Source organism: Equus przewalskii, chromosome 8, assembly GCF_037783145.1.
Source record: "Equus przewalskii isolate Varuska chromosome 8, EquPr2, whole genome shotgun sequence".
Lineage (NCBI taxonomy): Eukaryota > Metazoa > Chordata > Mammalia > Perissodactyla > Equidae > Equus > Equus przewalskii.
This window is the reverse complement of record NC_091838.1, coordinates 38,553,804-38,842,161: the sequence shown is the minus strand read 5'-3', so window position 1 is coordinate 38,842,161 and position 288,358 is coordinate 38,553,804. Positions and strand designations below refer to the sequence as shown.

General features: G+C 37.1%; 2 protein-coding genes across 21 annotated transcripts; both read right to left on the bottom strand.

The window, feature by feature from the left end:
- Positions 1-8,546: 8,546 nt before the first annotated feature.
- Positions 8,547-136,782, bottom strand: SLC26A7 (solute carrier family 26 member 7). Of its 14 annotated transcripts, XM_070631703.1 has the most exons (20): positions 136,535-136,719; positions 134,634-134,873; positions 133,261-133,565; positions 105,489-105,599; positions 99,536-99,708; positions 85,186-85,350; positions 61,267-61,419; positions 57,504-57,586; positions 55,196-55,343; positions 52,617-52,730; positions 44,499-44,576; positions 43,374-43,469; positions 36,620-36,726; positions 35,547-35,613; positions 31,903-32,040; positions 27,172-27,220; positions 16,627-16,727; positions 12,476-12,530; positions 12,286-12,389; positions 8,547-11,894 (listed from the first exon to the last, which is right to left on the bottom strand). In XM_070631703.1, the coding sequence occupies exons 3-20, from the start codon at positions 133,451-133,453 to the stop codon at positions 11,859-11,861; spliced, it is 1,971 nt and encodes a 656-aa protein (XP_070487804.1). In that variant the 5' UTR covers positions 133,454-133,565; positions 134,634-134,873; positions 136,535-136,719; the 3' UTR covers positions 8,547-11,858. The 14 variants fall into 14 exon arrangements, with proteins under 14 accessions (XP_070487804.1, XP_070487803.1, XP_008524592.2 ...); XM_070631702.1 differs by lacking the exon at positions 134,634-134,873 and having other exon boundaries at positions 136,535-136,782; XM_008526370.2 differs by lacking the exons at positions 134,634-134,873; positions 136,535-136,719 and adding an exon at positions 133,702-133,844.
- Positions 136,783-156,902: 20,120 nt separating this feature from the next.
- On the bottom strand, positions 156,903-284,847 carry LRRC69 (leucine rich repeat containing 69). Of its 7 annotated transcripts, none has more exons than XM_070631719.1 (9): positions 284,805-284,847; positions 271,341-271,526; positions 237,011-237,137; positions 233,346-233,418; positions 224,408-224,603; positions 222,581-222,652; positions 187,131-187,232; positions 182,055-182,234; positions 156,903-157,261 (listed from the first exon to the last, which is right to left on the bottom strand). In XM_070631719.1, the coding sequence occupies exons 2-9, from the start codon at positions 271,521-271,523 to the stop codon at positions 157,142-157,144; spliced, it is 1,053 nt and encodes a 350-aa protein (XP_070487820.1). In that variant the 5' UTR covers positions 271,524-271,526; positions 284,805-284,847; the 3' UTR covers positions 156,903-157,141. The 7 variants fall into 7 exon arrangements, with proteins under 7 accessions (XP_070487820.1, XP_070487818.1, XP_070487816.1 ...); XM_070631717.1 differs by lacking the exon at positions 284,805-284,847 and adding an exon at positions 271,956-272,419; XM_070631715.1 differs by lacking the exon at positions 284,805-284,847 and having other exon boundaries at positions 271,341-271,692.
- Positions 284,848-288,358: the final 3,511 nt, after the last annotated feature.

Below are 288,358 nucleotides of genomic sequence, written 5' to 3'. Positions count from 1 at the left end.
TGCCTCCTTGGACCAAAAGGAACAGAAACAGTTAAAAAAAAGAAAAAGCCTCTGGGCTTCAACTTTTTCTGGAGAAGAAGCAGGCTGAGACAGCTGCAAGCACCAGCTATTTCTGGTCAAAAAGAGAGGACATCTGGGGCCCACAGGGCGGCACAGCGATTAAGTTCCCACATTCCGCTTCGGTGGCCTGGGGTTCACAAGTTCCGATCCCAGGTGCAGACCTACGCACCACTTGGCAAGCCATGCTGTGGCAAGCATCCCACATATAACATAGAGGAAGATGGGCACGGATGTTAGCTCAGGGCTAATCTTCCTCAAAAAACAAAATTAAATTAAAAAAGTAAATAAAGAGAAGACATCTTGGAGAGCAGAACCAAAGACAAGAGAGTGGAGCCAAGATCCAAGAACAATGCATTCAGAATCACTCCCACTGCAGAATTGGACCCTAATCAAGAAACATGCCTTGCCCCCAGAGGAATGAAATCTGGTGACATGTGCCCAACTGTTTTTCAGAACTACTACAGAATCCTGACTGCTGTGTGCTCTCCATTCTTACTTTTTTTTAATTTAAATATTTTTTTAAAATTTTAGAGTAGTTTTATAGTATCTGCTGCAAAGATATGACAGAGATCTCCTCTATATTCCTCATCCATTTCCCCAAACTATTAACATCTTACAAAACCATAAAGCATTTGTCTCAGCTAAGGAACCAATGTGGGTTCATTACTATTAACTAAAGTCCACAGTTCATTCAAACTTCACTATTTTTTCCCTAATGTCCTCATGCCCTTTTTCAGGATACTCTGTAGACAGAATATCTTAGTATATTTAGTCATCATGTCTCCTTTGCTTCTTCTGGGGTCACAGTATCTCAGTCGTTCTTTGCATTTGAAGGCCTTAACAGTTGTAAGATGTATTGGCCAGGTATTTTGAAGACAAATTAGAGGTCTTTGACCCTCAACTTAGATTTTTTCTGATATTTTTCTTATTGTTAGACTGCTCCAGCCCTAGCAAGATTCTCTAATGGAGAATCAGCTATTTCTCCAGGAGCCCATGTTCCTTCTATTGGATACCATTAGAAACCAAGATCTGGGTGTTGTGTGCTCATTGCTCCATTCTTACTTTTTCTGAACACAAATATCTATTGTAGTTATTCTGCCCCTCTTTTACCATTGTATATTGACACGTGGCTGGAAGTTCACTTGTGTTTCTAGTTCACACCTCTCAGCATCAAAAGAAGCTGCACCTGAGGAGCTTCACCCACACTGAACTATATGCTGGTCATGAGATCCTGGACTTCAAGCCTGGTGTTGGAATTGGTGTGATCCTTTGGAGTCCTCAAATGGGGGTGAGCATGTTTTGCATGTTGAAAGAACGTGAATAATTTGTGTCATCAAGGTGGACTCTGGTATATTGTTTGATGGCTACAATATTATGCATATCCCTTTACAAAGTAGCTTTGCAGCTCCTCCCACCCAGAGGTGGAGTCTATTTCTCCACTCCCTTGAAACTGAGCTAGACTTGCGATAGAAGAAATGTGGTAGAAGTGACATTTTTGAGCCCTTGAGCCTAGACCTGAAGAAGTCTTGCAGCTGCCTTCATTGTCTTGGAATCCTGAGCCTACCAGCCTAGTGAAGAGGCCCAAGTGAAAGACCGTATGGGCAAGGAAGCCCAGCCACCCGTGCTGTCCCAGATGAGCCCAGCTAACTCACCAGCAGAATGCAGCAACATGAGTGACCCCAGGGGAGACCAGCAGAATCCAGTCAACTTACAGAATCGTGAGAAATAAGAAATCACTATGTTTTGGAGTAGTTTGTTAAGAAGAACTAGATAATCAATACAGTATAATTGATTGATAAAACAATCATCTTTCTACTGATCCGAAATCTACTACCATATAAGTTCCATTTACCCAAATCAGGGTTTTTGGTAGGTAATAAAATAAAGTAAATTGTAATGGTGAGTTAATATCTTGATTTTCTCTTTTCATACTGTAGTATTTTTACTGAAGACATATGGAATTAATGCATTACTAGAAAAGAGAGTTTTATCAGTATAAATTTTGAGAGCTATCACAAATTGGCAAGATATTTGGAGAAGTGAAGCTTCTGATTCCCCTTCAGATGGCATCTTAGAAATACCTACTTACTGCACCTGAAAGTAGAGATTAGTTCCCTAGGAGTCAAGGTTAGGAAACTGCAGTGTAATTATTATTAAAAACAGGCAAGTTTAAGTTGTTCAATAGAGATCACAACTTTTACACAAGGAAAGTTTTATTTACCTCTCCATATTTACCACAAGTCACTTACCTTGTTTACCCTGTCCTAAATACACTGGCCTTCTGGGTCCCTTGAAGATAGATGCCAACCTCTTTTCCTTAGTTGGTTTTTTAATGTCTTTATATAGTTTTAATTAATTGAGTGATCATTCCATTCATTCCTTCTACCAACACATATTAAACATAAGTTAGTGGGCCAGGAACAGAATAACTATTACTCCATAGCCAATGCCTTTGAAAACAGATAAATTAATAATTACAGTAAAATATTGTCATGTTAATGTTAGAAGAAAGAACAGGATGTTAACAGAACATAGGTGGTGATCTAATCTAAATTGAGCGGATTGTAACAGAGAATCTAACTCCACTTTTTGATATGTGACTACTGCTGACGGCTTTTAAGCTTCATATCTTGCTGTTTCCCTTCTGTCCCACATCTGGGCAAGCTGATAAGAAAGCTTGTGAGCTTCCTCCTTTGTTGTGGGAAGTTCAAATCACTTCAGGAACCTTTTCCCCAGCCACTCCCCCAACCACTGTGAAAATCTCAAGCTAGTCTCCTTCCCTCGATCTTTCAAATCATTTTGACCAGCTTAGGGGGCCTCCCCTGCTCTCGCCAGAAAGCTAATTATGTAAGTAATAAACCTTTTCAAACTCTTTGGGTGCCTATTGCGGTGTCATCAATGCTGAACAAATTTTGGGTAAGGGTATCCATCTCATCTTTAAAGAGTGACCACAGCACAGGTGATCATAAAGGGTAGCTTGGATGATATTTGAATGGCATCTTAAACTGTGAGTACTTAGTGTATAGGATTATAATTCTCTTTTTACCTATCTGTGTCCTGCCCAGAAGTATCTAAAATCCTTGAGGGCAAGAAATTACTCATTCTTGTATCCACATCAGCCAGCATGGTACCTGGAATATAACAGATGTTCAAACACTTCTTGAACACACGAATGGTTTTCAGAAGCCAAGAGAGTATGATTTTAAGAAAGAGAGAGTGGTTGAGAGTATGAAAAGCAAAGAGGATCAATAAGAACAGGATTGAAAAGTAGCCATTAAGTTTGGGAATTTGGAAGTGAATGATCATTTTTTCCAGAATCCTTTAAAAGAGTGATGGGGGCAAAGGCCAGAGATGAGCAAGTGGAAACAGTGAATGCTGACTACCATTTCAACAAATCGGAGTGGAAATTATTCAGGAGAGACTGAAGAGAAGCAGAAAGAAGAGGCAGAAAAGGAGGCATGGCCAGATGACGAATTTTTTTGAGGGAGGGAATAAGGTAACAAAGATTTTTTACAGACTATGCATTACATCAAGTCAAGTAAAAGAGATTGAAGACACTGTAGAGAGGAATTAAATTTATAGAGCAGTGCCTGGAAAAGCAAGACAGAAGTTTTGATTTTAAAAAATGAAACTAAGAAAGAAAGGGGGGGAGGAGGAAAAACTACACGTAGCAGAGTCAATCTTGGTTAGAAGAAAGGACAACTCAACCAATGATGCTCAAACATTAGAAGTACATATGGATTTGGATGTGTATATCTCTAGATGGCCAGGATCAGTAGGAAATTGAGGGGGAAAATGCATAATGGTTTCCTGAAGATGGAGGCAAGGTTATCTGTGGAAGACCCTTAGGAATGGGATTTAGAATAGGGATTAGGGATGTGGTGATGTTTTGGAATACTGGAAAATAGGAATGTCACAATTACAGAGCACAGAGAAATGAAAGCACTGACAGATAGCACTAAAGGCCCACCTCAGGCTATAGATTAGGAATTTTCAGGAACACCAATCTGCAGAAATATGATCATCTTCCAGCGACCTCATTTGGATACCAAACAATCCAGCAGCCTGTATATAACACAAGAGTTATGATCCAGGATCTCAACACCACACATATCAGATACCCCTCCATTTTTACTCAGACTGCAATTTTTTTTCCTAACAATTATTACGTCCTGTTTTACTTTACCCTCTGTCTCCGTTACATTGGCATAAATCTGAATGGTTTGCCCCAGGCAAGTGAGGCATGGGACGATGCCCAGTGAGGTCCCCCTCACAGCTCCTCTGGGACTTGGGTTACAGAAGATTGTTGCATAGCATTCACTTTAGAACAATTTCTGATTTCTTTCTTGGATTGTGAGATGGAGTCCAAATACACATTTTATTAATTTTTGGATCTTCTGAACATTTAATGCAATTAAATCCATTCCCCATAGAAAGAGAATCACTTAAAAAAGGGATAAGGAATATACTACAGTAAGCATGTTCCAGAAAAATGAAATCTGAAGACATACATTCACACATCTGGCAGTGATTCATCCTTGAATATTATTTTCTCTCTAGTTATGATGGTTTACATCGGCCTTAGTCCCCAAAGTGAAAATAGCTGAGTAATATTACTGGCACCATCTCTTTAGCTCAGCTCCATATGTGCAGATAAAAGGTTCAACTATAATTCACTCTGGTAGCATTACACAAGGAATTTCAATGAAGGCGTTGAAAGAAAATAATTGCCCATGGAGCCTTAGGCTGGAAGGCAAATCTATCTCTCTCTTTTATTATGTGTTTCTAATGGATATGTGTGAGGAGCAACCTGGAGGATGGGACCATTTTCTTCTATGACTGCATCAGTATCTGTCAGAAACAGTACAAATTTGTGAAACAAGGAAGAGACTGAAATTTTCCATTATGAAGGATATTAAATACAAGATTCTAGTCTTAGGAAATTCACCCAGGAATATATGAATAGGGGATAGTATATTTCAGGTAGTTTCTGACTCTGGGAAACTCATATTGATCAAAAGCTATAGTGAACTTCACATGGTCCTTTGCCATGTGACATAACTATACACCCAGTGCTGGTTGCTCAAGTATAGTGCTATAGATCCACTATATATCCACAATACATTGTGACTGAAACACAAGCCCAAACAGAGCAATTACGTAATAATCACATATGTCCCTAAGAATTAGAGTACAGGGCTTCTTTCAAATATCAGACTAAAGAAAGACTTTGTGACTGTGTACTTTAGGGTACAAAACTATAGTGGACTATTGTTTAAAAGTCCTTATTGCCAAGCCCACCCCAAAGAAATTCTGATTCACTAGGTCTTGCATGGGGTACTTGAATCTGCATAGTTAGCAAATTCCTATGGTGATTTTGGTGCAGATATTATAAAGATCAAATTTCAACTAAGATTTAGGAGGAATTTGGTACTATCATTTGGTTGATTTTAATTGATTAAACCTCTACTCTGTTAAGTGAGACCCTTACTACTTCAATATTTTCATTGGCAGTATGGAAAGGGGCAATCGGAAAAAAATGGTGTACACAAGACAAGAACTGTATGTCAATCTCGTTTTTGGCAGTCACACCGCGATTCTCAAATTTTAATTCCAGAGCCAAAGCAAAAGGCATGAGTCCAAGCCCAAGGAAAACTGCTGTGGGAAGAATTGTGTTTGGCTTCATGCACCTCAGTTCTACAATGCCTGTATCTTCGGGGTGGGGAGAGAGGAGGGTCCTGGTCATCCAAGAATGCCTGAGGACCAGTCTGCCTCCCAACATCACCCCTGGGCCCCCCTCATTACCCCAGACTGCCTCCAATACCACACTACCACTCCCACCCCGACCTTCAGCAGCACCCTGTGCTCCAAAGAACATTTCTAACCAGACTTGGTGATCAAAATTTCTTCTGTGCTTTGTTTTCTTGGGTCCTTTATGACAACGTTTTATAAGCTGATCAGATGAACTAGTTCTTCCTAAGGCTAACGCAATGCACGGCAATGGCTTACATATGTTTTTCTTTTCTTATATTTACTCCAGCCTAAATAAGTGGCTAATGAGGAGAACCTCAGACTCCTTGAAAGACTGGTGAAGTAGACTTTTGGACTCAGGGGACATCTAGAAACTCTTGAAATTATACCACCATAAGGTTAATCATGCCAACTAACTTCCTCATGTATTTACTACCCTCTGTAAACCTGCCCTTATCCTTAGTCTTTCTTTCTCCCCCAAATGCATCCAGTGCCCAGGCATTATATTCACTGCCCTCCCTCCCCTGAACTCTCTCAGGCTTCATTAGCCTAAGGAAAGGCACACTTATGTAAACAATAGGTCCCTTACTACAAATTTTAGAAAATAGGGAGCATGGAAACTTGGGAACCCTGTAAGGCATAAACTAAAGTGTAAGGAAGTGTAAAAACAAGGGTGTTAAATATGGGAGTTCATTTAGAACACACATTACAGTGTAAAGATGCTCTGCCTTTCCTTACTTTTCTAGCCGAACAAGGCCAGAAATTGCTTCAAAACCGAGAAGGAAAATAAAAATGGTAGCTTTAGAAGCAAAAGAAATAGAGAATTCTCATTTAATTTTTACCCATTTTATTATTGAAGCATTTTTTTAAATGTAAGAATTATTCTTGTTAATGTAGATTCTTAATGGACTTATTAATTAGCCAGTTTCTAAATGTGACCATAAAAACTAGAGGCTCCAAATAGGAAAAAATACTAAAAAGCTTCCTACACTTACTAGAGAGCTTGGTCTTTATGATTTAGGACAAAAAGGAGTTAAGTTTGACCAAAATGACCTTCCTGTTGCTGAATCAACAGTAAATGAGTGACGATTTCGACATAACGAATACTCTGAAAGAGATCATTTCAGAGCGTTTAGCTAATTTGTATATCCTAGTATTCTTCCCTCCTTAAAAAACAAAAACAAAAACATAACAAAAAACAAAGTGGAAAGTTCTCCCTGCAGTCAGCCCCAGGACTTGGTTCTGCACCTATCTCCCTGACAATTGATAGAATTAAGTATGTCTCCATTGTTGATTTCCTTAAGACAACATGATAGCTAAAATAAAACTAACCAATTCTATTTTCTTTAACCAGATGACTAATCATTAGGAACTATCATCAGAATATAATATGTCTAAGTTTCTGAATAGCCATTGGTATATTGCAAACACATGCCTGACCACTTCACTCTGTTTCATGGCCAGAATCTCATCTGGGTAGCCAGTTACGGCTAGTAATGTCTATGCTAACCCACTGTCTCTAGCATCAGAATGCTTTAACCAGGCAGTTCATGACGGCATCATGTTCTGGATGCCAAAAAAAAATCACATTATGCTAAACATAAATGAAATTCTAGTAAGCCTGTTTTTCAGACATGAAAAGCAAATTTTTTAAGTGCATAGAAAATTTATAACTTCCTGCTATGGACCAAATTTTGTCCCCCCAAAATTCTTATGTTGAAGCCATAACCCACAACGTGACTGTATTTGGGGATAGAGCATATAGGGAGGTAGTTAAGGTTAAATAAGGTCATAAGGGTGAGGTCTCAAGCTGATAGGATTAGTGTACTTATAGAAGAGACACCAGAGAGCATGCTCTCTCTATGAGGTGACAACACAGCAAGAAGTTAGCCATCTACAAGCCTGGAAGAGAGCCCTCACCAGAAACTGCGTCAGCTGGCACCTTGATCTTTGACTTCTCAGCCCACGCAACTTTGAGAAAGAAATGTCTATTGTGTAAGCCCCTAGTGTGTGGTATTTTGTTACAGTAGCATGAGCTGACTACGACATTCCCATCAGTCACTCTTCTGGCCACCCTGTCCAGGGACGTCATCTTCACTTTCTGCCATATTTCCTAACCTCTTTCCTTGATTTATTCTTTTATTTCTTTATTCTTATTCTTAGAACATATTATCATTTAATTCATAATAAATTTATTTGAAATATATCCCGTTTATTTTCTGTTTTCCCTTGTTAGAATGTCAGCTCCATGAGGGCAGAGATTGTTTTTCTGTTTGATTCACTGCTGTATTTCCAACACCTAAAAGAGCATCTTATCTTCTTGTCCTTGGAGGAGTAACCTTTAAAATGCTGAAGAATACTGCACTCAGCCTAGAAACTCAGGAAAAACAAACAACAGCATACAAATGAAGAACCCAAACAAATAAAAAATTAAAATTAATTTCATTAACACATTAACACATTAATTAAAATTAGAACAAAAAGGAGATAAACCTTGTGAAAAAAGATTGTGTAAATGTAGTCTTGCAGCAAAACGTGCCCTTATCAGCTTTCCATAAACTAAGGCAGAATACCTCACAATCCTAGGTCTAAATTTTGTAAGAACAAATTGCCAAGAATAATGGATACTTCCACGAATTTTAAACACATAATACTCTGTGGGCAGTCTAAGAAAGCAATATGTATTATTTGCTTTGCAGGAGAGTAAATAGTTTGAAACAATAGACACAAATCCATTTAAGCATAATAGTTATATTTCAATTTATTTCTATGTAAATTGGTTTTTACATGCTGAGTTAGTATAAAGAATTATTAAAAAGATAATTAAATGCATTGAAAAATATAAAAAAATAAGAACAGCATATTAGACTACATGATTTTTAACTAAAAATCTTTGGATTGTGAAAGCACCACTTAACTCCCTATTACAATCTGGAAACAAAGTCATTGCCAAAAAGCATATTCTCTATTAGGTCATCATCCCACAAAAAACAGAATGTGAATTTCTAAGGCATATGTATGTTCAACAACATACTTATATTTTGGTAATCACTAAATGTCAAACATTATCCATAAGGGATATTAACACATTAATATTTTCATTAAAAAAGAAAGATCTCTTTCCTCATTACATTACACATTTGTAGTATAGAGATCTGTCAAATAAATTACTGCAAAGTAGCTCAAGTTATACCTTATAACACTTGAATCACATAATCAGGGGCAAATAACCTTTAAAATGAAAGACAAATGGTAAAATTTAAGGGCATTTAATTTGCATAAATGTAATGTTAACAGTCTTTTCCTGGTTATATATTTTATGGTTAATTTATATATGTTACTCTATCAGGTCCTTAACTCTCTTATAGGTCAATTTTAATTTTTTCCAATTTTATTTTGCCATAAGTAATACGGAAGTAGTTTATCACATATAAAAAGAAAACGATCTCACAAAAATAATTCAGCATGACTAAAAACATTCTAGCATCAGGATCATATAGTTCTTGTGTTGTTAATGCCTACTTTGAAATAAACACTTATATTTTAGAATCTGGTGTGTCTAAAACTCATATTAAACTATTGGGCCCTCAGAACTCAATTCCCCTAGGGAGTTCCTCCAGGTCAACAGTCATTATGACCTTGATATGCAGGATAAGCTTTAAAATAAAAGGTTATATATGGTGCATGTTTTGGTCTTCCTTTACTTTGAAAATAATATTAACATTTGACACCAAAGTTATTGGCTTTTAAGTTTTATCCATTAAACTTTTACTATAAACACTGAAATGCACCAAATACATCTGCTCAGACAATACTGTGTCAGCTTTAACAATAAAATAGAACAAACCATCCATAGATTAACTACACTGATTTTAATGCTGTCCATGGTCCATAATCTCTAACAAATTAGAAAATGCCTGCAGTACATGAATTTAATTGTAGGTCAACATTGCATGGAAAAATATCAATTTATACACAGGAAAATAAATTTTCTTTTTTTAACTTTGCTGAACTCATGTTTAAGTGTCAATGACCAATGGGTTAGAGATGATGAATGTTACCACTATCCACCTTGGGAATAATTTAATTAGATAAAGCAGAGTGAAATTACTTTCTCTGAGGAAATTTTACTTTCAATGATTACCTCCACCTTTTCTGGGAACAGTATTTGATGGCAATGAAAGTTGGCCTCACCATTTCAATCTCAATTAGTGATGAATGGATTGAGGCTTCCTGTGGGACAAAGACTATTCTTTGTAGTTCATGTCAAATGAAATTGAAACGGCGGAATAAGTTACGAGAATTCGAAACATTTATTATTCTGCTTTCATTTTATTACATTGTCCTACCTAGGACTTAATGTTTAAATTAAGAGCCATATGAATGTTTACCATACATTTGCTAGGGACTGTTACATTGCTGGTAGGCATTAGAATTTAATCTTACAGATGTTCATGGAAACTCCTAAATTATCAGTCTTTTAATTTTTTTTCAACCTACTTCTCAAATTCACTTTAAAGTACTTGGCTTTTTGTTATACTGATAATTTCTACAACAGTTAAAACGTCTTAAAACTTAAGCATAATTATATATCTACACCTATCTTTGAAACTGAGATTTCTTCATAAGTAAATCAAATTGCTAGATAAAAATATGAAACTGTGTAATTGTACGTGATTGAAAAAATATGAACAAGCATGAAAACAATAGCTTATATAGGTCAGCCTGACCTGTGGTGTTTATTTGTCAATTACTGTGTTGGTTTGGTGGGTTTACAGATAATCACATATCCAAGTTCTCTTCTAACAAAAGAAAAAGAAAAACATACTATGGAGATCCAGCTATCTATCTAATACGGATAGAGATAAATGTAGTATTATATTGACTGTCTCTCTGAAATACAAAAGTCCCAAACTATTATATTTAATCCTATATTGAAATAGCACAAGGCTATTCTACTGGTGGTATTTTCTCATTTAAAAATCATACTTGTATGGGGCCAGCCCAGTGGCATAGTGGTTAAGATTGCATGCTCTGCTTCAGTGGCCTGGGGCTCACCAGTTCAGATCCCAGGTGTGTACCTACACATCACTCATCAAGCCATATTGTGGAGGTGTCCCACATACAAAATAGAGGAAGATAGGCATGGATGTAGCTCAGGGACAATCTTCCTCAAGGAAAAAGGGGAGGATCAACACCAGATGTTAGCTCAGGGCCGATTTTCCTCACCATAACAAACTAAAAATCTTATTTGTGAAAAAATAGAAAATGTGCAACATCTACATTCTCTGGCTCCAGCAAACCTTAAGCTGAAAACAGAGACTTTTACATGGAATGCGGAAATTAGGGCTATCAGGTCTTACGATCCTAAGCATTTCCAATATTCACAGCAAAACAGACTAATGTCAAGAACTTGGCTTCATTGGGATACCAGTTATCGTGAAAACATTCTTGAAGATTCTCATGCATGGAAAGGTGTGCAGAACAATGGTTTCTAGTTTGTCATTTGTTTTTGTTTGACTTCTGTGAATCTCATATCATATTGTATAAAGTAACACTACTTTATTGATGTTTAACGCCTTTCTTTGGTAGGAGAAAATCCCACATTTGCTAAGTTGTTTTTACGTATAATTACAGATGATCTTGGATTTTTACAAATGGCTTGCAAATGTTCCAAATCTCTTATGACAAAGGGTTTCTCAGTTTTATAAATTAACTTACAACAAAACAGAAATAAAACAACACAAAATACTATGGTAAAAGGAAATAAATTCATCTTTACCTTTCACTACACTAAAACTAAATGTGCACTGATTTTTATAAAATAACTATATAATAATCTGCTAAGTGAATCTGCTTACTAACAAAAATTAGAAAAAATTGTTGGCAAATCTTGACCAGCAGATATGTGGTTACGAAGTCGCATCATACTTGTGGTGGAGGTCATCTGTAGAATCTAAACAGCAAATAAGGGTGTGCAAAATGCTAGTGTGTGGCCTCTTCACGGCAGTTGCTTGAGATAAGAGCTGTGCTGCCACAAAAGCATCTCAGACTTCACTGTGGTCACTGAGTTTGCTCAAATTCTGAAATAGAAGAGAAAGAAATAAGCACATCCTACTGGCTCCACTCTTAAGCCAGTACCATAGTCAAAGAAGAGTAGTAACTGAAGGGCTAGCAGATCCTGGAAGAAGCATTTATTTTATAAGCAGGAGGTTTGCACTTAATAGGTGATCACGAAATCACCTAAGGAGCAATATTTTTGGAAAATCCAAATTATTAAACAGTGTTCATTAACTGGTCCAAAAAAGGAATGAAAACATTCCTTTACTTGTGGCAGAGGATTCGGGGGGGGGGGGGGGGACATTTTAACAGATTTTAGATGCCACTAGGGTAATAGGCAATGAGAAATGCAAAGCCCCAATTCTACATTCCAATTTTTCTTATAACTCCTGCATGCCCATTTGTTCAACTCACCTTATTTGAATGGATGTTACTTATTGCAGCAGATACGGATTCAAAAAAAATTGGTTTCTCTGAGTCTAGGTTTCCATGGTACTTCATTGCTTTTATCAAGGAAGCTACAATAAAGCACAAGTGATATAGGGACACATGGGGCAGCAGAAGGATCACGTTTAAGGTTAGCCAAAAGCACTCCCGTCCTTACCTGTGCAATGGGCCAAAGATACATCCACACTCTGGTTCTTACAGTCCATGTAAACCTGGAAGAATTAAAATAGCATACCCACAATTAATTGAGGATAGCTGGCAGGAAGGAATGAGGTAGGCTTCAGAATGAAGGAGAATTTCTAGTTAAAAAAAAAGCCAATGTTTATGATTGGTCAGACCACCAGAGGGAGGCATTGTTACACAATTGGGTACACTCTGGCAGGCTTCTCAAAGAGACTCAGCACACCAAGATGGATGCAGCAGGGGGTTTGCCTTCTGTGTAACTAAGTTTGGCTGCTTACATTTTCTACTTCATTTAATAAAAATAAAAACATCTCCTTTTCTTCCCTACAAGAATAATAGAAAATTGTTGTCAGACTTATGGTATTGGAAGTCAAAGACTTATTTCTCAAAATGATGAAAACTGCTGACCTACTGCTTACTTTAATATTTTACAACAATTTGTGCATCTTCATGTGCATCTTCTCTAAATCCCATCCATGGATGGTAAGTTGAGAAGCTCACTATAATCAAAGCAAAGTTTGATTGCCCAACTTCCATTTTTAAAGGCCCATCAAGATGAGAGGTGCTAACTAATTTGCTTGGCACACTTTAGGTTCGTGCCTCATTTAAGTCCTAGGAAAGCTCAAGGAAGAACAGCTTACTGAAGGGCTTGATCTTGAATTCACCCAGATCAAAATCAGCCCGTGAAACTCAGTGAAAGTAAATCTAAAAGTTTTAGTAACAGTAGGATGGATTTGGTTATATAATAGTGATGTATCTTACATGTATAATGTAGAAAGCAGCATTTATAACACATTCGAAGAGTGTGCATGATACATCCAAAGATTTCCCTTATATTCTTCCAGCAGCAAACAGTTCTCTCCATGTTAGAAGAATTGTGGAATAACAGGCCATGTATCACTCTGAGCATAAATAAACAAGCAACTCAACAAACAAATAATAACACATGGACTGAGACTATGCCATTGAACAAATGGCTCCTTTCCTTGTAATTTAGAATGATTAATTCAGGGTGACCCGTCGGTGTTTGACTTTTTCTTAAGCTCAGTGAAGCACAAACACATTGCTACAGGTAGTTTCTTGGTGCTGATAAACCTAATCTCCAGTTCACTGACCTCTCCAGTGTCCTAAGTAGAGGAATAAACAGAAGTCACTCCATTTCCTTCAAACTATAACTCTAGGAGAATGTTCCTTACACTAAAGTGACTAAGAAAATCATCCAGAGAGGGTCATGAGAAGCAGGAAGACACGCAAGGCTGCAGAGACTCTGTGGCTCTTCACTGTGGACCCTCTTTCAGGGTGGCTGGAACTAAGAAACAGTACCAGTTGCAATGACATTCTTTGCATTTTAAGAAATGACTTTTGCAAAGTGACAACACATAATAGAAGCTAACATTATTGAGTACTCACTAACTTCTGGACACTTTGTGCTTTATATGCAACATGTCATTTTAAGCTTCATAACAACTTGATGAAGTGGATATTTCTACTTCCAGTTTACAGAAAAAGCAAACAAATACTTAAGCCTAGATCATAGAACTAGTTTGATGGCTAATATTTGGACCCAGGGTTTACCTATCTTTAAAGCCTACATCCTTAACATACATCATAATTTACTGTAACTGTGATGAAATAAACCAAATAGCAATAAGGATGTTTAAAAGGAAAACTGACGCAAAATTGCTAGTTTTGTATATACAAATGGAAAATACCAAGCCAAGGGCAAATGTCATTTTCTGCCAACTTAAAAATAAAATGCATCTGTTGATTTACTTCATCATTGTATTGTGTAGTATTTTAAAACCATTAAGATGAATGAAAAAAAGCTCTTTCTCAACATGCCCAGTACCTGGATTATTTGGATTCCTCTGAATTTTCAACCTTAGATCCTAAACTCAGTAGGAAATTGTAACTGTTTTCTCCTCTTTGCTAACTCTGAGTCCTCATCTGCAATATCTAGAGACAGAGGCTAATAAATATTAGAGCATATTCATAAACAAATTTAAAATACTATTAAACAAAAAATATACATACTGCCTTTTCCCAGTAAAAGGACAATCCTAGTCTAGCGTTTCTCAAAATATGATCCTTGGACCACATGCTTCAGAATCTCCTACGGTTGCTTCAGAGGAAGATTCCTGGGCCAGAACCAGGACCTGGCAGTCTGCATTTTAAATGAGCACTCCAGATGATCCTTATGCCCCACGTTTAAGAGCACTCCTGCAGACCTTGGCAACACAGAGTAAACAGAAATGCCAAACATAAGCCCTCCAATGAACAGGAACTATCTGTTAACTGTCTAGATTTAGATGCAAAAAAAGAGTATTCAGGTTGAACCCTGTGCCAAATTGTGCAGATTTTATAGCGAACAACAAGAAAATAAAAGGGTCTTACATGGGGAAAAGGAGGACTTACCAAAAGCAGCCACTAGATTTAAGGCCTAGGATATTTAAGATTCATTTGTTTTGCACAATTTGTTTTCTGAATATCTCCTAATTCTGAAACAAAATCACCTCCTCATTTTTACAACATGAATAAATTGAGAGCCCGCCTGGTCAGATGATTTCCCAACACCTCACAGCTAGTGTCGCTGAGTCTCTTCTCTCAGGCAGTAGTCACACACTGAGCAGCATCCCCTCCACACATTCTACCCTTATCTCCATAGGAAAGTCATTCTAAGGCTGACCTTTGTACTCCCTTGACCTTGAAAGGTTGGACATTTCAAATTTAAAGTGTAAATGAATAGAGACACAGTTACGCAACACCACAAGAAAACAATCAAAATCCACAATGTGAGACCATTTAAGACTACTGGTCTTAACTTTTTAAAAGTCAAAGTCTGATTTTGACTTCTGGCCACGATGAGTAACTAATATAAAACTATCCCATCCTCCATAAATAAGTAGGAACTTACAAACAGATAAAAACATACAAACAACTGTTTTCAGACAATGGTAACAGGCAGCACAGGACTGAGTTCCCTGAGAGAAAGAGAACAAATGAGGTGAGCTCTCCAACCATCTCAGCTTTCTGCTGCAAAGCAGTTTCTGGGCGGTGGCATGATGAGGGAGGGCCCAAGCAAAGTGCAGCAGCTTCACTGAGCTGAGCAGACAGAACTTTACTTCAGGAAGGATTGGGTGGGTGAAATTGCGCAAGAGAGTAATAGAAAGGAGGGAAACATGCAGAGAAAGAGCTCCAGAAATTTTCCTAGGTTTTGATTAAGTCTTTGGCTGAAGACAAAGCCACATAGAGGGAGACTGTCTGAGGCCAGGGCAAGAGAATACCTGGGAGCAAACACCCAAAGGCAAGGTAACCTGAGAGCCACACCCAGCAGCTGCTGGAGGACTGGGGAGAATTAAAGAACAGGCATTGTCCAGGCCTCAAGACCCTCCCTCCATATTTAGGGTATTGAGGGAGAGAGCACACGGAAATAAGAAAGGGAGTACATTCCTTGTTGACTCAGTATTTACTCAAAAAAAAAGAAAAAATTTCCAGAAGTGTCTGAATTTTCCTCGAATAGGCAAAATTAGGGGTTCTTCCATCTATGGAAATGGAGGCTTGTGAGCTATATCAGTCTTAAAGAAATAAAACTCTGTTTTATTTCTTACACCCCAAGATCTAGACTCCAGGAAGATCATGGGGTGGAGAAATAAGCACTATCATTCCAGAGAATGGGGAAAAGCTCCTGCTCCTGGCACTATTTTAGACAGGGATGGTATCAAGTCAAACTGTACCCAGCCAGGATGTGAAAAAGAACCATCACCAAGGCCACTTGCTCATGCAGGAGACTCTTCTCCTTTCTAGAAGTCTGTAAGCTGACTGCCCATCATGTGCTATGCCTACCACATCTCGAGTCTATATTCTGTTCTCTCTCCAACCCTATGTCAATACCCACACTCCTGGCCTCCATACATCTACACACACACAGAAGCTTGATGAGGGCTCCTGAAAAGAAATCTACAGTGATGGGAGGCATAAAGTTCTGTGTCCTTTGGCGAGAATGAGTGAGACGGGTCTTGAAACAAGCAGGGTCAAGACCCTGGAGCTGAGAGAGTAGGTGGTGAAAAAACCCTGTTACTGAAGAGAAGGGAAAGAATCAATCCAGACACAAGCTGTGTTAAATACCTCAACAAGCATGGAGACTCCAGAATAGTCAAAAAAGGTCAACCCACTGCAATCCAGGATTAAAGAACACTTCTCATTCTGGCAGGGCTGTGAAGCTTCTTCTGTAGAAGGAACATAGATTTGAGTTAGGGAGAATTCTTAGAGATTTCTGCTGCTGATTTTGTTGAATGGTGGGAAGGTAACAGTGGCCTCGTGTTTAGCAAGACTAATTTCAGACACTTTTTAATTTTTATACTTTTCAGTTAATTGCTAATTATTTCTGAACTCTTTGATTTTTGATTATTCAAATGTTATTTCAGATAATTATTCATAATTCAAAGAGGAAGATGGGATATGTTAATTAACAGTATCATTTCACAGACAGATGAACTGAAGCAAGTTCAGATGATTTTGAAGGGATACCTGGCAAGTTAGTGCCAAACACAGACTAGAATCAAGGCATCTAGACATTCTGAATGGTATTCTTCCCATGATGCCAGTTTCCTTCATGGGTGTGCCCTGTTGTATGGTGCCTGAAGCTTATACAGTTTTGGAGTCACACTTTAAGGAAAAGATTCACTGCTGGAGCTTGTCCCTTGGCCTTGGAAGGGATCTATGTGAGGGGCCCTAAAAATCAAGCTTCATTTAATTCATGGTAAGTCTGCCTCTGAATGCATTTGATGGGAAAAATTTTTATTTTTTTTCTACTTAGGAGTTCATGACTTCTTTTTCACTGAAGTCCCCAGGGCTACACTTTCCTTGTGTGAAATGACACATTTCTAAACAGTGACAGGCCATATCCAATGTCACTCTAAGGAGTGATGTGGCCCTCAAAACAGACCATGTAGGCTAAGATTCCCCCACCATCACTAGGCAAAGTATATAAAATAAACCCCAATTCATTAATTATTATGAAATTCTCTGAAAAAATAAATTCTTCATTGGAATAGATTTGCCATTAAAATGCCCGTGGTTTTGCCATAGAATGACTACAGAAAAGTGGGAATATGGTTGTTTCTCAATTAGCATTGAAGGGAAGTCGGGGGAAATTATGTCATTTTTAAAAACTGCTGCTTAGAGATAAAACCAGGCAGAAAATAGAGAATATACACTGAACATTTATATATAGCAGTAACTGTTAGGAAAAGGAGAAAATGCTACAAAGTAATCTTCAGTGTATTTGAAAAGTGGTATTCAGGTATAGGATCTGTTTCCAAGTTTCACTTTTACATCTATATTCATATTTACTAATTGAATTAATAAATATAGAGCATGTATTTTGTTCAAGAAATTTTTGAAATGTAGTGAATGATACAAATGTAAGATCCTATTCCTTTCTTCTAGGAGCTTATCCTTGAGTGCCACGGATAGGATTGGTACATAAATAATGGATGCTAAAAATGAAAAAGGATGGGAATTTAAATACACAAAGGAGAAGTCTCTTTGGAGTGATCAGGGAAGATTTCATGCAAAAGTCTTGAAGGATATACATAATTCCAAAAAGTAGAAATGATATGGAGATGCAGGCATTCCAATCATAAGGATGGCTTTAATTGAACGCTAATGATAGTTTGAGATCTCAAACTTCTTCTGCTTCCATTCAAGCAACATTTATTGAGAGTCTACTGCATGCCAGGCACTCCAGTAGTGCCTTCTATTTCCCTGTTTCTCCCATAGGAAGGAGGGCTAAGCAGTAAGAACAGATTTAGACTATGTTTTCATTGGCCTAAAATGGTAAATTAGAACCTCATACAAAATGGAAAGTCACCACAATGTGGCTCATCCACTGACCACTCAGTAGTATTCATTATCATTCACTATTTGCCTAATTAAACATAGGACCTATCTTTATTACGCAAAGGCTGTTATATATACCCTTGGATATAATGTGCCCCTGCTCATTATCAGAGATGGGAGAGGATTAAGATCACAGGAAAAAGAAAAAATTCATATTCCAAGCAAAGATAAACAGTGGAATGTTGAAGCGGTATTTGTTCCATCTCCTAGTCTCATAAATCACACACACACACACACACACACACACACAGGTTGGCGCTACATTAATTAGTTTATAGATACTTTTGTTCCACTTTGTTTAGAGTTACAGTGACAGAATTACTAGATCAATATTAAAAGAGTTGCTAAGACGTTTGGCTCACTATTTAATCTGTGACATATATTTCCTTACATGTTTTTTATAATTCACAAGTACATTTTTATCCAATTTGGAAAGGTTTTATTGAATTTTCAGAGTATAAAAATCTCTAACAATTAAATATCAGATAAGCTTTCTCAGAAAAGTTCAATAATTCATATGATATAAAATATATGTATAATTGATTAGGCATTTTCTTACAAAATTAAATGTAAAAAGTTTTAGTAAGATTAATCATGCTTGCAGCGTACCATGGAGTTCAATATTTGAAGGGTTCCTATGCAGAATCTTGTGAACATATCTGTTTCAGAAAACAAAATTTATTTGATTCTTTAAAGGCAGTCGTGGGTCAGAGCCAGCTCTAGCAGTTCTTTTGACATCTTGGAATCAGTCATAGAAAAATTTACATAATGGAAGTTGGGAAATGCTACAAATCAGTGCTTCTCCACCACCCCACGCCTTATTCTCTACTCCAAGAGTTGTTTGTTAAACATTTCCTAGCATATCACTGCTTAAATGTGAGTACTCTTGTTAAATATAAAGAAAATAATCAATCGGTAATTTAAAAAAAATCTAATGCCTTTGATTAAATAAATGACTTTATACACTGACATCCTTAGCAATAGATCTTAAAATCACAGAGATGACACAATTAGATATCAAAATTAGTAAAGTCTTTTTTTCCATATCTTTTAAGAGAGCTGTTCTTACAAAATACAAGTCTTTTATAATATAATACATATTTCAAAATAAGCTACAATCTAAAATTCTTTGTCCAAAAATTTATGTAGAAAAATTTAATATTAATATTCAATCCCCCCAAAATTAAAAGTTAATGAAATTATGTATTTTTCTGAGATCTGTAAGCCTATTCTTTATATATTAGAAGACGTGATTGTCACTGGTAATATCTACAAGAGAGGCTTGGTAAAAAGAAACTGTAATCTGACAAATATCAGCAATGGTTTTATTTAGAAAATGTCAATGCACTGCTTTTCTTGAAAGAAGCTACATAAGTTATTATCTATAACTAAGCTACACAGCATGAGTTCTATCACCCCCATTCCTTAGCCAGACAGACATAGCTAATCAATCATGGGAATTTTTTCCACTGAGGCCAATGAAGACCTTAAAATTTTTATCAACTCAGTGCTTCAGGGAGCCACTACTAGTTCGTAAGAAACTTATTTGTCAATCTGAACTTAATATTACAGGGAAAAAACAATCTATGTATATGTTATTTAGAGACATTGATCGCTGGATCTAAATAACTGGAAACTGGTGGTAAAAAGGTACAGAAAATTCTTTAAACAATTTTCTTTTTCTTTTTTAACCTATCACATTTATTCCACTTGTAAATTATACTTTCCATTCTCTCTATTTTCTGGTAATTAGTTCATCATTTAAGTGGTGATAGATTGTTAATGTTTGGGTCTTATCAGAGGTCATACAAAAATTCCGCTTCCATCGTCTCTGAGTGTGCTTGCTTTGTTCTTCATTTTTATATCCAAGTCTCCTCTTTCTTGTTTCTTTAATCAAAATATGTGCTTATTTTCAGATCATCCAAAATAAAATAAAGCAAACAAAAGAATTGTGTCTTGTAGTTGTGGATAATAACTTAGTTAAGCTATTTTAATAGAAGCAATTCATGATGTCTTTTGTAAATAAAAAAGACATCCTTAAGTAAAGTTACCAATCCACTCAAATAAAAATTTAAATACAGTGGACATTTCTGAGATTTTCCCCCAAATAAGTGAAGTTTTCCTTTACCCAGTATCCTCTCAGTTCTGCCACTGTACTGATTTTATGGCTAAAACCTTGTGTTCTAAGCTTCCAAGTAAATTAACCAGTGCAATAAAAATCACATCGTGGCAAAAAAGAGTAAAGCGAACACACAGCTAATATCCTGCCTTAGGTAAAGTGAGGTAAGCTTGGAGCATGTGCAAAGGAGACACCTAATCTATACCCATGTGGGATGTGGTAAATGATGGGCTTTATCCACAAAAAACAGCATTTCAGAAAGAAATTAACCATCAGGTGTGGGTGGGCAATTAACTCCAGATTGTGGAAGCCAGCTCTTTCCTGTGGAATATTCATTAGCTCCTTTAATTAAAAAGTATTCATAGTTGCATAATTTAGGAGTGCTTTTCATATACTTCAAAAGATTCTTGACAGTCTGTGAGTCACTCATAATTTTTTGAAAGAAGGCATTTTCTGTTGATATCAATTAATTATTCAGAAGCAGGTTTATATCTCTAACTTCTCAAGAAAACAAGGAGATAAGAAATATTTAGGGCAAACCACAATACTATCTTTGGGAAACATGTGCACACACCATTGAATATCTCATTGATTGGTTGATTCATTCATTCATTCATTCACTCAAGCAGTCAGTCAATATAGATGTATTGGGTGCTTACTCTAAGCACTGTCCTAAGAACGGCAAGCAGAATGGTGAACAAGAGAGATGATGGTCTCTGCCCTCAACAGACTCACAACCAAGGTGGGAAACCTGTCAGCTGAACAAGTAATTTGAACTGTTATGAAGGCTGGAAAAATTATTCAGAAAGTGCTAAGGATGTACAGGAATGACCTGGTGTGGTTGACAGAATAATGGCCCCCAAAGACGTCCATATCTTAATTACCAGAACCTATGAATATATTGCCTAACATGGCAAAAGAGACTTTGTGATTTGATTGTATTGAGGACCTTGTGACAGCAAGGTAATCCTGCATTATCCAGAGGGGTCCAATGTAATCACAAAGGCCCTTACGAGAGGGAGGCAGGAGGGTCAGAGTCAGAAAAGGAGATGTGGTGATGGAAGAAGAGGTCAGAGAAAGATTTAAAAATGCCACACTGCTAGGTTGAAGATGAAGGAAGAGGCCATGAGCCAAGGAATGCAGGGGACCTCTAGAAATTCAAAAGGGCAAGGAAATAAATGGGTTCTCCTCTAGAGCCTCAGAAACATACAGCTCTGCCAAAACCTTGATTTTTCTCCTGTAAAATTCATTTCAGCCTCTGTCCTCTAAAACAGTAAGATAATAAATTTGTGTTGTTTTAAGCAAGTAAGTTTGTGGCAATTTGTTACAGCAGCAATAGGAAGTCAATATATCTGGATTGCTGGTTTGGGGTTTTGGTGGATGGCGGTGAGGAAAGGGAGCTTATTTTAGACTTCAGGATCTATAATGGCAAAAATTAAGCCTGCTTTCTTCACCCTTGAATGTGCAGCACCTAGCATTGTGCCCAGGACTTAGTAGATGTTCAGTAAGTACAAGAAATATTTTCTGGGCCAGCCCTGGTGGCCTAGCAGTTAAGTTCAGCATGCTCCACTTCGGCAGCCCCGGGTTCAGATCCAGGGTACAGACCTACACTGCTGTGTTAGCAGCCATGCTGTGCTGGTGGCTGATATACTAAAAAAAAAAAAAATTGAGGAAGATTGGCATGGATATTAGCTCAGGGCTAATATTCCTCCACAAAAACAAACAAACAAAAGGAATATTTGCTGAGTAAACAGAGACATGCATTAATTAATGCAAGAATGAAAGATAAATGGAACTTGTGAACTGAGGTCTAGAGGATGATTAGAAGATAAGCAGGTGAGAAGGTGGTAGAGGTGGACCTGGAGAATCACTGGCACTATGCCTCTTGGTAATGGCATAACGTGACTAAAGTGTTTTGGGACACATCCTACTAAACATGGTAATGGCAGATTTCTCCACATTTGAGCAATTTTTGTTTTCATTTAGAGAAATATGACTTCCATCTTATTACTTATATAGCTTATTTCAAATATTTTGATTAAACAATCATGTGCTCAACTAAAAATCTGTAGTTGGTTGTTTGTAGATTGTTGGCGAGGGAGTATTTTTTTATTCTCTTCTCTCTTTCCCATTCCCTTGCATAGCTAATGGCTCCCTTTGCTTTAGTTACTTCCAGATCTATTTGGTGCTCCCAAAAGTCCACTGGATGCCTCATGGACTACCTCTCAGTATCTTAAATTCACCATCCTTCAAAATAAACATATCTTCTCTTTTAGGTACACTACTGGGTCCCCTACTAACCCCATTTGAGAGTTTCAAAGCTTCAGAATCATTTGCCTTGCCCTCCCCCTGCCCCAAATACCCATACAGTGCCAGCTGTTTTCATTACATGCTGAAATCTCTTTTAAGCCCATCCTCTATCTCCATTTTCATAACCTTGTGACCAAAGCAGAGGAAGATGATGCCGTCACCTCATTTTCTTGGGTTAGCACCACTTCATCCTTCCAGCTTGTGTGCCTGCAGACTGCATTCAGATCAGTACTCCCAAATCCCAGCTTTAAGCACCCTTTTCTGTATGCATGCCTGCCCTCAACAGAGACTTGAGTTGTGCCTCTGTCCCTAACAAACTGCATGATCCAGAGCAAGTTAGTTGTCTCCTATGGGCCTCAACTTCTTCACCAGTAAAATGAAGAGTATCCTATTATCTACTTGAAAAGGAAAGTGTGGTATTTACCTATTACCCATTACAGAGTTATTAAGAAGAATGTCCTTTGAAAACTGTGAATTGCTATACAAATATTATTTATCATTATAATTTTCATTCATTGACCAAGTGTTCATTGGAGAATGAAGAATAATGCAATGGAAATTTAGCACTTTTTGCCTTAAAAATCTAGTTATAAGGAGAATAGACACAAATAAAGCTACTCGATAACTATATAAGGTAATATGTGATTGACTAAAGCATGTGGTAGCCTCTCTGTTTTACTATTACAATGATCTCCATTTTACAGCTGAAGACATTGAATTCCAGCCCGCACTTAACTATGTATTGCCCTGTGTGGGTCTGGTTGACTTCTTTTTCTACCTAAAGGGATTGCCAAGGAGTGTGTCCCTTCAACTTACTTTACTTCCCTATTAAACCTTGAAGAAAGTATAAGATGTGGATTGGCAGAGAAGGGATATGGCTCTATTCAGGAGAACCCAAATAAAGGCAAAGCCAAGGATAGTTAAATTAGACAAGGAGGCCATGAGTTGATCTGTCTGACTTGGACGGAGGGTTTGTGTAATGTGTTGTAAAAGAGAAAGCAGTTTGAGAAGATTGGGCATGGTCTGAGGTGCCCTGTTTAGGTGTGCGTACTTGATCCTCAGAAGGGAATCATTATAATTTTTTAAGCATAAGAGGAACGTTAAAGCAAATGTGATTTAAGATTAATCTGCATTATATCATAGAATAGAATAGAGCCATGATGGCAATTACATCGCAGCTTGCATGTCAACTCCAACCATTTGCTTCTGCAGCCCCATGTTGAGAAGATTCTCAAGCTACTCTGGCTCATGTAGAATACAGATGGCTACCAGGCTACTCTACTCTGGTACTTGAGGAAGTACCTTGATCTATTAGTTCTTTCTGATGTGAGCACAGGAAACTGGGTATTTTCTATCCATGGAATAAAACCAAGAATATCTTATAGAAAAAAAAAAAAAACAATATGAAAGTTTCAGTAATTCATTTTGAACATAGTTAAGGACAGAATCAGAGTCACAGAGTGAGAACGTCAAAGTGATAAAACCAAGAGTTAATATATTTTGGTAATTAAATTGAGAGATGAAATAAAGAACATGAGCAGTAAATGTAACCTTAGCATTTAAAGCACAAGGATGTGAGAGCAGGATGGTGTTCCTGAACAAGAAGGAGAGATGTGAGGACCCAGGATACTTTGGAGTGTTAGAAGAGGGAAAAGGAGTAGGATGCTGGAAGAAATATTCTGGTCAGGTAGTTCTGATTACTATTAAAAGGCCACTGGGTGCCAAAGGTTTCAAAAGGATACAGTGAAGGTGACAGCGCCCATCAGCTACCATTCTGTGCAAAGTGGGCCTGGTCTAATGATGCAGAGGTGAGAAGGTCCTTAAAAAGTTTCAAGATTAGCGCAAGAGAAAGACACTGAAGAAATTATCATTAAATACTATACCAGTATTAGATAAGCATTCTTTAAAAGCACAAGGCAGGAGAAAGTAAATTTGCCACAAGAAGTCAGAAAAGACTAAAGAAACTGAATCTGAGTTGCATCCATGTTGATGTGAGTCATGCAATTGATTAATATAGTTATATAATATTTACTTTATTCTATTCTATGTCATATATCTATTTAGAATATATATAATATAATATAATATAGTAGATATAATATGTATTTCATTCTCTTATATAAACATTCCATATGTTCTTTATCCATTGTACTGTTAATAGATATTTTAGTTGTTTCTAGGTTTGGGGGAATTATAAACAAAGCTACTATGAAGAATCTTGCATATTTTTCCAGGTACAAATATTAAGAGATTCCTTCTTTATTGTCTTTAGAAGTGCAAAAATTACTATTGCTCAGCTTTTCCTGGTTTTTAAGTTTACATAACTGGAATTAGAACTTTATAATATATTTTCTTTTGTCTTCCTTTTTTTTTACCCAATTATGTTTATCAGACTCATCCAATTTTCATGACTGTATAAGTATACCATGCAATAAACATATCAAATAAAAACTCAGATGTACAAATACACCAAAGTTTATTTACACCTGCTACTTTTTTTAGACATATGAGCTGTTTCCAGGTTTGGATAGTTACAAACAGTACTGTGTAAACATCCTGTTTATGTAACTTGCTACAAATAAGCTCTCATTTCTTTAGGATGTATAACTAGGAGTGGAATTGCTGGTCATAATGTATGTATATCTTCAGCTTTATATGATATGCCAAACTGTTTTCCAAGGTGATTCTAACAGTTTACAAGAGATTTCTTGTTGCCTTATATCCCCACCAACCCTTGGTATCATCAGACTTTTAAATGTTTGCTAACTATATATATGAAGAGCTATTTATTGTGGATTTAATTTAAATTTCCCCAATAATTACTAAGAATAATAATAGTGAAGTTAAGCATATTCTCATATGCTTATTGGCAAATTTGAAAATGTTCCCTTTTTCTTTTGATGAGGAAGATTGGCCCTGCACTAACATCTGCTTCCAATCTGCCTCCTTCTGCTTGAGGAAGATAGTTCCTGAGCTAATATTTGTGCCAATCTTCCTCTGTTTTGCATGTGAGATGCTGCCACAGCATGGCTGGACGAGCAGTGTGTAGGTCCATGTGAGGGATATGAACCCGCAAACCCTGTTGCACCAAAATGGAACACACACTTAACTGCTATGCCACTGGGCTGGCCCTGAAAATGTCTCTTTTCGTGAAATGCCTGTTCATGTCTTTTGTCCATTTTTCTATTGGATCATCTGCTTTCTGTCTTGCTCCTTGATTTGTTGGGGAATGCAATCCTTTCTCCATTTTTATGTCATATCTATCTTCTTCCTCTCTGGCCTCATCTTTTCATGCATTATTTGGTGTCTTTAGGTAAAGAAAAGCTGTTAATAATAGTCTAGTGAAGTTTAATGATCATTGTCTTTATGATTAATGCTTTACATTTCTTGTATATATTCTTCTCCATTCTCTTCTGTATGTTGTCTACCACTCTTAGGACTTTGATCCACCTGGTACTGATTTGGGGATATGGTGTGGAGTAGAGGTCTAATTTCATTCATTATGGATACATGATTGTCTCTTCATCATATATTAAAAGACTGTCCTTTCCTCACCGCCCTGCAGTGCTACTTTTGTCACAAATCAAACACCAACATATGTGCGATTTTTCCCCTCTCTGGGCTCTCTACTCTGTTCTATTGATCTGTTCATTTATCTCAGAACCAACACCACACTTCATTGATTATTACAGATTTATAAAACATTTTGATCACTAAGGAAACATGCTCTCGCCCTTGTTCATATATTTCAAGAGTCTTGCCTATTCTAGGCCGTTCAAGTTTCCATACAAAATTTAGAATTAACTTATCAATTTCCATTAAAATGTCCTACTGGAATTTTAATTGGGATTAAATTTATATCTATAAATAAATTCAAGAACTGACATCTTTTGATATTGAGTATTCTAATTAATGGACATTGTATTTCCCTTCATTTATTTATAAATATCATTTAAGTAAGTGTTTCAGGTATTTTTAATGTCTCATAATAAAGTTTTACACCTTCATCCTGTGTAGGGCTACACATCTTTACATAAATTTACTTCTAAAAGAGAGAGAACAGGAGGAAGAAGTAGGAGGAGGAGGAGGAAGAATAGAAGAAGGAGGTGAGGAGGAGAAGGGGAGAAGAGGAGAAAGAAGTAAGAGAGGAGGAGCAGGGAGAAGGACAGAGCAGGGAAGAGAGGAGGAGGACAGAGGAGGAGAAAGTGGGGGGAGAGTAGAGGGAGGAAGAAGAGGAAGAGGAGAGAAGAAGGAGGCAGAGGTGGAGAAGAAGGGGGAGATTTCATTCTCTGATGAATATTTAAGGCAGAACACTTAGATATTTTTTCAAGCTAACTCACCACTGCAGTTGCCATTGGATAGAGGACTGAGCAAGGTGTTTTGTTCACACTGAAATGAAAACAAATACAAGGAAGAATAACATTGAAGAAATTCACTTCTGTCTCTGAAAAAAGCACATCATTCTTTTCTGCATAAATAACAAAAACCTAGTCTCTAATAATGATTTTTCACTAGTCTTTTTTTCAGAACAATATGTATAACAAACTGAAATAATAAAATGATCTTTAGTTCTAAGAATATATTAGCTCAGTAGATAATTTATGATATCACGTTAGACTATCTTCTTTAGAACATTTTCTACAAGACTAAGTTTTTTTGATTTTCGGTCAGGAACTAAATATTTGCGTATGTTTTTCATGTAGCATATCCAACCAGACATTAATCTCAATAACACAGCATTCTCTGAGAGAAAGCCATTAACCATATATTTCATATACTCATCTGTAGGTCCATGAAAATGCTTGAGAAACATTCATGATTTATGAAAATGCTGGAGAACAAAAATGACTCTGTATCCTACAATTAAACTTCTTTGCAATTGACAGTAATTGATGCCTCTAACAAGATCATATGCAATCTACTTCTCAAATAACTTATTATTATTATTAATGATGATGATGATAGTAATCAATATTTTTGAGTTCTTACTATATGCCAAGGACTTTGCACTAACTATTTAATCCTCAGAACAATACTATTAAGTTATTAATCTCATTTTCCATGTAAGGGAGCAGACGATGGAAAGGTTACATAGCTTGACCAAAGTCACGAAGCTAGTAAGAACCTGGGCTAAAACCAAAGCATGTGACTCTCCATTCTGAACCTCATGCTCCCAACTGCTACATTATACTTTCTCCCGGGAAATCAGTTTTCATCTTACAGGCCGACTAGAGAACATCTCACTATTTTCTCTTCTACTACTCAATGGTCCAGCTTATATATTTTAAGTATGGCTCTGACAGCTATCAGCTGTATGATTTCCACTAGGTTATTTTACATTTCTAAGTCTCAACCTTTCTTTTTTGTAACATTCAGGTAATGCCTCTTATATCATGGGGCTGGTGATGACTAAGTTAGATAGCCTAATTAAAGAGGCTGGCCCGTGAAAGACATTCAATGAATGTGAGTTTCCTTTTCCTCCTTTTAAAAATACCTTGTCTGACATCTCTGTGAAAAAGAATTTCAAATAATTTATGTACATACTTCACCCTCAAGGAGGTGGGGCATAACTTCACACACCGGTTTTTTTTTTGTTTTTTTTTTAGGAAGATTAGCCCTGAGCTAACATCTGCTGCCAATCCTCCTCTTTTTGCTGAGGAAGACTGGCCCTGAGCTAACATCCGTGCCCATCTTCTTCTACTTTATATGTGGGACGTCTACCACAGCATGGCTTGCCAAGCAGTGCCATGTCCGCACCTGGGATCCGAACCAGTGAACCCCGGGCCACTGAAGTGGAACATGTGAACTTAACAGCTATGCCACCGGGCCAGCTCCTTCACATTCTTTTAGTGTGGGCTACATGTAGTGACTTGCTTCCCAAGACAACAATATGGAAAGGAGAGAAATAGAAGAATTTTACAGTGGAGAAACCTGACAAATACTACCTTATTCAGTATGAGGTGATCAAGGTTAACAACAACAGTGATAAATCATGTTGATTATATGTAATCTTGATATGACATGTTGAAAATAGCACTTCACCTCTATAGTTTTCCTCCAAAAAACACATATCCCCAGTCTTACCAAGAGATAAACACCACATAAACTCCAATAGAGGGGCGTTCTATAAAATATCTGACCAGTACTACTCAAAACTGTCAAGGTCATCAAAAAACGAAAGTCTTGGAAGCCGTCACAAAGAAGAGGAATCTAAGGAGATAGGACAATTAAATGTAATGTAATATAATGGATGGAATCCTGGAACAGAAAAAGGATATTTGGTAAAACTAAAGAAATCTGAATAAAGCATGGATTTTAGTTAATGATAACGTATCCATATTGGCTCATTGATAATAACAAATATGTCACACTAATTCAAGACATTAATAATAGCAGAAACTGTGTGTGCAAGGTATATAGGAACTCTCTATACTTTCTCAATTTTTTTGTAAATCTGAGACTGTTCAAAAAAATAAAGTCTATTTAAAAAAAATACATTGAGCAAAAGAAAATTTTAGATAGACAGCAAATTGAAACTTCTCTTGAAAAGTGAGGCCACAGAATGGTGATTAATATTATCATGTGAGTATCTGTAGCCTATACAATAATAAGCATGAATCAACCAAATACTAGCACCCTGAAATCCTCCTAAGCTTCCGCATTCAGGGAGATATTTAATGGTGAAATATAGGAAGTATATTGCCACAGTATAAAAAAAACAGGCAATCATTTTTAGTTTGTTTTTTGAATAGGATGTGAGTTTCCCTGTGCTAGGGTGTTTTAAATACCCTTTCCTCACCACCATCTATTGAAAGTGCAGAAGAGAAGACTGAGGCCCCAGCAGAGCACTCCAGTTTAAGACAGAACTGTAGACCACTGTGCGCAGCCAGATAATAGGAGGCAAAGCTGTAGTAGAAATTAATTGACGCAGACTCATTTCTCTGAAACTTAACTTGGAACAAGTGCACAGGCCTTAAAACAAGAAATAGATACCCAAGACAGACAGTGTATAAAAAGGATAACATGAGACGCCCAAAAGAGCCCCCATGCTACTCAAGACCATCCATTTAACCATTCTGAATAAAGGTTTATTCCCTGTTCCTCAGACAGGAAGGCTCCGAGATTACTATCTGAATCCTTCTGTGTCCTTCAAAACTCATAGTATGTAAATACACACAATATTTGCATCATCTTCATTATAGTGGAACTCAGTCTCAACAAATCCTTTCTCAGCATCATGGAGTTCTAAGTTAAAGACTCACTTTCGTTGTGATTACCTACCAATAATCTAGATTCAATGAACTCTATTTGTTTATTAGACTCAAATTTCTCAGTTCCCAGGTAAACAAAATCATATATGTGGAACCTCCTCACAGAATGAGGTTTACTTCTGACTTAATATGCTACAAGATAAGCACATGCCAATTTTCAACTTCTGAAAACAAATTGGAGCAATCTTAGTCTTACAGGAAAATGTTCTAAGGAAAATACTGTTGACCATCAATAAACAGTTATAAGAGTCTTCATGTCAGCTACTCTACTAGATATTATAAAGCCCAAAAAGTAGTCTATCATTTCAAGGAATAAATTTATATTTTGGTAAAATAAGACTACAAACTTCTTGTGGGTTGATTAGGTTATTTGGAACTCTGGACAAACTTTTCCACAATACCATTACGCATGGTGGTTGTGAGCTTACGTCAGCCACAAGAACCTTCCTGTCTCACAATACAATTGAACATTGCCACAAGGTGCAGCATGGCTTTGTGAAAGAAATAGGTCTAGTATACCAATTGAACAATTAGGAATGTATCTCTGCCTTTGGCTTGAGAGCAAGTTCTTCTCAACCCAAAATCACATTTGGTGGTTCCTAATAATCTGATGAAAGTGACATCCTAAAGACCACAGTGAGGGGAAAAGACTGGTCTGGAGATATATAGGCAGAGCCAGTTGAATGGACTTGTGACCCGCGTAATCACACAGGGCTCCACGCTTAGAAGGATTTCCCATTTGCTGTTGCCATCTTGAAATTCTTAGTAATGGTTGAAAAAGGGACCTCACATTTTCATTTTGCATTGTGTCAGCAAATGATATATCTTTTTCTTGTATTGAGGACCTCTGTGGTCCAGATCAGTATGAGGCCCAGAAGCAGAAGCATGAAGCTGCAAAGGTCAGGAATGCAGTACTAGACAGCTCCTGAGACACCAGAAATGAGAGGGTCAAGATCTCTTATATACCTGAGTGACTGGAAGATAATATATGTTCAAGGACACAAGAGAAAGAGATCTTTGTGATCTGGTATAGTCAAGGAAAGCTTCACGGAAAGGGTACTACTTGTACTCAGTCAAACTAATAATACTAGCTAAGATCTTACAGTTTGAGTAGGACAGGCACTATTCTAAGTGCTTTGTATATATTAACTCATTTTATCATCCCAACTACAGATGAGGAAACTGAATCACAAAAGGTTCAATAACTTTGTTAAGGTCCCACAGCTCGTAAGTGGCTAACCCAGGCAATTTAGTTCCAAAGTCCATGCTCTTTTAACGTTGTGGAGGGCTTAAGAATTCCAACAATCACAGATAGCTCATTTACATGAAATCATCATGATGCACATAAGTTGAGATAACTTATGGAGAGAAAGAATGCTAGCATTTTATAATAATGTCATTATAATGATGGCAACACTCTACTTCTCTGAAGTCACTTATCATAGTCTATCTCTTTTAAATTTGGATCTGACTCTTCTTTCTTTTGGTAAAAGGTCCTTTAAGCTAAATGATTTCTCTTATTTATTCTTCTCAAGGTTATAGTACCTAGTACACATGTCCTTTAGATATATGCTGAATGAAGAAATGAAGGAACAAATTATTGAATAAGAGTGATTACCTAAAAGCTAACTACAAGGATCAGATAAAAAGTAAAATACAATATAAGGTTTTGCTGAGGAGAGAGGTCTCCAAACACTTTTATAATGCATTATATTTACATGATACGCTTTTTAGTGTCATGATATAAGGTTGCCTGTTACCTGTAGCATGACACTGTAATCATGAAGCAGTTGATCGTACCTTGCTGATATCATCCAGTAGCAGGTTGCTGGCATTTTCCTTTTGGATTATGTTTATTAGATCAGTGTGAAACTTCTTCACATTCAGGAAAACAAGTGGGTTGTTTATTGAGACAATTTTCACCTGCTTCAGGGTTTCCTTTTAGAGGAGAAAAGGAATAGATTCAGAGTTCTGAATGAAATAAAAGAGGACAGCTCTATCCAATGAGTCTACATCTTACAAGTCCAAATGTTACTCAATCATGGAAGCAATCTCTTAGCTAACATTTTCATTATGAAAATGTATTTGGAGAGCTTAATATACGATTGCACTTCTTAGGGAAAATATATACTTCCTCTTTCCTAAGAAACACTGATAATCATGAGATGAGTCCGCAGCTTTTCAGAAAATGGCCCTTATTCCTACTGACTGGGTTTAGGGGAGGCAACAGCCTGGAATATCCAAGAGTATCAAGGAGACCTATCTTCCCACAAGTAGCTTTTCTACTCAGTCTAGAAATTAAAAGTTCATTTACATAACCATCAGCATTTTTAAAAAATAAAAATATGTCCTGAAGGGTCAACCATCAGTCATTTACGTCATAATGACATAGCTTTCTTTCAGTTGGAATGTAATCTTACTAGTGACTGCTAGTACTAATTGGGAGAAGGAAACCAAGAGGGAGTATCAGGAATGTAACTTCACTTGGGGTCTAGGTTACACTAGATTGCCAGGATGTAGGTAAGACATGCACAAATGGAGAATGAAAAGCTTCAGTACAAAAGGTATCTGCTTTGGCCATTTGCCCAGGTCTTCCTGGCAGCAATGCGACTAAAACCATCTTCTCCATCACCTTTGGGGCAGGGGTCTGAACTAGAAATCGAGAGGATGGTAAGTTCTATGAAATAGTATGTCCTCACCAACTGAATAAAGTAATATTCCTTCAGGCTTCAGTACTCACATAGAAGAAGAGATGCAGCACACAGGCAAAGAAAGAAAGAGAAAAGAAAACACCAGGTCCATGAATTTGGCCACTTCACCGAACCTCTCTAAGTTTCCTCATTTTAAAAATGAGGTAAGGGGCCGGCCTGGTGGCGCAGCAGTTGAGTGCACATGTTCCGCTTTGGTGGCCCAGGTTTTGCTGGTTCTGATCCTGGGTGCGGACATGGCACGACTTGGCAAGCCATGCTGTGGCAGGCGTTCCACATATAAAATAGAGGAAGATGGGCACAGATGTTAGCTCAGGGCCAGGCTTCCTCAGTGAAAAGAGGATTGGCAGCAGATGTTAGCTCAGGGCTAGTCTTCCTCAAAGAAAAAAATGAGGTAAATATTTAAATTAGATAGTCTCAAAAAGTTTCTATAGCTACAAAAAATTTATAGCTCATATCCTCTAGAAAGTGAGGATACTTGCTCCAAATTAACCAACTCAAGAAAACGAAAATCCTTAAGTTACCAAAGCAACTTTTAATCAAGAGTAAACCTCTTACAAAACGAAGTAGCACTATTCTTGAGCTTGTCATATTTAGTTTTCACAAAGCTAGGTATTTGTTAGAGAATAGAAGTCCAAATTGTGCCGGAAAAGAAATTCTCAACAGTGGTGAATTCACTGAGCGGGAAGAGATCTCCCAAACTGAGAATGTTTCATGTGAAGAAGCGGTGGAAGAGTACAGGCACGGAAGAGGAATGACAGATCACCACCACACTTTAAGTCGGCTAGAACATCCCCCTAACAGTTGATAGTCAAACCTTACTTTCTCTTAGTTTTTTTCCCTCTTATTTTTGACACAAAACATTACATAACTAGTGAGGTGCACTATTCTAATAAAATTAATATTTTCATGTGACACAGTTATTACTCAGGTGAATGACTACATGGGAACCAATCAAAGTTTAAAGACATGGAGAAAATTCAGCATTTTCATCTTCCTACAAATTCCCTCATTCACTTCCCCACATTTAGACTGAAAAAAAGATAAGGATTAGATAGAATTTATTAACCAGTGATCTTTAAGCTAAAGAAAAGTCAGACTCCAATTCTGTTTCAAAGTTAAGCATGTCAAGTTACTGTACATAGCTGTGGCGGGTAGGGTGGACACACAGAGGACTTCCAGGGCCTGAGAATCAGTCTGGGGCTTTGCAGAAGCACTAAATTCCTAAGAAAAATTTAAAGAAAGAAAAGAAAGACAGCTTTGGTGGAAAACTTGAGCCTGAAACACCCTCAAAGTCTCTGAAATCAAATCGCTCTCTAGGAAGCAAATATTTCCATGCTTATTAAAAACTCCAGGGGCCGCCCCGTGGCCGAGTGGTTAAGTTCGCTCGCTCTGCTTCAGCGGCCCAGGGTTTCGCCGGTTCTGATCCTGGGCACCACTTGTCAGGCCGTGCTGAGGCAGTGTCCCACACAGCACAACCAGACGCACTCACAACTAGAATATACAACTACGTACTAGGGGGCTTTGGGGAGGAGGAGAAGAAGAAGAAAAGACTGGCAACATTTGTTAGCTCAGAAGCCAATCTTTAAACAAAACAAAACAAAACACAAGCTGCTCCCCTTGGTGTCACAGAAGGACTCCTGGCGCTACTTCCAATTTCCAGTCTACTCAGAAATACCCTGACATTGATCCCTCTGCTGAGAGGCCAGTTCTCTCTATTCTGAGGGCAATCATGAGCTTCTGAAACCAGTAAATGTGAAAAATAAAGAAAAAATTTTAGCCAAACATTTACAAAGCAGGTACAAAGTGAAGCAATTTTTAAAAACTGGAAAAAAATTCAAGTCATCAGTTTTCTTCCCCCCTCACTTTAAACTTGTTTTGGTCGTCCCTTAGAATAAGAATCTAGAACTCACACACAGTTGGCCTGCCTAAGCATGGACAGGGTGAGAGAATTTACATAAGTTGTTTCCTTAAAAAGGTGTCCACTGTACAAGAAACCAATCCTATTGGCGTTCCATAACCACTGGACTAATTAATTACCCTCTGCTAATAACACAGCCCCATTGACTGTGTTAAAAAAAAAATACCATGATCTGACTTTGTTTTATTCCCTTTCCTATTTCCTTTATTCCCTATTTCCTATTCCCTATCTTCCTTCATCAATTAATTTGGAACAGCTATTAGTTTAGTTTGACTGTCTTATGCAACTTAATAATGGAAAAGAGGTTTCCAAATGCCTGAACTACTCTGGACCATGATTCCACTGGGAACTGCAGTACTACGAACCATGCTATTGTCTTATCTGAATGCTAATACAAGATTCTTGTTGCTGTTGTTCTATTGATGTGTTGCATGTTAATCACCATATGTATGGCGGCCACATATATACCATTGAAAGTTCACACTAATTAAAAATAGAATTATCTGGAACTGGCCCAGCGGTGTAGTGGGTAAGTTCATGCACTCTGCTTCAGTGGCCAGGGGTTCATGGATTCGGATCACGGGCATGGACCTACACACCACTCATTAAGCTGTGCTGTAGCAGCATCCCACAAACAAAATAGAGGAGGACTGGCACAGATGTTAGCGCATGGCCAAGCTTCATCACCAAAGAAAAAATATAGAATTATCATGTTTTCAAATGTCATAATTTATCTGCTTCTTATGATATCTTAAAATCATCTCACTCACAAAAATTGTTAATAATTGCACAAAGGAAAAGGAAACTAAACTTACGCCATCCACTTCTGTCTTCACTTTAAATTCCATTTCTTTTATGTTTTTTATACTCAGAGTCTTTGCTCTAGAATTAAGGCATAAAGAAAATAAAATGTTTTCTAATCATTACATTAACCATGAAGAAGTAAAAAGAATGTCATTTTATCTTAATAATTGCAATGTATCTAAAATGGTGTAGATCCTATATCTCATTTGTTCATAAAACATTGGTAAATCTGTATTTCTCTGGGATCTTCAGGAATAGTAACAACAGAGACATCTGAGTAGAGATTAAAAAATGTAATGTACCTCATCTTGGCTCCCAAATACCATATCTCCAAGCTACAAGAGGTGGATTGACACCTTGTGGATTGAAGAGTTACAAGAGAGAAGGCTAGAGAGCATATAGTATTTGAGAAAATCTTGTTTTAGGAGAAAGGAAGTAAAGAGGGAATCAATGGTAAGATAGGACCAGATAATGAAGGATCTACATAGATAGATTCTTTAAAAATAGAATCTGTAGATGTAAAACTCAAAACTTTTAATATATTATTTCACATAGAATTTCAAGGGAAGGATGAGAAACATTATCAGATGATGGACACTGGGAAAACAGAAGAGTAGGTTAGTAAAAAGACAAAAAGAGAGAATGTGTTCTTCAATAAATTATCTAGAAAAAATATATAGATGGATTAATATGTCTTCTGAAAAATTAAATTTACTGAAATCATTTAATTTTCCAAATGATTACACTGTCATATGATTTGTGTCTCATTGGATACTATATCCCTTCACTCAAAAAAAAAAAACCTCTGTGAGCAGCATATGGCTTTGGGGTTAATTTATTTACCTTAATAGATTTTATACATTCCATTTTATAGTGCCAATAAAATATTTCTCTTTATTAAGACCAATATTGTTATATATCATATATAGATAAAACCTCTCCTTTTATTTTTCCTCTAATTCTCTGTTGCCAAATAAAACACGAGCTTGTAGTATTATATGTTACACAGAAATAAAAGTAAGTGGCAACACCATATACTTTGCTGCTGTGTCAGAACAAACAAAACATTTAAATAAGATCTTACCTTGGGAAGCGAGCAATCATGATAGCTATGGTACAGACAACACCAAACAGCAGCCCCACATTGGCAGCAAAACATATTGTAAATACATAGGTACTGACCCATATGCCCTGAAAGAGAAACAGTGAACAGAAGATGTGAGTCCTTAGGTATTCTCGTCTTCCTCATGATTGCTAAATTCCTCACAATCTTATTATAAACATTCCTGTGACCAAATCTCTCAGCAAGAATACATTATTTAAGAAGTGGAAAACAGAGGCCCAGCACAGAAACACAGAAACAAATCCTGACCCACTACTCTCAGTGGCAGAGGTGGGGAAAACGTGTAGTCTTTTCTTTCTAGACGCTGCCAATCCTTAGTTCAATACCTAACAAACACTTTGTTTAAGATCTGTAAATAGTTGGTTGATGTGTATGGTTCAAAAGCATGATGTAATTTCCCACCGTTTTCTCGGTTAATATAACAACATTACAAGCAATTGTTTGCAGATTTTTGGTCATTTCCAACAACAACAACAACAACAACGTCGTTTTCTAAGATTGCTATAAAAAGAACTAACGTAGTTTATTACTACATAAGACTCTCAAAGGCTAATGTTAAAATGACTGACTCCACCAACATGAGCAAACCCACTTTTACACCAACCACTATAAAGATCATCATAATTTTATTTGCTAGGGGCCACTTCTTGTGAAATTGTGAAAGCTAAAAAATCAGGGCCAACTTAGTTTTTGGGAATATTTCTACAGACTGCAAGAAAATTCTATTATTCCTTCAGTTGGAATTCAACATTGTTGCAGTTTTGTCCACAACTTGAAACTACAATTTACAAGATATTGTATTATAATGGCATTTCTAAGTTTATTTCTGGCAAAGAAAATCTTTAAGAGCAAAATATTTTATGAAATCCAGAAGATTATATTTTTTAAACACAAAATCCTGCATTTGTCAAATAGTAGACCAACAAAATTTTCAAACTTTCTTTTCCCCCAAATTATCTGCATCACTTACCTATGCATACAATTCTAAATTGATTTCTTTCTGTCCCAAAATCTATATTATCACTTTAAAACATCTTCAACAACAAATTTCAATTCCATATGCAAATGAGAGCATTAGAAACTTCTCTAGGATCAGAAAACAGCACAGATCCTTGGTGGGGGGTATAGACTTTTTTTCTGACAAGCATGAAACAAATCTTTCTAAGGGCATTTTTTATTTGAAATGCTTCTCCTTTGTCTGTATTATTTATCTACACTGAGTTTGAGTGGTTCTTAATGAGGGGCTATTTTGAAAAGCTAAGCTCTTGGAGGTAAATGGAGGGAGTTTTTATCTGTAAAATTCCTTTTGACCTAGAAGAAACAAACATTCTGGAGTAAAATAAAAACATATTTTAAGTGTTCTCATGTTAGGATCCATCACCTACAAATGTAATGCTAAGTTAGCACTTTGTATCATGTTATCCTCAGCCTGTCGTCTAATGGGTTAGACACTAAGATGCTTCTCCTCTATTCAGGTGACTAGACAGTCATTTGAATCTTCTATTTGTACACAGTGTGTTTTTTCCTTGCTAATGTATTTTACTATACTTGATCCTCTATAAAATAAGGCTGCAAGCTTTTGATTATTACTTCAACAAGCCATGATTGCTGTTTCTCACTCATCTCGTAATACTGACTGAACCTGCCTGGGCATGGCAGAATAAGAACTCACCAAAGCTTTATAAGTCCAATGTCTTCTTGTCAACCTCCATGGTTCACCATAGCCTAGGGAACTGAGGATCCTGGTCCCCGCCATTTAAAAAACCACAGAGCCTGGAGGCCATGATTCTTCAGAGCAACCAAAAATTTTGCTACCATCTGGTCATGTTTTTAAAGCATATTTACTCTCCCACAATATCATCTATTGTAAGCTTGGTTTACAATTCTTAGTTATTTCCTGGGGCTACATTTATAGCTTCGAAAAAAATATCAAGTGAAAATTAATAACACAGATTAGTAAATAATTCCGTTGGTTAGAATAAATCCCAACACTCTTCTGTAACAATTCCTATTAAAGATACAAATGCTGATTGTCACAGTTGTAAGGAATTGGTTAGCTCTTGGGCCCCTATTTTTTCTCTTCATTATGTGTTCCTTTCCCTATTTGGTACTCACAGCCCTGAAACACAAGCTAGCCCCAAAGTTGACCTCAAGCAGGAAACACATAAACTCTTGCTCCTTATAGAAAATACATCAGTGTAAAGCACAGTTTAGCAGCTACTCGACCAGTTTGCCTCTCCCTGATCCATCTGTTTTGGTGATTGATCTTACATTATTAAATGTCTGTAGGTCTGAATTCTATCCCCAACTATTCAGTTACTCAAACTCATTTCTGAGGCCACAAGTCAGCCTCCATTTTGGATCACCATTTCCTCACTACCTCAAAGAAGGTTTTGACCTATAACTCAAGGTAGAATCATTATTATACATAAAAAATTTAAAGAAAGAAAAATTTCTGATTTTTCCTGCTTACATGATTTTTTAAACTTTCAACCTTTGAATTATTTTATATACACACACACCTTTGGTAACTTTACTTCCATGATATTTTTTAGGTATACTGTATCTATTGAGTAATCTGGACATATTCTGTCTATTGTGTAAGATAGCCTACATCCAAAAAAGTCTGCAACATTCTCACTCCAAATTCTGCGCCCAGATCATATCCCAATAACCCATGGCTTCTTACTGTTCAATTTCCTATCAACTAAGAGACACCTGTCCATTTCAACCATAGGAGACCACTGTCAAGCTAAAGCCAATGTCCCATTTAGTCATCATGCATCTGCTATATCCACATCACCTTTCTCAACCTTACCTTTTGCTCACACCATACTGTCTAGTTACTCCAAGTTTTCAACTCTCACCCCTACATAGGAGACTACGGATTCCAAGCTGCTATTAAACTATTTTTCAAACTGTCTATTAAATGTCTTCAAAGTCAATATATCCAAATGTAAACACATTAACTTCACCCCAAAATCTGCCCATCTTCCAATGTTCTCTTTCAATTATAACACTAATATTCTTCAAGACACTATAATCAAAAACTTTGGGATCATATTTTACTATTTTTCCTTTTTCATTCTACTTGTCCAATCATTTCCCAAGTCCTATCAATTATTAATTTAAAAAACTCAAGCCATACCCAATTCTCAATTCACTGGTAAAGCCCTAATTCACACTTTACTCTCGCTCCCCTAGACTCTTCTGACAGCCTCCTACTTAACTCTCTGCTGTTGTTATCAGCACTGAAAACTGTTTACACATATTGCTGCCAGAATTACCTCTCCAAGTATAGATTTGGATATCAGATTTATATGGCATATTAAAAGAATTTTTACTTTACTCCTATTAAAATCCACCAAAAACAACATAAAAACTGCATAGATAGGGAGGAAAATCCAGACCATAAAACAAGAACATTGTCACAACACTAAGCACAAAATATGGTGTAGACTTACCAAATACTGTGACATTTGAAAGACATCAAAGAGGACTCTGGAAGCCAACAAATTTATCCTCAAAGTTCAATCAATTATAGATGCCTCACTGCCTAATGGTTTTTAAAATACTACACAATAATCTTCTAATAAGTGCTTTAAGATCTAGGGGCAATGGTGGGCCACCAGAGAAGGGAATGTACCCATACAGTATCCATTTGATGCCATAGAAAGAAGGGCAGTAAGGTGAAATGCCATTTGTATCACTTAAAACCTAGCTTCCTAACCAAAGGAGACTGACAGAGGTGAAGCAAGGTGGAGCAAGGTAAAGAATGAGAAGAGACAGCAAGTGTCAGATCACCAGAGCCTATGATTTGTGAGACTTTGTTTCAACTAGGGACAAATCTTCAGAAGACATACCTAAATCAGAGAGACAATTTACCTCCTGCCCTCACTTCCTACCTCCTGAGCTGCTCACATTATTTTTCAGCAAATAGCTAGGTCCACTAAAAACGCATTCTAATCATAAAGGAATCAGCAAGGAACCTATTCATAGAAATGGGGAAAAGAAAGAAAGAAAATAATTAAATAGAGACAGAAGGTAGTTCAGACATGTCATAGGCAATAAAATCTCAGGAAAAAAACCTTAAAAAATAGATATGAAGAATCAAAGAAGAAAAAGTGTATTAACAAAAGAAAAATTGAAGAAGACAAATAGCAAACTGAAAAAATTTAGAAAAGGAATTACATGGAAATAAAAACATGACAGAGATAAAAGCCATAGTTAAAGCTAAAAAATGGGATAATCATAACTACAAATACAGAATCAAAAATATAGTGAATAGTCCAGAGAAACCACACATATACACACAAAACATACATGCACACACAAAAATAATCATGGGAAAATGCATAGATATGAAGAATGACAAAATAAAATTAACAAATACCTAATTCATTAAGAGAACAGAATGTATAGATTTTTTAAAAAATTCTAAGATATATTAGAAGAAAAATTTTGCATGTAATTCTTGATTCTGAGATCAAAAGGATATGTCACTCTCATAGAAATTTGATACTGGTGTTCAACCACAAGAAATATTCTGATAATATTACCAAACTTCATGGGCAAGAAAGAATCTCACTGAGCATCCATTTAGAAAAACAAACACATAAAATAACAAAAAAGTCATGTTGACCTGTGATTTTTCTGCCTTATCCCTCAATGCCTGAAGATAATGCCAAATCTAAAAATTCCTGAGATAAGGCATTTTAGATTCAGCCAAAAACTTCCTTCTAGTATAAAAAGAAAACAGAAATATATTTTCACCATGTAATGGCTCACAGAATATAAAATACATAAGCCCTTCTTGGAAAACTACTTACTGATAACATACAGATAACAAAGAGATGAATTGAAATAAATAACTCAGGAATGAGAATCTGTTTTGTTTTTTTTTTAAAAAAAAGACTAAAGGTAACCACTTGCATTTAAACAATGTTCCGTGTTCTGTAACTCAGTGAATGACATCATATTCCTCCTGTGATGTTCCTAACCGGAAACTTAGAAGTCATTCTAGACTGATGCGCTTTATGTGATGAACTGGTAGAGAGGGCTAAGACAACCTCTTTAATATTTTTCAACTCTGTTCCTTCCTCTTGAATCTCATGGTCTCAGTTGTGGTCCAGGCCTTCCTCATTTATTTGCATGAATTACTAAAGCAGTGGTCCAATTGCTGCATACTTCAGTTTGACCCGTCTTCCTCAAATTACTCAAGTAAACTTTCTAATAATCTAATAAGTAAATCTTATTCCTATTTCTCCTTTCAGTGATGCCTCACTGCCTTCAGGATGAAGTCTAACCTCTTTTCCAGGACATGAGCAGCCTTTCCCATAACTTTTCCAACTCCATTTGCTACTACACTGACCCTTGCACTATATATTCTACCCATCATTTTCTGGAAGAAGGTTTCCCTGGTAGCTCTCCCCTTCCAATACGGTAATGTGCTCCCTCTTATGTGATCAATGAGTTCACTAGAAATATGTTTATCATAGGGTTATCTAATAGTTTAAGTTTTCATCTTCTCATTTCTCTGTTTCCATGTGCTCCCTCATATATATCACCTTAAAAAAGTCATGATCCTCCATCAGCCTGACCAATTTTGCCCTCTTGGCCTGCCTACCAAATACTGTTTCTTCAAGTCTCAATTCACATTTTAGCTCTGTTGTGAGAATCTTTCTTTTTAACCCAAACCAAGTTAATTTAATGCTCCAGCCTTTATTTTTCCCCAGTACTAAGCTTGTACTTCTGTTTCCAGGTCATGTTCTATCATGCCTTGCATGATAAGTTAGTGTTCCCATGTCTGCCTCCTGCACAAATGCAAGTGTCTGGAGTGGACAAGTAGTTCTTTATTCAACTCTGCATTCCCCAATGGCATCCAGCATTAAACTTTGATAAGAGCTCAGAAATACTGAGCCTTAGGAGAAGTCCTATGAAAGTTGGCACGAGCATGAATAACTCCCCAAAATCTCTCAGAGTAAAGAATCTGAAGGAGGGGGAATACATAGATAACTGCATTTCAATATGGTGAATGCCATAATAGAGCTAAACAGAGGGTACTCATGAAATACTTCACCCCTATGGGGGCGAGAAAGAATTTTGGATGCTCTTGCATAGACATATTTTTCTAGAATAAGAATGTTAAATATTTCTGTTAGTAGAAGCGACATCTTATCACTGTTAGTATAATGTAATCTGTTCCTGGCAATATCCTATTATCATAATGCTCCTCTTAATATAACCCACTTAAAAGACAATTCACAAGAATTTTTGTATTTAGAATGAATATGGTCACTGTTAATATGTTCACCCTATATTAATGCAGCATACATTTCTTAGCAGTTAATGCTGGTTTTTCATACATGTTATAAATGGTTATATTTCTATTCGTGTGTATTTCCTTGATGAGCTTCACATCCAGAAGCAATTCTTAATGGAAATTGGGAATCCCCAATCCACTCAAATTAGCTAAATTTTCTTTAAAAGTTCTCAAACAATACATCAACCAAAATTTGACAAAATTCCATTTCTGTTTCTTATAAAGACATTTCACATTTTAATGCTTTTATTAAGAGTTTGAAAAAAATAAATGGTAGTTTGTAAAGTGTACAAGTCTCAAATGGCTAAAACTATTTTCTGCAAATGAAAGTATTAAAGTTACTAATATGTGTTTAAGCCAAAGAGAGAAATTTTAGGGCAAATTTCTACTTACCCAATCGATTTTATCCACATTCCAATATTTTTTTAAATCACGAAACTGTATTAGCATTCCCTTCAGTCCCACGACAATAATACTTGCAAGAACACACTACAAATAAGAAATAAATTGATGAAGAAGCAAGATAAAGATTTTAATTTAAATTTAATTTAATTTACTTTATTTAATTTTTACTTCTTTGTTTTTAAAGTACTTACTAGAGAAAAGCAATCACCTTTCAGAAGACTAAAGCAATATTCACTTTGTTTAGCACTAACCTATTATTGTCCTTTAAGAATATAATATCAATTCTAGAAAATCACAGGGTAAAATTTATGTCATTCTAAAAAAACAATAAAGAAAGAAAAAGAAAAGTAGTAAATTATCAGAATGAATGTTATAAGACTAAATGTCCTCTTCATAACAACTATTCACTGCCATTTGTTTGAAATTTGTGTGTTGCAAAAAATTAAATATTTATATCATATATTTCTTTATAATTGCCTTGAGTATCAATTATCTGCTTTCACCTAAAGCTATTAAAACTCTTTTGAAAAATGAACTTGATTACTGGAAGATCCTCCTGTGGAAATGATTTAATCTCACTATACGAATGAAAAATGAGAACAAGAAAGGACCAAGACAGTCTCTGGCTCTCTGGATCTTACTTGCATTGCTTTGTTGCCCCAGGTTTATGAAAGGCAAGGTAAACACTGGCACAAGTGCTCTGAGTCACTTTACATAAAAATGTACCCAGGGTGGCAAGATACATTTTGTTCCCTACTGTCTTGCCCAGCATGCATTTTCTAATAGTCCAAGTTCTGATAAAATTCTTCCAAAGTCTACTTCTTATAACAGAGATTGCCTAGTTCCACCCTCCAAATGGGAACATCATAAATCTAATTCTACAATGTCATTTTTATATGAGAGCTTAAGAATTAGAAAACAGCCATGGCACCTTCTCATTCCTCCCCCACAAAATGTGGTCTCTTTCCATCTCTCCTCCATTCAACCATTACTTATGTCACATGGTTTTCAGATTTAGGATCATTGAGGTTACTCTTTGAAGAAATTTTAATATACAATGATTCTCATTAAAAGTAAAGTTAAAGAGTAGACAATGAAAAAGCACTACTGTACCATGGGCAGCCAGTAAAGCAAAGGTCCTATTGCATAGATGACTAACAGGACAAAAATGCAAGATATTAGACAAGCCACCTGTAAAATATAAGACAGACAAAAAGAAAGCTTTGAACTTTCTTATTATTCCAAAGTTACAGGGAGGAAAAGACAATTCTTAGTTCATCTTGATTAGAAGAAAGAAAATGTTGGCAAATGATTGTTAAATTGCATAGACTGTCATTATCTATATTTTGCAGTTGAGGGAACCCAAATGTGACAGCTGACAAACTGCTGCAATCAAATTAAGTCAGTGATGAGAGAAAAGCAATTCCATACAAAGAAACAGGACACCATCAACTTTTATCACACATCACAGCAATGGCTGTGTTTGTTTAATAGTGAAAGTGATGTTTCAATTAAAAATCTGTTAGCCTGTTGTTCAGCTTGACTCCCATCCCCATTTCCTGGCAAGTTGTTTGGGTAATAACTGAATATGTCACTTAGGGTTTTCCTGCACTGATGATAAATTTCCACAGAAGCATTCACTCTCTTCTTTGGAGTTCTTTGTTAGGAAGGGCTCTAGTGTGAAGCAGTTACATGGCATTATGGGAGCAGTCCTTGTAGTGAGACAGACTTAATTTTACTAATCCTGAAAAGTCATTGGTATCATGTTCTAAACAACTCAACCTGCTGACAAAAGGCAATTCAAAACACCTAACTCCTAGCTATGCACCACTATGAGAACCGGATTTCACATAAGCAAGGGTTCATGACTTAAAAAGATTTGGTCAAACTGTCAGACTAACAAGAGAAAAGAGAGCTTTCACAGGACCACAAAATTGCCTAGAATATCATTATGGAGATATCAAAGGGAATCAGGACCTATTAGAATGAGTAAAATTAAAAAGAAATATATACACAAATAAATAAAACAAATAACATCAAGGACTGGCAAAGACTCAGAGCAACTAGAGTTCTCAGACGTTGCTGGTGGGAATACAGTACAGTACAGCCACTTTGAAAACAGTTGGCGTTTTCTTACAAAATTACTCGTGTACTTACTGTATGTCCCAGAACAACCCAAGAGAAAACAAAACATATGACTATGCAAATACCTGTATGTGAATATTTACAGAAGCTTTATTCATAAATACCTAAAACTTTAAATAACTGAAATGTCCACCAACTGGTGAATAGATAAATAAACTGTGGTGTAGCCATAAAATAGAATACTACTCAGCAATAAAAAAGAACAGACTATTGATACATGCAACAGCATGGATGAAACTCAAAACCATTAAACTAAGTGAAAGAAGCTAGACACAAGTTCCTTGCGTTTTCAGTGGAACTCATATCCAGCACTCCCCAGTATATAAACTGGAAAAAAATCTTTCTTTGGGAAATAATTCATTGGAGAACTAAAGATTGCCCCTAAAAGAAGTTATAGTACACCAAACTGTCACTATGCTGATCATTTAGGAGTAACTGGTGATCTTACATGATAAGAACTTTTAAACAACAAAATATGATGTCTGTCATTCCACTAGACCGGAGACAGCTAGGTGTCAGAGGGCAGATCACAGGATTCATTCAGATAGCCCAGTAAGTGACTCAGTATATCCATATTTATATGGAAAGATAAGGAGACCAACTGCTAAGTTTATTTCATGACAAAAGACAATGGCATGCACCCCTTCTCTGGGACTCTTCGCTCACACACTTACAATGTATCTGAAGATAAAACCCTTAGTCTTAGTTGTAGAAATGACTTTGGGACAACTAGAGTCTAAACTCCTTGGAAGGATCCGAGGCACAGAGAGGCAAAGTGACTTACCCAATGTCATAGAGCTAGGGAATTAGAAGGCATATGGATAATGAACTGAATTAGGATCCAAAATGCCAAATACATTTTAAGATTCCTAGATATCTTATAATACACTAAAGCTGTTATAGAAATTATAACTTAACTAAATCACTCTATTTTAAAACAGTAAACTACAACCACCTCTAGGATTTTCTCTAAATAATATTTAACTTATCTTTTATTTACATGATGCTTTGTATGTACATCAACAATAATGCACTCAGTGATCTACAATTTCAGTCTTATTGTCAAAATAAATCGAGTTAAATCTATCTTATTTACAAAGAATGACAAACAATGGGTGAAGAGACTACTTGTTGACCTTAGACGGTAAGTCACATAATGAAATAGACCATATAAGCATATGGCTTATGTCAGCTTCTTTAGTGCACTTGCCTCATCATTACTGATACCCTAGGTCAAAAGGCACGTGCATCTAATTGGACAGAAATCTTTATCAGGTCTGTCCAGTGCATCTACTCCTCAAGCATAGCAATCAATAATATAATAGTTTTTACCCTCAAAGCTCTCAAAATACTGACATTCTGTCTCCATAAATAAGAAACCCAGATGCTGAAGTTTGAATTTGTAAAAAATCCTTGAGATCATGAAGTTCAAGCCATCATACCACAGATGGCCAACTCAGGAACTGTACAAAGAGGTTAAACTAAGATCAGATATTTGCAATGCTATCATAGACTTCTCCAACTTCAGGTTTCTGTAATAAGTCAATTACACTATATTTTCAAGTATTATCCACTTTCTGACTATTCATAACTTTTCATATAAAGTGCTACTTTCTTATATATCTCTGATCTACCCAGAGAAAAATTTTAAAGGCAAGCTACAACTGGAACAAGAGAGATAAACTTATTCCCTTTCTTAAAAGTCAGAAAACAAATAAGGCTTAAGTGCCCCCTTCTTAGTGAGTTTCAGGTTAGCTTAGGTTGTAACTAGACCCTTAATTATCCACAGGGAAAACATTTTATAGGTATTACTTATTCTAAACTCTTTCTATTTCATACTAAATGTCCAAAGATAATTTTTGTTCTAAAATTAGAACTACTCATATTTCAGTTAGTTTTGCATACAGGATAATGAAATAATCTATATTTTCTTCTTGTTATATTCTCAAACAAATATTATATATGTTGTAGGTTGCTTATAAAGATGACTCTGCAAGCGTTAGTGTTACCTATACCTATATATATGACTGCAGGAAGAGTGAGATGCCAGTCATTTCCGTCCTGAGTAGTTGTGAAAGAATGCAAAGAAGGTCGAGAGCTCACTATATGTGCAGGTTTGTGGAATGTAATGGAATGATGAAAGAGATGACAAAAGGCAGAAAGAGAGAAGGAGACGGGATATTAGGTTCTAAGGCTAGAGTAAGGAGGCTTTAAAGAAGTTGGAAGCATGCATTTCTTATTCTTAGATATGCATGCTCTGCATGTCACATCTAAAGGGAATCACTGGAAAAAGGGTTTCTACATGTGGAGGATAGAAGTGTGTTTGGGCCTTTGACCACAGCACTTGGTATTAAATGATAAGTATCTTTTGCCAGCCAGTCCAGGTGGTCTCATGGTTAAGATTTGGTGCTCTCACTGCTGAGACCTGGGTTTATTTCCCAGTCAAGGAAACACACCACCCATCTATCAGTTGTCATACTATGGTTGCTGTGATGCTGAAAGATATGCCATCGATATTTCAAATACCAGCAGGGTCACCCATGGTGGAAAGAAGGACCTGGCCATCCACTTCAGAAAAAATAGGCCATGAAAACCCTATGAGTGGCAGCAGAGCATTGTCTGATATAGCACCAGAAGGTGAGAGGATAGCACAAAAAAAACTGGGCAGGGTTTAGCCCTCCTGTACATAGGGTTGCTAACCGACTCAATGGCACTAACAACAAAAATATTTTATTTCAATTCAAATATTTTAATTTGATTTTCTAAAGCATTAAAAGGCTTTACCAGCAACTCACTTATATGTAAGTGGTCCTAAATGAGCTGTTTAATATAGCCACATGTAGCTCTTGAGCACTTGAAATATAGTTGGTCCATATTAAGCTATGCTATAAATGTAAAACACACATCAGATTTCGAAGCCTTAGTAGAAAAAGAAAATAATGTAAACTATATTGTTAATAACTTTTAGATAGATTCCTTGTTGAAATATTTTGACTATATTGTGTAAATCAAAACATATTATTAAAATTAATTTCATCAGTTTCTTCTACTTTTAAAAGTATGACTACTAGAAAATTCAAATCACCTATGAGGCTCATATTATGTTTCTACTGAACAACACTTTTCTAAAATCTATGATCCTGCCAGAGATCAGAAATGGCCACCCCAAAATGTGTCTCTTTGGCTGCATTAATTTTAAGGACAAAAGACTCTGAAAGAAACTTTGACCTTCCCCCAAACTGCCTAAAGGAATTTAAGATAAAAGGCCTGTCCCCAGGACAAGCCACCACCATAGATAACTTTGGGTATGATAGAGTGGGAGGATCCTTGCTAAGCCCATTTTAATCAAAGTTCTCTCTCATCACATTGTCTATAGATGGTTCAGCAAACATTTGCTTTTCCATCTCCATGTAAGTTGCCTTTCTCCCCTTTGAAGTCCAAAACCACTACCCCTAACATCCTTCTTTGTCTTTAGCTGAAGATGCTATTGAAGGTGGTGGCTTCTGCCATTTTGGCAGGTTACTCAGTTTTCCTGGGTTTCTCCCAAGTATACACATTATTTAACTTTTTAAATTTTCTCCTGTTATTCTGTCTCACATCAATTTAATTCTTAAACCAGCCAGAAGGACCTGGAGGGTAGAGGAATAGTTCTTCCTCCCCTACAATCCCAAATCTCATTTCATGTGGGATTTTCCTGACTTCAAATGTACTATATTAACTCACAATGAAAACTCTGCCTGGCTTGACCTGTCCCTTCTAATGTCAGCAAAACTGACTAGTTTTATGATTATCGGATACTTTCATTTCTCACTCATTCATTCTGCACATAGTTATTGAACACCTATTATGTGCCAGGTCCTGGGCTAGACACTGAAAATACAGTGAACCAAAGCAGATACAGGCCCTGTTCTCTAGGAGCTTAAGTCAAGATTAGAAGGAAGACATCAATCATATAATCACACTGATGAACGTTTAATGTCCAACAAAGCTAAGGTCTCTGAAAAACAGAACACAGTTGACCCAGAAGTGACAGTGAGATTTGAAGGATAGGAGGAGTTAGGTTAGAGGGCAAGAAGAGGCAGCTACAGAGAGAAAGGGAACAGACTCGAGCCCACAAGGAAAGACCATGTGACCTAAGAGCTGAGAATCAGGTAGAGAACAGTCCAAGAATAGGCTATAGAGGCAAGCATTCAGAACTTTGTAGGTAGCATAAAGGTTTGAATTCTAAGACCTATACAAAGCTTTTTATGGGCTTTAGAAGGAAGTAACAAGATCATATTTGCATTTTAAAAAGATAACTTTCTAGGGAAATACTGATAACATTTCTGAATAAGAAAGAGTCAGCTGGTAAAATAATTAACAAATGTAAGTGGTTCCCACTGCTCCTTTGATTGGTCATCATTAGCCTAAAAGTTGAAGAGCTTTTACAGTAATCTTCTAGATTAATTTACTGGGTACAAATCTAGTCCCTAAGAGAGACAGAGCCATTTTAAGGGGTTGTTTTAGGAAGTCTTGTCACACAGAAAACTGGTATCACAAATGGTCTACCTAGAACAAAATTTTTAAGACTTAGCTTGCCCAGTGCCTTCTTCAAACCATGTCAGTTATACCCACATAAATTTAACAGTTGCAATGTTAACGGTCTAAAATGACTACCGTGGGAAAACATCCTTGATTTGGGAATGCACAGTAGATCAGATTCCTTCTCTGTGCAAGTCAATAGGAATTGTTGAACAGGTTAGCAACCATCTCAACAAGCAGAACAGCATGAAAATACTCTGCTGCCAACCTTTGTCTCCTGGAACTAGTGTTTTGTAGATTTCTTCCACTTTTTCTGAAGTCTGATGAATAGAATACCATGGAGAAAATAACTCTTAAATGAAAAGTCCTTAGAAAAGTTCTGTTGCTCTAATCATTCAAATCTGTGGCCTCCAGAATAGAGAGGAGAAGGGCACCTTTCTACCCCTACCCTATTAGTCAAACAAATTTATGCCCAACCCTAATTTAAAAATAACCACGCATTTTCTCAATGTGTTCTCTCTTTTGGACGTTTGCTGTTGAAAGTTACAAAGATTAATCAGATGTTTTTGTCATTACTAAAATAGAAATTAGAAAAGCAGTAAATGCCCAAGGAAACCCCAGATATGGAACACATTCAAGCCGGAAGACACCTCACAGATTCTATACCAACTATCTCTGTCCGTGTGATGGATAAAGATGCCAACTTGCTCAAGATCCCCAGCAAGTTGGAGGGGAAACTTGGGCTGGAAACTGCCTTGCTGCACCCCAATCAAACCAGGATATTTTAATATTAAATGTTAAGAAAAAGGTTCTAAAAATACTTTATTATAATAAAAACACTTAATAATAATAAAGCCAATGATATTGTTAACAGTAAAGGAATATTTATTTGGTGCTCAGGCATTGTGCTAAATAAGCATGTATTAATTCATGTAATTCTTATCACAATTACTTTAACAGCTGAGTCCACTTAGGCTAGAGAGGTCAAGTTACTTGTGCAAAGTCACCCAAGCACTAGTGGTGGAGCCCGAACACAAGCCCAGGCTCTGGAATCCATGCCCTTACTCACTCACCCTACTTATCTAGCCTGAACATGAAGAGATTTAATATACTCATCCTTGTGAGAAACTAGGAGGAAACTATCATAGAATCCTAGAATTTTATGGATAGAAGGGTCCTGAGAGTAAAGGATAACTGAGTACACTACGTATGAAACAATCAAATTTACATCACAAACATTTGGGAGTATAGTTTGCAAAAATGTTTATGCTGATACACATGATGAACCCATGCCGGAAATCACTAACTGCGTGAAAACCAATCAAATTGTCATGTAAAGCAAAGTTGAGTAAGGATTTCACAACTTGGCTGATGAGTTGGCAATTATTTGTCAAATTATTATATACTCAGAATTTCTTACTGCTTCTCCTCTGCTCTGTGGTATGTTAATCAGTAATTTTATTAATTAGTTTTATACTATATTTTAATGTCTATTTACCCACCTTTCTCTTGCCACTTGGCCCCCAAGGTCAAGAACAATATCCTTTTCAAATTTATTCTTCTGCAACCCCTCAAAAAGGACTTAATATAAGCTAGACTCCTAATAAATGTTTGAATTATCACATAAAAGTTTGCATTCAATTCCAATGTTAAACAAACATGAATTATTTTAATAAGGGTTAGCTATCAATGTTAATTTCTTAATTAACAAATACATGAATTTTCTTCTATAGAGCAGTGAGAAGAGTGCAAGATTTGGAGTAAATCTACCTGGGTTCAAATCCTAGCTCTGTCACTCACTAGCTCTGTGACCTGAGTAAGTTACTTCAACCATCTTTTCCTCAACTTTCTCATGTGGAAAATGAGGATAACAATTATACCTCCTTCATAGAGTTGCCTAAAAGGTTAAATGAGTTCATTTATTTAAAAAGTATGACACACATGACTGGCTCCTAACTCAAGATATGCTTCCACCAGCACCATGGCCATCATCATCATCACAGTGACATCTTCATTATCATCACTGTCATCTTACCAATACCCACCATAACACCAGTATACAGTAGGCTCTCAATAAATGTTGAATTGATTTGGGTTCCTAAAAATATATAACTGTTTCTTTAACCTAAAATGTGCACAGACATCTTATTACTCATTTACATACTTGTACATCTCTATAAACAGGAATTTCAGGGTCAAGGACTGATTTTGCATACAATTGATTTAATTTTATTTAAAGGAAGTGAACTAAAATGGAAAATTTTTAAATCGACTGATTAGATCAGCCAAAAAAAAAAATCAAAGGCATCACTAGAGAGAGCTTTGGTTCAAAAGTTGCCAACAATAAAGCTGCCATTAGTACAGAATTTTTTAGTCCACTCACCGAATCATTCGGCTTCTGAAAGGATCATTGACAAGAAAGAGAAGAGAGATATACTTCCTCAAAACTAGTAAAAAAAACTGAAGAAGCGAAAATATTTTCAGAACTTTAGAGAGAAGCTCGCCTGTCCCATTCTCCAAGGAGAGGAAAGGCCTGGCAGTTCTTTTGTCCCTGAACAATGATACCTGTGTCTTCGCTCTGGTGCTGTAGAGGACAGCAGTCCTTCCCATGGCAGCAGCACTTGGTATGCAGAAGAAAAATGAAGGAATCACATTGCTGAGGCCATGGGCCAAAAGCTCCTGCAAGATTGATAATAGGAGAACATATCATTTCTTAATCACAATTAATATTTAGAAACCACAGGTATAACTTGTCAAAGATTAGGCTTCTTTGTATTCAATCTCTATTCCCTCCACTGGTTGTTATTTAACCATTATAAAAAAAATAGCTAACATTTATTGAGTGCTTACGGTGAGTCAGAAACTGTTTTAAGACCTTTACTCATCTATTCTCACAGCAACCTTATAGGGAAGTAGAAGGTATTTATAGTCTCTGTTGCCAATTTCTCCTCTATCTTCTAAGTCACTACAATCACGGCATTTGTTCCCACCACTCCACAAATGATGTCCACAATGCTAACTCCAATCATTAATTTCTACCTTACCTGGCCTGAAAGTGACATTTGACACAGTTGCTCACTTCCTCCTCCCTAAAGGCTCCTTTACTTCACTTCTAGGACCTCACACTCTCCTGTTTTTCCTCCTACTCCCTGGCCATGGTGTCTCAATTTCCTTTGTGGTTCCATCTCATCTAAACAATCACAAATATTAGACCACTTCTTTTCTCTATCTGTCACCAACTAATTGCCCTGAGAAACTCAAGGGAGGTTTCCAAAGCATTTAACTATTTATACAAATTCCTTTCTTTCTTTTTTGTTGTGTTAAGAGATGCAACCACCAACCACCAACCACCCTGAACCAGAGCCCCAGTCCAAGAGCAGTGCCTGTGCAAATGTGGACGTATGTTTTCCAACTGAGCCTGCGTAAGCGAATACCCACTTCTCCCTTCTGAACATTCATTCCCCATCAGAAATAAAAGGCCCCTGCTGTCCCACTCTGGAGAGAACCACAACTTTGAAAATGATTCTGCATGCTCTCCATTTTGCTGCAAATAAACCCTACTTTGTGTGACAACTACTTCTGGTAGAGAGTCTGACTTTAACTCGCCAGGAATTGAATCCACTTTGGTTCATTAACATATCTACATCTTACCTACCCAAATACTCATTGACAACTCCCAAATTTGTCCAGCCTGGATCACCCGTCTGAACTTCAAACTCATATGGCCAATCTGCTACTATATGACCAGCATTTTCATTTGGACGGCTAGCAGATATCCCAAACTTAACTAAATTGGGCTATAGCTTTCTACCACCCACAATCTGGTCCTCCTGCATTTTCCCCATCTCAAGTTCTAATGCCTTGGGCCAAAAGCTTTGGCGATATTCTCGACTCTTTCCTCTTTTCCCAGATGGAACATCCAATCAAGAATCTGTTCACTTCTCAACTTCTTGCTACATCCTGGTCCAAGTCACCAAATATCACCTGGATTATTGCAAAAGATTCCTAATATTTTCCTTCTGCTGCTGCTGCCAGTAAACAACACAGACAAACATCCCTGCCCTCATCGAGCTGGTGTTCTAGTGAGGGAATTCTAACAATAAACAAGATAAATCTGAAAAGTAAAGAAGAGGAGGGAGTAGAAAAATCTGGATTTTAGGATTTTAGGTTACCAAGGAAGATCCCCCTGAGAAGGGAACATTTGAATAAAGGAAGCATGCAGATATCTGAGGGAACAGAGTTTATACAATTGGCAATAGCAAGTGCAAATGTCCTGAGCCAGAAGCATGACTGGTGGGTTCAAGGAAAAGCAAGGTGGTAAGTGTGGCTAGAACAGAGCATAAAAGGGATACAAGATGAGAGAGAAAAAGGGATAGTGGCAGGTCACATAGGACTTTGTAAGTCATGGTAAAGAGGCTTTTCATCTGAATATGATGGGAAGCCACTGGGAGATTTTGAGATGAGAAAAGACACGGTTTTTGTTGTGCACCGTTGTGTCCCTTGTTTCTAGACAGTGCCTGGTACATAATAGAGTTCAACACACATCTGTTGAGTGAATAAATCTGCTTTTTTACAGATGAGAAACCTGGGTCACAGAAATGCTTAAGGTCATGTAGTGTCAGAATGAGAGTTAGACACAGGTAATGTGGCATTCATAACCACCATCCTGCAGCTGTCCCTGCAGACTTGTATAGGCTACTGGGCTTGAAATAAGAACTGGAGGAGTAAATTCAGAAATATGATCAATATAATCTTCATCCTTTGGCAATCTAAGAATAGATCCCCACATCCTTTAGTTTTTTACTAAGAGTAAACAGTACTAGCATTATTTGTACTATGAAATCCATAATTTTTAAAGGTCAGTGCAATGATAAATATATTTGGATTCTCTCCAAAAAAGAAATAAAAAATAACATCAAGATGTCTTTCCCTCTCTCTAAAAAAAGTGTATTATAAATAAACCTATGATCACCAGATTTTAAAGTTTCTATGAATGATCTGGAGATTTTTCTTTTGTTTTGTTCTACCTATTCTTGCTACACACTTAGGAAAGTTATGCTTTCATAAGTTCAACATTTTCAGGATCAAAGAGTGTACAGTACAATGCTTTGATAGCTGTGGAGAGAGGCTGGGGCATACTCCACCTGGTTGTCATCAACTGAATATTTGAATTTTTTAGCAGATCCTTGAGCAAGAGCCAGTGAGGCCACATATCCTACAAGTGCCACTCCAAAAGCTTCAGTGATTACTGCAGAGAGGACATGCATTGGAGGAGCTCTAGGTGGAGGAATTCTGTATAAAGAAAGACCATATTGAAGTCATCAACTTTCATGTAATTTCTGTAAAGACTTGCAATGAATTCATCTGTGGTAATGGCTCTGAAGTTTACATTGAATAAGTGAAATACCCGTGAGAAAACCAAGCAGCCTTGCCCTTAGGAGCTCTTTGTTTTCAACATTATTTAGGAGAAAAGCAAAATCTCAAGGAACACCACAGGGACAGCTCCATGCGTCTAACTGTCATGCACATCCAGGAAATTGAGGTTATATCACAGAAACTACCTCAACAAAAATTTCCTGTATCAGACAAAAGAAGATCTGGAGCATTTTTTCATTTGGACCTTTCTAAAGATTTATTTGGCTGGCATCAGAGACTATATTTTCTGCCTTGAATACTACAGTGTTGTATGCAAACACCAGTTTACTGTGAGCTACAATTCTTGAGTTAATCCCTAAATTTGCCATTGAGTTCGCAACCTTAATTATGTTTTTAACTTGATTCTTTTGCAGCACTTAACTATGTATCACATACGTTAAGAAAGACATGTACAAAGGCCCCATCATCCTCTGCTGCAAGATGTAGGACCACAGTTAACTGTTTCTGTTTTAAAGAACGGTTTAAAATATTTTTTTCAATTAACACCTAGCCATTGTCTTACTGTCTTTTGAAAACCACTTGGGCCAAACTATTATGGTTCATTTACCCTTGATGATACTTTGGGAGACTTACCTCCCCTCCAAAAAATAAAAAAAAAAAATCCCTTTTGGGCAAAGTAGAAGGAAAAGGGAAGATAATTCATGCTGATTTAATACCTGGCATGTAAGAAGAAAGCTTGGCCCTTTCATATTAACTATTTCATTTAATTCTCCCAACAACCCCCCAGACCCAGTACCACTGTGTACACTGTGTGGAGGAGAAAACATTTTGAGAAAGGTTAGGTAATGTATCTAAAGTCACAGTGTGAATGGTAGAGTTGGGATTCAATCTCAGCTCCATCTAATTTCAATGCCATGCTCTTTCTACGCTTCCTTAAGAGGATGAGTCTGGAAAGATGACTGAAAATACAGGAGAATTAGAGGGGATGGAGAAGAGGCATGATTTTTTTGCCCACTTACTAAAGTTTAACCCCCAAACAAATTGATTTGTATCATAATAGGCCTTGAAATACATACTATACAAAAGTGCTACTATTTCAAAGTAAAAGAACTTTTGTTTCACGAAAATTGAGCTTGCCTAATTATTAGTAACAATAAACTGACCTAGAAAGAAACAATAAACTGACTTGAGAATGGAATAGTGGAGAACCCTTTAGAAAATCCAAGTTGAGTCAGATAATCACTGTTAGTCTCTGTCTCTAGGGGCTAAATACAAAAGATTTTTTTTTTAATTATCTTTTCTAATCTCTGAGAATTTTTCTGCTGTTCCTCTATTTTAATGTAGTTAGAAACCAAAATTTGTGACTGAAAATAAAAATACAGATGACTCAACAACTGTAACTTTCCCCCAAATTTATAAATATTGCCGTATATACAGCCCATTAAAAGGGAATAACCCACAAGACACCCCTCTCTTCCCTAAGATGCCTTCATTTTACTTGAGGCTATATTTGGAACAACCTTTTGCCCTTGTAGGGGAACCCATTCTCTTCTTGTTAAACGTCCTTTTAGTGTCCAGAGGAACGCTTTAAGCCAGCTAGGAATATGCCTTCTTCGCCACTTCCGCCCTTTCTCTCATCATCGTACACAACCCAGGCCTAAGGGTTTGCTATTTTAAATGATGCTTGTGTACTTTTACTATGTTTTAAATGAACTAAAAATAGTGATAAGAATATGTGAGGGGAATGGCAGACTAAATCCCAGAGCATGACTCTAATTTAGAAATTCAATGCCCTTCATTTTTTTTCAAATGATAGACAAATCTCTCACCTGAAGGAATGCTGTATAAAATAGTTATCAACTTCCGTAGTAATAATAAACACTCTAGGAAGTTTCTCTTTCTTTATATGTGTATTGCTTGTTTCTATCATTTCAAAATAGGAATTAATTAGAATTTTGTTGCATACAGGGCCTTTGAAAGAAATGAAATCCATACCCACCTACCGCTAGTCCCTTCCTCCATCAAAAACAAACAAGCAAACAGACAGAAAAGAAAAGGAAAAAAAGACTACATTACCCTTTTGGAATATGACCAACTACTTCTAATCCATATGTTTTTTCCATACTGGTACAATAACAAGCAAATGATGAGGCAATAATCTGTGTGAAAGGTTCCATTTGAAAGAAGAAAAAGAAAATTATTACTGGCCTCTCAAATACCCCAAGACTATTTTTAAAAGTAAACATTGTTCATGTGTCCCATGACTGTCAAGAGTAATAAAGAAATTGCACAGATTTTTAAAAATTAAGAAAATTTTAAAAATCAAAAAATCCCTTTGAGATATGAAACTACTTAATTTACAGTCTCAAAAATTAAATCACATCCTAGTAATATGGCTTTTCTAATATCCTACCCTGTGTCAACCCAATTATGTTTGATTTTGAAGGGGAGCAGAACATAGAATATAGGAGTGTGTATGTATGTGTGTGTGTGTGTGTGTGTGTGTGTATGTACAGATACCACAGTACAACCTAAAACTTGTCTCTTGTGACATGAAAGGATGCTTTATAACCACAGCACATTTTCTTTCCATGACAGCAACCTCTCAAGAGTTTGAGATATGGCATCAATATTCCTATAACAGGTTATTGATGATTTACAATCTCCTTGAATATTCTTGAAGTTTGAGCTTTTGCTGCTTCTTGGAGTAAAATATGCTAGTTAGTAACACGTTGGGCTCAATATTTTTCAAATACCTCCATGGAGTCTCAGGTGCCCTATACTTTGTTATATGATATATGATTCATGACAAGTAAGGTCACATGTTCTCTGTCTGGAGCCATAACCACATTTAAAATGTATTTTCAGAACCCATTTCAGCCTTCGTTTTGCCAGTCATGCCACCCCAATGTTTTCCATCCATTTTCACATTCTCCTTTCATTCTTCTGCTGATTTTAGTAGGTACCGGAAATTTCACATGGTTATGGTGTCTGTAAGGTATCTGTTTAGAACTGTTTATACACTACATCTTTCTTGTTAAAAGAGAGACACCAATTATCTACTTAAAGTACAAATTTAACATATACAAGACAAAAAAAGATATAATAACATCTCACTAGCAAAATAAAGCATACCTAATAATTAGTGCCCAATATCATTTTGTAGGGGTTTGAATCCTTTCATGTATTTCTGTTCTCTGCAATGATATTTAACTGAATTTGCAGCGATTTTTAAAATATAAAATGGCCTTATAAAGCAAAACATCCTTGAGGATTTTTTAAAAAGGCAGCACAACTGTACAGGTTATACTGTTGAGCTTTATAAATATTGTGATACAACAGCATTGTCTAAAGAAGATAATGGTAGTTAACAATTCAGGCTATTAGGTTGGAACCGAAAGTACTATCACATTCAAAAATTCCTAAACCAATTAATAAATGTTAACTGCTAATAATTTTCGTGAAATACTTAAATCAGGTCAGAAAATATTGTCAGTTGTGAAAGAAAATATACCATAGGCACAAGATACCGGATCCTTATTGAAAATGGAAGAATACATGATGTTCAATACACATAGCCAATATTAAAATTAAGTAATCTAAGTCACTGAATTAGTCTTTCAGATGTGTCTTACTTCCTCACTGTATTTCTTTAACATAATTAAACTTCTTTATCAGTCAATTCATTTGTCCCTCTTCAATATTATTTCAGTATTATATGTGTGTATAAGGCTGGCACTGCCCTTAGACCTGGGCAAGAGGGGATCTTCCCCAGCAAGGCCCAGTGCTTTAGAGGCTTCTAATCTGGCCCTCCTCAACTGTAGCCCTCTCCACAATATTGGAGCTTTGTAGGGGCAAGGGGATGAAACTGATACCCCTCTTTCTGGACCACACTCTGGATTCTTAGGAAGCTACAATTTCCTGCCCAAATGGCCTCAAGCTTCCAAGGCATCTTCCCCAGGTCCATCTTCCCAGTGTGGCCCAAGAGAAGGCCAAGGGGCAGTTGTGGTGGAAGAGGGCAGATGTGTTTGGAGCTTGGACACTGGGGCACAGCATCCACACACACATACATATGAATCCCTGGTGGGTGGGATAGAGTTGGAGTGGGAAGAGAAGGGGCTGGCCAAGAGGCTGGCTCTCCCCATGCTTCCACTTTCTGTAAGAACTCAAAGGAGTAGGAGAATTCTGCGTTCTAATCTGGATTTCAAGGTAATCACTAAGGTATTTTAGTCAAGGTAGCAAAATAGAAGCTATTTTATTTAACATTTGATCCATTACTTTTAGGTATTTGGGCCAGCATTAGTACTTTTGTCTTGAGTCTTTCAAATATTAGAGGGCAACGCTGCATAAGAATTACCTTTTCTTTTACTATAAGAATAATTCTTACTAATTTTGCAAGAAATAAGTAACTGTTTTATTACTAGTTCAAGGGACTTCTTCCCTAAGGTTATTTTCAATATTTGGTTTTATGCAACTTATGTAATAAAGCATCTCAAGATATAATAAGCATTTCTTAATGCCTATAGGACACTGGAATAAATGGTACATTTCACAATTGTTGCTGTGAAAACTAATAATCTTGGTATCCTCCACTTTTACAGCTTATTTCAAATACAGACACACACACATGCGTATATTATATATATCATATGCGTTATATGTATCTCCAAAAATTATCAAGAGTATATAATCATTCAAGGTCTAGCTATGCAATGGAGATTGGATTGGTGGTTACCACAGGGGAAGGGAGGAGGGCAAAAGGGATGATTAGGCTCACATGTGAGGGGATGGACTATAATTAGCTTTGGGGTGGTGAACATGATGTAATCTACACAGAATTCAAAATATATTATGATATACATCCAAAAGCTATATAATGTTATAATCCAATGTTACTGCAATTAAAAAATAAATAAATAAACACAATTTAAAACAAAAAAGGTCTAGCTATGGAGAGAGGCCATCCATCTTAGTTCTACAGAAATGAATCATATCCCTCAGAGACATTTTCCAACGTGTTAGCCTTATACACTTATATAAACCTACACTATTTCAATAGTATGAAGGGATATTTCAATAGGTGAAATTGTTTAGATACCACTTGTCATAGACACGAATAATCCAAAGACCATTAAAAAACTAAAGCCAATTAATGATAAGTAATTTAGTAGACTATGGTTGTGTTAACATTTAATTGCCAACTTAATGTCCTGTTTAGTTAAGAGTTCCCCTTAGAGGCCCTGAAAATTTCAAAACATATTTTTTTAGTGCTATATGCCTTAGGAGCAAAGTATAATTTATTGCTTTGACAGGTACAACAAAAAAAATATCTCAGAGAACCAGCCCTGGACAATGAAAACCATGAGTATCCTTTTAATAAAGCAAATTATGTCAGTAACAAAAGTGTCAACAAATCTATGAATAATGAATGGACATTTTTCAATTGATAATATTTCTATGCATATCATACAGATGCCATATCAGTAGGATGTGGTATCACTTTTTATTACCTTAGGATGCATCAAGCCAGAGATATTTTCAGTTTCACTGTTAGAAATGTCTCATTTAAAATCTTAGGCTATATGATTTATGTAAAAAAAATTACAAGTATATGAGAAATGCTGTGTAGATTGAAAACGTGTGCCTCCTTTTTTAAATTATTGACTCAAAATGTTTCCTGTTCTTACATTAATGTATAGGCATGCAAATTAGCCCTACTCTAATGAGAGACAGAAGTAGCTGTGGGTTACTATAGACAACATAGTGAGCCTCTGCAGGTTACCTCCAGAAACTGGAGAGCATCAGAGGGCAGAATGTTAAATGCTGATTTCATACTTACCAAAACTAAATCGACAGGAAGAACAACTTTAATTTTCCTTTTAAACTGTTCATTCAGCTCTTTAACCAGAACAAGCACCGTGATGCTCAACAAGGATAAGAGCAGTGCCTCCAGTCGGACAGACTTGATGTTCTCAAAGACATATGCATAGATCTACAGTGATGAGGAAAAACACAAATAAGTTCAGGGTCACCCATAATATAGCAACATTGAAATCTGGTCCCAAATGAACTCAGTGATGTTTTGCAAAAATATCTTAAGGGGTGGGGAAAGGAAAGTGGGGCATAGAAGGGTGGTCAGTGCTGACATAGAGCAAAGCTCTAATTCATTTGCGTGTTTAAAATTGCTTTCCCTTGATTCTTCAATCTAAGAAGATAAAAGGTTTGCTCCTTTCTACATAAGCCACTACTAGAGAAAATGACTCTTCCAGCTTGTTCCCAGACGCTTCAATGGGCAGAGATGCTAAAATTCATTAGTTACATGCAGATTCATCATTAAGAGCAGTGAGAGGACTGCAGGCTCCTTTGTATCCCACCATTCTTCCTCAAACCCCCAAATCAAACATAGACACATACAAGCCACACACAAAGGAGTTAAGGGCTGGTGTTTAACTCATATCAGATATTTGGCTTAATGTAAAATAATACTGTGTTCTCAGTCATTCAGTATTTTGTTTATTTGTTTATTGCCACATATTGCACTATGCTCAGTTCTAGGTCTACAGTGGTGAACAATTTGGGTAAGTCTCAGTATTCATGGAGCTTACAGTCTAGTGCAGGATTTGCTAATTAAAGTAATAAATTAGTGCAGTAAGATGCTATGGACATGGAAGGGGAAGCTAAAGTCTATGTGTCTTTGAGGTGTCAGTGGTCAGGGGAGCCCTCCCCAAATAAGATAAACAGGAATTAGCCAGGTTATCGATCATGGAGGAAGTGTGGGGAAGGAGTCTAGGGAAAATGTTCTGCCTAAAGAGCAAGTTTGTAAAACTTAAAGCACATAATGTGAGAAAAAAGAGTGTATGACTTCCTGAAAAACTACTCTTTAAAAGTAAGCAAGTCTATTTGAAATTATGCCTACATCAAAAAATGTGCTTGAAACTAGGAAGACAGTATAAAACATTTATATTAGACACTCAATCTTGGTAACTTTGGAAAATCTGACTTGGCAGAAGTAGGATAAATGCAAAGAAAAGAATAAAATGAAAGCCCTTTCTAAAACTGAAAGCCTATATCTATTCAACTAACTGCTGGTAACATTTTGCTCAACAACTTAGGATCTTGTTGATAATTACATGAGCATCTGATCTACTCACATCAAAAAAACAAGGTGAGATTTTAAAGAACCCCAAATTGAGTGGCAAAAGGGAAAAATAATAACTAGCTTAAATCCAATCCTGGTTCTCCATAAACGTTTGACAAAAAGAAACTCAACTATAATTTTATTGTCTGGAAAATTAACACAGTGATACTCAAATTCATATATACATATTACATGCACAAGAATAGCTAAGAAAATTTTAAAAGAGAAGAATATCAATGGGCTAATACAACCTATATACATATGTATATAGAATACCAATTAAAACAGCATGACACTAATATAAAAATATATAAGAAAAACTGGAAAGCAAACAAAACCCAGAAACATACAACAGTTGTGTTCTAGAAAAGATTATCCAATATACCGTGTTTGAAACAAAATTAAGCAAAATAAAATAAATTCTAGAGGGGTTAAATATAAAAAACTGAAGTCATAGAAATGTAGAAAGTCATAGAAATTATTTTAAAATGGGCAGAGACATAAATACACAACTAACGCCAGAAATGCAAAAGGTCAGTAAACATATGAACAAAGACTCAACCACCCTAGTAATCAAAGAAATGTAAATTCAAACAATAATAAAAAGGATTTTTCCTTTAATCATATTATTAGTGATTTTTGAATGATAATACTCGGTGTTGCTGAAATTTAGGGGAAGAAATGGGAATTCTTCTATACTGCCCATGTGAGTATAATTCGGTGCAATCTTTTGGTGATCTGATAAAACGTATCACAAACTTCCAAATGTTCTACCCTTTGCCTCAGTAGCTGTACTTTAGGAAAATTAAGCTATAAACATAAGCTCATGTGGCAAGACCTTGTTATGAGGATATTCACTGAAGCATTGTTTAAAATAGCAAATGAGAAGTTGAAAGCATTTAAGGAGTACAGCAGCAGGGGAAATGACAATTCACTAGGTCACATACACAACAAAATCGTCTACGTCCATTAAACACAATGTTAGACTGTACGTATATTCATTGACATGAAAAGGCGTTCCTGGTATGGTGCTAAGTGGGAAAAGCAGATTTCAAATATGTATGGTTTGATCACTGTTACGGGCTTGAACTGTGTCCCTCCCGAATCCACATGTTGAAGTCCTAACCCCCAGCACCTCAGAATGAGATAAGGTTTTAAAGAGGTAATTCAGGTAAAATGAGGTCACACGGGTGGTCCCTAATCCCCTGTCACTGGTGTACTTATAAAAAGACATTAGGACACAGATATGCATGCACACACAGGAAAGACACAGTGAGAAGGTTCCCATTTGCAAGCCAAGAAGAGGCGTCTCAGACGAAATCAAACCTACCGACAACTTGAGCTTGGACTTCTGGACTCCAAGACTGTGAGAAATAAATTTGTATTGTTCAAGGCACCCAATTGTTTGTATTTGTTATGGCAGCCCTAGCAAACTAATACAGGTACTTTTTTAATGAAATAAAATTTCATACTTTAAATATCTATGGATACGTTTGGAATGTTAATAGCTCTGTGTACAGAGATGTTTGTGCTTATCTATATTTTCCATATTCTCTCTTATAAAGGTACATTATTTATATAATTTTAAAGGTTTTAATTAGGCCTTCATGCTTCTCTTCAACATGTCTCAGCTCCCCCCTTCTCTTGGAACATTCTGAATCTGAATCTCATTTCTATTTGTCCACAGCAGATGTCTCGAGTATAGTTTCAGGGGATAAAAACTAGTTTTTTGTTTTAAAGATTGGCACCTGAGCTAACAACTGTTGCCAATCTTTTTTTTTTTTTCTGCCTTTACTCCCCAAATCCCCCCAGTTCATGGTTGTATATTTTAGTTGTGAGTCTTTCTAGTTGTGGCATGTGGGACACTACCTCAGCATGGCCTGACGAGAGGTACCATGTCCGCGCCCAGGATCCGAACCAGCAAAACCATGGGCTGCCTAAGCACAGTGCAGGAACTTAACCTCTCAGCCACTGGGCCAGCCCCAAAAACTAGTTTTTACTTAAGCACATGGACTATTCTTATAGTAGCCCAACGTCTTGGTGTTCTTTGCCCTCCATTCTTAGCATCTCAAATATAATTTGACTACAACTAAAAATATTAGGTCAAAAGAACTTATGTAGACTATGTTCCTTAGCATCTCTTAAAATTCCACTCAGTAGGTTTCCCAGTCAAAGGACTCAACCCATCTGCTCCAGAGATCAGGAAGGATCTGATCTCTTCCGGGAGATGAGACTATCCAAACCTGAATTTGATATTAAACATTATCATTAACACTGTAACTCTTGCAAACAAAGAAAATGTACTCAGTTAAAATGAAGCCTTGCTGGGTGCAAGAGATCAGGGTAATGTAGGTAATCCAGAATCCCCTTTGTCTACACAGTTAAAACAACAACAACAACAACAAAAACCCACTTGCATAATCAGATACACTAAGGAATAACTTAGGGATCAGATAGCGTTACTTGTTATCTTTTTCACAGTATTCTATTTTATTCCATAGTACTTGAAAAGAAAATTAGGTACTAAAATATCATAGTTATCTGAAATGCCGATAATATTTTTCCTCTCTGTCTCTCTATGTTGTGGATGATAATTGCTCACAGAATTCTCACAGCAAGTGAAGGAACAGGTTCCACTTCTTAGTTACTCCTTTCTCAAAGCACAGGACAAAAATCTAAAATGCTACTCACCGAATTAAATTTTATGGGGAATGGGGTTAGAAGGATGTCAAGAAAATTTTGTTCAAATACATAGCTTTCTCATGGTTTATCATGATGCAAGGATAAATTTGAGAATATCACTCAGATGATTTGTCAGGAAAAAACCAAACATCCAAATGTTTTAAAGCATTTAGAGAATTATTCCTTCTGTTTTCTGTTTTATCCATGGTATTATAAGTATGCCAGTATAAGAAGGGGGAAAATATGCAAAACTCCCAAGCCATACCAAACTTGCTGTACTGTGCATTTTGAGAACATGTGTTTGCAGTAATAAAAATGACCGTCCCAGAATGAATGGAATGAGAAAATCCCCCAGGTTTTTTATTGTCTGTCTGGATTAAACCACAACATGTAGAGTAAAGCACATCTCACAAAATGCTCCAAAAGAACACGGAGGTTGGCAGAGGTTTGTTACAACCAGCATGAAGAACACAATAGAAAAGTAGGCTGATGAGGAATGCCATGCTAATGACTGTTATGTGGACCCACATAGAGAAGTTACAGCTAAGGAGATGGATGGCATATGGGGACAGATAGAGATGGGGACAGGGATAAGGATGCACATGCACACACACGTAATTCCATAGGCTCATTTAATATAGATCTAGGCATCCTAAGCACACATTAAAATGTCTCATTTCTAGTATAAATCCAGTCTTCTGAGTATGCTATCACACACTAAGCTCTAGCAGATAAAAATTCCTATTGAAGATCATCACTCACTTCCCAGATCTCAGAGAAGCAAAGATAGTTTATGCTTGTATGGATAAATAAGTAAACTATTTCATCAGAACTGACCAATCTGCTTAATAAAACAGGAGTTTAGCTCATTTTGAGACTATAATACGAGTTCTTAAAATTGACCATTAATTATAATGACACAAAATGAAAAATATTGATATGTATAAATGAATCTATTTTGAGATATTTCAAAGAATGAAAATAGACTATCCTTAGTACATGTTGCTTCATATTATTTTATTTAGAGGGGAGAATCCTGGAGCACTTAATGAACATGTAAATACACACACACACAATTTATTTATATAATGTGTTTTTATCTGATTTGGCCATTCTTTATAATTTTTTTCCCTGATGGATTCCCAACTCCTAGAACAGCATCCCACAGACAGCAGGCACTCAATAGGTATTGTTGAATGAGGGAAGACTTTTGTCTAACACAGTAATAGTAACAATAAATCTGTGAACAGGAGTAGATTTTACCCTGAAAAAGTACAATGACAAGAAGAGGAAGGACCAAGACTCTTCTTGTCTCACTATCAATACTTGGGCTATATCATATTAAGGGGATTTGAAGTTATCATTTATTTATTCATTCAACATGCTTATTGAGGTTCTATTATTTGAAAGGCATTGATACTACTACAGTAATTTCAAGGAATCCGTCTTTGATATATCCTATCTGATGTAAATCAGATTTTCAAAAACTCTCCTTTTATAAGAATGAAGCAAAATCCAAACCTAAAAACACTTATATTCAGAATTTAGTTTAAAAAAAAACAAACGAGGTCATACTCTTTCAATCATTTCTGCTAGCCATCAAACCACAAGAGAAGAGAGCTAAAGAAGAAGAAAGGAAAAGAGAATAACTACTAAAACACCCAGAAAAAAAAGTAACAAAATGGCAATAAGTATTTACTTATAAAGAGCTGTTTTAAATGTTAATGGACTAAAGGATCCAATCAAAGGGCATAGGATGGCTGATTGGATAGAAAAACAAGACCCATATATATGCTGCATACAAGAGACACACTTCGGACCAAAAGACACACACAAACTGAAAGTGAAGGGATGGACAACAATACTCCATGCAAATGAGAATAAAAAGAAAGCTGGGGTAGCAATACTTATATCAGAGAAAATAGACTTTAAAACAAACACTGTAACAAGAGACAAAGAAGGGCACTACACAATGATAAACAGAACAATCCAACAAGAGGATATAACACTTGTAAATATCTACGCACCCAACATAGGAGCACCTCAATATATAAAGCAATTATTAACAGATATAAAAGGAGAAACAGACAGTAACACAATAATAGTAGGGGAATTTAACACTCCACTTACACCAATGGACAGAGCACCTGAATGGATGATCGAGAAGGAAACACTGGCCTTAAACAACCCATTAGACCAGAAGGACTTAGTAGATATACACAGAATATTCCATCCAAAACCCACAAAACACACATTCTTTTCAAATGCACTTGGAACACTCTCCAGGATTGATCACATATTAGGCCACAAAACAAGTTTCAATGAATTTGAGAAGACTGAAATAATACCAAGCATCATTTCTGACAACAAAGGTATGAAACTACAAATCAACTGCAGGAAGAAAACAGAAAAGCCACAAATACGTGGAGATTAAACAAAATGCTACTGAATAATGATTGGGTCAATGAAGAAATCAAAGGAGAAATCAAAAAATACCTAGAGACAAATGAAAATGAAAATACGACATGCCAAAATCTATGGGATACAGCAAAAGCAGTTCTAAGAGGGAAGTTTATAGCAATTTAGGCCTACCTCAACAAATAAGAAAAATCTCAAATAAACAATCTAACAGTGCATCTAAAGAAAATGGAAGAAGAAGAACAAAGCCCAAAATCAGTACAAGGAAGGATATAGTAAAAATCAGAGAAGAAATAAATGAAATATGGACCAAAAAAAAAAAAAAATAGAAGAAAATCAATGAAACCAAGCTCTGGTTCTTTGAAAAGATAAATAAAATTGACAAACCTTTAGCTAAACTCACCATGAGGAAAAGAGAGAGGCTGAAACAAGTAAAATCAGAAATGAAAGAGGAGAAATTACAATGGACACCTCAGAAATACAAAAGATTATAAGAGAATACTATGAAAAGCTATATGCCAACAAAGTGGATAATCTAGGAGAAATGGATAAACTCTTAGAATCATACAACCTTACAAAACTGAATCAAGAAGAAATAGAGAATTTGAATAGACAAACCACCAGTAAAAATATCAAATCAGTAATCAAAAACCTTCCAAAAAATAAAAGTCCTGGACCAAATGGCTTCCCTGGTGAATTCTACCAAACATTCAAAGAACTTAATACATAACCTTCTCAGACTCTTCCAAAAAATACAAGAGGAGAGGATGCTTCCTAACTCATTCTACAAAGCCAACACTACCCTGTTACCAAAACCAGACAGGGACAAAATAAAAAAGAAAATTACAGGCCAATATTACTGATGAACTCTGATGCAGAAATACCAATGCAAAATACTAACAAATTGAATATAAAATACATTAAAGATCATATACCATGAACAAGTAGGATTCATTCCAGGAATGCAAGGATGGTTCAACATCTGCAAATCAATCCAGGTGATACACTACATTAACAAAATGAAGAATAAAAATCACAGGATCATCTCAAGAGAAGCAGAGAAAGCATTTGACAAGATATAGCATCCATTTATGATAAAAATTCTGAATAAAATGGTTATAGAAGGAAAGTACCTTAACATAAGAAAGGCCATATATGACAAACCCACAGCTAATATCATTCTCAATGGAGAAAAACTGAAAGCTATCCCTCTAAGAACAGGAACCAGACAAGGATGCTCACTTTCACCAGTCTTATTTTAAACAGCATTGGAAGTCCTAAGCAGAGCAATAAGGCAAGAAAAAGAAATAAAAAGGATCCAAAGCGGAAAGGAAGATATGAAACTGTCACTATCTGCAGATGACATGATTTTATCTATAGAAAACCCTAAAGCATCCACCAAAAAACTTTGAGAAATAATAAATGAATAAGGTAAAGTTGCAGGACACAAAATCAACATACAAAACTCAGTTGCGTTTCTACACACTAGCAACCAAGGAACAGAAAGAGAAATTAAGAATACAATCCCATTTACAACTGCAACAAAAAGAATAAAATACCTAGGAATAAACTTAACCAAAGAGGTGAAAGATCTGTACACTGAAAACTATAAAACATTGTTGAAAGAAATTGAAGACACAAAGAAATGGAAAGATATTCTGTGCTCTTGGATTGGAAGAATCAATATAGTTAAAAGGTCCATACTTCCTAAAGCAATCTACAGATTCACTGCAATCCCTACCAAAGTTCCAATAACATTTTGCACAGAAATAGAACAAAGAATCCTAAAATTTCTACAGAACAACAAAAGACCCTGAATAGCCACAGGAAAAGAAAAAGAACAAAGTTGGAGGTATCACACTCCCTGCTTTCAAAACATACTACAAAGCTATAGTAACCAAAAGAGCATGGTACTGGCATAAAAACAGACACATGGATCAATGGAACAGAACTGAGAGCCCAGAAATAAACCCACTCATCTATGCACAGTTAATTTTTGACAAGAGAGCCAAGAGCATACAATGAAGAAAGGAAAGTCTCTTCAATAAATGGTGTTGGGAAAACTGGACAGCCACATACAAAAGAATGAAAGTAGACCATTACCTTACACCATGCACAAAAATCAACTCAAAATGGATTAAAGACTTGCATGTAAGACCTGAAACCATGAAACTTCTAGAAGAAAAAATAGGCAGCACACTCTTCGACATTAGTATTAGCAGCATATTTTCATGTACGATGCATGACCAGGCAGGGAGATAATAGAAAAGATAAACAAAAGGGACTACATAAAACTAAAAAGTTTCTGCATGGTAAAGGAAACCATCAACAAAACAAAAAGACAATCTAACAACTGGGAGAAGATATTTGCAAACCATATATCTGATAAAGGGTTAATATCCAAAACATACTAAGAACTCATACAGCTCAACAACAAAAAATCTAACAACTCAATTAAAAAATAGGTAAAAGATCTGAACAGACATTTCTCCAAAGAAGACATACAAATGGCCAACAGGCCCATGAAAAAATGTTCAACATCATTAACTATCAGGGAAATGCAAATCAAAACTACAGTGAGATATCTCCTCTCTCCTGTCAGAATGGCTTTAATTAACAAGACAGGAAATAGGTGTTGGAGAGGATGTGGAGAGAAGGCAACCCTCGTACACTGCTGGTAGGAGTACAAACTGGTGCAGCCACTATGAAAAACAGTGTGGACATTTCTCAAAAGATTAAGAATAGATCTACCATATGATCCAGCTATCCCACTGCTGGGTATTTATCCAAAGAACATGAAAACATGAATGCGTAAAGATACATGCACCCCTATGTTCATTGCACAATAGCCAAGACTTGGAAGCAACCTAGGTGCCCATCAAGGGACGAATGGATAAAGAAGATGTGGTATGTATACCCAATGGAATACTACTCAGCCTTTAGAAATGATGAAATCCGGCCATTTGTGACAACATGGATGGACCTTAAGGGTATTACGCTAAGCGAAATAAGTCAGAGGGAGAAAGTCAAATACCATGTGATCTTACTTATAAGTAGGAGATTAAAAACAACAACAAACAATCGCATAGAGATCCAGACTGGATTCCTGGTTACCAGAGAGGAAGGGCGGGGGGGGGAGCATAATTGGTGATTAAGCACACATTTGTGGTGATGGATTGTAATTAGTCTTTGGCTGGAGAACGTGACGTATTCTACACAGAAATTGAAATATAATGATGTACACCTGAACTTTATATAATGTTATAAAGCAATGCTACCACAATACAAAAAAAAAAAACTTTCTGGGGCATAGACATTTAGTAGTTTCTCACTGAATTACTGAAATTCTAAACAAGGCCCTGCATAGAAAAACCTGTGCATGGAGAAAAATCTAAATTATATCCTCTCTGTTAAACTTCAGGAGGCAAACAGAAAGACGTTAAATGTTTAGAAATATTAACAACTGTTAAAAACTAAATGGGCCTTCTGCTCAACACTCAACTAACCAGAAAATTCTGTCAACCAAAATATCCCTTTCACCAGCATTCTAGTTGCTCTAGGTTTTGCTATAATGAAATCCTCATGATTGAAAAAATGATTTTTTTTAAAGATTTTTTTTATTTTTCCTTTTTCTCCCCAAAGCCTCCCAGTGCATAGCTGTATATTTTTAGTTGTGGGTCCTTCTAGTTGTGGCATGGGGGGACGCTGCCTCAGTATGGCTTGATGAGCTGTGCCACGTCTGCACCCAGGATCCAAACCTGTGAAACCCCGGGCTGCCGAAGCAGAGTGCATGAACTTAACCACTCAGCCACGGGGCCGGCCCCTGATTTTAATATTTTAAGTATATAACATTATTGACAATTCTTCAGTAGCAATGATGAGCATATTTTTAAAGAACTATCAATAAAGGGACCACATAGAACATTCTAATATATACTTCTATGTCAAAGAGAACATGTAAACCCTCTATTATTATCATCTATCATTCCTGTGCTATCTTTGTATCAATAATCTGCCATAAATAGGTTTTTGATTCACTAGAGAAACAAGAGTATAGTGCAATCAGCAAACTTTAATAAATCTGTCAGCATGCTACTTTATAGTAGGTATAAAGTACTAACCTGTAATCTATGAGTTTTAACTCTGAATATATGACTTTGAGTCAGTCATCAACCACGTAACCAGGACTAGCTCCAGAAAAAATGGTAACATTTATACTTGCTTGCTACCATGTTCAGACTTTGGTCTCAAAACACATTTCACACAATCTGCACACAGACGTGTCTAAAATCCAATGACAAATGCCCTTATAAGAGACAGAAGAGGAGAAGACACTAAAACAGAAGGGAAATCCATGTAGAGACAGACGGAGAGTTTGGTGTGATGCAGTTGCAAACCAGGGGATGCCTAGAACCATCAGTAGCCCAAAGAGACAAGGAAGGATCTTCTAGAACTTCCAGTGGGAGCATGGCTTTGTTGACACTGTGCTTTTGGACTTCTAGCCTCCAAAAATGTGAGAATCAATTTCTATGTGTTAAGTCACCAGGTTTATAGTAATTTGGTACAGTAGTCACAGGACACTAACACAGCTACTAAGTCAAATCCTTCTCACATCTGCGACAACTCAAAGAGGGTATTACAGACACAATTGTGTTCCCCTAAAATTCATATGTTGAAGCCCTACTCCCCAGTACCTCATAATGTGACTGTTTGGGGAGATGGGGCCTTTAAAGAGGTAATTCAGTTAAAATGAGGCCATTAGAGTGGGCCGTAGTCCAACCCAACTGGTGTCCTTATGAGAAGAGGAGATTAGGACCAGGGATGTGCATGCACAGAGGGACCACCTTGAAGAGGCAGCAATAGGGCAGCCATCTGCAAGCCAAAGAGAGAGGCCTCAGAGGAAGCCAACCCTCCTGCTGCCTTGGTCTTTGACTTCTAGCCTCCAGAACTGTGAGAAAATGAATTTCTGTTGTTTAATCCACCCAGTCTATGGTAATTTGTTATAGCAGCCCTCTAATATAGAGGGCAAAAGGGTTTCAGAGTTTTTGCCTCTGGAATCATATATGTTTCCCAGTAAATTCCCCCCTCTTCAAGTTAACCAACATAGAAGTATTTTAAAACACAAAAATGAAACTAAATGGAGAGCTTTTAGTAACAGTTACTAAACGATTAGTATCTGTTTAAGTGTCTGTCATGGATAAATAGGCATGGTGGATAGCTGTGATAAGGATTTCAACAAAGGCCATATTTAGAAGAAGATACTTATGAGAGCCAGAAAGAACTTACATACCAACCAGTTGCACACACTCATTCTATAGAGGTACAAACCAAGGCTCCAACTAGTGACTTGCCCCAAGTGACTTGGCTTGTGAGTGACATTCAAGACGGTTACACAGGCTTTCTGAATCCTTAGACCAGCACTTTCACCATTTTATCAACGCCTCACTCATTATTCTCTTCCTTAAGTCCACCAAATGATTTTTCCAAACTTCCTGGTGCTTCCTTTCTCCTTGGGATATGGAGGGGAGATGTCACCCCTTTGAAGGGAAGACTACCATGGAGCCTGAAGTCTTTTATTTTGGTCTTTACTGGTAGGATTCAATGGCACCTGGCAGCTTCTCAGGCAAACAAGCTCTTCCCACCCCCAGCATTGTGACTTCAACATCAGCAGCAGAATCATGTTGGTACAAGGGAAGCAATCAGGCCTGCCAAATTGATTCTAAACACTTTAAGTACAGGGATAGTGACTGTTTTTTCTTAACATATATATATTTGGTGAAAGACTACTTGTATCTATGCAGTGTGTTCACCCTAATTCCTTCTCTCCAACCTGAATGAAGGAGAATTTTCATATTTTCTCTACCACAAGCAGATGAGGGGAGGGCAGATTGGGGTAGAAAGAATGGGAAACAGGGTTTAAACTTCATCACTTTGTAGAAAAGTGGGGGAATTAATATTTCCAGGCACTAGGCTAGCCATCTTATATGCAATGACTCATTTAATTTCCAACTTAATACAAGGTGAGCATTATCATTTCCCCTTCACTCTCTCACATTACCAGCCTTCAATAACTACCTGGTCTCCTTCATTAACACTATCTGAGGTTATCTTGTTCACCAATTTGTTTTTCTTCTCCCACCCTAATTCACATCCCTCCTCAGTATTTTGATAAAACTCAATGGGAAAACGGATGTTATTTCTCAACTGCATCCTCAATGCCTATGAGGTGGTCAATAAATATTTGCTGAGTAAATCTATTCTAGTGGTTCCTGAATCAAGGATACATACTAATCTCTTCCCATCCATGTGTAGCTTATAAAATCTTCCCAGATTATTCCGTTGAACATTGCTGGTTTCGAAGCCTCCAACTCTCCCGTTTTGGGAGACTAAAGTCTGCTGTCAGCCCTGGCTTTTGTTCTTTAAGGCAGCTTTCACATCCTTGGAGTCTTTAAACATGAGCTACAATTGCCCAGACATGCCCTCTCCCTGCCCCAGCTTGCTTTCAATTTAACTTTGAATCCCATTTCTAAGTAGATCTAGATTCCTGCTTAGGGACCCCTAAAGCCATCCCTGATCTTTCCAAAATTGATGCTAGAACAAGTTCTCTCTGTTCTTAAGAATTTGATGTCTCCTAGAAACTTTGCCTATGTATCATTACGTCATCAAACATTTTAGAATGGGTATTGTTAAGATCAAGCTCCCCAAATCCCTCTACTTCCTAAAGTATCATGAACAAATAGAAAAACAAGAGAACTACTGATCTCTCAACCCAAGGCTGTGTTTTCATGAGTACAAACAAAAAGCCCCCCAAAACACACACTATTCTATTATTTTTTACAGTACATATAAATTCCTGATCAATAACTCCTTCTCACACTGGGAATAAATTCAATCACTATTGCTTTAAGGAATAAATTAAGACTCAGACCAAAATGTGATCTAAGGGGAGTATGGTATGTTACATGGTTAGAGACAACATGGGTACATGAAACGCACTTGGACGAGACGCACAACCAAGTGTGCCAAAGCCCAGGTTGGCATCCAGCCATCCTTTGTTTAGAAAACTAAGTTGAATTACTTGAGCACCGGATTTTGTGGTGATGCATTTTTCAGTGAATTGTGGGGGATGGAAAGAGCTTACCCCAGCATGGTTGAGTGGCATATTTGCCCTCTGATTTAGAATTTTAAAGTAACCCCTGTTACAAATTCCCATATAGTTGTTATGTATCCAAATTAAACCTGCCCCATTTTCTATTCCCAGTATCACTGATTGAATCAAGCTGCAGATGAACATTCCTTTTCTCTTCCCTTCAGTTTATTCTGTCCATTTTTCAGGATGTATGGAACATCCCTGCAACTCACAATAGAAATGTCACAATAACTGCAGAGAAAATGTGGGCTTTCATAAACCACCAAAGTGTGTTCTCGATTCAGAAATCGCAGAGGGCCTATGTCTTCACAGTAGACTTGTTCTTCACATATAAACCTCATTTGTATGTTTTTAATTGTGACCTCATTCTCCATAAAAGAAAATGTTTCATTGGCTCTGATTTCCTTCTGACCTTTCTATCCCGTTTTATTAACATTCTGTTTCCTGCTTTGCAGCCTTCAGGGATGTCCAAACCAGAAAAGTGCTTTGCTTGAACTTCAGGGATGGAGGTGGGAATGAAATTGCTTTCCAGTTCTGAAACCCATCATTATCAAGGAAGGAAATAAAACCTTCCAAAAGGGGTAGTTGAATATATTGCCAAACTTGCCTTGTGCTCTTCGGTTTAATGTACAGCACTGCACATAATTACTTAGAACAGTACTAGTACAAAGCCATGCCAGTGAAACTAGCTCTGACAAATTTATCATAGGCTGTTATAGGCAGAGACACCGGCGCCATCTCAAAGAAACCTACGTGTGCTAATATGAATTAGGAATTCTTATAATTTTTATTATGCCTTTTGGGGAAAACATCTTTTCTAATAAAAAGATACATCATTATTTCTCAGTTTAAAAAAATAGTTTTTTTTTTTTAATTCTAGAGAAGAATTAAACTTTTCCCTCTTCTCTGTGTGGGAAACCAACTACCAGTCAAATACTTGAATCTTAAGAACAAAAGGGAATAAAATGATTTAACTGGTGAGCCAGGGTCCCAAGTCAGAAGTGACCTTTGTAATATTATTGCTTCTGCTTATTTTTAAATATATTGCAACCCTATGTATAATTTATTAAATGGGTTTGTAACTGCGGAGGGGGGCATGAGCTGAATAGACAAACTAAAAACATAACTTTTCTTCAATTCTGATGATCAACCCTCATTAATAGCAGATGTATATTTTTCGGGTTTTTTTGTTGAGGTTATGATAGCTTAGAACATTGTGAAATTTCAGTTGTACATTATTACTTGTCAGTCATATTATAGGTGTGCCCCTTCACCCTTTGTGCCCACCCCCCACCCTCCCTTTCCCTTGGTAACCACTAATCTGTTCTCTTTGTCCACGTGTTTAACTTTCACATATGAGTGGAGTCATACAGACATTGTCTTTCTCTATTTGGCTTATTTCACTTAACATAATACTCTCAAAGTCCATCCATGTTGTTTTGAATGGGACAATTTTATCCTTTACTATGGATGAATAGTATTCCATTGTCTATATATACCATATCTTCTTTATCCAATCATCAGTCGATGGGCACTTAGGTTGCTTCCACGTCTTGGCTACTGTGAATAATGCTGCAATCAACATAGGGGTGCATGGGTCTCTTTGAATTAACTATTTCAAGTTCTTTGGATAGATACCCGGTAGTGGGATGGCAGGGTCATATGGTATTTCTATTTTTAATTTTTCGAGAAATCTCCATACTATTTTACATAGTGGCTGCACCAGTTTGCATTCCCACCAGCAGTGTATGAGGGTTCCTTTTTTTCCACAACCTCTCCAACATTTGTTATTTTTTGTTTTGGCTATTTTAGCCATTCTAACAGATGTAAGGTGATATCTTAATGTAGTTTTGATTTGCATTTCCCTGATGATGAGTGATGATGAGCATCTTTTCCTAGGTCTATTGGCCATCTGTATATCTTTTTTGGAGAAATGTCTGTTCATATCCCTGGCACATTTTTTGATCAGGTTATTTGATTTTTTGTTGTTGAGTTGTGTATTCTTTATATATTATGGAGATTAACCCTTTGTCGAGTATACGATTTGCAAATATTTTTTCCCAGTTGGTGGGTTGTGTTTTTGTTTCAATCCTGTTTTCCCTTGCCTTGTAGAAGCTCTTCAGTCTGATGAAGTCCCATTTGTTTATTCTTTCTATTGTTTCTGTTGTCTGAGAAGACATGGTGTACAAAAGGATCCTTTTAAGACTGATGTCAAAGAGTGTACTGCCTATATTTTCTTCTAGAAATCTTATGGTTTCAGGTCTTACCTGTAAGTCTTTGATTCATTTCGAGCTTATTTTTGTGAATGTGTGAAAGAATGGTAGATTTTCATTCTTTTACATGTGGCTGTCCAGTTTACCCAACACCATTTGTTGAAGAGACTTCCTTTTCTCCACTGTATGCTCTCAGCTCCTTTGTCAAAGATTAGCTGTCCATAGATGTGTGGTTTTATTTCTGGGCTTTCAATTCTGTTCCATTGATCTGTATGCCTGTTATTGTACCAGTACCAAGCTGTTTTGATCACTATGGCCTTGTAGTGTATTGTGAAGTCAGGGATTGTGATGCCTCCAGCTTTGTTCTTTTTGCTCAGGATTGCTTCAGCAATTCAGGGTCTTTTGTTGCCCCATATGAATTTTAGGATTCTTTGTTCTATTTCTGTGAAGAATGTCATTGGAATTCTGATTGGGATTGTGTTGAATCCATCAATTGCTTTAGGTAGTATGGGCATTCTAACTATGTTTATTCTTCCAATCCATTTGCATGGAATGTCTTTCCATCTCTTTATGTCATCATCAATTTCTTTCAGGAAAGTCTTGTAGTTTTCATTGTATAGGTCTTTCACTTCCTTTGTTAAACATATCCCACGATATTTTATGCTTTTTGTTGTGATTGTCAATGGGATTGTGTTCCTGAGTCCTCTTTCTATTATTTCATTATTAGAGTATAGAAATGCTTCTGATTTATATAAGTTGATTTTGTACCCTGCAACTTTGCTGTAATTGTTGATTACTTTTAGTAGCTTTCTGATGGATTTTCTATATATAAGATCATGTTGTCTGCAAACAGTGAGAGTTTCACTTCTTCATCGCCTGTTTGGATTCCTTTTATTTCTTTTTCCTGCCTAATTGCTCTGGCCAAAACCTCCAGTATTATGTTGAATAAGGGTGGTGAGAGTAGGCACCCTTGTCTTGTTCCTGTTCTCAGAAGGATGGCTTTCAGTTTCTCCCCATTGACTATGATGTTGGCTGTGGGTTTGTCATATATGGCCTTTATTATGTTGAGGTACTTTCCTTCTATACCCATTTTGTTGAGTTTTTATCGTAAATGGATGTTGGATCTTGTCAAATATTTTCTCTACGTCTATTGACATGATCACATGGTTTTTGTTTCTCATTTTGTAATGTGGTATATCACGTTGATTGACTTGCAGATGTTGAACCGTCCCTGGTATTAATCCCACCTGATCATGGTGTATGATCTTTTTAATATTGCTGTATTCCGTTTGCCAATATTTTGTTGAGGATTTTTGCATCTATGTTCATCAGTGATATTGGCCTGTAGTTTTCCTTTTTTGTGTTGTCCTTGTCTGGTTTTGGGATCGGGGTGATATTGGCTTCACAGAATGCATCAGGAAGTGCTCCATCTTCCTCAATTTTCTGGAGTAGTTTGAGAAGGATAGGTATTAAGCCTTCTTTGAATGTTTGTAGAATTCTCCAGAGAAGCTGTCTGGTCCTGGACTTTTATTTTGGGGGAGGCTTTTGATTACTGTTTCAATCTCTTTACTTGTGACTCATCTATTCAGATTCTCTATTTCTTCCTGATTCAGTTTTGGGAGGCTGTATGTTTCTAAGAATTTATCCATTTCTTCTAGGTTATCCAATTTGTTGGCATATAGTTTTTCATAGTATTCTCTTATAATCTTTTGTATTTCTGTGTTATCCACTGTGATTCCTCCTCTTTCATTTCTAATTTTATTTATTTGAATCTTCTCTCTTCTTTTCTTAGTGAGCTTGGCTAAGGGTTTGTCAATTTTGTTTATTTTCTCAAAGAGCCAGCTCTTTGTTTCATTGATCATTTCTACTGTCTTTTTGTTTCAATTTCATTTATTTCCACTCTAATTTTTATTATTTCCCTCCTTCTATTGACCTTGGGCTTTGTTTGTTCTTCTTTTTCTAATTCTGTTAAGTGTAGCTTGAGATTGCTTACCTGAGATTTTTCTTGTTTATTGAGGGGAGCCTGTATTGCAATGAATTTCCCTCTTAGGACCACTTTTGCTGCATCCCAAATGAGTTGGTATGGCATGTTTTCATTTTCATTTGTCTCCAGATAATATGCGATTTCTCCTTTAATTTCTTCAATCATCCACTGGTCATTCAGTAGCATGTTGTTTAATCTCTACATCTTTGTCTCTTTCCCAGTTTTATTCTTGTAATTGATTTCTAGTTTCATAGCATTATGGTCAGAAAAGATGCTTGATATTATTTCAATCCTCTTGAATTTGTTGAGGCTTGCTTTATTTCCCAACATATGGTCTATCTTTGAGAATGTTCCATGTGCACTTGAGAAGAATGTGTAACCTGCTGTTTTTGGATGGAATGTTCTATATACACCTATTAAGTCCATCTGGCCTCATTTTTCATTTAATTCTACAATTTCCTTGTTGATTTTCTGTCTGGATGATCTATCCATTGGTGTTAGTGGGGTGTTGAGGTCCCCTACTATTAGCATATTGTTGTTGATATCTCCTTTTAGTTTTGTTAGTAGTTTCTTTACATAATTTGGTGCTCCTGTGTTGGGTGCACACATATTTATAAGTGTTATGTCTTCTTGGTGGAGTGTCCCTTTTATCATTATAAACTGGTCCTCTTTGTCTCTCTTTACCTGTTTTGCCTTGAAGTCTACTTTGTCTGATATAGTATGGTGACACCTGCTTTCTTATGTTCACTATTAGCTTGGAGTATCATCTTCCCAGACGCATTTATTTTTTAAAGTTTTATAAATTTTGAATTCATCTTTATTTATAAGTTGCAAAAAAGAGATATAACTGTTTTATTACTTAGATTTATCATTCTGATTAAGAGTCATTTACAGAATAAAAGCATTAGTATCTAGTACTTACACAGCACTTTTAAAAAATTTCTAATTTGTTATATCCAACTATTCATTACTAGCACAAAGATAATGGCTTCCATTTAATGAACATACACTATGTTCCAGGCATTTCTTTCCAGGAATGAACCCCAAGAAGTAGAATTATCATCAATTTATGGAAAGGCAACTGGAAGTCAAAGATCCTTGGTCAATTGGTCATGGCTGGAGGTATGATCTGAATCTAGGCTTCTCAGATTCTAAAGTTCTTTCCCCTGTAACCTCTTTCTAAGGAAAAGAAAAGACAGATCAATTAGTGTCTACCTGATTGTATGGGCCTTAAGAAAATCACCAGAGCTAAAAGTTAACTCAGAAAACACTAATTTTTACTCATTATATAACTGAAGAAGAATGTGCAATACTTTCATTTCATTAAGAAATGGCCATAATTTTAGGGGCCAGGCCCATGGCATAGTGGTTAAGTTTGGTGTGCTCCACTTCAGCAGCCTGTGTTCACAGGTTCAGATCCTGGGCACAGACCTACACCATGCATCAACCATGCTGTGGCAGTGATTCATATATGAAGTGGGAAGATTGGCATAGATGTTAGCTCAGGGCTGATCTTCCTCAGGAAAAAAAAAACGGCCACAATTTTAAAAGAGAGTTTTATTAGAAGTATGTGAATTTAGAGAAAAAACTTGAAGAATGAAGGGAAAAGAAAAATACTATATGTGAAGGGATTTAGGAAGGCTAAATAAAAAGCTGAATTAGGCCTAATTCTATCCATTTTCCTTAGGAATATAGTGGGTCACAAGAGTGCTCCAGTGGCTGCCTTCGCGTATGCAGATCCCAGGAATTCTGGGAGAGACACTCAAAGGACCAGCGAAAGCTTTAGTTGGGTTTAACACTTCTTGAGAGCCCCCTTACATGAGGAAGCTGGTTTACAGTTTTCTGCTAGAAGAGAAAAAGTGGCCTAATCATCTGAGTTTAGCTGGCAATGGTGACATGTGCTCTGACTGCCAGACACAGAAGAAAGAAAAGTATTATGTCATATCTATTTCTGAAGACCTATTGGAAGCCTGTTCTATAATCTGACAAGGCAGAGCTGAGCACATACTGTACCTGTACCTGATTTAAATTGCTCCCTAAAAATATTTTGTTGAGGCAAGAACATCTGCTAGCCCAGAGCAACCAAAGTGATAGAGGTCTTAGCTATTCAAACTAGAGAATTAGATTCTCTCAGTAGTACAGAATCAGACATCCCTCAGGAAGAACATACTGTGGAAATCGTCTGAGTGACAGAAGGGAGAGCCCCCAATCTGCAGTGCCCTAAGAACAGGATAAAGGCAGAGGCTATGTTTTCTCTTAAAGTAGCTGGTAAGGATTGCTACTGTGAGAATTAATTAATGGACATTTTTGTTGGCCAAACCTGAATTCTTTCAAGAAAAATGAGTGTTCCAGCTGAGACAATTAGGAGTGGTGATGGCTCATTGTGCAAGAATCTCAAATATTGTAGATATTAATTCATGTCCCAAGGAATATCAGTGACATTATCTTTCATCAGCCTGAGTAGCTTTCAAAAAGTATATAACAGTGTGAAAACTCAGAAGCAGGAAGCACAGTCAAAGAGTGAATAATCCCCAAAATGTGTTAATTGACTCTCCTCTAGGTTCTTTGACCTGATGACCAAGGCCTCTGTTTTGTCCTCTGTTCTATATCTCTGTGCTGAGCTCAGCTCTGCTCCTTCATATCCCACCTAAATGATCCAGGGGCAAGTTCAGATTTACATTATCAACAGATTCTTCAGCCTAACTATACCAAAACTCACTTCCCAAATGTCCCAGGGTAACCTATGCATGATGCAAAATTTATTTTTTCTTTTTTATTTATTTACTTTTTTTTGAGGAAGATTAGCCCTGAGCTAACATCTGTGCCCATCTTCCTCTACTTTATATTGGGATGCCTGCCACAGGCTTGGCAAGTGGTGGGTGGGTCCACACCCGGGATCCGAGCAGGTGATCCCTGGGCCGCTGAAGTGGAATGTGCGAACTTAACTGCTGCACCACCAGGCTGGCGCCGCAAAATTTATTTCTTAATCTAATGCCCAGATCACCACAATTTTTGACATTGACTTAACAGCATTCATTCTGAAACCCTGACAAAGAACCAAAGCATCATTCTAATCTAGCAGCCTAACAGTGACACTGAAAAGCAAGAGCAACTTTTCTTTATTTTCCATCAACACAAAGCATAGCAGCTTCCACCACCTGAGTACAGTCTGCCCTTCATATCCGTGGGTTCCGTTGAACCAAACCACAGTTGGTTGAATCCGCAGATATGCAACCATGGATAAGGAGGGCCAAATAAAAGATTTAAACATACTGGGTTTTGGTATCCCTGGGGGTCCTGGCAGTAAGCCCCTGCAGATACCAAAGGACCACTGTAACATAAATTTAAAGTCACCGATCTAAAAATATTTCTAAATCTGATTTCTTTTCAGTGTGAAAATTTACAAAAGAAACCTCTCCGCAAAAGCCACACAGTGTTTGACCTACAAGGCAAAGATAAAGTAGCTTACGGTTTACCTCACAAGAAAATAAAATAGAAAAAAGAAATCATACACAAAACATTTTAATATAGCATTTTATGCACTTTGTCACTGGAGAAACCAGCTTAAAGACTACATGTCATTCCCATACCAGGCTACCCTGTTTCTTTTAACACACACAATGAAACGAGGGATAACCTTGTGTATGTGAATATGAGTGAAAAGGCCAATTTGTAACCTGCCCACATTCCCTTACACGGCACATGCACAAATAAGGAAGTTATTCAAGGCAGAATCTAGCACAGATTTGGTTCAGTTGTATAGACCTGGTGTCACCAAAAGTCTTACCTCAACCAGTCACCTGACAGCTTACAGCTACTTTTGTCTTGTTCGGATTTTGTTTGATCTGGAGTTTGGAGTTATGTTGTTTCCAGGCCAGCTCCAGCGCTTTTGTTTTAGTTTTAAGCTTTCTTGGAATGAATGAGTCACTGAGTAGGATTTTACTTAAGTAACAAAAATTCAGAATCAGCTTCCAGTTCCATGTTGCATACATTACTATCTTTATTAACTACTTTACCAATTAATCAGAGAAACACATATTTAAACAAATAAGTGATACTATTTTTCACATACCAAAATGGCAAATTTTAAAAACAGTAATAATCAGAGTTGACAATGATAAGGTGAAAATAAAATATTCACTGGTATAACTTTTCAGATTGAAATTTAGCAAAAATATTATACCCATTTGATCCAGTAATTCCATTACTAGGAAGGATACTGACTCAGCACAAGGCTGACATAAAGGAAGCCATACTGTAGAAAATAAATCATATTGTAACTTTCAATGGCGTCTGATTAACTAACCCAGCTGGATGTGCACCCTCCATGAAATAGACATGCTCTTTAGACTTTAAGGCCCCTCCTGGCTGCAATAAGTTGATAACTTTGTTCCTTCGAGTTCCTTAGGAATGTTATGACCACTGGGCAGAGTCTATGCCGACAGCCATCATCAATGACAACTGAAAGATATGGGTATAGGGTGTTGCTCCAGCATCTGATGCCTATCCAGTAAAATAAAAGATTATCAAGAACTGAAGATGAGATGTCTGCTCCACCCGGGGACCAGATGCCTCTGCACCTAGAGAACAGCCCCCCTCCCCCACAACTGGCCTGTAGTCTGTTCTGTAAGGTGGTTCTTTCAGACATTAGTCAGCCATCTTTCCCTTTGCTAACAAGCTGTAATAAAACCCTTTCTCTCCTACCACCTTGCTTCTTGACTATCAGCATGTCTTGTGGTGGGCAGATGACTCCCTTGGGCAGTAACAGGAATTTATTCTAATGAAATAATCAGTGACACAGACAATAACATACAAAGAAAGGGGGGCTGTGTATAATAGTGAAACACCACAAACCACCTCAATAACAGAGATTAGATAAATTCTGTACTTCCATATATTAAGCTACTTTTCAGTCATTAAGATCAAGAAAATTAAGGATAAGAATACTCTCATTATAAAGCATTGATATTATTTAATTTACAGTATTACAGTTTAGGAGACCAGAATATGCCACCCCAAAATATCCCTGTTTGGCATAAGGATTATTTTGAGTTTATTATTTTGAGGAACAGCAGACACAGGGAAACTCTGAAAACAGAGTATAAGTTACCCTTTTGTAGGGGAAATTTACATTTATAAAGGAAATCTCCATTTGTAAGGTGTCTCCCTCTCTAAAGCAGGAAGAAAAGGGTTACTCTAAATCACAACAGACGACGCTTCAAATCTGTATAACAAACCTTACCCTTGTTTTCTGTACTTTTCCTGGCCACCTTCCCATAACTTGCCTCCCCCACACCCTTCTTCCTTTGTTTTAGGTGAAGATGGTATTTAAGCCTAAGTTCTAGCCACCTCTTTTGAGTTGCTCATCCCTAAGTTTCTCTCATGTATGTATGAGATATACATATTAATAAACTTCTGTTTGTTTTTCTCCTGTTAATCTGTCTTTTGTTATAGGGGCCCCAGCTGAGAACCTGGAAGAGTAGAAGGAAAAGATCTTTTTCCTCCTCTACATGTAAAATTAAAATAAAGTTTGGTTGCTCTCAAGATCATTAACAAGACATTCATTTTCTTATAAAGCTCCAATAGAATGTGACTTCTTCAGCAGTCACAGGTTTTAGGTCAGCTTCAAAAAGACACCAACGACAATGGAGTGTTATTAGTATAATATGTTGAAACAGGCCCCATGTTCCTCTCTTAGGTTCAAGTTGCTTTTAATAACTGATCGTCTGCTATTGGGGCTCCACACACCAATTTTGACCAGGCCTCTGATTTGATCCAGACCATGGCTCACAATATAGAAAGAATGTGGTAGAGTTGAAAGAATGTGGTAGAGCATACTATTGTTAAATTGGGCTTAAAACCAAGTAGATGGCTTCCATTAGAATTTGGTAACATATCTGGCTCACAAAAACATTCGTGATTTTTTTCCAATTGTTCCCCCAGATTATATTATATCCAATTGTTTATTATAAAGAATTGCTTCCAAAATCAGTAGATATTACTGATTAAATTAGTTTCATACCCTAGAACACATTTAAAATATCCTAAAAGACTATATTTAAGCCCAAGTTACTTTGATATAAAAACAATCTCAGTATCGTAATTAACCAAATTCTACTTTGTGACACACATACACCGAAAATATATGAACAAAAACATATGGAAAAACTCACGTAAAAGAATGTGAGTGGTCCAGATATATATGGGATTTTCATTCCCAAGAGATACTTGACTTGTGAAGTCACAACATGGGTGGCAGCCCCAGTTGTCATTGCACTGATCACAGGCTCCGTGAGCAGGAATGTGGCACTGCCCAGTTGTAGCACAAACATGGCCACCTAAGAGGACAAAGGAAGATGAAATTTCCCAAGGTTCCTAGAGGGATTAATATCTGACATATTTTATTTTCATTTTGCACAGACATAGAGAACTAATGTGAAACAGGTTTCTTAAATATTATGTATTCAATATCTTGAGTTTTCTTGAGAACATTACTAGGTTCTAAGACTTTCCAAATGTTATTGGGTACCACTTCAATGCTTCAATGAAAGTCAATACACATTTTTTCCTGAATACTGACTTTTCTTTTTTCTCTCTTCCTAATCACACATGTTACAAAAAAGGGAAATAGCTTCAAATCAGTTAAAATATGGGGTTCTGCAGAGAAAATTTAAATTTTCATGATTATATTCATAATTTTTTTAAACATCAAAACAACATGATTCACTACTTTACACACAGTAGGCTTAAAACTTCAAAAGCACTGAGGAGAAAAAAACATTTCTTGAGTTTCTGCTAGGTTCTGAACAGTGGAAACATACTATTTTGACTAGATACTCTGTCAAGTGGCTCTAAAGGGCCAATATCAATAAGAAGATATCAGGACTTATTTGTATATGGAGAAGAACAAAAGAGAGATAAGTTAAAGGGATATGTCTTAAGAAACCCAGGTATCAGTAGAAAAATCAGTTTCCTTAAACATTTCCTTCCTTTTCCTAGCATCATGCTCCGTTGCCAAACCATCTCACGACCAGACAAAATCATCAACTCTGAGTAAAAGACGTGCATTGAGCTCTGCTGGGCAAAAGATGACAGGAAGAATCAACACTCTCCTCTCTCTCACTGTTAACACTACAATGGTTAGTGTTCTTCCTTTGCCAGAGACAGCACTTTTAGGAGATAGCCCACTCTTTGACTGAATATAACTGTGTAAACTCAGTCACAGAAACTGCAAAAAATAAAACTCACTGTTTTGAAAGTTACATTAAATCACATTCATGAGTATCCACACTGGAAAAGGGACACAAAGTGGGTCATGTTAATGTGTCAATTATGATATTTAGATCTGGTCTTAAAATTCTTGTTGGAAAATAAAATTAATTATTAAAGAAATCAGAGGGAAGAATGGCAATGAGATCTCCTTCTATCAAGAGGTCACAGGGATAAAAATGAGAAGTATAAAGTGCTATCTGGTACCACCAGAGCATAAATTGCAAAATATATAATTTCTATCATATTGCAATACTCCTGGCCAAAGCAATAATGCTCTGAACTTGTGGAGTTTCCTGGGCTCAAATCTGAAGACCAAAGTTCTGATTCCGACTCCACCATGTCCTAGCTTTGTGACTATTGAAAACCTACTGAAATTTTCCGAGCCTCATCATCATCTATAAATCATTAGAGTGATGTCTCTGCTATTTATCTTGTAGAAGTGTTGTAAAGTGAATGTGAAATAATATATGAAAGAGCCATGAAACCTGTAAAATGTGTGACATATGTGATGCACCAGAAATATTGTGAGGAGTCATACATATTTACCTAGGATGGAAAACCAGCCACCAGTTTTGAAAATATAGAATGGGCCACCCCACATTTTCCAACTCTGGAAAACTTCAAAGAATTTACCAGTGCAGAAAGAAACATATTTGAATAGTTTGTAAATTAGCAGCTCCCTTTTATTCAATATGTAATACAGAAAAAAATATGGATTGCCAATGTAGAAATCAGGCAATCTGTTTCCGTTAACACAGGAACCCAAAGCAGTAGCTTCTACTACTAACATTTTTTCAGAAGCTATGTGTCTGTTTTTTAAAATAGAATGCCCTGAGGGAAATACCCAATCAATCAATATTATAGGTACAAGTGGAACACACCGATCTTCTTGGCAACTCTTATTCACAGTTTCTTCATTTTCATCCTGAAAACACAATCAGTTAAGAAAAACATTGAACCAATTTTTCCCAAGCATCTCTCTACTAGTAAGTTCGTCTCAAATTATGACATTAACTTTTACAGACCATGAGGATGAAATTATCATATTATTGGGGTAAGATAAAGACTACAGAGTTGGATTTTCATTTCAACTAAATGCAGCATACAAGCAATCCAAATCTTTGAAATTGTGAAAACTGTTCACACATGTGGAATTTTACGCATACATGTAATGCTGGAAAGTTCTCATCTGTATGCCAAGCAATCTTATCTTCATTTGTTTTGAGAAGCAAAGTCTTATGGGAGGCCTTGGATAGACCATTTCCATTTTACCTCTGTTTTTCATTTGTTTCCTAAATCCTGGCACCTACTTAGAGAGGTTAATGATTCTCACGCCTAAGAAACAAAGGTCACCTAACCTGAAGTGATTCACCAACCACTCCAGCTAAATCACTATCTTATAGCAGCAGCTTCTTTGTCATTTCTGCAACCTGAATGTTATAAATGGAAAGGTCCAGAAAAACTACAAGATATAAAAAGAGTTCAGCCGTTTCAAATGTTGCAAATATGTGTACCTCCCTTACAACAGAAACCAAAAAAGATGGAGTATCCTCCTTTAAAACTTATCCAAAGATATTTGTGTAATATTCTACTCATACACATTTTTGTGCTTTCAAAAAATCTTCCCAGAAAAGGATAAATCCCTCAAATGGAGAATTCCTGACTCTGAAAGGTCAACAAGACTCTTAAGACATCATTTCTGATACAAATCACTGGGTATGTGAAGGATGACTGCAAACATGTGAGATTTAACAGATAGAACTGTGGTTACCAAAAGTACCTTGGACCTTCAAGTATGTGAAATGAAGGCCCTTCTAGAATATTTTGCTTGGAGGCCCAGTATTTAAATTTTATACCAACGTTAAAGACTTTTTTAAGCTAATGACTCAATAAACAGCCACATCAGCTCCTTTTACTAATAATATAGATGATAATAACTCTAATCTGCTTAGCCAATTCCCCAAATTTAGCCATGCACATTTAATGAGAAATTTCACACAATATATTTCAGCTCTTTGTAGTGATGCTGATGTTCTGGGCTAATGCTGAAAACCTTTGACACACTTTATCGAGGTTCATTAGCATAACAGGATTTCATAATGCTTCTATAAACACCATGTGTTCTATACAAAACGAATATATCTCAGATTTCAGGCCATTTCTTGAAAGTGGCCTTCAAATAGTGAAAAAAGAAAAGGGTGCACAGCAAAGAACTATACTCCTCAAGTGGATGGACTATAGCATGTGTTTCAGTTTCCATCAGTTTGTCTGCAATCTGGCTCTTACGTTGTACCAAATCATTTATTTATCTCTTCAATGAATATTTATTGAATACCTACTAGGTGCTAGGCACAGCATTGTTGCAGAATAAAGAGATAAAGATACAGTTCATAATGTAAAAGACCATACAAAGAGAGGTGAAGTGATGATGTTGGTGGGGGGTGGGGGGAAGAATGTTAACTAGGAGCATAAAGAACTGTAACGTAGGTGTTATTAGGAAGGTCAAGTCTAAGAAGCTGTTTGGGTGGGAGCTAAAAGCTTAAGAGCTCCTTGTTCTTTCTTGAGCAGGCATGCAAGTTTGGGGAAGAGAGCTAAACTATTCATGACTACAGGAGAACAGTTGGAGTGCTGCATAGGGATATGGCAGAAAAAGCCTCTGTCTGACCAGAGAACTTGAGAGAACAAAATGTCAAATGGATACCTATGCAGTTATGTGCTGTGGAATTCAAAATATAAAACCCTTCTCCATACTATTCAGTGGACAAAGGAATGAGCCATGCAAAGACATGGATGAATCTTAAATGAATACTGTAAGCGAATGAAGACAGTCTGACAAAGCTACACAGTAGTTTAACATAGATGGATACATATAGAAATATATATAAATATGTTTACATACATCAGTTAATATACACACATATATTTCCTTGCTCTGTCAGCTGAAATGGCCTAAAAGCAACAACACCCTAGTAGCAACCAGCACACCTAGCACACAGATGTTGATCTCTAATACTGTTCACAATAAAAAGAACCAGAGTTTCTTACAGAAATGGATGATTCTAGGACTGGGACAAGAAAAATATTCTACGAGCCTGGATCATCTTGTAGTGCCAGAAAGCAAGGAAGTGCCCCCAAAACAAACAAACAAACAAATACATAAGTAAATAAAAGGGGTATGTCAAGGAGGGACACAGGAGCCAGCCAAAAGAGCTCCCAATGCCCAGAGCTAGACTAATCTGAGGAACAGCACAAATACGCTAGTATTGGATTATGACCCAAAGGACAACATAAATATCCTTGAGTCCATACCAATATAAACGATTGATTAAATTTAAAAAATGGGAGAGCTCTGTGAAGAATTCCAATAATTTAAGTAGATACTCCCCACTCCTTACCTTAACTTCTCACTTAACATAACTCCCATCTCTTAAGTGTGGACCATGCACGTTGACTTCTTTCCAAAGAACACAGTGTGAAAAGGGGGAAAATAGACTAACTTAACATTGGAGATACCTGACAAACACTAGTTCAGCCAGGTGATCAAGGTTAACATCAAAAGTGATGTTATGTTGATAGTCTATACTCTTGATATGATGTGACAAAAATGTCACTCTATTTCTCTGATCTTTCTCCTAAAAACCCACAACCCCAGTCTAATCACAGAAAAACATCAAACAAATCCTAATTGAGGAATATTCTACAAAATACTGACCAGTAGTCCTCAAAACTGTCAAGATCATCAAAATCAAGAAAAGTCTCAGACAATTTCACAGTTAAGAGGAGCCTAAGGGGAGACAGGACAACTTAACGTAATGTGGTATACTGGACGGGATCCTGGGACAGAAAAAAGAACATTAGGTAAAAATTAAGGAAATCTGAATAGAACATATGGATTTTAGTTAGTAGCAATATATCAATCTGGTTCATTAATTGTAAATAACACATCATATTAATGCAAGATGCTAATAATAAGGGACAGTGTGGATGGGTGAGCTATGTGACAACTCTGTGTAACTTTATTGCAACTTTGCAACTTTACGGTAAATCTAAATTATTCTAAAACAAAAAGTTTGTTAAAAAAGGAAAGAAAAAAGAAAACCTCTTTCACCTCTCCCACAGAATACTCAGGTAAGCCTACATTTCTCCCCAGTGTGTGTGCTGTGCATGACGGATTCCTGAGTTTTGCATACATGGCACAGGGGAAAAGAGGGACTCTTAGAGGGGCTCCAGACAGCTGTGTTTCAGAGGTATGGCATGTGTGCAAACAACCACACCAAGACAAGTGTGCACACGTATAAAAGAGAGGAATAGAAAACATGCCACTAGATTTCAGAGGGAGAAAGGAATACTTCTCCATAGGGGTAAAATTGTGCCTTGACATTTAAGGAGGAATCCAAGAGAGAGATGTTATTAGAAAGCATTCCAGAAAGAGGGAAGAATATGAGTATAAAGCAGGACAGCACTTGACATGCTCAGAGGACACAGAGTTGCTAGTTTAGAAGGAGCGCAACTAGGCAAAAAGGAGCAATAGAAAATAAAGCAAGAGATTTTGAAGTCAGAATATGGGGCACTGCAAAAGTAGTGAAAAGGGAGCTTTGCGAGAGTGAGTGACATCACTCTTCCATACATTTATTAAACACCTAATTTTGCCAAGAAGTATTCTGCACATTAACTCAAAAATCAGAGCTGTGCTTTGGTAGAATTAATCTGATGATAGATTGTGGAACGAGTAGCCATTTAAAAGGTTAGTATAAGAGAAGTAGCTAAAGGAAAAATGACAAAAGCACATAAACAGGACACAGCAGGAACAGAGAACAGAAAAGAGCCAAGTGTTGGACTATCCAGGAGGCAAATCAATTATATGCTTAGGAAACAAACACAATTTATTTTTTATTTGATTTTTTTATTGTGGAATATATCAGAAATTCACTGGGCTTAAGAATGATTTTTATTTGGAATTACATGGTTTAAGGCGGCACTATAATCTTTTCAGTTCTCAGACTTTTCCAGAAAAAAATAGCTTCTAATGCAAGAAGCAGTGAAAATCAGAACCGCTAGGGATGGACGATTTGACTCTTCTGCCTTCCTTTCTGTGCCAGCCAAAGAAAACAACAAAGTCGTAAAATGGGGTGACTAGAGCATGATATCATTAAAAGACACAGAGGAGAGGGAGTTTAGGAGTGGTTGTATTTTTAGTTTTCATCAGGGTACAGCTGTGGGAAGAGGTGGGAGATTTCATTGACTAGGTCTCCACATTTCAGCTGGATGGATCTGACAAAATTTATGACCAAATTAGAAAATTATAATACAATTTCTTTACTCCTTTTTCATTAAAAACTATGTTACAACTTAAACAGATACAGACACATTCTCTGTCTTCTGGTGGGAAGTGGAGAGAGAAAATGGTAAATAAAAAGGTAAGAAAAAAAAAACCCTCAATTTAATTTTGCTTATTTAACAAAGTGATACCACTAACATTTAATAGACCTTTTGGAATTAAAACAGTCTGTGTTCTACAGTGTCACAGTCCAGAAAGTGAGGTAAATATGTGAAAAATATCTCCTGGCAGATTGAAAGGTCCTGTAAGGGAAGTCATGAGCAATGTTTGATGGAAGGATGTGGGAGGAATCACTTATAACCATGTTCAGAGATATCAGGGAAGGTTTCTCTGAGATGATTACATTTGAGCTGAGCGTTAAAGGACAAAGAGGAGTCATACAAGTGGCATGGGAAAGGGCCTTGAAGGTCTCGAGAATGGCAGGCACACAGTTGTGCAGCCAAGGTCTTCCCCCACCACACAAGTCATGCCTAGCTCAGACTGCTGCTACTATTAAGGAGGTAAAATTTGGAAAAGAACTAGCACAATGTCCGGCCCTAGAAGCTACCGGATTGAGTTTCCTTGCTTTCTTTCTCAGTAGCAGCTTAGAAAGCTATGCATCATCATAGTTAGAACATATACTGAAGTCCAACTCCTGCTCAGCCAATTCCTAATCATGAGATTTTTAAAAAGTCACTTTACCTTTCAGTATATATATAATAGGAAGAATAATATTACTTATTTCATAAAATGTTGATGGGAATTGAATGTGTGAATACATGCAGTAAGCTTAGAACAGAGCTTGGCAGATAGTAGGATAATAAATATTATTACTGTTTTTAATGAGAGGAATTTTCATTTTTATAATTTTAAGAATGTTATGGCGCTCATTTTATTGTTTATTACTTCTTAGCTTCACCAGGTACAAACACAGCTAGAAAGATTTAGATTAAACAGAGTAATGACTTCCTGACTGTAATGGTTGTGAAATAACAAAATATCATGAAAAGAGATTTAGATTGTCCTCCTCCTGCATTATAAAAGAAAGGAGTCGATGATTTTTCTGGAAGGAGTAAGGATGATGTGTTGAATAGCCAGGTCAAACTAGTTTATATCTTAAATCCTTTCTACATTCATGACCCTCTTATTTAATACGCTCAAAAAAATGTTTAGTACAAAACCAAAAGTAAATGGAGAATCTCCTATTTAGGTCTGCAGCTGGTTTTTATCATCCTTGAAGAAGTAAGACTGTGTGCTTCCAGAATGCACTAGTATAATAATACAAGGCTCTGTCATGAAACACTTCCACCTGTGTCACCCCACGCTTGTGCAACTGTCAAACAAAGGAGCCATATATCCCCATGTCCTCCAGGGCAGAAATCTCGACCTGTGGTTGCTTGAGAAAAGTAGACCTTGGGAAAACTTTCAGAGGTAAATGGGCAGGGGACAATACAGACCCCTCTAAGTTCTTGGAAAAAGGAATGGGCAAAGTGCCCACCATGGAGAATAATAAAAACTACAGGGAGAAGAGAACAATGGTTTTAAAAGTGCCTTAACTTTTATTGAGTGTTTGTTTCCCTAACAGAAATACTTATTAATACTGGCATTTTAAATGGTTCCACCTTGCCTTGGAATTAACACCTCATTTAGATAATGTAGAAATACTACAAGCAACACTCTCTGACCACCGTGTAATAATTCTGGAAATTATGAGAAAATTGAGAAGCAAAAAAGCCCATTCATTTGAAAATTAAAATCCTTTGCCTAAACAATTGCTGGGTGAAGGGGGAAATACAAACTGAAATCACAGAATTTCAAAAAATAGTGAAACTCTAACTGATAGTGAAACACTATCAGAATCTATAGAATACATTTCAAGCAATAAGCATAGGAAAATTCATAGCACTAAATGCTTTTATCAACAAAAATGAAAAGGTTATAATAAATGAATTGAATTACCAGCTCAAAACCTAGAAAAAGAACAAATAAACTACAAAAACAAACAAACAGAAAAAACACATAGCAAAAGGAAAGAAATAATAAAGATAAAAGCACAAATAGGAATAGAAAAAAAGTAGATCTACTATCTCAAAATCCTGTGCTGTTTTTTTTAAAAAAAGAAGAACTAACAAAATAGACAAACGACTAGCTAACATGATCAAGGAAAAAAGCGCAAATACAAAAATAGAGAATGTCAAAGGGGAAAAACGTTAAAACAAGAAATTGTTTAAAACTCATAAGAGATTACTTTAAAGACACGCATACAAATAAATTTGAAAAGCTAGATTAAAAGGATAATTTTCTAAGGAAATCCAGAATGCCAAATTTGACCATATTAGAGATAGAATGCTTAAGCTGACCAATTTTTGTAGAAAAAAATAGAAAATATTATCAAGAAATTACCCCAGAAAAGAGCCCCAGGAAACAGATGATTTCAACGGGAGATCCTTTAAAGGAGGATTCTACAAAACCTTCAAAGACTAGATGCTCCCAAAGTGCTAGACATTGCTGAAGAGCATTGGAAAAGAACATCAAGAAGAATGTAGAACATCGACAACTGGATCTGATAAAGACAGCATATAAAAGAAAACAACAACCCAATATGACTGAAGAAAATGATGCAAAAGTACCAAATAAAAAATTAATAAACAGAATCCAAACCACATTAAGAATAAAATATACCATGACCAAGTGGGATTTATTGGAGCAATTTAAGGTTGGTTCAATATTAGGAAATCCATTACTATAATACACCATATAATAGATTGAAAAGAAAAAAAAGACATGATTATTTGTATAGATGCTGGAAAAGCCCGTAGGAATGTTCAACACTTTTTCTAATTTTAATTAAAAACACAAAATATAAAACAATACATAATTTCTTAACGTGAAAAAATATATACTTTATTCTTAAGGCCAGCACCTTAATGGAGTCACTAATGGCATTTTGAATAAGCTCAAGAAAAGGCAAGAAAGCCCACTCTTTCCACTATTATTTAACATTATAATAGAGCTATCACCTAATGCAATTGGACAAGAGAAATTGCGGTATATTAATTTGTAAAGAAGTTAAAAAATATCTCTAGAGAATCAATGAACAATAAAATGAATTTAAATAATGAACTCAATAGGATATCAGGATATACACTTAACATACAAAAATAACTCAAAAAATAACCAACTAGACAACACAATGGTAAAGACACAAACAATAACCAACTAGACAACACAATGGTAAAGAAAGCCCCATTTATAATAGCAACAAAGTGATTAAATGCTTAGGAATAAACTTGACAAAAATGTGCAAAACCTATAAGAGGAAACACTTCTGAAAGACACAAAACTAGACTTGGACAAAAGGAAAGGCATACCTGTTCTTGGATAGGACAACTCAACATATAAAGATGTCAATTTAACACAATCCCAATAAAAATAAGAAGCATTTTTTTTGTGTGGAGCTAGACAAGTTGATGCTAAAGTTCATTAAAAAAACACAAACATGCAGGAATAGACACGAACACACTAAGAAATAAAAACTACAAAGGTGGACTGGTCGTGTCAAATATTAAACCATACTATAAGTCTCCATAATTAAAATAGTGCCACTGTCACAAGAATAGACGTACTCACCGGTAGAACAGAACAGAAAGTCCTGAGCTAGATCTACATAAATATGGAAATAATAAAGGTGGCATCTTAAATCACAGAAGCAAAGATGAGCTTTTTAATAAATGTTGCTGGCACAACTGGTTAGCCACTTGGAAAAAAGATAAAACTAGATGTGTATCTCACACCATACACAAGCATAAACTCCACATTGATTAGAAAACAAAAGGTAAAAAAATATATATATATAAATGTAAGTATGTAAATGTAAAATATGTATACACATGTATATAATAGAAAGTAATTTCATAAATTAAACAAGAAAAAGTACGGTGAATTCCTCTATAAACTCAGTGTAGGAAAAAGCTTTCTAATGGTGATTCAAATCCAGGGGCAATAAAGAAACAATTCATCAATTTGACTACAGAGAGATTTTTTTTAATTGCACGGTAAAATAAAGCCAAAGAAGAATGGCCAAATTAGAAGAAAACATTTGCAGCATATATCACAGATAAAGGGCTAATATCTAACATATATAAAGAACTCTTAAAATTTGAGGGGAAAAGAACCAAAAGTCTGATGGAAAAGTGGGAAAGATATATGAACAGACAATTCACAAAACTAATACAAAATGGCCTTAAACATATGAAATGACGTCAACCACACTCAATTTAAGAAATGCAAATTACCCTTGAATATGATTTCTCACCTACCTGATTGGCTAAGATTAAAAAGTCTGACAACACATTCTGTTGGCAAGGCAGAGGACATCTCATACACTTCTGTGGGAATGCAAAATTCAGTAACTCCTTTGGAAGGAAATTCGACAATATCTAAAAAAACTACATATGCACTGACCTTTTGATCCAGCAATCCCATTCTAGGAATTCACTTTGAACAGACACCACTAACAATATGAAAATATATATTCATATACATATCAGCATTGTTAACAATTAAAAAATATTGGAATCAACCTAAATGCCCAATATTGAAGATATGTCGAATAAACTATGGTATTTCCACACAATTGAGTACTATGCAGCAATAAAAAGGCATAAAGGATTTTTTTAATAAGCTGATTTGGAATGATTTCCAGGAATCATTAGGTCAAGAAAGAAAAATACAAAAGAATACTAACTTTCAAGTAAGAAAGAAGTGCAAATAAAAAAAATACAAGTATCTTCTCATTTTGAAAAAACAAACAGGAAGTATAAACCAGGAATAAATAAGACAGGTTACCTCCAGGAGGTAGGTGAGAATAGGGTGGAAAGGATGGGGAAATAGGACTAAGGGGTAGGGAGAGGAATAGTTCTCCGAGTGTGTCTTTTTTAATAGTCCTCTCTTGTTATAGTAATAATTAAAATCAACAAACGTCAGGCTCGATTTTTCAAAAATCACAAAATTATTACTTGGTCTTATGTCCGCTATTTCTAATAGTTAATTTTTTAACTGAACATGTTTTCTAAGAATATACCACATGCAGAGTGGTATGCTAAGTGTAACGAAGACTTTAAAATGGATTAAGATACTATAAATAACCTCGAGAAACTTGTGTTCTAAATAATGTCACGTAGAAAACAAATCAAAATATTATGGATGTGCAGAAAGTTGGAAGAAAGACAAAAAAGAGAAAAAAGACGATTTGCAAAATAAAACCAGAAATTTTATGTTATGAAGACAGTTTGCTAAAGTATGCATCTTAATTTAATTCTAATATATTTATTATTTTATGCCACATTTCCTTCTAAAAATAGCATAAAACAAGTTAAAATTTAAGAGATAGACATACTAGAATCATTAAAACAACGTTAAGTAATATGAATAAAGAAGTGGAGAAAAAGTTGTGTGGGAAAAAAATTAGACAAATATAAAAGCTACTTAGGAAAAAAACTGATTTGTGAATTACCAGAAGAGAGGCAAAAAACGAAAAGCACTAAGTCACAGAGTCCTTATTATCTAATAAAAAATTAGATCAGTTCATCAATTGAATGGGCTGTTGGAAACTGAAAACCCTTAAGAACCTGTTTCTATGACCTCTTGTAGCACAAGAAGCAATAAATGTCTGTATAGCGTAAGCCTCTGGTAGTGGAGTCATTGCTACTTGCAGCTGAGAGAATTTTCAATTGATACACACTCTCTGAACTAGACCGGATGTAATTCTTTCAAACACTTTAACAATATAATCTTATTAACTTAAATAATTCCATCAGTTAGATCTTCAGAGGGCAAAAAAAGAAAAAAGATCACAATCTGAAAATGAATAATGTACAAGCAAAACAACACAAAAAAATAAATCAATAAAACAAGGCAAACAAACAAACACCTTGTGTGTTTGCAGAAGCTGGAAACCTTGGCACTGCCCTCATGTTCAGTGGATTTCAAATCTGAAGGAGAAAAGGGAAAATGACTAAGAAGCTGGATCCAAAAGATCCAACAGACCCCGGGGCTCTGGCTGACAGTGGATAGATGAGTTTGCAGGTCAAATAAAGTCCAGCCATCTGTTTAAAAATTGGCTAAAACATAAGTCACATATCCACCAGGATCAGAGCTAAAGACCAAGGAAAGCAGATGTTTGATGAAGTTATAAGACAAAACATGCGATCACTGGATCAGATCTTAGGTGTAATAAAAGGCCATGAAAACAAATTATTTTTATTATCTTTAATAATATCCTGTTTTGTAATTCTAGAGAGTTTCATTCTGGGAAATGAGATATTTATTTTTATGTGTAAGAATCCTGGCTTTTACTTTTATATTTTATTATCATTTAAGTCTTTAATCCAAATTTGCTAGATAATAACAGAATACCTGGTGATTGTTTCAAACTTATGGAAAATAGTTAAAATGAAACAAAGCAGAGGTTGCTGGTTCTTATTGCTAATTATATATTCTCTTAGATTTTAAAAATACTAATATACACCTAAAATTACTCATTCTATGCTTTATAGAATAAGAGAAAGTCCAAACATAGGAAAAATCACAAATTCAAAGAGAAATATGAATGGAAAATAATGGTATCAGAAAGAGTACTGATATATCTTTGCTGTATTAACACAGCAATTTTAATTTTAAATGAACAGAAATTAAGGAAAACCTATACCAAATCTATGGCAACATATCCACATCTGAATCACAAGTTCATGTCACTGATTATTTCTGAGATGGACACAGATGGCAGGTCCATGAGAGGGCCCCACACAAGCCAAGTGAGGAGGAAAAGGCCACTAAGCCTGCCTGTGCAAGTCTCGGAATAGGTCGACATCATCCATGTTTAAAAACATATAGAGAAGGTTACAAGGTACCTACTCAACCAGTTGGTATTTTGTAAAAGCACAGACATGAGCAATAGAAAATACCTATTGGCCTTCTAGTCTGGTAATCTCCTAGGCAAAGATGCCACTCAGATGGTCTGTTTTCTAAGGAACTGTGAGGACTTGAGTTCTTATTTGTCTTACATCCTTAATTCTTCTGTCCTTTTTACGTGGCTAGACAGCAACGTAGCTCAAAGACTTTTAATGTTTCCTTCCTTCTAGGTCACATTTTCTTCCTACCATCCAATTCCAGGCAATCATTAACTAGTTTTCTCCCTTCTTGGCATTTACACCATCTTTGACCTTGTAAATAATGTTGCATTGTAAAATAGAGCCTGTACTAACCCAGAAAACAGCCACCCAGGAAGCTGACGTACACATAATTCAGTTTAAAATTTTGACAATTGATTATAAAAAGAAAATTCCATAGTCTGATATTTTGAAGAAACAGACAGACTAGAGCAGACCTAGCAAAAACACACATGCCTGATGCTGAGAGGGGCAAAGACTGGTACAGATCTGAGTCCCAGGACCGCACACCAGCAAGTCTATGGCACAAACTACATACTATCTGTTACTGATGTAGGCAGTAAAATCATAAAATCTGAAAATTGGGAAGATGCTAGAAATCTAGTCACTTCCCCTCCCATTTTGGAATTTCTCCTATAACATCTCCTACAGTGATGATCTGGTCACTGTGTGAACGCAAGGACTACCTCATTGCCTTGTAAGAAGCGCATTCCATTTTGTAAAACATTGGTTAGAAAGCTCTTTCTTGAAAAGTCAAAAATTGCTTTCCCGTAACTTCGATTTATTGATTCTAATTCATTTATTCAACCAGCATTTAGAGAGTAACTCCTCTATGCAGTAGACAGTATTTCCATAAAGATAAAACACATCTGCCCTTTATCCAATCTAGAAAGACAAACGCATGAACACAAATGAAAATTAAGTACCAATTGCTTTCCCTTTGCCACTGTCCTTTCTTCACTCCCAAATCTCAGTACCACTTACCTGAATCACACCTCCCAAGAAGGAAACGGCTGCAGCAACACCAATCCTTTGCATCTCAAAGTCAGACAAGCCCAGCACACTTGTGTTACTCTGTGTGGTGAGATTCTGGACGCTCAGAGGGACAAGCCGTTCCACTGCATTGGCTGATATTAAGGATGTCAAGGCAAAGGTGCCTAAAAGAAGGAGGTGGGATTGGGAATCTTCTATTAGTAACAGACTCAATAAAAATTGTTGGATTCCACTATTAAAGTTGAATCCACATTGCAAAACCAAACAGATCTATCAGAAAAACTCTCCTCTGCACCCCGACTCCTCCACCCTTCACTCCTCTCCATGGAATAAATAAAAACTTACCTGCATATACACAGTTATACAGTCCTACCATCTACCTACTATTCCCTCCCAGGCCATACATCTTCCCACCTCTTGGCAGACCTGCAGAGAGAATGTCCTTGGGGCAGGGATTAAGATCATGGTCTGGATTTGAATCTAGCTCCTCTATTTATCACTAACATGACTCAAAAGCACATTCCTCTGAGTCTAAATTGCTTCATCTGTAAAATGGGGGTAACAATACCTACATTTCAGGGCTGAAATGGGGGGGAGTATAAATGAGATGATGAATATGAAGACCTCAGTAGGGTACATGGCAAAATATGAGCTCTCTGTCGAATTGGAGGCTCTTTGACCAAAACGCTTGCTCCTCCAATCTACTTGTGCAAACACTTGTCTTTCCAGGTCTGACTCACATCCCATATCCAACAAGAATCCAACCCAGATTCTCCAGGCCAGTTTTAGCCTTTCTACTCCGTATGCTTTCATAACAGAGTAGAATTTTATTATAGTATAGCAATAATATGCTGTGACCTATCAAATGATTAAACTTACCATTTTTGTCCACTGTAATTAGATAAGGTTCAAAGGTATTTCCCAGGAAGTGAGCTGGCCTCACAGAAATAGTGAAACATTTTCAATTTTTTTTCCTCTCCCTGCCAAGAGTTCTGATGCCTCTCATCTTGGCACAGCATGTCTGAGAATGCAGCCACATGGGCAGGGAAATGCCAGTTCCCACAGAGAGGGCTCAGCAAATTTAGATTAAAGAAACAAACTGCAGTATTGCACAAACATTCTTCCTGACTCACTACTTAAAGACCTTACTTTGTTCCAGGTCATAAGTGAGACTTTGAAAAACAGCCTGTGGCAAGATGTAGAGATGACAACACAAAGCATGCAGCTACACAGGTTAAGAGAGCCAAACAAAAACATGTCTCAATGGAAACCAAATACAGACAATCTTCTGGTCTTACTGGATGAGAGAGGCAGTATGTGCTGTGCTTCAGACAGCATGGTTGCAGCCTCCAATAAACCCCACCTTCAATCCCAGCACTGACATCTCAATTTCTTTACCTACAGACAGAATTCCTCACCCAATGGGGTTGTTATGAGGCTTAAATGAAATAATGTAATGCAGCAAATATCACAGTATATGGCATATAGTTAGCACCTAAAAATGGTAATTCTTAATAAGATTAAGATCAGAATGCTCTGTTTTTGTCTGTTATGCTGTGTTCTTTGCTGTTCTATTGAGTTGGTAGAATATAGATACACAGAACAACTTGAATATAGTTCTCTTAAGGAGCTAAGTCATTCTCAATAAATTACCAATAAATATTAACCATCATGATCACTGTCCTCATCATAAAGTGCTAAATTAAGAACACAACAAGGAACAAATATATCTAATGATTAGAGGTAAGATTCTGGCATCCATGATAGGGAACACCAAAGAAGGAAGATTCACCATAGAATCTGCTCTTGATAAGACATACTTTTTCAGGATATGTTACAACAGAATTTCTCAAAGTCTCATACTCCTGAGAGTAAAGAAGTGTGTCTTTTGGTCTTTAAATCTCCTAAAGTGATTTGTACAAAAGCCGCTGAACAAATGACTACAGAATTGAAAACAAAGATATTCTGCAGTTCATTTTTGAGTTTAGGACTATCTTTTCTTGGATTTGGAAGGAGATAGGAGGGAACTGAATGGTAAGGAAAGACTATCTAAAAGATTTTGTTGGGGCAATAAAAGTGAGCCCCACCTGTGAATGAGTCACATCCCAAGAATGTCTCCAGAGAGAGACCTTGCCAGCAATGGATGTGGTGATATCCACAGTGCCAACGTGGATATGGGAGTACCACGTCTTTAGCAAGGATGATGCTTTGCTGTTTCTGAGACAGTTAAGAACAATCAAGGATGCCAGTGCTATGGGTGAGTATGTGAGGACATTGCGAATGACATTCTACCTTCTCTGTCTTATGGGTCTCTCCTTTGACTTTATCTCCTCCCTACTACTCTCTGCGCTCTCCCTCAGGTTCTCAACTTTTTACCCTGGTTAGGTTTTAAGCCTGCCAGTGGTAGTCTAGTATCTAGCAGCTTAACAGTAATGTGGATAGCAGGGCCTAATAGGAAGTGAATATGGGCCTCAGAGTTGGACAGACCCAAGTTCAAATTCCAGTTCAGCAAAATATTAGCTTGTAATCTTGGTCAAGTTACATAACCTCTCTCAGCCTCCTTATTTGTAAGATGATGATAAACTATCTAGTTAGAAAATTTTGGTAGAGATTACATGAGATTTCATATATAAACAACAGTGGTCATAAGTCCTATCGCATTGTAAGCCTTCAGTAAATAATTGTTTGCTTATTTTCTTTTCTCCTGAAGAGTTCTCTAAACAGTCTCTCTAACGTTTTCTCTAAATTGCTGAACAGACTTTGCTCTTTGAAAAATTTTCTCTAATTTAGAAAATGAGTATATACCACAAATTTTCACATATGAGCTATCTTCAACAATTCTTTTTCCAACGGATTTATTCTCAAGGTTCCGTCCTTTTCCTTTTTATTCCAAGACATGTTCTTTGCAAGTTACAAGCAGCAATCAATGATTTATTCCTTTTTAAAACATATATATTTTTTAACTTAAAATAACAAAATTCACATTGTTGAGCAAAACAGCACATTTGGTGCCTTTACACTCTGGCTTTTGATTTATTTGCTTTTGAAGATACCTCTAGCATAATTTATTATTGCATTTAGCAATTCAGTATTATATTCTGACTACCTAAGTTGGAGGCAAAATCCCAGATAAAGTGATTTTTCTTTATGAAAGCAGCATCAATCTGTTAATAAAGTGGGAGTAGGAATTCCCATACACATATACACACCAAAATAAAATACAATAAAATGATTTAAAAGAGAAATATGTTCTCTATATTAAATGTTTTCAGGAATTTTTTGGTGAGATACAATTGGTTCCTGTGTTTAAGATCATAGGGAAGTCAAAAATAATTAGTTTGCATATCTCACCTGATATCTATATTGTATTCATTTCTGCTTTGCTGAGTCTAAAGAATTCTAAGTATATTGGGATAAAAAAGAAATGTGAAGGTCCAGCTGACTCTGTCCTCTGGAGAAGTACATATGCAGAAATAAAATGCCTTTAGCGTTTATTGTGTGATAGAGTGACTATAGTTACATCTATAAATTAAATGTATTTTGAAATGCGTTATTTACCTAGTAGACTGCAAGGTTCCGATAGCTGTTAATAACATTTGTTAAATACAGAGCGTCATATAAATGGTAATTTCAAAACCATGCCACCAGTTAAATGTCTACAGTGATTCCTTAGGAAATAAAGTGGTTTATGTAAATGTTTATTCAGGTATGTATCAGGTTGTGTATTTTTGAATTCTTAAAGCAGTTACGATCTATTGGGCAAATTTTTTTACCTTTTTCCTTTATCCTTTGGTTAACAGAGGAAAGGCTTTGGGGTCAGCTCTAAAACAGTATGTTTCTTCCTGGTAATGACATATTTAAATGTTTTGAAAAATGAAAATAAATTGGTACTAAATTAGGGAGCAGGATAATTCAGAAATAATACACTTCAAAAACTTCTAATTCATTACTGTGATTTTTTCCTTTTGCATCAACACAAAAGGAAAGTTCATTCTTGAGTAACTGGTTGTAAAGAAGAAAAATTTGGGGACAGCTGGGTTGTAATCCATGAACCTGAGACTTTATTCTGTGCTCTCACAGAAACCTTTCTAAATTTCAGGGTGTTTTTTTAAATGTAAATATGCAGATAATAATGTCTATTTAAAATGGTTGTCTTAGGACAAAATAAAATAACATAAGTAATGCTCTTAACAAAGCATCTAACAAATAGTACATCTATAGTTCTCAAATTTAAGTACATATACATACATATACATATTATATATATATAAACATATTTTATATGTATACATATTTATACATAGATATAAAACCTGGAGAAAATGTTGATTGTGAAAATGCTGATTCTCATTCAGTAGATCTGGATTGAAAACCAAGATTTTGCATTTCTAACAAGCTCCCACATAACAATGATCCTGCTGGTTTGTGGACCATGCTTTAGGTAGCAGTGCTGTAAATGACTGACAACTGTTGAGTTATCCCCCACGACAAAGGTAATTGATATAAGAAGCCAAATTTACATAAATAAAACATTATTCACGGGTTAATTTCTGCATGAGAAATGTAAGTATCAAAGTGGTAGGTGGAATTATGGCCTTCCAAATAGGTCTGCGTCCTAATCCCTGGAACCATAAAAAGGCTCCATGGTCAGGTGGAATTAACAGTGCAGATGGAATGAAGGTTGCTAATCAGCTGGCCTTAAAATAAAGAGATTATCCTGGATTATCCAAAGGTGCCCAATGTAATCACACAGGTCCTTTAAATATGGAAGATGAAGGCAAAAGATCAGAATTAGAGAGAGATTTGAAGATGCCACACCGCTGGCTTTGAAGATGGATGAAGGCACCATGAGCCAAGGAACGTAGGAAAAGTCACAAAACAAACTGCCCCCTAGAGCCTCCAAAAAGAATGCAGCCCTACTGATGCCTCAATTTTAGCCCAGTAAGGCCCATTTCAGACTTTTAACCTCTAAAATGGCAGGATAATACATTTTTCTTGTTTTAAACCACTAAGCTCATGGTAATTTGTTACATCAGAAATAGAAAACTAATAAAGTCAATAACACAAACTGATGCCTGAAGAAATAGACACAAAATGATATTATTTACTGAGAGCTATCTTACATGCACAAAATAAGCAGAAATGGCTCTATGGATATTTCTGGTTAAAAGTATGTTTATTATTATTGCCTTAATATTTAAGGTGAAGGTATCATTTTTGTAATAACAGCTAACTTTCATTAAATCTTATTATGTGGCAAGTACTAAATTAGACACTCTACATCAATGATCTCATCTAATTCTCACTACAATCATATGAATTTGTTTTGGCATTTTACTATCAAGAAAGCAATAAACACAGCTTTAAAACTTTGCCTAAGATCATGCAGATAGCACACAACAAATGAGACATACACCTAGGTCTAACTCCAAAACCCATGTTTTTATCCAGCGTGCTCTATTCTCAGACTACTTGTGACAGTTCACATTTTATTTCGTAATGCAGTATTAGGCAAGGTAAGAGCTATACAGAATCCAATTTGGAAGAAACCTAAAAGGTCACTTAGTCCAAACATCAATTACATGGAAAGTATTTTTCAATATTTAAGTAACTAAATTTTATGTAGTCTTGTCTTTCCCTCAAAGTACTTCCTTTCTCTCATTTCATTGTAAATTCAGAATATTTGTGCTTATTTTATGGTCTTTTTACAATTTAAAAATGCAAAGAGTCTTTAGCAATAACCTTTGTTACATGGTTATATAGCAATAAACTACAGTATACATTGAGAAAAGCACAGAAAGTTAAATGTCTTGCTCTAATATTTGCTGAGGTTTTCAGTAGTAAAGTTAGAATTGCTTTGGAAATGTAATTAGTAACTAATGATAACTTCTGAGTCCCTTTCATTAGTAATATGAGAAGCACAAACATAGACAGAAATTATTACCTGTGGCAACATGATGTCCCATTCCAAACATGGCGTAAATGATGGCAGGAAACAGAGACCCATATAAACCAAAGACTGGGTGCACAGATGAGAGAATAGCAAAGGCCAACCCTGTGAAGGAGACGGGGGTAATTATGATCCTCTTATATCCCCAAGATACAGTCCATTACAAAGTAGAACAGATATTGGTTTACTTAACACAAGAGAAACAATAATCTGATTAGACTACTTGCTCAATGAGAGCCTAACATTATTGTCCTAAATAGGAGAAAATTCACTCCTTTGTTCATATTTATATTCAAACTCTCAAAACAATTATTTTTAGACTACTACTTTTCCCCTTGATTACAGAGATATCTACAAGAAAATGTTGTATCTTCCTGGTAAAAGTGATAACATCATAGCAAAAAAATCCCTCCACGCACACAGAGAAGCATTTTCACGTTATCATTTTATTCGCACAACAGCTTCTATCTGTGAGATACACAGGACTAGCAGCATTACCACTCACAAGCGAGAAGCCTGACATGAAAGTGACTAAGGTTGGGGCAAAAATGACACACATTCAAAGTTGCCTGGCCGGCTGGCTGGCTGGCCAATCTAAGAGTATGCATAATAGTTGCAGGGTCAACGTCTGAACCCATGCACTTCCCATAATTGGACACCAGCCTATATTCAGGTAGAGTTTTTTAGAGTGAAAAAAAATCGACTTTATTTATTCAAAGAGTAACTCATAATTGTTTGTTTTTATTTCTTATAGGCACTACTGCCTACATAGTTTGTATGTTATATGCATATAGAAAATTTTCCTAGACACGTCTAATTGACCACTCATGGTTTAAATGTGACCAAAATATGTATGAGTTTGAATTCATTAAAGTGATCTTGTTTGTGGCTGATCCTTGACACTAAACATAGGTTAAGCTAGATTCTGATAAATCTCCTCAAGTCCGTACAATTTAATGACAGGTGTTTGATTGGGCATAAAGGACCTTACATTTACAAAGAAACTCGAGGAAGGTGGTGCATTAGAATCTCAATTACCTAACTATGAGGCCAGTTCTTTATTTACACTAGAAAGCCTGGAAATCTGGTTTTAATATCAATACTTTTTACTCTTTTTAAATTGTTTAATTTTTTTAAAATAAGTAAATTCTAGTTGCACATCAAATATTTTTTCAAGCAGTACAAGACATTTTAGCTATAAATAAAATACACGAAAGGTCTACCAACGACCATTCCCTTCTTTATTTTTTAAAAATGCATCTGGGCTGCCTGTTCACTGGCAATATATTCATAAAAGTCTGGTGAAAAGAAATACAAAGTGATTGTAGGAGACTCAGTGGCAGAGGCTATTCTAGAATTTCATACAGGCAGGATGAGAGGCAGCACTCTGGTTTTCAGGAAGGGAGAGTTAAAGGACAGGTCCTGAAGCCAGGTTAGCATTGGAAGGCTAGATATTCTCTCACCCCCACCAAAAGAACCTCCTGGCATTTATAGTGTAAGCAACTCTGCAAAAAGTATTGTGTGCATTAAATCAGTCATATGGAAAGCTATAAAACAACTTTTTCTTAGCCATTTTCAGAAGGAGTTATTTGATAAAAATTACATACCAAGAGACAGAAATGCAGAGTGTTTCCAAGTAAGAAAAATTCTGGCCCATATTTCAGATCCCTAAATCAATGATGGGGGAAAGGGATACAGGCATGCCACATATTTAACAAAAGCACCTTGGATGAATCACAGGGACACGAAATTCTGATAAATGTGGTAAATACTGACAGGATCGAGTTGGCTGGATGTTGACATTTGGCTACATTTCTACTCTCACTGCAACAGCAAATGTAAATACAAAGCTAGAAACTGGACTTTCTCCTCTTGCCTTGTGAATAGCTACCCCCTGTTTATCTGTTTGCTTTACTGCAATACTCCTCATCTCTCTCTCTGTTTATCCCAAATAGAATCTATAAAAAAATTAGTTCAAAAACTGAATTTCTTTGAATCTCATATTCCTGTCAAATTAAAATGGGAGCAGTCAGGTAAAACATGCTTCACTCAAATCTTTAATAGATCTCTAGACTTATAAATGCAAAATATCACTTCAATAGATTCTACAAGAACCACCTCAAAGACCAGAAATCTTGTAGACACTTTTTTTTTTATCTAATACAAAACTGGCACTGAGCTTTCACTTAAGCAAGTGTCGTTCACCCTCAGCGAGAATCTGTTCTCTGCTACTATGGCAATGAACCATGGCCACAATAAAGGAAGAAGGGAGTAATTCACGTGTACAATGCTTTAAAACTTCAGGTACCCCTTCCATAAATAAGAACCACAAAACCCAAGACATCCTCCCACACAGACCTCCAAAAAGGTGAGGGACTGAATAAAGCTTTCTTTTTCTGATTCATTTCCTATTCTGGTTCATAATTCAAGCTACATACATATTTTCACACACACTCATACAAGCTAAAATATGTTAAATCCTCCAAAAATATTGAAAATATTGATGATTTAGAGTCACTAACAAATTAGCAGAATTATCTACACTCTTCTCCATGTTTAATAAAACAGGATATCCAATTCAATCAGAGCAGAATTACAACTCTCTAACTATTATTTTGGGGGAAAAATTGCTGCAAATACTAACAGATATTTGCATTACCTAATCTAACTTAGATAAGAGCAAAATTAGCACAACAAACAAAACTATCAAAGAATAAAACAAAATGGGTATTAGGGGAGAGGGTGCCAAAAGAGAATGGGGCAATGAATGAGAGAAGGAGATAGAGAGAAAGGGGGGATGGGAGGAGGGAGAAGGAGAGAGAGAGAGAGGGACAGGAGAGAGAGGAGGGGGAGAGAGAGAGGGACAGAGAAACAGAGAGACACAGAGATTGATTGGAGGAGAAAACCCAAAACTTGAGATCTTTAGATGGCTGATTATTCTTAAAGATCAAAAAACATGGGGCTGGCCCGGTGGTACGGCGGTTAAGTGCACATGTTCTGCTTCTTGGCGGCCTGGGGTTCGCTAGTTCAGATCCCGAGTGCAGACACGGTACCGCTTGGCAAAAGCCATGCTGTGGTAGGCATCCCACGTATAAAATAGAGGAAGATGGGCATGGATGTTAGCTCAGGGCCAGTCTTCCTCAACAAAAAGAGGAGGATTGGCAGTAGTTAGCTCAGGGCTAATCTTCCTCAAAAAGAAAAAAAAATCATGTATTGGTAATGCATGTCTGATATATCTACAAAAAAGGTCACTAGAAGACTTCAAAAGACACAATTTTTAAGAAAACTTGTTTTTTTGTCGTTGCTGTTGAAGCGTAATTGACTTACAATACCCTATTAGTTTCAGGTGTACATCATAGTGATTTGATATTTATATACATTATGAAAGGATCACCACGATAAAGCTAGTTACCATCTGTCACCATACAAAGTTATTACAATCTTATTGACTATATTCCCTATGTTGTATATTATATCCCCATGACTAATTTATAACTGGAAGTTTGTACTTCTTAATCCCCTTCACATATTTCGCTCATCCCCCAAACCCACCCCCTACTCTGGTAACTATCATTTTTTTCCTGTACCTGTGAGTCTGTTTCTGTTTTGGGTTTTTTTGTTCATTTGTTTTGTTTTTTAGATTCCGCATATAAGTGAAATCATACGATACTTGTCTTCCTCTGTCTGACTTAAGGAAAATATGTTTTGTAGGTGTAGTAATGGTTATTATAACAGAGGAGTAGAAGAGACTCCATATTCCCACCACAATATTATCAGTAGTTTCAGGGCTTGTGAACATGACCCAACTTTCAAGGGGTCCTGAGTGTGAAGCTGGACATTTACCACCAGCACACGTTGCCCTTCAATCCAGGCTGCAGTGAGAATGGCTTCCCTAGACACAGTGCCTGATCTCTGCCGAGGAGGACCACAAAAGCAGGTAAGTGGTAGCTCAGTCTTTGCTTCTGCTTCTACTACAATTTCTTGGCTGAAATCACTAGAAAGTGACTCAGTCACTGCTGGTGAGAAAGAGAACTGTTTATCACAGAGAAGATAATGTTTTGTATTTTAAGATACAGATTTTTATTTAAGTTTCAGCCCAGTTTTATCTGGATTTGTACAACAGCAATTATTCAGAAGACCAAAGAAACATGGAACTGCAAAAGATTGTGTATAGAAATTGAGTATTGTATCTACAGTTGGGAATTGTGATGGAATTATATATTCTATATGCATGGCGCTATATGAGCCATTCTGTTGGAGACTTTTATATTTTCTTGGCTTAGTGACCTCACCTCTTTACTGTGAGGTCAGCATTTCTTTAAGGATAAGCATCTCTCCCTAAACTAAGGATCAATTACTGACCTGCTTTGCTCACCCTGTGACCACTCCCCTTGCGACCACCAACCTGCTGACCAACTGCTGTGCCAGCTAAGCATCTCCTGACAATTATAAAAGGAACATTCCTATCATATGTGAAGTATGCTCTTTGTTCCAAGATGGTGTTTAACCACTCTGTACATCCCACTTCTTTGGTGCCCTTCTTTCCTTGAGTCCTGAGATCTGGCTCGTAATAAACTCAACCCAATTTTGATTTATAGGTTGATTATGGATCATTTGTGTCGACGTTTCTTGGCATAGTCACGGCAGGATTTCAGAGAAAGCCAGCAGAGATCACAAGGACTATACACTGAACTGGTGTTCAGTACCAATAGGAGTCCATTGAGCACCCCAATCACTGCATTCTTCAGGTGACCCTGGTAAGTTCTCCTGAAACCCAGATCTCCTTATTCTAAGTTGATGGTCCAGAGTTTATATGAGCTGTTTCAAGCCTTAAAACTAGGTGTCTTAAGGGGGTACCAGTACATTTCCTAGGTAAGAGGAACCTAGTGGGAATTCCTAAGAAAGAGAAACCTAGGGGGAATTCCTAGGCAAGGGGAGCCTAGGGGGAATTTCGGAGAGAATGGAGCAGGCTGACCTTTTAATTTGGCTTTGAACTGGAAAGAATTGTGTTTATAAAGTCTGAATAAACTGCCTGATAGAGAAATGAGAGTCTGAACTCATTGAGCTCCAAAGAGAAGCAACACCAGCTCCTTACACTGTCCCTAGAAATTGTTCAAACTTTATAATAAAACTAAACTAAAAGAAAAATGGAAAATCCAGCTTCCAAAAGCCAACCAATTCCCAAATAGGCAGCCTCCCCTCAGAACTCTGATTGGCTTCATGCTGAAACTTGCAAGTGCTTAACAAAATGCAGATAGTTGCAAACAGCTGGCAAGATAACCGGGGATAATTTAAAATCTTACCAAGATTGTTCCATGTCCTGAGGGCTTGTCTTATTAATTGTCAGGTTGGAGGTCCCAGAATACAGCCAAACAAAAATATGGTTGCACTCCATTTTGTGATCAGAGAAACTCAGACAGAAATGTGGGTTGCACTCCAATCATGGCTAAGGGTCCTACCAAACTGCCACCCACCTCAGGGGAATTACATTGGCCATTAGAAGGAATGTTCTGATTAGATGAGATCATTTAACAAGTGCGCTTAAAAGGAAAGACTTCAAAATTCCAAAATAACCTTACTGAAAGTTTTGTTGCAAAAAGCTAATAGAAAATTAAGTTATAAAACGTACCTAAAGTAAAATATATTAGGCCATGACTTTACAGACACTGCCATAACCTATTCCTAGAGTTAATGAGACTCTGAGAGATTTTCTAGGAAACTGCTACATTAAGGATTACTAGAACTGCTCAATACCACCAGGTAGTTACTGTTTGTCCTGGCTGAAACCTGGCAAGGTATTTGAAAGGATTTAGCAAGTTATGATCAGAAATTCGGCAGAACTGGAAGCTGATATTCAGAGCCTGATAGGAAGTTTCTTTCCAGGCCTTCTTCTCTAAGTTAAAATAAAACTAAGCACCCAGAGTGAAAAAGTAAATTAGGGTGATGTAGTTGGATAGGGAAAACAACTATCCTCAACTTACCCTTGTAAAACTGGAAGGCGGCTGTAGAGACAGTTCAGATTCCACCCAGTTCCTCTATCTCACAAAAGATTATTGCCTTGCCTCTATTGGACTGTTAAATAGCCCATCACGAACTCCTAACACTGAAGGAAAAAAAGGGAAAAAGGAAAGAAAAATGGCTGTAAGAGCACCCTAGCCAAAAATCTAACATCTTGAGTGTCTTCTCCTCAAATATTAGTAGAAAAGGCTTAAAACAAAATTTGGATGCATAACTAGGGAGCCTTATATTACTGTACCTGATTCACAGTAGTGATTTTAAAACAATAGCTGTGAAGTCTCTGTATACATATGTCTATGTATGTTATATGTGTATAATATCTAACCTCCAGATGGTCTAGTTTCTAAAGAGCTCTATTCAATTGACTTAAAGCAAGTGCTTATATAAATTATTTCTAAATGGAACGGAAACTAACCCAATGTCTTTCAAGTTAACATGATCAAATTAATCTTTGGTAAATGAAAGCTTATTTATTTTTGTTGGTTTGATTAAAATGAACATGTCCTCTGAATTATCACCATTGGATATGATGTAGACAGGCATCCTTTATTCTACGTTTATTGGTCAAATAAGTTGATGTTATCTCTATTACAAAACCCATTAACAAAAATAATAATTTAAAATGATGGCTAATTTTGCTTAATGTCTCATAGAGTCTTGTAGGCAATCTAAATAATTATTGGGAACAAGTAACTAAATAGAGTGAAAAAGATAAGAGTGTTGGGTTAAACAATAATTTACCTGTTATGCTGTATGTACTTAAAATAATTTCAAAACCTTTTGCTAACTTGAAACCTAAGAGTTTTGCTAATTGAATTAAATAATAAAATTTATTGAGTATCTTGGTCATTTCCATGTAAGATAAAACATTTTATGTTAATTACCAAAATATTGAAGTTTATCTATTTTGGCTTCTTATTACAGAGAAAAACAAGTTTGGGTCTATTAGTAACTATGTCTTATATTTTATTAAAATTGTACTATGAAGTAGCATGTTTCTACAAATTACAAAAAGTATTTAATAAAGTCACAAAGTGATAATGTAAAAGTTTATAATTGCTTACTTCTTAGTTTTCACTAAAAATTAAGGTTTCTAAGGGTTAAAATTCAAATTTATGTAATTAAAATTACTACAATTTAATAAGGAAGACATCTTTGTATTCAAGGAAAGTTAAGATATATGTTTTCAGTAAAAAAGATATAAAGAATGGAAATATTTTGTTTGTTTTGTTAAGAAAGATAAATTTGTCCTAGGAAGAAAAAAAAAAGGCAACATGGAGACAACTTCTGAATGTAAAACGAAAGTTATAGAAGGTTTGTTAAAGAAGGACCTTGAAGAAAGAATTTTGCACATGGTCAAGTTGGCTAAGATTAAAATGAATTTAATTAAATGAATGAATAAGTTTTAATTCAGAAGTAAACTGTTACAAAAATTAGGATTTGGTTTTCTCTTTCTTAAAAGGATAGTTTTCCTGGACTTTTAATCTTCTCTTGATAAAAAGACTATAAAAAGTTTTCTTGACTTTTGAATGAATCTCACTTTGGTTAAATGGATAACTATGCACTGTTTCACAGCGATTCTTGTTTCATGGTGACAAGAAATCCCTTGATCTTATTGGATCAAGTGTTTTAAAACCTTTTCATATTTTTGACAAGTTCCCCAAAATTCATATCCTAAATGAACTCTTTCTTTGGACTTGAAAAAAATTTCTCTGAAAATTTTCAGTGGGCTTCTCAAAGAAGTTGTCTCTTCCTATAAAGAGGGAAGTACTAATCAGGCTTGTTATGCTAAATTGCATGGGAGGCATTGTCAAATAAATGATGATATACCTTCTTAGGTTATATTGTGTAGGTAAATATGATTCACTGTCTTAACCCTGCTACTTTGCTTCCAGTACTACAAGAGGAAAAGACCATGACTGCATTCTATTATCTAATTCAGTTTACAGATGGGTCTTACTTAAATGATAAGCAAGGATATTATCAAACTGCATCTGCTGCCTAGCCTCAAGAACACTCTCTACTTCCTATTAACTCTAACTCAGTAAAAGATTTCCTTCTATAGGCTCAAGAAATCACCATGGAAGAATAGAAATAAAGGTGGCAACAAAAGGAGGAAGACGACATTTTTGGAAACTTTCTCCCACAGTGGCTCATAAAGCCTATACTTGTTGTACTACATGCCCAAAATATAATCTAGGGGAACTACGTCATGAATCAGGAGGCCACTTTCCCCTTTCCAAGGGACCATTTGAGATATGGCAATTGGACTTTGCTCAAATACCACCATGCCAAGGATAAAAATATCTTGTAATGACATGTGTGTTCTCACATTGGGTTGAGGCCTTTCCTTCAGAAGAGGAAAATTATTATTAGGTAAATTATTATTGAAAGGGATAATTCCTGTTTGAGGAATTCCCATTGTGTTTCACAGTGACTGAGGAACTCATCTCACCAGACAAATAATTAAATCTACTTGTGACATTTGGCCAATAATGCAACATTTTAACTAATGGCACAATCAGAACTCAATTGACAAAGCTTTCAGAAGCATTTACTCTCTCAGGGCCAAAAGCTCTTCTGCTAGTAGTCCTCAATCTTAGATCTACACTCTTTGGTAAGTATCAGCTGTCCCCTTTTGAGATAATAACTGGACAGCCTATGCTGTTAGATGAAGGAATGTATGCACCAACTTTGCTTAAAGGAGATCTCTTAATTATTGTCAAGGTCTCATTGAGACACTTAACAGAAATGAGAGATTGGTAGCTGATTCTTTTCACATTGAGCTCCCGGGAGATGAAGACCTTCAGAATCATGGACTTCAAACTTGAGGCTTTGTTTATTAGAAAAGACTCCAGATAAAAGACTCTTTTCAGCCCTTTTGGAAAGGACCATACCAGGTACTTTTAATTCATGCACTACAGAATCAATGTATTCATGGATTCACATTTCTCATTTTAAAAAAAAAGTCTTCTTCACCTGAGTGGGTTTCAGTTACTATTTCTGATACCTGATTTCAACTGACCAATGCAAATATCTCCAAACCAGGATGAGAAGAAGATGGCATCTGTTGTAGACAGCTGACCCACAACTCCAGACTCGGCCTGTATTCCCATCCTTATATCTCCTCATTTAAACTTCTGTAATACTTAAACTATATACCTATTTTATAATTGTTCCATTTAAGGTTTCAGAATGCTATCATACTTAAAGAAAGTGATGGATTTGGAACAGGCTCATCTCGAAGGCCAGGCATTTATTGGGAGGCTTCTAATGGAACTCAGTCATTATGTGGAACAAATCTCTGGCCTTGGCTACTGCTGGGATGGCTAAAACACTGCACTCTGAGCTTCCCTTGGCTGCAGGGAAGGATTCGCACTGGGCTAACACCTGTTGCCAATCTTCCTCTCTGTAAGGCCAGATGGGCTCATTCAGTATTCCACTGGTATGGCCACCTAACAGCTATATTTGTTTCTTCCTTGATAGAAGATGTCATTATCACATATAGAAGCCCTGAGTATATTTACTCAACAAAGCCTTAACAATAGTCAAGCAGGAATAGCTTAATTAAACACTAAAATGCCTTTAGAGAAAAAGGCTGTCCTTCAAAACAGAATGGCTTTAGATATTTTAACAGCATCCCAAGGTGGTACATGTGCAATCATTCAACCTGAATGCTGTGTTTTTATACCTGATGAATCTTCCATTGTGTCATCTCTGCTAAAGTACATAAAAAAAAGCAGGTGAATGTCTTAAGTGATCCTACACCTAGTCTTGATTTGTGCGGTTGACCCCCTTCAGGTATTGGTTCCCTTTTTCAATCCAGATTGTAATTATAATTGTAAACAATGTGAGCATGAGGAGTCATGTAAAAGCACATGTACAATGTTTGTACAATAATCTAAAATTAATTTAAAAATTATATAACCTATGAACTGCTTCTTCTGTTAATATATATCTCTATGCTTGTCCACTATATCTGACTATTTCCCCACAACCTAGGCAGATAAATGAGATAAAAGCCTAGCACTGAGGGACACGACGGACCCAGGGCAGGCAACAACCACTTTGGCACCCACGGACAATATTTTGATCTTCAAGTCTTTCTATCAAAAGATTATATATCAAAAGGGGAAATGATAAATGAATAACAATAAGATATATTGAAGTATATGATGAAGTTATTTGGTGTAAAACTAATTCGGCATGAATTTGTCTTTCCAAAAGGGCTTGATGTGGCCTGTTGAACATGCATTGTACATCTGCTTTAAATAATAACTACTTCTCAAAGACAAGAATTATGCCCTTAAAGAAATGGATGTAACTTCCCTCATATTGACATTTCTTTAAGGATAAGCATCCCTCCCTAAACTAAGGATTAATTATTGACTTGCTGTCCTCACCTTGTGACCACCAACCTGCTGATCACTCATCTGCTGTGCCAGCTAAGCATCTCCTGACAATTGTAAAAGGGAGATTCCTATCATATGTGAAGTATGCTCTTTGTTCCAAGATGGTATATAACCACTCTGTACACCCTACTTCTTTGGTGCCCTTCTTTTCTTGGAGAAGGAAGGACCTAGACTAGTCCTGAGATCTGGTTCCTAAGAAACTGACCCCAATTGTGATTTATAGATTGATTATGGATTATTTGCATCGACAGCAAAAATATCAAAAAGGCTGAACCCAGGTTCTGCTCCCAGCCTGCATCTAACCAGAGCTGCTGCTTGAATCATTCAGTGCCCTCGTGCAAATTAGAAAAAAGAGCTCCCTGCTAGATCTATCCATCTTATTTGTGACCAGTGACTGAGGAATTGTTATTCAGAGAAGCAATGATAGTTTCCCCATGCCTTCTGAAAAATGGGAAGATTTTAGCTTGGTCAATTTAAAAAAAAATTTATATTCATTTTTCAAAATCATCTGAAAGCACTTCTATTCAATTTTTTTGAGGTTGCAAACAGAAGCCAAACAATGGTTTTTAGTTCTAAACATTAGGCTCACAAATGAACTACTGTATTTGGCTATGGTAAAAGAGGAACTCTCAGATTTGAGATATTTTAAAGCCAAAGTTGAGATTCTTAACCTAATAAGTCATACCCCTTGATAAATCATAGCATTATCCAAATTACATCCCCCCAGTAAAGATACTTCATGTGAGTAAAAATTAGCCAATGACAAAAGCTTAATTATTTCTTATAGATGCCTGGGGGTTGGGAGTGGAGGTGGCAGAGTGATGTCTTGAATATTAAGCATCAGAGGTATTTCTGTATGCATTTCAGAATTTATTCTGAGCCTGGAATTGCTAAAGATATAAGCACTTAAAAGTTCTCATTCCAAGGAATAAGGGCTAAGTAACAATAATTCCGTAAGAGAAAGAGAAAGAGCTTGGAATTTTGGAAAAACACTAACAATAAGACCCAAAGAAAGGAAATAAAAGAATCAATCTTGTGCTGCATGCTTTAATCACTGACTTCAGGTTCTTCTGAGTGGCCTTTTCAGTGAGAATGAAAGGGCGGCTTATGAACAAAGGAAGCAGAAGATAAGGTGAACCTGACATTTCTAACACACATTTCAGGTATTGTTGGGCTCACCTGCTCTTGCAGCTCTGGGGAGGCTGTCTGACTTCACGCCCTGAAATCTGACAGTTCCTCTTTCTCTCACACCCTCAGGTTTCTCTGTTGACATCTGCTCTGGGATTCAGTTAATGACCAGACTCACTCATGCCAACTCAGAGGAGCACTCAAAGGTGAGCCTTTGACCAATCAGAGAGTGAACTAGTGAATACGCGTTCCCCCTTTCCTCCCCACTGAAAGATGGTCTGGAGGTGTAGTTGATACCTTCTTGGGAGCACGGACCCAGTGATAGAGCCATTTGCCCCCCTTAATTTATTATTGATAGGTTAGAGATTTTTATTTTAGCTTTATAACTAGTTAATAATATGTGAAATTCAAATTGTCAAATTGAAAAATATCTATTAAGATTCTTGATAGCTATAAGACTTCAAGGCATTTCAAATTTTCCTGTGCAGAAACTTAAATATTATCTGAGAATTGCAGACATGAATTAACCAGTTTCTTGACAATATCATTCTTACAGTACCATCTGATGCATTTTATTCAATCTCAGTCAATGTCAATCTTTTGTGGCAACTTCCTCTTAACCAGATCCTAAAATTATCTGCAATCACTCCAATGCCACCAGACATTAGAAATATGACTCAAGGGAAGTTGAGTCAGGAAGAGACAGTGTTCTTAATCAATTTCTGTTAAAATATCTTTGGAAATTTTACAAAAATATATGACCATGTGAAGACAACTGGCCTTGGAAGGGGCACATGCAAATGGAGATGCACTACTGAACAGGACAGATACTGAGTATGTAAATTCAAGCATGAGGTGTTTTATACATGAATTATCACAGGCAGTGGGAAAACAATTAGCCTCTACTTTAGAGAGGTGTTCAGGAGATAATGCCCTTGAGTTAGAGAGCCAGCTAATTTTAGGAAAGGAAAACAGGCAGAGAGACTGCCTTGTGAACATTTTGAAAGTGTAGATTCTATTCCCTGAGGAAGAGGGGTTCCTCAGGCGGCACTGATAAAGGCGGGCTGTGTGGCTCTCACTCGAAGTACAAGCAAGGGAGGAGGACATGCACCACCAGTGTTAGAGGAAGAGAAGGGGAAGGAAAGATGACTGAGAAGGGGCCTGACTTCATATGGTGACCAAGGGTGACAGGAAACAGAGGCATGTGTGCAGGTACAAACTCAATATACATGCCATATGCCATTTCCTTGTGTCCTCTTACTGTATTTACTTCAGACTCGGAGATCCCCTGATTAGGAAGAGAAAGAGACTGCAATAGTGGTCTCCAGTTTTCCCAGTCTTGAAGTAGGTCAATTTGAAGGACTTTCTCCTTGTCATTTCCATCTTTTAATATTTTTAATAAGTGAGATGATACTTAACTATATTCAAAATTGTAATTTTCAGAGGAAGAAAAAGAAGTAATCCCTTACCTTTAGTGACAGAATTATATAAGTAAACATCAAACCATGCACGTGAGATGATATCACTTTTCAGACTGTGATGTTTTAAATTATTTCAGAAGTGGATTACGTACAGTCATCATACTCTGTAGGGGCTAATTTACTACTTAAAGATAATCCAGCTGCTTCCAGAGAGGATTTGTTAACTCTCCAGCTTCAAGTGGCTAAGTCTGCAATAGCAAACACCAAGACCCACATGAAAATGAGGAAATACTGAGCAGAAGATAGGCACACATGGCTAATCTCCGAGTCTGAACAAAAGTGCGGAGCCTTGTCTGTGCAGAGCAGCACAGACAGCTGCAGTCCAGGCTGGCACTCCTTTCTCACACAATGCAGGCTTAGAGAAGGAGGTAGCTTGGTTACGTAAGATCACGATATGCTTCTCTCTGCAAAGTACCATCCCCCAGCAGTCCTCCATACCTCCATCCCCCATACCTCCGAACAGTTTACACACAATAAACTGATGAGAATTATCATGGACCCATGGGACACAAATAGTAATTAAGGTGTTCTTTTACCCAGTCAGGCAGTCATGGATATAAGTGCTGGCTGGTGTACAGAGACCCAAACAGAATGATGCAATGAGCCTATAATGCGAATTAGGCTATTTGGCATTTCTTCCCCTTCCCTTTTGGATTTGTCTGTTTTTATTTCTGTTTCAGTTTTTTAACTGGGTAGGCAAAGGATGAAAGGGAAGTGGGAGACACACAGAGTGTGTGCACATTCATGCACAGACTACCTGCAGATGTTAAATGATACCTGTCTAGCAACTGATATCAGTAATAGCTAGAAGTAAGCTTTGAAGTATCCACCCTAGCAAATTTGAGAGGGTTCCCTTGACATTCTGTAAGATGCCTAGAATTTTATTAACTTAGGTGTTTTGGAAGATCTCTTACAAAATTGATCTTATCCATCTTCTTATCTTTCTCTTACCTCCAAATAGCAGAGCTAAAACGTAGAGGTGGAAAAAACATCTTCCTAGAATTAAGCTCTACAAGGTGCCAGACATTTGAGATACATCAATTAATAACCCAGACAAAAATCCCCACCTTTGTAAAGTTTACGTTCTTACGGGAAATAGAAGATAACAATAGCATTAAAATAACAGCATTTATGGAACATTTCTTTTGCACTATATTCTGCCCTGAACACTTTATTTCCTAACATTTACTTTCCAGAGCAACTCTACATACTAGGTATTATTATCCCCACCGTCCATAGAGGAAGACTTAACCTTAGAGCAGTCAGAAAACTTGTCCAAGTGACGTATCCAGAATTCAAAACTGAGGTCTTTCTGATTGCTACTCTACAAGTACTTACAAAGCGCTTACTACGTACCTAAATCCACAGGAAATTCCATGAGAGATATAAAGAAACATGGGATATGAACTATAGGGTGCTTGCCTGAAACAAATGTTATTGAACATTAAACCATTATATGTGCAGTTCATAGAACGATCAGTGTAGTCAAAGTTCAGAGAAGACAGAGAAATTATGGAAGACATAGTCACAAAAAGTTTTATTGGAAGACTAGAATTACAGTAGGGGTTGAAGGATGCGTACAAGTTTTTTCCACAAGTTGCCCACATTCCTGAAGAATTGTGAAGCATTTTGTTCTGGTACATCTGATTTCATCATTAAGAATATTTTCTAGAACTCTCTTGTCGAATTTCAAATTTTTGGTTTCTAACTATTATTCCTTTTGTCCTGGGGACTCTATTTTTCATACATACGTTTTACTCCATCAACTACACCTCTCTTAAAGCTCTTATCCATTGGCTCCCAGAGCACCACAATGTTCATGGACCATGTCTTCTCATTTCCGTTTGCCAGGTCCTCAGCCACTGAAATGTCTATGTTCCCCAAGGTTCCCTCCATTCTGATTCCTCTTTTTATTCTATAAATTAACCATGAATTATCCCATCCAATCCCATATATGTATATAAATATATAGGGGTTATGGTCAAGGGATTGGATGTACAAGATATATATATATCTTACTGATATCTCTCCTAAACTCCAGACTCTAATGGACATCAACTAGAGATCTCACAGGCCTTCACATAACAAACCCAAAATGAAAATTGTTTGTTTTGGTCCCTTTCACCACACGCATTAAAAAACAAAACAGAGCCAGCCCCAATGGCCTAGCAGTTAAAGTTTGGTGCGCTCTACTTTGGCAGCCCAGGTTCAGTTCCTGGGCACTGAAAGGGCCAGGAATGGAATGATACATTTGCCCAGAGCAATGAAGAGTATAAGGGGAGAAACAGAGGGTCAAAGGCAAAGAAAGGTCTTGATTATTAGGAGGATGGAAGCATAAACAAGGTCTAGTGGTCAAGAAGATTGTAAAGAGGTCAGGAAGTGAGGTTAATAAGCAGTTCATTGTGGAGGCCAGTGGCAACCCAGGGGTATTGAAGTCCAGTTTGTTAGGAGGTGCTGACCACATAGGGCAAAGCATGACTGGGAGCTTCAAGGCTTCTCACAGGTCCTAACATTCTTTCCCTTGAACACTCTAGCTGAGTAAAGGTGAACAGAAATTGCTCCACGGCATATTTCAGCGTTTTTTTGAGGAGCAAGTTTCCATAACACTTCTTTAGATCACACTCTAAGCCTGGGAGCAGCAAAGGACAAGAACTGTCCTCATCACTTTACAGTAACTGCTGGTTAATGCCTTCTTCCCTTACTTCTCTTTGCCAGACAGGCGCATCTTCTCACTGCCTCCCATGGGCTCAGGCCCACCCACCAAAATTTGAGGCCTGCTCGTACACTGGGTAGAAAATTAGAAAAGACTTGCATCTATCCATGCTGCTGGCTCCCTAGACTGTAACTCAGACTCCTTTCACCCAGAATCTTGGGCCCAGGTTCTAATCCTGAGTTGCTCCTACACTTTGCCTGCTTCCCCACTTTATTCCCTAGTTTTACCTTTTGTGTCCTGGTCCTACTGGTTAACACCCAGATGCTAAACTTGACACTTGTCAGGCTGAGTTTGTATGTCTCAGCTAACCTCCCAGAACCTGAGCTCAATCCTACCTTCTCAAATGTCTTGATTCTATCCACCTCTCTTTAGTTATAGTGCCACAACTTCAGCTCAAGTGGGAAAGCAGAAGTTGTCAGGCTCCTTCTCTCCACCACCTTCCATCTCCCCTACCCAAGAAGAAGGCTGCTAGTTAGAGAGGTCAAAGTTGAACATGAAAGGGAAAACATTTCTTGATGGGAAAAGGCCTGTCCACATATGTGTGTTTTTCTCTCTTCTACTATTTCCTCATCCGTGCTACTAGATATGATAAAAAGACCAGGGCCTGCCTCAAGGTAAGCTCTGATACGTCTCTCTCTTTCTCTTTCCACAAGCACATCCAAACCTTAGCTTTACAAGAAAGAAAGAAGCAACTCTTCAGTCTCAGATCTAAATAGTTTTGCTCCAGTCCAGCTTTAGTAGAGCTAGACTTTAAACACTAACTCAGCTAGTAAACTGGAACATTGGCTGCCATTCCCTAAATGTTACCTGTGGCTATCATTCCCTCGAGATCCTCTCTGGAGGAAGAGTGATTAGCAGCACTTGATTTCTTAAAATGCCATTTCCTATAATACCATATGTCTGTAGCTAAGCAAGTCTTGCCAGCTTTTTAAGGCTGCCACTTTGTTCTCTATATGGATCTAATTTTTACCACCAAATATTCATTTCATGTTATGTTATATAGATCGGATTGTTCTATACTTCATGTTCCCAAATAAAAACACTGAATTCTTTGGCAGCTCCCTATGTTACACAACCTTCTCAAGGCAGAAAGTGGCTGAAACTAATACTCCACAAACTTCTATTGAGAAAATGTTCCCACCCTTATGTACCCAAACCAGAATGATATCTTCAAGGTTGAAATAACAAGATCATATTCTCATATATACTTTTCCACAAATTTCTGAGGAAGGAAAAAATAACAAACCCCTTGTGGGCTGAATTGTTGTCTTATAATAACTTCTCTCTTTCCAAGAATATAGCAAAAGACTGTATTCTTTCGAGTATTTTCTTAATAGAAATGAATAAAGACCCTAGGAGGACAGATTAGTATTCTTTTTTCTTTTCTTTTTTTTTAAGATTAGTATTCTTAAAAACAAAATAATTAGGTGGTAGCAGGCACTTCCAAGAATTACACATAAGAAATCAAACCCAAACTGTGTGGGTAATGATGAAAGTTATTTCCCTCTGGTAACTGGTTTGTGGTGGTCTTAGCATTGTTACTAGCAAACCACAGTATATTCAGCTGTCTGGTTCACAGCAAGAGTAGGATCAGAGTTAAGTGATATTACAAGTGGGTCTCCCGGGGTAAATTTACATATATTCAAGAACCACAACTGATGCAAATAAAATTCCTATAGACACACAGTCTCTTGGTTCACAGACAAGTGTTCTTAATCAAAGATCACTGGTTCTAATCACTAGTGGGGTAAGGCAATTCCACCACCCTTCTATCCTGCAGCTTGTTCTACAGGTGATAGCTCACGGGAGGAAAAAGAAAGAACTCCCATGATCAACAGACCTACAAGCTCAGATAGTAGAGACAGTAACAGATTGAAAGTTTCCATATAGAGAGAGGCCACCAAAAGGAGAGTGGGCACAGGAAAGCTCCATTCTGTCACCTCAATTATGACTTTTCACTGTCAAAAAACATTTGGGTACCTACTATGCACCAGATACTTTGATAGGAGCTGAAATGGTTTCCCAGAATTCAGGGCACCCATTGCTAAAACCAGGATGGTTGGTCACCCTAAACTGTAAATAGTCTCTGCCCTCAAGGAACTTATAGCTTACAAGAAAAATCAAATCTAAATCAAAAACAAAGGTGATAGACTTAGTCAAGTGGATGAGCGAGGGTGCTATGGGAAAACAAAGGTATCAACCACTTTTAGAAAGCCTGTAGTGCTCATTTTACTTCATTTTTTGTCATTAGTTGAGGAAGCTGAGGCCTATAACATTAAATGACTTGCCCTAAGTTGCCCAGAGATTCTGTTTAATTGGTCTAAAGTTTGGGCATGGGTATTTTTTTTAAGTGCCAAAAAAATATGCAGCCAAGATTGAGAACCACTGGGCAAAATCCAGCCCTAAAATATGCTAAGATATAATCAGGCGAAGGGGACAAGGGGAGAAGGAACATTCATTTAAGAGGGAGCAGTCTGTGCAAATGTCCTGAGGCAAAACAAACATGATCCATTAGAACACTAAGAGCAGTTCAGTGTAACCAGAACATAGGATGAAGATAAGAAGACATATGGCTGGAGAGATAAATGAGACCCAGATATTTAAGAGCCTTGAAAAATATTTTCAAAAGTCCAATCCGTGTAATGAGAGGAAAGTTGGTTATTTATAGCCACAACTGCCTTCTAGTGTTTACTTTTATATTAAATATCTTGTTCTTCTGAATACTTTGACAGGTTTGGACAATCAAAGTGTCCAGCTGAATTTGAGAACATGCTGCTTTGGTTCTGAAGAGAATGAACAACAGGATTGAGGTGGTACTGATGTAAAAAGATAGGCAGTGTTGGGGCATGTGACAAATGGAAAGTCCGTGCACACATAAAGGGTGCAGGCACCAGTCAACTCAACCTACTGTTTTCATTCACGAATATAAGCCCTCTGTTGTTAGATGATTAGATCTAAATGAAGAACAAAAAAACTTCTCAATTTTAAAATGAAATCTAATATTTAAATGTTGGCTCCCAACATTATACAAGACAATAAAAACACACCTGTGGTTTCAGTTTCAGAGAAGTATTTGGAGTTCCAGGGAGGCATGAGGGAAGGGATGAGAAGAAAGACAGTAAGGGAAGGTGAGAGAGACCAATAAGATGGTGTGAAGCAAGGATGCTATATAGTGAGATAGCAGATTAAAATGCCATTTACAATGGTGTAGCTGAAGGAATTTAAGACAAAGATCCCCACTATCTAACTTAATTTTTTTGTTGCTGTAGTTTGAAATAGATAACAGAGGGACAAAACTATAAATGAACAGACATTCTAACTGGCAAGAAATGAATGACGGTGACTAAATTAAGATAGGAGTATGGGCTCAGGAGTCAGAAAGACCCGAATTTAAACCCTGCCTCTGTTTCATAGAAACTGCATTACTTTGCACTGCAAGCAAACTAATCAGCTTTCCATCATCTGTAAAATATTGATAATAACGGTATCAAGCTCTTAGGTTATGATGACAATTAATTGATAAAATACACCATGAGTGTTTAGCATGGTTTATGGCAAATTTTAAGGATTTAGCAAATATTACAATATCTACTATTACCAAGGAAGCTGCCACATGGGCAATGGGCATCAGACATATTTGAGAGACTTTAGGAGGAAGAAATTTATAGAACTTGATTAATTGAATATGGCTGTTAAGGGGCAAAGGCAATAAAGATCACTGCCAGATTTCTGGCACAGACAACTGTGTAGATGAGGATGACTCTCAATGGAATGACGAATAGAGGATAAGGACTGATTTCAAGAGTGAGAATGATGTGTCCAGTTTTAAATACGTCCCTGGGAGGCATCAAGATGGTGTCCAATAGGCAGCCGGATACTTATATCTAGAACTAGGAAGAGAAAATTGGGATAAAAATATATTTTTACAATTCACCAGCAGCAGAGTGGCAATTGAAGCTATGTATAAGGATTAGCTCATGAAAAACGAAATGTATATAGAGAAAAGAAAAGATGATTGAGAATAAAGACTGGAGAAACAAGGCTATAGTGTTTTTGTTTTGTTTTGTTTTTTAAGATTGGCACCTGAGCTAACGTTTGTTGCCAATCTTCTTTTTTTTCTTCTTCTTCTCCCCAAAGCCCCCCACTACATAGTTGTATATTCTAGTTGTAGAACCTTCTGGTTCTGCTATTTGGGACACCGGCTCAGCATGGCCTGACGAGCGGTGCCACGTCTGCACCCGGGATCCGAACGGGCGAAACCCTGGGCCACTGAAGTGAAGCGCACGAACTTAACCACTAGGCCACAGGCCGGCCTCCAATGTTGTTTAATCATAGAAATGGTACTAAGATGAGATGGAGCTATGCTCCTGAGGCTCATGGCTGCGACAGGAGTATGGAGAGTCTTGCCTGGTGGGCAGACATCTCCAGTGTCAGAAAAGTTAAGAGACCTCAAGGCAGATCTTCTTCTCTGGAACTCAGAATGGGAGAGAGCAAATGTCTACAATGGTGCTCTGCGCTGAGGGTGATAAGGGCTAGAGATGGCATCTACTTTGATAGAGGAGAGCACAGCTGAAACAAAAGGGAACAAACCAAGTGAAGACAAGGAACCCTGGTTACAGATTCATGGTACTCTGTTTTTACCTTTTCTTGCCCCCTAGCCTTTAGCAAAGTCTCATCTAAACATTTTATCCTTGTGTCCCCTCTGCTGAATGGTAAAAGCTATCATTTGTTGATGCTCAGGCCAGTATGAAGGCACATCTCCCTCCCTGTCTAGTCCTAAGCTAGTCTAGCAGGGGGCAGCGAGAGGCTCTCAAGGGAAAGCAGGATCTCTGGTATAGGTACTTCTTCCTACTGGCAGAGTCTTTTTCTGCTCTCTGGGAAGTTTGATCAGGAAGGTGCCATGTCTTCACAGGAAGGGGCAGCCTGAGGGGTTAATGTGAAGGAAGGCTCAGGTGTTCTGTTGCCCAGAGTCAGCCCCAGTCCCACTCAAGTTATGTCTGTTATACTCAAGCAAGCCAGAGAACAGAAGGCAGTGAGTGGCGAGGGATGGAGCCTGGCAGATTTGGTCTGAATTCCTCTTAGCAGTACTAGAATTGGGGGTAAGTCATCTAATGTTCTGAGCCTCAAATTTTTCTTCTTATGAAAATATAAAGTATATTTTCTTATGAAAATATAAAATATAATAATAGCTACCTTGCTGAGTTTTGTAGAATTAAAAACAATTTGTATAACGTATTTAAGCTGTAGTAACATGCAAACGTGTATTTAAAGTGATTAGAAGTAACCCAACTTAAACCTACTTAAGCAAAGACAAAAATGTGTTTGCATGGCAAGTGAAGTCAGGGGCGTACTAGCTGTCATCAGGACTAGGTTTCTCTCTGCTATGCCCTTTGCTGGGATGGCTTCATTTTCAGGCTCTGGAGGCCATGAGAGTCTATAGAGGTGCATCATCCTTACTGTCAGTAGTCCCAGCACAAAGGAAGATGTCTCTTCCTAAAAGGTCCCACATACCCTGGGACCCAGACCAATTGGACCTCTCAGGTCATTTGTATTGCCACTATGATAAAGTAAGAAATGACTGACTTGTTGTGTAGTAAATCCACACCCTTGTGCCTAGGGGGCAGATCTCGTCCCTGAACCACTCACTGGCCAGGTGTATGGAATTGTGCTAATTATCAAGACTGGAGCCACAAGCCTTCACCTGGACCAACAGCTGTGTCTGGTTCCAGCTTTCAACACAGTTGCACAATAGAATCTGGGACAACTGAAAAAAGAAGAAGAAACACAATGCCTCAATGTCTGGGAAGTACTCCCAGGAAATCTGATTTAATTGCTTGAGATGGGACCCAGGTACCAGTGTTCTTTCAAGCCCCACAGTGGTTCCAGTGGGTCCCCAAGGTTGAGAATCCTGAGGGGGACTCAGTCCACTGATCAGCCTGGACTCCATCACTAGAGCCAAAATTATAACCTCATCTAAATTATGTATACTAAAAATGGAAGAAGCGTTGTTCCCCAAAACAAATCCAAGGCATAGTTACTAAAAGAAGCAGGGATGGATCCTAGCTGGTAAAAAACAGAAGTCTACTACTATATAAGCCACACACCTTATCTTCACATTCAGTGCCTATTTTGTTGCAAACCTTGCCAAGTTCTCAACACCCTAGAAAGGAAGGTCATGGTTCTTCCAGGTGAACAGGTCTAAATATTATAGAGAGCATTATTCTAAGTGTAGAAATATGTAAATGGCCCTTTAATATACAAATCATCATTATTTTATATTTAAGAAAAATCAAAAGGAAATCAGAAATGCTGAATAAAGCCTGGAGCTATAGTGGATCACTAGGTTAGAGGAAATGGAGAAGGGAAAAGCCAGCAGAGTGTTACTTGCTCCTGGGTATATTTTTATGTGGATCAGGGCAAGTATACTTTAGGCCTATTTAGCAATAGTTAGCTGCCATTGTTGCTGGAGAAGAGAAAAGTTACCAGCAGGAAGATATAGTGATTAAGAGAGTTAGGTTAGAGATACATAGCTAATGCTAGGGTTCTGCATCCTCAAGGCTGACTACGCAGAGAAAAATTCCCAGACAAGCCTTTAATCTTTGCCACTCAGTATGCTTCAGGAATTTCCACTTATTGTTCCACATGTCACTAAGCTGCCCTCAGGAGTGCAATGAAGCTCAGCTTCCACACATATGTTTTGGTGCCAGGAATGCCACACATTCTGCGTAATTATAAGGAACATACATCTTTTGTCTGTGGCCCGCTGTGGTCCAAACGCTGTGGTTTGAAAATCGGGCAACCCAATGGTAGCATAAAATTTTCATGGTTTGGGAACAAGAATTCTAGGTGATCCCTTGGAATGCAAGGCAAAACATTCTCATATTGCTGCTCAGTGTATTAGGTTCTTATATGGCAAGTCATGCATTTTAGGCCTCCACCCCGTCTCAATGCTTGAGTTTTCAGGTTGGAAACAGAGAAACTGTTTCGCCCAAGTGATCATCCCAGCTAGAATGTGAACTAAATACTCTAGGGACCAAAGTCTTATATTGTTTAGATTGCCAACCATGTTAGTGACACATTTCAAGTCAATGACATTCTCTAGAATATTTGCTCATCCACAAAAACATTCTGTAGTGTGGTCCTATGTGACATCAAAGAACATTGCGGCAGATGCTAACTGTAGTGATTCTTACCTGATGTTAGTAGTGAAAGCCTCCAAATTTTTTAAGTATTTTAAAAAATACAAATGTTTTTTAAGAAAAATTTGAACATGGTAAAATAACAATCTAAAATTTCTCTTTCTTTCTTTGAAATAAGCACATCTATGCTTTATTTATTTTGGGGAGGGGCAATCATTCCTTTAGTAGTCTGGTACTGCCTATTGAATCCTTCCCAGAACTCTTTTCTAAAATAAGGAACAGAAAATACATAGAATTATAGATAAATAAAGGTTCTATGGATCTAAGTTAAGAACATAATCTTATGCAATTTCTCTATAAAGGTTTTATTCAAGAGTAAGTTCAAGGCATTTCAACAAAACATACTAGAAGGTGTCAGCACAACCAGAAGGACCTAGAACTAGAATCTACAACTATGTACCGGGGGTCTTTGAGGAGAAGAAAAAGAAACGTGTCTTGGCAGGGGAGAAGGGGAGACAGAGTCAGACGAGGGCTAGGCAGGTAATGGGAATACTAGCAGGAAGAGTTGGCAGTGCACATGTGAGTGGTGGGGACTGTGCCAAAATGCAAAGTGAATGCCCTCTCTGAAGGAGGTAGCCTTTATTAAGGTCTAGCAGATTTTTGCCACGTGGGAATGTGGGCACCATATGGCCGTATAATCCCCCTTTTCAAGAGAAACCAGGCATATGATTTTTATATAAACTATACATACTTGTTAATGTCTGCTGGAGAAGAAATTAAGACTGGGACAAAGGAAACATTTCTTTTCTCAGATTTGCCTGGAGTGCTGCAAGTTTGTAACTTCAAGAAAGTATGAAGAATTGGAAGAAATTACTCATATTTTAATATATTTTTTGCTATCAGTATCTTTATTACATTTATTTTGAAATATTAAGAATTTGAAAACTTAAGAATTAAACTCAACTTCCTTCCTAGAGAGGCAGCATCCTACCATGGAACAATCGAGGTTTCAGGAGCTAAATTATTTTTAATTCTTCCAACAAACATTTATTGAAAAATCTACTTCTATGTGCCAGGTGGTATACAAGTTGGTAAGAATATAAAGATTAAGACACTGTCTTTGTTTCCAGAGATTACAGACCAGTCTGAAAAGAGTTGTACCAAAAGATTTTAATACAATCTGTGAAGGCCTATCATAGAGATGTGTAAACAGTACAAAGGGAGTGGGAGGGAAGAAAACATATGTCTTCCGAGGAGATTGGAAGGGATTCTCAGAGGAGAGCTCTCTTTGAGCAGATCTTTGTATCCAGGGGCCCAGATTACTAACGATCTAATAGATTATGCTGAAGAATTGGGCTTTTATCCTGGAAGAAATAGAGGGTCATTGAAGAATTCTGAAATGGTATGTTCAGATTTTTACGGTCATTCTGGCTACAGTATGGCATATGGCCTACAGGAGGAGACAAAGCAGAGAATGAAAACCACAAGATGATGATTTCAATAACATCCGTGAACTAGAGCAGCAGCAAGAGCTGGGGAGCATGAGGTTAAACTACTTGGTTGGAAAGATATTTAGGGAATAGAGACAACAGAAGTTGGTGGCTGATTGTATGTTAGCGTGCAGAGTACCAAAAGAGAGGGAAGAGTTGAGAATGACTCTTGAGATCCTCTGTGAGACGTAGTCTAGTAAAAAACAGACAGCACAATCCCTGAAGCCAGACTACGTGAGTTCAAATCCTAACTCCTCCACTCATTAGCTGTGTGACTTTAAGCAAGTTATTTATCCTCTCTTGGCCTCAGTTTTGTATATATCCCAAGTGTTCTTACAACAGTGTTTGTGTTTGTGCCTGAAAATTACTGTTATTATTATTATAATTCTGGTTAGGATGGTGGTGCCATTCAGTTTGTTTGTTTTAGAAGACTAAATATTGCAATTTGAAGTGCTTTTAAAAGATTCTAGGTTTGCATAATTGAATATGGGGATCTCCAGTTGAGAAGAAAGTTTAACTAGCACAGTGCTGGTGGTTAAAGCCTCTTATGCAGATTAAACAGCCTAAGGCATTTTTGGAGGTTTGAGTCTCCAGTACACTGATGTTTAATGAGTAAATAAAGTAGGAGGCAAAATATGTGGAGACTCATAAGAAGAGAAGGCCAGAGAGATAGTAAGAGAAAAACAAAAAAGCAGTGTCTAAAAATCAAGAGCAGAAAGGGTTTTAGAAAGAGTATAGTCAAAACGGAAAATGCTATAGAGTCAACTATGAAGATAACTGACAAGCACCTATATTTAACAATGGGGAATTCTTTAATAAAGTACTTTAAATTGGCTCCTTGGTATTTGACATACAGAAAACACTCAAATGTTAGTTTCCATTATCTTTCTTAATTTTAAATGCATTTTTAGAGAGAGAGGAATGAATAACAACTACTAGATTAAAGCATATAACTTTTCATATTTGTAGGTCAAAAAATGTTGAATTCCACAATTTCACTTAGTAACTGAAAAGCTGCTTCAAAGATTAGTAGAGTGAAAACAGGTATTTATTTCTATTGTTTGTGTTATGATGCAAAAGTAAAAATTATTCTTATTCTAATTTTCCTAAATAAATGGAGCCGATAATGATTGCCAACATTGTACTCACACAAATAGAGGGTAATGATACATAAATGCCTTCCTTACTCTATGTCTACTGTAGTTATTTTCCTTGTCACTTGGCTTTTGAGTCTAAAAACTGCAGGGATGAAACGTAAATGCAAAAGTAATTTGAAGGGAAGAATAGTTGTACCTTTCCAAAGAAATGTCTTCTATTACTAATAACATTGGTATTATGAAAAAGTCTAGTTATTTTGGCAATGTAGAGTATAAAGTATAAAATGTTAAAGTGTTGGCTTTGGAGTCAAGACCTGACTTTACCACTTATCAGGTATGAGGTCCAGGGAAAATTACTTACTTTTCTAAGCCTCCATTTTCTCAGATGGAAAATGGAGAAGAGACTGCTGTCTCTTGGGATTTTATTAGGATAAGGGAAGATAATGTATATAAGGGGTTTAGCACAGTGCCCTTATAACAAATGGTAGCTTATGGTATTTCACTTTTTATCTCTCCATAGTGGGTAAGCATGAGAAAGTCTGAAAGAATTGTTTTTAAAAGAATAGGTGCTTTTAGAAGGATTAGTCTTTTCATTCGCCAACAAAAACCTTTAAGTTCTTTCTGGCAGTGTAGCTTTGTCCAATCACTCATAGCCGTCCAGGAGAACCAGCCATCAGATCCATAACTTTCCAAGACACAAGGGCTGAGTAAGCTTTCTGCTTCTCATCAGGAGGGAACTGGCCAATGTGTTCCTTCATAATCAATGAAATACATGAATCATAAAACAAAATCCCTCAAAATCTAGACCCAAATAAAAGCCATATAATTAACTACCAAAGACTTACACATAAATGATATCACTAATGAGGAATCATAGGTATCTTTACTATATCCCCAAATTTCCTTATTAGCCTGATATTTCACAAAGATGAAAAAACAAATTATTTTTTAAAATATATTTCTCTTTCACTTTACATTAAATTAAAGAAAAATAAATTTGTAAAATAAACTGAAACTATCTGGTGAAAAAGCCCTTGTAAGTTCATCACCAGTTTCAAAGCACATGGTAGTGCCTCATTTTGTCTTTAAAATTGAATAAAAACAAGGCTCAAAATGCCCTAACCTGTTATTTACTTTGCATTTTTATAAAAGATTACTATGCTTTGCTACTGGCAAAATGGTTATTAAAAATGTAATACAAGACTATTCAGGGAAATGGAATCCCATAAAGCATGATAGTATTATGGATCTTAAAGAAAAGCCACTAGTGCAGATGTTCTTAACCATACTAAAAACGCAAATACACAATGTGTTTGTTCCAGCTAGAGAATAATTCAATTGAAAGAGTGCTTATAATTTAACAGTATGAATAATATTTCAAGCCCAGGAGGTAGTGAAACCGCAGGAAATATAAATCTACAGAGCCTAGGCCAAGGAAAGTGTTCCAAATTCTCAAGGCTGAGAAATCAGTTCCTTTGCTTGGTACAGGTAGGAAATTATTACCTGAATTAGTAAAAAAAAAAAAAAAAAAAAAAAAAATGCAACAAACAGAACATGCCTTTAAGGAAAACACATACAAGCTCATACGTGCATGCACACTGGTTAACTAAAAGCTTTTACCAACAGAAACACCTATCTAAATCCAGAATATCATTTAGAATCTGCTTTGGGAAAGTTAAAATCAGACTTCTCACCAGTTTAAATTTCTCATTGAAAAATGAATACAGTATGTAATGTGATACAGAATTAAATAGGCATGAACAGAAAAACATAAGCTCTAAGGACATACAGGATTCTCTTTGCAAATAATGATCTTGGCAAAAAGCCTCCTTTATGTACAGAAAACTCTGGTTTCTTGCTTACAGCAACTCTTAAAGATACAACAGGTAATTGTGTGCTGTTAATTAGGTTCACAAAGAATGTGTGCAAGCCCGGAGATATTTCATAACTTGATTCAGCAAAAGTAGGAAACGATATCAGTAAAATCAAGCTATAAAAACTCATTCTCTTATAATTACTGATCTTTCACTCTTACACAGTATGAATTTTAACACTGCAAATATGTAATGCCATTCAAAAACTGGCTCAATGCTAATAGCTATCAAAAGATTTTTAAAAGAGACAACTAGGAAAACTTTTATATGCAGATATTCAATATGTTTATTCCCCTAAAGTTAAATAAATATCTATTTTATTAGAACTGCAGATCTTAGGTGACAACACTCTTCCAAGAAAGCAAAGTGACATCTATTCTGCATAAAACAGGAAAATCAAACGCAGTACATTACCTTGTGTCACCTGTTGAACGGCCAACATTATCCCAGACACGGTGTCTGGAAGCAAGTTTTCTTTCAGATTGTAATGTGGTGCCCATTCCAAAATAGGTAGTCGTTTTCTACACCACTGTTTGAAGTCTTCCCAATGAGGGGTATGCATCTTGCTCCAGAGCACGTTTTTCTTTTTCCTCTTTGCCCCTGTCATCTTTCAGATTCCCTCTTGCAAAAGTAAACTTCTTTAGACAAGAAAAAATTCGTTGCACAACACCTCTTTTCAATGCGAGGCTCCAATTCGTCTGTGGTTTACAATGTCAAAGCTATCCAAAACATAAATCAATAAAAGAGAGAGAGAGAGGAAGAGAGATTAACAGAAGTGCTTAAATATATGCAGCCAGGCTGCATGTCTTATTATGGTGCAGTTAATTGTTCCAGGTAAAAGATACAGATTAAAACCTTAAATTCTTATCTGAATGAGATGGAGAAATGGTTCCTGTTAGTGTAATATTTTTCTAATCTTGGAAAAGTAATGGGTTCAGTACTAAGTTGGTCTAGAGCTCTCTCGCCAGTAATTCCCCTTATATTCACTGTAGTCTTATGTTTTTGGCTCCAATCCCAATGGCTAATGAGGTAGTTCTGGGCGTGTGTTGGAAATGGGCTGGGTTATGCTAATGAACCAGGGAGCATTCAGCTCGTCCAGTCTCTCCCTACAAGCTATGCAAAAACATAATACTGCCAAAGGGGTCTGTCATGCAAAACATATTCAAAGAATCTAGCCTTACTTCTTTGGGAAGAACGTATTTTCAGTGTATCAAACGACTGCCAGTTCTACAAAATTCAGAAACATAAGAGGGCATTGCTAAATATCTTTATCTTTTTTATTCCCTGGGAGATGAGATTTTCATTCATACAGAAACATTCAGACAGCCACTGCCCAGTCTGGGAACAGAATAGCCAGTTCTCATAAACTGAAATTTCATCTCACAGGTTAAGAAAATAAGCATCACAATGAACAAATATTTGTGGCAACAGCTCTTCCCCATCTCTGAAATTGTTCATTCAGCTTTCTCTATTTCTCCAAGACATATAATCTACATTCATGCTACTGTAACTGAAATTTCTTGAAGAATAACATGTGGTTCAAACTATTGTTTGAAGTGTCCCCAACTTTTTTGTGGTGCTGCCCTCTTTTCACTTTTGGGGGATTTCTCTTTTTCAGAAAGGATGTTACATTTTATAATGGAACAGAGAGGCTGTCAAAGTTTTATTTTATGATTGTTCCCTCCAGCCCCTAGAAGAAAAGGCCTGCATTTATGAGCTGTGCTATTGGAATTAACCCAAGAACCCAATATATTAACTAAAAATTGTGAAGCCAAGAAAAAGAATACCATGTGTATAGTTTGCTGCAGCCCTTTAATGCCTATTTGTCCAGAGAGTTGAAATCTGGTTTCTGGAAGCCTTTGGAATAACAAAGTGCTTGGATCCCTTGGCTCCTTCCAAGGTGCCTGCTGTACCTTTTCTCAGTGTTGTTAAATTACGGAGAAGAGTTACTCTCTCAGTCTTCCAAAGATGACATCACTGGCTTTTTATCTGTGCAAAACTACTTTTCTTTTAGAATCCAGTGAATCCTAGATATGAAGCAATATATGTACACTTTATTCATATGTACAGAATAGAATTTGCTTTATATTTTTGCAATTTTTTACATCATATTAAATTTAGAAACTCTCCACTAGTTTAGGTTTGGAGTCTCATTAGAGACTGAGTTGCAGCATTCTACCCCTATTCTTTTGGTGTGAGAGGTAGACTCACCGGATGGGTGAATCCACTTTTCATAGAGATGCTATGTTGCTTTTCCTTCACAAACAGCAATCTTTAACTTTGCTTTATATACTCCACTCAGTATACAAACAAAGAAATTCAGGAGCTATATATATACTGAGTAGTGTTACTTTTATAATCAAAATTAACACTAAGGATATTTCTTCAAAACAAATTTAGATCATAAATTCAAGTTTATGCTGATAAAATGAGAAAAATAATTGAAAGCTTGACGGAAATCACCAGTCAACATCTGTGACTTGTATAATATCAACCATTAAAAGAAACCTTTGTGTTAAATGTTAGTAACAAAAAATTCATTAGAATTGAAGATGAGTCTGTAAAGAAGTATCTAAACATATTAGTGCCAGCAATTGTTCTAAAACTTCCTAAGACCAGGAGGGATGAGAAATTAGTTTGATAAAATAGTTCTGTAATCTCTCAATGAAAAAAACCCCTAAAATTTAGAAGAAATCTTTCCTAAAGATCTTTTCTGTAAGTATTAATCTGGAATTTCAATTCCAGATTTTTTTTCCAATTGCATGTACTTACATGGTATTTAAAACATGCCAAAATCTCCCTCCAGAGTGTAGTATCACTCCTACTTATAATCAGCAATACCAAAAAACCTTTATGAAGAAATTTATCGACACTCAAGAGATTCTTAGAGTACATTGAACCATCCCATGAAATTCAAGAAGACTAAACATATTTATTCAAAAGTTTCAAAAGGGGGTCAAAAGGTAAAAAGTTTTAAAAAATAAAATCTCTAGCGAATCCAAAAAAGTATCAATGACTAAAATTAGCTTAAAGTTCAGTACTACGCATCATATATGAAACAACTCTTCCCAAACGTCCAGCCAACGCTTACATAAATAAAAAGATAAACTTATTTATTATCTTCCACTTCCCAATGTAGAATGACAAAAAAATTCCTCTTCCTAAAATATCATTTTGATCACATCCCTAACATGTTTTAACTTCCAGCAATCTCCAGTATCAAACTTGAACTCATTAGCACAGGCATGTGACCCTTCTCCACATCCCTACCCACTCTGACTAGCTTCCCATCAACTCTATTTAATTAAGCATGTATCTATTGAACAACTACTTTTTCTAGACTCTGTCTGAAGTGCTTTAGAAGGTGGGGGCATGGGGGGATGGGAATATTGTCTCTACTTCCTAGGAGTTATTTAATGAAGGAAATAGAAAAATGTATAAGCAACTTAGGGCAGAATGGGATAAATTAATAACGAAGTCACACAACAAGTGTTATAGGAGCTCAGAGAAGGGAGAATTGCATTCCCCTTGAGAAAAAAGGCTTCCCACCCTGCCTAGACCCTCTTTTCCAGCAGATAAGTCTACATACTATCTGCTGCACACTGCTTTGATTCTTCAGTATATCTCTGTCCTAATTTCCCTAGTTCCACGGTCTTTTTCCTCATCTAAACATTTACTCAATACTTACCTCTTTCATGAAACTTTCACTGGCTTCCCCACAGTTCTGTCCATGCTGTATACCCAACATCCAGGTAACCCTTAGGCTATTTATGGGTGTGCAGCTTGTAGTCATTTTCACGGTCTACTGGTTTTCTTCCTTGAAATCTATTTCATGTGATTTTATCCAGTGTTGCTCATGAGATTGTAAATTCCTTATGGGTAGGGATTATTCACAGAACTTGCTTTGCCTCTTTTCTTGGGACCTAATAGAAGGTTCTGCAGACATAGGATTCAACCAATAAGTAGTAAGTATAAATATTAATTTGAATGTCCCTACTCCTGAACTCACCCAAGAATCATTTAGTCTATCTCAGCCTATTTTCCAGGCTGCACTGTTAAAGAATCAGAACAGATGGAGAGAGAAAAAGAGCTAGAAACAGTAGTGGGAAAAATAAGGAGAAATTTTACCTTTACTTGCTCAAATTCTCCCCATTCTCTCACAATCTAAAGAAGTTCTATATTTTTCCACACAATTGCTTTTTCTTATATTATAGAATCTGGAGAACGGAAGGAGGAAAAATGAGATACTAAATGCAGGAGAAAGGTAGGAGACAAAACAGAGATAGAAAACCTCATGGGCTAGGGTTTGAAAGAAAATTTTAGAGGGTTAGCAAGTGAGAGCCTTTAGAGCAAATGAAGCATGAGGGGATTGAGCTAGGCTCTAATGAAGAAAGAATCTTTTGACAAATGGTGTACAGGTTATAAATTGGATCACATTTAATGGTTTTTGAGAGACACTAGTAAAGATTGAAATTCTTCTCACATTACTTTAGATTATGGTATTATGCTTCTTTGAATGTGATCTGTGTGGAGACTGGGACACCAAAAGCACTGATTTATATGAAGCTTACACTTGGAAATAAAGACTCATAAACCTCAGGGGACATCAACTTCAAACTAGTCTACCTCAGGAAGTTGATCTACAGCATTTCTAGCAAGAGGACACTGCAGAAGGTTCCCATCTGAGAGGAAAAGTAGACGCTGTGATTGTAAGTAGTCTTTGGGTAGTGAACATGATGTAATCTACACAGAATTCAAAATATATTACAATGTACACCTGAAAGCTACATAATATTATAATCCAATGTTATTGCAATAAAAAAATAAAAATAAATAATAAAAAATAAAGCAGAGGCTGTGAAATTAAGGCCATGTTCTGCTCACTAATTCTAGTAACTGGCATAGGGATACAACCACACAGAGAGAGCAGCTTTTATTGTCATCCACCCAGACAGGGTAGCTTTTCTTAATTTACCCAAAATTTCACATAGGCTGGCACAGCCCTGAATCCAAGCTTTGTTTTAATTCTTCTAATGACTGAAATTAACAGGCTTAGAAAAGTAGCCCATTCTGATTTTCAGACATTCTAATTGTTAGAACATTTTTTCCCAATTATCGAGCCAAGATCTTCTACTTAAAATGTCCAGTCTTTAGTCTTTATCCTAACCTCTGTGACACATAAGAATCCTTCAGCTTCACGACTGATTTATTTAGTGCTACCCAAAAAAAGCTCTAATTTTTTTATGGTGCTGTTCATTTCAGAAATACTATTACATTTAAACATGGATGCACATAAATAAGTCAATTACAGCCTTGAACAGTGCAGTTAATGTTTCACTCATGACAGGCCAAGCAGTACAGTAGACTGAGCAAAATACTGTGCTCTCAGTGCTGATTGCTAATGTGCCTTACTTTGCTTTCTTTGGATTAAATAGCACTTTCCAGTCTGTTTCGTTACCATGTTTTTTCTTTCTGCCATTATTTTATATTCTGTGACTTATTTTGACCCATATAGGGGCCAAAAGGAGATAGCTCTAGTGAAGTAAAAAAATGCCCAGGGAAAAGAATTTTAAATTCAAATACATGTTTTACAATGATTCAAGGCATTTTCAAAGACATAGGAAAGAGAGGAAGAGAGAGAGAGAGAGACAGAGAAAGAGAGAGAGAGAGGGAGGGAGGGATAAAGGGAGGGAAGGAGGGAGGTGTTACAGACTTCAATTATTTGCCATACATGTTTCTCATCTTTTTACTTTTAACCTATTTGTATCTTTATATTTAAAGGAGGTTTCTTGTTGGTGGCGTAGAGTTGGGTCTTGCTTCCCTAATCCAATGTGACAATCTCTGCCTTATTTGGAGTACTTCGACCATTTACATTTATGTGATTATTGATATAGTTGAGTTTAAATCTACCATCTTGCTATTTATTTTATATTTTTACCATGGTTCTTTGTTTATTTTTCTTATTTTATTACTACCTTTTGGAATATTTTTTATGATTCATTTTATCTCCTTTGTTGGTTTATTAGCTATAATTTATTTTAGCGATTGCTTTAGAGTTTATAATGCACATCTTTAACTTATCAAAGTCTACCTTCAAATGATATCATATCACTTCACATTTAGCATAGTTCCATTTTCTTTTGTACCATTGTTGTCACGCATTTTATGTCAACATGTGTGATAAACCCCAACATATATTATTACTTTTTGCTTTAAAATCGCCAATCTTTTAAAAACATTTAAATAATTTAAAAAGTCTTTTATAGTTACCCACATAGACACGAGGCCACTGGTCTCCATTTTTCCTTGGAAACTCCAGATTTTCATCTAGTATTATTCTCCGGCCTGAAGTACTTCCTTTAACACCTCTTCTAGTGCAGATTTGCTGGATGAATTCTTTCAGGGATTTTGTATCTGAAAAAGGTTTTATTTTGCCTTTGTTTTTGAAAGATATTTCTCTTGAGTGTAGAACTATAGGTTGACAGAGGTTTTTTGTTGTTGTCACTGTCATTGTTTACCTTTTGTTTATTTTAGTGCTTTTATAAAGACGTTGTTCCACTGTCATCTAGTTTGCATTGTTTCCAACAAAAAATTTTTTGTCATATTTATCGTTCTTTTGTATGTGTTGTGTCTTTCCTCTCTAACGGCTATTAAGATTTTCTCTTTACCACCAGTTTTAAGCAATTTCTTAAAATCGTTTCTTCCTTCTAACATATTTTGTTCTTTTTTCTTTTTGTGCTTGGTGTTAGTTGAATTTCTTAAATCTGTGAGTTTACAGCTTTCATAATATTTGGAAAATGTTTGGCAATTATCTATTCAAAGATTTTTTTCTGTCTTACATCCTTTGGAGATTCCAAATAAATATATATTAGGCTATTTGATATTGTCCACGGTTTGCAGATGGTTTGTTTGTATATATTTTTTTCAGGCTTTTAAAATGTTTCCTTTTGGGTAAATTATATTGTTATGTCTTCAAGTTCACTAATCTTTGATTTTGCAATGTCTAATCTACTGTGAATTCCATCCAGTGTATTTTTCATCTCAGAGATTAAAAGCAAGACCTGAAAGGGTTATGCTGATAGGTGGGACCAGAGCAGCATTTATTCCCACTCTTGAGGCAAAATCCAAATCGAAACCTGATGCTCTGTGGTTCATGAGCTCTTCACTCTGGCTGATGGAAACATGAACTATTTCTAACCCTATGTGAGTGAGTCTCTAGGATTGCTCCTTCTAATCATTTCCCCAGTGTCTGTAGATTCTATCCTTATTCAAATCAATAAATAAGAAAAACCAGAGACATCTACTAGACCCTGTCCTTCAGATTGAAATTTATTCTTTAGTAGGAATTATTTGAAAACAGTCAGCTAAGTAGAATTTTTTTCATTTTGTCCAAAAAGGTATCTTAAGAGTTCATATCAAACTTATTACTGAAATCAAATATACTATGTCCTTAGTGGTCATGTAACTTTTCAATCCAGTACTTTTATTAAAAGAGATAATGGAGTTTGTCTAATAACTTCATTAGACTCTCCCTCTGGGTACAGAGTCCTCAAGTAGAAGGGATAATCATAGTAGAGAAAAAATGAACTATTTGGAACTGCTCTGTCACTAAAAAGAAAAATGGCTAAAATACTCCATAAGCTTATATTGCTTCATAGAGATCAGTCCAAAAGAGTAAATTTCCCCAACAGTATCAAACAGAGTTTGATTTATGCAATTATTTTTGGTGGGAATTCAATACCAGCATGGATCTTGTAGTGTTAACCTTATTAAATATTAAGTCTTAAAGTTGAAGTAGTACCTAGAGGTGAGCCATAAGGAAGAAAATTGAATGCTATAAAAATTATTTTTTTAAAAGTTATTTTTATAGCATTCCCAAGAGACAGTCACTCAGCTTTTTATGCTTGAAATAAGGGACTATTCTAAGATGCAGACCTGGTAATTACCTTTAGGGTTCTCATTTACTTGCAACAAGAAGTGTTTTTATCAAAAGATAATTGTTACCTACATGAACTATGAGTAAACTTACAAACTGAAAAATAACCAAATTGCTCTCATATATCCATATGCATTAAAATAGCAAAAGTTAAAACCCAAGTTCCTATTCATTCCATTGCTGTTACTTTCCATGGTCAATCTTTATGGTTTTATATACTTTGTGTCAAGGATCAGTAGGGCAAAATGCAGAACACTTGCACTTTGATAAAAATTCAGAAGCCATTTATTTTCCCAATATTTTTCATTTTTCAGGTTATTAAATAGTCAAATTACTATAATAAAATAGAAAATTATGCATAGTGTGGAAAAGTATTTTAAAAAGAAAAATATGTTCTATAATCACACTGTTGATTAAAAGTTTGGTATGGTTTGTTCCAGCTCTTTTTTTTCCTATGAAATATTTTTCTTTACATAATTGAGACATTACTGTACACATAACTTCAATTTTACTGAGTGTAATATCATAAGCCTTGCCATACCCTGGAAAACTCTTAGAGAACACCATTTTTTAGTGACTGCACAATATTCCTTCATAAACATGTACCACAGTTTACATAACCTTTTCCTAGAAGTAAATACTTTGGTTCTTCCAGCTTTTATTTTATTTTGCTTTTTTAATTATAGATAACACTGAGATACACAACTTTGGGCATAAATCATAAATCAGATTTCTGATTATTTCCTTAGAAGTAGAATTATTAGGGTCTAACTGGCAAAGAATCATCACCAACGATGTCATTTTTATTGGTGGATATTTTCCCCATGTTCCAGTGAAACTTTTTGGGGCTGGCATCTTATACCAGCCCAGAAATATAATAAATTCATCTTTTGAATGATCTCATTAGGACATTCTTTGACCTGTCACATGTTGACTTCCACAAAACTTACTGATGTCTAGTTTTCTGGATCAATTGACTCTCCAATAAAAACTTAGAGCACTCATGCTTAGAATTTCCTGAGACCTTAAAGCCTGGAATATATTTTTCTTTTGAGCTAGTATTTACTTGCTGGTTTACATTCCACATCTGACAACAAAATTAAATATGGGCTACCACTAATGTCTTGTTACCAAAAAGCATATAATAATATTCAGAAATTCTCAGTGCTCAAGCTTATTTGTCCTTCGGAAATCAAATTTGGTGGCTAAGTATAACTCAGATAGTGGCATCAAATAGAAAAAGAAACAGTGAACAATTACAAATTTATTATTTATTAGAAAACATAGACAAATGCTCGAACTATTGTAGTTTATTGAAAATTCAAATTTTCAAAGGCCTTTTTAGGCCTTCCATAAAGCATTTCTTTCACTTCCAAAAGTAGTATACAGGGACTAGTACCAGGGTTCTCATTCTCCCAGTTAATTAGTAGCCTAACTGAAATTTACCCCAGAAGTTACAAGGTTTACACTGCACATAGATTGCAAAGATATTTTGCACCATATTCATTATATTATTGGCAGTAAAAAATAGATATACTAGAGCAGCTAAACCAAGCTCCAGGGAACATTACTTTTTATTCACCTCAAAAGGAGAACAATGATAAAGAAATCTTTGAAGTGTACTGTGGAGCCAGACAACCAACCAGCACATTGGCAAGCAAAGCTGAATTCCAATTTTTCAAGGTCTTTGAGGAGAGGATTTAGATAAGTAGAGTACCAAGACAATGCCTGGCATATGGGAGAAGTGCTGATAAATGTTAGTTGTTATCACCTATAAAGTTCTTTCTTTAGTTGCTAAGATGATTTGAATAATGTGTGTGAGTCTTTCAACAGTTTTGAATTGAGTTTTTAATATGCCCTAATGCATTAAAAGCATAAAGGAATACCACCACGTATGTCTTACTCTCATCATTATTCAACTAGAATGGAATGTTTTCTTCTTCTCCTTGGATGGACAATCTTATCCAGTTTATAATTTTTTGTAAACAGGTCTACTTAGCCTCCAAATTGAATAACAACCCAAATCTATTTTCTTGGGTTCTGCCTTGCTTGAACCCAAAATGTTGATTTGGACTACAGCATTATTTATCCTCAAAACATGGTCATATGTTTCATGGTCTCCTGTCTAGTTTGGAGATCTGCATGTCATCTCCATTCTCCCAGCTCAGATTCCTAACTTTGTCATGTCTTCAAGGTGGTCCTGAAATTCCTAAACTCTTGACTTTATTTTATCTTTTGGTATTTATCCTCTACATTCTGAATATGATTAACAAAAAGGTCATGCATATCCTGTGTCAATACAGATGAATTAGTTCTTCAGTTGAATTACTGAAATGTGGAGTCGATAAGAATTCTGAAGCAGTGCATCCACGCTCAGCAAGAAAGTTTGTATAGATCCGTTAGTCATATCTGCCTGAGCATTGGTGAGAGTGTAGACTTACCGTCATTGCTCTAGGAGTTTTTCATCTAAGGCAACTTTTTATGAGAGCTAGCAGAAACATGTCTCACATTTCCATCTATAAATCACTTTTAACAAATTTACTGTGGGTCTCAACCCAATCCGTAGATACATGGTTTTATTGTACTTAGAAACTTAAAACTAGAGCAAAGTAAGAAGTGATGAATATGCTTAGTAGCACATAGAATTTATGCCTATCAATTCTTCTAGCTGTCTATAGAGAAGAAATTATTTTTGATGGGCATTCTACTAACCTGTACTTAGAAGAAAATCTCCACCTGGTTAAATATATACTCCCAGAGTCTCCAATCCAATGAATGTTCTTATTATTGGAAGCCATTGTTTTAATGGGTTGCTTTAAAAATTATACAAGATGATCGGAATGTTTTCTGACACATCTCCATGGATTACCAATCCCCAAAGAAGTCTCAAGAACGAGGGAGTATTATACCATAGGGGACTTATAATAAGGATAGTAAAACCAAGGACAAAGATTTAAGAGTTCAGGTCTAAACTGACCTTCTGGAATTGATTTCTGGGATTAGAAATAAGCACGTTGTATATATGATCCAGTCCACATTCTAGTCAACATCTTGAGCGGATAATGCTCAAAATAGTGAATGTAATGAAAGTGTTTATATCACATTCATCAATAAAATTCTGAATCTGATGACGCACCTCAGGAAAAGAATAAGAAAAGTATTTTCATGTCCCACCTCCATTTTCATGGGTAAAGATGGAACATGACTCCTTTCCTGTTAAATTCTTTTGAAGAATTCTCTTCCTTTTGTTAATAAGGTAATCAGATTGAAAATCAAAAGTTTGCAAGAATGTAGTGGAGATAGAAGCCACATAATAAAGCAAAAAACAAAAATGGGCCAAAAAATGTCAAAGAGGAACGTTTTTATGTAACTGAGTATATCGTGATGCCATTATTAGAATGGAGATGGAGATGGAGACTGAGAATCTCAGAAGCTATCACAAGAAGATGATGATTCAACCATGAAAAATAATACAGAGAAACTGAAATAAGGGATTAGAGATAGAACACTGCCACATACAGAGGAAAGAAAGTAAGACAAGGGCTTATAAAAACATGGAATTTGGCAATTAGAAAGTTGTTGAATAACTTTTGGGAGAGAAGTTTTATTATAGTAATGAGTGCAGAAATCAGATTGCAGTTAATCTTTGAAGAGTGAATAGTGATAAGGAAATAGGAGCTATTCTTTCAAGAAGTAAAACCAAATAGGATGCAGAGGAAGCTTGAGGTTTTTTGAGTTAGAAATCTCTAGTCACTTTTATAGATGAGAAAAAAACATGGTAGAGAGGAAAAGAGTGGAAATGAGATGAGTATCCTGGTACCAGATGGACCAAGTCTGGAAAGAAGCAGGAAGCAAAAGGATAAAGGTACAGATCACAACATCATCCTCTAAAACGACAAATATAACTCCCAGGGACAGGAATGGAGGGGGAGGTATAGAGAGAAGGGAGAGAGTTAGAGATAGAGAGGAGGAGAATTGAGTGAGTTTTTGTTAAGCTGCCCCAAATTAACTGGAATAATAGGTAGGGTCACGTTGCCAGAGTTAGCAAATTAAAATACAGACCACGTAGTTAAATTTGAATTTCAGGTGAAGAAGGAATAAGTTTTATTTTTTTAATATAGATATGCCCCAAGCAATATTTGGAACATACTTATACAAAAATAAATACATTTGTTTACCAGAAATTCAGATTTTTGCATGGGACATTTAGCTGAAACACAGATTTAACCGGCAACCTGTGTTTTATCTAGCAATCTTAAGTTAAGGCTACCTGCTATGAATAAAAATAACAGTAGGTATAATCAAATAGACACAGAGGTTTTTCACAAACACGAGTTCCCACAAACATCTTTTAAAACTCATGGAAAGGAAATTGTATGTCTATGTTAAACCCACTCCCCTATTTTTCCCTAGGCCCTCTTATTTTGATACAGGTGACTGGATTTGAAATACGTTACAGAGTTCAGGTCATGTCCTACCACCGGCTTGTTGTATGACCAACTACCACATCTGTCAATAAAGGGGCCAGAGTAGCAATCACATGGGGTTTGAATTCCAGTTCTGCCACTTCTTAGCTTCATAATCTTTAGCAAGTTTGGTTGACAGAAGGATTAAATGATGTAATTTACCTAGAGGACAAAGGTCATCACAAAGTAACTAGTTTATAAATATTAGACACTGGTGTGGTGGCGAATGGCCCTAGGAGTAGCAGCAGCAGTAGTAGAAGTTTGTATTATTCTAAGCATGTATAGATTTTATAGAGTAGGCAGTATTGTCAGAACTATTTGTAATAATATTGACAATCAGTATTAGCTCAATCTCAGGCAGGGAAATCACATATTGATATTTAAACTATAAACAATATGTTTATAACAAATATAAACAAGTGTTTCCTATGTAACTTAACATGGTTAATGGTGTCTTGCACTAACTTCGTGAAGCAACAGTGTCACCTAGTGGTTGTCAAGTCAATAATGAACAATTAAGAACACCTAGATCAAGACTGCTAGGGCTTGTATCTCCACAGAACTCAACGAATTGATATCAGTGATGACTACCGATGGTAACTAATATTTTGTGTAACATATTACATCAAGTCCTCTGACTTCGTCTCATTAAATGATGTGTGCTCTACTCACAGGTGGGTATTGGCCATCTGCCGCTTTTACCTACTTTCACCTGACAGGCTAACGCACTTCGTTAAAGAAACAAATGCCTGCTGCCCAGGAGGTTTTAATTATGAAACAACTCAAATAGATTTTGGACTTCTCACAGCTTCTCCTAACTCTATTAGTCCTTGAAAACCTTGGCAGAAGCAGAGGGGGAGGTGGGAAGAGTCAGAAACATGAAGTTTAAAGCTTACTCAATTACCAGCTTCAATTTTTATCCCTTCTATTTAGGTTAGATGTTTCTCTTTTCTTTCCTACGCAGTCAAGAGGATCTATGCTCTACTTTGGGAAAAGAAAAGATGTTATTTTCCTGAAACTCAAATTGAGATATAAATATTCTATTACAATTTTTTTTCCGTATTAATTGGGGACTAGTGTCTACTCCAGATAAATTTCATAGCCTCTGTCCTGAGGGCCTCTCAAAGAGATAAGAGATTTATAGCTCATAGTGTTATACATGTAAGTAAATGTTTCCAAAAGTAATGAATAGTGCAGTTTTTGTTCACTGCCAGAAAGGTCAAGAGAAATTAAGAATCACCAGTAGCCTTTGGGGGAGATTTTACTCTGACCCTATTTAAACTATTTCTTGCATGAGAACATTATAGAAGTCTCAAACCAGAATCCCATGGCCTAGCGGTCAGCAGATGGTTAAATTAAGTAAACTTGGCATTGAAACTGGTAATATATCAACTCAGATATGACTTGAGAGCTATTAATCAATGACTGTTAGAAATATTTCCTGTTTGTGAGAAATACATATATTTTAAACATCCGTTAGGAATCAGTTCTTTTAGAGAACCAATCTTTTTTTAGATATATTTCTTAAATCCCCAGACAATGATTCTCAATTACCGAAATATTTCTGTGCCTCCCAGACTTTTCACAGTTGTTTCCTCCCCCAGACTCTCCTTCAGCCAAAATCTTTCATAAATATTTCATGGCTGACATTGTTTTACAATGTTCCTAAACTGGTGGGAATTCTGATTTTCTCTTTTTCTCCTGATAGAAATGAGTAAGAACATGCACATGGATAATTTACTAGAAAGCACATGCCAGAGTCCTTACAGTCAGTCCTAAACATGAGCAAGAACATATATCCTGTAATATTTCTTTCCACCTCCTCTAGTTGCTCCTTCTCCTCTTAATGCTTATTTTTAGGATTTAGGGTTAAGCCCTCAATGACCAGAGGTAGAAAGCCTAGACACAATTCTACCCTGCAGAAATCCCAGTTATAGCAACAGAGCCAGAGCACTTAATCCTCTAAGGACCTCCAACTCCTGCACATGTGGGAAACCAGCTCATTAACTCATGTCGTGTCTATTTGCAGGCATCAGTAACCGCCGTTGGAAGAAAAGCTAACTTTGAAGTAACAGGAGATATTGCACAGTCCCCTTGAACTCACTTATGTGAGTCAGTAGAGGAAAAGAATGACATGCTCCTCCTTGAGTGTACTGCTCATCTGAATACGTCTGAGAAAACCAAGTAGCAATACAAAAACTGTTTGGCTATAATATGTCCATTCATTGAATAGGAAGATTGCTTCCAACTATGATCATTTCCTGTCTGAAAAAAATATAGAGCTCATTCAGGTTTGGCTATCTTATTTAAGAACACCAAATATTTCAAAGTTTAGTTTCTCAGTTCCCTCACTAGAACTGAGAATGAGCCAGGTATTTTACGCAGATGAAAAGAAGGCAAAGATATGTGAAGCCAAGTCTCTCTGCAGCATTTTCATAAATAATAACAGAAGAGCTACCCAATTTTAACCCATGCAAGAACAATATGTGTGTGTGTTTATCACTACTTTAATAACAACTTAATGGTAAGCAACTACTCTACTTTGGAATCTACTTCTTGAGAGACTTAGAGGAGCTTCCTACTACAAAAACTAACTAATGAAGATTTGGGGGGCCATTCTGAAAAATAATGGGTTTAACACTTTGTGTAAGAGTTTTAAAAAGAAAAGTTTGTGATATAACCAACCAGACTTGATTAAAACCAATTAAGTTATAAAGCTAGTGATCTGCAAAATATATTCTTGACCAACATTCCACACCCAGAGGGATGGTGGTCACACTTTGAAGAACAAGAAAAAAACAGATACCAAAACTTTCAGACAATTGAGAAATATACTAGCTGAAAACACGTTAAACTAAGTTAAATATGAAAACGAATTCCAGATTCACAGCAAAAAGTATTGAATCCATTCTTCTTATTGCCCTAGTCTTCTACATCTACCATCTGATCTATTTGGAATGAGTAGATGTTTCTGAAAACGCAAACTTAGAATATCGTCCTTGAAAGTGTTGGAGAAAGAAGAGATAAAGGACAGAATGAAGGAGAGTGACAGGGCTGGAAGACAATAACTGTACAAATTTAAGTGTCCAGAGAGTAGCACTTGTGTAGTAACAAAGAAGTTAAAAAGATATGTTGTAGGAGTTCTGGTTCTCTGGAAGACTCTCTGTAAGCAAGGCATAGGCGTAGTTGAAATAAAACACATTGAACTAAACAGGGAGCTAAGAGTTTAGGCTTTTCTACTGACACACTGTATTATTTTGGACAAGTTACTTTACCTTTTCAAGGTTTCAGGAACATATCTGACTGAAAAGTGAAACAACATCAGGTTACGTGCCCCTTTCCCGCATTTTCTGAGGGGAAAGCCGCCTATTGTCTTTCCACACTCTCTTCAGTGACCAACTTCTTTGTTCCTTACCCTGATTTACATAATTACAAGAGTCACCCTGATGCACCTTAACTAGGCTGAAATAAACTGCCCTCTGCTTCAGGGTTGCTTTTTCATTAGGGTCACAAAAGGATAACAAAAAAGCACAATTTAAATACAATCAGGCAAGACCATGGAAGCATCATGCAAATCCATGGCATTCTCCACCAACTTGGAAATATTCCCAATATACTTCAGATCTCCCAACGAATATTGAGCAGCATTCTTGGCTGGAACTGTCAAACCTTAATTTGTCGGTAATTGCCAGCTTCAGAATGCATAGCCTTTCTTGGAATCACAGTACTAGAAGGAATCTCAAAAGATCACCTCATTCAATAACCTGTATTCTCTAAACGCTTTTTCCTTAGAAAAATCAACATTTTGTTTAGATTGAGGTGTCATAGAGATAATATAAGCCTGCAAGGTATAGGCAGTGTCTGATTCTTTTATACAGTACTTAGAGTCCTATGGGTGTTCTGTCAACAAACACAACACCACGAAATAGGCCAATTTCACATGCCTAGCAACATCTTCACTAGTTTCTTCCCTCCTTGTCACCTACTCAAGCTTTCTGGCACTCTAGTGTCCCCAGGCTAAGCCACTGTGATTTCCTTAGATGTCTCTGAAATTCAGCAGGACATGTTCAACCAGACAACTGATTATGGGACGTGTGCCCTGGAAAATCTATCAGTACTAAGCAAACGGGAATCCCCTTCACACTATATAAAGAGCACCGTACAGTGGGAAAGTTCTTTTCTAACAATAAATAATCCCTTTCATGAATGGAGAATTTTGGAATCAGCAGTCAGATACCTGGTGTCTGTCACATGAAAGATTCTCTCAGTTTCTCTAAACAACCCTCTAAAAACATAACACATCAAAGTTCTGGTTCATAATACAGATACTCTTACGAACAAAAATAAAATAACATATTGCGAACAAATTCACTTGGTTAGAGAAATAACCTCTGAAAACGCTTAGACTGAAAGAACATAATTCCGTGACTATTTCTATCAGGAAGGTAGCACTTTATTGCCCATGTACTTTTAAAATACATCCAGAAAAAAATTAACTTCAGATCAGTTTCTTTTTTTCTTAAGGAGTAATTCCATCCTAAAAGGAATTCTTAGCTTGAAAATCTTGAGTAATTTTTGTTACATTACACTCTGACAAAATTATACAGTGTAATAGATGAAGATTACATACACTGAATGTTCTAAAAAGCAACACAAAGCGGCCCCAGCACTCTGACTGGGAAGTTTTTATTAGATCAAAGGAAGGCCATAGTAGTAATGTCAGATGCTTCTCTGAGCTCCAATTCCTGCCTAGCAGCGGAAAAGAATCAAAGCAAGGAAGAAAGACAACACACACACACACACACACACACACACACACACACTGCCCTGCGTCATCCAGTACTTGCCTCTTGCCTTGAAATCAGGAACCTAAAGTCTACCTATGGCCCCATCTTTTCCTCACAGTTTCAGGATTTAAAATAATCCACCCTAAACTGCAAATTGGAACACAGTGATCCCAAGTGCCAGAGTCTTAATCCTTCATGAAAAAAGAAAGGAAAGAAAAAGAAAAGAAAGGCATTTCATAGCAGCCACAGCCAGAGCTTATTAAGGGTCCCCTTCAAACAGTGCTGCTTCTGACTTTTAAACAGGCTCCTCATGTGTACTTTTGGCCCTCTCCCACTAATAAAAGTCTTCTCCACATGTCCCTGTATCTTTGCTACCTGAAACTGTAATGTGGAAGGAACCAAGTAGTTTAATTATTAGAGTCCCATCCAGGGTGAGTCTGCAAGAGGGCTTAGATTTGTAGGAAAACAGCAATTGTTTCTTTGAAAACACAGTCCTCAGATGATACAAGGATATAATTCATTCCTGTTCAGAATACATGACTTTGATTATATTTTCCTTTCTGATGGCCTGGTGGACATTTCCACCAATGTCCAGTTAGCATGCTTATACCATATCTAAAATCAAACTCATTTTTTACCAAATCCAGTCCCTCTACCTGAATTCCTTACCTTGCTAGTTGGCACCAACATTGTTACAGATACCCCAGACAGACGCTCAGAGATATCTGTCTCTACCTTCTCCGTTGCTCTTTGACATTCATTCAGTGGGTTCTGTCTCTAAAATAAAGATCTTCTGAATCTCTCTCTCATTTTCAATTCCTACTGACATTAACTCAACTCCCACTGAGTGTACTCATGTGGACTATTACTATAAACTCCAGTCTGGTCTTTTTCCCTCTTGCTTGCTCGTTCCTCCTTAATTCACCCTTCACTCTGTTGCTATAACCTTCCATCATTCCCTGTTCTTTAGGATGCAGTACATATAAAACATAAGTTTCTAGAAATTCGAGGTCCTCCACAACATCGATTACAAACATTGATAGAAGAACACTTACGCTGGCACCAGGCTAAGTGCTTTCTATATGTTAATTAGGTTGATCCTCATAATCACTCCCTGAAAAAGGAACTACTATTATTCTATGCCACAGATAGAGAGGCTACAGGTAGAGGCCTGGAGAGATCAGCGAACTCGCCTGAAGTCACACCAGAGTAAGTGGAGGAGCAGGAGCAAAATGTGTGAAGCCACCAGCAGGAAGAAATAGTCTTTCAGCTGGAGGGAACTGTTTATAAAAGGCCCAAGATGGGAGGAGCACGGAAGTTTCAGGGGACTGAAAGGAAGATGGCTGGGGAGGGGAGCTTAAGAGAAGAGTGGTAAAGAAATGAGACCAGGGAAGAGGTAAGAAAAGCCAAATTACACAGTGCCTGTGAAGCGTGTTAAGGAGTTGGACTTTCTCTAGAACTTAACTGGCAGCCACTGAATGTTTCTAAGCCTGCCCTGGTTCATAGCAGCTTATTTATAATAGACAGAAACTGGAAAAAGTCCAAAGTGGAGAATGGATGAACAAACAGTATGACAGTCCTATTAAGGAATACTATTGAGCAATAAAAAGGAACCAATGCATGACATATATAAATATAGAGGAAGCTCAAAACCATTACGATGAATGAAAAAAAGCCTTATAGAAAAGAATACATATTGTACCATTGCTTTTATATGAAGTTCTAAAACAGGCAAAATCCATGGTGGAAAAAAATCAGAGCAATGATTGCCTCTGGGGGATGAGGGAGGAATTTACTAGAAGGTAGAGTTGCCAGATAAAATACAAGATTTCCAGTTAAATTCGAATTTCAAATAAAGAATTTCTTTTGGTATAAGTATATCCTAGGCAATATTTGAGACATTATACTAAAAATATATTCATTGTTTTGCTGAAATTTAAATTTAACTGGGTGTCTTGTATTTTTATTTGTGAAATCTGGACACCCTATGGGGAAGGGACATGAGAGAATTTCCTGGGACGGTGGTAACATCTTGATAAGGGCTTGTGAATGCACTTGCTGAAGTCATGTAAATTTTTGCATGTAAACACATGAATGCAAATTTTACCTCAGAAGGAAAAAAACAGAAATAAGTACTAAACTCTAGTTAGTGACATGCACGCTGAAATTTTAGAAGGGAAATGCACTGATGTCTGCAACTTCAAAATATATCAAAAATAAGACGGTAAGAGGATTCAAGCTCTCTAAGGCCTTGTCCATTCCTGAGTTTAGAGAATATCTTCCCTGTCAAGAAATATTTGTTGCATGAGCAATTATAAACATAAAATAGAAATCTTTCAGTGGATCATGGATATTTTACTCTCTTAAGTACTTTTTTCTTTCAAGCCAATATTACTTATTTGACTGAGACATTTTAAATGGTAAGTTGTAAAACATTTTAAATGCCCTTTTTTGGCTTCTACTTGGAAAGATAAAATAATAAATCATATGTAACCCCAATTTACACTGGGAAGAAATCAAAGGCTTGGGTTATAATTCAATTGACTGGAAGCTTTTTCTAATTTTATTAGGAGAGTGGTGGCTATTTAGGATCCTTATCCCTCTGCATCCAGCTTCCCCATCCTCCAATACACCCAGCTTTTCTCTCTCTCCAAATTTTTATCGACTTATTTGAGGGAATAAAAGGCAGAGACTTCCCTAAAATGGCCCTTGTGAAGACCCTGCCCTACACAGGGCCTGCCCCATGCTATCTGCCTATGAGCCATGATCCAAGCTTAATACTGACCGCCTCCCTCACCTTGAGTCTGCACTGATGCTGACTAGTCCCCTCTCCTCTCAAGGCCCAAACACTTGCCCTTGATTGTGCCAGATCTCTCAGTGGCCCTTGGATAGCATGACTTGCTGAGATTATAGATCCTTTGTTTTCTCCACCCCACCTGGTAAAGCAGCCTCGCTCTTTTAGCTTCTGTAGCCCATCACCCACCACCGACCCTCACGTTTACTTACAGGGCTGCCTTATTAGCCATCTTCCCTCACTCCAACCCTGTACCTAGAAATAGGAAAAGCGTCCTGGACTCCCTTCCACCTCAGGTGACTGCTCTAACCCCCAAGGCACCCACTCTAGCAGGATGAGGATTATTTAAAAGTCGCCTCATTAATCCTGGTATGCTATGGCTGGTCTAGGAGTCTCAAGGTGCCTTCCGAACTGCAGGTCAGAGTCTTCGTGAGATCTGGAGCCCTGGGGCCTACAGAAAGTTCCCAAAGTTCCGGCAGCGGGTTTGCCGACTAAGCTGCTCAGGGACTTTCTCCTGCCAAGAAGCAAAAAAATTCTTTAGCAGGTGCAAGTGACTTCTAGCCATTTATTTTCTCACAGCTGCAGTCCAGAGAATAAGCTATACAACAAGGATACAAAGAGATACATTATGAACAAATGCCAATGAGAGTTCCAAGTGTTATTCTGGAGTTTTTAGAAGCTTTTTCAGGTGAAAAAAATTAAATTTACCTTCATTTAAAACTTTCTCAGTAATTTCCATTAATACATATGTTAGTGTAAAGAAAATAATGTTTTTTAACATAAAGGTAAAATAGAAAACAAATATCCTTAAGGGCTTATTGCTTTAATTATAAAAAAAAAATACCATTACTTTAGGTAGCTCATTTGATTCAATCGATTCAACTAACACCATTCTGAAAAGTTGTTAGAAATATTGAGTAACTAAATGAAGAAAATCCATCTTGGATTGTGTAGACAAAGGAGACACACAAATATAAATATTCAGAGCTTATGCTTGAATTATTCATAGCAACTGGGGACATATAAACATTCATTAATAGAATTAGTGACTGGGAGGAAATTAGTAACTGGGGACAAATAAAATTCATTAATAATCTGAAAATAATATATATTCTTCTGTTTGAAACTATTTCCCCACAACACAGATGATAACAGTTTATAACAAGTAAAAGAGACACGAGTTTTTCTGTTTTACTCCCATGTCCTTCTGAGGCAAATGTGAGTGAACAACAAAAATTTCAGAAAGCACCCACAGAAAAGACAAAAACATGAAAAAACCTGAATCCAAATAATACAGAGTTCATGCTTCAGTTGCTTAAACTTCACCTGAATAAAGGTTGGTTGTAATTGTTAGAAAATAAAAATATTTTGCAGTGTTTCAGGTTCCAACAATAGTATTTCAGATTGGCAAGAAGAGACCACAAACTCACATGCACATACATACGCACATATATGTGGAGTAAGATTGATTAAATTTCTGATTTAATTAACCAATGATTCGGAACATGGGGTGGCCCCACAGAGCAGAAGCAGATGCATCCTTCTCTGGTCTTGTCCCCGTGGTGACACTTGATGCGTGACTATGCATTCAGCAACACTAAATCTCCTGACCTCAGAGTCATGATTTTTCTTTAGCACCCGTTCGATTATTAGCATCTTCCTGAATTTTGGCTAAACACTCAACTGATTCTTATTCATTATATCCATATTCATTATATCCATAGAGCTCATTCCCTTACTTGCTTCAGATCTCCAATCAAATTTTACCTTCTCAGACCCAGACTACCCTATATGAAAAGTATTCTCATCATTCTCTATCTCCAGAATCCTATTTTACTTCTCTTCAAAGTACATATCACCATATCATTTCTCTATTCTTTTCTTGCTTGCCTCCCTTGCCCGATTAGAATGTAAACTTTCTGAAAGCAGATGCCCTGTAAGTTTTGTTCACTGCTATATTCTTAGATCAGAGTACAGTGTCCCATAGATAGTAGCCCCTCAGTAAATATTTGTTTAATACATGAATAGACGGGGAAACAACAATTTGGAAGAAGAGAATCAGTTGTATTTTAGATATGTTGAAGTTGAGGAGCTTGGAAATGCGTTAAAAATGAAGAAAGACGAGGAGGAGGAGGAGGACACAGAGGAGGAGGGGGAGGGGGAGACGGAGGAGGAAGAGGAGGAGGAGATTCAGGAGCTAAACACCCAAGTGTGATAAATAAATGTAAATAAAACTGGTGGGAGTAGACAGTTCCTTCAGGTAAAAAAATTAAGTGCTAAGAGAGAAGAAAATGGGACTGAGTAGAGAATCTCATAGAATACTTGTTATTGAAAAAGGGTATAGAAGAGAATTAAATTAAAGGTATGGGGAATAGGCTATCAGAGAATAATAATAAGGCATATAATTCCAAGATGCAGAAGCTCGTCAATTGAGCCCAGACCTGCAGGGAAGACCAAGCAGATGAGGACCAGGTGGACTGGTACGAAGTCACTGGCGACCTCTGGAAGACCAGTTTTGGAATAGTGGGACAGGAACCAGGTCTTAGTACCTTGAGATATGAAGAGAATGGGGTGAAAAGGTGGAGACAGAGGGTCAAGATTCTCTTTTTATGTCACCTGAGCTTCAAGGGTACCTGAAATATTTGTTGAATAAATAAATGAATGAATGGATACAATTTTTCTCCCCAGAACCAAGATGGCACATAAATTGTGGCTGAGGTCATGGGATTAAAATGGTAAACAAGACACTCTTTTCAACAGCATAGTTTGTATAAAAACATTTCCCTAATCAAAATCAATTTTCTGAATGGTTTTCCATTAATAAACATGCACAGTTTATTCCTGTAACTCCTTTTTAATGAGCTCCTATGATTTTCATTTGCACTTTGTTTTTTATTTTTGTTTGAAATGCATTCCTGTTTAATGGAGCCTGCAGAAAGTTAACTTGAGGCCCCATCTCTCAGTGGGGCCTGACTCGTATTCTTTGGAATTGAGGACCTCTTGGCTGTGCTCCACTGAGTTAGCTTCCCAGGTATGCCAGAGACAACGCTGACGTAGAAAGGAGTGTGTCCTGAAGTGAATTAATAAAAGGTCTACTTAAGAAAGTAACATGATAATAGAATATATGGAAGATAAAAATCCACTCAGCTTTCCACCAGAAGGACAACCAAACAGTTACATCAGTAAATATATTTCTAGTGAGGTTTAAATATAAAATTATGATTAAATTTCTTGCTTTTCTGAACCCAGAGCAAATTTGTCTTAGTCTATCCCTGTGGTTCTCAAATGAGAGTGTGCTTTGAAACCACCTGGAAGAGTTGTTAAAACACAGATTGCTGGGCTGCGCTTCCCTAGTTTCTGTCTGGGGTGGGGCCAGATAATTTGCATTTCTAACAAGCTCTTCAGCAATGAGGATGCTGCTGGACAGAACCACACTTCCAAAAACCACTGGTCTGTGCAAACTATACTACGCATTTTCATAATTTCTTTCCCTACTTTTCTGCTGTCCTTCAGAGAAAATGAGCCAAATTCTCATTTCAACACTACTGTCCTGGCTTCTGTCAGTTTCTCTTGTGGAAAACAAAAAATTTAAAGCTTTAAAAGAAGGAACAAAGTGAGGTTAGGAGTAACCAACCCTGGGTTTCCAATCTGCTACTCATTTTTAAGTGGAATGAAGGTTTTATCTTAGTCAATAAGATGTTAGTGCCTCTTGGAAATAAGAGCACAATGGGGGCTGGCCCCAGGGCATAGTTCGCGTACACCAATCCCAGGTGTGGATCTACACACTGCTCATCAAGCACGGCATCCCACATACAAAATAGAGGAAGATTGGCACAGACGTTAGCTCAGGATCAATCTCACTTACCAAAAAAAAAAAAAAGGAAAGAAAGGAGAGCACAACTGAAATCACACAAATGTGACAGAACTGTCTAGCGCTAAAATGCTGTTCTCTTTCAACTGCAAAACATTCATAAAATAAGTCTTGTCCCCATCAAAGTCTCTTTAATACTAGAAAAAGAAGGTAGTGGTCATAAAATGACAGGAAAAAATAACACTCACTTGCCACACAGATCTTTATTTTCCAATTTTTATTTTGTTTTTAAGTCAAAGAAGAAACAGTACACCTAGAGTCAAAACAATCTAAAGATAGATTGCAGTGCTTGTATTGGGATCTTTACAACTAAATTATTTTTTTTCCTTTGCTTAATGTACTGACAAAAAGAAGAGACACAATATGGTATCATAAGTAGGGCATAATTTGACTGTGTGCAGAGCTGACAGGGCAAGTCATATGAGGCTCTAAATGAGCTTCTCACCTACTCTCCACTTGAGCAATTCCAAATACGTTAGGGCCACGTTGATTAAAACATTTGTAAGAACAAATTAATATTCGAAGAGGTACAAGCTGTAGATTTCTGCTTATCTTCCAGTTCTAAAAAGCAAAGATTAAAAATAAAGTTAAGACAGTGCTCAATAAATATTTTTAAATAAAATACATATTACTTTATGAGGGCTCAAATAAATAAAATCAGAAATGAAAGAGGAGAAATTACAACTGACACCTCAGAAATACTAAAGATTATAAGAGAATACTATGAAAAGCCATATGCCAACAAATTGGATAATCTAGAAGAAATGGATAAATTCTTAGAATTATACAACCTTCCAAAAATGAATCAAGAAGAAATAAAGAATTTGAATAGACCAATCACCAACAAGGAGATCAAAACAGTAATCAAAAGCCTCCCAAAAATGAAAATCCAGGACCAGATGGCTTCCTTGGTGAATTCTACCAAACATTCAAAGAAGACTTAATACTCGTCCTTCTCAAATTCTTGCAAAAAATTGAAGAGGCGGGGAAGCTTCCTAACTCATTCTAAGAAGCCAACATTATCCTGATACCAAAACCAGACAAGGACAACACAAAAAAGAAAGTTATAGATCAATATCACTGATGAACATCAATATCCTCAACAAAATACTAGCAAACTGAATACAACAATACATTAAAAAGATCATACTTCATGATCAAGAGGGTTTCATTCCAGGGATGCAGGGATGGTTCAACATCCACACATCAATCAACGTGACACACCACATTAACAAAATGAAGAATAAAAATCATAGGATCATCTCAATAGATGCAGAGAAAGCATTTGACAAGATACAGGATCCATTTATGAAAAAAACTGAATAAAACTGGTATAGAAGGGAAGTACCTCAACATAATAAAGGCCATATATGACAAACCCACAGCTAATATCACTCTCAATGGAGAAAAACTGAAAGCTATCCCTCTAAGAACAGGAACCAGACAAGGATGCCCACTTTCACCACTCTTATTTAACACAGTATTGGAAGTCCTAGCCAGAGCAATCAGCAAAAAAGGAATAAAAGGGATCCAAATTGGAAAGGAAGAAGTGAAACTGTCACTATTTGCAGATGACATGATTTTCTATATAGAAAACCCTAAAGAACCCACTAAAAAACTTTTAGAAATAAGAAACGAATACAGTCAAGTTGCAGGATACAAAATTAACATACAAAAATCAGTTGTATTTCTACACACTAACAGCGAAGTAGCAGAAAGAGAAATTAAGAATACAATCCCATTTAGAATTGAAATAAAAAGAATAAAATACCTAAGAATAAATTTAACCAAAGAGGTGAAAGATCTGTACACTGAAAACTATAAAACATTGTTGAAAGAAATTGAAGACACAAAGAAATGGAAAGATATTCTGTGCTGTTGGATTAGAAGAACTGACATGGTTAAAAGGCCCATACAGGGGCCGGCCCAGTGGCACAGCGGTTAAGTTCACACGTTCCACTTCTCGGCAGCCCGGGGTTCACCGGTTTGGATCCCGGGTGTGGACACGGCACCGCTTGGCATGCCATGCTGTGGCAGGCATCCCACATATAAAGTAGAGGAAGATGGGCATGGATGTTAGCTCAGGGCCAGGCTTCCTCAGCAAAAAAAGAGGAGGACCGGCAGTAGTTAGCTCAGGGCTAATCTTCCTCAAAAAAAGAAAGAAAAAGGAAAAAAAGGTCCACACATCCTAAAGCAATCTACAGATTCAATGCAATCCTTATTAAAGTTCCAACAACATTTTTCACAGAAATAGAACAAAGAATGTTAAAATTTCTAGGGAACAACGAAAGACTCTGAATAGCCAAAGGAATCCTTAGGAAAAGGAACAAAGCTGGAAGTATCACACCCCCTGATTTCAAAATATACTACAAAGCCATAGTAACCAAAACAGCATGGTACTGGCACAGAAACAGACACACAGATCAATGGAATGGAGTCGAGAGCCCAGATATAAAACCACACATCTATGGACGGCTAATTTTCGACAAGGGAACCAAGAATATACAATGGAGAAAGGAAAGTCTTTTCAATAAACAGTGTTGGGAAAACTGGACAGCCACATGCAAAAGAATGAAACTAGCCCACTACTTACATCATACACAAAAAGTAACTAAAAATGGATTAAAGGCTTGAGTGTAAGACCTGGAACCATTAAAATTCCAGAAGAAAACATAGACAGTATGCTCTTCAACAGTGGTTTTAGCAGCATATTTTCAAGTACCATGTCTGACCGGGCAAGGGAAACAATAGGAAAACATAAACAAATGGGACTACATAAAACTAAAAAGCTTTTGCAGAGCAAAGGAAACCAGCAACAAAATGAAAAGACAACCTAATAACTGGGAGAAGATATTTGAAAACCATATACCTGATAAGGGGTTAATATCCAAAATATGTAAAGAACTCATACATCTCAACAACAAAAATAACAACCCAATTAAAAAATGGGCAAAAGATGGGCCAGCCCTGCGGCTGAGTGGTTAAGTCTGCATGCTCTGCTTTGGCGGTCCAGGATTTCACCTGTTTGGATCCTGGGCGTAGACCTAGCACTGCTCATCAAGCCATTCTGAGGCAGCGCCCCACACAGCAGACCTAGAAGGACCTACAGCTAGAATATACAACTATGTACTGGGGGGCTTTGTGGAGAAGGAAAAAAAAGAAAGATTGGCAACTGACGTTAGCTCAGGGCCAATCTTAAAAAAAAAAAATGGGCAAGAGATCTGAACAGACATTTCTCCAAAGAAGATATACAGATGGCCAACAGGCACATGAAAAGATGCTCAACATCATTAACTATCACGGAAATGCAAATCAAAACTACAATGGGTTATCACCATCAGAATGGCTATAATTAACAAGACAGGAAACAATAAGTGTTGGAGAGGATGTGGATGGAAGGGAGCCCTCATAACACTGGTGGTGGGAGTACAAACTGGTGCAGCCACTATGGAAAACAGTATGCAGACTCTTCAAAAAATTAAAAATAGAAATACCATATGATCCAGCTATTCCACTGATGGGTATTCATCCAAAGAACATGAAAACACAAATGCATAAAGATACATGCACCCCTATGTTCATTGCCGCATGATTCACAATAGTGAAGAGTTGGAAGCAACCTAGGTGCCCATCAAGGGATGGATGGATAAAGATGTGGTATATATACATAATGGAATACTACTCAGCCATAAGAAATGATGACATCTAGCAGTTTGTGACTACATGAATGGAACTTGAGGGCACTATGTTAAGTGAAATAAGTCAGAGGGAGAAAGTCAAATACCATATGATGTCACTCATAAATAGAAGATAAAAACAACAACAAACGAACACACAGAGACAGAGATTGGATTGGTGGTTACCAGAGGGGAAGGTGGGAGGGAGGAGGGGCAAAGGGTTCGTTAGGCACATGTGTGTGGCGATGGATTGTAACTAGTCTTTGGGTGGTGAACAAGTCATCTACACAGAAATCGAAATACATAACGATGTACACCTGAAATTTATGTAATGTTATAAACCACTGTTACCACAATCAAAAATAAAAAATCAAACAACAAAAACAAACAAAAAATCCATGAATGAAAGCACTAATGAACTGTTTACCTTTACAAAAAAAAAATTAGCTTTCTCAGAGATTCCAGAACATTGACTTCTAAAGGACACATTACTCCATTTGTGCTTGATTTGATCTTTTCCCACACACAAATAAACAAACTTAACTAGCTAAAAAAGATAGATTCAACACTAAACAAAATTCAAATAATAAAGGATTATTATTTATGCTTTTATCCAAACATATTATATTGTCTAGCCAGAAAGTGTTTGAGATGAAGATAAAAAATGGTGCAGAACCTACACAAATCTGACTTCTGTCCTACAGAAGTTGATCAATCAGCAGACATTTATTGAAGTCTCCAGTGAACATCTTCATTTAACCTGTCCAGCATCCATTTCCGATGTAAATTTATCTTCCTAATACTCTTTATTCACTGTCTATGATGTTCATTAAGATCTTCTCTGGCTTGGTTTCAAGCAAATTTTCAATATATGACAAGTTTTTGTACTTCAAATATCTCTGATGTCACTTCTCAATGCGCAAAATAGGCAGTCAAAAACCTTGTTAGCTAACTTAGTGTACATGTCCTGACCACTAATGCCGGATATAATGGCAACCTCAAAAGCTTACCATTTGCATGCTTTGTAAACAACTTCCGAAGTCAACAAAACTCTCAGTGAGAGAATCCAAAACAGAGTCACACAACTAGTAGTTTAACTGGTTGATAATGCTGCTTAGTTTTATCATGAACCCATTGGGTCATTGCCATCAAAATCTACAGTGAGAGATTTCATTACTGTTCTGTTCACTCTTCCAGAAAAGAACTTTGTGGGACCATTTAAAGGTTCAACCATCTAAGCACAGTATTAAACCATCCTTGAGAGAATAATAGCCTTTCAACCCTAGTGATAAATCAGTGGGGAGCCAAATCATATGTTATATCACATTCATCCACCTCCAACAGTGATTATTAAGTGCTCAGAGGATACATGGCACTATTCTAATGACAAAATATTTTGGATGAAGGTGGAAAATGGTACAGAACCTCTACAAACCTGACTTCTTTCCTAAAAGGAAGTTTAGTTGATCAATCAGCAAACATTTAGCGAAACCTCCAATGGGCATCTTGTTTTTGCCTGCCCAGCATCCATTTCCCACTCTGCTGGCACAAAAGCCCACCTTTTCCTTTGGGGAACCACCCTTTCTCTGATTTCAGTGCATATATTATGGGAAGGAGAGGTCAACTGATCCCACATCCTGGCTCAAGACGTAGCCACATAACTCAGGCCCTGCACAAGACCCAAGAGAGTCTAATAAAGCCAATGAGCATCAGTCCCAGAGCTATCCCAGGATCTACTGCCAGAGGGAAGCTCTCCCTCTACTGCCAGAGGGCACAATTTAGGGAGCTCCTACCTGGAAGCAAAACCAAGACAAAGGAAAGCAGAGACAACACAGGGAAGGACAGATTTCTGATGACAAATTTGGGTACCTGATCCAACAAGACTAAATATTCAGCCAGACTCATCCCCGGGCATTCTTCACTACTTGAGTTAATGTATGAGTTAGGTTTCTTCAACTTGCAACCAAGAATTCTGACAAATTACAAGCAACCTAAAACCTGCATGACATTAGGCAAAGTGCCAAGGACACAAAGATATGCAACAAACAGTCCCTGCCTCTAAGAATCTTTTTAGCATCTAGTTGGAAAGATAAGACACAAACACAAAAAATAACTAGAAACATAAGGCTCAACCCAATGATAGTTTCGATATGAGTGCAGAGAAGGGAGACACCATCATAGGCTGCATAGTAAGCAAGATTTCACAATAAAAGAACATGGTGAGGTGGGTCTTGAAAGATGACTAGGATGTGGCTGCCTGGGGAGGACACGAAAGGACATTCAGAAAGGGTGAACTATGAGAGCAAAAATTCAAGAATGTGCATATTATGTTGGGGAAACATTACAGTATAAACAATAAATGGACCATAAAATGTTGAATCATGGACATCAGCAATACATACGTTAGTCCAGAGGTAAAAATAATTCATAAATGGTTTTCTAATGATAGACACATTATGTATAGTGTTTTAAATCTACTCTTTATGAGATCATATCGATTAATCAGATTATAATGTCTAAGTGTTGAAATTGTGCTTGGAGAACTAGTGACAAAAGTCAAAAGCTAAATGAGGTCTTTTCCATTTCCATATAGTAGACAACCTTCTCATCCAACCAGTTATATTCCTGCCCACAACATCTCATCTGGAACTAAAAGGCTATCAAAATAAACCATGTTACATACATTTCACTCAGCTCCTGTTTAAGAAACTAGGAGAAAGAGTAGAGCCATGAGCCAAGAGCAGGAGGTTACCAAAAAATACACACAAACCAAGAACAAGTGGAGCCATAGAGTTACTCAGTTTGCTTTGTCCAGTTTCCCCATGAGGTGAAAAGTTTACACTAGAAACTATCAAAGGTATTTTCTATTTCTACTGTGCTTTTAGCCATTTCCCTTGTGTCATTAAGAAACTATATGGGCAGAATTTGAGTTGGCTCTTGTTGCAGGCAAGAATGCAAAGTGTCTGTGTCCATCTTTTGCCTTCTTGGGGGTATTATTTTTTAATCGGAGTAAAACACTTGAACTTTTTAGGAACTTATTTTACTAAAAGCCATTATCAGTTTTGTATTGAATATGGAACCTTGCTTGTATTTATTCTCTAGCTTAATAATTACAATTATATATCAGATAATAATTATAATTATATATCAGAAATACTGATATAATATTTCTCAGAGCTATGAATTGTTTCCTGGAAATTTTACTGAGAAAAATGGACTCAACATAATTCCTCGGTAACATACTTTTCCATCTAGTGTCATTGGACTCAGCAATGTTTGCAGGAAAAAAGGAAGTCTCTAATACGTTACCCCTTGATTTCCATTTAAATTTCTATTTCCGCTTGTGGTATCAGTATGACATTTCTCCATCTGAATGAGCATGTTACAAAGGAATAGTGACACACCCTCTTACAGAGGACATCTCTCCACAAACCTCAATTAACAAAACCTCACAATTCTGTCAAAGATAATCACTGCTTTGGTCATTGTTTACAGATAGAAATTGAAACACTGAAAGATCCTTTTTGTCAAGCCAAAGTCAAAAGAGGAAAAGAAGTTGGTCTATCATTAGACATGCTTTTATTTTGAAAGTATACCTTTTAACAAAAAGCTTTAAAATGTGAAATGTTATACCAAATTCTAAGTTTTCAATCTTTACTATTGACAGTGAAATGCATTATTGCCTAAAGCAAATAAACATATGATTATATCCCCTCCCTATTTTAGGGAAAAGTAGTTTTGCACATCAAGTTTAAATATGCAAGTTTACTAAGTTATATATTTGTTGAATGGTAGAATTGAGAAATTTTTTAAAAAATAACTCAAAATATGCCTCAGTGACAATCACTGCCATATTTTAGACTTTGAGAAATCAAAAATTATCAAAATATATATTTATATTACACAGTATAAAGTAAAGCTTTGGATAAGGTTTCAATATTACATGAAGCACAAAGAATAGGAAAAAAGAGCAAAATGGTTTCCTGTTTTCTTGGGAAAAGGTGTTATGGTAGGCATGACCGCGGTCCCCCAAAGATGTCCATGTCCTAATCCCTGGAAGCTGTGAATGTGTATATCACCTTAAATGGCCAAAGGGACTTTGCAGATGTGACTAAGTTAAGGATCTTGAGATAGACTGGTTATCCTAGATTATCCACAGGGACCCAATTTCATCACAAGGATTGTTAAAAGTGGAAGAGGGAGGAAGAAGAGAGGTCCAAGTGATGCTATATGAGAAGGACTAGATGTGCGGATGCTGGCTTTGAGAATGGAGGAAGGACCACGAGCCAAGGAATGTGAGTGGCCTCCAAAAGCTGAGAAAATTAAGAAAATGACTTTTCCCGTAGAGCCTCCAAAAAGGAATACAGCCATGGTGACACCTTGATTTTAGCTCAGGGAGACCCATGTTGGACTTCTGACCTACTAAACTGTAATAAATTTTTGTTGTTAAGATATCAAGTTTATGGCAATTTGTGACAGCAGCAATAGAAAACTAATACTGGTATCATGTTCCAAATTAACAAGACCATGAAAAGCATGACTATGACAGCCCCTCTCCCTGTTATGGAATCAAGGCACTTTGGAGCTAGAAGGGACTTTGGGTCTAATCCATTAATTGTCCACATAAGGAAACTAGTCCAGATACAGTGAGAAGGAAGGTGACATTCCTTAGGCCTCATAGTTCAAGGCAGAGACAGGAATAGAATCTAAGTTCACTAAATTCTATATCAGTATTAGTCATAGTATGCTTCCCAGCTTCTTTCACCAATGTACGATTTTGATTATAGTTTAATAATAATTTGCAGAACTATTTGGAAGAATGAAAGTTGTTGGAAAGTGCACATTTTCAAATAATGCATAGAAAGATATTGCTTTGCTGTTCTTATCTGTCTCCAACTGATGGCTAAACATATTCACTTGAATTATCTTTGCATCACTTGAAACTCAATATGTCTAAAATGAAGCTTGGGGTCTTGTCTCCCAAATCAGCTCCCTCTGGAATTTTCTGATTTTCTCCTTCACCCACCTCTGAGGTTTCTGATATCCAATCACTCAATAAGTTCTATCTTCCTTCCTACCTCATAGTGCTTCCTTTCCTTATACCTATATCTTATACCTTATGTCCACAGTAGGCAACCACTCTAATTGGTGGTTTCTTTTTTTCAGTGTCTCTTTTCTTCAACCTCCACTAACCCAGCACAGTACTGTCAAATGATTCCTTCTAAAATATATCTTTCTTTATATCATTGACTTGTCCCCATATATTCAGTAGGACTCCATTTCTTAACAGGATCAAGTTTAAACTCCTTATTTTATCCTTTGACAAGTCCATAGAATTTGACCCCAACTTTTTTAATAATTTCTCCTCCTCCCACTCCAATCCACAAACAAGCTTAATTGATTCACTGCCCTATGAACATGATTCATTCTCCTCCATATCATTCTCTTCTCTTAAAATAACCTCTCTCTTTCCTTCTCCATGTACCTGAATTGTACCTATGTTGAGGCCCTGTACAAGTTCTAGCACCTTTCTGGGCACTTCCCAGGTCAGACAACCTATGGTGATCTCACCTTCTACTTTGAAGCTCTCAAGCAATTGGTCTCCACCACTCGTTTGACATTTAGTTTATATTGCTAATGTTTTTTACATCTTCAGATTTTAAACTCAGCTTGTGCATTTAAACCATTTGTAACAAAATAGGCTCCCTACTTATTTGCATTGTACTTGGCACCCAGAGTTTCCTGCTTAAAGTAGACTGTCAAATATTTATGGAGTGACAAAATAATTTTTTTTATTAAGGTTATGAAAGTTAACATTCTTGTGAAATTACAGTTGTACATCCTTATTAGTCATGTTGTAGGTATACCACTTCACCCCTAGTGCCCTCCCCCCACCCCCTTCTCCCCTGGCAACCACCGATCAGTTCTCTTTGTCCATATGTTAACTACCACCTATGAGTGGAGTCATACAGAGTTCGTCTTTCTCTGTCTGGCTTATTTCACTCAACATAATACCCTCAAGGTCTATCCATGTTGTTGTGAATGGGACAACTTTGTCCTTTTTATGGCTGAGTAGTATTCCATTGTACATATATACCACATCTTCTTTATCCAATCATCAGTTGCTGGGCACTTAGGTTGGTTCCATGACTTGGCTATTGTGAATAATGCTGCAATGAACATAGAGGTGCATGGAACTTTTGGAATTGCTGATTTCAGGTTCTTAGGATAGATATCCAGTAGTGGGATGGCTGGGTCATAAGGTATTTCTATTCTTAACTTTTTGAGGAATCTCCATACTGTTTTCCATAGTGGCTGCACCAGTTTGCATTCCCACCAACAGTATATGAGGGTTCCCTATTCTCCACAGCCTCTCAAATATTTTTCACTCTTGGTTTTGGATATTTTTGCCATTCTAACAGGTGTAAGGTGATATCTTAGTGTAGTTTTGATTTGCATTTCCCTGACGATTAGTGATGATGAGCATCTTTTCATGTGTCTATTGGCCATCCGTATATCTTCTTTGGAGAAATGTCTGTTCACGTCCCCTGCCCATTTTGTAATTGGGTTGTTTGATTTTTTATTGTTGAGTGGTGTGAGTTCTTCGTATATTATGGAGATTAACCCTTTGTTGGATAAATAACTTGTGAATATTTTTTCCCAATTAGTGTGCTGTTTTTTTTGTTTCAATCCTGTTTTCCCTTGCCTTGAAGAAGCTCTTTAGTCTGATGCAGTCCCATTTGTTTATTCTTTCTATTGTTCCCCTCATGTGAGGGGTTATGGTGTCCGAAAAGATTCTTTTGAAGCTGATGTCAAAGAGTGTACTGCTGATACTCTCTTCTAGAAGACTTATTGTTTCAGGCCTAATCTTTAGGTCTTTGATCCATTTTGAGTTTATTTTAGTAAATGGTGAAAAAGAATGGTTGATTTTCATTCTTTTACATGTGGCTGTCCAGTTTTCCCAGCACCATTTGTTGAAGAGACTTTCTTTCCTCCATTGCAGGCCCTCAGCTCCTTTGTCAAAGATTAGCTGTCCATAGATGTGTGGTTTTATTTCTGGGCTTTCAATTCTGTTCCATTGATCACGCAACTGTTTTTGTACCAGTACCATGCTGTTTTGATTACTGTAACTTTGTAGTATGTTTTGAAGTCAGGGATTGTGATACCTCCAGCTTTGTTCTTCTTTCTCAGGATTGCTTTAGCAATTCGGGGTCTTTTGTTGCCCCATATAAATTTTAGGATTCTTTGTTCAATTTATGTAAAGAATGACATTGGAATTCTGATTGGGATAGCATTGAATCTGTAGATTGCTTTAGGTAGTATGGACATTTTAACTATGTTTATTCTTCTAATCCATGTGCATGGAATGTCTTTCCATCTCTTTATGTCGTTGTCGATTTCTTTCACGAAGGTTTTGTAGTTTTCATTGTATAGATCTTTCACTTCCTTGGTTAAATTTATCCCAAGGTATTTTATTCTTTTTGTTGTGATCGTGAATGGGATTGAGTTCTTGAGATCTTTTTCTGTTAGTTCATTCTTAACATATAGAAATGCTACTGATTTATGTATGTTGATTTTATACCCTGCAACTTTGCTGTAGTTGTTGATTGTTTCTAATAGATTTCTATGGATTCTTTGGGGTTTTCTATATATAAGATCATGTCGTCTGCAAACAGCGAGAGTTTTACTTCTTTGTTGCCTATTTGGATTCCTTTTATTTCTTTTTCCTGCCAAATTGCTCTGGCCAAAACCTCCAGTACTATGTTGAATAAGAGTGGTGAAAGTGGGCACCCTTGTCTTGTCCCTGTTCTGAGAGGGATGGGTTTCAGTTTTTGTCCGTTGAGTATGATGTTGGCTGTGGGTTTGTCATATATGGCCTTTATTATGTTGAGGTACTTTCTTTCTATACCTATTTTATTGAGGGTTTTTATCATAAATGGCTGTTGGATCTTGTCGAATGCTTTCTCTGCATCTATTGAGATGATCATGTGGTTTTTGTTTCTCATTTTCTTAATATAGTGAATCACACTGATTGACTTGCGGATGTTGAACCATCCCTGTGTCCCTGGTATAAATCCCACTTGATCATGGTGTATAATCTTTTTGATATATTGCTGTATTTGGTTTGCCAAAATTTTGTTGAGGATTTTTGCATCTATGTTCATCAGTGATATTGGCCTGTAGTTTTTCTTCTTTGTGTTGTTCTTGTCAGGTTTGGGGATCAGGGTGATGTTGGCTTCATAGAATGTATTAGGGAGTGCTCCATCTTCCTCTATTTTCTGGAATAGTTTGAGAAGGATAGGTATTAAATCTTCTTTGAATGTTTGGCAGAATTCTCCAGAGAAGCCATCTGGTTCTGGACTCTTATTTTTGGGGAGGTTTTTGATTACTGTTTCTATTCCTTTACTTGTGATTGGTCTATTCAGATTCTCTATTTCTTCCTGATTCAGTTTGGGTAGATTGTATGAGTCTAGGAATTTATCCATTTCTTCTAGGTTATTCAATTTGTTGGCATAGTTTTTCATAGTATTCTCTTAAGATCCTTTGTATTTCTCCAGTATCTGTTGTGATTTCTCCTCTCTTGTTTCTAATTTTATTTATTTGAGACTTCTCTCTCTTTTTTTTAGTGAGTCTAGCTAAGGGTTTGTCGATTTTGTTAATTTTTTTGAAGAACCAACTCTTTGTTTCACTGATCCTTTCTACTGTCTTTTTTGATTCAATATCACTTATTTCTGCTCTAATTTTTATTAGTTTCCTCCTTCTACTGACTTTGGGCTTTGTTTGTTCTTCTTTTTCTAATTCCGTTAGGTGTTGTTTGAGGTTGTTTATGTAAGATTTTTCTTGCTTATTGAGGTGAGCCTGTATTGCAATGAATTTCCCTCTTAGGACTGCCTTTGCTGTGTCCCAAATCATTTGGTACGGTGTGTTTTCATTTTCATTTGTCTCCAGATAATATTTGATTTCTTCTTTAATTTCTTCAATAATCCATTGTTTGTTCAGTAGCATGTTGTTTAGTCTCCACATTTTTGGCCCTTTCCCAGCTTTATTCTTGTAGTTGATTTCTAGTTTCATAGCATTATGATCAGAAAAGATGCTTGATATTATGTCAACCCTCTTGAACTTACTGATGCTTGCTTTGTTTCCCAAGATATGGTCTATCCTTGAGAATTTTCCATGCGCACTTGAGAAGAATGTGTAACCTGCTGTTTTTGGATGAACTGTCCTATATATATCTATTAGGTCCATCTGATCTAATTTTTCATTTAATTCTATAATTTCCTTGTTGATTTTCTGTCTGGATGATCTGTCCATTGGTGTTAATGGGGTGTTGAGGTCCCCTACTATTATTGTATTACTGTTGATGTTCCTTTTAGTTTTGTTAATAGTTTCTTTACGAATTTTGGTGCTTCTGTGTTAGGTGTGTATATATTTATAAGTGTATGCCATCTTGGTGGAGCGTCCCTTTTATCATTATATACTGCCCCTCTTTGTCTTTCTTTATCTGTTTTGCTGAAGTCTACTTTGTCTGATATAAGTATGGCAACACCTGCTTTCTTTTGTGCATTATTAGCTTGGAGCATTGTCTTCCATCCCTTCACCTTGAGTCTGTGTTTGTCTTTGGGGCTGAGGTTTGTTTCCTGGAGGCAGCATATTGTTGGATCTTGTTCTTTGATCCATCCTGCCACTCTCTGCCTTTTGATTGGAGAGTTCAATCCATTCACATTTAGAGTGATTATTGAAATGTGGGGGCCTACTGTTGCCATTTTATCGCTTGTTTTCCCGTTCTTTTGCATTTTGTCCTGATGGAGAGCTGCTACTTTGTGTTATTGTCCTTCTGCTTATCTCCTTTGTTCTGGATTTTGTAACCCCCTTCCTTTTTTTGATTTTTCAGGAATGAGGTTCTTCCTGAGCATTTCTTGAAGAGGAGGTTTTGTGGCGATGAACTCCCTTAACTTTTGTTTATCTGGGTAAGTTTTTATTTCTCCATTGTATTTGAAGGATATTTTTGCTGGGTAGAGTATTCTTGGTTGCAGGTTTTTGTCCTTCAGAGTTTTGAATATTTCATTCCAATCTCTTCTAGCCTGTAAGGTCTCTCCTGAGAAATCTGCTGATAGCCTTATGGGGTTTCCTTTGTAAGTTATTTTCTTCTGCCTGGCTGCCCTTAGTATTTTCTCTTTGTTGTTGACTTTGTTGTTTCACTACTATACGCCTTGCGGTTGGTCTTCTTGCATTAATAAAGTTTGAAGATATATTGGCTTCTGTCACATGAAGTTCCATCTCTCTTCCCATGTTTGGAAAGTTCTCAGCTATTATTTCTTTGAGCAGGCCTTCTGCACCCTTCTCCTTCTCTTCTCCCTCTGGTATACCTATAATCCTTATGTTGCATCTCCTAATTGAGTTGGAGTGACAAAATAATTTTAAAAATCCAAGTTGAATGTTCAGAATGGCAACTCCTCCATACCAGCAGTGATAAGCACTGGCAATAAGCACTACTCTAAAGTTAACTGCTTCATTTAGGAAGGGTAGCCATACATTCAGATTTTCCCAGGAGAGCACTGGTTTTCTAGTGTTTTTCCAGCTATTAATAATGTCCACTTTCAGTAGACCATTATCTTACACCATGCACAAAAATAAACGCAAAATGGATTAAAGACTTGAATCTAAGACCCGAAACCATGAAACTCCTAGAAAAAAACATAGGCAGCATGCTCTTTGACATCGGTCTGAGCAGCATATTTTCAAGTACCATATCTGACTGGGCAAGGGAAACAAAAGCAAAAATGAACAAATGGGACTACATCAAGCTAAAAAGCTTCTGCGCAACAAAGCAAACCATCAACAAAATGAAAAGACAACCTAACAATTGGGAGAAGATATTTGCAAACCATATATCAGATAAGGGGTTAATATCCAAAATATACTAAGAACTCATACATCTGAGCAACAAAAAAACCAATGACCCAATTTAAAAATGGGCAAAAGATCTGAACAGAGATTTCTCCAAAGAAGATATACGGATGGCCAAAAGGCATATGCAAAGATACTCAACATCATTAGCTATCAGTGAAATGCAAATCAAACTGCAATGAGGTATCACCTCACTCAAGTCCAAATGGCTATAATTAACAAGACAGGAAACAAGTGTTGGAGAAGATGTGGAGAGAAGGGAACCCTCATACACTGCTGGTGGGAGTGTAAACTGGTGCAGCCACTATGGAAAGCAGTATGGAGTATCCTCAGAAAATTAAGAATAGATCTACCATATGATCCTACTCTTCCACTGCTGGATATTTATCCAAATAACTTGAAAAACACAAATGCATAAATATACATGCACCCCTATGTTCCTTGCAGCATTATTCATAATAGCCAAGACTTGGAAGCAATCTAGGTGCCCATCAAGGGGCGAATGGATAAAGAAGATGTGGTATATATACATAATGGAATACTACTCAGCCATAAGAAATTATGAAATCCGGCCATTTGCGACAAGATGGATGAACCTTGAGGTATCATGCTAAGTGCAATAAAAGTCAGAGGGAGAAAGTCAAATACCGTACGATCTCACTCATGAGTAGAAGATGAAAGCAATGACAAACAGAAACAGAGATTGGATTGGTGGTTACCATAGGGAAAGCGGGGAGGGGGGAGGGCAAGAGGGGTGATTAGGCTCACATGTGTGGTGATGGACTATAATTAGTTTTTGGGTGGTGAACATGATGTAATCTACACAGAATTTGAAATATATTATGATGTACATCTGAAAGCTATATAATGTCATAATCCAATGTTACTGCAATAAAAAAAAATCATTGCCAAGACCAAAATATAAATAAATAATATTCACTTTCAATCTCAAAAGCATCTTGGCTTAGATGATACATTATATAGTCATTCCACCCTTAGGACAGTTTGGACTGTGGTAAGGGCAGAAACCCTTCTAAGAAAGAAAACCCTGCTCATGCTCCAGCCACTCATCTAGCTAAGCAGCATTCTCTCCTCTACAGGGCTATCCTGCTCTCCAACACCACCTCTGCATAATCAATGTCCTTTGAAGTTTATGTGGGAGATTCAAACATTTTGGTGATACATAGATGCAGATAAATGTATGGAAGTTGAATACAATTTAAGATTCTTTAGAAGAAAAAAATCGTAGATACTGAATACAACTGCAACTCTGCCCAGCAGTCTAAGAACAAACAGGAGAGTTTTCTAAAGGGAAAAGAGAATTCAATGGGTTTTCACAGCTTAGAAGTAATCAAGACACATTGTGTGAGTTCATTTATACTATAACTGTTTTGCTATTTTCTGAATTAAGATAATAAGGCCCATTCATATCATCTCAATTTTTCTGAACAATAAATACATATTACTTTCACGACTGTTTAGAATTAAAAATGTGATGCCTTCTGATCCTCTTAGTGCCTAATGTACATTAAATTGACTAACCACTGCATAAATGTTTTAAAACCTACATTCATTTTCACAGTTGACTGGCTGAAATGATCAGTTTCATAAATGAACATCAGTGGTATCTAAACAGTAATAAATTTTTACTGAAAAGTAAGATTGCGCTCTATTATTAATGAGTACAATTATTAAAGTTAATCCTACATAATGTTTCATTACTGGCAGCTTGTCATGAAAAAGGAATTAAGGCTTCAAATTTTCATTTATTTTCATAAAGCAATCCATGTTTTCACTCGTTTGTAGTGAAACCTACTCAATCTAATCTCTTTTGCGGGTAGTTTTAATTACATTACAACATTCAATATGGGGTTGAGAGTTCATGTTCCAAACTGTTCCCTCCCTATACTCTTCAACTTTAAAGGAATCTGGGGAAATGTTAACTTCAACTAACATAACTATACCAAATGAAAACTATCAAATGCATATCTCGGGCACAAGAACACTCAAGTGTTTTGAAAGGATTTTACGAGACTATTTAGGTTCCTCTAAGTCACCAGTTCAAATGTGGCCCAAGTTGGTAGTAACTAAAAAGGACTAATTTTTGTTGCTGTTTCAAAGATTTATATCATTAGTAGTTAATACTTAAATATCAATTACATTGAAATTATTGATAATTCTGTAATTGCTAAGGACTAACTGAATTCGGATGGCGATGGCTATAACGTTTGGAAAAAGACAAAAGCATCTGGACAAATTACAGTAAAGCTTAGTATTTAAGATTGAGCAAAATTTTTCATCAGCTATTTTCCAATCCTCATCTTGCCATTTCATAAGGTAAACATGACATAATTCACATTCACCTGAATAGAAGCAATTACAATTGGATGTTTTATTGTTTCTAGTTGTTTTCTGTCAAGAATAAAGACACATTTGTCATCAACTATCTCCCTCCTTCAGCTATGTCTTCAGATGGCAAACTCCGTCAGAGACAGAAATTCTGTAAAGCACAACAGGGTAACCAGACGTTGGCATTATCAAATGGGTTCTCCTTTCATGCTAAGCTATTTATTCTCAATGTCAGCATACTCTATGTTTAGTTCCTGAAAAGATAATTAAAAAATTGAATTTTTTTTAATAGAAAGGGAGGCTTCTAGGCAAACTAGTCTTTGTATAATCTTTCATTACTTCAGTGGAAGAGTAGCATATAAAACTCTAAAGATATATAACATAAAAGTAACTGTTTACCAGTGTGGTTAATCTGATTATCACCTCTATGCATTTTCTGAACGTTTTCACTCTAGAAACAGGGAACTAAACTACCCCATTAAAATAGCATGTTTTGACTGCCAAACCTCTAGTAATGTATATTCCAATCTGAATTTAGTTTATCCAACTTTTAACAATTTTTAAATATCCTCACATTTGTGTAGCATAATTTATAAATTCATACTATATACTTATTCTAATTCCATTGTCACATACTTTTTTCACTGTCATATACTTACGAAATTTTACTTGTTTGGGCTATTTGGGGCTATTTTCTCTTAGTGCTTTGAAGAATTATACCAATTCTTTCTGGCGTCTGCTTTTAGTCCATTGTCATCTCTTTGTAAGTGATCTGTTTTCTTAAAATTTTTCCTTTAGCTCTTAGTAGCTTCTCTTTGGTAGTATGTAGTTTTACCAAAATGTGTCCAGATATGGATTTGTTATTATTTATTCTGCTTGGCACTCAATGTGTTTTTTCAACGTGAGGGATCATGTCTTTGTTAATATTTGAACATTTGCTGCCATTAGCAAGGATTCACACCTAGGTCTCTGGTTTATTTTTTTAACCATTATGTTTTTAACCCATGCTATATTCTTATACTACTCTATTGCTGTTTTTATAATGCACTTGGACATATTTAATTGACAAAAATGTATTCTTACTTCCCTCTTAACTTTCAACATGAAATTATGTAGCTATCAAATCTCTTTATTCTCCTAGTCTTTCTTCCACTCTATTTTTTTTCAGTGATGTTAACCTGCATGTGTGTATGTGTGTGTGTGCATGTGTCAAATCTTGTAAGAAAATTCTTCCATTTATCTGGCTGGAATACCAGTGGTTCTGTGTTCCACTCTGCAGGTCAAAAGAAGAAAAGCTTCATCTCTCTTCCACATTACAGTCTTTCAGATATATGAAGTCTGTTGTGAATACTTGTATCACCATCGTTCAAAATAAAAATGTGCGTGCTATAATGCAGAAAAAAGAGACCTGAAGGTGGTACCAGGAGGTATAAACTAAAGTTCTAATTCTGTTATTTCATAGCTTTGAGACTTATGAACAAGCTACCTAACCTACTTAGTTGCCTTACCTGTGAATGGAGACAATGAAAACAAAATTAATATGAGGATCAGGGACTCATGTTATTCAAATATCACCTCCTCAGGAAAGTTTACCGTAAGTCTTCTGCTATAACTGAGTGTTTGTGTTCCCCCAAAATTTACATTTTGAAATCCTGAAGATTAACACAATGGTGTTAGGAGGTGGGGCCTTTGGGAGATGATCAGGTCATGAGGGCAGAGCCCTCATGGTCGGGATTAGTCTCCTTATAAAAGAGACCCCCACAGAGCTCCCTAGCATCTTCCACCTGTAAGGATACAATAAGAAGTCTGTGATCCAAAAGAGGGCCTTCATGCGACCATGCTGGCATCTTGACCTTACATTTCCAGCCCCCAGAACTGGGAGAAATAAATTTCTGTTGTTTATAAGCCACCCAGTCTGTGGTATTTCATTACAACAGCCTGAACAGCTTAAGACACTTCCTAAGTAGTTGTTGGTTCTGTCTGTGACTCCATAGCATGGATATATAATGCCTTACTATAATGCTTATAACAGTGTATTTTAATAAATAGTCTGTAATCTCCTTGATGGCATGGATTGTGTCTCATTTATCTTTGGATCCTGATAGCCCAGCCTAGGACCTTGCATAAAGTAAGTACCCATTAAAGGCACTGAAGGAAAAAAATATGAAAAAAATCCTTCATAAGTGGAAAAGCACTACCACTATCCACTTTACACTTGTTTAAAAACTTTCACATCTTCTCTTTTTGGCTTACTCAGTCTCTTAAGGTGATGGAACAGATGAGCCTCATCATTTGTAACCAAATTCTAGCCCTACTAATTCCTTAAAGTAGGTAGTACATAATCAAAACATTAAACTCTTCATCAACTGGTGTACAACACAAACTAATTTTAAGTTTCATCCTCTGCTGGCTCCTTTCCCAGCCTACCATCATGCTCATATTAGACCATCCTCAAAAGTCTTTCCTTAAGCTTGTCTCACCCTCTGGCCAACATCCTATTACTCTCTTACCTCTTACCCTCTACATTTTGTAGAGATTAGTTAAGACTTGCTGGCTTCACTTCTGTGTTCCCATTCAAGCTTTGGATCAATGCAACCTGCTTCCAGCCCTCTCACTTAATGACGCAAAGGATACCATCTTCCTGCCACAACTTTCCAGCCAAGTTTTTTCTCATTAGCCCTGAATCTCTCAACTTGGCACCTTTAAATCAACTCATTCTTGAGCCCATATTGGAGTAGGAGAATAACCAAATTTTATCATTCCCATAGGGTGGAAGTGGTTGAAAGAAGACCAGCAGGCCTTGAACAAGAAGGCACAGGGTGCATGGATGGATAAGCAGAGATTGATGGGAAGTGGATGACACAGCAGACACCATCATGGAGATAATACCATATCTGAAATTTTGAAAGGTTGACCACATACCTCAGAGGATGCCCACACACAACAAAAGACATTGGCAGAACACATTGCTCCCACTTTCTAATATCTTGATGCTACTTAAGAGCTCCAAAAGCTGGATAACACAAGGTGGGGGGTGGGGGGGAAAGAACCCTGAATGATTGAGATTAAATCTGAAATGACCAAGAACATCCTGAAATTACCACATAAGCCTGGAATTAACTGGATTAAGTTTTCCAGTAGAATGGGAGCCCAAATAGAAGATAAATTCAGCAGAAGAAAAAGTAATAAAATTCTATTTCTTACATATCTGTGTATTATAGCTAGAAAATTTGTGCTCATTCTACCTGGTTTTGCCTCTCCCTCCCTGATTGCATTTTCTCATTCTCCTTTGCTGACTCTTGCTTTTGCCTACCCCTTTAATATGGTTGTCCTCAAAGGTTCTGTTCTTCTGGTCTTCTCACCTCACTGTTTAAGTCTCCTTGTGCAATCTTCATTCCCATGGCATCAAGTCTCACACTTACATAAACAATCCTTAAATCCACGTCACCAGCTACAATCTTTCTGTCAAAAAATAAATCTCATCTTGCTACTCCACTGCTTCAACAGCTCTAAGTAGCTGTTATGTGCTGAATTATGTCCCCTCCAAATTTATATATTGAAGTCTTAGCCCCAAAACATGACTGTATTTGGAGAATTGGTCTTGAAAGTGGTGATTAAGTTAAAATGACATCATTGGGTGGGCCCTAATTCAATATGACCGCTGTATTTACAAGAAGAGGAGATTTGGACACAGACATGCACAGAAAGAAGACGATGTGAAGACAGAGGGAGAATACAGCCATCTACTAGCTAAGGAGAGAGACCACAGAAGAAACCAAGTGCTCTGACACCTTGGTCTTGGACTTCTAGCCTCCAGAATTCTGAGAAAATAAATTTCTGTTGTTTAAGCAACCCAGTCTGTGGTACTTGATTAAGGTAGTCATAACAAACGAATACAGTAGCTCTCAAAATTAAGTTCAAAATTCACACACAAGAGCCATCCTGATCTCACACCTGCTTCTCTAACCTCATCTCCCATGTCTCATACTCAGTGACTTCCCTGTACTCACTGTGCAATTCCTTTGCACCATGTAACCTCTGCACATGCAGTTGCCTCACCTAAAACGCCTGTCCACTCTTTCTTTAGCTATTCTAATGCCTTCTTATTATTCAAAGCACGTTTACAAGCAATGCCTACTAGAATAATTTTAACATGTATTATGTATTCTCCAAGTACCAAGCACAATCACTGTGCTAGGCTGCAGGGACAGACCAGGGAACAGCCCCATTTAATTGAGATGCCTTGTTCTCGCAGCACCCTGTGCACTCCTCCATCATAGAACTTATAACAAGAATGCAATCATTCTTTCTTGATTTTTTTAAAAAAATATGTCTTTGTTGAGCATCTTCTATTCACTGCCCTTATCAAGCACCTGCTGTGCTAAACATTTTCTATGCATGACCTCACATATCACTCATCCCAGCCCTGTGAGATAGGGATTATTATTATGGCAATTTTACAGATGGAAGCTTAGCCTCAAAGAGAAAATTAAGATGACACAGGTGGTAAGTGGTAGGGCTGGTCAGCAAGCCTAGTTTATCAGATTCCAATCATCTTATTATACCACTTCTCCCGGGAAGGTGCGAGTTCCTAGAGGGCTGGAGCTGCTCTATATTCTCAGCCTGTGGTAAAGGACCTGACATGTAGTAGGAAAAAAAAATTAATGAGTTTGAGTGGATGAGTAAATGATGACAGAATAAGGCTCTTTAACATGAATGCTTTAAATTCAGTTGAAGCAAATGAGGAGTAACTGTGTTGAAAAGCTTAGGAATGATCATCCAGCATATCTGGTTAAGAGCAAGGAATCATATACGTGGGTTTCCTCTCCAGAACCTTTACTTAGCAGCTTCGTGAACTCAGCCAAATTACTTTGCCTTTATGGCTCTGAAGCGTTTTCAGGAACTGAGTACAAGAGACCAAATATTAAAACAAAGATGCTCCCATGCTTTTATCACTCAGGAAATTCCAAAAGTTTTGGGAGCTGTGAGCCAAGAACTCACAGCTGGATACAGACCAAATATATCTGAGAAATATATTTTGGTCATCTGAATGACCAAATATATATATTTCTTATAAATCTCCTATTACAGTTATATAAGTGATGAAGATTACAGATTTACTCCCATCCTCAGAACCAACAAAAATTTCTATTTTCATTTTTCCACTGATTATCTCTATTTTCACTTGGTGTTTAATGTCTAGTTGATTTTGACTTTTAAATGTCTCCTCAATCATCATTTCACCTTTGTGGACATTAGCCCTCATTAGCAGTGGCTCTGCCAGATTTTTCTCTATGATATATTTGATGTAATATATTAATAATGTAATAAAACAGAGGAGCTGGTATTCAAATCCAGATCTTGTGATTCATCAGTCATACTTAGAAATAAAATATGTACCAAGTGCTATGCTAAGCTCTATACAATAGGTGCCCATTCTCACCACTTCTATTCAACATAATACTGGAAATCCTAGCCAGAGCAATCAGGCTAGAAAATGATATAAAAGGTGTCCAAGCAGAAAAGAAAGAAGCAAAATGTCTTTGTTTATGTGAAATTGGTAAATAACCATTGATGATTAAGTAGCTAGTAACTAAAGTTTTGTTTCCTTTGTGCAATTACTGATTATAGTTTTTTTGTTGATTACCCATCCATTGTTAAGTGTGCTGTTTAGGCAATATGCTATCTGACCCCCACTAGGTTCCTATAGATAACATCTCCCTGGTGCCTGGGTCACCATGGTAATGGGTGTTTGAGCTGTTTTTCAGGAATTAGAACCCCTTGTCCACTTCAGGCTGGTTGAGGCCACCAACCCATCAACTGGGCCCATGCAGATATCTGATAAGTGACCTCTTCATGTCAAGAAGTTAAAAACTCCACTCTTAGATCATACTAATGCCACCATTTTATGAACATGTGTCCTATGAAGAGGCATGAAGTTTGACGACACTTGCACAGATCATCAATTACCTCACCTCTCCTCACCTTCAATCATCTATCTCCATACTTCAGACTACCCTGACCCCTACCCCATAAATATCCCTGAGCCCCCATTTTTGGGGAGGTGGATTTGAGACTCATTCTCCCATTTCCTCATTTGGTTGCCTTGTGATTAAAACCCTCTCTCTGCTGCAATCTCGTTGTCTCAGTGTTTGGCTTTCTGGGTGATGGACAAAAACCAACCTGGTTGGTAACATGCAGATGATATGATCTTATATATAGAAAACCTAAAGACGCCTCCAAAAAACTGCCAGAACTAATCAATAAATTAAGTAAAGCTGCAGGATACAAAATCAACATACAACAAATAGTTGCATTTCTATACACTAACAACAAAACATCTGAAAAAGAATTAAAGAAAATAATCCCATTGACCCTTGTTTCTAAAACAATAAAATTCTTAAGAATAAATCTAACCAAGGAGGTAAAAGATCTGCACACTGAAAACTACAAGACTTTGTTGAAAGAAATTGAAGAAGACATAAACAAGTGGAAAGATATCCCATGGATCAAAAGAGTTAATATTGTCAAAATGTCCACATTACCCAAATCCATCTTTACATTCAATGCAATTCATATCAAAGTTCCAATGGCATTTTTCACAGAAATAGAAAAAATAATTCTGGAATTTCGTATGGAGCCACAAAAGACCCCAAATAGCCAAAGCAATCCTGAGAAGTAAGAACAAAGATGGACACATCACACTTCCTGATTTCAAACTATACTATAAAGCTATAGTAATAAAAACAGTGTGGTACTGGCATAAATACAGACACATAGACCAATGGAACAAAATTGAGAGGCCAGAAATAAACCCAAGCATATACAGTTAACTAATATTTGACAAGGGAGCCAAGAATACTCAGTGGGAAAGCATGATCTGTTCAATAAATGGTATCGAAAACTGTTACTGAAAACAGTTGGGAAAACTGGATAATCGCATGCAGAAGAATGAAATTGGACCCCTATATTACACCAGTCACAAAAATGAACTCAAAATTAAAGACGTAAATTTAAGAACTGAAACCATAAAAAATACTGGAAGAAAAGCATAGGGGAAAAAGCTCCTTGACATTGGTCTTGGCAGTGATTCCCTGGATATGACAGCAAAAGCACAAGCAACAAAAGCAAAAAGAAATAAGTGGGACTATATGAAACTAAAAAGTTTCTTCACAGCAAAATAAACTTAACAAAATGAAAAGGCAAACTACAGAATGGGAGAAAATATTTGCAAATTATATACCTGATAAGGGGTTAATGTTCAAAATATATAAAGAACTCATACAACTCAATAGCAAAAAATCTAACAACCCAATTTAAAAATGGGCAGGGGAACTGAATACACACTTTTCTAAAAAAGACATACAAATGGACATCAGGTACATAAAAAGGTGCTCAGCATCACTAATCAACAGGGAAATGCAAATCAAAACCACAAAAAGATGACCTCACCCCTGTTAGAATGGCTATTATCAAAAAGACAAGAAATAACAAGTGATGGTAAGATTATAGAGAAAAGAGAACCCTCGTGTACTGCTGGTGGGAATGTTGGTACAGCCACTATGGAAAACAGTTAAGAAGTTTCCTCAAAAAACTAAAACTAGAACTACCATATGATCCAGCAATCACACTTCTGGGTATATAACAATAGGAATCTCAAAGACATATCTGAACTTTCATGTTCATTGCAGCATTATTCACAATAGGCAAGACATGGAAACAACCTAAATGTCCGTCAACAGATGAGTGGATAAAGAAGATGTGTGTGGGCGGGGGGAGTGTGTGTAAAATATTCCATGGTATATTATTCAGCCATGAGAAGGAAGGAAATCCTGCCATCCATGACAACTTGGATGGACCTTGAGGGCATCATGCTCAGTGAAATAAGTCAGACAAAGACAAATAGTGTATGATTTCACTTATACATGGAATCTAAAAAAGATAAACTCAGAGAAAAAGTGGTAGTTACCAGGGGCTGGGGGGTGAGGCAAACGGGTAGATATTGGTCAAAGGATACAAACTTCCACTTATAAGATTAAAAAGTTTGGGGTTCAATGTACAGTATGGTGACTATAACTAATAACACTGTATAATATGTTTGAGTGTTGCTAAGAGAGTAGATTTTAAGCGTTCTCACCACAAAAAAGAAATGATAACTATGTGACGGGATGGAGGTGGTAGCTAATACTATGGTGGTCATCATTCTACAGTTTATAAATGTATCAAAGGAACAAGTTGTACACCTTAAACTTACACAATGTTATGTGACAATTACATCTCAGTAAAGATGGAAAAAAACCATTTTGCTATCATAGAAGTCAATTCCTAGATACAAATCTAGTTAGTATTGGTTGACTCAGTTAAGGACAAAGAATAAGAGAAGGTCTTATGCTCATATTCACATGAAAAGCACCATTTACCTTTGATGGAGGAACAAATTCAACACATTCCAACCATACTGCTAAAAAGGACTTTCCACATATTGCACATTTTCTTCCCTGAGAGATTATGTTCCTGACCTGTGGGTACCATTCAAAGGCTTGCATCAGGAAAAGATTCTTTTCTGCTAGCTGATTCATTATGAATCTTGATGTTATTTCCTAGATTAAAAAAGGATATGGTTCTTCAGATTATTTTTAAAATAACTGTTCTACATTTCCTTGATCCTCATTTCACTAACTTATACTTTTGGTTTATTCCTCACAGCTTCTGTTAAATTAATTTTCCATAGTATATATAATGAATTATATTTTCAATGACTGGCATTGTAAATAAACTTAGTTTTCAACAGTATGAGAAAAAGTTATTTTGGGGGCCGGCCCGGTGGCGCAGCAGTAAAGTGTGCACCTTCCACTTCAGTGGCCCGGGGTTTGCCGGTTTGGATCCTGGGTGTGGACATGGCACTGCTTGACAAGCCATGCTGTGGCAGACGTCCCAGATATAAAAGTAGAGGAAGATGGGCACGGATGTGAGCTCAAGGCCAGTCCTCCTCGGAAAAAAAGAGGAGGATTGGCAGCAAGCAGTTAGCTCAGGGCTAATCTTCCTCAAAAAAAAAAAGGAAAGAAAGAAAATTATTTTCAGTGTAATGTCTCTATGACTCTTACATACAGGAATCCAAGTTATAACGAATTTACATTATTAGGTAAAGTTTAGGTTCAAATTTTGTGCCTCTCATTACGATAAGCAAGGATGTACAAATATTTAGACTACACTCGAAAACTGAGTCTGTCATATGTACTGATGTCTAAATCCTTACTGCTTACACTGTGGATTATGAACCATCAGAATCTATATCACCTGGAGGCTTTTGGGAAATTCAGACTCTCGGTTGCACTCCAGACTTACTGAATCAGAATCTGCAATGTAAACGCAAAGCTTCCCCAGGTAATCCATATGCATGTTAAAGTTTGAGAAGCACCAGTCTAAGTTAGCTACCGCAGTGAGTACCGGAACAGAGCCATAGTGGTAAAGAGTACCGATTCCTATGAAGCAAATCTCTGAATTCGATATATATTAAACCTATCCACATAGATATGTCCAGAAACCTTATTTGAGGTAATAATAATATTGTAATATTAAATAATAAAAGGGGTGGTGTGTATATACAAGCTGACTTTCACCATGACCATCAACAACATCTTCATCTTAAATTTTAAAAAATTATATAATACACAAAATTAGATCTTCACTGACCAAGTAAACAAAATAAACGTTTAATTTATTGCATTAAATTCCCCCCACTGTTTGTTCCAGCAGCATAGAAGTCTTGTATAAATGTTACACAAACAATGCATGAATTTTAATAATGTATAGGACTTTTTTTCTGCCCAAACTGAAAGATTTCCCAGTGGTGTTGAAATAGTCCACATCAGGCTCTGATAGGAATCTTTGGGAATACATACATACATGCATACATAATCTTTCATTATTCACCCCAATTAAAATCTTAAAAATAACAACAAAATCCTATAAATTGCTGTCTCCCTGTTCCTTATTACTCTATCCCTTCCACTTAATATGCACCTGGGAAAGGTGCCTTTATACAGCAAACAGCCCTGAGCATGGGTTCCTTAAATGTCCGATCCTTCAACGGCATACCCTCCTACTGACTAAGCTCATTCTCCTAGATGGTTACATAATGAGGTTATCCTTTCTAAGAGAATTATCCTTTCACGGTAATATTACCAGGACTCCTAAATTTTATGTCTATGATAACCTTTCTTTAACTATTGACACAGAGCATAGCTTGTGATTCTGAATGAGATATTGGGTCTAGAGGTAAGTTTTTAGCTATCACAATTCAGTGGTTGGGTCTCATTACCAAGTTGCAGAAAACGAATAGATGAGAATTCACTCTTCAAAATAGCAGATGGTAGGAAAATTTGCTGAAATACATGGAACCTATAAATAGATCACAACTCACAGCGCTCAATTTTTCCATTTGTGATTTCTGGAAACAAACATGTTTGTTGGACTCTGTATGTCCCTTGACAACTCTTACATTACCCATTATTTACATTCTTCCCTTACTTGCTGCCAATGGAAGAATAACATATACCATTGATATATAAAGTTAGCACTTGGAAATGTGAGTAGACATAAAGTAAGATACTTTTGGTCATGCCATCATTTAGGACACCTCTTAAAGATACATGCAATGCAATTTTTGAGAATTCACAACTTAATGATGGCCTAATTCCAGTATTATTTAAAAGTCAAGGAATGTTTTATGGGCAAAGAAATTGCTCCTTTTGAATAGTCTATATGCTACTTTGTTAGAATATTTGTTAGCTAACTATGTATAGGTCAGAGATTATTCCTGTATTTAATCCATCATAGACTAAAATTAGTTTCAGGTGTATTCTTTTTTTTCCCTTACATATGATAATTTAATTTGAATTATAAAATTGTCCATGTGCAAATTATATTCCTATAAATATTTAAAATTATAAAATGTAAAAAAAGTATGAATCCTTAGAAAGAATGATGAACTTTGGAATTGTTGTATAATCAATTGTTACTGTGTGCATGATAGGCACTAAACAAAGCATTAAGAGCAAAGGTTCTCTTTGTAAGTAAAGTCACAGTCAGCTAGATAAATAGGTGCAAATCCTGGCTCTATGACTTATTAGCTGCATGACCTTATTTGGACAAGTCCTTAACTTCTCTGATCTTGGGTACTTCGCCTGTAAAATAGGGACTTTTTTCTAACACTATCACATAGAGTTCAGAAAATTAAATTAGATAACACAGGTAAAACTCTTAGCCTGGTGTCTATTGATACAGTACACTCTGGCTCATATTTTGTTATAATCTAGTTATTAACATTAAATTTTAGTTCGTAAATCTCTGAGGTGAAGAAAAGTTTTTAAAAAGCTTTACCAAGGCACAACCTGAATCAAAGCCCTATAGTTCTCTGACAGCCCCCAAGTAGTTTAATCAGTAATGTTAACAAATGTCCAGTAGAAATGACTTTTACTTTAAGTACAAACACGAAATGTGTAATCAATTTAAACCACCTTCCCCAGAAAAATTCTTAGAGATACTTTCAAAAATACTCAAATGATTTATAGCAAAAATTGTCATTTCTATTAAGTATATAAATTTAAAAAAAAACCAAAAAACTCCCGTGCTACTGGGTCCTTACAGTTTTGAAAATGGGAAGGAAGAAACACTGCTCTGTCTTGGGCCCGGCCACAGGGCAACCTCCTTGCCTTCTAGAGCTCCTGTAAGACCACTACCACATCGGGTTAACTGCTCATCCAGCCCTCTCCACAAACTAGAGCCTGTTCCAACCAGGAATCACCACTTTTCCTTCTCTTTTACCCTCACCTTCTGGCAGCTCCTTTTTGAGGCAATATTGCATAACGGAATCTGGAGCCCAACCACTTAGGTTGGCACTATCATCCCAACGCTTACTAGCTCTGTGAACTTGGACAAGTTATTTAACCTCTCTGGGTCTCAATTTGTCTGTCTATAAAAAGGGTACAACAATGGTACTTAACTTTTTAGAATTATTGGAGGACTAAATTAGTTCATTCCTGTTAAGTGCTTAGAACAGTTCCTTGCCCCAAGTAAACTTAAAAAGTGTTAGGTATCATTATTACTATTCTAAAATGCTTGACTCAAGGAGAACAAATACGTTATAAGAGATTAAACAAATTAAATACTGCAGTTTTTAAATTCTTTTGCAATAAATTTCAAATAAGAATTTTTTTCACACACGAATAAAAGATAATACTGCTCCTGGAAATACAGATTGATTCTCTGGAAGGAAATTTGAAAAGTGCTAATCAAACTTTAAAAGATGCCCATTCTTTGGTCCAACAATTTCACTTATAGGGATAATATGGACATAAAAATTTGCTATGAGGACAGTCATGGTAGTGTTTTTTATAAAGGCCAAAAAGTCAGCAGCCAATGTAGAGAAGTAGTTAAAAATATTATGGTGTAATCATATAATTATTCACCAAAAAAGATGTCATAGACTGATTTTTTTTACTGATTGGACAGATCTTCACAATATTTTGAGTGAAAAAACAAGTCTCTAAATAGTGTGTAAAGTTTGAATTTATTCTTAATAAAAATAATTCTAGATGCTTAGAAAGTTCTAGAAGAACAAATATTGGAGAGAATTGTAGTTATATCTCTGCATAATAGACTTCTGAGTATTTTTATCAATTTCTATTGGCTTATTTTTTCTAATTTCTCTAAATGAGCTTGTATTACTTTTGTAATAAACTTTTTAAAAAAATCAGTGTGGTATTATAACTTTTCTTTTCTTCCTTGCTCACCTGAATTTTCTAAACATATATCACTTATGCGATAAGGAAAAAAGTTATTTTAAAGCAAACTAAACTACTGAACAAAGTCGGTTGTGTCCTGTAACCAGGAAACTTGAATCCTATGCAATTCCTGAAAGTCTTAAGACAACCCTATATGTTCAGCTACAGACCTAAATGGACCTGAGATATCCACATTCATGATGGAGACTCACACTCACACTTGGATCTGCAACCTTTAACTCATCTGTCACCAAAGGACACACAAAGTCCTCTAACATGCTTTCCTCTGCCTTCTTTTAATATCATCAACTTCTTTTACTAAAATGAACATGATTTCTGGATCATATTCATTCATCCACTAGGAATAGGGGCAAGTAAAAAGGGAGTGGAAGAGGCAAAGATCCTGCTAAGAACAAATGAAATACACCCTGAAAAAATACTTGGAAAGCTAAAGTGAAAACAAATTTCTCTCTTTTCTTTTCATCCAACAAAATGTTTCCATTTCTCTTAGTTTAGTCACTCTGGAAATCAGATAGGATTACATTGGATTCTGTAAGAAAGTCAAAGAGATTACGTTTAGGATCCACATTGCCAATGGACTAGGGTTACATTAATCATCTGCTGGCTTGGCAAGAATGCTTTAAAAGAAAACTTTAAAACTTAGATGATGTTTTTAGTTTGAAGGCCTGCGTGAATGATCCAAGCCATCACCTGTAGCCTCCAGACACCCTCCTGTTTTACAGCGTGGACTGGCTGCTTCATCAACAGTGGGTTTTCTTCACAGTAGAATTCCCTCAGCTTCAGATTCTGAAACTTTCAAAACAAAATAAAAACTTCACTGCATGACAAAATAACGAACTTCACTTCAAAGGCTACATTTTCAATAAAATCAGACTAAAATACTTTATTTAGAATTTATACTCCATGTTACTATTTTAACAGCAGGACGTACTCTAGTTGTTAGAAGCACAAGGGTCTTCATGCTGGCAAGAATGGCAATGACATTAGAGGTCAGTGGTGGCATCCTCCTTACGGACAGCTGAGAAAATTTATTTAAGATCACAGAACTGGTTAGTAATTAGAATGGGTTAATTAATCAAATGCTGGGAACATTTTGCAAGTAATATATTTGTTAGAAAACCAAGTATGATGAAAAATAACAGTCTAAAATACACCAAAATCCAGGTCTCAAAGATTGTCTGTCTTATGACCCTTTTATGTTCAGTGAGGAAGGTAAGAGAAACAAAAGAACATCAAAATGTTCTCATTATAACCTGTTGTACACAGTGAAAATACAAAAGAATAAACACATACAGTTCACAAGGATATTGAATTTTCTATGAAGAAAGCCTAAATTCAACCAGAGTATGCCATGTGAGTAGAAAAATAAGGAATTCTCTTATATTAATATTACGCCTTGCCTCCCAAGAACTCATGTGGCTTTCAAAGTTACACTCATTTAGGGAGTTTCTTCTCTGAGCCTTAGTTTCAGCTGTAAAATGGGGAAAATAAGACCTGTCTTCAGTGGTGTGCTGATAAAACAGTTCTCTGGAAAGCAAAAAAAAGCCCTGATTTGTGGGGTGTTTTGATTCCATGGGTAAACACTCCCACCATCACTGATTCCAGTCACTGAACACAGAATTGAGAAGAGATGTGGAAAACAGGCTCTTGTGAGCCAAGGTGAGCTGACAGCATTATACCACTGCATCTCACATTTATGGAAGAATTATAGATATTTCCCTAACTTCAGCCCAGGGTTTGAAACATAGCAAGTACTCAACAAATTTAAAATAATTTATTTAAAACATCTTTTCAGGGCATCAAGTCATTAGGTCTCAAAAGTCTCAGGAAACTTCTACAACATAGACAAGATTTTAAAGTAAAATACAGAGCTTAAGGCCATTTTGGAATCACCTTGTCTCCTGCTCTCACAACAGACATTCTGACTTTCTTAATTCAGTTTCCTACGTTATCCATCAAGAGGGAGCAATCTAGAGAAGTGAATCCAATGGTAGCCCCAAGACAGTGCTGGGTGTGCTGAAATGAAAAGGGCATTTCTTGTGCATCATGAAAACATCATTTTTTTATTTTCTGTTCTAAAGAATAACATTCCATAATTTACACCTAAACTCACAGTCCCTTTTTCAAAACTGATACAAACTTGAACATCTTGTTATATGAAAATATCATCAACACATACGAATCTCATTTCAAGTTTGACCATGGTTCAAAGAGCATACATTTCTCTTCAAGGGTCATGTTTCTCTTCCTTCAAATCCTGTCACTATTCTTCCATCAAATATGGTAATGAGTTATCTAGCTTGATAACTTACTACATAATATATAAAAAAGAAGTTATCTTAATGAAAATGAATGAATTAATGAAATTCTTTAGCATATGTTTTGTAGCAGGTAAGTTTCAATAACCTGAAGTCACACAGTCTCTCAATGTGCACTCTCAATATTCTCCAGAGCAACAATTTGTCATTCCCTCCCTCTATATCCATTACTGGGTTTCCTGTCAGCCTAACTTCTTGATAGAACAATATTCTTGGCCATTGTCATCATTCCAGTAGCATAATCAGCTATATTCTCTTCTACTAATAAAATGTTGTTACAGCTTTTCAGAGTCTCTTGGCACATGTCTACTCAAACAATCACTGCTATGAAACAATTTTGCCCCTCCCCCCCAGCAGGGGTCTACAGACATTTTTGGTTGTCACAACTGGGGGAAGGGGAAGTATTACTGGTATCTAATTAGTAAAGACCAGGAGTGCTGATAAACATCCTACAATGCACAAGACAGCCCCCACAACAAAGAAATTATCGGGCCCAAAATAGCATTGAAGTTGGAAAAACCCCGGTTTAGAGGCACAAGATCATAAATATTCACTGGCCCATCTTACCTGGAGAGGGGATTGACAGCTAGAGGTAAATGAGAGTTTTTATTTTTTTAAGATGAAGACTTGAGCATGTAGAAGGTAAGTGCCAACATAGTGAGATTAATGTAGAGGAGAAAGAAGGAATAATTGATAAAGTAATGATCAGGTGAAGAACACAATGACTCTTAAATACTAACCTCTTTGAGTCATCTTCTCCTCTATGGCCAGAAGAAAGGAGGTGTACACACAAGCATGGATAAGTTTGAAGGTGTGGGATTGGACGGTTGAAGGAGTCAGACATGATCCTTTCAATTTTGTCTTTGAAATAGAGAATAAGACCATCTGTCAATTAAGCTGTAAAGCAAGGTGTCAATGTGGAAGGAGGCATAAAGAATGTGGTGAAAGTTTGGAATATGCAATAGGTTTTGGAAGAGGAACCTGGCCAGGGACAGGCAAAAATATTATACAGACTTGCTGAGGGACCCACTGGAGTCCACACATTTGTGGTGGTCCCTGTCCATATATTGTTTGCTTCCCTTTAGCACCTACCAGCCCAGATATAAAATTAAGAATCTGCAGAATGTTTCCAAGTCTTGGCTATTGTGAATAATGCCGCAATGAACACATATGGAAGTGAAATATAATGATGTATACCTGAAATTTATACAATATTATAAATCGATGTTACCTCAATAAAAAAAAGAATCTGCAGAATGAATATGTCATAAAGCAAGGGAATGAACATGTTATATGTACTAAAACATAAATGATTTGGACTTGGTCCTTTATGGTCTAGACAAGATAGAAAAAGAAATAGTACAAAGTTTCGATAGACAGGAGTAAAAGGAAAAGTAGAAGGACACGAAGTCTCAGTGACCTAAAAGAAAAGATATGGCTATAAAGCAATAAGGGAGGCGGAACATAGGAGGAACCAGTGGTCAAATTGCCATCCTAGACTTTAGTGCTTCAAATTTAGAGCAAGTGAGGATGATCTTAAGATCTAGACATCACTGCGGAGGTGGTTTGCTGAAGTGAAGACTGAGAAAGGTCATTAAACTCAAGCATTCAAGGAACTTTGAGCCTAAGTTGTTTGTATTGACCATCTTTACAAACCAACTTCCTGAGTAACGCTCACAAATATTTGGCTGTCTATTGAACATCTCCACCTGGAAGTCCCATAATCATCATAAATCCTAACATTTGAAAACCAAACTCATGTTTCCCTCAAATTTTCCCCTTTCCTTTTCCTCATCACCCACATCAAATCTCCCACCATGTTCTATCAATTCTATCTTCTTAAAACTTTGGGACTCTATCCTTTCTTTCCATCCCCCTACCTCACTCACCTCCTCACCACCTCTGAACAATCTCCTCCTCCTCCTTGCCCCAGCCACTAACTCTCTCTGCCTTGATTGAAGCCCTCATCTTATGTGAATTATTGCAACAGTATTCTATTTGGCCTCAGTGCACTTTTGCTGTAGAATTGGGATTTTAAAAATGAGGATCTGGTCCTAATACAGGTTTCCTCAAAAGTTTACAAAGTTCCCCTTTGTCCACAGGATAAATTCAAAAGTCCTAGTATGCCATACTTGGTTCTCCTTGGCCTGCTTCTCTAACTACACATCCTGGTAAGCTCCACACTCACCCTTATAAACCAGCCATCCTGAGGGACCTAGGGGTCTCACAAGAGGCCTGGGTCTTATCTCACAGTTACTACTCAAGCTGTGCACTTCTACTCACCTACTCCTGGATCATTTCTTCAAGATGAAAATATCACCCCTCTAAGCTTCTCCAGCCTCTAGTAAATGTTTCTGTGTCTCCACCTTGACTTTAAATATAAATTAATCACAGCACCTATAAATACTATGAGGCAATCCTTGTTGAAAAGTCTATTTTCATCTATCAGGCTTTGATCTCTTTAAGACCTATATCTTAAGTGAACTATACAGTGCAAGCTCTAAATTCAGTACCCAGTACATAGCTGATGTACCTAATAAATAATTGATAAATAAATGAATGTCTTCTCAAAAACCCCAGGCACACACAGCTCTCCCTGGGCACTTCTCTAAACTTGGTCAATTGTTATAACTGTTCCTACAAAGCCCCATGCCCCAGGAACAATGATGCATAAGTTAAGCAAGTCCTTCAGTTGCTTCGGACTAGCCTAAAGTAATGAGGGAGATCAGACGAGGGTTGGTTTAGCAAGAACATTGTTGATGTAAACATAAAGAAAGGAGGTTGAGATTTCATAGGGACTCAAAAATAGAAACAATAAGTAGGCTACAGAAAATTAGCATGTACTCTTCAGATCATCTCAAACCTCACAGGGTTACCCTTTAGCAAGAATTGGAATTTCTAAATATGCTAAAGGACAACTTGTGAGGAGGGTAAGATTTTAAGTGTGGTGACTATAGCATCCAAAAAAATATATTAATTAACAATTCTAAAAAAGGACATGAATAAGATTTGTGACCAATGGGAAATTCAAGAAAATGTTTGATAAACTTGATATCTAATCATAATTGTGTGGAGTAATTAGGCTGATGATATCATTTGAACATAAGAAAGCCAAAAAATCTGCTCTAGGAACTTCTTTCTCACCCACTCTTCATGAGTGGGAAGGAAAACAGGCAGTAAGTGACCTAGAGTCAGAATCCTTCATTATCTGCTGGATACTTGTCCCAAGAGAAGATTCTTGGAGGGAATTGAAGGGAGGAGGTCAAGAGAAGCCTGGAGGGAAGGAGATAAGTGAACTCCCAGGCTCCAAACACAAACACACACACACACACACACACACACACACCTTTCTCATTATGGCCAGGGAGAAGCAGCTGAAGGCCCTCAAACCCAGGCCCCTCCCTGCCTTTAATATTCTGGGCCTTAAAGCTGATGGGACAGTGGCTCCCCCATCTTCTTCAAGTCGCTTGATTTAAATGTCACTGTAAGAAGAACAATTAATATCATAGGGCTTATTTGCATCTCCTCACAATCCCCATGTCACACCTGCTTTAGACCCCACTTCCAAATAAGCTAAAGGATGACTTGTGAGGATTAGATTTTAACTGTGGGGGCTATGGTATCCAAAAATATATTAATTAATCATTCTAAAAAAGGACATGAATAAGATTTGTGACCAATGGGAAATTCAAGAAAATGTATGATAAACTCGATATCTAATCAGAATTGTGGAGTGATCTTTGAATTACCTGAGAATGAGTAGCTGAAGAGGCCTCTGTTTCCACTCTGCCTTGTATGACCCACCTTCAATAGCATGATTTCCTTACAATGTAAGTCAGATCACATTACTACCTTGCTCAAAACCATGCAGCAGTTCTCATCTCACTCAAAATGAAATGCAAAGTCCTCACACTGGCTTCCTGAACTCTGTTATAGTTGGACCCTGTACTTCCTCTTTGACCTCATCTCCTAGCATTCACTCTCTCTCTCTTTTTCTATTTCTGTCTCCACTCTGGCAACATTGGCTATCTTTCCAAGCACTCCTCACCTGGGGGCCCTGGCACTTCCCTCTTCTTGGAACACTTTGGTCTCAGATTTGTCCATATCATTACAATTCAGAGTAAAATGGAATCATATGTTTAGCAGTTTGAGAGGGGAAACACTTATGACCCAAGGATTTGATAACAAGACAAGTTTTCACTAATATACAAAGGCAATGTAAAGACATTCTCACATGCATGAGCTATGTACCTTACCCACTGAAAATGACTCAAGACATATAGTAGCTGAAAGAGTAACAAAAACCAAGAATTTGGAGAATACCTTCATTTTTCCTGTCAAATGCAAAGAATAAAATTTAGAACACTTACTGCTCCAGTGTAAACGAGATTAGGGTAATCTGTAAAGAAATTTGCAATGTCATTAAAAAGCAAATTATTCTTACTCTTTGTTAATTCTACTTATAGAAATTCATCCAAAAATATTTGAAATGGGAACAAATATTTATGCACAAAATATGTTTCTGAGATTTAAAATTTTAAAAATCCCTTCCTATATTAAAAAATCATGTATGGTAAATTATATTACATACTTGAACCTCTGGCTCTCTGCCTTTCACTCCCTATGTCTAGCAAAACTGACCACTGGGACATTCCTGCCATCAGCTTTCCCTATCTCTGCACCCAAGCAAGTAAGTGCTGTTTGCAGAGTCACACCTCAGGGTTGACCAGAATCCCAATAAATTCATCAACACCAACTGCCATTATGCCCCTTAGTGGTTGCTGGAAATTCTACTCTGGTCAACATAATTCTGTTTTCTTTGCTGGCTCATCATTCTTTGCCCAACCACGAAATAGTTCTCCCCAGAGCCTAGCACATTCTCTTTTCACTTTATTTTCTTTTCCCTAGGCATTTTAGCCAGATCCACAACTTCAATGAAATCTCTAAGCCAATGACTCTGGTTCCACACCCTATAGCAAACTGCCTACTGAAAATCTTCACTTGGATGTCTTAAATACACATCAAACTCACTGTGTCTAAGATTGAACTCATGATCGGCTCTTCTATGGTTGGTCTTTTTCCAGTGGTTTCTATTTCAGTCCATAGAAAGCTTACTAGTCCATCAACACTGCCAAATGTACTTCTTAAATGTCTCTTGAATCTTTTCAGGTCTTTCCACTCCTACTGCCACCACCTTAGACCAAATTATATCATCATTTCCTACTTGGCTTCAGTAAAAATCTACCAGAAGTCTACCCGGCGTTTCCTCTGGCCTCCTTCCACTTCCTCCTTCCAGTGTGTCCTCCACGCCTCAGACAGGATGATTTTTTCAAAATACAAATCTGATTATGGCACCCTCTACCTAAAATCATTTGAAACTTGTGTTGTCCTTCAAATAAAGATCAAAATCCTTGACGTATCCTACATTCTTTGGCCATGGCCCCCTCCCACTTAATCTCTGAGCTGCAGCCACACTGAATACCTTCCAGTCCCCTGAACATCCATGCGCCCTTCCACGTGCTGTTCACTCTGTCTGGAATGTGTCTCTTCCCCTTCACCTAATTGATCCCTACTCATTCTTCAGATAGCTTATGTCACTTCCTCCAGGAAGCCTTCCCCAACCTTCTTTGTAACCAAACTATAAAAAGCACTTTTCTCAGGTAATAACAAAGAAATTAGTTTAGTCAGGCTCCTGGTTTCTCTCATAGACCAGTGGTCCTTTTTTTCAAGTGTACTGATTTCAGTTTGTAATTATCATTCATAATGCTAATTATTTAATTACTATGTTTCCCCACTACACTACAGCTCTGAGAAGGAAGAGACCCTGTCTGTTTCCTCACCATTATATCCCCAGTTCCTAGTGCAGGGCTTAATATATAACATAAAATGTGTGGGTTTAGGAAGATAGACTTGGGAGTCAAGTGAAGAAAGAAGCATCAACCCAGGATGAATATGGAAGCCCAGGGAAGAATTCCCACAAAGAAATGGAAGTGAGGGAACTCAATACACAAAGGTAGTAGAGGCCTCCAAAGAAGAATGAGATAGCAGAACGGCAGACAAGCAGGACACTGTCCTCTCTCAGAAGCAGGCAGACACTGTGGACTCATCCACCCACTCTTACCTCCAGGGCCACATTCTACCTCCCATCCCCAGACCTCCTTTCCCTGAACTCCACATACCTATAGCCTAGCAGGAGCAGTGCTTTGAATAAAGAGAGGTGAGATGGGGCCCTGAATGGCTGGCAACATCAGGGAGGAATGAGGAGCTGCCAGAATGCACTATTCCTGCTGGAATATTTCAATCATTTCCACACTCTCATTGAACAACACAAGCTCCTGTAAGAGCTTTTTATTCGCCCATAAAGTGAACTGCAAAGACAGCTGCTAGTGTTTCAGGGACTCTTGAGTGTCCCAAATCAAAAATAAACTGAAGGTTTAAAAATGAAATTAACTGATAATCATTGAGTGCCAATACCATTAGAGACAACAGATGCAAGAATTTATACCAGAGGAAATAGAGCTAATAGGACAAGACTCTAAAATAATTAGTATATTTAATATCTTCAAAGAAATATGTGAAACATTGCTTATATTAAGCAAGAATAAGAACCAATTTTAATACTTGGAAATGTCAAATCATATAAGCTTTCTGAAGCAAAATTTGGCAACATTTATCAAGTCAGGAAAAGTATGCATAAATTTTGATTCAGCAATTACACTTCGAGAAATCTTTCCTAAGGGAGTAATTAATGGTATGTACGAAGATTAGCTACAATGGCATTCACTGAAGCATTTTTATTGTGGCAAGAAGTTTGAAACATTCTACCCATCAAAAAATAGGGGACTGCTTAAATATATCCAATATCAATGTGATGGAGCCATTAGAAAGAGTGATGTAGGAAAATACTTTAAACCATGGGGAAATGTTTACAATAAAAATTGAAAAGACATGTTATAAAACAGTGATGTATGACTAGTACTAACATTAATATGTGTGAATATTCCATTTTTGAAAAAAATACCTATATGTGCATGTACACACATTCACAGATTTTTTTAAAAAATGGAAAAATAGGAAATAAATAAACTAACATGTTAATGGTGCCGGTTCCCTTCTCCCCTGCCCCTGCATGGTCAGATTATGGGTAATTTTGCTTTTCTTCTTTTTATGTATCTCTATTTTCCAAATGAGCCACAGTGAAAAGAAATTTTAAAATGTTTTTCCAAGAATGATGAAACTTACATCTCCCTAATTCTGATTACCAATCTGCAAACTTTCAAAAGACAAATTTGGGAATGGGGGCAACAGGAGACAGACTCCTCTTGTTCTGGGTTAAAAGACTGAAAATACAGCTTCCCAAAGTGGATAAAATTTTCCCAGGGCTAAAAATATTTCCAGGATTTCAAGAAAGCTATCTCAACATCTGTGCTGATTCTAAGATTTTCTAGAAGTTTGAAAATTCTCTCACATATCTGACCATGAGGTACAAAAGTAAGATTGTAAGAAATATTTTTTCAAGTTCTGTGCTAGGGCAGCTCATGCATTCCTAGAGTGAGGGTGGGAGCTAATATCATTCCCAAGCACATGAAAACTAGTTTACAGCGGAGGTGAAAAAAAATCGTAGACATTACAATGGTTTGCGGCTTTCAAAATTCAATTCTACCTGACAAAATAAACATATATACAGTATATCTCTGGTGCTAAAATTTAATGGGGTAGAGGAGAGATTATTAGGGGGAAAAAAGTCTAAAAAGCTCCTGGGGGAGAGAACAATTATGAAAAAGAGATTGAGAAACACTGGTTCAACCTAGGAACATAATACTCCAATTCTTTTTTCATATATCTCATCTCTTGGTTAGGTTGCTTAGAGTCTCAGCATTCACTATTTTATTTTAATTATGCACATGTACACACATACTTGTATACGTGTTCCTTTGCATTTAAAAACTACCAACTGACCCTTCAATAATTGGCTTCTATACTGAAATTTCTAGACTAAAAAGAACAATATTTTATAAAGTGCTAGATTTTTCTAAGCATTGTATTGCTTTCTGCTTTCACATATGTGTTTGAAGCTTTGAAGAAGTGTCTACTGATAGCTGTTAACATTAGCATCAAGATTTTAGACAAAGCTTTTTTTGACTCTGGAATCACTCACACTATTATGACTCCTGTAATAAAGGACAAATTAGGGGTTCAAAACAACTATTCTTTATTACTTATTGAGTCTTTTATAATAAGAAGAATATGCATTAACTATTACATATTAATTAAATATGGTATTATACAATACTATCTTCATGCTTGTAACTTTACAGTCTCAAAATGGCTGCTAATTCTCAATCAAGTCCAGGCAACAAAAAGAAGGAAAGACCAAGGGGCAAGAAGTAAGGGAGGTTAGAGGAAACCAAATAAGTCTGTCCAATTTTGTTGGGAAAATAAAAGTTTTCCTAGAAACCCCACCCAAAAGATTTCCACTTATTTTTCTCTGGTCAGAACTGTGAACACGGCCACTCCCCCTGGAAGTAGTTCAAGAGAAAAAGGTTGGAGATGGGGGTTTCAACCAGGTACTGAACAGCACCTGCTACATTTGTTCTTTAATATCATTCAAGTCTCTCTGATCACATGTAGCCCCACTTAGAGTATCAGAACCCCCCTTTACACTCTGATTTGTTTTTGTAATGTGGTAAACACTGAAGATAGAGCAGTGCACAAAATACAGAATCTCCCCTTCTGGGCTTACAGTGCCCTATGTGTTTTCTTCATAAGCTACTTAAAATTATGGGTTTTTGTTTTCTTGTTTACTATCTGTCTTCCCCTCTAGAATATAAGCTCCAAGAGGGGAAGGAGTTTGTTTTATTCACCTCTGTATCCAGAATGCCTAGGACAACAGTTCCTGGCATACAAAAGACATTCAAATTTATAGTGAATAAGTGAATTACTGAATAAGGAAATCAGACTTTGGGAATTTAAGGATCTCTACCCAAGATTAGACAGTTAGTAAGTAGCAAAGCTACTATTTTAAGAATCTCTGACACAAAAGAAAGACGAATTATCTCTTAAAGTTCTATACCAGATCCTCCCTACTTCAGTCAATGGCGCCAAGTTTACTGCCATTGATACGCTGACTGCTACAGGTTCAGGAGAACCAGGTATGGGCATTAATTTCCAACTTGGCTTTCAGTGAGATCATGTTGGTAACTTGAAACAGGCTATGGTGGGAGCATTTGGGAGTATCTACCTATGGAAATTGGCAGATGTTACCAATCAGGGCTTTTTCTCCCCAGAGAGCTGGTTGCTAAACATTTACAAGCAAACCACCAGATATTTCCCATCCCACTTCTTTGTCTCTATTAATGCTGAAAGCACTTACATAAACTTTCCAGACTTCTCTCCCTAGAAGCAGTCCTTATTTTGCTGCTCCTGTGGAACTCAGAGTTTTCAGCATGGTGCCCTCTTCTTGCTTTCTCTACTTTCCAAATCTCTAAATCTGTGAACAAGGATCGCAGCCCAACAGGGGTGGGGCAAAATAGTGACTAAAAAGTGTGACTATTCAGCAAACAAGCTGGGCAAGATCGCCAGGATGTAGGCAGGGAAAGAGAACAATAGAATTTATAACCACCTCTGTGTCTATGAAAATGGGCAGGAGCAGAACCTTCATTGAAAGAGAGCGCTTGATTGGCAGTCCTGGGCTTTCTCTGAGGAGGCATGAATCCCCTGGTTCTTTTTGCATGAGAATAGTTGGTGTTGGACTGACTCTACTTGTTATGCCCCAGGGGACATTCAGTGGAACTTGTACTCTGAAACAGTGAATATCTGAATAAAAATTATATGACAGCGGTGTAAACAACCTCATAAGGCGGCTGCTTCCACGCTAATATCAAACACAAGCTATATGTTTGCTTTATTTTATCTTGTTCTTGCTTTACAGAGTATATCTTTGATCCAGGAACATAAATTGTAATTCCTCTTCCTGCTATAAAGTTAAAAATATAGGGGCTGGCCCTGTGGCCGAGCGGTTAAGTTAGCGTGCTCCACTTCAGCAGCCCAGGGTTTCACCAGTTCAGATCCTGAGTGTGGACATGGCATGGCTCATTAGGCCATGATGAGGCAGCATCCCACATGCCACAACTAGGACTCACAACTAAAATATACAACTATGTACTGGGGGGATTTGGGGAGAAAAAGCAGAAAAAAAAAGATTGGCAACAGTTGTTAGCTCAGGTGCCAATCTTAATATATTATATATATATAATGCTAACATTAGATTTCCAATAATACTCATCAAGTATTTATAGGTTATATTTTTTCCACTTATTATTCCTCCAAATCCCTCCTCCCATTCATTCTCTCACATTCTGGGTCAGATTATCCAGAGCTCCAAGACATGCAAGGATAACCTAGGAAAAAAAGTGTGAGAGGAAGCAATAATCACAGCTTCTAGCACAACTTATCTAAAGCCTTGACATCATGGTGATAGTCCCACACCACTTGTAAGAGTGTGTATGGGGTGGGGGAACATGCTTGTGATTTGATGGTGATAGGCAAAGATAGGAATTAGGACTAACATGATATATAAAACACTAGCTATGTTTCTGATGATTTATATTTGCTAGCTCAGTCAATTATCACAGCAGCCAGTATCATTTGTATTATTACCCCATTTTTTAGATAAAGCAACTGAAGTTCAAGGCTTTAGAAAACTTGCCCATAGTCATACAACTAGGAAGTTGCAAAACTAGAATTCATACACAGCCCAGGAAAGTTAGTGTGTCTTCTATAGACTACACAATGCTGCCTCCAATGAAGATAGCACACTAACTGCTCTTTATTCTATTATGACCTAAATAAGAAGTCACTACCAAAATCTTGACTCACTCACTTTCCTTTGGAAAGCTAACTTGTAAATCCACCAAGAAAAACCTGTCTTCTTCTATAGCCAACTTAGAGATCTCTTCAAAGGGCTGTTATCTGCAGGCATCAAGAAATCAAACATAAGTGTCAGAGCCAGAATTCAAACCTAGGTTTGTCTGACTCCAGACTCTGTCCATCTGCTGTTTTCACCCATCATACTTTTTTCCATTAATGCAAAAAAAAGAAAGATCAAAATAAATCCAATATTACACATAAATGGAATACTTATTAACTATATGTGTTTTTAGAATTGTGCATGTGACTTGATGCAGCTATAATTCTTGAGAGAGAGATGTGCATGGAAAAACATCTCAGGTCCAGATAACCACCCAGACACCTGTGAGCATCTAGCCACTAAAAGGTTTTAATAGATTAGCACCAACTCCCTACTTGCAAGTCTAAGAAAGGGAGAGTAAGCAATATTTTTATGTTCTGAAACAAAGAACTACCATATCAAAAGTCTCATGGTCTCCTTAGAGTGACACACTCAGCCTTCCTCAATGTCACCTACTGTCTCCCCATCTGAGAGTCAGTCCCCTGACATCCACTGCACAGCTTAGTGTCTCAGACTTCTATTAACTCAGTGTCTTCTGTTTGGAGTTATTTCCTTGATTTACAGCTCTGCTGTCTCATTAGTATATCCTTCCAGAAGTCCACACCTATGATTTCTTTGAAGTTCCCCTTTAATCCAGGAATGCCAACAACAGACTCTCAGATACGGTGTCTGAAAATACTCTCTAAACTCAGTATCCTGTCTTCTTCTCCTTCTGTAGGGGGATTCCAGATGCTACCAATTGTTCCTCCTAATTACTAGGCAAAAAAAGTCGGTTTCAGCAAGAGCTTTCAGAGTCAACTGCTAATCTTAACTGCTCATCTCAAATGAACTTATGTTTTTAGTTCTCCTAAAGAACACATTTCCAGGAGTCTTGACTTCAACTTTCTGAAGTAAACTAGAGCCTATAGGAGTATAGAGGGCTGGGAAGCAGGGGGAAGAGGGTGCTGAGATCAGTCCTCTCTGGCTAGTTTAACTAAGCCATGCCTTCTACAATAATTAAAAGAACATACAATCTTGTCAAACAGTCTGGAACAAGATATGATAATCTGGCATAGTGTATTTCTAAAAGTACTACTAGTAATTAAGTTTTTTTTCGCTTCGAAATGATCTAGATTTGAATTCCTATTCTGCTATATAATGTTGGGTAAGGTACTTTAATCTCTTCCCAAAGCCTCAGTTTTCTCATCTGTAAAACGGAAATAGTAATGGTACCTAGCTCATCAAGCTATAATGAGGATTAAATAAGATGATGCTTCTAAAGCACTTAACACAAAACCAACTACATACTTTACAAAGAATATTAGTTATCATTGTTTGTTTTTATATAGTAAATTTTATATATCCTCCCTTGGCATGTTATCATTTACATCGAGCATCTGTCACCTAGGTAGATGAAACTCTCACTAACAATCCTGAGTATATCGAAGACTGAAGTACATCCCTCCTATGATGGCCTTTGCCCATCCCTGATGGTTCTTCTCCCAATCCTTAGGCTCCAGTGCACAGAATTTTCTTGCCAGAATTTCCTAAAGGAAAGCTGACTGGTTCTAACAAAAAAAGAGAACTATTTTCTGGGCCTAGTTTCCTGACACCTCTGAGTATTTGTCTTCTTGACACAGACGTTTTTTTGCCCTCATTATGTTCTAGAACCCTCCACCTGTACTATCACTAATCACTGCACATATCTCACCATTATACCTTCTTTGCACACTACAGTATGATTTTCTGCATATGGGAACCTAGAGGAAAAAGCAAGAGAAAGCTAAAGTTATAGAATAGCAGGTAGTTTTCTATAGATTTATTTGATCCTCACTTCACAAAGATCCTAGGAATAATGAGAAAATTGATCCTCCTCCCTCCTACCCTCACCACTGGTTACAAATAAAATGTTCTGAAATGCCCTGCAATTTTACATAGGGAGCTTTGGAAGTATTTGGGAACATCTTCTCAGTCAGGGCTTGGGTTTTTATTTTTGTTTTGGTTTGTATTTTAATATATTCTCAATTATCTTCCAAGAACTTTAGGTGGTTTATAACAGAAGACTTATAAATTGAGGCCAATAAAATTAGAGTTCCAAAATATAGAAGAAAATGATTCAAATACTGTAACCTCTTAACTTTGTTCTTAACTTCTTGAGATTCACAGCAAAAAGAATTTTAAAGGGTTTCTATAATTTTAACTATCTTTTAAAATTAAAAAGGAAATAGAACTACAATAGAAGTGTAATGCGGCATTAAACAGAGATTTACCTTGGAGTGATCTTGCAACACTGAGGAACACAGAGACTTCTGGAGGACAATGAAGCAGGAAAGCAATACACAACCAAGCAAATAAAGTGGAAGTCAGAGGAGACAGCAACAAGATGGAGCTAAGTTCTCACACCAAGAAGAAGATTCTTGAGACCCTCTCAATGCTTGTGACTCATGGGCATTAGATGAAGACAAGGAAAATCAACAATGGCTAAGACTAGGCCATCCAGTCATTTAATCACTCAACAAATATATATTGCATGCTTGCTATTCACCAAGCACTACTCTACACAATAAGAATATAGCAATAACTGAACGTGATTTAGTCTATACAGAAGTTAAAATATAATGATGTATATATGAAGCAGTCAGAACACACACATTGCTGATCAATCAAGTTCACTGTCTTATATGAGCACAGTTTGTGGCACCCCCAAAACAATTACAACAGTAACATCAAAGATCACTGATTACAGATCACCATAACAAATATAATAATAATGAAAAAGTTTGAAAGGCAGCACCGATGGCCAGGTGGTTAAGTTCAGCGCTCTCTGCTTCAGCCGCCCAGATTCAGTTCCTGGGCGCAAACCTACACCACTTGTCTGTCAATGGCCATGCTGTGGCAGCAGAGGCGTATTGGCATCAGATGTTAGCACAGGAAGAATCCTGCTCAGCAAAAACCAAGTTTGAAATATTGCAAGAATTACCAAAATGTGACAGAGACATGAAGTGAGGAAATGCTATTGGAAAAATGATGACAATAGGCTAGTTTTACACAAGGTTGCCACAAACCTTCAATTTGTAAAAAACACAATATCTGCAAAGCACAATAAAATGGAATATGCCTGTATAACCAAGCACTTAAGAAGACAAGATGGTACACTTGGTTGAATAGTGTCTCTCTGGAGAACTCTGATACAGATAAATGAAACTGCACAAACAACAGACAACAGAAATCAGCCCAAAAGTCCTCCTCAATATTGGATTTATCAGACTCAGACATTAAAACAACTATATTTGACATGTTCCAGGAAACAAAAGTCAAGCTTAAAAATTTCAGTAGAGGACTGACCAGGTGGCTCAGAGGTAAAGTTCGCACGTTCCGCTTCTCGGCGGCCCGGGGTTCGCCAGTTCAGATCCCAGGTGCAGACATGGCACCGCTTGGCAAGCCATGCTGTGGCAGGCATCCCGCATATAAAGTAGAGGAAGATGGACATGGACGTTAGCTCAGGGCCAGGCTTCCTCAGAAAAAGGAGGAGGACTAGCAGTAGTTAGCTCAGGGATAATCTTCCTCAAAGAAAAAAAATTTCAGTAGATCACCTAAAACTGGCAGCAGATCTATCAACAGCAACAATGGAAGCTAGAAGACAGTGGATTAAAATTTTGAAAGTAGTAACATATAACATTGTCAATTCAGAATTCTATACCCAGCAACAATTATTCTTCAAGAATAAACTAAAATAAAGATAGTTCAATTCAAACAAAAACTGGGACAATGAACCACAAGTTGACTGACTCTAAAGGAAAGACTAAAGAATGTTATTTGAGTTAGAAGCAAATACAGGGTCACCAAAGCATGACTGGAGATACAGGAAGAAATAAACAAAGAACAAAAATGTTAAACCTGCAGAAAAATCTAAACGAATAATATCTGTGTAAATAATAAGAAAATATTTTAAAATACAAAAATAATTATAATACACACAAAATATGTAAGAATGGAGGCAGTTAAATAGATTTAAAGTGTCCTAAAGTTCTTGAACTGTCTAAGAGGAAGATATAGGTACCAATTAATAATATACTTTCATAAAGCAAGTAGGACTTTTAAAAATTTTTAAAGCAGTCAATTAAAAGAAGAAAATTATATAAAACTTCCATAAAAAATTTAAAAATGAATCATAAAAATATCCAATAATTTCAAAAGAAGGGAAGAAAAGAGAGAAAAAGGAACACAGAACAAGTGGAACAAATTAAAAATATATTGGAAGATGTCGATTTAGCCTTAAATAAATCAGCAATTACAATAAATTTAGATGAACTAAATGCTACAATTTAAAGATAAAGATTATCACATTGGATTTTAAAAGTGAAGAGTCATATACTATTTATAAGAAATATATCTAAAGCCTAGGGATATAGAAAGGTTGAAAGCAAGGAATTTAAATAGATACATCCTGCAAACATGAATCAAAATAGAGCTGATAGAGCTACAGTAACATAAGAAAATTAAACTTTAAAGCAAAAAGCATTATTAGCCATAACTCAGAATCTATGGGCATGAGGCCAAGACATCAAAATTTTAACAAGCTCCACTGCTGATTCTTATGCACTCTAAAGTCTATTTGATAAGGATATATTTTATAAGAATTATGGCCTGGAAAATATAGAGGAATAAATAGTAAATCCCTAAAACCAGTTTCTCAGTCATGACACTGACATTTTAAACCAGAATACTTTGTTATGGGGGACTTCCCTGTGCATTATCGAATGTTTAGCAGGATCCCTGGCCCCTACCCACTAAACACTAGTAGTACCACCACAACGCCTCAGTTGTGACAACCAAAAATGTTTCCAGATATTGCCAAATATCCCTGAAGGGCAAAATCCTCCCTGGTTGAAAACCAGTACCTTAGACCAACGGTTTTTTTTTTTTTTTTTTTCGGCTTAGGAAGATTCGCCTGAGCTAACATCCGTTTGCCAATTCTCCTCCTTTTTTGCTGAGGAAGATTAGCCCTGAGTTAACATCTGTGCCGATATGGGACACCACCAAAGCATGGCTGCTGAGTGGAGTAGGTCCACACCCAGGATCCAAACCTTGGAACCCAGGCCCGAAGCAGAGTTGAGGAGCTTTAACCAGTCGGCCATGGGGCCGGGCCCTAGACCAACTTTTTTGATACTAATGCTCACAAGTTAGTTTTGATTTTTCAGGCAAAGCAAAGCAGTTATGTTTGTTAGGTAAAGTTAATATCCACCCAATCCATCCACCCACCCATCTGTCCACTCAGCAAGTGTTTACTGGGTGCCTGCTTTGCAATAGGCCCTGTTCTAGGGGTTGGGAATACATCAGTGAAAAGAGACAAAAACCCCTACCTTCATACAGCTTAGGCAGGGGGCAGAAGGGAGCAGAAAGAATTCATCATCTAAATGGAAATCAATGTTTAAACAGGCTCCATAAGAGCTGTATTATTGGATTTAAATCACAGGCTCTCTAAAATTTTTCTCATTTTTTACTAGGTTTACTCCTTGAAAAATACTGGCTCTCATTTTGAAATCATTTGAACTCCACTTTTATCACAAGGCAGAAGGTCAGCAGCTCTGACTCTCTGACTTCTTTGAGCAGCAAATAACCCTGTCCTCCTTTCCTCTCAACAGGTGAGGTAGTGTTACTTAAATTCTGGAACTTCCATTTTGAAGATAAGCAGTACCCCTTTTATCTCCTAATCACTTTCTTTAGCTACTTGGCTAGAAGAAAAAAATTTCCAAGGGTAACTAGTGATAGCTAAACATTGTTCACCAACTACCATACCATGTAGCACATGGCCCTTTGCAGCACTTACAGGCATCCAGGACCAGCCTGCCTTTAATTCTGACAGGAATACATATAGAAGTAGAAAAGCAGAACTCAGATTATTTAATTTAGCTAAACAGGGGAAAACAGTTGTACCGCCTAACTTAATTGAGCCCTCAATTTTTGAACCAGTCTTAACAAAACCCTCATTGCATCCAGGGTAATATTCTATGAATTTTCTCTATGCTTTTCATTTCAAAAAGTCTATCTCATGAAATTTTAGAATTAGAATGGCAAAAGAAGCAATCATATATAATTCAACACCCTCCTCCTTGCCTACTTCCCATATAAGAAACAGCAGAAAACATGATCTCATTCTCATAAAACTAGTGACAGGCAAAGCATTTAGCTAAGTTTTGGAACTCACTACTTCCAAAAAACCAACATAAAACCTCAGAGCCCACAAGGGGTTTTCATTAGGCAAGCATTGGTTCATGTCCCATTTTTTTAAAGGTCATTGAATGTTGTTTTAAATGTATATCTCCTAATAAACTGAGCCACTGAAGGCAACACTGACAATCAAAGAAAAATATACTATTTTCAAACCAATATCAAACTTTAGGAGAGGCTTTTAATGAGCTTCAAGGATAGGGTATAGTTTTCCTTAACATTCACCAGAGGCAGAAAATAAACTACAGATATGGGAACAAGAACAAAGTGGATCGCTAATGTTGCTATTTAAAAGAGGTAGAAAAGCAAAGGGGAGGAGCTAGCCGACTGGGATTTCTCTTGGCTGTTCGAGCAAAGTGGATGCATCAAACCACGTCACTAGATTGTAGAGATATTTGGAGATGTCCTTGACCACAGCTTTATGAACATTTCCCTGCATATCATTTTAAAACGTTTATGTTATTTTCTAATCCTGGCAAAAGAGTTTCAAAAGTTTTGATAGAAGTTTTGATACAAGGTATACATCACAACTTCATTTTCCCCGGAAGTTCCTTTCACACAATGGTGTTGCACTTTTGACCACTCAAGGACTTTGTGTGTGTGTGTGTGTGTGTGTGTAGAAGATCGGCCCTGAGCCAACATCTGTTGCCCATTATCCTCTTTTTGCTTGAAGAAGATTGTTGCTGAGCTAACGTCTGTGCCAATCTTCCTCTATTTTGTATGTAGGACATTGCCACGGCATGGTTTGATGAGCAGCACACAGGTCCATGCCCAGGATCTGAACCTGAGAACCCTGGGACACAGAAGTGAAGCATGAGACTTAACCACTAAGCCACCAGGCCAGCTCTCAAGGACATTTTTGATCAGGGATACGTTGAAATTTGAAATAACCAAGTGTTCTCCAAGTGTTCAGTCAATTTCACAGAAATATCTCTCTTAATCCAAACCTAAATGGCCTCCCTATGCATATATGCACACATTTATATGTAACTGCTTATATATGGAAATTATTCTGTTGAACACAGGTGAGCTCATTTGGAAATGATGAGAGTCATTCAAAAACAAATATGGCTTTCTTCACTTGACTTTGACTTACAAAAAAGTAAATCAACAAAAGACACTGGGAGCACTTGTGATATATTTAGGCCTTATGAATTAGACAGACAGGAGACTGAGCATGACACTAAGCCAGGGTCTGCTGCAGGCTAGATGTTAGGCAAGTCTCTGGAATCAAGAACATCATAGCAAGATATGCTTAGACGGGCATGGATCAAAATCAGTCAGCATTGGCTATAAGTAGAGAAACATTTTAAACTAAAAGTATTCAAGGAAGGAAAGGACATCAGGATAAGTAGTAAGCGACAAATTGAGCAAAGGGTCTAGGAGAAAGGGAGTTTAGTAATGAGGGGTCCTATTTTCAGAGGAATTCAGTGTGACAATCAGAAACCAAGTGAGCCCAGAGGCAGGGGGAAAGGATAAGACAGAAAAAAACAGAATCAAAGGTGAAGATCCCAGGAAAGAAGAATCCACTTCAGGGATATAGTCTGTTGGTTCTGTTTATCGCCTAACCAAGATAGGCCAGAGGAATTTAACTGAGCCTGCAGATGAAAATAACCTGCAAGAGCTACCAGAGCAAAGAGCACATGGAGAGGAGGAAGAATGGACTGCTGACAGAGACTGTACTCGCCTTTACACCTGTGTTTGCACATCAGTGGTTTCCCTGCTAGTTGCAAGTTAGAATCATTCAGGTGCTCTCGTGGCTCTGAAGGCCTGAAAAGATATCCCTTCATTTGGGATGCACTGAGTGGCAGATAGCTCAGACCAAACTTTGAAATGAAAAGAAAATCACATTTAATATCTATTATGCGCCAAGCACTAGTAAAGGATTTATATACACTATCTCATTTAATCATTCATTCATTCTATATTTGCTGAGCATCAACTGTTGTGTCAGACACTTGCTCAAAAATGCTATAAGTGTTATTAATATTCCCAACTTACACAGGAAAAAAAATGAGACAGGGTAATTGAGTTATGTGTTCAAGGTCACACAACCGGTAAGTTGCTAACCTAGACAGATGCAATTTTTGTTTGGGAACAGTGGCTTCAAATCTTCTCTTTGCCCTTCAAATGATTTGTGCTTCTGGGGAAGTTGCTTGCATTTTTTTTCTCTCCCATGTTTCTCATACTGCAAAAGGGGAAAAGTGCGTGTACTATTCTCAAATTTGATTTATGATTACTCTGAAGAATTCTTGAAGGAAAAAGGGAGCATTGATGAAGTGGAATACATGCTGTAACTATTATCCCTCCCAAAATAATCCAAGCATAATTTCTCTTATGACATCACCATTGCATGAGGCTTTTTCTCCTTGTATTCTTTTTTTTTTTTCCTTATAAAAACACTATGTGCCTACAAACCTTAGGGATATATAAATACTTAAGATTCTTAACTCTGACACAGAATCTGTTTTTGAGGTCCATAGATTCAAATGAAAGTTAATATCATGAATTTGAAACTGCAAAAGCAAGAGCAACTGTGGAAAATCTAGCATTGCTGTGATTTACATCTTTTTAAGCACACTTCTTCAATGTCTGTTCTCAGCAAAACACTTTCTCATAAGTTATCACATTTATGTGTCCTTGTAAATGTTTTAGCTAAACCTGAGTTTCAAATGCAACCACTTTTGTAAAGACAAAACACAGAAAGAATTAAAAGTTACATGGTGAAGATTTGGCCTTGCCAAACTTTCTCCAAAATAAAATCTACTATTTAAAGTCACAATCTTTTAAGTATTTAAAATCTAGCATTAAAATCTAGTATTTAAAGTCATTCCAATGTTTAGATTGACTGATGAACAAATGTTTAAGAGGTTATGTCAATGGCATATATTCGCCAAGTACATCTACAGTATGGCTGAAGAGGAGTGAGTAACATACAAAACTCAGCGTCCAACTTTATAAGCATTCCTTGTGTTCACATACCAAAGTCCTAGTTTCTATGTGAAGTATTTTCCAGAGTATGCAAGAATTTTATTGTTCAAGGAATGTTCCTTGAGTATCATTTTAGTCAAGGACACAGGGAATTTCTCAAAACCCAAACTCCTAGTTAGATGAAAGAAATGTCTTACTTATTTGTGTAGTATTACCAGGAGTGCCCCTGTCTTTTACTCCTGAGACAAAGAATAGATTCCTCAGTCTTTTTTTCTCTCAGAGGCAAAGTTCTAATATGGGAGGGGTCCTGGGCTTGCAGCCAAAAATCTTGAGTACAAGTCCAACTATGGTCCCTAGACTTGCACCATCAGCATCACCTGAGAACTTAACAGAAATGCAAATTATTGGGCTCCCCAATGTACTGAATCAGAAACTCTAGGAGTGGGGCCCAGTCATCTGCATTTTAACAAGCCATCAAGGGGATTCTGATACACACTCAAGTTTGAGGGCAACTAGTACAGGCAAATTACGTCTCTGGAGCCTCAATATCCTCAGCTCCATACAGGAATAATGATACCAAATCTGTCATCTTCAAAGGGCTATTCAATATCAAATATACGTGATAACATGCAAAATGGCTTTGCAAATCTGCAATGACTACATAATTGCAAAGTACTGCCTCAGAAAGATAACTTTTAATGAGATTTCTCAGTCTGAAAAGTAGTAGTAATAGTTTAGGTGGTTACATAGGTTGCTAATGAAGGATTCTGATCAACACTGTCACAGAAACATGAAGTTTTCTGTTAGGTCTGAAAATGTTTTATAAATGATATTTGGTTTTAACTTCACATCTAAGATAAATGTCATAATGTCCCCTGGTGATAATCATTAAAATTTTTCTCACTTTTTTCAGGTCATTTTTTTCTTCAAATGACCATAGTTTGAAAAGTAACTGGTCTCCTGAGGGAAAGAAGAGCCACAGAGAAAAGGTCTTTGCTTAAAAGATACAAAAAGAAACCTGTTTCAATGGGACTAAAAACTTCAGTAATTTACTATTTCCCTGTTGAAAAGGCTAAATCATAACTACTTCGGAGACTGAGTTTTCTAATCATTCCTTTAGAATCTAGAGAGAGGTTGGAGATCCTTTCCTCCCAAAAATTACTCCAAAGACCTTCTGCAGCAAACAACACTATGTATTGTTTCCATTGTCAAAGGTTATGAGGGCAACTGGTCACTTTTCCCCTTTATATTTTGAATTCAACAATGAAATTACCATATACCTGCCTCCCTTCTCTTTCCAAGCTAATTAATGCTAGTTTCTTGAATTTTTCTAGTTTTATTTTTTTCATTTTTTTAATTTTATTGCAGTAACATTGGATTATAACACTATATAGCTTTCAGATGTACATTGTAATATATTTCGAATTCTGTGTAGATTACACCATGTTCACCACCCAAAAACTAATTATAGTCCCTCAACTCATATGTGAGCCTAATCACCTCTTTTTCCCTCCCCTCTTTCCCCTTCTCCTATGGTAACCACCAATCCGATCTCTGTTGCTATGTGTTTGTTGTTGTTTTTATCTTCTACTTATGAGTGAGATCATACAGTATTTGACTTTCTCCCTCCGACTTAATTCACTTAGCATAATACCCTCAAGGTCCATCCATGTTGTCACAAATGGCTGGATTTCATCATTTCTTATGGCTGAGTCATATTCCATTGTGTATATATACCACATCTTCTTTATCCATTTGTCCCTTGATGGGCACCTGGGTTACTTCCAAGTCTTGGCTGTTGTGAACAATACAGCAATGAACATAAGGGTGTATGTATCTTTATGCTTTGTATTTTCAAGTTCTTTGGATAAATACACAGCAGTGGGATAGCTGGATCATATGTAGATCTATTCTTAATGTTCTGAGGATACTCCATACTGCTTTCCATAGTGGCTGCATCACTTTGCACTCCCACCAGCAGTGTACAAGGGTTCCCTTCTCTCCACATCCTCTCCAACACTTGTTGTTTCCTGTCTTGTTAATTATAGCCATTCTAACCAGAGTGAGGTGACACCTCATTGTACTTTTGATTTGTATTTCCCTGATAGCTAATGATGTTGAGCATCTTTTCATATGCCTCTTGGCCATCCTTATATCTTCTTTGGAGAAATCTCTGTTCAGATCTTTTGCCCATTTTTAAATTGGGTTGTTGGTTTTTTTGTTGTTGAGCTGTATGTGTTCTTTGTATATTTTGGATATTAACCCCTTACCTGATATACGGTTTGCAAATATCTTCTCCCAATTGTTAGGTTGTCTTTTTGTTTTGCTGATGGTTTGCTTTGCTGTGCAGAAGCTTTTTAGCTTGATGTAGTTGTCAGTGTCGTGATCCAATGTACACACCAGGATAGATGTGGAGAGGGCTGATGGCCATTCTGAGTTTATTATAACCAGCATGTCAATATATACATAGCTTACATCTGTTAAACATACACAGGTGTTCTGGACAATGCAATTAGCGAATGCCAAGAATTCTTAGTGATTTCTCAAGGAGCCCTCCCTTGGCCTCTGTTTTGGTATTATCATGTTATTGCTGTGCTCATATATTTTTATCTCGGAGCATGCAAGGCCTCCTAGGCAACGGCCCCTCCTGCTCCCGATATCATGTCTCCATCTGTGCCCCTGGGTGACCGTGCCTGGCTTGGGTTGCCTCCCACTGGAGATCTTACCCGTCTTTGGCTAACTGGCCTTCTCACCTCTAGGTCACAGTTTGTTGGCAAGCCTTTTCCAGTGATTATTAACCCTTCTTGCATCAGGGGCGGTTACAGTAGTCCCATTTGTTCATTTTTTCTTTTGTTTCCCTCGCCCAGTCAGACGTGGTACTTGAAAATATGCTGCTCAGACCAACGTCAAAGAGCATGCTGCCTATGTTTTCTTCTAGAAGTTTCATGGTTTCGTGTCTTACATTCAAGAATTTAATCCATTTTGAGTTGATTTTTGTGCATGGTGTAAGGGAATGGTCTACTTTCATTCTTTTGCATGTGGCTGTCCAGTTTTCCCAATACCATTTATTGAAGAGATTCTCCTTTCTCCATTGTATTCTCTTGGCTCCCTTGTGGAATATTAGCTGTGGATAAATGTGTGGGTTTATTTCTGGGCTCTCAATTCTATTCCATTGATCTGTGTGTCTTTTTTTGTGCCAGTACAATGCTGTTTTGGATACTACGGCTTTGTTGTATATTTTGAAATAAGGGAGTGTAATACCTCCAGCTTTGTTCATTTTTCTCAGGAATCCTTTGGCTATTAGGGGACTTTTGTTGTTCCATATAAATTTTAGGATTCTTTGTTCTGTTTCTGTGAAAAATGTTGCTGGAACTTTGATAGGGATTGCGTTGAATCTGTAGATTGCTTTAGGAAATATGGACATTTTAACTATGCTAATTCTTTGAATCCAAGAGCACAGACTATCTTTCCATTTCTTTGTGTCTTCTTTGATTTCTTTCAACAATGTTTTATAGTTTTCAGTGTATAGATCTTTCACCTCTTTGGTTAAGTTTGTTCCTAGGTATTTGCTTTTTGTTGCAATTGTAAATGGGATTGTATTCTTAATTTCTCTTTACACTACTTCATTGTTAGTGTTTAGAAACACAACCGATTTTTGTATGTTGATTTTGTATCCTGAGACTTGACTGTATCCATTTAGATTTTCTAAAAGTTTTTTAGTGGATTCTTCAGGGGTTTCTTGATATAAAATCATGTTGTCTGCAAAGAGTGACAATTTCACTTCTTCCTTTCAAATTTGGATCCCTTTTATTTCTTTTTCTTGCCTGATTGCTCCGGCTAAGACTTCCAATACCATGTTAAATAAGAGTGGTGACAGTGGGCATCCTTGTCTGGTTCCTGTTCTTAGAGGGATAGCTTTCAGTTTTTCTCCATTGAGAATGATATTTGCTGTGGGTTTGTCATATATGGCCTTTATTATGTTGAGGTATTTTCCGTCTATACCCGTTTCATTTAGAGTTTTTGTCATAAATGGATGCTGTATCTTGTTAAATGCTTTCTCTGCATCTATTGAGATGATCATGTGATTTTTATTCTTCATTTTGTCAATGTGGTGTATCATGTTGACAGATTTGTGGATGTTAAGCCATCCCGGCATCCCTGGAATGAAACCCTCTTGGTCATGAAGTATGATCTTTTTAATGTATTGTTGTAATGAATTTGCTAGTATTTTGTTGAGGATTTTTGCATTGATGTTCATCAGTGATATTGATCTGTAACTTTCTTTTTTGTGTTGTCCTTGTCTGGTTTTGGTATCAGGATAATGTTGGCTTTGTAGATGAGTTAGGAAGCTTCTGCTCCTCTTTAATTTTTTGGAAGAGTTTGAGAAGGATAGGCATTAAGTCTTCTTTGAACATTTGGTAAAATTCACCAGGGAAGCACTCTGGTCCTGGACTTTTATTTTTTGGGAGGTTTTTGATTGCCATTTCTATCTCCTTACTGGCGACTGGTCTATTCAAATTCTCTTCTTCTTGGTCCAGTTTTGGAAGGTTGTATGTTTCTAAGAATTTATCCATTTTTTCTAGATTATCCAATTTGTTGGCATATGGCTTTTCATAGTATTCTCTTATTATCTTTTATATTTCTGAAGTGTCCATTGTAATTTCTCCTCTTTCATTTCTGATTATATTTATTTAAACTTCTCTGCTTTTTTCTTGGTGAGTCTAGCTAAGGTTTTTGTCAATTTTGTTTGTCTTTTCAACAAACCAGCTCTTGGTTTCATTAATTTTTTCTATTGTTATTTTAGTCTCTATTTGGTTTATTTCTTCTCTGATTTTTATTATTTCCTTCCTTCTGCCAATTTTGGGATTTGTTTGTTCTTCTTTTTCCAGTACTCTTAGATGCACTGTTAGATTATTTGAGATTTTTCTTCTTTGTTGAGGTATGCCTGAATTGCTAAACACTTCCTGCTTAGAACCACTTTTGCTGTATCCCATAGATTTTGGCATGTCATATTTTCATTTTCATTTGTCTCCAGGAACTTTCTGATTTCTCCTTTCATTTCCTCATTGACGAAATCATTGTTCAGTAGCATTTTGTTTAATCTCCACATTTTTGTGGCTTTTCTGGTTTTCTTCCTGTAGCTGATTTCTAATTTCATACCTTCTTGGTCAGAAAAGATGCATGGTATTACTTCAATCTTCATAAATTTATTGAAACCTGTTTTGTGGCCTAATATGTGATCAATCTTGGAGAAGGTTCCATGTGCATTTGAAAAGAATGTGTATTCTCTGGGTTTTGGATGGAATGTTCTATATATATCCACTAAGTCCATCTGGTCAAATGTGTCATTTAAGGCCAGTGTTTCCTTATTGATCTTCTGTTTGGATGATCTATCCATTAGTGTAAGTGGAGTGTTAAAGTCCCCTACTATTATTGTGTTACTATTTCTCCTTGTATGTCTGTTAATAATTGCTTTATATATTTAGGTGATCCTATGTTGGGTGCACAGATATTTACAAGTGTTACATCTTCTTCTTGAATTGTTCCCTTTATCATTCTGTAGAGCCTATCTTTGTCTCGTTACAGCTTTTGATTTAAAGTCTATTTTGTCTGACGTAAGTATTGCTACCCTCACTTTCTTTCCTTTGCCATTTGCTTGGAATATCTTTTTCTATCCTTTTACATTCAGTTTGTGAGTGTCTTTAGGTCTGAAGTGTGTCTCTTGTATGCAGCATATATATGGGTCTAGTTTCTTGATCCAATTGGCCACCCCATGCCTTCTGATTGGAGCATTTAGTCCATTAACATTTACAGTAGCTATTGATAAATATGTATTTATTGCCATTTTGTTACTTTCTTTTTCCTGAAGTTTTTGTAGTTCTTCTCTGTTCCTTTCTTTTTCTCTTGCTTTCTTCCCTTGTGGTTTGATGGCTTTCTTTAGCAATATATTTGATTTCTTTTGCCTTACTTATTTGCTTACTTATTGTAGGTTTCTGATTTGTGATTACCATGGGGAACCTACATAATATTCTATGTATATAACAGTCTATATCGAATTGATAGACTCTTTAGCTTAACCTCTTTCTAAAAGCTCTTTTTCACTTCCCTCCTCCCACATTTTATGGCTTTGAAATCATATATAATCTCTTGTTTTATGTGTCTATCCATTACCCTCTTATCATTGAAATAGACAAATTTAGTACTTTTGTCTTTTAACCTGCATCTTATCTTCACAGGTGGTTGATCTACCTTTACTATATTTTTACCTTTACCAGTGATTTTATTGCCTGTTTGTTTTGGGGGGGATATTTTTTTTGATAATGTTTTTATCCTTATTTGTGGTCATCACTTTCCCACTTAAATAAGTCCCTTCAGCATTTCTTGTAGAACTGGTTTCTTGGTGATAAACTCCTTTCATTTTTTCTTGTCCTGGAAGCTCTTTCTCTCTCCTTCCATTCTGAATGACAACCTTGATGGATAGAGTATTCTGGGCTGGAGGTTTTTCTTTTTACCACTTTAAATACATCATGCCATTCTCTTCTCATCTGTAGGGTTTCAGCTGAGAAGTCTGCTGATAGCTTTATGGGCTTTCCTTTGTATGTTACTTGTTGCCTTTCTCTTGCCACTTTTAGGATTCTCTGTTTATCTTTAATTTGGGGCATTTTAATTATAATGTGCCTTGGTGTGGGCCTCTTTGGGCTTATGTTGTTTGGAGTTCTCTGTGCTTCCTATACTTTAATTCCTGTTTCCTTCTTTAGATTAGGAAAATTTTCATCTATTATTTCTTCAAATAAATTTTCTGCACCTTTGTCTCTCTCTTCTCCTTCTGGGACCCCTATAACATGAATGTTAGTGTGCTTGATATTGTCCCAGAGTTCCCTTAGACTGTTCTCATTCTATCTAATTCTTTTTTATTTTTTCTGTTCTGCTTGGGTGATTTCCTCTAGTCTTTCATCTAGCTTGCTGATCCATTCTTCTGTACCATCTACTCTGCTATTGAGTCCCTCTAGTGAATTTTTCATTTCTGGTATTGTAGTCTTCATTTCTGATTGGTTCATTTTTAGATTTTCCAGTTCTTTGTTGATGATCTCACTGTGTTCATCCAGTCTTCTCCTCATATCTGTGAGCATCCTTATGATATATTCTTTTAACTCTTTGTTGGGTAGGTCACTTATTTCTGTTTCATTTAGTCCTTTTTCTTGTGTTTGGTCCTGTTCCCAGGCTTGGAAAGTATTCCTTTGTCTCATTATGCCTCTTTCTCTGTGCTTATTTCTATGTATTAGGTGAGTCAGCTATGTCTCCTGACCTTGGAGAAGTGGCCTTATGTAAGAGTTGCCTTTTGAGGACCAGCAGTATGCTTCCCTCTTGTCACCAGCCCAAAGATCCAGAAGTGACCCCTTTGTAGGCTACTTGCGTCCCTCTGCTGTGGCACAGTTGCTCTTAATACAGGTGCCCAAGGAGTCTAGTCTTTCCTTCCCTGGCCAGCTGTTTGTAAATCCGCTTTGGGGAGCCTCAGCACCATTGGCTACAAGGTCTAACAGCACACTCCTGTTGCAGTTCTCCTGCTAATTGGGTAGGTACACAGTGTAGCTGTTTGCTAGGCTCAGGGGCTTACAGTTGCTATAGGCCTCAGGCCTACAAGGCTGTTGTCAGCTCTCTTAGGAGTGCAGCTGAGTGGGGCTGGCCCTAAGCATGGGAGCACTCAATTGTTTTAGGCTTTGGAAGGTGGGGCTGATCCTTTTTATGGTTATTTGTGAAGCAGAGGTCTTCTGCCGCTGATAAGCCTCACCCCCACAGGACCACATACACCATCAACACAGGCCTGGTCCATGCACTCTCCCCAACTCTCTGGAGCATACCCCAATGCCCCACTTCAGAGGCCCTCACCTCTCCACCAATACCTCCCCACTTCACCTGGTCCTTTCACAGGCCCTACCCCCCCCCCAGAGGCAGACACACTTGCCTGCCTGTAGAGGATCAAAGCACCCCATCAATGCAGGCCAACAAGTAGCCTGAGGATTTGCTGTTGGGTGGAGCAGGTCCCTAGGGCAGGCTGCCTGCCCTGGCTGAACTGGATTAAATCTGCACTCTAGAGGGTGTGGCAGCTCTGTGGGCTAACATGCCAGGGGAATAACCTCAATGGCATCTGCCAGGGTCTGTGTTAACATGCCTGGACCAGGTCAGAACAATAGCCCCCACCAATGTCTCAGTCTCCAGAGAGGTCCCTCCTCTCACTGAGATGCCCCCAGAGCCCACCAGGTGAGTCTCTTTTCACCAAAGGACTGTCAGGCTCCTCTCTGGTGATTTTGGGTTCCTAAGACAGGTGAGTTTGTGCATGGGCCCTTTAAGACCCCGGTCTTTTCAGCTTTCATCCAATAGCTTTTCTGAGGGTATTCCCCACTGCACTTAACAGCCAGCAAAGCCAGATAGTAAGACCTTCATCATAGTTGTGCTGAGTCTGAAGGATGCTTATAGCAGTATCAGCCCCTACTCCAGACCTCACTTTTTCAGGGAGGGCTGTGTACCTTAGGGTGGCTCCCGCCTGACAGGCTGAGAAACTCCACTGCTCCCAAAGGTGACTTTTTTCTCTCTAGAAGGAACTTCTGCCCCTTCCGCCTTAGTCAGAGCTGTCCCTTGTTGTGGGGGTTCTTTTTATCCAGTTTTCAGTTTTCTACCCAGGGTAATTTTTCCAAAAATAGTTGTAATCTGGTTGTGTTTGTGGGAGGAGATGAGTTCAGAGTCTGCTTATGCTGCCATCTTGATGAGATCTCCCAAATTTTTCTAACTTTAAATTTCTGTGTTTTTCTTTTTCTTATGATCTCTCCAGGGCCCACTTCAACTTCTAGAGCTTTCCTCAAACTCAAATTCCAAAGTTCCTACAAGGCAACATCCATATTTGTTTACTTGCCTCCCTCAGTTCCCTAAAGGTAGGAATTCTTAAAATCTTCATGCCCAAAACTTAGAAAAGAGCCTGGCTACAGAGAAGGTACTTAATAAAATTTTGTTGAATTGAATTGTCATATAAGCCTCATATAGAAGAGTTATATCTATTACACAGAAAGGTGCTAAATAGAATATAAAACTTCTTGCTCTACCCAAGTATAATGGGTTGAATAGTGTCCTTCAAAAATTCATGTCCACCTGGAACCTCATAATGTGACCTTATTTGGAAACACAGTCTTTGCAGATGTAACTACTTAAGATGAGGGCATAATGGATTAGAGTGAGCCCTAATGGAAGGACTTGTGTCCTTATAAGAAAACAGAGATATGTTATGTTAAGGCCCAGTTTGTGGTACATCACTACGGCAGTCCTAGGAAACTCAGAAGCCAAGCATCAGTGTTTTCTGCACTATTTGAACATAGGCAGCGTTTCTGTAAGGTCCACAACAGGCCATGTTTCAGAAATATTAGTCTCCCAAAAAGAGATGCAAATAAAAGATGATTTATTTCAGATCGTCCTTTTTCTCAAAGGTTTGTTCACTCAAAATCCAAGTCCAAGTCCGGCAAGAAATAAAAATGTAAGAAAAAGTGAATATACGATCAAGAAAAGGTAAAGCACACAGTCATTAAAAATCACATATTTTAATAATAGTCCTTTAAGGAAAGTACTCAACATATAAAGTTAAGTGAAAAAGTAAGATACATATTTCTTTATGCAATACACTCTCAATTTTGTCTTTTTTAAGTGCACATATAAAAATGAGATACTTGAACAAAAAAATCCAACAGTAAACTGAGAAGTAAACTTAAAGACACCTTATACTTTGCTCTTTCTATACTTATTTATTTTCTAGACTTTCTACAATAAATTAGTTACTTCTATAAGCAGAAAAATGCTATTTACAAAGAATATATGAAGACAAGAAAGCTAAATGGAAGGAAAGAAAATAGTTATCTTAAAATAAATTTTGGGGTGGGCCCAATGGTGTAGTGATTAAGTTTGCATGCTCCACTTCAGCAGCCCAGGTTTCATGGGTTCAGATCCCAGGCACAGATCCACACACCACTCATCAAGCCATGCTGTGGTGGCGTCCCACATTAAAATAGAGGAAGATTGGCACAGATGGCAGCTCATGAACAATCTTCCTCATGCAAAAAGAGGAGGACGGGTGATAGATGTTAGCTCAGGTCCAAGCTTCCTCACCAAAAAAAAAAAAAACCCAAAAAACAATAAGGTGAAAAAAATGCTGTTAACAGACATTAAAAAAAAAAAAAATACACAGGTAGAGGTCCTGGAATGGAGACTTTCATTATTATTCTGTAGTTCTTTGTTCCTTGACATTTTGGGAGTGTATAATTTAGACAAATTTTGCATTTTTTTTAAAGTTTAAATCAAGGAAAGATAAAAAAGAGATAAAGTCTCAATGTACTAGATCTGACTACATGGTAGTAAAACAATGAATACATTTCTAAAACAGTTAATTCACTATGTGATCATAGCAGTATTTTTATTAATAATTAAATAATACAGAAACTCTTCTAGTTCAACACATATAAACAAATAATTATAAGAGCCTCATTGTCTTACTGCAGATCTTCATTTAATACACATTCTTATACAAAAATCCTGGTGAAAATGCAAACGTCAAATATTCAAAAGCTATGTGAATAAAAAAATACACATCTGTGAAATAATTGCATTTTCCAAATAGCACATCAAGTTTTAGGTCATAAAATAGCAAACCACTCTTAAATAAAGACCTATTTTTTTTCCTTTTTCTCCCCAAAGCCCCCCGGTACATAGTTGTATATTCTTCTTTGTGGGTCCTTCTAGTTGTGGCATGTGGGACGCCACCTCAGTGTGGTTTGATGAGCAGTGCCATGTCCGCGCCCAGGATTTGAACCAACGAAACACTGGGCTGCCTGCAGCGGAGAACGTGAACTTAACCACTCGGCCACAGGGCCAGCCCCTAAAGACCTATTTTTTAAAAAAAGGAATAGTTGTGAGGTAGTAAAAATAAGCCACTTAAAGACAGTCCTGTAGAATACATTTTCAAATCTTTTGAGTTAAGACTACACTTCAGGGTAATGGGTACATGGAGTTTCCTTTAGCTCTTCTCTCTGTTTTTATGTATGTTTCAAATTTTTCATAATAAAAAAAAGTTTTTATTTTTTTTAATTTTTTTTTTTTAAGATTTTATTTTTTCCTTTTTCTCCCCAAAGCCCCCCAGTACATAGTTGTATATTCTTCGTTGTGGGTCCTTCTAGTTGTGGCATATGGGACGCTGCCCCAGCGTGGCTTGATGAGCAGTGCCATGTCCGCGCCCGGGATTCGAACCAACGAAACACTGGGCCGCCTGCAGCGGAGCGCGCGAACTTAACCACTCGGCCACGGGGCCAGCCCCATAAAAAAAAGTTTTTAAAATATGTACATCACAAGGTTAGTTCTTCTTCTTAATGCCAGTAGACAATGGATGATCACTATAATTATATATTATTAGTGGTATTTCACTCTTGGTATGGATATAATCATAATAGCTTCCATTCCTTGAACACTAACCATGTACAAAATGCTTTATAATCACTATCTTACTTAACAATCTTATGAGGACAGTGGTATTAATATACCAATTTTACAGATGAGGAAACAGCAACTCGGAGAAGTTAAGCATCTTGTTTACAAAGTTAGTAAGTGGGAAATTAAGACTTCAAACCTATGTGTATATGACACCAAGGTCCATGTTCTTCATTTCTATACTATTCTGCCTGCTAAGAAGTATAGATTAATTGTTTTAAAAGTTCATTACCATTACTTTGAAACTTAGTCTACTTTATTTTATTTATCCTCTATGTTTACAGTTTATCCTATTAGTTGCTCCATCTATCAAATGTGGAAAATTTATTTTAACCAACTGGACCAAAGCTGAGATGAGTTCACAGAATATCTTACTTCAGAGTTTTCACAGAAACTTCCGAAATAGGTGCTACAAAGGCAAAACTCACTCAGATCCTGTCAAAATTACTCTAAATTAATGACACTTGAGTAATGGTGTTTTATCAAAATTGTAAGTACATAATCATTTGTAGAAGAAACAGTGAATTGATGACAATACTAAAGTGGATACTGAGTAGTTTAAGAGTATTATTTATATTTATTCCTTTAACAAATATTTATTGAATTGAAACTCAAGACACTGTGGGTATAGAGGTGAGAAAGAGTATGCTTTCTCTTTGGAAGCTTACAATCTAATAGCAAGGCAGACTTGAAAATAGTTTCTCCACTATGTGGTACAAACTACAATGTTACCATGGAAGAGGTGGCACCAGAAGGCTGCAGTGGGAGTCAGGGACGTCAGCATGGAGCAGAGAGAATTGAGCTAAGACATGCATTTACCAGTCTATATTAACAATATCCAATTCTTATTAAACATTGAAAACTGTATATTTTTGGAAAACAGTTTGGCAACTCCTTAAAAAATTAAACATGCAATTAGCATACAACCCACTAATTCCATTTCTGGGTATATACCCAAAAGGAGTGAAAGCAGGGACTCGAACAGATATTTGTACACTCATGTTCACAGCAGCATTATTCACAATAGGCAAAAGGAGGAGGTAACTCAGTATCCATTGACGAATGAATAAACAAAATGTGGCATACATGTACAATGGAATATTATTCAGCCTTCAAAATGAAGGAAATTCTATACCACAGGCTATAACATAGATGAACTTTGAAGGCATTATGCTAAGTGAAATAAGCTAGTCACAAAAGGAGAAATATTGTATGATTCTAGCTATATGAAGAACCTAGAACAGTCACATTTGTAGAGACAAATTAGAATGGGGACTGCCAGGAGCTTGAGGGAGGGAGGATGGGGAGTTAGTGTTTAGTGGGAACAGAGTTTCAGTTGAAGAAAATGAAAAACTTCTGGATACAGACGGTGATGATGATTATGCAACAATATGACTACACTTAGTGCCATAGAACTTTACACTCAAAAATGATTAACATGTTACATTTTATGTTACATATTTTTGACCATAATAAAGAAAACAGTATGTTTTCTCTAAAACACAAACATTTTTCAAATTTGAATCATCTTAAGTATAAAATATTGCTCCAGGTGGTAAAAAGGAGTTGAACAGTCAGAAAGAGTAATTAATGGATCAACAACTATTTATTGAATACCTTCCAGATCAATGAGGTTTTAATTATTACCTTGCATGTAGAAACATGTTCATTCAGATATGAAAAGGCAATATGAAAAACTGCCATTTCTTTCCAAAAAGTTCCAAGTTTTCCAGACCAACTGCTTCTCAATTATTTGAAATAAAGCAAATTCAAACGGACAAATAAGTCCATTTTTCATTGTTGGTATGGATTAAAAACAGCTAATAGAAATGTCACCTCTGGATTAATTACCAGGGATAAAAATTTATGCTCTTGAAAGTAGTATTTCCACAAAGTCTGAGGTGCCCAAAAGCAGTGTGTAATAACAAAAAATATTCACCCATAACTAATATATTAAAATGTTTCTGACAGTAATCAGAGCTCATGTAGTTCAAAGAAGCTCAGCAGGCACAGAACACAACGGAAGAAATGGGAGAGAACAGGTTTTGAAATTCTAGAACAAAGCATATCTTTGAGTCATCTATATAGTTCAAGGTTCCAATTACTATAGGGTTTACTGGCTGCCCATATTTTTCTAATCCCAGCAGCATAAATAAAATTATTTTTCAATTATAATAGAAGTTGACTCTACTCACTCCTGATGGAAATATCTGGATAACGTTTCCCGCTATGTCGAGGCTTCTCAGGTTTATAAGATCGCAAAATCCCTGAGTCAGAAAACAAAAGAGAGAGAGATTTTTAAAAAATTTATTATGTAGAATCATAAATATTTAAGTTCAAACTTGATGGGGTTGACTAAAGCACTCATGAAGAAATTAAAGCAGACATAAATATACAGAAAGAAGACATAGAAATGGCCAATAGGTACATGAAAAGATGTTCAATATCACCAACTATCAGGGAAATGCAAATCAAAACCACAATGAGATATCACCTCACACCTGTTAGGCCTTTACCAAAAGGACAAGAGATAAGTGTTGGTGAGGTTGTGGAGAAAAAATAACACTTGTGCACTGTTGGTGGGAATGTAAATTGGTATAATCACTATGGAAAATAGTATGGAGGTTCCTCAAAAAGTTAAAAATAGAAATACCATATGATCTTGGTATATATCCATAGGAATCTTGAAGACATATCTGCATTCCCATGTTCACTGTAGCATTATTCACAATAGGCCAGATATGGAAACAACCTAAGTATGCATCAATGGGTGAATGGATAAAGCAATTGTGGGTGTGTATGTATGTATGTATGTATGTATACACACACACACATACAGAATGGAATATTATTCAGCCCTAAAAAAGAAGGAAACATCCTATTTGCAACAAAATGGATGACTCTGGAAGTAAGTGAAATAAGTCAGTCACAGAAGGACAAATACTGCATGATTATTCTTAAATGAAGCATCTAAAATGGTCAAATATGAAGAAGTAAACAATAGAATGTGGTTACCAAGGGATGGGGAGAGTTTCAATGGGTATAAAGTTTTAGTTATACAAGATTAGTAAGTTTCAGAGATCTGCTGTACGACATACTGCCTATAGTTAACAATAAAGCATGGTGTACTTAAAAATTGGTTAAAAGGGCAGATCTCATGTTAAGTGTTCTTACCAAACACACACACAAAAAGACACAAGTTTGCACATTCCATTTTGGTGGCCCAGGGTGTGCTGGTTTGGATCCCCGGTGCAGACCTATGCACTGCTTGTCAGGCCATGCTGTGGTAAGCATACCACATAAAATACAGGAAGGTGGGCATGGATGTTAGCTTAGGGCCAGTCTTCCACAGCAAAAAAAGGAGGATCAGTGGCAGATGTTAGCTCACGGCTAATCTTCCTCAAAAAAAAAAAAAAAAATGCTAGTCAGGGTTTAGGGAAACCAACATTCCCTAAACCAAGAAAGGTAGTTCCTTAACAAAGTTCCCTAAAGCTAGCAACAGCAAGTAGTTCTTTACCACCATAGGCCTGAAGAGCCAAGAGGAGGTAGCAATGGTCCATATCAGGACCACCTAACATTAGCTATAGCCTTCCAGAAAGGCATGCAGGCAACTCACAGCACCCTATCAGGGAGGATGCCACAGGAATACCCTCTTATACTCAGTCTTCTCCTTCCCTTAGATCTCCTGCTCATGCCTCTCATTGGCCATATCCAAGAGGAAGCCAGAGGACAATGGAGATTACTGATGCCCATACAGGTCAGTCTCCCAGGCACAGAGAAGTTTGGAAAAGGATGGAGAGTGAGCATCCTGTATTTTTATTTACTAAATCTGGCATCTCTAGCTATGTAATCCAAGTCATAAACCTCTTCTGCCATAGGGATTTGGGAACTGACTACCTAATTACAAGAAAAGCAAATGATGGCCTATACTCGGCTGCCCAAACATACTCTATAGCCACTCCCCATCATGTTGTAATGAGTTCTTCCCCAACACAAAAAATTTGGTTCCATGTTTTGCTTACCTCTGGCAAAACTTCAATGTTGTTCCTGACCAGAAAAAGCTTCTGGAGGTTCTTCAAGAATTTAATCTCTTCAGGTATGCAAATGAGCTGATTGTAGTTAAGTTGAAGTTCAGAAAGATTCTTAAGGAAACAAAGTTCTCTAGGAATGCTGGCTAGCCAGTTATGATTTATACTCAAATAAGTTAGGCTTTTTAATCTAAAAAATAAACAAAGTATATGAATTAAACTCACAAGAATAAGAATGTCCATTGTACAGACACCACTTATCAGAAGTTAAGAGTCAATTCACTTTTTGTAGCACATCGGAGCCTTACTTAAGTCAAATATTCACAACTACTGTGAATCATTTGAGCATGAAAAGTCTTTGTTGGGGGCTGGCCCTGTGGCTGCATGATTCAGTTCATGCACTCTGCTTCGGCAGCCCCGGGTTTCACCGGTTCAGATCCTGGGTGCAGACCTAGCACTGCTCATCAAGCTATGCTGAGGCAGCAGCCCACATAGCCGATCCAGAAGAACCTATAACTAGAATATACAACTGTGTATTGGGGGACTTTGGGGAGAATAAAAGCAAAAGATTGGCAACAGATGTTAGCTCAGGTCCCAATCTTAAAAAAAAAAGTCTTTGTTGAAATTTAACTTTTTTTTAACTTTTGTCATTCTTTTATTTCACTCAATTATACTTGTAAGACTCATCCATGTGCAGCTACAGTTCATCCTTTTTCATTGCAGTATAATATTCCAAGATGTGCTTGTATTATAATGTATTCATTCATTCTTCTGTTGAGCAACATTTGGGTTGTTTCTGGTTTGGGACTGTTATCAACAAACATGTACACATCTCCTGTTGTTCAGGTACAAGAGTTTTTCCAGGGTCGATACACAGGAGTAGAATTGCTGTGACTTAGAACATGTATGTGCTTGCTATGTATAGATAGAGCCAAAGTATTTTCCAAAATACTTGTATTCATTTATATTCCCACCAGCCACATATGCATTCCCATACAATTGCTATTGTCAAGATTTAAAATTTTTGGCAATAATGATAATTTGTTGTGGTTTTAATTTGCACTTCCCTGATTACTAATACAGTTTGATGTCATTTCACATTATTGATCATTTCATTTGGAAGTTCCTGCTCGAATCTGTCCCCATGTTTCTACTGAATTGCCTCTTTTTTTAAAATAGAGTTTCTTATTGTGGATACTAATCCATGTCAGTTAGGTGTTAAAAATATCTTCTCCCACCTTGTGGCTTGCATTTTCCTCTCTTGATACGTCTTTTGGAAAAGAAGTTCTTAATTTCAAAGGAATCAAACGTATTGATCTTTTTCTGTTATGGTTGATAATTTTTTGTGTCATGTTTAAGAAGTCCTTCTCTACCCCTCCCTGAGTCATGAAGATATTCTGCTGTAGTATCTTCTAAAAACTTTATAATTTTCCTTTCATATTTGCCTTTTGTATATATGGAATTTATTTTTTGAATGATTTGAAGTGGGGATCCAATGACATTTTTTCCTCAACCAAATGTCTAATTGTCCCAACACCATTTATTGAAAACTTCATACTTTCCCTGGTGATCTCGCCACCACTGATGTATGTCAAGTGTCCACATATGTATGGGGCCATTTCTGAGCCTGTTTCCTTCTCTTGATCTACCTATCTCTCCCTGGGCCAATATCATCCTGAATTAATTATTAGAGCTTGTAGTAAATCTTGATACTTGGTAGTGTAAGTCCTCCAGGTTCATTCTTATTCAAGATTGTCTTGGCTCTTCTTGGCCCTTTGTACTTTCTTATAAATCTTCAAATCAGCTTACATATAAAACTTTTTGAGATTTTGATTTGGATTTAATTGAACCTATAGGTCAATTTGGGGAGAACTGACATCACTACAAACTGAGTCAACTCATGAGCACAGTATATCTTTATATTTACTTATGTTTTTCTTTAATGTCTCTCAGTAAAGTGTAAAATTTTCTTCATAGATATCTTGCACATCTTTAGTTAGCTTTATTCCCAAGTATTAATGGTTTTGATGATGGTGTATATGATCTTATTTTAAAATTTAACTTTTAAAGATATTTTATAATCAAATAGCTCATGTTAGAAGTATTTTATGTAATCAAAACCTAGATTTAAGAAAAAGAAAATTCTATTTTCATTCTTTGTATGTATACAATAGCCACACTGAAGAGGAAGCCAGAGGACAAAGAAGGACATATATATACATAAACATATACAGGGACATAGAGATATAAGTATAGATACAGATATAGATGATTTAGGTATAGACATATCCCTGATGATTAGTGATCTTGAGCACCTTTTCATGCATGTTGGCCATTTGCATGTCTTCTTTGGAAAAATGTCTATTCAAGTCCTCTGGCTATTTTTAATCAGGATGTTTGCTATTTTTGATATTAAGTTGTGTAAGTCTTTATATATTTTGGATAGTCATCCCTTACTGGATGTATAATTTGCAAAGATATATCTTGTACCAAATGATGTGAGAACCACTTAGTTGCTATGGAATGTGAAAATCATCGATGAATCAGCCACAAGTTCTGCCCTTATGTGTATCACAGTCCAGAAGGAGATGTTAGAGTCATAAAACGAGGATAGAAAATGCCATCAGATAGGGAGGAAAAGATTAAGGAAACTTGAGTCCATAATTGCAGATATGGTACCTGAGGTATGTCACAAGCTTTTTGGAAGAACTAACATTTTGAACTTGGCCCTGAATAATAGAATTTGTAAAATTAGGGCAACAGGAGGACATAACAATCTGAGAAAATGTTATGAATAAAGAAGTTGAGGGGCTGGCCCATTGGCACAGCAGTTAAATGCGCATGTTCTGCTTCGGCAGCCCAGGGTTGGCCAGTTTGGATTCCGGGTATGGATATGGCACCGCTTGGCAAGCCATGCTGTGGTAGGTGTCCCATGTATAAAGTAGAGGAAGATGGGCATAGATGTTAGCTCAGGGCCAGTCTTCCTCAGCAAAAAGAGGAGGATTGGTAGCAGTTAGCTCAGGACTAATCTTCCTCAAGAAGAGAACAAAAAAAAGAAGTTAGTACCACTGAGCACCAATTGTGAACCTGTGTATTAAACTTAGTCTTCAGTGCAAAACTGAGGTTAGAATTATTACCTCAGTAATAACTTATCTTAGAAATGAGGAAAATAAAGGATCGGAGACAGTAAATAACTTGCCCAAATTACCCATCTAGTAGGTAAGAGTGTCAAGATTCAAAAGCAGATGTATCTGCTTACAAAGCTAAGAATGAAGATCTAAAATGACCTCAAGGTTGAATGCATTGAAATTAAAGTAATAACAGAATGAGGTGACATTTTAGACAGTTAAAAATGAGGGACTGGAGGTTAGGGGAGTGATCAGTGCTAGTGAAAGGGATTTAGGGGAAGACTCTAAAAACATGATCGTGGAAGCCATGTGAACAGATGAAACTGAGAGGAAGAACAAAAAAAGGTGGGGAGGGTCAGGGGAAGACAGAAGGAAAGCCAATGGAAAGATTGTTGAGAAATAAGAATATGCGACAACTGAAAAAAAAAAGGCACCCAGAGAAGGCACGAGCAGAGAAACTGGGATGAACCAGGTTAACAAGGAATCTCTAAAGGCATGGGAGAAGAGTATTTCAAAATTGAAAAGATAGTCAAAGTTTAAGATGGAGAAAGCCAAATACTGTATTATTTCACCCATATGTGGAAGATTTAAAAAACAACAACAACAAACACATAGACAGGGAGAAGAGATTGGCGGTTACCAGAGGGGAAGGGGGAGAGGGGAGGGCAAAAGGGGTAACTGGGCACATGTGTACAGTGACAGATGGCAACTAGACTTCAAGTGGTGAACACGATGTAATCTTCATAGAAATTGAAATATAATGATGTACATTCGAAATTTATATAATGTTATAAAACAATATTATCTCCATAAATAAAAAAATGAATTTTTAAAAAATGTGTAAAATAGATATAAGAAAAAAGAAGAAAATAATAATGATCTGTCTTTTCAAAAAAAAGTTATGTAAGATCTAGACACAAACTAAAAAGCATTGCTGAGAGAAATTAAATAAAACATTAATAAATGGAGAAATATTCTGTAAAAAAATAAAGTTTAAATGTTAAAGAAAGGTAATACAAGCCTGCTAGAACTAAAAGCAGGGTCACAGACTACAAAGTCAATATTTTAAAAATCTATTATACTTCTATGTAGCCACAAGCAGTGGAAGATAAAAGTTTTTAAAATTTCATTTACAGTAACATCAAAAAAGCCATAAAATAGTTAAAAATATATTTAACAAAAGACATGAGAGATCCCCAGACTGAAAACTATAAATTATGACTGAGAAAATTTAAAGGAGTTCTGAATAAAAGTAGAGATATATCCTGTTCATAGATATAAATATAGCTACATTGTTCATTAAAAGAAACAATATTGCTAAGATGCCAATTCTTCCCAAATTGATCTATACATTCAACTCAGTCCAAATAAAAATCGTAACAGCTGCTTTTGCGTAAAAATTGACAAATCAATTTTAAAATTTATATGGAAATTCAAAGTATCTAGAATAGCCAAAACTATTATAAAGAATCCAAAGTTAAAGGATTCACATTATCTGATTTCAAAGCTTACAATACAACAACAGTAATCAAGATAGTATGGTACTGGAGAAATGACAAAGGTGTCAAGCCCATTCAATTAAGAAAAGATAGTCTTTCAACAAGTGGTGCTAGAACAACTGGATAAACACATGGAGGAAAAATGAACTATGATCATTACTCCACACTGTGCACAAACATTAATTTGAGATGAATCATAGACGTAACTATAAAAACTAAAACTATAAAGCCCATAGAAGAAAATATAGGATAATATCTTGAAAACTTTGAGGTAGGCAAAGATTTCTTAAGAGGGCCACAGAAAGCACTAATCTTAAAATAAAAATATTTATAATCGGCCCTCATAAAAGTTAAAAACTCCAGTTCATTTAAAGGGACCATTAAGAAAATTAAGAGGCAAGCCACGTACTAGAATAAAATACCTGCACTTGTCAAAGCAATTATATACAGAATACATAATGAACTCTTACAACTCAATTCTAAGAAAGAAAATGACACAATGTTTTTTAATGCAAAAAATACTTGAAACAAACGTTTCACAAAAGAAGATACATAAATGGTGAATAAGAACATGAAAAGGTGCTCAATGTCATTAGACATCAGGGAAATGCAAACTAAAACTACAATGAGATATGACTTCACACCCAATACAATGGTTAAAATTTTAAAAACTGCTGGAATATAAAATGGTACGACCATTTTGCAAAACTATTGGAAATTCCTTATAAATTAACATATACACCCACACTCCTACTCTATGACTCTACAATTCTCCTCCTAGGAATTGAAATGAAAAATAAATTAAACATATGTCTACAAAAAGGCTTGTAAAAGTATATATAATAGCTTGGTTCATAATAGTCCCAAATGGGAAATAACCCAAATGTCCATAAATAGTAGAAAATAATTTATGGTCTATTCACATAATGAAATGCTACTGAGGATAAACAAAAAACAATAAACTACTGACAAATGCAACAAAAAGATGAATCTCAAAAAAAATGCTGAGCAAAAAAGCCCAGATACAAAAGAGTACATACTGTATGATTCCATTGTTTAGCTCTAGAACAAGTAAAACCCATTTGTAAAGATAGAAATCAGACTAGTGGTTGCCTTATGAAGGTAAGAATTCACAGGCAGCGCTCATGAGGAAATTTGTGGATTGAAAGAACTATGCCTTACTAGTGTGTGTACAATTGTCAAAACTCATTGAAATGAACACTCACAATTTGTATGTAATTTTTATTCAGCAGAGAGAAAAGGCCATTAGATTTAGTTACCTAAAGGACATGAATGGCCTTTGAAAATGATATTTAGTAGAATGGAGAGAGAAAAAGTATTTTGAGAGGTTAAGTAAGAAACAAAAGCAATAGATGGAGGGCACTTCAGAGAAGTTTGGTTATGAAGGAAAGGAGAGAGAATGAGGGGGCAGGAGAGAAAAGGCAAGAAGTAGTCTTTGCCTTAAAATCTTCTTAAGGCAAGACAAAGAGGCTGAAAAGAACGGTGTTATGGGAGCCCAAATTTCTCAGTAAAAGAGGGAGCAAAGTTATTTGTAGAGACACTACATGGTCAAAGAAGGATAACCTAGTGTGGAAAGAGAGTAAAATGTGTAGAGTGCCTGTAGAGAAGGGGAGAGGGAATTTTCTTCATTAATCACAGTTATAATCATTATTTTAACTGATTCCACGCTGAATTACTATTATGAGAGTTGGGTTTTTACTTTTTTGTTATTTCAAGGCACTAAACTGAGCTCAGAGGCTATTGTAAATGTGTCCGTCATTCATTGGGTTGAGTAAAGAGTACAGGGGAGAAACAAGTATCTGCCCTTGTTTCCGTTTGCACAGAGCAGAGAGAACTTCTACTCTTCTAGAAGAAACTACAGTAGGTACACCTGCAGCCTCTCCCTGCTCTCCTTCCTCCCCAGTGGGTTGAAGATAAACTTCACTGCCTGGCGAATCTGGAGAAAGAACTGAGCCTGCTGGCTTAATTCCTTCCTCTCTCCCTGTCTTTCTTTCAGAGAGATTCTCTCCCCAGCAGGCCCACTTTTCTTGTGGTTGTGCAGCTCTTCCCTTGACAGAGTTGTTTAGAGGCAAAACTCTCCCCTGCCCAGGTTTGACCCCAACTCCGTGAACCGATACTCTGTAGTTTTAGCAAACGAATAAACAGAACGCCTCTCTCCCCTTCCCAGGTTCTGAACAAAGTGAGAAATAAGACACGGGATTCAGAAAAAAGGGAATCAAACATCAGCACCGAGCTGACGGGACCACTCTCAGGCTCCCTACCAGCCCTCACCTGAATTAAACATACCCACTCAGTCACGGCCTTTCCTGTTAAGGCAGCTGCTTATTTGGTGGCAGAGCAAAGGGAGGATGCTGAGCCATGCACACTCAGTGCTCTTCTCAAATTCACTACTAAGTCAATCTTTTGTCTCTACAAAGAAACAAATGAGGGGAACAAAAAGAAGAATAAAAATAACAACAAATAATAATAATATCTAACATTCATTGAGCACTTACTACGTCCGAGGCTCAACCCTAAACATCTTTGATGGATTAGCTTATCTAATCATCAAAACAGCCCTGTGAAGTAGGCACTATTATTGTCCTCATTTTGCAGAAAAAGACACTAAGGGATAAGAAAGTGACAAAACTTTCCCAAGGTCAGAAAATGGAATCCTGCTTCAGGAGGTTCTGAATCAGCTTACATCTAAGGCTGAGGCAGAATATGGACAACCCAGAATTATCTATAAAATAGCATGGACCCAGACATTTTGCAATCCTACTTTTTTCACTGAAAGTTCTCATTTACTTTTCTAACATACCGTAACCTTACATTTATGCAGTCTTTGAATATTGTACTTTCTACTGCAAACAGAACTAAACTCACTAAATTGTGAAATCATGTTACAGCTGCAAGGATTTTAAAGTTCATCTACTCAAAATTCTTCCCTTAGAGATGAAAAAGCTAAGGTCCAGAGTCGTTAAATTACTTGCCCAAGGTCATAAAGCTAGTCACACAAAGATATGACCTGAACCTAGTTCGCCAGATCTTCCAAGGTATCCTTTTTTCATTATATCATCAATACATAAATCAACTGATAAGCTAAATAAGTGAAAAGCAAGTAGACAACTATCGGCATTTTCATTGCCATAAACCTCTTCTTCAGAAATTAGATCACTTCAAAACTCTTTCTAGTTGCTCTGACTTAAAACATTACTTTCTCTGTAAAAATCTATCTGAGAAACATAAATCATTGGCTAGATGTACAGACAAGTGAATTGGAATCGACTTTTAGGTGCTATAGAAAGCCCTTTGTTGAGGACTGGTCCTAGTTTTGTATCCTCCTTTAAAAATCTGGATGCTCTTATATTGGAATACATCTGTTTCTATTCAACAGGCAATGAAAAGGGTCTCCAAAGAAACCCCAGTTGGGTTCTCTCTCCATCTGTCAGACTGAAAAGCCCAAGATGGTGTTTTGCCTGCAGGACAAGGCCCTCAGCTGGCTCCAGAAAGGCACAGAAACAGCAGCCCATCTGTGCAGATGTGCAGGATAAGGAGAGACAGCATTTTGTCCCTGTTGTTAATGATAATAAAATTTGGAGTTTGTTTTTCGTTAATAAAAAAGACACTTTGGGGCTGGTCCCATGGCCAAGTGGTTAAGTTCGCGCGCTCTGCTTCAGTGGCCCAGGGTTTCAGCAGTTCAGCTCCTAGGAGCGGACATGGCACCGCTCATCAACCCATACTGAAGCGGCGTCCCACATGCCACAACTAGAAGGACCCACAACTAAAATATACAACTATGTACTGGGGGGTTTTTTGGAGAAGAAGAAGAAAAAAAAAGAAGATTGGCAGCAGATGTTGGCTCAGGTGCCAATCTTTAACAAAAAAAAGACACTTGGGCTTGAAATCCTCTGCTTTTACATCACCTCTTCCATCAAGCTGAAAATGGCTTACAATATTCGTATAAAATAAAATTTACTGTCCTCAATTCTGCCACGGAGCAAGCTCTAAGAACCCCTGAGTTGGGAAATCAACAGCACAAACAACTTTAGAACTTTATGTTTCAAACCCCCACTTTTACACTTAGACTACCAAGTCATGCTGTTTCTCATTTCTCTGAAGTGTTTAAGGAATCATCTGCTTAAAATTAGTGGCATTGCCTCAGTCATTCAGGTGCCTCTTTGCTCTGTATAAGTCCCACAAGGACTTGAGGCTAGGCATTACGTGTTCAGACGACGAGGGCAAGGGTAGAGGGCAGTGGGGGATGGGGAGTGTTTAAACAAGTGTCGGTATAAACAAAGTTACCTGCTGACTTCTGGAGGAATCCATGTAAGCTGATTGTTGTTCAGACTAAGCAGGATCAAATTTTGTAAGCCATCTGTTAGAAAATAATTTTAGTCACCTTAGATATCTGTTAGAAAGTAATTTTTAGCCACTTTTCCATACACCTTTGTTTTCCTTCTGGTTTCTTGCTTTGGCCAATGCTTTTTGGGTTGCTAGTAAGAGATACCCTCTTAACCTAGCTTAAGCAAAAAGAGGGAATTTATCACAGTTACAAAGCCAAGTCATGGAGCCCGAGGACAGAGGGTAGAGCCAGGCTCACTACAAAGTGGAACCAGAAATTAAACGGCACAGGAACCCACGATTTTGTATTCTTTTTCTTTTTTGGAACTCAGAACATCAGTCCCTTAAATGTTTGTTGAGCAAATAAATGAAGTCCAAAGGTTCTTCTTTACAAGCGGCACTCATCCAACCAATAGAAAACCGCTGTGGGAAACTGGTGAACCTCGCCCCGGTCCTCCCGCTTTTGCGGAGCCCACCCTCAGCACAGCGCAGGCCGTCCCGGGGTGGGGGGCCGCGTCGCCACTCTTGACTCCCGCCAAGAGTGTGCAAAGCCACGCTGGCACTCGTATGGCATCTCTCCGCACACGTGCACACCTGTCGGGCCGGGGGTGCCGAGCACACCTCCCCTTCCCGTGGTCTGTTCCCATGTGTCCACAGCCGCACCCCTGCCGCTGCACAGCACCTCGATGCAATGGTCATGACCAGGGTCTCTTTGGAACCAAGCAGGTTGAACTTCGTGGAGAAGAGGAACTGGCCATAGAGTGTATTCAAGCGCGCGTGCAGCTCCAAGGCCAGGGTTTCCTGGAAGTGGGACGAGCAGACGTACCCTAGCATCGGGAACAGGTATTTGCAGATCTTCTTCACCATTGACTCGAAGGAGCTGGAGAATTCACTGCCTATTTCATGTGGAACACGCCCTCGTTGATCACCCGGTTCTGCGCTGAGCTCAAGACAAAGTCGACATACTGGGGCGTGTGCACTTGACCTTCTTCCCCAGCTCTCACCAGTAGTACCGTGTGTCACACACGGCCATCGTCTGGCACGCCTCTCCTGTGCAGAATTCTGAGGCAGTGCTATGCTGCAGGTTGACCTGGCAGAAAAATGTCGTGGTGTTGCTGGCCAGCCGCACGTGGAGGTCATTCTCCCCGGGCAGCACCAGCAGTCCCTTGACCTGGAAGTCGGTGATTCCGGACTTGGTGTACTCCAGCTCCTAGGTACATCTTCTCCGCGGCCGGCTTCTCCCCGTTGGGCTTCGCTTGGCCTTCCCCAAGAGTCCGTCCATAGCTGCACATGGTGACGCGCGCTCCGCCCAAAGTGCACGGCCCTTAGGCTGCAGCAGCGGCAGCAGCCAGAAGTTATAATAATTTAAATATATGTATACATATACACATAATATATATATAGCGTTATATAATTATAGGCTTATATATATATTTGCTCATGCTTGGGTCTCCTGGGCTTCTGATGCTTCTTCTGAACCACTGAACCAGGCTGTGATGTCCAAGGAGACCTACGCAACACTCCATGCTAATAGTCTGTCTCTCCACACAGCTTCTCAAAGTCTGGTAGATTATACTCTGGGAATCTCTGCAGAATATAGAATTTCATTTCTCATAACAGCTTCTCTCAGTTTCATATTTATATTCTCTCTCCCTCTCTCCCTCTCCCTGACGCCCCATTTCTTCTCTTTTGAATGCATTTTCTCTAATTTTCCATGCATTCCTAGCCATCCCTAACTCCTGTGTTTGAATGTTCACAGACAGGGTAGACAGAGTTCTCAAATGGAAATGCCTGCAGGAACTGGGGAGATAACTCAAAACACAGCAGTGGGTCTGGTGGGAGTGTACCTGGTGGCAGCCTGCCAAACTGCAGAGCACATCCCTAATCTTAACAGGGCAGCTGCCATTCAGCCAGCTCCCGGCCAATGCTGTCACGTGGGAATGTGATTTCAGTGTTGCCTAATCTTTCCTTTGTAAAACAAACAAACAAAAAGAGCTAGAGATCCAGACTTTTATATAAACTGTGTTGACCTGTAAATTTTGGCACTAAATTCAAATTTTTACAAAGGCAGACAAAACAGAACCTACCTATTTGTGAACCAGATTCAGCTCGTGGGCCACCAGTTTGCAACCTCTGTCTTAATTCATGTAATTAGCTCAGACCAATTAAACTGTTTTAGATTCTGTCATAATCCCCAAGAAAGGATATATGACTGACTCAGCTTGGGACACATGTCTAGCCCTTGTCCAGTCTGCTCAGGTCAGGGGGACAAGGTCATGTGATCTATGCTGGAGGGGGCTCAACTCCCTGACACCAAACCATTTCTGCAATTGGATAATCAGGATCTGACATAGACCATAATTTATGTCGATCGCATGGGATTTTCAAAGTTCAACAGCCCAAAATCAGGAAATACAGAAGTCACAGACATTCAGGGGCACTGTATACAGATTACATGTATTTTGTAAACCTCAAATTTAAGAGCAACACAAGAAAAAAAATTACTTCTTTACAGAAACTAAATTCACATTAATTAGGTTGCTTAATATCATTTATATACATCAGGTTTTACCTAAGTTTGTCCCCTCAATATAGTTAATAAAATAGTATTGTATATTTGTTTGCATGCCCTTAATTTTTTCTTATATGTAAACTGTTTTCTTCCTAAGTAAACTATAATTGAACCCTGAATCTATGGCTTTGTATATATAATGTACATAAGCATCAATAGGTGTTTGTTACAGTTCTCATTTTGAGGAAAAATATTTCTCAAAGATACATGATCTAAGATTTTGAGGTACTTTAAATAGATGGTATCAGAGTCTATTCATGCTGTTTGCCAAATATACCCCTAATTTAGTGGACCATTCAATAATACCCTTAATAATTGCTGCTTGGTGGTGACAGTGATTATATATAGCACCTGTGCCTCAAAAGTTCACAGAACCTTATACATTTTGTAATATAGTTCTAGATTTACTATTGGGGACAAATGCATAAAATGGTGAAGTGCCTTACATGAGTTAATGAAGCTATAAAAATCATACAGATTTCTTTGTCATGCATTCTGTCCTTAAGCCCACTTTACCCATTTATAAATAGGAAGAGTTTCATATTGGATGGAGAAATTGTAGGTTTAAAGGAAACACAAAGTAAAGAATGCCAATTATTGAATCTCATATCTTTCCTTTAAAATTCTCCTCAAATTGATTTAAACTTAGCATCTTGATCAAAGATTGTCACTTAGTATCTGAGACAAGAAAAGGCGTAAAGAATAAGGAGCGCTATGGAGAGCTTTTCTTGATTTGCTCTTCAACTGGTTTTCTCTCTGGCACAGAGAAAGGGCCCCAGGATTCAAGAGTCTAAATGTACACTGATTCTTAAAAGGGGAAAATTCACTAACACTAATGCTTACTTATTTCATAGGTATACATGTAAAGAAATATATAATACAATAGTTGGAAAAAAGTGTTGTCCCCCAAATTCCTTAATTTCAAGAGTAGTGTGTAAACAGCTCCAACAGAAAAATATTAAAACATGTACAATTCCCTTTCACTTTAGTTCCAAATTGTTAAATATAAGAGGATTAAGCTTGATACTATAATTTTGGTCTTTGACTAACTTACCACATGCACCAGATGCAAATCTATGAATCCTATTTCCAAATAAATGGAGCTTCTTCAGAGATGTAAGGTATTTCATCTCTTCTGGAACTTCTTCTAGAAGATTGTTTCCCAGATTTAGTGATGTCAACTGCAAACACACAGAGATTTAATGGACTTATACATTACCCATCTTCAAATGAGAAAAAAGAAATAATTAAGCACCTTTGTTGAGATCGATGTTACCTAAGAAAACTTGAACATGATCTTAAGCAGTTATTTCACATATATTTAAAATTATCTTTATAACTAAAGATCATTTGAACTTCATGTTCAAGCACTTTGTTAATTAAAGCACAATTTAATTTTTAATTCAAACATTTAACTTCATTAAAATTGAATTACAAACCATTCTGAGGGTATTTGAAAATACAATTAATGATACACTTATAAATCACTTGAGCAACTCAAGAATATCCTAACATTGTGACCCATAGACTGAAAACCATTAAAAATTCAGTAAAAGGGCTAATTTCCAGAAATCAGAAATATAGTCAAAGATCTGAGGTTCTACTATAGTACACCCAAATGAGATTTTTCATTTAGGCCAATAAGACTTCTCCATTACATGGATACAGCCAAGGGTAGCAGTGGGCGGGGAGCTTTAACATCATTTTGTATGATCACAAAATTCATAAGAGAAACTACTGACATGGTATGGTAGGGTATCTGCCCTACAGACACCTGTTCTACTAATGACAAATTGGTTAGCCATAGGAAGGACTGCACATAAGAGGAGTTAGAAAGATGCTCCTTGATCCTCTAATCCAGTAAATCAATGACACAGGATTGTCCTCTAAAACGTGGTATTTTTCTTTGATATGAAATCTAACTGTACCATCCAAGATACAAAAATTGCCTTTTCTTTCACTCTCAAACATAATTTACCATTCAGATTTCATTACTAACTGTATACTTCAGAATTTTTTATTTTATTTATTTATTTTTTTGGTGAGGAAGATTGGCCCTGAGCTAACATCTGTTGCCAATCTTCCTCTTTTTGCTTGAGGAAGATTGTCCCTGAGCTGACATCTGTGCCAATCTTTCTCTAGTTCGTATGTGAGATGCCACCACAGCATGGCTTGATGAGCAGTGTGTAGGTCCACGCCTGGGATCCGAACCCAAGAAACCTGGGCCACCAAAGTGGAGCGTGCAAACTTAACCACTACGCCACCAGGCCAGCCCCTTCAGAATTTTAATAATAAAGGGTAAAAGAAAAGGAATCATGGGAGGTTTTACAAATTAATGAGTTTACAAAAGACAAGAAAATTAAGAAGAAAATTTAGGTGAGTACCATTTATGTTTAAATATCACCTGATATTTGGTATGGGTGTATGTTAATGATTTAAATTAATATAAAGTAGACATAGATATATTTACAAGGAAATTCCCTGTCCTTAGAATTCATTGAAGAGATTTGGTTTCCATACATGCTTTCCTCAGAATTGCCAGTGTCCTCTAAACAAAGGACAATACATCTACCATCTTGGAGGCTTTATTCTTTTAGAATGGTGAAGTTAAAATATATTCATGTAGGCATTCTAATGAAAAGACTTCATCTAGAGTCTGTGACTGTATTAGTTTCCTATTTCAACTGTAACAAATTTACACAAACTCAGTGGCTTAAAACAATAAAACTTTATTATTTTACAGCTCTGGAGATCAGATATCAGAAATAGGTGTCACTGACCTAACAGCAAGGTGCGGGCAGGACTGTGCTCCTTCTGGAGGCTCTAGGGAGGATCTGTTTCCCTGGCGTTCCCAGCTCCCAGAGGCGGCCACATTCCTAGGCCCCGGCCCCTCCTTTCATCTTCAAAGCCATCAATGGTTGATTGACTTTTTCTCAAGTCACATCACTTTGATACTCTTCTGAGATAGATTTCATTCTTTTGCCTAATTTTAGTAAAAAATTCATAGAAGATGACCAGTGCTCAGAGCCCAAGAAAATCTCTGAATACCAGTCAGGAATCCAGGAGTGTCAGGAACTGTGAAAGGTCTGAGATTTTACCCAATTTGCAAGCTAACCTGCCGCCATTTCATAGATGCTAGTAGAAAGTGTGAGATCCCTGGGAAAGAGAAAAAAGACCGTTTATTACTCACAGCAACAGCTGTGCCCAGAATATTGCCATTTTTGCACCAGCAAGGCAGAGAATCAGATGACACCTGGATGTGCAGAGTGTTGTTTTACAGAAGAGGAACCAAAAGCTTAGGGAACCTGAATCTTTTATAATGAGCAGTAACCGTGCCTGTCCTTTGCTCCAGAGGGAGACACTATGTCTAATTTCCAAGGATATCTGCTATATAGACATCCTTGAAAAGTTAGTCTGGAACAAAGGCAGTCAGTACTTCTGCTTACAAAATATGCAAAAGCATGAGAGACTTGTGGAGAACTGTCTCCAGCAAAGAGATGGTAACCTGTAATTTTAAAGTAAATAAGTAACAAGGAATGGAGCTTGTGGTTTCCCACACCATCAGTGCTTTCCAGGTATACATCACAGACTGTATAATGCTCATTTTGCATGTTATGCCATAAGTTCTCATGTATGAGTTATATTTTTGTCATTGTGTTTTACAGAATCTACGGGTATGGCCCAGATACATGAAGATAACACAGTAATTTGATTTCATGGTATATCAAAGGGAAGCCACAGGATATAATCAAGCTTGACTATAAAGTGGGGTTTTATTTTATTAATTTTTGATGCTTAGAAATATATATCCACAAACAAATCATGAAAAAAATGCAGTCTAAACTGCCCATATAACCATCTGTCTAAGGAAGCAGGTGAGTCAAGATTCATTAAAAAGTATGCATTGTATGCTTACTATGAGCCGCCAGTTCTAGGTTTTCGATATACAGAGGTGAAAAAGATATGTAAGATCTTTACCCTAAAAGCACTTACACAGTAACAGTGAGAGAGCAACAATCGAATGAATGAACGAATGACTAAAAGAATTAATAAGAAAAATAACAGACAGCATTAAGTCCTCTGTAGATAATTAAAAGAATGAGGAGATGGTGATTGGTTGATCAGGGAAGCTTGCCTTACAATTTGATATTTAAAATGAGATCTGAGTGACAGTAAGAAAGAAAAAACAGCCAAAATAAAGACCCCAAAGCAGCAACCTTCTTGGTGTGGTTGAGGAGGCAAGAGACATGGCTGATATGGCTGAGCATAATGAGTAGAGGGAAACGCAGCAAAAAATGAGGTTGGAAGGGTGTCCTTGGGCCACACTATGTATGGTTTTGTAAACCAGGGTAAGGAGTGGGATCTCATTCTAAGTGGAATGAGAAGTGACTGTAGGGTTTTGAGCAGGTGTGTACCATTATTTGATTTGTGTCTTAAGAGCACTCTGGCAGCTGTATAAAGAAGTCTTCAAGGTGAGCAAGAACTGAAGCACAGAGATAGCCTGAAGGTATGACTGCAGCAGTCCAGGTGAGAGATGATGATGGCTTGGGCTAGAATGATGGTGGTGAAGGTGGAAAGAAGGTGGATGGGTTTGAGATATGTTTTGGATGTAAAGCCAGAAGATTGTGAGATGTAAGAGAAAGAGAAGAATCACGGACAAAAACAAGCTTTGGAGCTTGAACACCTGAGATGAGGAAAGGTGGGACAGGGCAGGTTTGAAGGCAAGACAGGGAATCAAGAGTTCAGTTTTATCCATGTTAAAATTAAGATGTCTTTTAGACTTTTAAGTGGAAACATCAAGTAGGCAATTGTCAGTGCAAGTCTAGAGTTCTCTGAAGTGGTCAAGACCAGAAGGTAAATTTGTGAGCTTTTAGCAATTGTAAGAAATCATCAAGGATAAGAGTGTGGGGCAAGAATTGAGCCTAGCAGAGGAAGAGAAGGAGAGGCTAGTGAAGTAGAAGGGAAAGGTGGGACACCTACAGCATCTAGTACACCAAATCCCCTTTATTGAGCCAGCGCTCAATCCTCAGCTACTGTGGACTTTCTCCTGCATCCTTCTCTGAAGAATTTCCCTTGGCTACCAGGAGAAGCTTTACCTGGAAATACATGGAAAGTTATGCCTCTACTCCAATCTCCCAGGGTGGCCTACAGCCTATGATGGATGCAGGGGTATAACAGCCAGCCCCTTTGTCTCTGTGGTACAAGGCATGCTCTAGAACTCTGGTGGGATTAGGCTGAGGCTAAATTTATTCTGAAACCACATCTTTGCCTAGATTATTTCCCTGCTCTGTCTTGCTTCCCTCACACTTTTACAGGTTTCTTCTGTGAGCACAGCCTTAATAAATTACAAAAATGTTATGACTCAGGCTCTCCAAGATATATAGTGTCACAGAAGCCAAGAGGAAAGAAAAGGAAAAGAAAGCTATTTTAAGAAGGAAGATGTGGGTCAAATCCCACAGGAAGCTTAAGTCAAATACAAGCATAGAAATAACCACTGGAATTAGCAACATGAACATCATTAGTGACATTGACAACAGGGGTGAAGCGTTGGGGAGGAAACTCTGTTTGAAGTGTACTGTGGAGAAAATGTGAGAAAGCAAAGACAATGACTAAAAGACAATTCTTTTAAGAACTTTTCTTAAGGACGCTAGAAAATTAGGAGGGAGCTAGAGGGTTTGTTTCCCCCTAAAATAAAAGATACTACAGCTTATTTATATGCTGATGGAAATAATCCTGTAGAGAATGAGAAACTAATGACATAAGGAGAGGGATAATTGTAGAATCAAAATCCTTTAGAAGATGAGAGAGGATAGGACACAAAGTACAAGTGGTTGCCGGCCTTAGATAAGAGTAGAGACTCTTCATTGGGGTGGTAAGAAGGAAAGAAGAGAAGGGGCATGCAGATCAGGGCAGTGGATGGATTTAGTTATGGAAAGATTAGGGAGTTCCTGACTGATATTATCTGTTTTCTCAATGAAATATGAAACAAAGCCATCTGCTGGGAGAAAGAGATGTAAGAGGTTTGAGGAAAGGTAATTTTGAAGAACAATCTAGAGAAATGTAGTAGGGTGACTTGACAGTCACAGTTGGTTTTCTGATTCAACTTAGCTCCAAAGATGATGATATAAAATGCTTAGATAATCCAAGAAAAGGCACTTTTTCTGAGTTAACTTCATGACCCTTTGACTAGAAAAGGCTACCAAGGTTACCACAACCAAGAATATGACATGTAGAAGATGAAGAGGGTTCTACTGAAAACCTCAACATTTAAAGGATTTCAAAGTTAAAACTAAGATGAAGTGAATGGAACTGGAATTATTCTTGATAGAATAGAATAACTAAAAGAAGATTCATTGATGACCTTTAAATTCATAATGGTATCCTAAAAACCAGGTGGCTATACTCTGTCACCATGGCAAATATGTCAGAGCTTCAGCCTAGATTACATAAATTACATAGAAAGGTCCAGAGATACTGTAGCAAGGACTGAAATTAGCTTTGAGAAACACCTCAAGACCGAACCTATATGTTTCATTAATTCAATCATATTATATTATATATCTATTATGTGCCTGGTACTATTCTGAATGCTAGAGAGAAAAAGACACAAGATCCCACTCTCATAATTCTCGTATGTTGGGAAGTGAGACAGAGAAAAAGTAAGTAAACAAATAATTTCTGTTAGTGTTAAGTGCTAACATATGAAGGAAAGAAAACAGGATAATAGGATAGAAAAGTAACTTGGGGCCAGATTGGGTCATTAGGGAAGACCTCTCTGAGGAGGTGATATTTGAGGTGAGCAATAAATTTGTGATGCCTTGACAAGGTTGTTCCAAATGGTGTTTTACTAACAGGTTTTCAGAAGTAGGAAGCATTCAGAAAGAGCACATATAGTGTTTCAAAAGTAACACTTTCTATGGTTATGGGCAGTTCCTGAGGGAAGGCTTTAGTCAGATAAGAGATAACTACTTGATAAGTTTAAAACTTAACATTACTTCAATAACTATCCATAGTGAAGTTCTGTTGTTATTCTCAGAGTGTAACTCTTCTATCCCTTGGAAACAAGTATATTGCCATAGATTGAAAGAAATCATTGCTACGAATTGGTTTCTCATGGACTCATGACTCAGGGAATTATATCTTCTTACAATTAGAAAGAACTTTGTAAGTACCCCTCTCTAGAAACACGGCGCCTAGGGTGAGATAGGAAATGTGATCTCATAGCATAGATGCTAGCGGGACCACAGAATCTCTCTAGGGCAGATGAATATACTTCTATTAATGCAGCCTAACATGGCATGCACTCTTTCAACAGCAGGGCACATTGTTGGCACATGCTTAATTTTGTGGCCAACAAAAACCCCTAAGTTAACTGTCAAGGAGATAACCCACTTGCTGGACTTGCACAATTGAATTCTTAACTTAAATGTAGGAATTTACAGTTACCACTTAAAAATTGCATCTTGTTGATTTTAGCTCAAAAGACATCTCAACTGGATGTGATATTGTCACTCTAAATTCAAAGCCTAAAACTGGACAGTGTCAATGGACACACCAGACCTGTTTTTCCCATTCCCACTTTGGCTAACCACCCACCATTCTTGTAATCCTATGGTGGCCAAACTTTGGAATCACCTAGAACTTCTTTCTCTCTCTCCAGCTAAATTCAATCAGTCACCAAGTCCCATTCTCAAAATTCCTTTTAGATGCAACTCTTTCAGCTCTATCCCATTGCAATCACCCTAATACCAGAGCTCATTACTGCCTGCCGATAGCATTACATAGCCAAAGAATGCAAAGAATGGCATGTATTATCATTTAACTTTCCTTTATCCAATCATACTAGATTATACATAAACAGCTGCCCAAATAATCAGTCCATGAGGAATTTCCCTACCCAATATGTCCAAAATGTTTCCAATCTCCCTGTAACCTTTTCTACATCTTTGTACACTTGTCCCAAATAATGTGTGTCTATCCCAACTCTTCGTAAATTTGGTTTGATTTATTTCCTTGCATTGGCCTTCTCATACCTCTAAGTTATAACCTATCTGTGGCCTGTCTTGAAATAGATGTGTGTGTTTCCTCTTACATCTTGGATATAAGATAAGCATCTCAGTGTCCTCTGAGGCCTTTGGATTACGGAATTTAGATTTAATGTGTAGCAATCTTTGTACAAGTAGGAGAGAAGAGGACAAGAAATTTGAGAAGAAAAAATACTGGTTGATTTGTTGATGATAATACTGACTATACTCATGATGTCAGTAGAGTAATGACTATACTCATGATGACTCATTGTCATTATATGATGATAATAGTGACTATATCAGTTAATACTGATAATAATGACTAACATTTAAATAGAATTTAGCACGTGCCAAACACTGTGCCAAGTAGCCGTGTACATTGCCTCATGTGGCCCTCACAATAGCCCCAATTTTACAGAAAAAAGATCTGTGGTCCAGGCTATGATTTATGGTGAAATAAAATAGCTTCACTCTATCACCTATATTCCTAACTTCTACACCACATTGTCTACAATACTGTGCTGCCTATTTTCAAAAAGAATTTACTATTGCTCAGAACGATCATATATAAGCACATATATGCACATAACACACACACAATGGACTGTATGCAATACACAGAATTCTCATTTTAAATATTCTTGTTCTATTGGTTCACGATCTCTTCAGTCAGGATTGTGCAGTAGGCAAAGCACAGGCTTTGGAGACCATCTGCTATGCAGTATACTAGGTATGTGATCCCAGGCAAGTCACTCAAATTCCTCTCCTTTTTTTTTTAAAGGGGGATACTTGCATCTACTTCTCAGGGCTGTCATAAGGACAAGAGACAATATAATAAAGTGCCTTTCAAAGTGTAGATATTATGAAATGCTAGCTATAATCTTTTAGACACAAGAGAAGACTGTTTGACAAAATGTGAGACATACATGATGCTAGAAATGCACAAGTTGCTTCATATGTGTATGTTGACATTTCTACTTGGTTTTCGAATTTTAAATCTGTTTTCTTAATGATTTCCAACTCATTTTTTCAAAGATTTCTAAATTCACAGCCCCTTTTGAATGACATTTTCAGGAAAGAGAGAAATGTTGGCCGCAGAATAAAGGCTTTCTATTAATTCATTAATTTTGCTGGAAACTTTTTTTTATTGTTTCTACAGTGATAATGTGTTTCAGGATTCTGTTTTGATTAAACTATCACTATACCTTTGTTTTTCAATTATTATAACTGATTTCTGTGTTTAATGCTTCCCCTTGGCCTGTACCACCCTCCAGGAAGCCATCCTCCTTTTGTACTTGTGTAGCACTGGGTACTTTCTATGGCCAATTATTATCTTCTGCTATGTATTATACTGATTCATGTATATAGCTTACTTTCACTATTAAAGTGGAAATTTTCCAATAATGGTGTCTCTTTGTGATTCATCTAGCATTCAAAGAACAATGGCTGGAATATAACAATTGCTCAATAAACATTAGTTGAATGCTGCCTGCTTAGATCATTTCTGTAAGCTAATGGTTCAAACTATGGCATACTCATTATGGCTCCACATTATTTTTTCTTTTTCAAAATCAAGTATCTGTTGTGCTTAGTCAGCTCCAGTCTGCCCAGCTTGATTCATTTCCTTCTAATGGGCTGCCTGCTTTTTTTATTCTACCCATCTGCTCCTTCTTACTCACCCTATATTTGATTTGATGTAGTGCCTATCATATGTACGCCTAGAACTTGGACCAGGCAAGATCTCCTAACATTTAATTATGCTGTGCTTGTAGCTATTAATTACCACTAGAAAATTTTATGCTATTATTATATCTTTCAATTACTTACTTGATTTTTTAAATGATATCCATGACTAACTTGGATAAAAACTTTTTTTTTAAGAATAAAGAAAATAAAACCAGCTCAAATGTCCACCTCTGTCTGGAAGTCTTTTTGAGCTAAATCATGGTTAGATGATACCATTGTGGAACAAACTATTAGATCATTTACCTATAATATGTATAAATGTGTTTAGGCTAGTGTTTGAAATATTAATCCTTAAATTCCTTAAGGACAGTGTATATCCCCATTCACTATACCTAAATAGTACATAATATAATGTCAGGGTCTGCAAACTAATAAAAATAATTGAATCAAATTAATGAGAGAAGAATAACAAGGTTTTTACATTTTTTAATTAGCATGCGTATAGCCAACATGTATGGGAGAGGGCAGCATTATGGCTCACTGCTAATCCTTATAAATGCCTCTTTTTAAGAATCTGTGATATCTTTAAAACCACAGTTCAATGCAATTGCCAAATGCTTCTTCTGAGTCCAGCTGTTCCCGAAAGACTTTATTTGAATAATTTTGCTAAGTTCAAAACTATTATTTAATTTCACAGTAACTTCTTAATACACAAATTCATATTTATCAAAACAATTTAGATTTCATTAGAAATAAGAGGAGAAGGTTCCAAGGTCCAGTATGGCATCTAATCTCTAGAGATCCCTGCGAACTCCAAGTACTGTCCCCTTAGAGCCCAAAGTTCAACCCAGGTGCCATGGAATTGGGACTTCCTACTCACTCAATATAAGAAGGAATCTCTGATTGGCATTCATAGTAAAAGCGTTAACCAGGCATGACCTTTTAACATCCTGTCAGAAGCTTCTCAAGGAAAGAATAAATAAGAAGCAAGGACAAGAGTTTCAAATTATCATAAAAGGGGAATTACAACACAAAATTCAATTAAAATGTAAGGCCTTAAGTGTTTGGAAAAACTAAGCATTTAGATGTTTGAGTGAGGTTGGTGGCTAAAATTTTCTGCATAACCAGTGTGGGTGAGACATTCTATAGAAGGTAATATTGAAGGCAACCATAGGAGCTAAGAATGATGAGGCCCATTTTACAGATGAGTCAAGGGAGGCACAGAGAGATTATGTGAGTTGTCCCATATCACCCAGCTGGCAAGTGAGAGAAGAGAGTTGGGCCTCTTCTAGACACTTGACTGCTAGCTAGAGGAAGAAGCTGAAGTTCCAATAGTTGTGTAGGAGGCTTAGTGTAGGCTTGGGTAAAGAAGCAGAGGCAAAGGAGGACTGAAAGGAGCATGGAGAAAAGGAAATCATGAGGTACCTCTGTACCAGGACAGGATACAATAAACTGAGATAATAAATTCCTGTTTTGATAGAAAAGTCAAGCTTAGAAAACAGGAGGCATTACCTACTTAATGGAGGAAGAAGACATTTCCAGTGACGCTGTCAAACAGTACAAATGACATCAGATCCCTTCTGGTCTGCTAGACTTAGAGAGTAAGACCCAGAATGCCCAAGGAAGGGAGAGATAGGGAAGTCTTTGCATATGCTGTCCCTCTTGTGTTCCTCTGCATAACTCTTATCCTTCAGATCTTAGCTTGGTTGCACTTCCTCAGGATCACTTTTTCTGACGTCTCTGACTAGAGATGCTCATAACACAATATAATTCTCCTTCACAGCACTTTTCACAACTGTAATTTTACATCTACTTGTATATTTGATTACCTGTCCCCACTAAACCTGAGAATAGGGACACACTCCTTTTTGTATTGCCAGCTGGCACAGTGCCGAGTCCACTGTAGGCACACATAATTATTTGTTGAATATAAGGAAGGGGGCGAGGGAGGAAGTGAGGAACAGAGGGAGGGAGGGAAGGAGCTAGGAAGGAAGGAAGTTAGTTGACTGGGTTAGAGGTCATCAAGGGCAGTAAGTGTATTAAAAGGAGAGACTAGGGACATAATAATAAAGTTATAAACTGCTCAACTCTGCTGATAGTTGGCCTTATTTACTGTCAATTGTTTATGGTCAAATAAAAAGCTATGGTAGGCCATATCTTTGTCCTAGGCAGCCACACATGTGAGCCATGTAAGGGAAACATTCCTATACCACCATTGGACCTTATGATGCATGTCGACAATGCTGCACACAGTTAGAGATGATGGCTATTTGTTTCTTTGGGGATTTTAAAACTATGGCTGATTTACCTGTGAGGGACTTTTTTCCTAGATGATGCCATAATCATAACTGGCATTATGTTTGGTTGAGCTGGACTTTGAAAAGGGTTTCCATTCCAATTGACATTACATGTCCAATATGCACCAGGCACTAGGGACAAGACAAGGTCAAGGTCTCCACTCTCAAGAATTATAAAGCATTTCTTTGAATATTGTTGATATTCTAGCACTTCATTAGTCACAGGCAAAAGGCATTCATCATAAATTATAGGACATTACAGGGCTGCCCAGTGGTGTAATGGTTAAGTTCGCATACTCCGCATTGGCAGCCTGGGGTTCATGGGTTCAGATCCTGGGTGCGGACCTACACACTGCTCATCAAGCCATGCTGTGGTGGTATCCTCTGTACAAAATATAGGAAGATTGGCACAGATGTCAGCTCAGGGACAATCTTCCTCAAGCAAAAAGAGGAAGATTGGCAACAAATGTTAGCTCAGGGACAATCTTCCTCACCAAAGAAAAAAAATTATTGGACGTTTACCTATTGTTTTTCATGTCATTATAAGTGATTGACATTCTCCAGATTTTCATTAGCCAAATTAGCAAAGAAAGAAAGAAGAGTTAGGATCTATAGTCTCTAAAGAACCTGCTCCCATTTTATCATTGTTGCTAGTTATATCATAATAGTAACACTAATCATAATAGAAACTGTAATTTATTGAAAAGCTCCTATGTGACAGGCATAGAGCTTTACATATATTACCATTTAATTTAATCCCCAACATGAAGACAGGGACCATATTTTATTCACACCTGTATCCTCAGGACCAGCATAGACACAGAAGATGAATGGTAAATCTTTATCCCAAGAACAGATGTGTAAACAAATGGAGAGTGGGGACAATCCATCTAGTGCTCAAAACAGCTATCATTAGGAAGCCAGTTTTTGTTTTTAGGAGCTATAAATTGAACATCACACCCTGGTAAATTTCACACTAAGTGTATAGAATAACAAGACAATAGAGCTGAAAGCAACCTCAAAAGAGATCTCATTTTGTAGATGTATTCACTAGTTAAGTCACCCTGACAAGTGACTTAACCTCTCCCTGAACCTCAATTTTATTAACAATATGAAGGTAATAACTTCCTTGAAAATGAACAGAGAGTTCCTGGCATTGTGCCTGGCTCTCAATATTTAACAGTTGATATTCTTATTCTATTTGATACCATTTTGTGAATACAGGAATTTAAAAGTATTATTTTTGTTTTAAGAACTTAAAAAATATCAATTCTGTTTTAATGCTGTGCATTCTATGGAAAATATGATAAAAAAAAATCAGTATATTGAGGCAAATTGGACTTCTACGATGATAAAAGAAAGACTAGTCCAAAAAGCAAGCGCAATATAGACCAAAAAAAAAAAAATGTGGTAGAGGGATAGTTTTGAGCATAATTAATAAAAGATATGACCTATAGGGGGGCCGGCCCAGTGGCGCAGTGGCTAAGTTCACACGTTCCGCTTCTCGGCAGCCCGGGGTTCGCTGGTTCGGATCCCGGGTGCGGACATGGCACTGCTTGGCGGCCATGCTGTGGTGGGCGTCCCACGTATAGACTAGAGGAAGATGGGCACGGATGTTGGCTCAGAGCCAGGCTTCCTCGGCAAAAAGAGGAGGACTGGCAGTAGTTAGCTGAGGGCTAATCTTCCTCCAAAAAAGAAAAAAAAAAGATATGACCTATAGGAACATAAGAAAGAGTTCAAAGTAACTTTTGAAAAATACATGTGGGGATTTTATATAAAATTGTTAAAATAAGAATTATTATGATCTTTGAACTATGATATATACATCACCAAGTTATAAAGACCACAAGCTGCTTTTGGAACTCCCATTATAAAGGGGAAACAGATTTTTTAAAAATTCCACAACCTTGGACACTCTATATGAAAAAAATTAATTGTTCACGAACAGCTAAACATGAATGTCTTTAGCCTAAATCTGACTTGTAAAGAGCTTTAATGGTAGACAACAAGAAGTCTGGTTTCTAATCAGTTGAATTCTTCTTTAAAAGTAAGGTGTAAAGGAGTGATGTCAGCATGATGGCACAGTTCCATTGGTGTCTCTCCCTTAAGATACAATAAAAAGCACATTCATTGACCAACAGAGGATATCCACACAACACAATAGATGTCTGAGAGACTCATGCACCCATATGTCTGAAGATGGGGGTACTGGATCCCCTGCAAAGCAGTGGAAGTGGGTAATCAGATCTCCTCCCCATCTCCAGCAGCTGCAATATAGGGCACAGGACCTCACACAGTGGCCAGCATGCAACTCTGAGAGGAGACAGGGGAAAGGCAGCCCTCCGCAGGAATGCTTTCTTTCTTGGAGCTGCCTCTCACCTGTGGGAACACACCACACCAAGGTGGCTCAGTCACTGCAGGGGTACCTCCACCAAGCCAAGCAGCCCAGGTGGGCTGCCAGTGAGTACAAAGCACGAGTGGATGTGGGAAAGAAAGCACTCCCTCCCCTCCTAGACCACCTGGCACATCACCTGGCCAGGGCAGGGGATCCCCGCCAGAACACTTGCACCTGCATATGTGAAGCAGTGGCAGCCAGAAGCAGAGAGGCCAATTGGCACAACTTTCAACAAGCAAACTTCCAACAGATAGGCACAACTGCCAGGGGACATGGTGGGCTCAGAAAACACAACTCCTGAACCCCCCAGTTGTGGCAGGTGGAATCTGCAAACAGGTACTACCACTATGGGCTGGCAAAGTTCCACTCCATCAAACAGCATGAAGAAATACATTAACACTCCAAACCAGAAGGAAAATGACAAGTGTGCATAAACCAATCCTGAAGTTACAGAAATTTATAATCTGAATGAGAGAGAATTCAAAATAGTTATCATAAAGAAACTCAATGAATTACAAGAAAACTGAGAAAGACAGTTCAGTGAACACAGGAATAAAATTAATATGCAGAGGGATTTCTTCAAAAAAGATTGAAACTGCAAAAAAGAAAAAACCAAACAGAAATCCTAGAGATGAAGGACAAAAGAATGAGATAAAAAACTACCTAGAATCCTTAAAAAACAGAGCTGACACTATGGATGACAGAATTAGTAACTTAGAGGACAGAAATAGAAATGCTTCAGGTGGAAGAGGAGAGAGCACTAAGACTAAAAAGAAATGAAGGAATTCTCTGAGAAACATCCAACTCAATTAAGAAATGCAACATAAAGATTGTGGGTATTTCAGAGGGAGAAGTGAGGGAGAAATGAGCAGAGAGCTTGTTCAAAGAAATAATAGCTGAGACCTTCCCAAACCTGGGGAAGGAGCTGGAATTACATGTAAATAAAGCTAATAGAACTCCTAATTACATCAATGTAAAAAGGCCTTCTCCAAGGCATACGTTAGTAAAACTAGCAAAAGTCAATGATAAAGAAGAAATATTAAGGGCAGCAAGGGAGAAGAAAATAACCTACAAAGGAAGCCCTATCAGGCTTTCAGCGGATTTCTCGGCAGAAACATTACAGGCCAGAAAAGAGTGGAATGATATATTCAAAATACTGAAAGACAAAAACTTTCAGCCAAAAACACTCTAGCCTGTGAGACTATCCTTCAGATACAGTGCAGAAATAGAAACTTTCCAAGATAAACAGAAGCAAAGGAAGTTCATCACCACAAGATCCCCCCTACAAGAAATGATCAAGAAGGCGCTCATACCTGAAATAAAAGAAAACGGTTACAAAGCCTTAAGCAAGGAGATAAACAGGCAGACAAAATCAGAAAATTGAAGCTCTCTATCAGAACAGGTTAGCAAATAATTATAACATTAAAGGTGAAGGGAAGGAAAGCATCAAAAATAACTATAATCATCTTATTCCAATCACAAACTCACAACACAAAACAGAATAAGTTGTGACAACAATAACTTAGATGGGGAAGAGGAAAGGAATGGAAACTGCTTAGGCTAAGAAGATATGAGGCTATCAGAAAATGGACTATCTCATTTATGAGATCTTTTATACAAACTTCTTGGTAACCACTAAACAAATCAGAGCAGAGACACAAATGGTAAATAGAAAATTGAGAAAACCATCCTAGAAAATCACCAAACTGAATTGGCAGTAAGCAATACATTGGGTGAGAAACAAGAGAAGTACAGAACAACTAGAAAATAAGAGACAAAATGGCAGCACTAAGCCCTCATATATCAATAGTCACTCTAAATGTTAATGGATTGAATTCTCCAGTCAAAAGACACAGAGTGGCTGGATAGATTAGAAAACAAGACCCAACAATATGCTGCCTCCAGGAAACACATCTCAGCTCTAAAGACAAATCCAGGCTCAGAGTGAAGGGATGAAAGACCATTCTCCAAGCAAATGGCAAACAAAAGAAAACAGGGGTTGCCATACTTATATCGGACAAAGCAGACTTCAAAATAAAACATGCAATGAGAGACAAAGAGGGGCAGTATATAATGAGAAAAAGAGGTGTTTCACCAGAGGACATAACACTTATAAATATGCACCTAACACAGGAGCACCAATGTACGTATAGCAACTATTAACATACCCAAATGGAGAAATTAACAGCAAAACAGTAATAGTAGGGGAGCTCAACACCCCACTTACATCAATGGATAGATCATCCAGACAGAAAGTCAACAAGGAAATAGTGGAATTAAACGAAAAGCTAGAGCAGATGGACTTAGTATATATATACATAGAACACTGAATCCCAAAATAGCAGAATACAGATTCTTCTCAAGTGCACATGGAACATTCTCAAAGATAGACCACGTGTTGGGAAACAAGGCAAGACTCAATAAATTTAAGAAGATAGAAATCATATCAAGCATCTTTTCTGAACATAATACTATGAAATGAGAAACCAACTATAAGAAAAAAGCTGGGAAAGTGACAATATGTGGAAACTAAACAACATACTACTGGACAACCAATGGATCAATGCAGAAACCAAAGGAGTGGGGCTGGTCCAGTGGTGCAGCAGTTAATTCATGTGCTCCGCTTTGGCAGCCTGGGGTTTCCAGTTCAGATCCCAGGTGCAGACCTATGCACTGCTTATCAACCTATGCTGTGGCAGGTGTCCCACATATAAACAGAGAAAGATGGGGGCAGATGTTAACTCAGGACCAATCTTCCTCCCTAAAAATAAGATGATTGGCAGGGGATCTTAGCCTGCAGCTAATCTTCCTCAAAATTAAAGAAAAGAAAAAGAAATTAAAGCAGAAATCAAAAAATACCTGGAGACATACGAAAATGAAAATACATCATACCAACTCATAAGGGACGCAGGAAAAGCAGTCCTAAGAGGGAAATTCATAGCAATACAGGCCCACATTAACAAACAAGAAAAATCTCAAATAGCCCCGTGGCCGAGTGGTTAAGTTCATGTGCTCCGCTGCAGGTGGCCCAGCGTTTCATCAGTTTGAATTCTGGGCACGGACATGGCACTGCTCATCAAGCCACACTGAGGTGGCGTCCCACATGCCACAACTAGAAGGACCCACAACTAAGAATATACAACTATGTACTGGGGGGCTTTGGGGAGAAAAAGGAAAAAAAAATCTCAAATAATCTTAAACTACACCTAACGGAACTAGAAGAGTAAGAACAAACAAAGCCCAAAGTCAACAGAGGGAGGGACATAATAAAAATTAGAGCAGAGGGGCCAGCCTGATGGCACAGTGGTTAAGTGCACACATTCTGCTTCAGCAGCCTGGGGTTCGCTGGTTTAGATCCCTGGTGCAGACATGGCACCGCTTGGCAAGCCATGCTGCCGTAGGCAGCCCATACATAAAGTAGAGGAAGATGGGCATGGATGTTAGCTCAGGACCAGTCTTCCTTAGCAAAAAGAGGAGGATTGGCAACACATGTTAGCCCAGGGCTAATCTTCCTGGAAAAAAAAATTAGAGCAGAAATAAATGAAGTAGAAACCAAAAGATAGTAGAAATATCAATGAAACTAAGAGCTGTTCTTTGTGAAGATAAACAAAATTGACAAACCCTTAGACAGACTCACTAAGAAAAAAAGAGAGAAGTCTCAAATAAACAAAATTAGAAATGAAAGAGGAGAAATTACAATGGATACCACAGAAATACAAAGGATTATAAGAGAATACTATGAAAATCTATATGCAAACAAATTGTATAATCTAGAAGAAGTGGACAAATTCTTAGACTCGTACAACCTTCCCAAACTGGATCCATAAGAAATAGAGAATCTGAATAAACCAATCACAAGTAAAGAGATTGAAACAGTAATCAAAAGCCTTCTCAAAAGTAAAAGTCCAGGACCAGATGGCTTCTCTGGAGAGTCAACCAAGCATTCAAAGAAGATTTAATACCTATTCTTATCAAACTACTCCAAAAAATTGAAGAAGATGGAACACTTCCTAACTCATTCTATGAGGTCAACATCACCCTGATCCCAAAGACAGACAAGGGCAACACAAAGAAGAAAAATTACAGGCCAGTATCACTGATGCACATAGATGCAAAAAACCTCAGCAAAATAATGGCAAACCAAATACAGCAATACATTAAAAGGATCATACACCATGATCAATTGGGACTTACCAAGGATGTAGGGATGGTACATCTGCAAATCAACCAGTGTGATACACCACATTAACAAAATGAGGAATAAAAATCACATGATCATCTCAATAGACGCAGGGAAAGCATTTGACAAGATCCAACATCCATTTATGATAAAAACTCTCAATAAAATGGGTATACAAGGAAAATACCTCAATATAACAAATGCACAGCCAACGTCATACTCAAAGGGATAAAATTGAAAGCCATCTCTCTGAGAACAGGAAGAAGGCAAGGGTGCTCCCTCTGACCACTCTTATTCAACATAGTACTGGAGGTTTTGGCCAGAGCAATGAGGCAAGAAAAAGAAATAAAAGGAATCCAAATTGGCAAAGAAGAAGTGAAACTCTCACTGTTTGCAGACGGCATGATTCTATAACCCTAAATAATCCATTGGAAAACTATTAGAAATAATCAACAACTACAGCAAAGTTGCAGGGTACAAAATCAACTTACAAAAATCAGTTGCATTTCTACACCCTAATAACAAACTAACAGAAACAGAACTCAAGAATACAACCCTATTTACAATCACAACAAAAAGAATAAAATATCTAGGAATAAATTTAACCAAGGAGGTGAAAGATCTATACAATGAAAACTATAAGATATTACTGAAAGAAAGTGATGATGACACAAAGAAATGGAAAGATATTCCATGCACATGGATTGGAACAATAAACATAGCTAAAATAACCATATTATCTAAAGTGATCTACAGATTCAATGAAATCCCAATCACAGTCCCAAGGACATTCTTCGTAGAAACAGAACAAAGAATCCTAAAATTTATATGGAATAACAAAAGACCCCAAATAGCCAAAGCCATCCTGAGAAAAAAGAACAAAGCTGGAAGCATCACAATTCCTGACTTCAAAATATACTACAAAGCTATAGTCATCAAAACAGCATGGTACTAGCAGAAAAACAGACACATAGATCAAGGGAACAGAACTGAAAGCTCAGAAATAAAACCACATATCTACGGACAGCTCATCTTCAACAAAGGAGCAAAGAACATACAATGGAGAACAGAAAGTCCCTTCAATAAGTGGTGGTGGGAAAACAGGGCAGCCACTTGCAAAAGAATGAAAGTAGACCCTTATCTTTCACCATACACAAAAATTAACTCAAAATGGATTAAAGACTTGAAGGTAAGATGTGAAACTATAAAACTCCTAGGAAAAAATATAGATGGTACACTCTTTGACATGGGTCTTAGCAGCATCTTTTTGAATACCATTCTACTCAGGCAAGGGCAGCAAAAGAAAAAAATAAACAAATGGGACTTCATCAGACTAAAGAGCTTCTGCAAGGCAAAGTAAACTTGGAACAAAACAAAAATACAACCCACCAACTGAGAGAAAATATTTGCAAATCATATATCCCACAAGGGGTTACTCTCCAAAATATATAAAGAACTCACACAACTGAACCACGACAAAACAAACAACCTGATCAAAAAGTGGGCTAAGGATGTGGACAGATAGTTTTCCAAAGAAGATATACCAATGACCAATAGGCACATGAAAAGACGTTCAACATCACTAATCATCAGAGAAATGCAAATCAAAACTACAATGAGATATCACATTATATCGGTCAGAATGACTATAATCACCAAGAGAAAAAACAAAAAATGTTGGAGGGGATGTGGAGAAAAGGGAACCGTTATACACTTCTGATGGGAATGCAAACTGATGCAGCCACCCTGGAAAACATTATGGAAATTCCTCAAAAAGTTAAAAATAGAAATACCATACGACCCAGCTATCCCACTACTGGGTATTTATCCAAAGAACTTTAAACTGACAATACAAAGAGACTTCTGCAGCCCTATATTCATTGCAGCATTAGTCACAATATCCAAGACATGAAAGCAACCCAAGTGTTCATCCACTGATGAATGGATAAAGAAGAGGTGGCATATATATACAATGGAATACTACTCAGCCATGAATAAAAGAAAAAATTGCCTCATTTGCAACAATATGGATGGATCTTGAGGGTATTATGTTAAGCAAAATAAGCTAGAGAAAGACAAACACCGTATGATTTCACTCATATGTAGAAGATAAACAAACACATGGACAAAGAGAACAGATTAGTGGTTACCAGAGGGGAAGGGGGTTGGGGTGGGCATAAGTGGTAAAGGGGTACATATACATGGTGACTGACAATAATGTACACCTGAAATTTCACAATGTTATAAACCATTATGACATCAATAAAATAATTTTTTTTTAAAGGTGTGATTTCTTCTTTAAAAGTAAGGGCTGAGCTGAGCCAGCTCTCTATTTAAGGAAATTGAGATGAGCAAACAGAAGTTAAAATTCAGGGTCTCTCCTCAATAGTAGCAGAATGAAGAGGAAAGTAACAGGGGAGCCACAAGAAGACAAAGTAATGATAATCAGACAGTCAGGCTTTTTTTTACTAAGGAAATATATTTTACAATCTGTAGATTTTTACTAAACAACAATTAATCAAATGGGAGGGAAGAATACATGTGTTTTCAGTTATATAAGTGTTCATAAAATTTAACTACCACATGCTCAGACTATGGTGCTTATTCCTACAAGATAAGTGGGTAAACCAAGAAAGAGGGAAATATAGTTACAGGAAACAATGGGTCCAATTCAGGAGAGCCACAAAGGGCTGTCCTGGGCTGACCGTATCCAGCAAGCCTAGAGAGTAATCAATCATCTTAGATTGGAGCAGGAGGATGGATGTTCCTAAGGGAAGTCACTCAAGGAAAAAACACATTTGATAAAATATATAATATGATCAAGTTTGAAATAAAATGATGCCATGATAAAGGCAAAAAGCACAAGAATAAATGAAAGTCAATTAGAAACTCCAAGGGATAAAAATGGTATACAAGGAAGAAAATATAATCATAGTACATTAATTGCTATGTCTGAATGATACTTACTCATTAACAATATACATTTTAAAAGTCTCCAAGAGACAAAGTAAAGATTTAATCATCTTTAAAACTGAATACAATGTAAATGCTATACATCTCATAAAAGTAGGAAGTTCAGAATTTGTGAAGGGGAAGAGGGAAAGAGCTGAAAGTGGATTACAGATGCTAACGTTGTCATCTTACAAAGTGGAGAGTAAATAGAGACTGCAGTTGATGAAAGAAGAAACAAAGGTATAATAATATTAAGTTTAAAAGATAACTATGGAGAAACTAAACATATTAATACAATTATATTTGGAAGATGAAGAAGAGTGACATCTAAAATGGACAAAGCAAGAAAAAAAGACAAATTAAAAGTGGTTATAGATGGAGATCAGGATTTTGGGTGAAGGGGAGTGGGACAGAAAATAGTAGTTTTTTATTATAAGCCTTTTGTAGTATTTGATTTTCTTAAAACAATGCACTGTGTTACTTTCCTGGAAAAAAATTCCAGCAGAGGAGGTTCAGTCAAATCCTAAATTCTTTTGCATAGAAATTCCTCTGTCCCATTAGAAAAGTCCATATCCTTGTTGTTCTATAACTACAAACACACTTTTGGAATTCACCATTAAAGAGGGGAGTTTGGAAATATTATTCTATTTCTTGGAAAGACTTGGTCACAGATTACCACCTCAAATAACTTTGTAAATCTAAAAGGAAATGAGGAGTTGGTGTCAAGATGGTGGAGTAGGCAGACTCTGAACTCACCTCCTCCCATGAACACAATCAAGCTACAACTACTTTTGGAACAATTACCCCTGAGAGAGAATGAAAACTGCATAAAAAGAACCACTGCAACAAGGAATAGTCCTGACTGAGGGGAAGAGGTAGAAATTCCTTCTGGAGAGAAAAAAAGCCACCTTTGCAAGCCTCAGTGCTTCATGGGCAGCCAGCCAGGAGCAACTCTAAGGTATGCAGCATTCCCAGGAGGAATTGGGTACCTGAACTAGGGAGCATTACTGCTATAAGCAACCTTCAGACTCAGCACAACTGAGACAAGTGTCATAATATCTGGCTTTGCTGGCTATTAACTACAACAGGGAACACCCATTGAAAAGCTATTGGACATGAGCTGAAAAAATCCATCTCTTAAAGGGCCCACACACAAATTCACAGGTTTCAGAAAGCAACCTGAAATCACCATAAAGAAAGGTACAAACTCCTTTGGTGAAAAGAGACTCACCTGATAGGCTTGGGGTGCATCTTGGTGAGAGGTGAGACCACTCCAGGGACTGAGACATTGGCGGCAGCCATTATTGTGACCTAGTACAGGAGAGCTGATACAGATGCTGGTAGACACCATTGGAGTTCTTCCCCTGGTCTGTTAGCCCAGGGTCTGCCCCACCCACTAAAACATCGATTTAATCCAGCTCAGCCAGGGCAGGCACCCCGTGCTAGGGACTGGCCCCACTGGACAGCAAACCCTTGGGAAACTTTTCTACCTGCATAAATTGGGTATCTGGATCCACTTCAGGCTGGAAATTGGCTCAGCTTCTGCAGGGCAGGGTGTGCTTGAGGAGAGGTAGCATGGATGAGGCATTGGTGGAGTGTGTGGGGGGCTCTGCAGTGGGGTAACTGGGCAGGCTCCAAGAGGCTGGGACATGTGTACAGCCCAGGACTATGCTGACAGTGTGTGTGGACCTGATGGCCATGGGGCTTATCAGCAACAGAAGACCTGTCCTTCACAAACAGCCACATAGGGGATCGGTCCCACCTTCCAAAGCCTGAAACAATTGGGTGCTCATGTGCCTGGGGCAAGCCCCACTCAGCTGCTCTCCTGAGAGAGCTGACAACAACCTTGCAGGCCAGAGGAGTACAGAAATTGTAATCCCCTGAGCCTAGCAACCAGCCATACTGGGGGCCTAATCAATAACAGAAAAACTGCAACAGGAATGTGCTATTAGATCTTGAAGCCAATAGTGCTGGGGCTCCCCAACCCAAGAAAGTGACTGAAAGGTCTATAGCAGCCACGTGCAGCTGATAATTACAAACAGCCAGCCAGGGGGACAGGCTAGATGCCCTGGGCACCTGCAGCAATAGCAACACTGCCAAAACAGAAGGACACATGGAGCCCACACAGGGGTCACTCCTGGAACATTTGGAACTGGTAATGAGAGGAAAGCATACCGTGGGGCCTCAAAAGGCATCTCATACATAAGGCCACTTCTCCAAGATCAGGAGACATAGCTAACCCACCTGATACATAGATATAAGCACAGAGAAGGAGGCACAATGAGGAGACAGAGGAATACATTCCAAGCAGGGAAGCAAGACAAAACCCCAGAAAAAGAACTAAATGAAGCACAAATAAGCAATCTACCTGACAAAGAGTTCAAACAAAAAGTCATTGGGATGCTCACTGACCTTGGGAGAAGATTGGATGAACACAGTGAGAACATCAACAAAGAATTGGACAATATAAAAAAAACTAATCAGAAATTAAAAATACAATACTGGGAATGAAAATTCCCTAGAGTGACTCAATAGCAGAGTAGCTGATACAGAAGAATGGATCAGTGAGCTGGACAAAAGACTACAGGAAATTACCCAAACCAAACAGATAAAAGAAAAGATTAAAAAGAACGAGAACAGTCTAAGGGAAGTCTGAGACAATATCAAGCACACTAACATTCATATTATGAGTGTCCCAGAAGGTGAAGAGAAAGACAAAGGGACAGAGAATGTATTTGAGGAAATAATATCTGAAAATCTTCCTAAGCTAAGGAAGGAAATAGACATCCAAGTATAGGAAGCACAGATAGCATCAAACATGATAAACACAATGAGGCCCACACCAAGACACATTGTAATTTAAATGGCCAAAATTAAAGATAAAGAGATAATCCTAAAAGCCATAAGAGAAAGGCAACAAATGACATACAAAGGAAACCCCATAAGGATATCAGCTGACTTCTCAGCAGAAATATTACAGGCTAGAAGGAAGTGGCATGATAAATTTAAAGTGCTGAAAGGAAAAAAAGCTACAGCCAAGAACACTCTACCCAGCAAGGTTATCACTTAAAAAGGGAGGAGAGATAAAGAGTTTCCTAGACAAGCAAAAATTAAAGGAGTTTATCACCAAGAAACCAGTTTTACAGGAAATACTAAGGGGACTTATTTAAGTGGGAAAGAGAAGACCACAAATAGGAATAACAAAATTACCCCCAAAAAAAGGGCAATAAAATCACTGGTAAGGGCAAAAATACAGTAAAGGTAGCAGATCAAACACCTATGAAGATAATATGGAGGTCAAAAGACAAAAGTACTAAAATTACCTATTTCAATGAGAAGAAGGTAATGGATACACACACACAAAATAAAAGGTTAGACATGATATCAAAAACATAAAATGTGGGAGGAGGGGAGCAAGAGTAGAGCTTTTAGAAAGAGGTCAAACTAAAGAGACTATCAATTCAATACAGATTGCTGTACACGTAGGTTATTATATATGAACCTCCTGGTAATCAGACATCAGAAACCTATAATAAATACACAAAAAATTAAGAGAATGGGAGGCTGGCCTTGTGGCCGAGTGGTTAAGTAAGCATGCTCCACTATGGCAGCCCAGGGTTTCTCTGGTTTGGATCCTGGACGCGGACATGGCACCACTCATCAGACCACGTTGAGGTGGCGTCTCACGTACTACAAGTAAAATACACAACTATGTACTGGGGGGATTTGGGGAGAAAAAGTGGAAAGAAAAAAAAGAGGATTGGCAACAATTGTTAGCTCAGGTGCCAACCTTTAAAAAAAAAAAAAAGAAGAAGAAAATTGGTAACAGTTGTTAGTTCAGGTGCCAATCTTTAAAAAAAAAATTAAGAGAAAGGGACCCAAACACAATACTAAAGAATGCCATCAAACCACGAGGAAAGAGAGCAAGAGAAGAGGAAAGGAACAGAGAAAAACTACTAAAACACTCAGAAAAAAGGTAACAAACTGGGATAAGTACATATATATCTATAGCTATTTTAAAAGCCAATGGACTAAATGCTCCAATCAAAAGACATAGGGTGGCTGAGTGGATAAAACAAATGAGACCCAAATATATGCTGCATACAAGAGACACACTTCAGACCTAAAGACACTCACAAACTGAAAGTGAAGGGATGGAAAAAGATATTCCAAGCAAATGGCAAGCAAAAGAAAGCTGGGGTAGCAATACTCATAACAGGCAAAACAGACTTTAAAACAAAAACTGTAACAGGAGACAAAGAAGGACACTACATAATGATACAGGGAACAATCCAACAAGAAGATATAACACTTATAAATATCTATGCTCAACATAGGAGCACCTAAATATATAAAGCAATTATTAACAGACACAAAAAAATTACCTGGAGACAAATGAAAATACAACATGCCAAAATCTATGGGACACAGCAAAATCAGTTCTAAGAGTGAAGTTTATAGCAATATAGGCCTACCTCAACAAACAAGAAAAATCCCAAATAAGCTATCAATGGCACATCTACAGGAACTGGAAAAAGAAGAAAAAACAAAGCCCCAAATCAGCAGAAGGAAGGAAATAATAAAAATCCAAGCAGAAATAAATGAAATAGAGACTAAAAAATTTTTTTAAAAATCAATGACACCAAGAGGGGAAGCTTCCTAACTTTTTCTACAAAGCCAACACCTCAACAAAGCAAAAATCCTCAACAAAATACTAGCAAATAGAATACAACAATACATTAAAAAGATCATATATCATGATCAAGTGGGTTTTATTCCAGGGATGCAGGGATTGTTCAACATCTGCAAATCAATCAACGTGATATAGCACATTAACAAAAGGAAGAATAATCACATAATCATCGAGTAGATGCAGAGAAAGCATTTGACAAGACACAGCACCCATTCTTGATAAAAACTCTAAGAAAAGTGGGTATAAAAGGAAAATACCTCAACATAATAAAGGCCATATATGACAAACCCACTGCTAATATCATACTCAGTGGAGAAAAACGGAAAGCTATCCCTCTAAGCTTTCTAAAACAAGGATGCCCACTGTCACCACTCTTGTTTAACACTGTATTGGAAATCTTAGCCAGAGCAATCAGGCAAGAAAAAGAAATAAAAGGGATCCAAATTGGAAAGGAAGAAGTGAAACTGTCAGTATTTGCAGATGGCAAGATTTTATATATAGAAAACCCTAAAGAATCCACTAAAAAACTTTTAGAAATAAGAAATGAATACAGTCAAGTCTCAGGATACAAAATCAACATACAAAAGTCAGTTGTGTTTCTATACAATAAGAACAAAATAGCAGAAAGAGAAATTAAGAATACAATCCTGTTTCCAATTGCAACAAAAAGAATAAAATACCTAGGAACAAACTTAACCAAAGAGGTGAAAGATCTGTACACCCAAAACTATAAAACATTGTTGAAAGAAATTGAAGACACAAAGAAATGGAAAGATATTCCATGTTCTTGGATTCGAAGAATTAACATAGTTAAAATGTCCATACTTCCTAAAGCAATCTACAGATTCAATACAATCCCAATCAAAATCACAATGACATTCTTCGCAGAAATAGAACAAAGAATCCTAAAATTTATATGGAACATCAAAAGACTCTGAATAGCCAAAGGAATCCTGAGAAAAAAGAACAAAGCTAGTGGTATCACACTGCCAGATTTCAGAATATACTGCAAAGCTATAGTAACCAAAATGGCATGGTTCTGGCAAAAAACAGACACACAGCTTGGGGAGGTGGAGCAAAATGGCGGGGTGAGCTACCCAGGACTCTCTCCCCTCTAAAGTACAACAAAGGACTGAAAAAAAAAAATAACCTGAATTTCAGCTAATGAACCTAATGCCAGGACTCAGAGACCTACAGTATCAAAAGACAGAAGACGGAGCCCCTAATGCCTGCCTCGGAGGAGCTGGAACTGGGTAAGAGAGAACATCGCTCCATCCCCTAGAAACCAGGATTGCCACATGGGTCCGGGAAGGAGCAGGGGAGAGGCTGTGCGACCAGGGCATCATCTAGGACTCCTGCTGCCGGTACAGTGGAAACCTGCTGACAGGGGAAAGCTTCCCTGCACAGGGACCCCATAAACGCAGGGCGGGAGACCAGAGAACAGAACTGATCGAATCCAGATCCGTGCGTGAGAGAAACCACCCCCGCCCCCGGCCCTGGCAAAGCGCACTGGGCACCAACATCTTGCCCAAAGGTGGAGAGCTCAGAACACGTGGATCTTGACCCCCATCTAGTGGCGACAGGTGGTAACTGCAACCGAATTCTACCACCATGCGAAAAAACCGCTTCTCTACCATCCAGCAATTTATAAAAGCCCCAGACCAGAAGGAAAACAATAAAAACATAGAATTAAGTCCTGAGGACTTGGAATTAGGTAAACTAAATGAAAATGAGTTCAGAGCAGCTATAATAAAAAAACTCAATGAGGTAGAGATAAAGAGAAATAAGCCGAGTTCTGGAGTTACTTCACAAAAGAGATTGAAATTATAAAGAAGAATCAAACAGAATTACTAGAGATGAAAAACACAATGGACCAGATAAAACAGAATACAGATTCCCTGAATGCCCACGTAGACTCCATAGAAGAGCAAATTAGCATAATCGAAGATAGACAGGCTGAATTGCTCCAGACAGAGGAAGAAAGAGAACTAAGGATTAAAAGGAATGAGGAAAGTATTAGAGAGATAGCAGATTCAATGTGGAGAAAGAATTTAAGGATCATAGGAATTCCCAAGAACGTAGAAAAGGAAAGTGGAGCAGAAAGTGTGCTTAATGAAATTATAGAAGAGAACTTCCCAAATCTAGGGATTGAGGGAGAAATGTGTGTAGAGGAAGTTTTCAGATCTCCTAGATTTGTCAATGTAAAAAGAGCTACTGCAAGGCATATAGTAGTAAAATTGGCAAAAAGCAATGACAAAGAAAGAATACTCAGGGCTGCACGAAATAAGAGAATTACCTAGAAGAGAGCCCCTATTAGACTTTCAGTGGATTTCTCTGCAGAAACCTTACAAGCTAGGAGAGAATGGAGTGACATATTCAAAGCTTTAAAAGATAAAAATCTTCAGCCAAGAATACTCTATCCAGCAAGAATATCCTTCAGATATGAGGGAGAAATTAAGTCTTTTCCAGACAAACAATAGTTAAAGGAATTTGTAACCAAAAGTCCTCCACTACAAGAAATCCTCAAGAAGGCTCTCATACCTGAAAAAAGAAAAAGGGAGAAAGGGGTCACAAACCACAGAGTAGGGAGAGAGATAAATAGAAGCAGAATAGGATAGCAACTATTCAACTATAGCATTAGGCTAAATGTAAGGAAACTACCAAAGCACAGACGATCTTATCACTCTAACTACAAACTCATAACACAAGTTGGAACAAGAAGTGAAAATAATAATTTAGGAGGGGAAGAGCAAAGGGACTAAATTAGTCTAGGCCAAGTAAGTAAGAGACCACCAGAGAATAGACTATATTATACACGAGATTCTAAATACAAACTTCAGGGTAGACACTAAACTAAACAACAGAACAGAGACACAAAACATAAATAAGCAAAAATCTAAGAAACCCAGCATAAGAAATTGCAGTATCAAATGGGTAGGATAAAGCACACAGGAAGAGAAAAGCAGGAAAGCCAGATAATGAGCAGCAGATTGACAGCTTTAAGTCCACATGCATCAATAATCACTCTCAATGTAAACAGATTGAACTCTCCAATAAAAAGACACAGAGTGGCAAAATGGATTAAAGAACAAGATCCAACAATTTGTTGCCTCCAGGAAACACACCTCAGCCCCAAGGACAAACACAGGCTCAGAGTGAAGGGGTGGAAGACCATACTTCAAGCTAATAGCAAGGAAAAGAAAGCAGGTGTTGCAATTCTTATATCAGACAAAGTGGATTTCAAAATAAGACAGGTAAAGAGAGACACACAGGGACAATATATAATGATCAAAGGGAGACTTCATCAAGAAGAAATAACGCTTATAAATATCTATGCACCCAACATAGGAGCACCAAGGTTCATAAAGCAACTATTAACAGACCTAAAGGAAGATGTTAAAAACAATACAATAATAGTAGGGGACCTCAACACACCACTCACATCAATGTACTGATCATCCAGACAGAAAATTAACAAAGAAATAGTGGAGCTAAACGAAAAACTAAAACAATTGGACTTAACAGACATATATAGATCACTTCACCCTAAAAAAACAGAATACACATTCTTCTCAAGTGCACATGGAACATTCTCAAGGATAGACCATATGTTGGGAAACAAGGCAAGCCTCTACAAATTTAAAAAAATTGAAATAATAACAAGCATCTTCTCTGATCATAATGCTATAAGGCTAGAAATTAATTACAAGAAAAAAGCTGAGAAAGGCACAAAGATGTGGAGACTAAACAATACACTACTGAACAAGCAATGGATCATTGATGAAATTAAAGAAGAAATCAAAAAATGCCTGGAAACTAATGAAAATGATAACACGCCATACCAACTCATATGGGATACAGCAAAAGTTGTATTAAGAGAAAAATTCATCGCAATACAGGCACATCTTAACAAACAAGAAAAATCCCAAATAAGCAATCTTAAACTACACCTAACTGAACTAGAGAAAGAAGAACAAATAAAGCCCAAAGGCAGCAGAAGGAGAGAAATAATAAAAATCAGAGCAGAAATAAATACTATTGAAACGAAAAAGGCGGTAGAAAGGATCAATGAAACAAAGAGCTGGTTCTTTGAGAAGATAAATAAAATTGACAAACCCCTAGCCAGACTTAGAAAGAAGAAAAGGGAGAAAGCTCAAATAAACAAAATCAGAAATGAACGAGGAGAAATAACAACAGACTCTGCAGAAATACAAGGGATTATAAGAGAATACTACAAAAAACTCTAACAGAATGGATAACCTAGAGGAAATGGATAAATTCTTGGACTCTTACAATCTCCCAAAGCTCACTCAAGAAGAAGCAGACAATTTGAACAGACCAATCACAAGGAAAGAGATTGAAACAGCGATCAAAAACATCCCAAAGAATAAAACCCCAGGACCAGATGGCTTCCCCAAGGAATTCTACCAAACTTTCAGAGAGGATTTAACTCCTATCCTTTTCAAGCTATTCCAAAAAATTAGGGAAGATGGAACACTTCCTAATACATTCTGTGAGGCCAACATCACGCTGATACCAAAGCCAGACAAGGACGCCACGAAAAAAGAGAACTACAGGCCAATATCACTGATGAACATAGATGCAAAAATTCTAAACAAAATTTTGGCCACCAGAATTCAGCAATTCATCAAAAGGATCATACATCATGATCAAGTGGGATTTATACCAGGGACACAGGGATGGTTCAACATCCGCAAATCAATCAACGTGATACACCACATCAACAAACTGAGGAATAAAAACCACATGATCATCTCAATAGATGCAGAGAAGGCATTTGACAAGATCCAACAGCCGTTTATGATAAAAACTCTGAACCAAATGGGCATAGAAGGGAACTACCTCAACATAATAAAGGCCATATATGACAAGCCCACAGCCAACATCATACTCAATGGGCAAAAACTGAGTGCCATCCCCCTGAAAACAGGAATAAGACAAGGATGCCCTCTATCACCACTCTTATTTAACATAGTACTGGAGGTCCTGGCCAGAGCAATCAGGCAAGATAAAGGAATAAAAGGAATCCAAATAGGGAGGGAAGAAGTGAAAACAACTCTCACTGTTTACAGATGACATGATCTTATATATACAAAACCCCAAAGAATCCATTGGAAAACTCTTAGAAGTAATCAACAACTACAGCAAAGTTGCAGGGTATAAAATCAATTTGCATAAATCAGTAGCATTTCTATATTCTAACAATGAACTGACAGAAAAAGAACACAATACCATTCACAACAGCAACAAAAAGAATAAAATACCTCAGGGTAAATTTAACTGAGGAAGTGAAGGACCTATATAATGAAAATTACAAGGCCTTTCTGAGAGAATTGGTTGATGACATAAGGAGATGGAAAGACATTCCATGTACAGGGTTTGGAAGAATAAACATAGTTAAAATGTCCGTTCTACCTAAAGCAATTTACAGATTCAATGCTATCCCAATCAGAATCCCAATGACGTTCTTTACAGAATTAGAACAAAGAATCCTAAAATTTATATGGGGCAACAAAAGACCCCAAATTGCTTAAGCAATCCTGAGAAAAAAGAAATCGGAGGCATTACAATCCCTGACTTCAAAACTTACTACAAAGCTACAGTAATCAAAACAGCATGGTACTGGTACAAAAACAGGTGCACAGATCAATGGAACAGAATTGAAAGCCCAGAAATAAAACCACACATCTATGGACAGCTTATCTTCGACAAAGGAGCAAAGTGCATACAATGGAGAAAAGAAAGTCTTTTCAACAAATGGTGCTGGGAAAACTGGAAAGCCAAATGTAAAAGAATGAAAATTGACCATTCTTTTTCACCATTCACCAAAATAAACTCAAAATGGATCAAAGACCTAAAGGTGAGACTTGAAACCATAAGGCTTCTAGAAGAAAACGTAGGCAGTACAATCTTTGACATCAGTATTAAAAGGACCTTTTCGGACACCATGTCTTCTCAGAGAAGGGAGACAATAGAAAGAATAAACAAATGGGACTTCATCAGACTAAAGAGCTTCTTCAAGGCAAATGAAAACAGGATTGAAACAAAAAAAACAACCCACTAACTGGGAAAAAATATTTGCAAGTCATATATCTGACAAAGGATTAAAATCCATAATATATAAAGAACTCTCGCAACTCAACAACAAAAAATCAAACAACCCGATTGAAGAATGGGCTGGAGACATGAACAGACATTTCTCCAAAGAAGATATATGGATGGCCAATAGGCACATGAAAAGATGCTCATCATCGCTGATCATCAGGGAAATCCAAATCAAAACTACACTAAGATATCACCTTACACCCATTACAATGACAAAAATATCTAAATCTAATAGTAACAAATGTTGGAGAGGTTGTGGAGAGAATCGAACACTCATACACTGCTGGTGGGAATGCAAACTACTGCAGCCACTATGGAAAATAGTATGGAGATTCCTCAAAAAATTAAAAATAGAACTACCATATGATTCAGCCATTCCACTACAGGGTATCTATCCAATGAGCCTGAAGTAAGCAATTCCAAAAGTCCTATGCACCCCAATGTTCATTGCAGCATTATTTACAATAGCCAAGACATGGAAGCAACCTAAGTGCCCACCAACAGATGAATGGATAAAGAAGTTGTGGTATATATATACAATGGAATACTACTCAGCTGCAAAACAGAACAAAATCATCCCATTTGCAACAACATGGATGGACCTTGAGGGAATTATGTTAAGTGAAATAAGCCAGTTAGAGAAGGATAATCTCTGTATGACTCGACTCATATGAGGAATTTAAAAGTGTGGACAAAGAGAACAGATTAGTGGCTACCAGGGGAAAGGTGGCGAGGGGGGTGGGCACAAAGGGTGAAGTGTGCACCTACAACACGAATGACAAACATTAATGTACAACTGAAATCACACAAGATTGTAACCTATCATTAACTCAATAAAAAAAAAAAAACAGACACACAGATCAATGGAAGATAATTGAGAGCCCAGAAATAAACCCACTCATTTATGGATATCTAATTTTCGACAATGAGTCAAGAACAAACAATGAAGAAAGGAAAGTCTCTTCAATAAATTGTGTTGGGGAAACTGGACAGCCAAATGCAAAGAATGAAAGTAGACCATTATCTTACACCATAGACAAAAATTAACTCACAGTGGATTAAAGACTTGAATGTACGACCTGAAACCATTAAACTTCTAAAAGAAAACACAGGCAGTACACTCTTTGACATCAGTCTTAGCAGCATATTTTCAAGTACCATGTCTGACCAGGCAAGGGAAGTGACAGAAAAAATAAACAAATGGTACTACATCAAACTAAAAAGCTTCTGCACAGAAAAGGAAATCATCAACAAGAAGAAAAGACAACCTAACAACTGGGAGAGGATATTTGCAAACCACAGATCTGATAAGGGGTTATTATCCAAAATATAGAAAGAAATCATACATCTCAAAACCAAAAACTTAAAAACTCGATTAAAAAATGGGCAAAAGATCTGAACAGACATTTCTCCAAAGAAGATATACAGATAGCCAACAGGAACATGAAAAGATGTTCAACATCATTAACAATAGTTTAGGGAAATGCAAACCAAAACTACAATGGGATATCACCTTACTCCTGTCAGAATGGCTATAATTAACAAGATAGGAAACAGTAAGTGTTGGAGAGGATGTGGAGAGAAGGGAATCCTCATAACACTGCTGGTGGGAGTGCAAATTGGTGCAGCCACTATGAAAAGCACTATAGAGTTTCCTCAGAAATTGAAGAATAGAACTACCATACAATCCAGCTATTCCACTGCTGGGCATTTTTCCAAAGAACATGAAAACATGAATGCATAAAGATACATGCACCCCTATGTTCACTGCAGCCTTATTCACAATAGCCAAGACTTGGAAGCAACCTAGGTGCCCATCAAGGGATGAAGGGATAAAGAAGATGTGGTATATATATACACAATGGAATACTACTCAGCCCTAAGAAATGATGAAATCTGGCCATTTGTGACAACATGGATGGACCTCGAGGGTATTATGCTAATTGAAATAAGTCAGAAGGAGAAAGTCAAATACTGTATGATCTCACTCATAAATAGAAGATAAAAACAACAACAAACACATGGCAACAGAGATTGGATTGGTGGTTACCAGAGAAGGGGGTGGGGGAATGGGGTGTTTAGGCTCACATGTGTGTAGTGGTGGATTGTAATTAATCTTTGGGTGGTGAACATGATGTAATCTACACAGAAATTGAAACATATAATGATGTGCACCTGAAATTTATATAATGTTATAAACCAATGTTACCACAATAAAAAATAATAATAAAAATAAAAGGAAATGAGGTAGGTGAAGGTAAAAAAAAAAAAAAAATAGAGATTTTCTTTTTTGTAACTCTGCCTTCAAAACTAATGAACTCCAATGACTAAACTGGTTATAGGTTCTTTCAGTGCCGATGACAGTTTAACTGCAAAGTTAAGATCCCTTGCCTTCTCCTGATCTCAAGATTTTTAGCAGCTGTGATTTCACATTATTTGGCAGAAATGTTTAACACAAGCATCTGGGATTCTTTCACGTCAACTGTTGCTCTTTAAGAAGGGTATTCTTTACTTAAATTACTACTTTTCTTTTTAAGACTACTTCAGAAGAAATGAATGTCCCCTCCACATTCCCTGCCAACACTCAATTTCAAAATTCAGCCTGCTCTAGGAAATTGAGAAGGAACCTCCTTTCTAAATCTGAAAAGCTTCAGGATAGTCCCCAGGGTGAACAGCATCTCTGGGATGGATCCTCAAACCCACTTCCAGATGGAACCCTGGATGTAGACGAGCAGATCCAGGCTCCCAACCCCTTTTCAGATGACAGCCTCCGGAAAGATGTGCGTGGCAGAGATCTAATCCTCTGATTCCAGATGTGGGCCAAAGAGCACAAGAATAAGTTGAATCATCTTCTCCCCTACCATATATAATTCCCTGAGAGAGAAAGTCTTCTGACGCCACCCCAACAACACTCCACAGTAAATTTCCAGGGAGCTGAGTCTCCAGAGATGGAAGCCTTATTGTTCTCTCACATTTTTTCTCTCTTCCTATTTTCCACCTTCAATCCAAAAGATAGACTGTGCCTCACCTGGGTCAAGGTGCTTATCTCTGGGCACACTTTGGGGATTCGGTTATTCTGAAGGTCTAGAGTCTTCAGGCCAGGCAGTTTTTCCAATGTTGAGGGCATCTTTGTTATCTTCTTCCCATTCAAGGTAACAATCTTAGTGTTTTTACCACCCTTCAGTGCTCTTACCAATAACCTTTCAGCCATGGGCTTGGAAGAAAAATAGAAAAGGGAGAAGGTTACCATTGGAGATTAAGTGCCCTATTATGCATCTTTAGAACTTATAATTACAGAATTGGTGTGTCATGGAAACAAACATTCTGAGGTCTAACATGGTGAAGGTGGGAGGCATCAGATAGTTTCCTGTGTAAAAGGTAGGGAGGGGAAATAGCTGATTCCAGGTTTAGGGCAAAAAGGTACAAGATGAGCTAGAATATCTAATGCTAGAGACATGGAAGTTATCAAAGACTAATGATATTGCATCAAAAAGACATAGAAGCCAACTTCTAGGGGCACCCATGGGTTCTAAAATGGGAACACTTGAGGATCAGAAAGAACGAATAACCTAGAGTGAACTGAAACACATTAAAATACATTAAAATCTAAGCATTCATAATGGTATTTTAAAAATAAACTCACTGAGTACATTGGGACTTGTTAGAGAACAAACTCATTAGTCTGAAAATTGATAAAGGGAAGAAAAGTAAGGCATTTATTTTGCTTTTCCAGTACAAATCACAATTTAGCATAGCCTAATAGTTAATAAAGTTCTTATTCATAGAAAAATTGAAGCTAATAAATGAAGAAGGAAAAATACATTTAGAAAGATCATCACTTTTTCAAATCCTAATGAAATAAATAATGGATCTGCAAAGATCATAAGTGGATACTAAAAGCATTACATGAGAGTTTGGTGAGGAACTTTAAGAAAACAGGCTAATAGTCCACTAATCAATTTTAGCATCATTAAAACTGAGACAATCACATGTTATAAGTCTCATGATGTGATGTAATAAAAAGTACACAGCACCACCTATGAAATATTCTTGCCTAAATATTGAATCTGGATCTACCCATGCTTCTAGATGTAGCCACCATTTACAGAAAACATGAGGCCTAAAGAACAAGCCACATTCTTCTCAATGAAGCAGTCAGCCGAATCTAGAACATGAGAAATTCTACACGGCAAGCGACACAAGGTTTAACCAACAAATCAAGAGCATGATAAAAAGAAGGGGAAACTGTAATGAAATAAATGAGACTTAAGAGAAATAACAGCCAAATGCAATGTGTGGCCCTTGTTCGGATCCTGATGAGAATAAAAATATTGCAGAGTTAATTGGGGAAATTTGATCATGAACTGGATATTAGATGATAGGAATTACTAATTCTGTTATATGTGATATTGGTGTGGAGGTAGTGTTTTTTAAAAATGTACTTAACATTTAGAAATGTATATACAATTTTCAGATGAAATTACACAATGTCTTGGACTTTCTTTAAAATAATCAGGGAGGAAAAGTAGGAGAAAGAAACAGATCAAACAAGATTAAGAAACATTGATAATTATTAATACACAGTAATGGGTACATAGGGGTTCATTTTACTATTCTCATTATATTTTGTGTATATTTGAAAATTTCCAAGTAAAAGATTAAGACAAAGACAAAAAGAGGAGGAAGGGGGGAGGAGCTGAAGGCAGTGATATTTGATTACTATTAGAACACCATTGTGCCCAGTTATGAGGCTTGGAGACATTTGGGTTACAACTATATATGCCACATTTAGATTGCTGATTTCCAAAAAGTTAAACACTACAAAATACATTCTGCATTGAAAGTGTACAGAGCATGATTCAATCCTTCCCTTGTAATCCAGAAATCACTTTATTCATTTATTTAACAAATATTTAGGAGCTCCTACTACGTGCTCAACACTGTTCCAGGCAGCAGGGATAGAGAAGTGAATTAGAAAGGCAAAATTCCCTTTCTCAATGAACTAGTAGGGAGAGAAAAATAATCAAGGTAAGTAAGTAAATCCAGCATGTTAGATGGTGTTAGGTGCCAAGCAAAAAAATAAATCAGGGGAGGAAATAGGGAGTATAGGAGTGAGGAGTTTGCAACTTTGGATAGAGGACCAGAGAAGGCCTCGCTGAGAGGGTGCTATTAGGGACTATAGCCTTTCTAGTAAGAGGGTAAAGCAGGTGCCAAAGTCCTAAAGAAGAATCATGAAATTTATAAAGGGCATTATAATGAACATCAATATCATCATAACAGTCAGATAAAAGGTGCTGATTAATGGTGACCTCCAGCTACTAGAATGATAGATAAAATCGTTTTCAGCTTCTTAATCACTGTTCTGTCTTATCTCATCCAAACCTATTTTCCAACTTCTTTATTCTGATATTTAGTTTCCTGAGAACAATCATGCTGTCACTATCTAAACAAACTGTTTGTAAGGCTTTGTTTTTATAAAAAAATCTCATGAACATGCATCTCCTCCAGTACCCCGGCTAGCCAAACAGTGGTTACTGCTTTAAATTGGTGAACAGGCCACTACAATCTGATACTGTTTTCTATTAATTTGCTTAACCTGGAAAATGTGGTAAACATTCCTGATTTCTCCTCTTTTACTTCCAATATGCAATTAGTCCTATTAATATCACCTGTTCCAGTTATTTATTGCTGGGTAAAAAACTGCTGCAAAACTTAATGGCTTAAAACAACATTTATTTTATTCACAATTCTACAATTTGGGCAGGGTTTAATGGGACATCTTGTGAATGCTCCTCTTGGCATCAGCTGTGGTGGCTCAAAGGCTGAGGCAGAAATCATCTAAAGGCTCATTCACCTATATCTGGTGATAGGTGCTGGTTGTTGGCTGGAACCTTAGGGTGGTCAGCCAGAACACCTACATGTAGACTCTCCAAAGTGGCTTGAGCATCTCAAGACAGAAAGCAGAGTGGAAGCCATACCACTTTCATGACCTAGCTTCAGAAGTCTTGCAGCATCACTTCTGCCACGTTCTATTCATTTGAAGCAAGTCACTGAGGCCAACCCACATTCACAGGGAAAGGAATTAGATTCCACCTCTTGATAGGAAGTGCACATGTCTTAAAACCCACCACAGTCCACCCTTTGGTCATGAGTTATTTACATTCCTGCAACATGCAAAATAGAGACACTCACTCCCAAGAGCCCCACTCCCCAAAAGTTTCATCTATTTAGAGCATCAGATCCTGTCATCTAAATTAGGTACAAAAGGTGGATACAGCTCCTCAGGGGCAGTTTCTCAAATCCAGCTTGAATACAGCTTATCTTGATCTGAGACCTATGAACTAAAGAGACAAGTTATCTGTCCCCACATATCCAGAATATAACAATGAGTGAAACAGGACAGGCAACAGACAGTCCAGGAAAAAAAAAAGCTGAAAAATTAGAGGCACAAAGTAGCCACGGGTTCATAGTAATTATGGAATCTAATTAGGTACATGTTGTCAGTTCCTTGCTAGGGTTCAGTCCTGTACCTGGTTCTCCTCTCTGGGCTCTAGAATTATCTTTCCTTTTTCATAAAACTTAACCCACGTTTGCTAAGTAGTTTTATCAGACTGCTTCCTATCCAAAGAAGTTCAAGAGTCCAAAGGCCACTTTCCATTTTTTTCTTTTTTGCTAATAACTTTATTGAGTTATAATTCACATACCCTACAGTCCAGTCATTTAAAGTGTACAATTCAATGGTTTAAGTATATTCAACAAGTTGTACAACCATCAGCACCATAAATTTCAAAACACTGTCATCATCCCCCAAAAAAATCCTCTACCTTTTAGCAATCACCCTCCCATTCCTCCCATCCATTCTCGCCATAAGCAACCACTAATCCCCTTTCTATCTCTATAGATTTGCTTATTCTGGACATTTCATATAGATGGGATCATACAATAATTGGTCTTTTGTGACTGACTGTCTTCTTTCACTTAGCACAATGTTTTCAAAGTTCATCCATGTTACAGCATATACCAGTACTTCATTTCTTTTTATTGCCTAAAAATATTCCATTGGATGGTTATACATTTTACTTATCCATTTATCAGTTGATAGACATTTAGGATGTTTCTACATTTTGGCCATTACAAATAATTCTCTGAACATTCGTGTACAATTTTGTGTGTATAAATGTTTTCATTTCTCTTGGTGTATGCCTAGGAGAGGAATTGCTGGGTCATATGATACCTCCATCTTTAACCTTTTGAGAAATTGCCAGATTGTTTTCCAAAATGGCTGCATCAGTTTACATTTCTACCAGCAGTGTATGAGGGTTCATCTTTTCATTTTATTCTGTCCCTTTCAGTTCAATCTGATAAAACCCTTTTAAAAACATTTTGGGTTTCTCTTGAAACAGTTTATAATTCACTCCAACAGACAAAAGCCACACCCAAAATCTCTTTGGAATAGCCCTTCTCTATTTTGGGTTCCCGTGTGAAACTATGTGGGACAATAGCCTTAAGAATTTTAGAAGCTCTCTCATCTGTCAATAAGAAAGCATTTTTAATCTTCCTGAGGTCTTAAAGGGTTTTACAGTCATGCCCTTGGCTTCATCTTTAGACTTCATTTTCCTGACAGTTCCCTGGATTTGCTCTGTCTGGAACACATTTCTTGATTTTAGCATTATTCACTGTCTGGAGAGGCTAAGAATGAAAGTTTTATTTTTCAAACCCCCAAATTTGTGGCTCATTTATATTTAACAATTCTTCCTCTTGTTTGCCTTTCTCCTCTGTCTCTTACTATAGGCAGCTAGAAGAATCCTGATAGCACCTTCAACACTCTGTTTAGAAATCTCTTTTGCTAGATGATCCGTGAAGAGATCATGTTATTCTTATTTTCCATATTAATGTTGTTGGCAGCATTACTAAACTTTCTGCTTCTATGTAACAGGAGTCATCTTTCTTCTAGTTTCCAATAACATTTTCCTCATAATCCTATAAACCCTCACCAACGGCCTCCTGGAGTTACATCAGTCTCCTGCTAACAGTCTTCTCATGGCCCTTCTAACTTATACCTGAGACCCAGTCCCTGAACCTGTTACATGGGTTAGGTATTTTGTGATAGCAGCCAACCCTCTACCAGGGTTCAATCAGAGAAGACCTACTAGGAATCAAATAGACTTTGACCTTAGGTAATTGTGGGAGCTGGTTAAGCCATCTAAGTAGGCGTGTTGCTTTTGTATCTGGTGTTGTACCTGCCTCAAATTCAGAGATGCTGAAGGAGAAGATCTGGCAGAAGTGGGAGAAGATGCAGGCTCAACTGTTAATTCAAGCCGATGAAGTGAGCCAGCAGATCAGCAACAGTATGCATGATTATTAACAATTGATGCCTCCACACTGATTTTCCAAGCTGCCACTTCACATGTGCCTTCCAAATTTCACACGAAATGTTTTTTAAGGCCAGGACTAATCTGAAACTATGCAGGGAAGAGGATTGAGATGTGGTCTGAGCTTAGCTAAATTGATTCGGTACAAATCTACCACACCACCACCCTTCACACCTGTCTGCTTCTTTCCACTGCTACTATCATAGTCCAAAGACTCATCATCTCCACCTGTAGTACTTGCCTGCTTCCATTATATACTGTGCCACTCTACCATTGTATTATCACTGTCATGAGTCATCTTCCTATAATAAATCTATAACTCTAAATAAAACGTTTTAATGGCCTCTCATTGAATACAAGTTAAAATTTCCACTCTTTAAGTTTGGACTCAAAACTCATCAGTCTAGCCCCAGCTTCATCACTTGTCATTTCCTTTCACAAACCCTGTATTCTACCTTTGGGAAACCAGTTGCTATTCCTCAGCAGCACCAAGTACATTTACTCCTTTGCTTATGCTGTTCATTTTGCCTATCTGCCTTTTCCACCTGTCTTTCTGCCTAATTCTGTTCCTAATCTTTTGAAGAACCTGCTCAAATATTTCCTCTATCATTTTCCTTGAACTGTGACCTTCCCTCTAAGCAGAATTAAGTGCTTCCATATCTATGTTTCAAGAGGACTATATACAAACTCCAGTTTAGCATTTGATACTTTGTATTTCTGTTCTCTTCATATTTCTCCCTTGCCGCACGTTTGAACTGTAATCTCTAATAGCATGCTTGGCATAAAGCAGACACTCAGTAAATGTTCATTAAACTAAATTGAAAACTTAAGCCTAGATGTTGCCTGAAAGAGCATCTTATATAAAGTCCATCAGTAGCATAAATTGGTGTTCGTGCAAATATAGGAAAAAATAAATGCAAAGATCACAGAAGTTAAAAACATTGATTATTTGTCAGGCATTGTCCAAGATGCCCAACATACAAATATGAATAAGTCATAGTTATTGCCCTCAAGGAGCTCAGAGTCTACAGGGAAGTTAGAAATGTAAACAAGTCATTCATTCATCAAATATTTTTTCATTTTATTGAGATAGAACTGACATACAACACTGTATTAGTTTAAGATGTACAACATAATGGTTTGATATGTCTATATTTTGGATCACAAGGTAGAATTTATCAAACTCTAGCCTTGCTTGTTAGATTTTTTTTTAACTATCTATAATGGTACTGACTTTGCTTGCTTTGAAATAGCTTTAATTTTTTTTTTTTGCAGTAACTGGTAGTTTTTTAACTCTAATATTATACAGTTATAGTGAATACTGCCATAGCAATTTTTAATTTTAAGAATTGAATAATGGTGGAGAACTCTAATTCATAACCACTCTAATTTTAATCCAAATACAGTATAACATTGTGTAGCCTTTTTGTATAAAATAGGCAAACAGAAATGGTCCAATTAGTTTCTTTTTTAATATGCTTAAAATAAGCAGGTGGATCTATTTCATGTTTTTGATCAAAACTTTTATTTGGGATATGCATGGGTGGGGTAAATCAGTAAACGGTGTTATTTGGAATCTTGTTTTGGACAGTTTACCAGTTGCCTTTAATCCCAAAGTTGTTGTAAACTGCTGGGATGTGCTGCTACAAGAGAAAATGTGCTTATAAAAATGGTTCAGAATTAAACTTTTGATTCATTTGATCATGAAAAAAACCCTCACAATAATCATATATTTATTAAGTGCCTATTACATGCTGGGCGCCATTATAGCATTGTGGCAGTGGGGACACAGTAATGTACAGCATAGATTAGGTCATTTCTCTTGGGAAGCCAACATTGCAATACATAAATGCTAAGTTAAATAAGCATACAAAGTGGCAAAGAACCTTATTTGATGGTTTAAGGAAGATTTCCTGCTGTTGACTGCTGAGTCCAGTCATAAAGAGTTAAAAAGAATTAAACAGTTGATGAAATAAATGTGAGGGGGGAAAACATTTAAATAAAAGGATCGTGAAAAAAAGGTTCATAGGCATGAAATACATGGGGCCACAGGGAATATAAATAATTCTAGTGCATGAATATAAAGGAAGGAGTGATGGGAGTTGATAGAGAGATACATAGGACCAGTCATGAAGGACCTCCCTTAAAGGCCAGGATAAGGAGAGCGGACTTCATCCTATAGGAGTGGGAAATCAGTGGAAAGTTGAGGTCAGGAAGTCAGTAGTCAGATAGCCTTTCTGGCAGTTCACTTTAGCACCATGAAGGAAAGGAGAGTTTAAGGGAGTAAGACTGGAGGTAGGGACTGCATTGTGAAGCTTCTGTACTATTCTAGGTGAAAGCGAAAAAGAGATAGAGAGGAAATGATAGGGTATAATGTGGGTAAAATCGTAACTAGAACCTGATCTCATGGGCACATTAGATAGGGTGAACCACAATTTAGGATGTAAAGTGGGGAAATGAGATTTGGGTAGTATTTGGCAGGGTAAGGCAATGGCACAGGACTAGGCTTATGAAGACATTAGAAACCTAGGAAAAGAAATGTATAAAAGGAGATGGGGTTTGCTACTTCAAATTTCTGAGTTTTGACCTGCATCTTAAACACACTTCCTATGGATGCCCAGCTGAAAGGGTTGCTGAGCTCTCTGCTGTATGGGTTAGCCTCATGAAATGTCTGCATCCAGAGCTTTCCCAGCAACCAGAAATCAATCCGTCTGGCCGGAAGATTGAAAAATCATGAATTTTTTGAGACACGATCATCTTGTAAACTCAGCACAAGATTAAGAATCTTAAGTTGAATGCTAATCCAGATGGAACTATCGACTTATTATGTAAACTTAAGCAAGTCAGTCAAATGGCTATATCTCTGTTCTCATCAGTAAAAAACCAAAAAAGAATACCAGCCTACTCCACTGAGATTGTGTGGGAAATATCTAACTAATGATTATAAATTACTTTGTATATAGTATAAAGTGCTGTAAGAATGCTAAAATATATAGCATCCTGGAATCTCAAGGACCTTCAAGTAAAAACTACAATTAATTTTATTAACACAGAGAGGGCTTATTCCATTTATTATCTCTATAATACAAAAGAACCTGGCTAATTCATACAAGGGCTCCTGTGACAAACTAAAGGATTTTGAAAGTTGCAAAAATGTATGAAAAACAGGAGTTCACAAATACAGATTATGGCAGAAACCAATTGTTTTGGCAAGCTTATTTTGTGATTAAAACATGATCTGAGACTTGGGGTAAACGTTATCAAACATGAGCAGATGCTTCATTGTCCCAAAAATCTATTGTAGAAATTCTCTCTCCTGTAATAAAGAAGGATATAGGGTTTATCTTGGTTTGTTTTCTTTTTAAATACGGAAATGGAAAGTTTGCAGTTTTGGATTTTCAAAGGCCTACCTTCTAGGGTCAGCCTTCCCGCTTACTAGGTGTGTGGCTTAGCAAGTTATTCATTCTCAAACCTCATCAAATCTCGTTCCCATTATCTATAAAACACGGACCAAAATACAAAACTCTGCCTTCTGTGGGGACTAAATAAGCTCACTTATGTAAAGCAGGTAGCACACTGCCTGGCACACAGTAAATGCTCAGTAAAAGGTAGTTGCTCTCTTTTGTATAATCCCACAAGGCATATAAATCAAGCTCTCCACCTTTTGTTAACAAATCTCAAGTACGCAAGCACTACTCTTGGGCCTGACATAGATGCCAACATAGGCCTACTGTGCCAAGGACCTGTCTCCCTGTTACCACTTGCACTCCACTCCCTCTTCTTTATCCATGACTACTTCAACTTATTCCCTAGAGACCTGACTGAACCCTCATTAAAGGTGTGTACATGAGGGGCTAGGTCAGGACCTGTTGGAGATGTTTTACAAAGACTTCTTATGCCGGTTATGAGGTCAGAAAGATGCTAGTGATTCAGACTTTAAAACATGAAGCAATTTGTGAGAAATACAGAGTTAGCAACTCTTAATTTTGCCAAGTCAAGTCACTTAAAAAAATTTACTATTATCTATTACCACCATAATTTTATAAAAGAAAGCACATTTTAAACCCCTCTGCTAACATAATGTAAGCTATAAAAAAAAATTCCTTAAATTGAATAAATTTGCTTTATGAAAAACTCACTATCTTATACTAAATTTTATTGTTTTGCCAATGGTATGTTTACAGACCAGCATTTGATTATCAGTAGGTTGGATGAACCTCTCAGATTCTACTTAAAAACACACACAAATACATATACATATTTTTGGGAAGCTTCTACCAAAAATTAAACACATAGAAAATAGAAGGAAATAACCAATTAAAATAAAAAGTAGAAATGAATAGATTAGAAAATAAAACAGTGGGATAAACCAAGCCCAATAAGATACCCAAACAACCATCACATCTAATTAAGGATGGAATAAAAGAAGCAAAAAGGACAACAAAAAGGAGAATGGTATAAGATAAATGCCAAGCAAGATTCTGGCTTGAGAACTGGGCATTCTTGACTGAGACATGAAATAGAAGTTAGCTGACCAGGTAGAGATGGTGGTTGGCAAACAGAAAGAGTACATGCCCAGGCTAAAGGCTCCAGCTGAGTGTTGCCATGAGGAAATCCGAGCCCAGTGTTGACAGTTCTTCCAATTTTTTTCAGAAGCTGGAAATATGAATTTTAAGTGAAATTTCCCAGTTCTTAAATGATACCAACTAATTTACTTATTTTTTTCTTTAAATCACTACACAGCCCAAACAAAACACATCTCTGGGCCACTTTCAGCCCACCAGTTTGGAAGCTCTGGTGTAGTGTGAGAAAAGGAGGGTCAAGGATGACATTGTAGAAGACAGTCTGAGGAAGCGGCACAGCCCAGAACAAAGCTTAGGGAGGAGGAACCAGCAAACAGCAGTGTTGTGAAAAGCAAGAGAGAATTTCAAGGAGCGAGTGATCTACAACATAAAACGCAACAGAGATGTCCTATGAGATAAAGAAAGGTAAGTGGTTACTGGTACTGCTTTTAGAAGCAGCTTCAGTGGAGCGGTGAAGGCTGAACCCAGACTGTTGTGGGTTCAAGATATAGATTTTTATATATCTCAAAAACACAATGCTAAATAAATAGGTCCATGTGCAAATGGTGTCATTCTTCAGCAATAATTTTAAAAGCTTTGTAAATATATTACAACATACACAAAATTCAGTCAAATGCTGCAAAATGACATTTCCATCAACGGTGGACTGCATATACTATGGTTTTCACATAAGATAGCACCATAATAGCCTAGGCGTGTAGTAGACTACATCATCTAGGCTTGTGTAAGTCCTGTAGTGGAGGAAGAAATTTTCCTCTACCTTTCTAGAGTCTTCTGACTGGTCTAATAGTTAAAGACATGAGAAAGATTAACAGGAAAAAAACAAACAAAAGTTTAATAACACGTATACATGGTTCCAGGAAAACTGAGTAACTCATTAAAATGGCCAAAGCCCTCACCTTAAATACCATCCTCAGCTAAAGACAAAAGATTTTGGGGGTAGGAGAGTCAGGGACTTCAAGGGGAAGTAAGGCAATTCACAAGTAGGTGAAAAGGAGAAAACATCTGGAAAACAAGTGTTTGTCTGGCCACACAGAGACAGAAGAACACAGAGGGGAGCCCAACAAACAGGCTTTTGTAGGTTCCTCCCTGTCTACCACCTAGTTCGTGTTATGCTAAGGTGATAGCTAACTTCCTGAGACAGGTTTATTTTTATCTGAATTCTTTTAGGCAGTTAAGGGGGAGGTAACAAGAAAAACTTGCTGAGATTTTTTGTTTTCTGGGGTTTTTTTTTCCATTTTAATTATTTTATTGAGATATTTGGCTTACAACATTATGTAAACTTTCTGAGTTTTTATTTCTTAAAAACAATTAGGCTAAAATAATTTTCATGTTAAAGAGACACAGTTTGGGATGGCAAATTTTGTTCCCCTTCAGTACACTCTGTGATGTTGTCCAATGACAAAACTGCCTAACAATGCATTTCTCAGAATGTAGCCTCGTCATTAAGCGACACATGACGATGAATGTTCTTTGTGGAACTTAGTAAAGATGTTAATTCATGTTAATTCACCCATAATATCAAAAAAGTTTAACAATTCATTTAAGAATATCGTAACTAAATCTGACAAATTCTATGTTGATCAAGAATCTTAACAGCTCAATTCCAAATAGAATGTAAATGTCAAACTTTGAGATAACAGATAGGAAGTAAAACAGAAATACTATTAGAATTTTTACCTTATTATCTCAGAAAATTCCTTGGTCTCATAATGGCGTAAAAGCTATGAAAAATTCCTCCACGCTGAATACCAAGGGCAACAGTGAAATTTCCCATCATTTTAGCATCTGAAGGCTCTGCTTTGTGAACCACATAGACAATCCTACTTTTCCAAAAGAAATCAATACCCTTTCCATCATGGGTCTGTCTCTCTTCCAGGTGACATATAGGCCCCAAACCCAGCAAAATAATAATCATTATTTTCATATTTACCATAAATTATATAGCAAATGTTAAAATGCTAGATGCATTATCTAAACTTTCCTATTTATTTTTATGGTTCTCCTACTATGTAAACATTATTTCTATTTTATAACAGGCAAATTGGATCTTTGAAAGGTTAAATATATTGCACAAGCTTAAATAGTTAATGAGTGCTAAGGTCAAGAGCTGAATCTAGGTCTGATCCCAAATGCCTATATTTCCAGTACATGTAAAAATCTTGAATGATGTTCACCAAATATTAGAGCTCCCTGCCTTCAGGACTCATGGTAGGGCTGCACCTCTGGGCACTTTCCTGTTTGGGTGAAGCCATAAGACTATTTACAGCCAGTGAATGGAAATGAGACGTGTTTCTTCTGAACCACAGAATTTATTTGCTGGAGTGAGACTTTCCAGAATACTCTCTCCTAGAAAAGTTTAAGACGGTGACAACTCCAATAGCTTGTGTCCCAGAGTGTACAGACATGGGGCAGAGCTCCCAGCCAACTTGCAAAATGTAGGACATACAAGAAATGTTCCTCTGTTGGTAAAGCCACCAAGATTTTTGAGTCATTACCACAGCACAACATAGTCTATCCTGAGTGCTACCACCAGTGGTCTAAAAGTCAAATTAACACATCTTAGTAGGTCAGGATACAATATGAAGAGAGAAGGAAAAAAGGAAGTTAAGATTAACTGAGTTTTTCAAAGGAGGTTAATGTATAGTCTGGCATTAGGCAGTTGCCAAAGTTATGAAAAACAGATGAATAACTCTTGCCTAATGTGCCCAATTTTTAGTCCAAATGGTTTTCCTTAGAACTTTCCAACCTCATTAGCAACTTATGAAACTTATGATTTAGTAAGTGATTCTCAACTAGGGGGAGACATCTAGCAATGTTTGGAGACATTTTTCCCTCTCATCTCTAGAGGGGCACTTAGTTGGTAGAGGCCAGGAATGCTGCTAAACATCTTATAATGCAAAGGACAGCACAAAAAAGAATTATCCAGCTCAAAATTTCAAAAGTGTCATTGTTAAGAAACTCTGATATAGGTGTATAAAGCCTTTCTGATTTCAAGGGGAGAAAAATTCTTGATTCAACAACAGCCATTTATCGGAATCAGGAAGATGGCAGCATAGGATTCTGAACTTACCTCCTCCCATGGACACAACAAATTTACAACTATCCTTGGAACAATTACCCCTGAGAGAGAACTCAAACCTGAGTAAAAAGAATCCCCACAACAAATGACAGTGCTGACTGAGGTGGAAGAGACAGAAATTCCTTTCTGGAGAGGAAAAAGCCACATTCTAGGCATTGTGCTTCATGGCTGGGAGCAATCTTAAGGTAAGAAGCATTTCCTGGAGGAGTGAGGAACCCGAGCAGCAGAACTTTGACACAATAAGCTGATTTGGACTCAGTACAACCAAGACAAGTGTCATAATATCTGGCTTTGCTGGCTATTAACAACAGGGAATACCCCTAGAAAAGAAATTGGACATAAGGGAGAGAAAAGCCTGCTCTTAAAAGGCCCATGCAAAAGTTCATCTGTTTTGCAAAGCAACCTAAAATCACCAGAAAGAAAGATACACAGTCCTTTAGTGAAAAGAGACTCACTTGATAGGCTCTGGGCCCATCTTGATGAGAGGTGAGACCTCTCCAGACTGGGACAACCTCCCCAGGGACTGAGACATTGGAGGTAGCCACTATTGTGACCTGGGACAGGCATGATGACACAAACCCTAGCAGACGTCATTGGGGAGTTCTTCCCCTGGCCTGTTACTACAGGGGTCTGCCACACTCACTAAAGCATCAATTTAATCCAGTTCAGGAAGGGCACGCAGACCACCCTAGGGACTGGCACCACCCAACAGCAAGCCCTTGGGCAACTCTTGGCTTGCATAGGTACATAGGGTGTGTGGGACCTCTGCTGCAGGGCAAGTGGGTCAGCCACTGTGGGGCAGGGCATTCAAGAGGGGTAGGCCTGCACTGGCAAAGTGTGTGAGGTCTCTGTAGCAGGGTGAGTGGGTCTGCTTCAGTGGGTCAGGGCATGTGCATGGGGAAAAACTGTGTTGATGGGGTATGTGGGCCTGCAGGTGGTGGGGCTTATCAGCCGCAGCAGACTTGTGCTTCTCAAACAGCCACATAGGGGACTGGCCCCACATTGCAACACCTGAAACAACTGTGTGTGGCCATGCCTGGGGCCAGCCCCACCCAGCTGCACTACAGAGAAAGCTGCCATGAGCCTCACACACTGGAGGCCTACAGCAATTGTAAGTCCCTGAGCCTAGCAACCAACCATGCTGGGAATCTACTCACTTAACAGAAAAACTGCAGCAGGAATGCGCTATTAGACCTTGCAGCCAACTGTGCTGGGGCTCCCATGCCCAATAAAGTAGCTGAAGGGATCACAGCAACTGCACACAGCTGAGCATTACAACCAGCTGGCCGGGGGACAGCCTAGCCTCCCCATGCATCTGCACAAGAGCAACCCTGCCACAATAGGAGGAGTCATGTAGACCACACAGGAGACACTCCTGGAACATTTGGAACTGGTGGCAAGAGGGAAGCACACTGCTGGGCCTCATAAGGCATCTCTTACATAATGCCACATCTCCAAGGTTGGGAGATATAGCTGATCTACCTAATACATAGATATAAGCACAGAAAAAGAGGCAAAATGAGGGAACAAAGGAATATGTTCCAAATAAGGGAACAGGACAAATCCTCAAAAAAGAACTAAATAAAAGAGAGATAAACAATTGACCCAATAAAGAGTACAAACTAATAGTCATAAGGATGATCACTGATCTTGGCAGAAGAATGGCTAAAAAATTCTTACAAAAGAATTGAAAACATAAAAAAGAACCCATCAGAAATGGAGAACACAGTACCAGAAATGAAAAACTCACTAGGGGGAATCAATAGCAGAGTAGATGATACAGAAGAGCAGATCAACAAATTGGATGAAAGACTAGCAAAAATCACCCAAGCTGAACAGATAAAGGAAAAAAGAATTAGACAGAATGAGAACAGTCTCAGGGAACTCTGGGACAATATCAAGAACACTAACATTCGTATTATAGGTGTCTCAGAAGGAGAAGAGAGAGACAAAGGGGCAGAGAATCTATCTGAAAAAATAATACCTGAAGACTTTCCTAACCTAAGGAAGGAAACAGACGTCCAAGTACAGGAAGCACAGAGAGCTCCAAACAAGATGAAGACCAAGAGGCCCACACCAAGACAAATTAAAATTACAATGTCCAAAATTAAAGAGAGAATACTAAAAGCGGCAAGAGAAAGGCAACAAGTGCAAACAAAGGAAATCCCATAGGACTATCAGCTGACATCTTAACTGAAACCTTACAGGCTATAAGGAAGTGTCATGATATACTTAAAGTGCTGAAAGGAAAAAACTTACAGCCAAGAATACCCTACCCAGCAAGGTTGTCATTCAGAATGGAAGGAGAGATAGAGTTTCCCAGACAAACAAAAATTAAAGGAGGTTATCATCAATAAATCAGCCTTACAAAAAATGTTAAAGGGACTTATTTAAGTGGAAAAGAAAAGACTACAAATAGGAATAAGAAAATTATCAAAACAATAAATAAATAAAATCACTGGTATAGGCAAATATAAAGTAAAAGTAGCAGATCAACCACCTATGAAGATAATATGAAGGTCAAAAGTACTAAAATTATCTATTTCCATGATAAGAGGGTAACAGTTACACATGCACAAAAAAGAGGTTATATATGATACCAAACCATAAAATGTGGTAGGAGGGGAATAAAAGAGTAGAGCTATTAGTAAGAGGTTAAACTTAATATACATTGCTGTATATGTAGATTATTATATATGAACCTCATGGTAATCACAAACCAGACACTTATAATACACAAAAAATTAAGAGAGAGGAACCCAAACATAATACTAAAGCAATCCATCAAAACACAAGGGAAGAGAGCAAGAGAAGAAGAAAGGAACAAAGAAGAACCAGTAAAACATCCAGAAAAAAGTAACATGACAGGAAGTACATACTTCTCAACAGCTGCTTTAAATGTCAACGGACTAAAGGCTCCAATCAAAAGGGAAAGGGTGGCTGATTGGATAAAAAAATGAGACCCACACATATGGTGCATACAAGAGACACACTTCAGACCTAAAGACACTCACAAATTGAAAGTGAAAGGATGGAAAAAGATACTCCATGCAAACAGCAATGAAAAGAAGGCTGGGGTAGCAGTACTTACATCAGACAAAATAGACTTTAAAACAAAAACCTTAACAAGAGACAAAGAAGGGTACTATAAAATGATAAAGAGAACAATCCAAGAAGAGGATATAACACTTGTAAATATCTATGCATCCAACATAGGAGCACCTAAATATGTAAAGCAATTATTAACAGATATAAAAGGAGAAATAGACAGCAACACAATAATAGTAGGTGACTTTAACACTCCACCTACATCAATGGATAGATCATCGAAACAGAAGATCAATAAAGAAACATTGGCCTTAAGCAACCCATTAGACCAGATGAACTTAGTAGCTATATACAGAACATTCGATCCAAAAACCACAGAATATAAATTCTTTTCAAATGCACGTGGAACACTCTCCAGGAGTGATCACATATTAGGCCACAAAACAAGTCTCAAAAAATTTAAGAAGACTGAAATAATACCAAGCATCTTTTCTGACCAGAAAGGTATGAAACAAGAAATCAACTATAGGAAGAAAAACAGAAAAGCCACAAATATATGGAGATTAAACAAAATGCTACTGAACAACGATTAGGTTAATGAAGAAATCAAAGGAGAAATCAAAAAATACCTGGAGACAAATGAAAATGAAAATACGACATGCCAAAATCTATGGGATACAGAATAAGTGGTTCTAAGAGGGAAGTTTATAGCAATATAGGCCTACCTCAACAAATGAGAAAAATCCCAAATAAACAATCTAACAGTGTACCTAAAGGAACTGGAAAAAGAACAACAAACAAAGCCCCAAATCAGCAGAAGGGAGGAAATAATAAAAATCAGAGCAGAAACAAATGAAATAGAGATGAAAAAAATCAATGAAACCAAGAGCTGGTTATTTGAAAAGATAAACAAAACTGACAAGCCTTTAGCTAGACTCACCAAGAAAAAGAGAAGGCTCAA

What these genes read in the sequence shown, in the direction of transcription:
- LRRC69 (XM_070631715.1), bottom strand. Translation starts at nt 271,562, where the DNA reads ATGGTAACCTTCTCCCTTTTCTATTTTTCTTCCAAGCCCATGGCTGAA. An exon ending in ATTCCTCCAGAAGTCAGCAG is followed by an intron (nt 224,604 to 233,345) that starts GTAACTTTGTTT and finishes TTTATTTTTTAG; the next exon opens with ATTAAAAAGCCTAACTTATT. An exon ending in AGGGTGTCTGGAGGCTACAG is followed by an intron (nt 182,235 to 187,130) that starts GTGATGGCTTGG and finishes TTTTTAATCTAG; the next exon opens with GAAATAACATCAAGATTCAT.
- SLC26A7 (XM_070631702.1), bottom strand. Translation starts at nt 133,453, where the DNA reads ATGACAGGGGCAAAGAGGAAAAAGAAAAACGTGCTCTGGAGCAAGATG. An exon ending in CGTTCAACAGGTGACACAAG is followed by an intron (nt 105,600 to 133,260) that starts GTAATGTACTGC and finishes TCTCCTTCACAG; the next exon opens with GGTTGGCCTTTGCTATTCTC. An exon ending in ATGTGGATAAAATCGATTGG is followed by an intron (nt 36,727 to 43,373) that starts GTAAGTAGAAAT and finishes TTTCTCTTTCAG; the next exon opens with GGCATATGGGTCAGTACCTA.